The following is a 275,374-nucleotide window of genomic DNA, read 5'->3' as shown; positions in this document are numbered from 1 at the left end:
TTTGTCTCGGAAATGGCAAACAATGCATAATTGATGCTCCCACAAACTGTTTCAAACGAATATCCGACTGCAATACCGAGTAAATTAATGAAACCGTGCAACGCATCAGTCTGCAATGGCCAAGTTTGCTTATGGAATGATTTGCAATAATCAATATACATTCGAAATGCCCACATATGAGATTTGATAGTTTCTTTCTCACATGGAAGACCTTCTTCTGAATAAGGAGTCAATTCCTCTTTTGAAAATGTTATCAGCACATCAGAGAATAAAGTTGGAGTGTCATGAACGTATCAAGGAGATGACAGAGTAGAATTTGAAGAAGAAGATTCATGTGGAAGAGGAGATAAATCTTTTGTATTCGTTTTTCCATATTAATCGTTTGAGCTTTTTACTGATCGAAAATTTTCATCAAATGAATCGATATCCTTGATTGATTCTTTTTTCAGCTCCAATTGCCTCAATTTTCACTTGATAATAACACAATGCTTTTTATTGTCCAATACTCATTTTTTGCGCAACTTCAATATCCTGCATTTATTGGAAGACACGTTTGCCATCTTTGCCTTCACCTTCCTTTTTTTCTGAACATTGGTGACATCCAATTCTTCCTTTTCGCATTCTGTTGCTTTTGAATCATTTTGCTCCTTCTCCAGATCTTAACAACTGAAAAAACTTGTTGTTTCGGTTTCTGAATCGATGTCGTTTTGATGAATGTCATTATTTGTTTGTTCATATTCTTCTTCAAAAAAACTGCAATCGGTTTCATCTGAATCCCATTCATCCAGTCATGAAAGCTTCTCTATGCTAATTGGTTTTACTATCCTTGTTATCAGAGAACTTTCAAGAAATTCAGAAGTGCGATATTCATTGGATGAAACCTTTTCGTTTTTCTTTCCATAATTATTAATTCATTTGAATGACATTTGTGTACAAGCATTGAAATCATTAGTGACAAACCTTTTTTCAAATACAGAGCTTGTTGAACGTGCAGATGCACAAACTCTTTTCAGCCATTCGCAATTGACTGAATCCCATCCGGAAATAACAGAACTTGTTATTGTTGCCTTCCTCCTCCATTTTATTTTTGATCTGAGTCCATTCTTTAACTTTCGTGACTTTGAACTTTTGTTTGAAGTGACTTCCTCAATTAGCTCCTCCTCGAAATTAGTCGATTCCAAAGAATTCAAACACTTCTCAGTTAGGTTTTCTTTTTTGGAAACATGAAGTGGTCCAGGATATGGAGATTTAAGCGCATAGGAAGACAAATGATCCAACGATTGTTGCACTGGTAATTCCTTCAGTGTTGATAAATAAAAATCCAGCTTTTGTATTTCTTATTAAGTTGAAAATTCCATTATCAATATTGTGATTGATGATTCTTTGAATTTATCCTCTTCATCTGTTTCCTTTTTTTTCGACAACTTGAAACTTCAAAAAGACGTTTCCTAGTTTATACAGCATCGGAACTGATATTTCTTTCATGTGTGTCTCCTGAGTTCCAGACTATTTCAACAGACTAATTCGAATAGAGGTTTAAAACATTCGAAAAAGAGAAAAAGGAGCAGAAATCTGGAAAGATAACAATGTTAAAAAAGGGAGCGGAAAAATTTATATTATGTTATTTGAACAATAAAATGTGGACATTTTCAATAATTGAAGACGGTCACATTATATCAACAAACTTATATTGTTGATATTCAACAACAAACCCATTTATTTTCTCAGTAATTACAAACTCACATGGATAATTTTTATCGCTTATCCAAATCCAGAAAATGCAATAATAAAAATATTTTTTGTTTATATTAATGATATTATTCTCCACTGTGTTGTCATTTTTTGTCGAATAATAACAAATAATAAATTTTCCAAAACTTCTTCATTCTCACGATTATATTTGAAATGATTTTTAAACTTTTGAAATCTCAAAAAAATAATTCTCAAATAGGTTTTTTTGAATTTTCACTTCTTATTTTTTTTATCTTTATTCTAACACACACACACACACACACACACACACACACACACACACACACACACACACACACACACACACACACACACACACACACACACACACACAAATATATATATATATATATATATATTACTGAATAAAACAACATGTAAAAATTAAAAAATCATGCCTAATAATAAAAAGTTGAATATTTAAAAAATGACAAAGATTTTGTTCTGACAGTTTCTTTTCCTTCTGTTTGAACATAATTTTTCTTTTTATCTTCTTAATTATTATTAGAAGCTTATTGTTTTGCTTTATTCACAGGGAATTTTTTCTTCTGTTGCATTCACTTATTCATCTTAATTTTCATCCATATCATTTTTTTTATTTCAATCTTTAGCTTTTCTTATTATCACATAATTCAACAAGAATTTCTTTAGTCAAAATATTTTTTTAAAGTCAAATTGATTTCTAAAAGATGAAAAAATATTTTTGAACAATGAGAAAAATTATCTCAAGAAAAGTCTGAAAAAAGTGATGAAAAACATTTATGTGGAAGAATATTATCAACATAAAGGAAGGTGACAATTCTGTTCAGATAATTTGAGCCAGAATATTAACAGCAAAATAAACTTAAAAAATAATTGATGAAAAAACAAATTTTTGTTTTAAGTTGATAATTTGGATTTTCAAGCAGCATTCACTCCTCTATAAAAAAGGAGAAAGATGTGAATGCTGTATGGCACGAAGATTCAAACGTCGATTTGATGTTTTTGGAATTCTCTCCATATCAGTTGATCTGCACAAGAGGCAAGGAATAAAGAATGAGAGAAATGTGTTTGTTTTTTTGTGATGTGCGCTTTCTTCTTTCGATAATCGAAGGAAGAAGAATGGTGAGAGCATGCCTTTCAAAGCACTCGTTGTCCATCCAGCAGCTTCCATTTTACAGTATCTCAAGCGTAGGAGATTACAGTCTTTTCAGTTCATCTGGCAGGTTTCCACTTGGCCATAGAATAATAGTGTGAAAGGCATATCCGTCCGCTGCAACAGCTGCCACGAATGCAGAATTAATCATTCTTGGTGGTTCTTTCGTGAAACCTGCTTTTGTGTCCGTAGTATGCGCAACAAGCTGTTTTGAATCTGTGGGAACGCACGTTGATGATTCGTCGATACTTATAATAAAAGCTGGATTATAATGGTATTTTTTGTGCGGCTCGTCGAGTGTTTTATACCAGGGTTTTAAAACACTTCTGCACGAAACAGCCAGTCTGTTGATGTCCAAATTCTTCGGCGTTCCAGTCATCCACTCAGGATGACGCTTGACAAAACCATACGTGGCAGACATTGAAACTTCGGTAAATTGTGCGTCTTCGTCATCGTTGTAGTTTATGACATTTTCCATCAACAATATAAATAATTAAAACATATAAACAAATCCAAAACAAACTAATTCACTTGTTTTTTTTAAAGTTAAATATGTTCCAGACTTTGCTTCAATGTGTATAATGTCTTAAACTCTTTGTTCCTTTTCTCCCACCACAATTGCAGGTCTACCAATTTTTACCAACCAGCCTTCCTTTTCTCAGTGCTCGAACTGCATTCTTTATTCCTGTGCAGCTGAATTCCTTGGAATTAATGGCATCCGTGGTGCGAACAATTCCGTCAACAAAGATGTGAGCCATTCGTTCCAACGAACTGTTGTATTTCCCATGCTTGCGCAAAGACATTGCATGCTGCAACTTTTTTTGTCCATCTTCAAATTTTGTTTCCACAAAAATTTTCATTTTGAAATAATATTTTATTGATCATTATTATTACATAATTTCAATCATATTAATGCTTCAAAAAATTAGAGTAAATGACATGATTGATAAACTGGTGGTTTAATACTTTTTGTAACATTTTAATTCCACACAGGGGTTCAAAAATCGTGAAAAACCACACAAACTCTCTTCCCTCAATGTATTTTCTAGTTTGTTTCAATTTGCATAAAATTATATTAATTTTAATTTTATATAAATGTGTGATTCTTTTTGAAAAGTCACAAATGTTTAATTTTCAAATAGAATAAAAAATTCATATTTCGATCAATTTTCTGTTCCCACTCACCAAATTTCGCTGTCATGAAAGTGAAATCATCGCGAAGTTATTATTTTCATGACAGCGAAATTTGGTACGTGGGAACAGAAAATTGATCGAAATATGAAATTTTTATTATATTTGAAAATTAAACAAAAGGAACTTTTCAAAAAAAAAATGCCATATATCAAAAATTTCATATTTCGCTCAAATTTCTGTTTCAGCTTACAAATCTTCTCAAGAATGTTTGAAATAGCATTATCAAGTGAAGATTCCATTTTCGTGAAGTTTGATATTTGTTAAAAATATATTTTGCTAAATATGAAATATTTGTTCTAATTGAGAATTTAACATTTGCGACTTTTCAAAAAGAATCACCTATATTTACAAAAAAAACTAATTTTAATCAGAAAAATGTTATTAATGAAACCAAAATTTTCTAAAAAAAAATGATTTGATAATTTCATGAAAATCGAGATTATTTTCTTATCTAATGTTCCTTTTTGAGATCTTCTCATACGTTTTTGTTATGTTTGAAACGTATCAGGAAGAGCTTTATTTGTTAGAAGAATATGAATAAGTTTTATAAAGTATTGACTTCAATGATATATTAGATATTCCTTGTTTTCAGCTATTGAAATTTCTTCATAATGAAATGGATATTACATTCTTGATCATTAAAAATTTGGGTAAAAAAATATGAAAAAGTGATTGTTAACTTCGATATTTTACAAAATGATCTTTACAAATGTGGCATTCTTTTTGAAAAGTTGCAAATGTCTAATTTTCAAATAAATGAAAATAGATTGATATTAATCAAATTTCTGGTCCAGATAACCAAATGAAACTTCAATGTATATTTTGTCATAATCAAGAAATAGATTCCATATTTGTGAAGTTTTGTGAGTGCAAACAATAATTTGAAGAAAATTTGAAGTTTTCGCTTTGTCGGATAATAAAACATACTCCATTTTTCAAAAAAAAATAAAAATAAAAAAAATAAAAAATAAAAAATAAAAAATAAATTTTAAAAATAAAAAAAAATATGAAAATAAAAAAAAATAGTTAAAAAAAAATAAAAACATCCAAAGAACTTTGCATATTTTTTATATTTGCATTGAAACGTTTAATCTCTCAAAAAGAACTGATGATGATTCATTTCTATTTATCTCATAAAAAAAACATTAAATAAAAGATGACAAAATAAGGTCGATCAAGATTTTTATAAAAAAATTTTTGAAGTGTTTCGAATTTTAAAGTTGATTATATTGATATTTTTTATTTGAAGTTAATATTAATTTCTATGAAAATATTATTTTTTTTAAAAAAAAGGGGGAAAATACGGACTTTCAAGCTTTTTATGCACAAAGCAAAAAAAAAATTGTTTCGCTCATAACTTTATTTCGCTTTCTCAGATTTCAAAATAAATTTGATTTTCATATCTGTTAACAGGCATCATTGAATCAAAACATTAAGTTTTCCAACATTTCACGAATGTCAAAAAATGGACCCATTTTTATTGTGTTTTTTAATCTCAAATAATCATTGAAAAGTGCATAATTTTTCAATGAAAATGCCTGAAGTCATATATTTTGACCAAAATTAATTCATAATATTTGATTTATTAAAAAAAATCAAAAAAATAAACCGCTTCCAAACATTTTTAACATGTCCATTAGCATTTGTTTTCCAAACCTGCTGTGCTTTTCCAAACTCATTCATTAAGGCTTATGTTTTCAGCTGAACGAGAAATCAGTTTCGATTTATTGATTGTCCAATGAAAGAACAACAACGAAAAGATTTGCTTATTTTTTCTCCAAACAAATTCTTTTATTCATTTTATTCAATTTGTAATTAATTATTAACAATAATTTTTCATTTTTGTCAACAAATTTCTTCACAACATTAGTCAAACACCCCTTTTTGAAGCTTCTTCAAAATTCAAATCTCCAAAATATTACATTATTCTTTTAATAACCTGTTGAAAATACTCCTCCATCGGGCTCTATTCTTTCAGCACCTATTCATTTAACGAAATGCAGCGAATCATTTCCAACTCCAATTGTGTTTCATCGAACACAGTTTGGTTGCAATCATCGTTAATGGTGATTAGCGTTGAGGCAACCATGGCACGTTTCAAGGCTTCTTTGATGAAAGTGCATTGCGAAAGTCTGCACTGTTGCCAGCCAACAACAAAGGCTGTTTTTTCCATGACAGCTTGTTGGGTTTCATCGTCTTTGTCAGCAGCAATTAGAGCAGTACAAATGAAGCCACTTCGCAGTGAATGGAAACAAAACAGATGACAAGTGTACCCAGCTGCTTCCGCTCTTCTTTTGAATCTCTCCCTCATGCTTTCAGTGCTCAGTGGCCACACCAGTTTATTAAGGTTTGCTTTTTCATTTGTGTTAACCCAATCAAAAAGCCTAACTCCTTTTTTTTGATATACATGCAACGAGAGCCAATAGACTGGATCGTCGTCATTCACTTCATCTTCGTTGCCTTCAATTGTGACCTTGTGCCCACAGTTATGTGAAGCTTTGGTTCTATTGTTTTGGATTGTGCATAACAGTTTTCCATTCGCCTTTGATCTCACGACTTGTTTGATGTCTGATAGTTTCACGTTGGAAAGTGTAACAGCGCGAGCCCCTGTGCGCACAGCAACGAGATAAAGAAATGATTCAAGCGCCTTATCGAGCATTGTATTGGGAATGAAATGAACAATTCTTTTCACATCCTGAAGAACAGCAGGTTCTTTTTTTGTAACTGGGTGATTCTTTTTGAAAAGTCACAAATGTTTTATTTTCAAATAAATCAAAAATTTTATATCTTGCTCAAATTTTTGTTAACATGCACCAAACTTCTCTAATATAAAATCTATTTCTGGATAATACCATTTCATTCATTTTTTTGAAGATTCGTGAGTGAAAGCAGATATTTGAGCAAAATATGAAATTTTTGATTTATTTGAAAATTAAACATTTGTGACTTTTCAAAAAGAATCACCCAACTGTTTTTTGCACTTCACTTCTGTGTTTGAGACATCTCACAGCATCTCTTAAAGAATGATAAGTATTTGAACTTAATCTTTTTCCTCTTTTAATGATGTTAATTCTTTTTAGTGATGGATTAATCACGTAGCAAATGGAGGAAAGAGGATAGTGGCACTCTTTCACGCAAAACAAAATGAACCCTCTGGCTGATTCATGATGTAATGGCCAAGGTTCTATTTCAACTTTTTCTGCCCAAATTGTTAGTAACCGATTGACCCAAGAATGTTTCCGTTTGGTTGCTTCAGACCATATGGATTCCACATTCAAGTATTTCTTGGCTTTTTCCTTGCTGACTCTGCTCACTGCTTCATCCATTCGAGTGGGATGAAAGTAGAGAGAGGAGGAAGGAATAATGGACGATGCTGAAAGAGAAGAAGAGAGAGAATTTGGAGAGACATCTGTTGAAGATGTTTAAAATAGTTCGGAGAAGGATGTGGGAGGGGGCGAAGCACAAGCAGGAGTATTTGAGGGAGAAGACAAGCTGTTGAGAGCATTTGCTTTTTCGCTGAAAAATTGACGATCATTTTTCAAATATTTGGTAGCATCTTTCGTGCTTTCCAAAATGTCTTTTATTTCAATACAATTTAACTTCTTCATTTTAATTTCTCCTTCATCAGATTCTTCCTCTTCTACCATAGGATTATCATCCTCTTCATCATTTTCATCTCTGTCAGAAACTTCGCTTGCAAAATCTTCAGAATCTGAATAATCTTTTGCATTGTCATATTTGTCGAATTTGCTTTTTTTCAAAGCATATATAACGGAAGGAAGAATATGCGAGATAGAAGGTGTTCTTGTTGAATCTGAAGTGCGAAATTCATTTGATGAATGTTTTTTATGTAACGAATCTTTTTGAAGAGATGGATTTGACGAAGTTGTTGCACATATGGAAGATGAATAACTATGAGGTATTTTTTTTGCAGGAGAAAGATATTCCTTAACGAACGACATCATCCTTTCGCACGCTTCTTCCCTTCTTATAAACTCGTTTTCATCAAAATTGTACGAAAGAGTGCGAATTTGAGCTGATGGAGTTGATAATGTCTGAAAAAAAAATAATAAATTCTTTATTTTTAATGAAAAACCAAACATTTTCTGGAATATTACTGGATTGTTCGTGTTTGTCCTTGATTTTTTTTTTATCATTCGTTCTCTATAATAAAAAATCAATAAAAATAATAAAATTTTATCAAATAAAACCAAACATTGTAATTTTCAGTATCATCTGAAAACCTAGAGTTTTCATTTGGATCCAAAATTTCACAAGTGACAGAATTTGCGACATATGAGCTAGATTCGATTTCCATTGACATGTTTTGAAAGCGTTAAACTTTTATTGCATATTTTTTGATCATTTTTCATAGACAAAAAAAAAATCAAATAATACTTTTTGACAATTCGAAAATTATAGGAATAAACTGCATATTATAAATGTTAAATGAATTGAAAAATTTTTTGAATTTCATTCAACCTGACTCCAAAAAAAAAAAAAAAAAAAAAAAAAAAAAAACACCATTTTTTTGAGGCTTGAATTGCTTTCACAGAGTTTCCTGAAACAAGGAAGCCCTTTTGGCTTTTTCATATTTCCTTTATTCTTTTTCTATTCAATTATTCTTTTTATTCTTTTTTGTGCTCAATCTGACAGTTGCAACGATCAATAAGCATTTCCTTCTGAAGAGATGTTTTTTAATGTCGACCTCTAATCCAACTCATTAACTTTTATTTTGGAAGTGTAGGCTCCACAAAAAGCAAAAAAAAGACAACTGATTTCCTAGATTGAATGAGTTCAAAGTCTTCACGATTTCATTCGTTATTGCATCAAATTCAAAAGGAATTATTTGAAGCGCAAAATCAATATAACAAAATTCCAGTTGTTAAAGAGTTAAATTTCTTTTAGAAAAATGTGGAATTCATAAAATATGTTTTAAGTTTCTTTTCGGAAATAACAAAAATGCTTATAATGTGTAACACTGACAAAAATATGTGTTTTTTTTTAAATAATCACAATAAAAAAATATGAATTGTCTGGACGTTGATAAAAAAATGTGTTTTGAAACATAAAAAATGTTTTTTTTTTTTTTTTTTTTTTTTAAAACCAACTTTTGTATAATTTTCAAATATAATTAAAATTTCATATTATTTTTAAATTTCTGCAAACACTTTCAAAGCTTTTCTTATAGGGAAATAATAGCACTGTTTTGGTTTTGTTTCCATTTCAGAAAAGTTTTATTAGTGTAAACAAAATATTGAAGAAAATATGAAATTTTTTCTTTAATTGACAACAAAATAAATGGAAGTCTTCAGAAAAAATAGGGAATATTAAAAAATAATTTTTTTCAACTTATTTCACTAAAAAAATTTTTTTTGATTTTCAAATGATAATCATCAAAAACCAAAGACAGATATTAACATACACACATTTTTCAATTTGACATTAAAAGTTTTGGAAAAAACGAATTGTTGATGTGAATAATGAAAAATGGTGAATCAATAGTTTATCGAGAATAGCACAAATATAAAAAAAAATATGAATAAAAAAGTTGATCTTGGATTCATCTGGCTTCGACCATAAAATGATTTTGTTAAAACAAAAGAATGAAATATCATTTTCATTCGTTGATTCATTCTTCATTTCAGAGAAAGACAAACTTAAACTGTTTAACATTTATATCGATTGAAAAGTTATCTTTTTTTAAAAAGATCGTGTTTTTGATTCTTTCTTGCTTTATGTACAAAAAAAAATGATTGTTTTGAAGGCAGTTTTTTACGAATTTTTTGAATATTAGTTTGAAACAAGACTGTATTCATAAGTTCTGATTTCAGGGAACAAAAGTTATATCTTCCACTGGAATAGCCATCTTGCATATCTCTTTCTTGCCAACTTTATTTTATTGAACCTTTTCTTACACACCGCAGACACTGCATGAGTAATTCTCATAAATCCCACTCTTCTAACTTTGTCAACGATAGCCCGTATTCCTCCACCAAGTACTGTTCCAACCACCAAACCACATTGAGCGTATGCTTTTTGGAGATATCTCCTTCCATGGACATGCAATGATCATCTCACTTAACACCTTTTCCAGTTTCAACATTTATCGTTACCATAACGAATGTTGATTCCTTTTTGGAAAATACTCTGACAATGTGTTTCAGCTTTATGTGCGAGCATGAATGTCCTCTTGAGCCAGTTGATAGGGCAAACAGAAAGAGGGATGCCTTCCTAGGTTTATCCATGAACCAATCAGGCATGCATTCTAATATTCTTTCCAGATATTTAACCAGCAACAGATTGTTTTGCCATTTGGGGCAAAATAATTTGCATCAGGCATTTTCATTGAAAAATTATGCACTTTTCATTGACTTTTTGAGATCAAAAAATTTGAAACAAATAGGTCCATTTTTTGACATTCATGAAATGTTGGAAAACGAATTGTTTTGATTTCTGCGATTCCTGTTTACGGATATTAAAATCAATTTTATTTCAAAATCTGATAAAGTTATATAATGTTATGAGAGACGCAATTATGCAATGCTTTGTGCAAAAAAAGCTTGAAAGTCCGTATTTTTCCCCATTTCTTCTCCTTTTCTTGCTCATTTTCAATTATTGTTTCTTCATCTTTCCAGCTATTTCTTTCTTTCTTAATATCTCTTTGAGTCTCAAAAACTTTCAGTCTCACTTCTGTAGTAATGTTAATGTTTGCTTTCCTCCACGAAATTGCACACAATGATCAGACTATTCCATTTTCAATTGTTGAAACCGAACATTTTGATGCAATTCCCAAAACCTTCAAAAACTCATAAACAGTTTTTGGTTCCAATGGCCAAGTGTTGTTGTCTGTTGCTTTGCAAAATTGCGCATTCATCCAATATACCAATCGATGTGTTATCCATGTGTCATTGGAAAACGGAATTCTAACTTCCATATAAGGAAGAAAATCTTCTGTCCTTTTTGATGACAAGGTGCGCTGCAATCTAGATGGAGAATTTGGTACAGAATCTGAAGGGTTGAGGGCTGGATCCCACGTTGGGGTTGTTGGCCTCTGCATTGGATATAATAGTTTGTCATCAGCTCCATGATAACTCTGCATTGCTAATCATTTTGTATTTTGTTTCACATTTCATTTGAAATTCACTATCTTTGACATCAGTATTTGATTTTTTCAGATCATTCTCATTCTTTTGGAATTAATGAACAGCTGACTTCGCAATGTCGAAGTTTTCTTCGGAGTACTGAACAAAGGTTCGAAATATTTTGTTTATGTTTTCCTCGTATTCTTTTCCAATTTTTCTTGGGTCTTTTCTTTTTCTTCCAGTTTACTATGGCAAAATATTTATTTCGTGTGATAATCATCCAATTCCATTGTTTTTGCTTCGTCCATTGTTGAATTTATAGGAATTGATTTTGAAATTTCTGAATCAGTCAATCTTCTTTGTCTTCGTCAAAATTTCTATCATAGGAATAATTACTAATTATTTCAGCATTTTCTTCCTCATTTTTTTCGTCTTCGTTTTCATCTTCATCGTTTTCTTCTTCTTCTTCTTCTTCTTCTTTATCATTCACTTTCTCATGTTCTTCTTTCAAAATTTTTTCATTCTTTCCACATATTTTTTCTTCTTTTCTCTTTTAATTCTTCTTACAGCACGTTTTCTGTTTCGATGCAATTTTCCAGATTTTGGCTTTTTCTTTTTTCAACAGTTTTCTGCTTAAAAAATAGATGCTTTCGTAAAACTTTTCATCTGTTCAACATTTTTATCTTTTTTTTTTTTTTTTTTTTTTTTTTTTTTTTTTAAAAAATACAACGCTCGACTCATTTTTCACAAATCTTCCTTTTTCGAATTGAACAGCGTAAGGAGATACTGGGAGGGATGAGCAAAATTTTCTTTGTGGCTTTCAGAATTTTGAAGGAGTTACATAAAATATAAAATATAAACAAATTTATAAAGATTATTTCGTTGTTAAAGTTGAACGTCAGCAGTGAATATAACGTTTTATAAATGTTTTCATTTTCAAGTACTGTTTCATTCATTTTTATGTTTTATTTGTAAAATTTTTATTTTGAAAAATTTTTTGGTTTTATATTTGTGTTAAAAAAAATTGAATCCAATTTTATATTTTTTTACAACAAATTCAACAAACTGCACACTTTTGAAAATTGGAATACGTAAAACTTATTTGAAACGAAAATATGAACATTTTGAGATATTTATAGGATAACGACAAAAAAAATTTTAAAAAAAACATTTCAATTCTTCCATGATATTTAACTTTGATTTCTTTCAAAAAGAATAACTCACACATTCATTTTGTTATCAATCAATATAGAAACAATTGAAATGCTTGAAATATTTAAAAAAAAAAAAAAAAGCGATTTTTTGAGGTGAACAAATTAAGAGGGAGATAACGAAGTTTCTTTATTAAAGAACACAAAGTAATTGATTAGGAGATTTAAAAACAAATGTTGATTAAAAACCAAATAGAAACAAATTTGAATAAAGTTGTTTAAATTGAAATTTGTGATTAATATCCTCAGAAGAAAATCAAACGAACATGTCCTTTATATATTGCATATTCAAAAATTTTTATTTTTATTTTTATTTTTATTTAATTTCATTTTTTTTTTATTCTATATTTTTTGTTAATTTATAAAGAAAGAAACTTATTTAAGTTCACACGGAAACTCAGCACAATTCAATATTCAATCTCCTTCTTTGCATAGTTTTCATATCTGTTTTCAAGTTATCTCGACCCATCGTTTGTTCTTTATGATTGTCTTTCGCAATGTGAATATATAAATTTATTTGATAAAATTGAAATTCAAAATCATTTTTCCATTTTATTTGTCAAACCATCTTTAAACATATGGGTAATTCTTTTTGAAAAGTCACAAATGTTTTATTTTCAAATAAAATTAAATTTTCATAATTTACTCAAATTTCTGTTAACTAATATCAAACTTCACTTAAATGGAATCTTAAACTTGATAAAACAATTTCCAACATTCTCAGAGAGATTTGTAAGCTAAAACAGAAATTTGAGCAAATCGTTAGATTTTTGATTAATATGATAATAAAAACATTTGCGACTTTTCAAAAAGAATCACCCATATGCAAAGGTTTTCGATTTTCAATATGCAAATAATTCTCATTATTTTCAAAATGTTTTTTGACTGGTATTTTTTTTACATAATTGGATGAAAAAAACAATAAATTTGATTATATTTTCCGAATAGTTTTAACAAGCTTTGATATTGTTTACAAAATATATTGAATACAGAAATTATGAAGTTTTCAAATTCCTAGTCCGAAAGAAAGCTATTTGATTATTTGTTCAAACAAAAAATCTTTTGATAAATAAAAATTAACTGAAAAACAAATACTCAGCATAATTTGCGAACTTGAAAACGAAAAAATCCAGACTCCGAAAAAAGAAACAAAAGGTTCTTCATCGCTAACTGACAAAATGCTTTATAACCTAAAATGGCTGTTTTCTGGAACTGCACAAACAAGAATTGGGATTTGATCCAACAAAAGCAACCACATTATTTCTGATGCAATAATCCAAATACGTCCACTCCTGTTGAAAATTTTGAGAAAAATGAACATTGAGAAAAGAAGACCAAAATATACAGATACAGATGAATCTTTTGGAACGGTTGCACTACAAGTGGACGCAACGTCTATAAGAACAGACAAGCCAGCTAGCAGTTTTGAAAATCAGAAGTTGCTCTGGGATAGGCATCATAAAGTTTATGGATTATTAAACAGCTTTCAGTTGCAACAAGCCATCCTTTTGAAGCATTGTTTGCTTCAGAAGTTGTTGAGGGTCACATCCATGATTTCTCATTGTTTGAACGAGACTTGAAGCCGTTGAAAGAATATTTACAAATATCAGAATACGAAAGAGATAAATATGGATTGGACGAAGGAATTAAACATTGGAAAGTTATGGCAGACAGAGGATATCAAGGTGCTGTTGAAGGAATTGATGTAATCACACCAATTAAAAATGCTCAAACGATAGAAGAAATAGCAATTAATGAAAGACAAACAAAGAAACGGATTCCTGTTGAATGCTTTTTCGGAAGAATGAAGTGGCAGTGGAATAAACGTGTTAACAGGAACTAAAACGGCTTGGATGATGCAAAGTATGATATCGAAATTGCAGTTTGGCTAATAAATTTAAATATTCAGGCATATGATTTATGTAAAGATGATGGATAATAAGAGAAGAAATGTATTTCTTTTAATCATTTAGAGATTGAAAAGCAAAAAAGAAAAGAAAAGAAAAGAAAAGAAAAAAAGAAATAAGAAAAAATGTTAATAATGTCAATTATTACAACAAAATCATAATAAAATTGAATATCAATGGAAGAAAAAAAATTAAAGTATTTTTTAGTTTACAGAGAAAAGAGCACAATGGAAACATTGAATTGATATGTCGAAAAATCAAAATAAATCAAATTGTTAATAATGAAAAAATTAAGAAAGAAAAGAAAGTTTCCTTCTTTTATCTTTATTATTTTCAAAGTGCTTCAAACGTATTTTTGAATATTAAGTTTTTATCACTTGGGTTTGACTTTTTTTTGTGAAAGAAAAGTTTCATGTTGAACTTATTTTTAAATTTATTACAAAAAATATTCGTTTGAAAAAATATTTTTTGGAAAATCTTTAAAATAAGAAAAAAAATTCATTTAATGATGACCGAGATATAATGCAAAAAGATTTTTTTAACAATCAATCTTTATTTTCCAAAAGACGATAAGATCAACTCACAATAATCTTAATGTTTTGTAAATTTTACTTCTATTAAATATTTATAATCATTTCTGCAAGAATCGTTTTGTGATATTGAAAAGTGACGATGTGGTTTTAACGTAAAAAAAGCAGAAATTAAAAACTATTCAGGGTCTGCTCCTCTTGTTTATCACATCAATATGATCGCTATCAGAAGATTTGTCATATGATATTTCATCTGTTTCTGTTAAAAGAAGAATCATTATCTCCGTCAGATTCTTTAGATTCTAAGTCTCTAAATTCGATCGGAGTTCCAATTTTTTTATTTTCCACTTCATTATAAAAAAACATGCCCTTCGCAAATTCAGAAAATTCCGTTGATTTTCTTTTTGTTTATATAAATTCTGCAATTATATCGTCTATATATCTATTTTGAATTCCACGCGAAGGGAGATATTTCCGTAATTCACTCCTTACAGCTTCAATAGAATTTGTACACACACTTTTCCAGTTTTGTATCTGTATTAATGTCATTCGGTGTGACGATCGAACCCCAACGATTTTAATGTTGCGTTAGCCTTCCATTTGTCTGAATAAATGGGAGATTTTGGTGTTACGTTTTTAATAATTGATGGTTATAATTGTCCCTTTTATCTGTTCTTAACTCCAATAATAATGGAATTTCCTTAACATCCACATGTTTTCATTTCTTTAACGCTGAAAAACCAAATTTGCTTTTTTCTCCTTCCATGGTGATATTTTCTTCGTCTGAGCAGCATTTCATTGATTTCAACGATCTGTCCATCTTTTCCCAACTGTTCAAAATTTTGACACAGGTTTGTTTCTCCAACATGTCGTTATAAATGCATGTTATATGAAACTGAATCTTTATTAACATTTAGCAGAATGCAAATATGTTTATTATTTATCCCACAAATGTGAAGAGCAGCAAAAGAAATCCTTTAGAAAATCCTAATTTTTAATCTTTCATATATGCATCTTCATATGCAGTTTTTTTGGATTTGCAATGAGAACACAGAAAAATTCTTTCCTGAACAGAATCCTTAGTAAAATACATTATTGATCCGCACTTCTCGCACTCCATCTTTTTGTCCGATATAATTTGTAACCAAAACCAATCCCAGCAAATTTTTTCGTTATGAAACATTGAAAAATTAAAAGGAATCTCCCTTTTCTTCAAAATTTTTCAACTTATTTTTTAACTTTTTTATCATCATAATAACTAATTTATTGAATTTTTAATAAAAGTTTATCATTTGTGAGTAATCATATGATTATATAACAGCATTATAACGTATATGGGTAATTCCTTTTGAAAAGTCGAAAATGTTAAATTTTCTAATCAATTATATTTTCATATAATGCTCAAATTTCTGTAACTGTTCACGAATCTTCTTTAGTATTCATGAAATAACATTATTAAGTAATCAGTTCCATATTAATGATGTTTGGTGTATGCAAACAAAATTTTGAGTTAAAAAATATAAAAATTTTGATTTATTTGAAAATTAAACATTAACGACTTTTCAAAAAGAATCACCCACATATAATAATTAATGATGTAATAATATTTGAAAGACAGTTGTTGGAGACTCATTTTCAAATGAAACAGCGTTTGATGAAAAAGATTAAATCCCCATATTTATGGCTTATTAAACATTTAATTTTTATTTTTTGGCTGTGCACATTTTTGATATCACAAAAGCGGATGAGATTGATGATCTAATCTACGATGAAGATGCAACATGGAGGTGATTTTTCATGAACATATTGTGTGGGAGAAATATGCAGTATCTCAAGTGCCGAAGATATATGAAAGTTTAAAAGGGAGAGAAGTTCCTTAAATATTGGTATAGTTCCAAATGCATTTATGAAAAATCAGTTTTCTATGGAACAGTCTTTTCACAAAATAAAATAGGATTTGGGAAAACAATGAGGATTCTTTTATGGTATTAGAAGGGAATTTCCATAAAGCGTATTTCAAGATTCATAGGAATAAACGGAAAGACAATTGGATTTTTGGGGAGTGTGGCTAAAGTTGTGCGCATGAATGTTTGGATTGAGAACCAAGTCCAAATCGGAGGGGAGGGAAAGACATTCGAAATTTTTGAGGCTATTTGGAGTAGGAGAAAGTTCAAGAGGGGATAGTGAAAAGAACAGATTTGGATTTTTGGTGGTGTAGAGAAATTGGAAGGAGGAGGAGCTGGTCCAAGATTCGTGATGATTGTACCCAATCGTCGTAAAGAGACTTTGCTTTCAATTATACCAGAAAGAATACACACTGGAACAACAATCATATCTGTCGAATGGAAGGCCTATTCCACTTTGAATCTTCACAATAACGTGCACAAAACGGTGTGTCACAAACGACATTTTGTGGATCCTGAAAGTGGAGCCTGCACCAATACAATTGAGGGATTGTGGGGCACTCTCAGAAAATCTTTTCCCCCTTATGGAGTAAGGAAATCACTAATTCCCGATCATTTAGCAATGCAAATGGTGGAATCATCGAAAGATTATGAATTTTCTGATATTTTGATGCACATTTCTAATTGTTAACCTGTGGAACACCATGCACCTGAACCAGAACCTGTCAAGGATGATGACTATGCTGATATTCCTTATATAGATGATATTTTTCATGAAGAATCGAGTGACGAAGAATCGTCAGGATTAGCTTCAGAGGGAAAAAAAAAACCTCTGACTATGAACCATTCAGTTTTTCGTATTTCAAATTTTGATTTTTAACTTATTGAAAATGGAAAATTTTCAGAGGAAAAAAATTATTCATTTAGTTTTTCATTATCATCCCTTCTTGTTCTTCTCATCGTTCTTCTTTTTTTTGTGGGTTCCTCACTTATATTATTAGAAATGACATTGCAACTATAAAAATCCAATGGAAATTATAATCTTTTCAGAAAAAAAAAAAGAATAGGTGTTTTGAAAGCAAAATTATAAAGTGAAAAAATAAATAATAAAAACATCGAAGAAAATTATAAAGGTGATAATAATAATAAAGAATAAAATAAGAAATATCAATAATTTTCAAAGAAAATATATTCTCCTTCTCAGAAAAAAGAATAATAGAGAAAACAAAAAAAGAATTATATTCTGAGATGAAGAATGAAGTTGAAATAAAAATGTTTAATTTTTCTCACTGCAAAATAACAGAAACTTTAAAAAAGCGAAAAAACGCACTGACCTTTGTGAGTTGTGTGTGAGAGGAGATTTTTAAACGAATTGAAAAAAAGAATAAAAGAAAAGTTTGAAAGAATTAAAAGAGGAAGAAAATGAAGAAATTTGATTGATTATTTGGTGTTTTTTTTTTTTGATATCATAACTTTTTTTGGGGTGCACATTTTTTGAAAGAAAATTATTATTCGAAAGAGAAAAAGTTCGATAATTGTTTATCAAAATATACGATTTTTCCGAATCAAAAATAAAAATGCATTCAATAAGTCTTTTTTCTTTTCAATGCTCATTTGTTAACATTCAAGATTAATTTTTGAACAGAGATTTTGAATGAAAAAATATGATTTTGGAAAAAATCTCCCAAATGGTGAATTTTGGGAAATAATACTTGAACGTTAAACTTGAATATTTGGTTAAAATATGTTTTTATAACAAATTAATTACCACAATTATTCAACAACAAAATTTTAATTCATGTCTCTTGTTCCTGATAAGAAATCAGATGTTGCTGATTATAACGAGCTTTTTCAGGATTTGGAAAAAAGTTGGGAGTGGTTCATTCATATTATCAACTTCAATGTAACGAAAAAATACCCATCTAGTAGAAGATATATGAAATTATCAACAGTCGATGAAACAAATCGATAATGGAGATGTTCAACATGCAACAAATTCGTTTCATATTTGAAGGAGACAGCTTTTTATCGAATTCATCTTTAAATCAATAAAATATTTCTTGTTTTTTTGCATTTCAAGCAAAATTTTCGAATTGATCAGTGCTCATATTTGACCAGAGTTGGTCGAAATACAGTCGGTTATTGGTATTCTGTTGCTCGAGCATCAATCGGAATTCGAATGTCGAGTGTGAGGTTTATTCTTGGAGGAGAAGTATGTATTGTGGAAATGGATGAGGCAATTCTGAGAAAAAGAAAGTTCCACAAAGGGAAAAAGAAGTGACGAATTTGGCTTTTTGGATTCGAAGAAAGAAAAGAAAATGATGAAGTTGTGGAATGTTTTATTGTCAGTGTTTCAAATAAAAAAAAGGATGCTTCGAAACCCATCATTGAAGCCAGCATTCAGAAATGAACAACGATTTTCAGTGATGAGTGGGGTGCGTATAAGTATTTGAATGAATATGGATTCAAACATTTGACAGTTTGCCATAAATACGAATTCAAAAACACAGAAACAGGAGAATGCACTTATTTGATAGAAGGTTGTTGGTCTCATTTCAGAAGATCATTGCCTCCTTGTGGAATCAAAGAAAAGTTCATCGATAATTTTATTGATTCATTTTTGTTTCAACAAGAAAAAGATATGTTATTCAGAATTTGTTTGAAAAGAAACTTATTTGTAACATTCGGATGATGTGTTTTAAAAAATGTTAGGAATTGGGACCGACTTTTTTTATTGAATAAGCAACTTCCAATGACTATTTTATTTTGTTCATTGAATGATTATTTGTCGAAAAAAATGATTGTGAAACATGTTTGAATTGAGAAAAAAAAATAAATTGAAAATTATATATTTTTCAATTATTCGTGTAACTTGAAGCTGAAGAGCCATCGCCAGCACCGAAACTGTCACTGTCAGTTTCTCCACTTGATGAATTTGCATTTTCAATTAAATCGTCAAAATCCTCAACATCTGATGTGATATCTTCGGTGGCATCTTCTTCTTGTATTTTCAGAGGCTCAAATTGATAAATCATTCCGACTAATTGAATAAAATCAACTTTAAAAACACTTTTAACGATGAAAGTTGATAGATAATCTTGAAGAAACTTATGGCGAAATCCTGATTTAGGAAAAAATGATCTCATATGGTGCCACATGCCTTCGACGGTATTAGTGCTAGCCCCTGTAATGGGATCTCTGAAGTTTCTTTGATTTAAAACAATTTTGTGTTCATAATCTTAATCCGGTCAAAAACTTTATAGGGAGCCCACTCATCACACATAATTATTGATCTTTGAAAAATATAAGCTAGAATTATAGGTTGCAAGTGCTTTCTTTTTTTCGATTTTTCAATCCAAATCATTTTTTTCTGAACTGTTCCATCTGTTTTCCTCTCAACAACTCCAATAACCCATTGCTTCCGTTTTGAGCTACTTCTTTTGCCCTTTTTCCTCCTTAAAATTGCTTCATCGATTTCCACAACGGTCCCAGGTCCCCCTAAAATGATTGGATGCTCGATAAAAAAATTCGCCCATGCTTCACGACAAATACTGTACCAATAGCCTACACTGTTATATGATAAATCCAATCGTTTTGTAACAGTAGTATTTGAAATCCCCATGGAGACATATAGAATCAGCAGCAGAATTTTTCCTTACCCTATTTTATTATACTAGAAAACTGATGTTAAAAACTCAGATTTTTTCGATTAACATTTTTTGGATTTCCAATATGATGCATTTTCACCTTTTTTTGATGCGAGAAAAAGATACTCAGTCTTTCCTGCAAATTGGCTTTTTCACTCGCATGATGTGTTCAAAAGACAAATTTTAAAAAATTCATTAAATGAATTTTGAAAAGTCGCAAATGTTTAATCTACAAATAAATCAAAATTTTCATATTATGCTCAAATTTTCGTTGGCATACACCAAATTTAACTAATATAGAATCTGTTTAAGTATAATGCGATTTCACACATTCAAAAAAAGATTCATAAGTGGAAACGAAATTTTGAACAAAATATGAAATTTTCGTTTGATTTGAAAATTAAACATTTGCGACTTTTTAAAAAGAATTACCCATTTTTCAAGAAAAATTGAGATTTAGACTTTAAAATTGATTTTGAAAAAATAGAAAAGATTTCGATCACAGCGAAAGCAGTGCTCAAAAGCTTTTATTCGAAAGAATTTGAATAAAAAATTTAATTGAAAAAACGAAAAAAAAAGAAACCTACAAAAATGGTCACATATTAACTTAGAAATCATAAGATAATTATTTGATTCAATCTAATTGAAAAAATTCGGGAACATATTTGTTTTATCTTGCCCGAAATTACCCATGTGATAATGAGGATGGAGAAGGAGACTGTGAAGCAGATAAAATTGAATATTCTGAATTATTTCATATTAGATCACCATTGATAATTTTAAAAATTTAGAATTTTAAACACTTCAAAAACATTATTTTTATAAACTCTCATTTATATGCACGTTTCAAATGCATTTCAACAATAAACAATTCATTATAAAGTTATTAAAGAATTTCATGGTCGAAAGGCGAAGAGAACTTGTGCTAAATAATCAAACAAAATTTTTCTTAAATAGATGGAATTGAAATAAAAAAATTTATTGAAATGAAAAAAAAATATTCGAATAAATAATGTTTATTCTGAATATACTCCTTTTGTTGAAATAAATAATTTTTTGGAATAAAGTCTGTCTTTTTCGAATTAACTTTTTCAAATAAAATTTATATTAGCATAGAAAATAATACTCAAGAATCACTTTCTTAAACAACACTTAAATATTAATTACAGTTATCCATTTATATAAAAAAGACATATAATTGATAAGATTTGTTTAATATGTTTTATGATCAAAAAACATTGAATTGTTTTTGTTGAATGAACTGTGAAAAAAAATTTTCTTTTATTCACCAATGATAAAAGCAATCAAAATCACTTGCAGTTAGCAACAAGATATAATTGATCATTTCACGATGTTTTTTTGTTCTTTTTTGTTTATTTTTCTATCCGTATTTCACAATTTTGATTAAATAGGAAAAAAAAAATAACCAAAAACAGTATCCAATTGCATGAGGAAAAATATTTCGATGAAATAATCAAAGATACCTAATTTTGCTTTTTCTCCCCTCAACTTGAAACTGTATCAATTACAGATGATGATGTTCCAGTTTTTATAAATCATTCCTTGCATTCCAAGGGAATGAATTCTCCCTATCTTCTATAATTTGCTTTCTTTGCATATGCAATTGATTTCTTGCGCTATCATTGACTGAAACATCTTCACAACGATAACACTTTATGAATGAAATGTTTTGCTGGGAAAATGAAGTATAGGAAGAAGAAGGAGAGGAAGAAGAAGACATGTTTGATAAAGAGGCAAAGCTTGGGCTTGATATGTCAAGGGACTTCTGCGTGAGTGAAGAGAAGTCTGTGGCAGGAGATGAAGGAGTGAGTGGTTTCGGCGGAGTTCCAACAAGATCAGAAGGGGCAGACAATTGTGTGTGTGACAAGGGAAAAAAAGGTGGAGAAGCAAATGTTGAGGATACCTTGATGTTTTCAACGTGTAACTTAGCAGATGAGAGTGAGCTGTCAAACGAGTAAAATGTCTGCTGCTGTTCATCTTCATCGTCACCTCCTTCTTCTCTTCCCATGTCCCTCCTCCTCCTTTCTGTTACTGCCTGTGGAAGCCTTGTGTCGAAAGCGTCAATTTGAGATGCAATAAACTCGTCTTTTTCCGTCTTCGTCTTCGCCTTTGGCTCTTCCTGCTATCTTTCTTTCCTCTCCTCTGAACTCAATTTGCTTCTGAAATCCGCCTTCTTTGCCTCTTCCATTTGAACTTGCACTCCTCTCTCTTCGCTTCTTGGCGGCGTCATTCATCGAGCTGAAGACTGTGATGTGTCCGGCAACTTCTTCCCCCTCCCATCCCGATTCACCCGATTCAGCTGTTGGTGCACTGAATCCGAACGAAGAGCCGAAGCAGATCGGAAAACACTGCTGCAGAAGAGGAAAACAGCTTCGATTATCATCCATTGAAGCTATCGAATGTGAAATGGAGACAACTGCGAAGAAGAGAATAACAAAAAAAGAGGGGGAACAATGAGGAATAGGGAGATATGTCATACGTTGTTGAAACTTGAGGTATCTGAGCAGAGATTACGTTCCATCTTTTGTTCCGAAAGAGAAGTGTCTGTCTTGTTCCGTTCAGCCAATGAGCTGCCCATGCAATCAAAGCAGAGTTACGAAAAATGCAGGTAAGTTGTGTTTTCTTGTTTCGTTTTTCCTGTTGTTTCCAAAGCAACCCCACAAATTCTCTTGGTATGGGTTTATTGTTGTGTTTCAGCCGATCTCCATGCGATCCTCTTTCTTGAATGCTTCTGTCTTATTCATTCCACACAGATTAATCGAGTCGTTTCCTTTCACTCCAACAAATAATTAATATCCATCCTTTAGCCACCACTTCATTATTGCATTCTTTGAAACCCAATTATTGTAGTCATAACCCACTCTCTTCCCATCAATGTTCGTTGCGCAAGATTCATTGAACTAGTTGTTCGATGTATTAAAATGATTATAAAAGCCATAATTTATTGTATCGTGACCATATGAAGCGGAAGCGTTAAATCTGCAATCGTGGAAAAAAAAAGAAATAGCAATAAATGTTATCACCTGGAGCATCTAATTGATATGGTCTGAAATCCAATCCTTCGCCAACTGACACTGCTGAGCACTAAATAAATTGGAGGCTCCGAATTTTGAATGCGGCTGGAACACCGTAGCAATTCATCCCTCCTCCAACAGTATTTGTGAGTGATCGTCCGGTGAATAACCCCTCGAAGGTTCAATCATTCTTTCCTTTACAACTTTCCTTTTCAATGTGGCTTTTCAAATCTGAAATTTTCCTGGAAGAATTCCTTTTGGCAAACAAATTTGAATGATGACTTTTTAGCAATTCTCAGAATATGCCTATCGAATAATTAGCAAAATTATTTTCCTTTCCAACTATTATTATCTGGCTGATCCTTTTTGAAATCATACTTTCGTTCGAGTTTTGATCAAAAAATCTATTTCAATGGAATTGAGAAAAAAAGAACTTCAACGGTTAATGGACACATCACATGATAACATTTCTTAGAAATTGTTTTTTTAAAAAAATCCCTTTAAGAAAGTTTTTTTTGATCAAAACTCGAACGAAAGTATGATTTCAAAAAGGATCAGCCAGATAATAATAGTTGGAAAGGAAAATAATTTTGCTAATTATTCGATAGGCATATTCTGAGAATTGCTAAAAAGTCATCATTCAAATTTGTTTGCCAAAAGGAATTCTTCCAGGAAAATTTCAGATTTGAAAAGCCACATTGAAAAGGAAAGTTGTAAAGGAAAGAATGATTGAACCTTCGAGGGGTTATTCACCGGACGATCACTCACAAATACTGTTGGAGGAGGGATGAATTGCTACGGTGTTCCAGCCGCATTCAAAATTCGGAGCCTCCAATTTATTTAGTGCTCAGCAGTGTCAGTTGGCGAAGGATTGGATTTCAGACCATATCAATTAGATGCTCCAGGTGATAACATTTATTGCTATTTCTTTTTTTTTCCACGATTGCAGATTTAACGCTTCCGCTTCATATGGTCACGATACAATAAATTATGGCTTTTATAATCATTTTAATACATCGAACAACTAGTTCAATGAATCTTGCGCAACGAACATTGATGGGAAGAGAGTGGGTTATGACTACAATAATTGGGTTTCAAAGAATGCAATAATGAAGTGGTGGCTAAAGGATGGATATTAATTATTTGTTGGAGTGAAAGGAAACGACTCGATTAATCTGTGTGGAATGAATAAGACAGAAGCATTCAAGAAAGAGGATCGCATGGAGATCGGCTGAAACACAACAATAAACCCATACCAAGAGAATTTGTGGGGTTGCTTTGGAAACAACAGGAAAAACGAAACAAGAAAACACAACTTACCTGCATTTTTCGTAACTCTGCTTTGATTGCATGGGCAGCTCATTGGCTGAACGGAACAAGACAGACACTTCTCTTTCGGAACAAAAGATGGAACGTAATCTCTGCTCAGATACCTCAAGTTTCAACAACGTATGACATATCTCCCTATTCCTCATTGTTCCCCCTCTTTTTTTGTTATTCTCTTCTTCGCAGTTGTCTCCATTTCACATTCGATAGCTTCAATGGATGATAATCGAAGCTGTTTTCCTCTTCTGCAGCAGTGTTTTCCGATCTGCTTCGGCTCTTCGTTCGGATTCAGTGCACCAACAGCTGAATCGGGTGAATCGGGATGGGAGGGGGAAGAAGTTGCCGGACACATCACAGTCTTCAGCTCGATGAATGACGCCGCCAAGAAGCGAAGAGAGAGGAGTGCAAGTTCAAATGGAAGAGGCAAAGAAGGCGGATTTCAGAAGCAAATTGAGTTCAGAGGAGAGGAAAGAAAGATAGCAGGAAGAGCCAAAGGCGAAGACGAAGACGGAAAAAGACGAGTTTATTGCATCTCAAATTGACGCTTTCGACACAAGGCTTCCACAGGCAGTAACAGAAAGGAGGAGGAGGGACATGGGAAGAGAAGAAGGAGGCGACGATGAAGATGAACAGCAGCAGACATTTTACTCGTTTGACAGCTCACTCTCATCTGCTAAGTTACACGTTGAAAACATCAAGGTATCCTCAACATTTGCTTCTCCACCTTTTTTTCCCTTGTCACACACACAATTGTCTGCCCCTTCTGATCTTGTTGGAACTCCGCCGAAACCACTCACTCCTTCATCTCCTGCCACAGACTTCTCTTCACTCACGCAGAAGTCCCTTGACATATCAAGCCCAAGCTTTGCCTCTTTATCAAACATGTCTTCTTCTTCCTCTCCTTCTTCCTCTATTTTTTCTTCTATTTCTTCTTTCTCGCTGCCACCGCTTTTGACTGTGCCGATCCCTCGTGCGATTCTCGGGAAGAGCAGATTGGGCAATGCTGGTGTGTTTGCAAGCAGCAGCGTGTCAGTAACGAGGGATGTGTTTGAACCACAGAGCATCCTTCTGAACTATGAAGCGTATGTGGCTAGCCAGTTGATTCGGGTTGGCGGTCAGAAGGAGGGGAAGGGAGAGAAGAAGGATGAGAAGAGGAGTGCAAATGAGTTAGTGTGTGATAAAGATGAAAAGGGATCGTTGTGTCTGAAAGATTAATGCATCGATAATGAGAAAGATGAAGATGAAGAAGAAGAGGAAGAGGAAACAGAAGAAGAAGAAGAAGGAGATGGCTTTGACAAAGACATTAGAAAGACTCAGAAAGAAAGAGGAGCAAAAGAAATGATGAAAACAACAAAAAAGAAAAATAAGCCTGTAACGATTCAAACCACACTTTGCTTAGATTTTCTGCCTGAAATCAAAAATCGAAGAAGGATTCATCAGCAAATTATCGAAACACCATTCACTTTCTCAACATTTGCATCTACAAGCACATCAACTTCATTCACTTCTTCTCCTCCTCATCCTCCTACTTCTTCTTCTGATGATGATGATCTTTCAATATGAATCATTCAACATTTCTCAATTGTCTCTCACATCAGCGATCTTCTGCTCATTCAACTTCTTTTTTGATTTTTGATCTAATTGTGAGCAAAAACAAAGCATTACCCTTCGAATACATTTTTGTGGCTCAATTCAACTACTTGATGAAACGAGCATTCATATCTTTTTTCTTATCTTCTTCTTTAGTGAGCCTTCGATGATCAACAAAAAAAATGCTGGTGTTTTCATTCCATTCAAATAATAAAATTCTCTACCATCCATCGTCTTTCATTTTTAAAAGAAAAAACAAAAGAAAAATTTATTCAATTACTGAATGTCAGCTGAAATTATATAGCGATGGAAGTGATCAATATCAAACCAAGAATAGCCGATCATCGGGTGCACAATCCATGAAGGTTGCTTCTGCATAATTCATTTTGAGATTGAAAGAATTACAGGAAGAAGAAATAACAAGGTTGGAAAAGATTTTTTTGAACAAACAGTTGCATGGATGATCTTCCAGAGATTTCACAATGCGATACACTTTTAATGAGTCATCGAAGATGAAACAAAGAGAGAAAGCGATTTATTGGAAAATCAATATTTGAAGGACAATTCAATGAGATGAGAGCTTCGACAGCCAACAGGCAAGTTGGAACCAGTGAAACAAAAGAAACAGATATTTTTGAAGGGATTGTTGCTATGCTTGAAGAAATTATTTTTGAAGAGAAGAAATAGATGATTCCTTAAAGCTACAAGCTTAATTTTCATTCGATGAAGAAGAGAAAATAAATGAAGAAATTTCGAAGAAATATTTTTGTATGAGCAAATATCAGACTTCTCGAAAGACAAGTTATGATATACTCCTCAAATGAAAAGCTACGAAGGCTCAAGAAATATATTATGATATGGAAAATGACCGATAAAGAAAATGGAAGGAAATTATAAAGAAATCACTGGAAATGAAAAAGGATATCGTTTCCGGTGATTTTTGTATCACATGTGCTGAAAGTGAGTGCTTGAAGAGGAGCAAATGTTGAGGTGAGGAGGGTGAGAGAGGCGTTTTGGAGGAGGGAAATGAAGCCAGTGAAGGCATACTCGATGGTGGCACATAGGGTCTGTTGGGGTCTGCCACAGGCATCAGCATCAGTTCCGCTGTTAGAAACGATTTTGTTCTGGGCAATGAGGGGGAGCCAGCCATTATACACTGCATTGTCAGCTTGCCCATTATTATACACTCTATTTGATTCTGTTGTTGATCCACAATTCTCGAATGGAGATTGAGTTATGGAATTGCCACTGAAGAACACGTCATTCCCTCTGCCATTTGTTGCTGTATTTCCTTCGAAGAAGCAGAATGTGATGAATTTTTCTTCATTCATCCAGGAATACGGAGGATAAAAACACATTGCGGCACCACCATAGGAAGTTGATGAACTTGTCAATTTGTTGTTTATAAACTGACAATCATTGATTGAAAATTGATTTGGTTTATTTTGTGGAGGCCAATGAAATGTGAGAGAGCCAGCAGAATCACCACCAGAATTTGCGATACACCAACATTTGGAAAACAGGAATTGGCAAGACGATGTCATGTTATCGAGTAAGAAATACCAACCAGTTCCACACCAATTTGTTATTGAACAATTTCCCACCATGTTATCTGAGAATGAATTAACAGAAGATGATTGATGGCCATCTATATCAATTGCTCCTCCATGAGCAGCTGAACAACTCGTGAAATTGGATTTTGTGATATCAATTTTTAACAAATATCCACAATATAACGCTCCACCATGATCATTTGTTGAACAATTGTTGAACGAACAAGAAGTGATTGTGAGGTTGGCATTTGCTTTGTTTACAAAAAGTGCACCACCTGCTGAAGATCCACCATTTGAATCATTCCATTCGCACCATTCAAATTTATGGCTATTCAGATCAAAAGAGTCCAGTCTTCCAGGTTTCGCTCTTTGAGATTCAGTTCCAACATGTCCAATAGGTCCATTTGATGAAAAGCGTGTTTGGTGAAGAAAAGAAGCGTTGAAGGCAGAGAGAGAAGTGGATGGGCTGTTGAGGTTGGGGAGGATGGCACCATCGATGGGGTTGTGGGTGTGGATGAAGATGGATGAGTGGATGAAGAGAGATGAGTGAAGAGAGAAAGAGGGGATTGAATTGATGTTTGTGTTGGTGTTGGTGGAAGAGGAAGAAGAGGTTGAGGTGGTTGATGTGAATGGATAAAGTGAGTGTGAGGGAAGGGATGGAAGAGATGGATTGGAATGGGGAGATGAGATGTTGGAGAAGAGGGTGTTTGAGAGTGGAAATTGAGGTGGATTTGGGTGCGGAGACGGGATTGATAATGACGATGGAATGTGAAATGAATCTGCATGTTTCTCTTTTATCTTTTCCTTTCTGTATGATTTTATAAAACAAACAATTTTGAGTTGAAAACGATGAAATAGAATAATTGAATTGATTCTTTTGAAATATCTTAAAATTTTGTGATTCTAATAATAAGTGAACAATTTTACACCTCCGATTTTTGATATTGATCATTTTCTTTTTTTCTTTCTTTTATTTTCTTTTCTTTTCTTTTTAGTGTGTGAATGTGTGCCATTTTTTTTAATTTAGTGGGGAGAGTGAAAAACCTCACTTGAAGTTAATAATTCAATCTTGTTTTCCAATTCATTAGGTCAAAATTATATAGTAATTTTGAAATCATTTTTGTATTCAAAAGTTCACACTTTCATGTTTGATCAAAAATTTTCATTTTTCTCTGTTTCACTGATTTTTGATGACTTTTGAAACATAAAACAGTTAACTGTTTTCACAGAATAGAGTACAACAGGGGAAAAATTACACCTTTATAAATAAAACATATCAATAATAAAATAAATCAAAAAAATAGAAAATTCAAAAAGTTTAAAAAAAATAAATTGTTTGTGAGAAGTGAAAAAACATTTCATTTTTATTTTTAAATTTAAAGAAAAATATCAAAAAAATCAGTTGAGAATAATGACTATGACCAATAAATCACTTTTTTTTTTCGAGTATGAAACTTTATCAAAAAATTTTTTGCGCCAAAATATAACTCAAAAATTTTCTTTATTTATTTTTTTGGTTGTTAATAATGACTTTTAATGATAAAAATAAATACAGATAAACTCCAAAGCGCTGTTTTCAATGATTCTTTTGTGAAAAATCGTATCAAATGTTTTCAAAGTTTATGATCAAAAAACCATAACGATAGATTCTCATTTGTGCACTATTAGATCTAATAACTATGTTCTCATATATATATAGTTCTTAACGAAAAATTTACCAAACTTTTTATTTTGAATAATTACTGAAGTTTATGACAAGGCGAAAGAACTCACTTAAGGACTTGGATGCTGAATTGGAAGATACCAGATTAAGAGAAGTTAGAATTGTCTCGGTGAAACGAGTGATTCCAAAAAAAGGAAATGAATCAAGAAAAATTGTGAAAGGTAAGGAAAAGACAAACAAGAGGAGCAAAGCAAATTCATCAGAGACAAAAATAAAGAAAGTTGGAAGGAAAAGTTCATCGAATGCGAAGGCTGGTAAAAAAACACAGATTAAAGGGACCAAGAGCAAGTCAAGAGGAAGGAAAGGTGTTCATTCAAAACCTGAAGTTAAACCTGTCAACCCTCCAAGGAAATCAAAAGATAGGAAATCAATAAAGAAAAGCGACAATTCAAAAGAATGTCCAATTGAACTTTAATTAGAATGTCGTTTATTTGATCATCTATCATTCTTCATTTTTATTTCTTTGAATCTAGAATTTTTGTGTAGGCATCAATAGTGTTTTTGAATACTTGAGATGTTGATTATAAATATTAATAAAAGAATTATCGGAATTTGAATGTTTTTTTATGTATCTTTGAGAAGAAATGTTATAATATTTTTCTTTCATATTTCTGAGATTTCAAATTGAAACTATTGAAAAAGTTTGAGTATTTTTTAATTGAACGAAAAGATGTGAAATATTGTAAAAAGATAAAGTGGAAAAATGTTCGGTTTTACGATTTATTAAAACAAAACATGAAAAACAATAAATCTAACTTTGAAATTTAATAAATATATTTTGAAAGTTTTTAGTTTATTATATTAAAGTTTTGTTTTCTTCAAATGAAATCAATCAAGACAATGAAGAATTTATCAATTTTTGAGCATTTAATTTCTGAGAATTGTATGTTGATTTTAATGTAGAATCGTTATCTCCTGTTAATTCTGCACAAGAAGAATGCCTTGAAGCAATCTGCCTTTCTGAAAAAGATGATTCTTGCTCTTTTAAGCCAGGTATTCTCTTAAGCCACTCGCTCTTCCATTCACTATCAGAGGTTAATGGAATCCGTCTTGATGGATTCATTTCAATTTCTCTTTCTCTTTCTCTCTTCCAGTCTCTCATGCGAAATCGCTGGGCTTCGCGTTCAATGTTTTCGAATTCTTTTCTAAGTCCTTCTAAGACATCGAAAAAAAGAATTTCTTTTTGATCCTCTTCGCATGAAAGAGAGCCAAATAAAAATGAACTATAAAATGGTTCTCTCAAAAATTCGGATGAAAACGCAAATGTCTCACTTGACATTAAATCCAATTCCTCGTTTGAAGGTTCACCAAGGAATTCGATACAATGAGAAATCACTGTTGCAGGAGTGTTTGAAAATGAAACAAGTAAATGAATAATGCATAGATGGAATTCAATCTGTGATGATAAAAAAAAATGAAATAACAACAGCAAATAAGAATTTTTCACAAAACAATTAATTGTTCCAAACCTCAACATCCACAAAATAAGGAAAACTTTTCCGATATTTGCATTTTCCATTAAAAAGAGTAATATATTGCGATATGTCTCTTTCAAAACTATTTTTAATCAATAATAATATATACAAATAAATTGATTGTTTGAATTGCCCAAAATTTTTGAATAAATGCTTTCACATTTCATCAAACTGTTCAAAATTTTGAAATAAGGAATTTCTGAGAGCATCTGCAACTAAAGATGTTGTAAAATCGTTGAACCTATACAATACGCACAATTAAATTATTTTCAAAAAATACCTTTTATTATTTTTCTTGAATTTATCAATTGGAGAGAGTCCAATGAATTGAAAAAAATATCAGCTTTCAAATGAATTTTTTACACATTTATATCTTAATGCTATTTTAAATTGTTATTTTCCATACATCTTCCAAATATAGAAACCATTTTTGTTGCTTCATCAACTGTCAATTTCAAGTGTTCTTTCACTTCATCCATTGAATAAATTCTTGTGGAAAAGATCATAATAGAAACTTTTAAATATTATAGATATAAGAAATTTTACTGAAAAAAGCACACCTTTCGAGAAGCCAATGAAATTTTGGAAATGAATCAGGCTAAATCCGAATGTATAGGTATGCCCAGATTTCTTGTTGGTTGATAACCTGTGTAAATTTTTATTAATAGAAAACAGTTATTTAAAAAAGAAACAATGAAATATTCTATGTGAATATATGAAAAAACTTAATCGAAAGTGAAAATTCTGCACTTCGAGTTATCAATCAAGTGAGTTTTGTTGATGGAAGCTTCGCAACCTTCAACAGGAGATGTTTCACTGAGGCTTTTCAGGACAATTTCAGGATATAAAGGTCAAATACCAGAATCTCTGATAGATGCCACGATGGTAGATGGCTTTAATGCTTCCGATAATGCTTCCTTAAGTTTTTTGACGAAGTTGGATCTGTTTGATGATGCATTGCTTCGCACAATGTATGAATCAGCAGTGTGAATAATTTTCTTGATATTTGAATTGACATATTTATCTAATGGCTGGACGATATGCGAGGTGTGCGAAGGAGGAAATGCAATATCGATCATTTATTCCTTTGCCAGTTCCAAAACATCTTTGTTCGTGTGTGTTGTTGCACCATCCATATGCAGGCATGCAGGAAAGTTTGATTATCTCATCAGTTTTCTTTTTCAATCAATTGAATCAACAACAATAAATTTGAACTGATCAAAAAATAATGAAGAATCCATTGTTTCTTTGTTGTGCCAGTGAAAACAAAGTTATCGGAATTGGCCTTTGCATATTCCAGAGGAAGAAATGTTGAATGACTGATCACAGAAGTCTTGCAATGCTCCCCGTCAACAGAAATAAGTAAAAGCAAAGAAATTGATGGAGGAAGAGGTGCTTCTTGAGAAATTGGGATGGGGCAATCCTGCGGAGTGAATATCTTCGTTGGTTCGGTTGTGTCTCTTTAGATGTAAGTTTCATCCAGATTAAATATTAATTGTTGAATATATTTCTTCTTCTTATATTATTCTTCCAAATCTTCAAAAAAAGAACGCAAAATGAGCCTTGTTGAGTGTTCGATTCTATTTATTGGAAGTTTTGCAGGCTTTTTTCATGAAGATTTTTTAATTTTGGAAATAAAAGAATAACCTCACTTTTTATTCACAGCCTTTTTATGAACGCCTTCGTTCTTTTTTGAAGAAGAAATAAAACAAGCCTATTTAAAATAAAAAAACATTAAATATTGTGATAAAAATATTCAAACTGTATTTGAACATTGCTTTGCAGTTGTTCCTTTGAGATGGTGAAAATCATTTTTTATTTTCATTGAGATTCCATCGAGACACTTTTTTCTGATTTTTCAGTGTCTTCCGTATATTCCGACGTCTCTTTGTTCAATTTTCGCCTTTACAGCTCTGTAGTATGCACTCTTCGAAATCAATCCTGCCTTGAATACATCTGATGCTCTGAAACCTTCTTTTTCAATTATTTTCAGGATTCTTTGTTGCCTTGTTGAATGCTTTCAATATTCAGACGAAGAAAGAAAAGATATAAATCTGCGAAGGTTAAATTTCTCTCGTTGTTTTTTTATAACAACACATAAAGGGGGTGATCATTAAGAAAATTTCCCGGGTTGTCGACTTTTTCCCGGGTTATCAACCAACTATCTATGAAACTTTACTGAATATAATAATACATGTTGTGCATAAGTTATTTGAGAATGATAAATTGCGGAAACATGTTTATGGAGAAACAGTTGAAAAAATTTTTTTTGATCAAAAATAAAAATTTTCGAATTAACATTTAGAAATTGACTGATTTGTTTTAAAAAAGCTTCGAAAATATAAAAAAACATATTAAATGATATTATTCAAATAAGAATAATATTAAAGGCTCATATTCAGAGGCACTAGCTCCATCTCCTGCTCCGAAATCTTCATCAAATTCAACATCGCTATCTTCATTGACAACATCATCCATATTGCAATTTTCTCATCTTCATCGATGATTTCTTCTTTTTCTTCTTCTTCTTCCACTTGAACAGGTTCAATTTCCTTTTCAAAGCACAGATATTTTATTAATTGAATAAACGTTAAATTGAATGTTGATTTCACCAAAAACAGTGAAAGATAATCATGCATAAGTCTGATCCTTGTTCCAAATCGATGGAAAGTGCATCGCAAATGTTGCCATAACCCTTCAATTGTATTTGTATACGCACCAGTTTCTGGGTCTCTGAAACGTCTTTTGTGGCACACAGTTTGATGCTTATATCCAACTGTTTCAAGTGAAGAATAAGCTCGCCATTCATCGGCAATAATTAATGTTCCAGCTTTTATGTGTTTCTGGATAATTGGAATCAAAGTTTCCTTTTTTCTGTTTGGAACGACAACCATTAACCGTTCCCCCGCTCCACCACCCTCTAATCTTTCCACCCCTCCGAGAATCCATCCTTGCTTATTCTTTCTTCCTCTCCTGTTCTTCCGTTTTCGCCAAATTGCTTCATCAATTTCAACTGTTGTTCCCTCGCCTCCAATCACTTGCTGTCTTTCCTTCCACATTTGTGAACAAGCTCACAGAATCACACTTCCCCAGAATCCGACTGTGTCCTTATCAACAGAAAGAAGCAAAGAAATTGTTTTGTTTTGAATCCCTAGCCAGTAATATAAACAAATCAGAAAAGTCACGCCTAGTCCAATCTTTATTCAGCTAAAAGATGTTCTTGAAAGAATGCTTTTTTTGATCTTGCATTTTGGACAAGTGTAACAGTGATAATTCTTATCATGATAAATTCGTTGATAGCATCTTGGAACTCTGCACATTGGGAGGCTCATTTCAATTATTTCTCTTTTGAACCATTCCCCTGTGCAGGTTTCGTCGTGGAAGAGTTTGTTCGGTGAAGTAATGTAATCCTCATCATGAAGATCTCGTTTGCATACCATGAGATCAAAAAAAACACGAACACTTAATACAAATAATTTTCAAAAATTATCATGGGTGAGAATATTATTCTTCAAAATTTCCTTAAAATAAAAAAATTCCCGCTTATTTTTATTTGCATATTCTTTTCCAATAATATATAACAAACTGAAATATAATGATTAAAATCATTTTTGGTTGTGCCTATATAATCGGATCATGCCATGAATTATTCGTTATCGGAATTGTTTTTTGCATGTCAACATGAAACGACGTTTCTTGGAATGAAACTGTCTTTTCGTAATAACTTTGTCTTTTCGATTTATTCAATTATTATTTCGGAACTTTTTTTTTCTTTCTCGAAAGAAAATGCTTTTATAAATGAATTAAACGAAAAACAAAACGATATGATCAATTTATTTTTTATGAATCAAAAATTATTCTTGAAAAATTTCATCGTTTGCCGTTGAAATTAGAAATAAGAAGATACTGACAACTATTTATTGATATTAATAATCTGAAAAAAAAAAGTCAAATCTGGGCGGCAAAAATCTATGAATAAGCAACAATAATCAGGAAAAACCAAGCAAACAAAAATCATAAATGGTGAAAGAAAAGTTAGTATTCTTCATTGCTTTTTTCATTGGAAATGATTTCATCTTTTGAAATTTTTCGTTGTTTTGAATGATTGTTGCACATGTTCACTGAAAGCGAGTCACTTCGAATTCTTTTTATTTTTTCTCTGAAAAAAGCATTCAATTCTGACTTTCTTCTTTTTCTTTTCTTTTCTTTCTTTTCTTTTTTGCTTTTCAATCTCTAAATGATAAAAAGAAATACATTTCTTCTCTTATTATCCATCATCTTTACATAAATCATATGCCTGAATATTTAAATTTATTAGCCAAACTGCAATTTCGATATCATACTTTGCATCATCCAAGCCGTTTCTGTTCCTGTTTGCACATTGCAACCATAGCCTCTTCATTTTTCCGAAAAACCATTCAACAGGAATCCGTTTCTTTGTTTGTCTTTCATTAATTGCTATTTCTTCTATCGTTTGGACATTCTTGATTAGTGTTATGACTTCTATTCCTTCAACAGCACCTTGATATCCTCTGTCTGCCATAACTTTCCAATGTTTAATTCCTTCGTCCAATCCATATTTATCTCTTTCGTATTCTGATATTTGTAAATATTCTTTCAACGGCTTCAAGTCTCGTTCAAACAATGAGAAATCATGGATGTGACCCTCAACAACTTCTGAAGCAAACAATGCTTCAAAAGGATGGCTTGTTGCAACTGAAAGCTGTTTAATAATCCATAAACTTTATGATGCCTATCCCAGAGCAACTTCTGATTTTCAAAACTGCTAGCTGGCTTGTCTGTTCTTATAGACGTTGCGTCCACTTGTAGTGCAACCGTTCCAAAAGATTCATCTGTATCTGTATATTTTGGTCTTCTTTTCTCAATGTTCATTTTTCTCAAAATTTTCAACAGGAGTGGACGTATTTGGATTATTGCATCAGAAATAATGTGGTTGCTTTTGTTGGATCAAATCCCAATTCTTGTTTGTGCAGTTCCAGAAAACAGCCATTTTAGGTTATAAAGCATTTTGTCAGTTAGCGATGAAGAACCTTTTGTTTCTTTTTTCGGAGTCTGGATTTTTTCGTTTTCAAGTTCGCAAATTATGCTGAGTATTTGTTTTTCAGTTAATTTTTATTTATCAAAAGATTTTTTGTTTGAACAAATAATCAAATAGCTTTCTTTCGGACTAGGAATTTGAAAACTTCGTAATTTCACTGTTCATAATTTTCTTTTCAACGCTATCTTTGTTTGAATCAGCTTTTCGAAGAGCTAAATCAAACATCTCGTTTGTTTCTTTTCAAAAAAAAAAAAATAAAAATAAAAATATAAATCAAAATTGTAAAAAAAAAATTCTTTGCAATATTCTAACTCAAACATTTCCATTTTAATTTTTGCTGGTAAACATGACAGTATTCAAGAATGTTCCTGAACTTCAATTGTACCAAGCACATTTGAATTCTGAGAAGCACATACGGAAGTTGAAGGCTGGTGTGATAGTGCTTGAGAAGAGAAGTCAATATCAAATTGAGATGGAGATTGAATATTTCTTTGAACGGAGTTCATATGTGAACTTTGTTCAGAGCAATATCATTTAACAAAAAACAAAAAATAATTTATTTTTAAATTGCCATTGAAATAACGAACAAAGAATGCTACAGACCAAATATATGGATCAATTCGAGGAAGCAAACAGATACTCACTGTTCTTGTTCATTGTTAATTCTTTTTGTATTATTGAAATTAAGAAAAACAAAGATTTGATGAATATTTTGTTTATTTTATCATGTTTTTTTTTGAAATGCTCCATGAAATATGAATGAAAAAAACTTTCACACATATCTATTGTTCACCAAGTATTGTTTTTTGCGGAAGTCCAAAATAAACTGGCATTCTGTCGATGTTCATTATTCCCCATTCACCTCCCTTTGTTTGTCTTGTTTTTCTTGTACATGATAGCGGCAATGATTTGTTGTCCAATTTCACAATTTCGATCACTTTTTTGAAGCTTTCTTCAAAGATCTGGGCTGTTGAAGGAACATTATGAAAATCATTTTCAAGTCCACTTTCTTTGAATGCAGAAAGAATATTGAACAATGAAGAAACTTGCAGAATGGCATTCACTGCAACCCACAAAAGTTGTTCTGAGCTGTCGTGCGTTGAACCTGATCTTACCTGTTGAATTTGAAGTTTCCAAAGTGAAAAAATTAATAAATCCAATGACTGTAGCAAATGTGTTGTATTTGGAGGAAAAACCAAAAGCAAAATATTTTCATTAGCAAGACGAGTCAATACATTATCCGATAGGTGGATTCTGCAGCCATCAATAACCAACACTGCCTGTGCGTGTTTATCTGGCAAAATCAATCTTTTAATGTTGACACGAGGAATGAAAACTTTCTCAATCCAGTTTTCAAACTATTCCTTTGTGAAATAAGACGAATTTCCGATTTCCACACAACCATGAATTCCGATTTTATAGCCTAGAGATTGAAGGGGTCTCATATTGAATGGTTTTAGCACCAGAAAATAAGAAGGAACAAAAGTTCCATCAAGTGAAATGCAGTGGAACAATGATATTCTTTTCTCTCATTTGTCCACGGGTGTGTGATCAATTTCACGATTTTCATTTGTTCCCACTATAAGGTTAACCTTTCTTGTATTTTCATGGGAATGATAACCTGATTCATCAGCACAAAAGATCATTGAAGAATATTTTCCATACACACATTGAATCAAATGATTTTTTAAGGGAATTATTCTTTGTTCCGAAATTTTCATTCTTTTTTCGTCTCTCACGCTTGAAGGAACGATCATCAATTCCTCGCTATGCCTTTTTATGAATGAAGAATGTAAATTGTGAGAAGGCGTTTTATGACAAACTTTCGCAATAACGGCTCTTAGCGTTTTCGGTGTGATTTGCTTTCTTTTATCTCTCAAAATTTTCAGTATTTCCATGACTCGTTTTTCTTGCTTTCGAGTCATCAACATGTTCTTTTTCTCGATAACCTTTTTCCTAATATATCCAGTTCGAATCTGGCAGACAAGGCTCGGTGTGCAGCTGAATGCCTTTGCAATTCGAACGTTTGAAGGGATTTTAACTTTTCTAATTTTGAAAGCGTTGAAGAAGGAACGAATTAATGAAAATTTTGTTCTTGAAGGGTTTTGAGACAAAAAGGATGAAATGAAGTGGAGGTCTAATTTTGGAATAAATCCTGTAAAAACTGTTTCAAATGAAGATGGACTAAAAGTTGAAGAAACGAAAGGCATTTTTAATAAAAAGATAGACATATTTGTTTTTCTTGAACAACCATAATAATTTAAGAATCAATGTTTCCAACATTTAACAATTAACATGAACGGTGAGTGACTGAACTCATTTCCGGTTATTTAATCAATATCAAAACAAACTCACAAAAGATAAACCCGTTTTATATATGGTTATGTTTTCTTTTCAGACATATTGGCTTTGTGCGAAAAAATGTGTCTTTTTCGAAAAACATATGACTTTTGGGTTTCAACTCGTTCTTTTTTGAAAAGACAAATGTTTCACTCAAAGGGTTTTTCTTTTCGTCAAATATAAATTTTTCCATTACTATGAATTGTTTCGTAAAAAAAAAAAATTAAAATAGCTGAATATGAACAAGTTGTTTAGTATTGTTAAATATGTTCGATGAAACATCGATGTTGTCACTGTAATTACTGATTCTTTAAACAAAAATAATTTCTTTTCTGATGAACAAAAAAATACACGTAACAAGTCTGTCTTTCTCGGAATTACTCAGTATTTTTTGGGAATCAATAAAATTACATTGTTGTGGGTTAATGAAAAAAACCTTCAAATCCCTCAATTTAATAATGAATTTCATTATTTGATTGATTTCATTTGTTTATTATGTTATGAGCAATTATACTCTATGAAAAAATGATATAATTTTCGTTTTATCAAAAGAAAAATTGGTCGAATATTGGAAATATTTTCCATTGTTTTTTGCAAATGTGTGAATTTTTTTTTTGTTGTTTTTTTGAAAATCAAATAATCTCCAGAAACATCATTATTTCTCAATGCAACAATGGTTTCCATTAAAAGAAATACTCTTTGACAGATATCATGAGTTATTCTCGTAACAAATGCTTCTTATCCGTAATAACTGCGACTTATTAGTAATAAGTCCATTATTCAGAAAAGAATCACACTCTCCGTAAAATATATAATATTTCTTCAATTATCTTTTTTTCCGTTTTAAAATTAAATTTTTTCAATATAGTGCAGTTTGAATCTTTTTTTATCTGATCAAAATTATCCACTTAATTTTCTTATTTTTTTTTAATTTTTTTATGAAGAAAGAAAATCGAATATCAAATTCCTTCTCTTATAATTTTGGTGATTATTTTTGAAATCATATTTGTTCATTCAAAAATTTATGTTCAAGTTTATCCTTTGAACATAAATGCATGATTGCTGAAGAGAAAAAAGGCTCAATAAAGATATTTGAATATTTATTTCAGCTGGTTTTCTTTATCAAAAAACAGTTGTGATAAATTCAGCATATGAATTAAAAAGCTCTTTCCAATGAAAAGCAAAATTTGATAAATCTGCAACCCGAAAAAAGTTATGATTTCAAAAATAAGTACTCATTGAGAACCAATGTTAATTGGGAGATGATGAGACCATCATCAGTTTAACTTTCGTAATCGTCCTTAGCTTTTCCTCTGTTCCCTTCTTTATTTGGGCTCTTGTTCTGATCACTAACTTTTCTCTCTGTGCTGGTGCATCTCGTTTTCTTTCAGTGGGCTCTTCAATTCTTGTTTGCCTTATTGGCTGCTCTTCCTTTCTTCTTTGTTCTGAAGTTTCTCGTTGACAAATGGAGTAATTTACTTGTAATCTTTTGGTTTTCTCATTTCCGCCTCTCTTCTTCGCTTCGGATTTTCTGCATATGGCTCTTCTGTTTTCATTCTCTCTATTCTCCTTTTCTTCTTGATCGTTCGTTGCAGAAGCAATAATGCAGGTTATTGATGATGCTCGTTTTGATAGAAAATAATGTTTCTCCAACGTATTTGTTCGTGTGGGCAATCGTTCAAACGTTGCCACTTATTCAGGGGGAATTCCTGCAATTGTCAGTGCTGAAAGGCTTACTGTTTTGATCGAGAAAGGTGTGAATCTCTTGGGCGCTTATGCATTTCAAATCCCTTCGTTTGAAAGCTTCCGTATTCCTTCGACAGCTTTCAGGTGAAAGTTCTTTGTGTTCAAAAGTGACTTGTCTGTGTGTCTGTTTTTCTCCTGTTCTCTCTTACACTTTTCTTGGATAGCTGATGCCGTTCAAATCAAACTCAGTTCTGGCAAGAACGAAACATCAATCTCCGTTTTTGTGAATAAGATATTCAACTTTGCATCCAGTAACACACACTTCTCCTCGAACTTACTTTCCAACATGTTAATCCTCTCAAGCTCCGTGAATCTGCAAGCGTAAACAACATCGTTCGTGTAATTTCTTTCATCGTGAGCTGTTTGAAACTTAATCCTTCATTTGGTCCCAGTCCAGAAAAGAACTCAAGCACTATTCGAGGATTCCAAATGTCTCCTGTCTTCTTTTTCCTTGACTCGTCTGTCCTTCTGAATGATCTGAAAAGGGTACGAGTGATAGTGATATCTCCAAGGAAAGAAGAGAACACAATGTTGAAGTATAGCGATATTGCTGCCCTAGTCAACTGAAGGTTAGTTAACTTCATGCCACCGTTCCTAAGCGATAGAAACACATTTGCATAACATGCGGCCCACTCCTGAATAGAATCCGGAATTCTTCCATGTCCACACTCTTTCTATTGTTTTCCAAAATGAGCAAATCCATACAGATATCCTCTCCATGTGCTCCTCGAAATGCCTGCCCTGCACTCTTATGCTGACGAGAAAGGGACTGATTTTTGTTCCAATGCATTCTTCCACCATTGTTCTCCATCTCGTAAAGTGCATTCAGCCAGATTATTCTCAATCGACCTGGTGGAAGACTCGCACATGTCCATTGCATTTATGGACCCTTCCACAGAACCTCCTTCTGATTTTTCCAAGTCCATTCCAAACGGGGATTGGACCTTAACATGCTTTCCAAATTCTATCCCTTCCAATTCGGCAGGAGTTAAATCACTTGTGCTCTCTCCTGTCGTGCTTTCTGGATAGTCGGAATCACAAGAGGGATCGGTGGATGAGCTAACACGACTTCGTTTTTCCAGGGAAACATCAGTCCGTCTTCTGCGAGCTGACTTCCTACTCCGTACCATCTTCCCACTTTGCGGTTGTGTTGCACTGCAAACGCGTCCAGGGTTGGAGCAATGGAGAGTTTCGTCATTATCTTTTCCCATTCTTCTTCCTGCACCTCGTAGTCTCCTGCTCTCTCCAGTCGTGATGACGCATCTGCTCTTGTGTTCAGTCCACCTTTAACTTGTGACGCACTCAACTCTATGCCTAGATCTTGTTTGAGTCTCCGTAATTTCCTCAGCACTGTTCGAAGCCTCTTCCCTGCATTCCACCTGTTTATGTTGAACACCACAGATGTGTTATCCGATCTTGGGTGAAGAAAGTGAACATGATGTTCCAAAAGGATTGGTGAGAAGTGACTGAGAGCAAGTTAGACATCCATCAGTTCACTAAAATTGGACGATTGTTTCCTCACGAGGTGGTGGAACGGATTGCGTGCATCGAGGAGCATGTTGTTCAAGAGAAGAGATGCTCCCCAAGCCGTCTCCGATGCATCCGTTGTTAGAGTTGCATCCGGGGAAAATACTGGGATAAGCCTGCGTCTTGGGTGTGCTCTCAACTTCGATATCCATTGCCGAATCTGCTGCCGGATTGAAGCATTCAACCTCAATTTGCCTTTCCATCCTCTTTCCTTTATTCCTATCTGTAGCATACGATGCATGGAGTGAAGCCATAGAGAAGTGTCTGGCTGAACAAACCGAACAGCGTTGAGTTTTCCAATAAAAGAAGCCAGATCACTCACTTTCACAATTCTTGCTTTCATGCAATCTTTTTCACATCTGCGACACAAGCGAGTCAGTGCTTTTCTTCTATCTCTTGCAAGCCGAACCTTCATCTTCGACGAGTCCCACTCGAAGCCAAAAAAAGAAAACCTTTTTCTTGGGATCAACTGGCTTTTCTACTGGTTCACCAATCGACCTCGTTCTTCCAGAAATCTGATAATCTCTTTGGTGGCCTGTGCAAAGTTTATCTTGTTCTCGTGCGATATAATGAAATCGCCCAAATATGCGATCTCACTAACATCCCATCATTGCCTTATTTCTGAATTCATCTTCATCATCGCCTGCGTGAAAATTATTGGAGCATCCACAAAACCAAACGGCATTCATTTTAATGCGTGGTCTTTTCCAGAAAATCTGAAAGCCAAATACGGTCTTAGGTCTTTGGAAACCGGAAGCAGATAGTAGGCCTGTTGTAAATCCACTGTTACTGCGTAATCTTGTCCTCTCAGCACACGCTCCACAGTCTTTTCGTTGTCGCATTTGAAGTGTGTCTTTATCAAGGCTGTGTTTAATCTCCTGCAATCCAGTATCTGTCTCCATGCTCCCGATTTCTTTCTGATCAAAAACACGTTGCTTCTGTGCCTCACATCTTCTGACCTTATCCCCTCCACAATTCCTGTCTCTATCTGCTCCTTCAAAAGATCTGTGAACGCTTTTATTTGTTCTTCATTTGAGTGCACAGGTCCATCTCTGCACTGCATATCCCTTAGCTTCCTTCTTATGTGTTTGCTTTTCCACATCCCCTTCACACACTGTCTGATCAACTTGGCACCACCAATTCTTTCCCAAGCTTCCATGAAAAACTCCGTTCTTCCTCCAATCCTTGTCCTGCATATAAATCCTTTCCTCACTCCATATTCTATCTTTGTTGTTGACTCTAACTTTAAACGTAGTATCTCCAATTCGTTGTGGCACATCCATCTCTCTGCCGCTTTCCTCCTCGTTCTGCATGTGAGCGGAGTCCTCTCCGAAAAAACTGTGAGCCCCAGATCTTTCTTGGACCAGTGAAATATCTTCTTGGGAGCCCCTGTGTTGTTGAGTTCCTCTCTCCTTTTGACCATAAGGAAATTGCTGACTTTATGCTCGTTGACTTCACTGGGGTTGAGGAGCTTGTCGTTAATCTTATCTCCTTAAAAATCTGCTCTTGCCGTTCGGTTAATAATCCTATCACATTCTCTGATTTCATTTGCTCCGCCATCCGAAAACCAAATCTTCCTTGTTGCCTGGTTGTTCTCGCCTCCTGCAAAGCCTTCGCTATAAGAAGTAACACATCAGTTCCCCTCTCTCTGCTTTCACAATGAGGGTCTGAGATTTCCAAGTTCAGAAGCTGAGCCTTGAAAGCCTGATACAAACACAGCTCAATTTTATATCCAGCAGAATCCAACGTATCATTAAATAAATAAGCAGATTTTTGGAAAAGGTGAGGTGCTGGCGGCAATGCTGGGCTCAGATCCTGAAGCGCATATTCTTGTTCGATATTTTCCACAGAAATAGAAGGAAGCTGTAGATTAAATATGGATTTATTTAGTTCTTGACTGAAAATGCAATGAAAAACTTCAGCAGCCCTTTCATGAAGGTCTGAGTCTGATTCTTCATCTGTTCTTTTTTCTTGTGTTGCTTTTCCTTCTGTTTCTGGAAGACTTGATTGAGAAATTACCGACGCAGAAGCGGAAATTAGCGTAGGCAGCGTTTGGACACCGAGCTGGCTTAGCACCCAACCTTGCAGTGAGTCTGCTTTGGTTGCCAGTGAATGTCCAATGGTCTGAAGGGAAATGGAGTTTGAATCAATTATCGGTGCAATCCGAATAGGCGGACAAAAAACATTATTAAATATGGAAAATTCAAATAAAAAAAAATCAGAAATATCCAAATTGAGCCAAACCTTCAACGATGAAGATAAAACAGTTGATTTTCTTGAGGAAATGAATCTGGTTGAGAAGTAAATTTTCTGCAGCAAATGCAAAAAGAAGATTGGATTCAAAAAAGAAGCAGATGAAAGATTTCGCTACCGTTTCCATCACCTATCAGTCAGCTTTAGGAAAAATACAATATTTGGAAATATTCGAATAAAATTGCATCAATTTATGAAATCGTCACTATTCTTTTGGATAAATATAACAGCAAAACAAGCAACTTTACTCACAAATCTGTCCAAAAAAACTGTTTGCCATATTTGTTCCCGCTTTCAGGGGAACAGCGTTTCGGTTAGATGCAAATCATGAAGAGAAGAATCGGAAGAAAAAATTGAATTGTTCAAATAGATGAAATTCTATTATTTAGCAGAAAATTCAAAAAAGGAAGGAAAAAACCTTAGCAGTGGGTTTTTTGTGATACTGACGTATCTCAAACAGGAAAAGAAAAACGCAATATGTTTATGGAAATGGTTCCAGACAGAAAAAAGCATTCTTTGCATTCTTCGGTAAGAAGACACATTGAATTGGGTTCAATGATCAACAGCTACAGCTGGTGGGCCTGAGATAGAATGGAAAATCTATGCAACATACATTGAATGGACAACTGCAAAAAAACATTCATTGATAAAAATACAAACACTCACACAAACAGCATAGAAAGTCTCTGGTCTATGTTACGCAAAAGTTCACCACCACATGGAGTTAGACATTCTATAATTCAATCGCACATGGATTCTTTTGCTCACAAATGACAAGAAGAAAGCTCTTTTTTCACATTTTTGAAAACATTGGCTGTCAATAATATTAATTAATAAATGGAAGTTTGAATTATAAATTTTTTTAATCTATTAACTTTTTTTTTCTTTTCTCGAATAAAATGAAAAAATCGATGAATCAGAATGCATCAAGTTAAAGCTAATAACGAACTAAGTTATTGTTTTCTATTTGTTCGTTTTTCAAATCATTCAGTGTTGTTCTTTATCAATTTTTTAATGAACAAACAACAAAAATTTTTTTTAAACTTTTTTTTGATATTCATAATTCAGAATCCACCAGCACTTTTCTTTTTAAATATATCTTTAACAATAAGATATTATTATTTAATGGAGAAATATAATCTAGGTGACAGTCGAATCGCGTGAAATGATTAACATATTCTTTCTTATTTGTAGCTTCTAATGTTTATTAAATTACGATTATTGAACGACTCTCACTCCTTATCGATCTTTCTTTTATTATGAACAATAAAATTTTATAATGGGTTAGATCAACATGATGAATTGGTTGTTTCCATATCTTTGAATGGAAAACGAAAAACACAGTGTGACCTCGTATGAACATGTTTATTTTTGATTCTTATTCATAATCTGTTTGCTATTTATTTTAAAACATTTTGAACAAAGGAAACAGAAGTTAAGATCATTGTTTTCTTTGCTTTATTGGAGATCTGCTTAAATAAAAATCAACAACAAGCAAAATCGTTTGTCCATTTTACAGATATTAGAATATACACCTATTTAAAATTAATTTGTTTGTTATTAACATTTTTTGTCCAATAATAATATTAACACTTAAAATAGCTGCAGTGGTACAGAAAGTTACATGAAATTAAAGAAATGAAAGGATTTATGGAAAAAAATTGTGAAAGAAAAATTTAACTCGACTTGCCTCAGAGAATTATTCATGAAAAGACACTTAATGATTGAAAAAGTTAAAGTTGCTATGCGTGGTGTTCTTCAATTTTTGATGATGATATAATTACACATATCGCTTATAAGCTTTTTGTTAATTGGTTTAAAGAATCTCAGTTGCGTTTGGGCTGCATTTTGCGAGAGAAACAGCAGCAGAACTGGAAGAGTTCCCGAGATGGATAGATTGGAAGAAGAAAGAAGGGGAAATAAGCAAAGAAAAAGAGGAAGAGGAGGATCGAAAGAGGAGGATTGGAAGAGAAGGAGAAGAAAAATGGAGATGTGCAAGTTAAGCTTCTTGTTTTTTATTTATCTAATTTACAATAATTAACATTCTTTTTTGATATTTTGTTAATATATATTATTTTTTTTCTCAATTTTTTTATGTTTTTATTTGACAAAAATAAAGCGAAGATAAGAAAGTTTGAGTTTTCTGAAATGCAAAAAGCCTTTAAGAAAAAATAGAAATGTTGTTTTTGCTTTTATCAAATATAAGTGATGTATTTATGATTTGTTTAAAACAAAAAAAAAGAATGCTTGTTTATTTTGTTCTCAACAAAAAATAGTAAATATTGTTTTTATTGATTTTGAACTTCAAAACAGAAATCATTGATTGTTTGATCTTCTAGTTTATTATTTGAGATTAATCGATAGTTAATTAACAATTAACAGACAACTCATAATGACAAACATGAAGCTATTGTGTCAACAATTTTTCATTTCCCACCTTTGTTTCATCGTATATCATCTTTCACTCTTTCTTCAACGCAACATTCAGAAGCAGAGCACATGAATTGATAGATAGCTCAAAAGGAAATTATTTCCAAGCTTCATATAGCATTCGTAAAGACCACTTAAAAGTTTTTCTCTGTTTTCCTCTTATTTTCTTTTCATCTTTTTTGAAAATGACTCCAAATATTTTTTTAATAGTGTATCGTTTAATCATATAAAATATTCAATATTCTTCAAACAATAATTGGCAAAACGTTTTTTCAACAAAGTTGTTTCTTTCATCAAATGTTTCCCATTTTCATTCATTAAGTGTCTTTTCATGAATAATTCTCTGAGGCAAGTCGAGTTAAATTTTTCTTTCACAATTTTTTTCCATAAATCCTTTCATTTCTTTAATTTCATGTAACTTTCTGTACCACTGCAGCTATTTTAAGTGTTAATATTATTATTGGACAAAAAATGTTAATAACAAACAAATTAATTTTAAATAGGTGTATATTCTAATATCTGTAAAATGGACAAACGATTTTGCTTGTTGTTGATTTTTATTTAAGCAGATCTCCAATAAAGCAAAGAAAACAATGATCTTAACTTCTGTTTCCTTTGTTCAAAATGTTTTAAAATAAATAGCAAACAGATTATGAATAAGAATCAAAAATAAACATGTTCATACGAGGTCACACTGTGTTTTTCGTTTTCCATTCAAAGATATGGAAACAACCAATTCATCATGTTGATCTAACCCATTATAAAATTTTATTGTTCATAATAAAAGAAAGATCGATAAGGAGTGAGAGTCGTTCAATAATCGTAATTTAATAAACATTAGAAGCTACAAATAAGAAAGAATATGTTAATCATTTCACGCGATTCGACTGTCACCTAGATAATATTTCGCCTCTTTTTGATATGATTGTTGTTTCCTTGCGAACCCTGGAAGCCACAATCATGAAGCTGCCTTAAACTGAATTCGTTGCACACACACTTTAGCAATGTAACTTTCGCGTGTTTATTTTGCTCTGAATTGTAAGCTGATGCCATTCGCAACAGGACGAACCTTTTTTTTTCAAAAAATATCGTTTCAAAATTTCAAATATTAAAATTATGAAAACTGGCTTAATACAAACCATTGAATATGCTTTGGATATCTGAAAACAATTCTTTCCCATTGTTTGTATGCAAAAACATATGTTTGATCATTGTTGCTTCGTCGTGTCCGGATTTGGTGACAAGAAAGTTCCATACATCTGTGCACTTTTCACTCTGCCGAGAATATGACAAATGAGAAAATTTTTTGCTCCATGTTTCAAAATTAATTCTATTTCTACTAGCAATTTTCAAGATCATTCAATGGGATGATCAAAACACTCCATAATTTTCGATAATTAATTATTTTGTATTTCAATTTTTTCCATTTGCTTTGCTGATTGAGAGTTTCAACAAAAGAAGGATGCTTCTATCCATTCCGTTTGCATGAAGGGAAGCAATTTAACTCCAGTTGTATTCAATAATCAATTATAAAGAAATAAAATATGAAAAACAAATTCAATTGTTTTTGAATAAAAACAGTTTTGAATTTTGCTTTTTGATACGTGTTAATCTCTCGAACTTATTATTTGCATATAATCATTGTGGCTTCTGCTTTAAAAACGATATTCATAGTTCCAATTATGAACGAAAATTTCTGTTATTCTACAAATGTTTTCATTTTCATATTCAAATAATTTGAATCTTCTTTTAATTCTTCTTCTTCACAGACTGAACTAAGCACAACCTTTTTCAAGAAATCCGACTTGCGAATCGATGCTCTGCTCTTCCAGATTGAAGTTGATCTGTAAGAAAGGTCAAAATAAAGGAAATTTTGTCTTAATAAAATCAGTATAGCCTTTATTTTGCCTATTTGTCAAAATAATGCTATTATATCAATTTTTCAGCTGCTCGATATTTCTCTGAAGCTGCTTTTTAGCAACTGACTGACATTCTCCATTGATAAAGAAGTGGGGAGCTGGGTAGAGAAATTCAATGTGAAGACTTTGGATGCAAGGAAATGAATACAAAGAACGTGGGAGAAGCATTTGAACAAAGTCGAAAATGCAATTCCAATTAGGAGCCTGAACAGAAATCCATATTATTTTCATCATCTTCATCTTCTTCCTCCTTCAACTCCCAGTCAACTTTTTCCTCTTTCAATTGTTGTTATCTAATTTTTTAGATCAACGGAATTGTTTCAAACCTTCTTTGGGCTGACTACCGTTTCAACAGGCATAACCAGTGCATGCATCCCTTGAAACACGCTTTGAAGCTGCACTCTTTCATTGCCAACTGTACACTCACACATATTCTGTCTGAACAGCCAGGGGTGAAGACGCTGTTTGTGCATAAAGTCGAAGGAATCGGAGTGTTGTGCGACCCAGCGCCACTGGAGAAGCATTGGAAGGGAGGAAGAGTTGTGGGCTTAAATGTGATGGAGAGAGGAGTGGAAGACAAAGGATGCTTTTGGGGGAGAGTGGAAACAACAGGCGGAGAGGAAACGAAGGCTGAAACAGAGACTGAGGCTGAAGAAGAGAATGGAGAAAGAGAGAAAGGAAAGTTATAGGATGAGATATAAAGTGAGATAAGCAAATCCAAAATTTATCGAAGCGAAAGAAAAGCATCAACGTAATGGAATGAAAGCAAGACATCTTCAAACACATCTCAGCCAGTGCTTCCAGACAGAACTAATTTTGCAGCTAATTCATCGTTTCAGTGCCCCCTGATGGAGTACATATTGAATGAAGAAGAGAAATAGAAAATCCACTTTGAGGCAATAGGTGCCATGTGGATCGATGTGGATGGGCTGCAGTCGCTGTTTGTGCAGACAATAAGGGACATTCTGAAGCAGAATGAAGCGAATGTTGATAAAGAAAAAAGAGAACACAAAACAACAAAAGAACACCACAGCTCTACTTCTGAAGCAATATCACAAGGCAAACAAAACAATTTGCTGTCCAAATGCAATGAAACAACAGAAAAAGCACAAAACATCATTTCTCGTCCAGAAATACATCAAGAAAACCACAATTCCTTCACCTTTGCTGCGTTCTCATCCAACTAGCATCAAGCACTTCCGCACAGCTTCTCTCTTCTCCCCTCTTTTCACTCCTTCCTCGCCCTGCTACCAACCCGCGTCTCCATCAAGCAGGTGCGGTGCACGAAAGATGACACAGGCGGTAAAGAGTCACATTCAACTGCTCAGATGGACAAGCCCTTCTCAGACATCACTCACGTCGACTGGCAAAGGCTCTTCAAGGAGAGCCAGAAGAATTGCCAGATAGAAATTGGACAACAGAAGAAGGTTTACCTGTTTGGATACATTTGCGTTGAAAGGCTCAGAGGAATGAGCTTGAAGAAAAAAGGAAATGCGGATTCTTGGTCAGATGAAGGTGGTGATTATTAGTCAATAAGCACTGCCTTTTTGAGAAAGACTGATTAAGACAATTATATTTATGAGTATTTTCCTGTTCAAATCATGAATTTTTAGTGTTTTTCTGTCAATAATAACTATTTGATCAAGAAGACTGGTCATTAATCTTCAATGGAAAACATGCACTTTTTACAGCCGAAAAAATGTCGAAACGTTTGAGGAAAACATGTGGGTGATTATTTTTGGGATCACACTTTTTTTCGGGCTTGAATTTGAGAACATTTTTAAACTGGCAAGAATTGAAGTATTAAATCAGATGAATTTAATTTTTTGAACGATGAATATTAATGTGAATTTTGATGAAAAAAAAATGTTTCTTCATGCGTTTTTTATGGATAATCATTATTAATAACATGCTTTTTTAATATTTGGGACAGTATTTCGCTCTTTCTGACTTTTGTTCCACCCATAATATTACGCCTAATGAATAGAATTATATTAATAAATAAAGGAAAAAAATCAATTAATAAATCATAAAGAAAATCGAAAAAGCAAATACAATAAAAATTAAATAAAAATCGAAAATGAAAAAAAATAGAAAAAATTTTTATCATAAAAAAAACAATTAATAATAATGATAAATATTAAAGTATATTCACTTGGTTTTGGCATAATGTGAAATTATTCACACATATTTTTTTATACAGTCCATTTTTTGAAAGTCTCCTGGGAAACTGAATCTGGACCCAAGGCCTGCAAATTCTTATCCAAAAAAAATTTGAATAAAAATAGGAAGGATTCAGTTTAGTCCTCAAACTGAAAAAAACAGTTATCATTGGATAAGCAAGACTTCAAAAGATGGACTTTATAAAAAAGTTATAAATATTTAGAAAACTTCCTCCATTGTGGAGTTGCTGTCAATTGATGAATTTGAGTTAATAAAAAAATCAGACAAATTTGAAGAATTATTCTGACCTTCAGAGCTATCAAAATTAAAAGAATTGAAATGTGAATAATTATTTATGGTTTGAAAATGAATAGAGCAATTCTTTGGAGAAATGTTTATTTCTTGCATACGTAACATACCTGATTCGCTTTCAATGGAGCAGTTTGAATCTTCACCTATTAAAGAGTCATCAGAAAAAAAAGTGTTATTTAATTATGTTGAATCATAATTAAAAGCTTTCAAATAATTCATTCTATCCTTTATTGTTTTCTTCACGCTTTTTCCAATACTTTTATCCATTTCAATATTAAACGAATTTTCGGTCTTTCCATTACCCAAATAAACTTTCCTTTCCTTTTCGGTTTTTCTTTTTCTTTCTCTATAATTTATTTCTACAAAATTCTGAGAATCAATACTGCTGAGAGGAGAAGACAATATTTTTCTATTTTTCTTTGTGAAAAACAAAAATTTCTTCATTCCAGAGATGATTAATTCACCCCAGATATTGTCTGCTTCTATTTCGTGTCTATCAGATTTATTAAGATATATCAAATTTAATATTAAAATAAAGATTTTAGTTTATAAGAAAAAATTATGTTGATCAAATTAAAAAAAAATTTAAACACACTTTAAAAATATATGTTTCGTTTCATTTTCTCTTTGTCCGTTGGTATTAAAAGACAAATCAGTAGAAATTGTTGTATTATCTTGTTCATTTATTGTTATCTGTGTATCACTATCAGAAAAAGAAATATTATCAATATTAAAATTAATAAAATTATTGGCACAATATTCAGAATTGCATTTAGAATTGAAAAAACAAATTAAATCATCAATAGTAATTAAAACATTATCATTTAAATTATTATTAATTAAACGAGTTAAATGACCAAATTCACTATCGCACTCACTTTTCCCGTGGTGCTCTGCGAAAAATGACAAAGAACAAATTTTATTAGAAAAAATTGGAGACGAATTAGATAATAAAAAGTGTAATATGTGTGAGTCCCTATAATGGGGACCATTATCACAAAAGAACTGAAAAGAAGAAACATCTTTGAAAATATCAAATTTCTATAATTGTTTTAATGATTCCAACACAAATCTAAAATCATGAGATAAAATTTCTGAAAAGAAATTAAAACAAAATTTCTCAAGTTTATAAAATTTGTTAACTTTAAAAACAACAAAACACAAGTGTGAAATTTGTTTTTTTTCATAAAAATTTTTACAAGTTTCGTTTCTTGTAATGGGCAAAGCCCAATTCTCTTTGAAGTCCATAATGATGGAAACTTCATTTTGTTTCATGTTATTTTTCACGTGATAAAAATAATCACGCTGGCATTTTGCCATTTTTCTATGGTTTTCAATTAATTCTATTTCTTCTTTTTCTTCATCATTTAATTTCTTATTCTTTTTCATTAATTCTTTTTCTTTCCTCTCTAAAAAATTACCTCTCTCACAAATATCACAAAGATCTGTCCTTTTCTTGGCTTTTTTAAAATTCTTTGTTTTTTCACAAAACGTAGAATAAGCCATTTTGATTTCCAATTCATTCGTCATTTCAGAATATAAATTCTTTTTTGTTTTTTCTATCAGTCTTTTCTCTGTCGGAGAGAAAACTGTTTCTTTTTTTTTATCTTTTATAATTTTCTTTTCTTTTTTCTTTTCAAATTCAGATCGAGAGGAAGTTTTGACGACTTCTTTTCGATCAACATCAACTGCATGTTGATTTTTTGAGTTCGCATCATTTTCACACACATTTGTAATAATGCAAGACTGGGATTCGTTCAGATCGTTGTGCCGAGGGTTTTTTTTCACAGCTGAAATAGTAAATACAAAAGAGTTTTTGATCAAAGGCAGTGAATATAAAAAACGATATTGATAAAATTCCAAATTGTTCAGAAAAATGCAAATGAGCAAACATTTTTTTCGTTTTCTTCCGTTTTCACAGCTACAAGAACTGTGGCACAACATCCAGGATTCTGCCATATTAAATTGGCTTGCTTTATTTGGTGACAGAAAATACAAGAAAACTATCGTTAACGAAAAAATAGAAAAGACAAACATTTCAAATTGGAGCAATTATCCTTTTTTTGTTCGTTTGAAGAAACTGTTTTTTCCTCTAAAAAATCTTTCCAAGCTTTTTGGGAGTAATAGAATTCGCTTTTTGTCACATTCCAATCACTCTTTTCCAGTTTTCCCATGGGGAAAATGTTTGACACACAACCGAGAACCAAAACCCTTTCATGCCTATTCAGAACAGAAAGTAGCTGCGAAAGATTTTCCAGAAGTTTGTTTATTTTTACTGTTCAGCAACATTAGAAACATTAATAAATCCAGATAAACAAAGAAGTTATATTATTATTATCATTCAACAATTTTAATTAATGTTCACACTTTTGTAATTGCTTTCAATTACTTCCCGAAAGGATTTACCAGGTTTGCTATGATGGATGAAGTGAATTAAGCATCCCTCCGGGTCCTCCGAATCCATGTCGTTCAAAGCTTTTGACAGCTGTGCGGCATGCCTGCTTTTTGTTGAGCGAGGCCTGTCGGAATACACTTTTTTTTTATTAGTGTTTATCATGTATCTATAATGGTATATTTCTAATGAAATAATAATCTAATGTATTTTCTTGAAATATTCTTTTATTTTTGCGAGAGTGAATACAATGGAAAACAAATGACATGCAAAGAATGACTGGGTTTGAAATACTCTGAATAACGAAACTCACATGTTGCAGACTGAAAAGAAGAACTTTTATCTGAATAAAACAGTGATTGTTATGTTATCAACTTTGATGAAAAACCCCATTCAACGCAACTTTTGAAAGATATTAATATAAACAATATTCAACAACAATCCGATTTTTATTATCACAATAAATCACTGAAATATATTCCTTTCGATGTCGGAATCTCCGAACTTTTCTTCTTTTCTCATCGCTGTCTTTTGAACTATCAATCACTCACGAATGCGTAGTTGCAAACAACAAAAAACAATTCTAATAAAAGATCTTCAATCGAAAAAAATGAGAAATTAACTATAAGCTTTAAAAATTTGCACGCACATCAATTGCAGATAGAATCTTCAAGAAAAAATATTGTCTTTGTTTCAATAGATTGATGATTTGTATCTTGAACAATTGTCTGTTCGGTATAAATGTGCAAACATATAAAAAAATGTGTTGATTTCATTGTTCCATCATGGATATCAGATTTGAATGGTAATTAGTGCTGGATAAGTCTGTTGAAATCATGACAGATATCATTCAATACTTTTTTTCTGAAAAAAATTAACCAAGGAATAAAGAAAAATTGATAATGAAAAAAGGTTTATCAGAGATAATCAAACACACAGACCACTTATTGAGTTGCTTCGATGAACGACTGTAAAAAAAAAGTGCTATCTTTTTTTGCAACATTGATTAAAGAAGAAAGAAATGATTCAAGTAATCCAGAACTCGAACAATTTATACTCATTTGTCTTTGTGCTCGAATGATGCTTGCAATGCATATGAACATGATTGAGGATTTTCAATGTCAGATTGAGCCCGTCCAAATAAATCTTCAGAAATAGTATCATAATACTATTTGAGAATCTCTTTATTATTTTTATACAGAAGCTTCATATATTGTTTTTGCTTCGTTTTCAGCTGTCAAAAAATATCAAAGTGAACTTTTCATAAGAGTTCCAGAAGAGAGGTGGCTTTCACAATATTCAATGTTGACTTTTTAATCTATTGAAATTAAAATTGTTGAGAAAACCAAAAATCTTGATATGTTTGAAAGAAGCATGCAAATATTATCTGAAGTGAGAGCTTCACGAAACATCTGAATCTCCTTCTTTTCTGTTGAATGTGGCCTTTGCAGTTTTTTCCGAATTATTAATCATATCTTCATAATACAAGTTATTTAACGATCAGAGCATTGAGTATTGATTTTCTGTAACTCTGCAAGTATGTTGACCATGCTCAAGTTCATTTCTTTTGTCAATCAAAATTTATTCTCAAAAGAACATTTATTTTATTATCCATAAACTTCTGAAGCATCTGAAAACACATTCTCAATAAACATTCCATTATCGACAATCAATAATTATCATGTGATTATGAAATGTTCTGGTTTTCAATCTCCATCTTTTTTCTTGAAGGAAAAAAAACTTCCGTTTTCAAAATCATTCACCCCATTTCTTTTCTTATCGTTCAAACAACATTTCTGTTGATGGATCTTATTCTTTTTCGAAAAAGGAAAAAAAGACTTTCATCCTCAAACAAATTGTTGGTGAGATCAAAACGAAACTCGAAAATTCTTTATCTGATTTTTAACATTCAATCCAAGTTGTTACTGTACTCATTCTTTTGCAATAATGATTGTGAAGCATTTAACAATAATGAGTTGTTGCATATCCATTTTCTTTTGCATTCTAATCAAAGACATTTGAATTTATTGCGCCTTTTTGTTAACGAAAGATAATTCACAAAATTTTGTTATTTGACATGGCTGGTAATATGCAAATGATTATTGATTGCAAAGCTAATGATCGAATTTATGAGATTTTATCAACAGAAATGTTTATAAGTTTGAATATTTTCACTGTTTAACTGAAAGTTCGAATGTCAGTGTTTGAATATTTGTTAAGGTGATATTTGATTTACTGGAATCTTTCGATGAAAATGAACAGAAACAGAAAAAAGAGGAGATTGATGGATATTTTTATCAAATGAACAAGGAAAAGTTTTTATATTTTTTATCATCAAAATTGTTTCATGAAATTGATAAAATGATTGATAAGGAGAAAACGAATTTGAAAAATTCAAAATTGTTGATGAAGAGAGTTGGATCTTTCAAAAATGAATAAAGATTTTTATATTATTCTTTTGATGAATAACTATTGAGAAGATGAATTTGAAAGATGATAATTGATGAAGATTGGAAAATGAATATGAAAAAATTAAAACAGCACGTTGGTGGTGGTTAATGTTTCCTTTCGCTCGACGATGGTGTTTCAGAAAAAACATTCAGGCAGTGTTCTTTGTTTCGTTAAAGTTGCATTGAGCAAAATAAAAACGATGAAGTTTTTGAAGAAGTTGAAAAAGCTTTAGCAAATTTGAGTCACTTTGAATAAGATGAAGGTGTATTTCGATTTCATTTTTAACTTTATAAATTGCATTCTCCTTTTTCAATAAAAGAAAACTGAACGAGAACTTTTGGAAATGAAAACTCTGATGCAATCTCACATCATTAAGAGCACAGAAATCTGAACAGACTTGCTTATTTTGATTGCTTGTCAGTTTTTGATTAATCGAATATTTCACAAATTTTGTTTGGAAGGAATACTATCAAATGAATTATCCTTTGCAAAAATTCAAGTGAACTTATTGGAAGATTAAATGAAACGCATTGACTGACGAAGAAAAATGAAATGAGTAAAGAAAATATGATAGAAGTCAATATTTGATAGAATGGACGAAAATATGAAAGTTTATCTTAAATATTTGCGAAATACCGAATAAAAAGCTTGTTTGACGGAAAAGTTTCATCTTTCTTTTATTCAAGCACCTGAAGAAAATTGCCGAGCAATTTGTGTTCATTGCATTTATTCATTTCTAATTGATGAAGAAGGAAACAGAATTTTCATGGTCGATGATTTGTTTAATGTTAAAGCCATATCTCTCAATTCATATAGAAGATTTCATCAATCAACTTTAGAAGATAAAAAACATTAAGGATTATTTGCATTGCTTTATGAACACTAGACGATGCTGCAAAAAGAGGAGGATTATCAAATGGAAGAAGATTAATAAAAAGCCAGTGAAGAAAAAACTGTTTAAGTGGATGAAAGATGAAAAACTTATAAATTGAAAAATGAGAATGCGATTTTGCAATTCAGAATGAAAATGATGTATGTTTTTGTTTGAAAAATGATAAAGATTGTTTTTTTTTTTTTTTTTTTTTTTTTTTTTTTTTTTTTTTTTTGGCACATTTAAGAATGCAGAAAAGATGAAAATTACAAACAGTAAATTAGACTTTAAATGCTTCGATTTTATATCAATTCAAAAATTTTCAAGCATTTGATAGATTTTTCGATTTTTGTCACTGTTTAATTGCAATTAAATGAATTGACAAATACTTTAAAGAAGATATAAAAATTGAACTCTTCACTTTTTTGTTTCTATTTATTTCTTATTTGAAAGTCAATGTTTGATAGCTTTTATCTGTTGAACAAATAAAAAGATATTGAACAGTTTGTTTTGCTTGTTGGATATAAGCAAAACAAAAGAGCAAGTTGACTTGAAGCAACTGTTGGGGTGAGTTCGGAAAAGGAAAATGCATGCAAAATTAACAAAAACATTCTCAGAAATAAGATACAGAAACAACAAAAGAAAATACGTGGAAAATGGATTCAATAAAAAAGACAGAGGTTGAGACTGGTTCATTCAATGAAAATATCAAATCTCAATATTCAATTAATTTATCATTTCCAAAAATATGAAGTTTCCTTAAATTGCAAACAAATAAAGTCAAATCTCCAATTGCTTCCCAGACGATGGTAAAACATGTCTTTTCTGCATATTCGTGTCACTGCATGAACAAATTGACACTTTTCATTTTCTTTGAAAGTTTATTTTAGTTATATCCTTAAATATTGAATTCTTTTATCAACTGATGATCAAAAAAAATATAATAGAAGCATGCTCAACATTTTGAATCAATTAAAATGACATACGCATCAATTAATGAAAGCAGTTAGTGTATGGAACAAATCGATGTTTTTTTCACAAAATTAAAAATTATGCCCCATTTGCTTTTTCAGGAAAAAACCAACATTTACGAGAAGACCTGTTTGGAATAAAAGTTCATGAACTTCAATCAAGAGCTTTTGTTATCTGTTTGTTTGATAAGAAATTTTAATTATTAATAATTTATCAATTGTTTTTTATATGATAAATATGTTTACATATACGCAAAACAAAACATCATCTTTGTTCATTCCAAAAATATTTCAAATGCCGTTTATTATTATGTTGAAACTTGCTTGAAAAACAGCCTCATTTACACGAAATCGTTCTTTCCTCACATTTATCATATTATTTTTGTTGGAATGAAGATTTATTCAATTCCTTATTTTTTTCTTTTGCTTTTTTTCTTTTCTCAAAAACTGATAATTCAATTCACTGAAGAAATTTTTCTTTCTCCATTAAAAAGGTTAGATAATATTTTTTTCTTCATTAATTATCTATCGGTGTTTCATCGTTAAAGAATACAAATGAAACAGATAAAATTGGAAACGTGAATTGTTTTTTAACTTAATTGAAATCTATTTTTTTTTTACACAAAAAGATGCGTTCTGAAACAAATTTGTTGTATCAACCGAAATAATAAGGTTCTTCAATTTACGCTAATTTTTCTTTTTCGTTAATCTCATTCTTTTATTTTTCTTCCCTTTCTTTTCCTCATTGCATTCTATTGCCTCCGCTTCTTTCTCATCTTTCTCATCTATCTTATCTTTATCCTCTTTTTCTCTTCCTCTGCCTTTTCTGCTTTTGCTTTCTTTCTGTTCTCAGTAGCTATGCAAAATGAAATCTGCACACTTCCAAAGTATCAATAACTGTGATATTTCGTGCACAATTACTCTCTATACATCCCAAACCTCCTTTGTTTTTTTCATTTCTTTAACCTGTCTCTTTCCAAGCCCTTCTTTTATCGCACTTGCGCATTATCTCCAAAGGAGGCAGTTTTTTCTGCATGTTCAGCTTTTATTGGAACGTAAATGCGGAGTGGTTGCAAAAGACAAAAAAGAGGATGTTGAAGTTCTGATAATTTTGAGGCACAGGAGAATTTTGAAGAGGCTGCATTGGATCGTGCATGGCAGAGAGGTTGAAGCGATATTGTTCGACGAGTTTTGGTTGAACTGTGGTGATAATATGAACAGGGATGAGATTTGATAATTGCAAGTGCAGAGAGGTGAAAGGAAGAAATGCAGGAGTTTGAACAAATATTAAACACAAATTGAATGCAATTCACAGATATGAAAGTGCTTTCATGAAAGCAAAAAAATGAGGAAATTGAAAAAGAAATATTGATAACTCAGTTTTCATTTCCAAAATTGAAAAGTAAGGAAATCGATAACAGTTCAAAAATAAACGTGACTTAAATCAATCATGCATATTTCACATTTCTGTTATAACGCCTTCACACTTCCCCTCTCAAACGCAGCAATGAATATAAATACATAGAGACAGCAAATTCAATCAACATGTCCGCAAACTTTTAAAGATGCTTGCACATTTGTTTCTTCAAATCTGAAGCATCATAAGAAGAAGTGTAATTCAAAGATAAAGAAGGATATGACGATTTTGGAAACACAGAAGAAGCATGGCTGGGTGGAAAGCTTTCAAACAATGGAAGCTGCGGGTTTTTCTTAAACATTCTGTTTTTCGATTTTTGCTTCATAAGAATCCTTTCTTTCTCTATGATGATTACCCTCCGTTTCTATTTTTGCCTCGATTAATCTGTCGTCCTCCCGCTTCTTTTTTTTTCCAATATTCAGCTTCCTCCACTCCGACTCAAGTTCCACATTCTTTTTCTTCTTCATCATCTTTTTCCTGAATTTTTTCGCTTCCTGGCCATTTTTAATATGTCTTCTATCAATGTCACCATCTATTTCTCCACCTTCTCTGTGGATGGAATCAGTCAATGCTTCATTTCATGCGTCATCCCGTGGAAAATCAAAAATATTTCTTTGAAAGTTGACATGTTCGATCTATTGACGTGGCTGAAACTTTCACTTTGAAGAAAAGAGTTCGCCTTGGTAACTCAGTTGTGAAATATGTTATGGATGAAGTTGCTAATTGCAATACTGAAGGGAAAGCATTGTAACCCTTTGTGTCTTGTGGGTTGCTTTTACAATCTGCAAATTCATGAGACGAGTTTGTTGCTAAATTTTCTGGATTAGGGCTGATTGAAAAAAGTGTATATTCTGCTTTCTTCGCCTTCCCTTCCTCCTCTCTCAGTTGAATCTCTGGTCTGTGCTCTTTGATCATCATTCTTCTCTTCTCCCTGATGAATTACGTAAAAGATTTCGTCAACTCCTCGCTGCAATGCACCTCCAAGAATATTATTACCAGAACTTATGTCGAATAGAGACGAATCAAAGACAAAGTTTGTGTTGCCTTGGCTAGAAAAGGGACATGGTGCATCAACATTAACTACAATGCAGAGTGCTTCTGGTTCGTCTCAATCTCCTTCTCCACATTTATCTGCTACGTATCAGCCTCCAACTGTCCTTCTTCATCATCCCCCAACTGTCACATCAAATCTGTGGCTTCTCATCTTCCACCTCTTCCACTGACAGCTCCAAATACTGTACTTCGATTATCTAATTGTCATCACTCATTCTGCCATCTTCCTTTTCGCCTTCACATGATCGCAACATTAACATCTTCTTTATTGTCTAAAGATTCAATCTCTCGAACTTTTATCGCTTTCTCTTCAATTCATTTTATCATTCTCTTTTTTTCACTCTTTTGTTATATTTCCTTTCATTTTCTCTATCAGCATTTCCTTATTCACATCTTGCTAAATTCTGTGTGCGCCTCTCCTTGCAATCAGACAAAGAGAATGCAAAATGTTTGTAAAAAAAACATTAACACCTATGGTGCTATTGTGCAGTTGAAGATGTGACATTTGATACTCTGCTTCATCAGAAGAGGGAGGTGGATGAAGAAGGAAATGGAGAAGAATATGATAATATAAATTTATCAAAGAAAAAGAAGAAATTGTTTAATAAGAATAAAATATTGATATGCAGAAACAATGCATTTCATTTTCCTGTTTTGTTTCATGTTCATCGAATAATAAAACAATGCATTTCTAATGATAAAATGTTAAAAACAAAAACATATCGCATTTTCCTCGATTCAATCAGCTGTATCTGATGGAAAAGCGTATCCTTTTTACTAAAGGGGCTGATTGATGCTACGTCAAGTCAAAACTTGTGTTTATTGCATGAAAAACCAACAATCCAACGTTCAATGTTGCAGAAGAATGAATATAATCAGAAAGAGAGAAAAGGAAGGAAATACGATTGAAAGAAGCATGTGATTATCGACAGATGAAAGTCAAGGTTTCGATTGAACGTTTGGATATGACAGGATATTCTGAAGGTTTTAAGTGTGAAAACGCTCCTTATTTCCACATTTCAACGGACTTTCTGGCAATTTGTTTTGTTCATTTGAGAATGTCAATGAAAACTTATATTTTATAAAGTGATTTGCACTTCATTTTCAAAAATGATGATTCTTGTTTCCCGTTTTAAGCAATTATAAGTGTGGGCAGTTGTCAATTATCAAATCTGATTCGGCCTTTCTTTCTTATCAAAATCTATCAAAGAAATATCACTTTTCTTTTTCTCTTCCTTCAAACGCTTTTTAACACTTTTGGATTACATTTGATCATTTTTATTCCTGTGGAAATTTTTGTTCTTTATTTGTTTAATATTCATTCAAAATATGAAAACAGAGTTTAAAAAGTTTGTTATTAAAAAAATATGTTCATCATCCAATGAGATAAATACACACTTTGAATAATTTTCCGGTCAAACAATCTTTATTTGAGTTTTTTCATTCTTCAAAAACGCTCCACAAACGTTCCACTTTTGAATAAAGTGAAAATTTCAAAAAGTTGTTCCAAAGAAACTGATACCAAGTCATTTTTGATTATATGTCAACTAATAAAAATTGAAGAGATCAAAATGAAAATAAACTATTGGTATTTAAATCTTATTCATGAATGATGAAAATCATTTATTGCGTTTGATTTCTCAATTTATTCAATTCAGTGCATAATCATTCACGTTTGAAAAAACAATTTTCCAATATTCAGTAGTTCTTGATGTGCAAAGAAAGAATAAACTTCATTTGCTAAAACATTGTTGTTCTCAGATTATAAAATAATCACAAAAAAAATTGCGTATCTCTGGATCTGATTTTGAAAATTTTTCTTTATTCAGAAAACTTATTTAAAATTCAATGTCGCTCGATAAAAAAATTAAAAATTTTCAAATGTCGACATTTGAAATATGTTAAATTGCAAAAACAGTGAAATAAACCAATGTAATCAATAAAACGAATTGTTTTTTTGACTATCTGCCCTGGGAGGCTGATTCTGGACCCAAAGCCTTCAAGGGACTGTGCTGGACCGGTTACGTCACAGTCCCAGGACGGAATCAGCCTATCCACATTTGTTTCGCTCTTGAGCGAAAACTAGGGTACCAATGAGTATTTGTTGGAAGCAAACACTTAATGGCTTGAGCAGCAGACGTATTAAAAAAAAACTTCATTCATCTCAATAATAACATCCAACAATAAACAAAATTACTCATTAAATTGAACAGAACTAACAAAACAAGTTGGATCCAACATTTTTCTATCGTTCAAAAGTTACAAAGTTATATTTCCTATTTCAAATAAATTTTCTTTGTGAGAGTATTGTTTTGATGACTTCATTGACCTTTCATCTCTGATGCTTTTTTCTTGAAAGTTTATCTTCCATTTTCCATACGAATTTTCTGGAGAGCACACAGATCTGTAGATTTGATTTCCTCTTTTTTCATAGAATAAATAGGTCTTCATTTCTTTCAAAACGATCCTTTTCCATCGAATTTTGTTTCCAGAAGTGTATCTATGTAAAAAAATATAAAAAATATGTAAATTAAATATTAGATAAAGCGAACAAAACTTTAGTAAATGACGAATGGCCTTTTGATTGAAATCCTGGTTATCAAATAGGAATTTGTTCGTGTTATCTGAATTGTTTTCTAGAAATATCATAAGTTCATCAATTTTTCTGATTGAAGTTTCATTGGACAAGTTCTATTTTACACAGTTTGTCAGATTCCCGAATTCTCCATCTCATTCACTTTTTCCATGTTTTTCATAGAAAAAGGAAAGAGTTGTTCGTTTGCCTTTGACGGGAGAAGAGTTGTCAGAAAGGAGAAAATGCATAAGCTGGGAATTCTGAAAGTGTGGCGCGGTATCACACACAAAAAGAAGAGTTTGCTTGTTTTTGACGATTTCATTTTCCAAAACTTGCTTCAAACATTCAATGGTGAAACGGCAGTCGTGAGATAGGGCGTTTGAGAAAAAGTTGAAAATGTGTTTCCTTGTCTCCTTTTTTGTAGACAATGAAAACAATAACGCAAAAATGAGATATTTCCTGTTTTTCATAATAGTCTCGACTTATTTGATTTTTGCAAATAGGAAGCGTCCAATTCTCTTTAAAGTCGAATAAAACCAATGCCTCCGTTAATGAAATGTTTTTTTTTTGATTTGATGGAAATGCTCACGTTGTTTTGATGCAAGAAAGCGATGATTTTCGATAAGTCTCATTGTTTGCTGTTCCTGATCATTCAATGTTTGTGATTGAGATTTCAAATAATCCTCTCTCTTCTTCAATCGATGACACTTCTCACATAAGTCGCACAAATCAGTCCGCCGAGTTGACCTTTTGAAGTGTTTTGTCTTTTTGTAGAAATTTCTTTTCGACATTTTGACATTTGTTGTTTCAATTAGCTTTTCATGCAAATGCGATTTTGTTGTATTGACAACGCGAACTTGTTGTTTATTCATTGGATAATGAGTTTCGTCTGCCAAATTGTGGGTGAAAGAATTATTTAAACTATTGTCATGTGGATGTTGCAAATTTTGCCGAACGATCTAATTTGAATGAGGATTGCAACAAATGGTTGATGCGTTTTTTGTTTTGCCAAATTGTGTTGACAAAACAATATCTGAAACTTGTGATTGCTTGTTATTGAAATCCGCTGTTGAGAGAGCATTTTCTGGGAAATGATTATTTATTTGAAACTGATTTGATTTTTTGCGAATTGAGTTCTTATGATTGTTAAGATCTGAAATGATTTTGTTTGAAGTTGAATGTGTTTAAGTGTCATTTCTTAATGAAATGAATTTCGGAGAGACTCCGTTTTCGAAGTTAGATCAGGCTGATTTTTTAGGGCGTTTTTCTGATGAAGAATGAATATGAGCTATTTCATCTGATGCTGTTGAAGGTGAAGTGGAATGATGTGGAATTGTTGGTTTTTGATGATGTGAATAAGAAGGATCTTGGAATAAACCATCACAATTAATGTTAACAGAACGTGCATTTGTTTTCCTCTGATACACTAATGAAATATTATTAGAAAAAGAACTTCCTTGATGTGATAGTCCCAATTGAAACAAATTTGGTGAAGCAATATCGGAAACAGGAATTCATCCACGATTCTCCTGAGAGTCAACATTCATAAACGGAATTGAACCATTGTTTATGTTAGAGTTTGTTTCTGTTGTTATTTCATTATTTATGAAGGATATTTCTCCGTCGATGCAAATATACCAACTATCTTTGGATGATGAACATTTTGGCGATGGGCATCTGCTTCTTCACATTGAACAAAAATGACCGCTTTCTTTTGATTCTTGATGAAAAAGCTAGGCCATCAAACTGTAATTGTGGGAATTCTCTGTATTAGAAGGATGAGAAATCATCGTTCCTTTTGATTCAGAAAACGAGATTGCGGAGGGAATATTAAATATTCTCTTTTTGTTTTCAATATCAGATCCTGAAGTGAATGTTAAAATGTGAGGGAATAGATTTATTTTCATCGACGAAAATTGATTTGTTATTTTCTGACATTGGAAGCAGAAAGCTTCTCTGTTGTTGGTATTTGTTTTGCTTGTCCTGAATGATTTGTTTAACTCGGAAATGACATCTCTCATCTGAAGTCGAATTAATGGGGTCGATTCAATCATTCCAAATTCCAACCTACCGCATTCGTTGCACTTTCTTGGATAGCAGATTTTAGCTGACATTTTTTTTGCTATCATTGGAGTTGTAGATGAAAGATCGCTAAACAAATTTGAAAATGTCTCATAGCATTCCTGTTGTTCACCATTTTAAAGTCCATGTCTTTTTACCCAATTTCTTACGAAAGATGAGGACCACGGTTGCCTTTTTCTGTTGTTATCGATCACAGTCTCAAATTGTTGCTTTGAATTATTTTGTTCAAGCTAACCAAGAATTTTGATATTCTTCCTTTCCTTAGGCTAAATTCACATAATTGAATGCAAATTGATCGAAACACTTGGATCATTGAAGACAAATTACATGTATTCCCCATATTTGGCAAAGGAGAATAAACATCTGATTCCATTTGCTGACCTGTTTCATTCCTTGAATGTTTCATTTGAGCACAAACATCTGAAGCAGAACAATGAGAAAATTGAAAATTCTGACTTTTCCGTTCAAATATGTGACTATCTTCTTCCATTCAATGAGAATCTGCCATTTTCTCAAGCTCCGCATCATTTTCGAAATTGTCTTCAGTAATCATTTTAGAATTGTTCAGTATTATTTCAAGTTCAAAAGAAAAAGAATGGTCAGCTATTTCCTGAACATCCAAAAGGGAAATTTCTTCATCAATGTCCATTTGGCTGTAACTATCATTTCCAGAAACGTTCTGTTCTCCAGCAGTATGCAAACTGTCGCTTCTGATATCATTCTCTTTGAAATAATGATAAAGAGGATCAACATCCTCTTGCATTTCGTTACTGCAGTTGATAATCTGAAAATCATCATCTATTTCTGGTTCAGAATCTGAATGATAAAATTGATATACACTGAAATCAGAAAAAATTAATGTGAAAACAAACTACGGCTTTAACGGGAGAAGTTTCGGATGCATTCCGATGATTCGGTCGAATTTTCATTAAAAAAACTCATTGAAAATTCTCTCATTTTCAAAATTCAATTCTATTTTGATATACTTGAATGATATTCGTATTCAAATCAAAAATTTCTTTTTAACAAGAATAAAAAATAATGAAAACAAACGTTGTTCAGATGGTGGAAGAGCTGGATTTTTCAGAGCTTTAATTTTTAACGAAGCAAATGAGCTATTTTTCTTTGTATGATAATAACTTCCATGGGAGCATGAAAAGCCTAAATCAATCAGCTGCGTTAGGCTGTATTCTTGGAAAATACATTTCTATAAAGTGACTTTTGTAGGGTCAACTTTTTAATGGGACTTTTTCCCTTATTGGCACTTTTTTTGTTTTTGACTGCCAACTTTCAACAAACGTTGATTGGCTTTCAGTACTTCAAAAAACCTTTTTTACAAGTTTAACACAATTTATTTACAGTTGGTTTTTTAATTTTTGCTTATTACACATTGAGAAATTACGTTTTTTTTGTTAAATTTGAAAGGACTTTTACCAGCCAACTAGGCAACGTCCAAGAAATTGGATACATGTTTTGAATAGCAAATACTATTATCTAACTACTTTTAAATTCTTTTTTTTCATAAACACTTTTTTCTTGTTTTTTTCACATTTCATTTTTTTAACAACATTCTAACATAAAACCGATTATTTCTTTGTTAATATAATGAAATGATAAAAATAAAAATTTGATATGAAAAACAAATAGTCTAATAATAAAGAATTGGAAAAATGAAACATTATTTTTTTCTATTTGTCAAGAACTTAACTTTTTTGCAAAAACTTGATCATCAATTATTTTAAGAAAGCGCCATTTGTCCGTTTTAGTTAAATAGAAAAAAATAATGTTTCATTTTTCCAATTCTTTATTATTAGACTATTTGTTTTTCATATCAAATTTTTATTTTTATCATTTCATTATATTAACAAAGAAATAATCGGTTTTATGTTAGAATGTTGTTAAAAAAATGAAATGTGAAAAAAACAAGAAAAAAGTGTTTATGAAAAAAAAGAATTTAAAAGTAGTTAGATAATAGTATTTGCTATTCAAAACATGTATCCAATTTCTTGGACGTTGCCTAGTTGGCTGGTAAAAGTCCTTTCAAATTTAACAAAAAAAACGTAATTTCTCAATGTGTAATAAGCAAAAATTAAAAAACCAACTGTAAATAAATTGTGTTAAACTTGTAAAAAAGGTTTTTTGAAGTACTGAAAGCCAATCAACGTTTGTTGAAAGTTGGCAGTCAAAAACAAAAAAAGTGCCAATAAGGGAAAAAGTCCCATTAAAAAGTTGACCCTATGTTGATTTTCTTCTTGATTATTAGCAGAAGCCAGTCGTAACATGAAATATTGATTTTGTTCTTTTCATGATGTCATTTTAATTAGATTTTTCACAAAAACAAATACAAAAAATAAAAACAAACCGTAAATATTTTTTGAATCTGGGGAAATATTTTTTTACCCGTATTTATTTGGAAAAGCATGCACTTCAGCATTTCCACACAATCATTTGCAGATTTGTTTGTTTGATACTCCCAAACATCTCTGCATCTTTCGCTTTTCCTCGAGTTTGATAAAAGAGAAAACTTGATTCGTTCCATGACTCAACAAAAAATAGTTTATACTTTGTGATAACAAAGTTCCACAAATGGGATGATCTGCGAAATCTTTTATTGTTGACAATTTTAACTTTTAAAAACAAACATCAATGCGTGGAAAATGAATAAAGAGCACATGCATTTTTTGAATTGATGGATATTGAACACTTTACAAATTTCAAGTTTAAGATTTTATTTAACGTTTTCACTGAGAATTTTCTTTATTATTAGTTTATCCTGACAAATATTCATTGAACGAAAGTGGGAAAAAATGTGTTTCTGCAGAACGGAAGCTTGCACCGATACAACTTTTGAATGAAACCAGGTTTGGTTGCTTAAAACGATTTTTATTTAAAGTAATACAAATTTTAACAAATTCTCCTTTTTATTCACTTTTGTGTCATTTCAATTCGGCAAAAGTGAATTGCAGAGATTCCAATTTAAAAAGCAACAATTAAAGGAAAAAAAATATTTGCGCTTAAAAAAAATGTGCTTTTATTAAACGATGTTCGACAAATAAATCACATGAATATATTTGCTCAATCAATTGTAGAAAATACATCCAATGTTTTCTCATCAATCCACAGTTTTCCTGTACATTCAAATTCATTTGTTTGCTCCTTTATAATTTTCACTCCTTTGAATAAGTGCTTCTTTATACGGCATCTGCAACCAGACATCCTCTAAGTTAAAAATTTCCTTAGGCTTTAGAAAGAATATTCGAATAACCATACAGCACAAACAAATTAATATTAAAAGTAGTTCACTCAGTGAGAGCAATGCTGAATGAGAGATCACCAAACAGACAAGAATGAATATTTGAGGAAGAAACGTGCCTAGAAGCAGTTATGCAGATGATAAAAAGCAAGAGATATCAAAACTTGATGAACGACATTATATGACTCCAACGAGTGCAGCTGAAGCAGGAAGGGAAGAACAATGAGGAAGGAAGAGAAAGAGATAATAGCAGAGAGGGAAAAGAGGAAGAAGAGAAAAAAAAGGAAATAAAAGAATTAAAGTTATATGCCAAGATGAAAAGTCGACCAAAGTTGCTGAACAAAAATCGGAATATGTGAGAATTGAAAGTTTTGTCGAGTATTCACAAGAGTAATATGAAAAAGTTTTGAGACTGTCTATTTATATGTTTTAGAAATGCTTTTTAGGGAAAGTTGAAGAAGATGTGATAGCAGAAGAAAATAAAGAAAAAATGGAGAAAAAGAGGAAGAAAAAGAAGCGATTAAACCGATAAATGAAACAGCAACGCATAAAAAAGTTCGTTCAAATGAAAGTGGTGAACAGCAAAGCCAAAGAGAATGATCGATAAGATCTGGATACATCGCAATCCATCAATTTCTTGATCTGATAAAAACATCGACTTTTTCTATTTTAAAACATATGCTTTTATTAATGAAACTTTGGATTCATTCCTGTCGAATTTTTGGTAGTTTTCGCATAAAACAAGCGAAAATACAAGTTATTCTCATTCATCATCATCGTCAACAATTGGCTCATTGCCTTATCATTACTCTTCGCCAAGCAACATGAAAGCACGAAATTCTTCATTCACTTCTTTTTCTCCTTCTCCTTCTCCTCCTTCATCATCATCATCTTCTTCTTCTTCTTCTTATCAGCATTCTTCATCAACCATTTCACTCAACTCACATTTTCCTTCATCAAAATTCATTTTTCTTTCATAATTATCGAAAAAATACTTTTATCTCTTATCATATTGCAACCTCATCTTCAGACAAACTTGTTTCTTCCTTAGCCAATATTGCTCAATTGCAGAGCTTCATCAAATAATTTTTTCACAACTCTTCCACAATCACGCTACTCTTTCATCTTCCATTCGACTATCTTTCATTTCCGAGCTTCAGCTTCCTTTCAACTTTCAATCAACAGTCTATCTGTATCAAATTAATCATTCCACAATGGCTGCACAAACTTCAAATTATTTATTCAACCTCAAAGGGTTCTGTGAAGCATTGTGTTTTCAGTTGGAATTGCTTTTAATTTGTGATTAGAGTTTTGGAGCAAGAATTTGGTTTATTCTTGTTTACTGATTTTTTTTATTGTTCTTTTCAAACTTATTGAATTTTTGGACATGTTAAAAATATTAAAATAGTCACAAAAAAATAAACTTCAATGTTGATTTATGATCTTTTGGTTGCATTTTTAAAAAATACTAAAATAAAAAATAAACAATTGAAAAGAGATATTCACAAAAGTCATTAATCACAAATATGAATGACCAATTTAACAAAGGAAATGGCATATGCATAAGAAGTCAATTTGATTGTTTATACTGTACTCTTCTCGAAAGAACTGAAGAAATCTGATATTCATTTGCAAACTTTATTGATGTTTACACAGTCAAATACAAACATTCTGTTATATCTCCTTTTATTTTGCAATCAATATAAACGAAATTTTTTGAATATTAACTATTCAAAGTTCGACGTCATACAATCTGCAATGATATTTCAAAAAAAGAAAAAGAAAAAGAAAAACACAACGAAGTTTCATCATTTTGAGGTGAATGACTTCATTAACTGTTTAAACTTTCTGATGCGAAAATTGAAGAAGTCAAAGTGAAGCTTGATGGTCAACTTTAAAAAAATAATCTCACATCTCTCACACATTTTTATTTCAGGAAAACAGCACAGCATTATTCTTGTCATCCTATTTTTTTTTTTTGACTTCATCTTATTCAACTGAAGCCGAACGTAGATCTTCTTCTCCATTCAGGAAGCAGAGCAGCTAGGAGAAGAAAGCAAAAGGAGATGACAAGTAATTATCATCTTCATCTTCGCCTGCAATTAACTCTTCGTATGCGTCGGGTGTTTCGTCGTCATTCACGTCTGTAGCAGCGATGGACGATATCAATAGACGGATGCTAATTTCTGTGTCAGAAGAAGCTGGGGCACATGCAAATCAAAAGAATTCGTAACTGATGGAGAAACAGACGCTTCAAAAGTTATGTTGTGGCTCGGCGGAAAGTACTGCATGGATGTGTTACGTGAGCTGACGATGTTGTGCTTTAGGTGATGCTTTCTGTTCCGCATGTTGGTCAGGATCCATCGCTTGCAGCATCCGTGAGCACGAAATCGGGGAGTGAGCGGATCGTTGAAGCGGCAGAAGTGAATGCGATCCAGTCGATCTGCGATATGTTTGACCCATCGCTGCTGCATATTTGTCGATCGCCACAGTTAAAATACTTGGTGAAGTTGAAAGATGAAGTAACGGGGCAAGTGGTTGCAGCGTGTGAAGTTGTGGAGACTGTGCAGAAGAAGCCGGAGACTGTGGGGCAAAGAATGGAGGTCAAAAGATGAAGTTCTCCAACATACAGCGATTGCGCTGGAATTATGGAGGAAAGAGAACAGGCTAAGGAAGGTGGAGCAGAAGAGGATAAAGATGAAGAAAAAGAGGATTTGAAGTTAATTATTAATGAATATGAATTACTAAAGCAGAAGGAAGAAATAATGAGATGGATTTATGAGATTCAAGAAAGGAGTGGATGCGTAAATTAAGCATCATCAAAGGAAGATTTGAAAAATTCAGAGGAGAAACGGTTGAAATAGAAAGAGATGGAAAAGAAGAAAAGAAAGAAATGTCTGTGGGAATATGGTATATGGAATTGATTTGAAGAAAAAAGGGAGAAGATATGAAAGGGAGCAAATGTTGGTAATCTCTTTTCCAAAAGTTCCGATATTTCAAACTCTTTTCGTTGGAATTGATGATCTGCATACTTCAAATGGGGATTAAGTGAAGGAATAACCACTGAAGAAATCATTATTCCATTTGCCACAAGAGTCTTGTTGTTATCGAAGAAACAGAAAGAGATGAATTTGAATCCGCTCATCCAATCATATATTCTGGTGCAATGAATATTTGCACCACCATAGGAAGTTGAAGTGCTTGTCAATTTGTTGTTGATGAACTGGCACTCTTGGAGCAAATATTGAAGAGGTATTACTGGTGGAGGATAATTAAATGTGACTGCACCGGCAGCATCACCACCAGTATTTGCAATGCAGGTGCAATTTTTGAACAAGAATTTTGCATCTGATTACATGTTATCGAGACCAAAATACCACTCAGTTCCAACACTTCTTGTTATTGAACGACTTTCCACACAATTTTCTGAGAATGACCAATCAGAATTGGATTGAGGATATATTATTTCTGAAGCTCCTCCATGCATAGCAGATGAACTTGTGAAATTGGATTTTGCGAATCTGATTTACAATAAGTTTTCACAAAACAAAGCTCCTCCACTACAATCGCCTGAACAACTACATTTTCCAAATAAGCCAGATGTGATAGTGAGATTTGCATTCGTGTTAGAAATACAAAGTGCACCTCCATATTCATTTCCTCCATTTGAATCATTCCATTCGCACCATTCAAAAATATAGCTGTTCAATTCAGTAAAGGACAATCTTTTAATTCCTTTCTTTGAGATTCGGTTCCAATATGTTCAACAGCGGCATTGGTTGAAGAGCGTGTTTGATGGAGGAAAGAGATGTGGAATTCAAAAGGAGAAGTGGATGGGCTGTTGGGATTGGGGAGGATGACACTATCGATGTGGTTACAAGAATGGAGGATGAGAGAGAAAATAATACAAAAAGAATTGAGATATGAAGAAGAAAAAGAAGAAAACAAAGGCATATTCATTAGCTTCAACGTTGCATTAAGTGCATTTTTACAGTTATTTGTAAATTGGACAATGATATTTTTCAGAACTTTTCAATTTTTTTTTGTGGAGTTACACCAAAAATAATTCTAATTCGAAAAAAAATAATTCAAATTCGAAAAAGAATAATTCGATTTCGGAATTAATAATTCGAAATCGAAAATTAATAATTCGAATTCGAAATTAATATTTCAATTTCGAAAATTAATAATTCGATTTCGGAATTAATATTTCAATTTCGAAAAAAAATAATTCAAATTCGGAATTAATAATTCGAAATCGAAAATTAATAATTCGATTTCGGAATTAATAATTCGAAATCGAAAATTAATAATTCAATTTCGTAATTTATTAATTCGATTTCGAAAAAGAATAATTCAATTTCGAAACGTGAATTTTTTTGATTTGTGGAATGAATAACTTGTGTTTGGGGTTATAAATTCATTTTATTTTTATCTCATCAGCAAATTTAGTCTATCAATAATTGAAAAATGTTGCATTTTCATTAAAAAATATTCTTTCATTTTGAATGAAGATTCATTGATTGAAGTTAATTTGAAAAGGAAAGAAATACATTTTCATGTTTAAAACCGATATTATTCAGAATTTTGCCAATGAAACAATAACATTATTGTGAAGAAATAATTCAATAATCGTGATTAAATTTTTTAAAAATTTTATTTGGTTATTCAATAGAATGAATTTTTATAAAACTATTAATATTTGAGTGATGATTTTCGAAAATGAAAAAAAAATTCAAAAAATTGATTTATTGATTGTTGCAATAAAAAAACAGTTTTCTATGAGTAATAAAATTTGATAGGTTAAAAAATAACTTGAACTTTTCTGAAATCCATTCTTGATAAAAATAAAAAATTTCAGTTAATAATGAATTTCGAAATTGAAATAATCATTTTTAAAATTGAATTATTCTTTTTCGAAATCGAATTAATAAATTACGAAATTGAATTATTAATTTTCGATTTCGAATTATTAATTCCGAAATCGAATTATTAATTTTCGATTTCGAATTATTAATTCCGAATTTGAATTATTTTTTTTCGAAATTGAAATATTAATTCCGAAATCGAATTATTAATTTTCGAAATTGAAATATTAATTTCGAATTCGAATTATTAATTTTCGATTTCGAATTATTAATTCCGAAATCGAATTATTCTTTTTCGATTTCGAATTATTAATTCCGAATTTGAATTATTTTTTTTCGAAATTGAAATATTAATTCCGAAATCGAATTATTAATTTTCGATTTCGAATTATTAATTACGAAATTGAATTATTCTTTTTCGAATTTGAATTATTTTTGGTGTATTTATCCAAATAATTATCTCACCATCTGTGTTTTTTTCAAAATAAACACAAAAATATAAGCAAAACAAACAGTCAACTCACTAAATTTTTTATTATTTTGTATTTGAAGCTCATTTTTTTTTTGTAATTTTGCACATTTCCAATAAAAGACAAAAAGATCAAAATTGTTGTTAAAAATTAGGTTAAAAATACTTAAAAAAACATCACCAAATGAACCAACAAGCAATTTTTAAAAATGTTATATTGTTTTTCAATACTTTTCCAGGATGGATTTCAGCGTTAATTTGAATTTATTATCTATATTTAAAATGAACCAACTTCATTTAAAATAAGCCAACTTTATTTGAATTAAATGGGTTTATTTGAATTGAATAAGTCTATTCATATTTCATCTTATGAAAAATCGATTTTTTCATCAAAAATTTCGGCAAATTATAAATATAGCGGAATTTCAAAAATCAGTGTTTTAAAAAGTTTGACCTGTTTGAAAAGTGTTATGTGTTAATATGTGTTTGAATAATAATGTATTATTAAGAAATATCAAATGACAACAAGAAAAGATTCGGAAAAATTGTGTGTTGTGAATAATTTATCATCGACATATTATGAAGCATCCAAACCATCCCCAGCACGCAATTCATCATCCTCCGTTTCACTTTCCTCATCAGCGCCAAGTAAGTCATCTGCATCTGGAACTTCTTCATCTATTTCTTCGATTTCTTTTTGATCAGAAATTATAATGGGTTGTATTTCAGGCTGAAATTTGATTAATTCAGAAAAAAGATCTTCGAAATTAATATGTAAATTGCGTTGAACAAGCCACATTGATAAACAATCCTCAATAAATGTTTTTCTAACTCCATGACGAGGGAAAAAACCCCTTAAATGACTCCAGAGACCTTCCACAGTATTCGTGCACGCCTTTGTTATTGGATCGACAAAGTTTCTCTTGTGACATACAGTTAAATGTGTATATCCACATTCTCCGAGGCAAGAATAACTTCTCCATTCATCGCTGAAAATTGTAGTTCCTGGGAGAATCCATTTTTTTATGATCGGAATTAATGTTTCTTTTGAACGGTTGGGTACTATCATTACGAAATTCCTCCCTGCGCCTCCACCTTCTTTTCTTTCCACTGCGCCGAATATCCACAATGGATCCTTTTTTCTTCCTCTCGCATATTTTCTCCTCCTCCAAACTGCCTCGTCGATTTCCACCACTTTTCCAATCCCTCCAATTTTCTCCATAGATTTATTCCATATCCTTGTGCAAACCACTCTAATGACGCTTTTCCAATAACCAATTGTGTAGTAAGACACATCTGTTAACATTTTAATATGTTTTGAAGCTAATCCAATCCAACTGAATAAAATAACAATCATAATTTTGTGAAAGGGCAATTTGCTTTTGCTGAACACAGTTCCGTGCAAAACAGATCGTTTTATTCTGCAAGATGAACAATGGAAATATCGAAAATTAATTCGCTCACTGTATATTTTCATATCTTTCCGACATTTTGAGCATTTTTTCGGTTTATTCGAAAAAGCTTTTTCAAAAAACCACTTCCAGGCTCTATCGGCATCATGAAATATACTGGATAAATCAGCAATTGAAATTCTACTCTCTGTTGCTTCAGGAAATTGCATCACAACAAGGATCAAAACCCATAAACATGTGAAAAACAAACATTTCATAAATAAAAAATATGAGAATGAAAAACGAATTTTTTCAACGAAAACATTTTTCACAAACAACCAATGATTAACTTCGTTGTATTTTTAAGTATTAATTATTAAAATTCAATTTCCGCTATATTTACAATATGCCAAAATTTCAATTTTTCGCTTTTTCAAAAATGTTCTCAAATAAGTCAAAATTATATGTATTAATGGAAAAAATTGTTCAAGCAAGAGAAAAAAGTGTATTTGTATTGAATTTCCAAAAATAAAAAAATCGACCCAAAATTTATTATTTCCAAAATTTATTTTTATTTTTTTCTATGTTAAGCATAATCGTGCATAATCACAATCGGATATAGTCACAAAAAGTTGTGCAAAAACCGATGTGATTATATCCGGTTTAGACTGTAATGCGAATTTGAATGAATACCTTTGATGTCAAAATTGCAAATAATAGAGATGAGAAAAGTTTCAAATGTTTTTCCCGTAAGAAAGAATAATTGTTAATGGAAATAAAATAACATCAAGGAAAGCAGTTTTCAAATTGATCGAATCATATAATTAAATATTCATTTCCAAATTTCACAAAATATTTTTCAATAAGCAAAATAATTTTTGATTATACATAAAAAACAATAAACAGAAAATTTAGCATTGATAAATTCGTTGAAAATTTGAAAAATGCTATTTAATTAAAAAAAAAAATGAATTTATTCGCTTATAATAACTTTTCGACACAAGCTTGTCTGCTCGATCGACAAATTGGACTTTTATTTTTTGTGTCGCAGAGGCTTATTTATTATTAATATATTTTTAGACACAAAATCAATACACTATCCACAATAATAATTTATTTATTTTTTGTTCGGGTTTTCATAAAAATTTTCGGGTTTATAAATCACCCTTATCTTTAATAATTTACAAAAAAATAGAACGTCCAACAAAGGTGACATCGACCGATATTTAACTCATATTGATTGAATTCTTTCATTTAGAAAAATTCGATGTTTTGTACCAAACTTTTTCTGAAATCGAATGATTATTATTCAAAAATCATAGTGTTACATTTATTTAAAAAACATGAAAAATCGAAAAAAATATTTGAAAGAACTTCGTGGAACAAAATTCATAAAACAAAAAAAATTATTCCTAATAAGAATTTGAATTATCTTTATTTTAAATGTTGGCATCAAAATCGATCAAAATGTCAAAAGAGCAAGTTTCAACATTTCCGAATGCAGATGAACTCCTTGATCGTATGAGAAAAATGTCCGAAGATGAGTCACTATGGAAAAAGTCGAAAACAGATTCCGGAGTTGATATTTTTGAAGGAAAAGGTGTTTTTATATATATTTTTTTTAATATCATGATTTTTTTCAATAAATTGTAGTATCAACAAAGTATCGTCAATTTAGGGGTGTCGGATATGTTGATCAGCCTCTTGCAACAAGTTTGATCTCTTTTTTGGAGCTTTTTCATATTTAAAAAAAAAATACAAAGTGGTTTCTGTTGTCAAAGATGCGGAAAAAAGAAAGCAATGGAATGAGCAAATGATGGGAAACGAAGTTGTAGAGGATATATCCGAACACGTGAAAGTGATTCATTCGAAGTTCAACGGTGGAGCAGCCTCAAATCGAGATTTCTGTGTGTTTTACACAGATCATTTATCTGACACTGAATACATCGATGCTCAAACATCGATAATACATGAAAAATGCCCTGTCATGAAGGGCTTTGTTAGAGCTACGTGCCTAATTTCTGGAACAAGAATGATTGCGGAATCTCCAACAAGAACAAAGGTGTTTTATTTGGGACAAGTGGACTTGGGAGGAATGGTTCCAAGCTTTGTAGCCAATATTGTTAATATGAAACAGCCTTTATGCATTGCTAGAATGAGAGATTTTGCAATGAAAGATGCAGCATCATCATCATCAGTGCCTTCTTCTGCTTCAACTTCACCTCAGGAAGAGAAACAAAATGAAGAAAAATGATTTCAAAAAGGTAATTTCTTCACAAATAAAACTTAGATTATGATTTTTTTTCCGTTGAATGTCATTCTTTTTATCATCTAAATTGTTGAATATGAATTCAAAAACTTTAAATTATGAATATGAATTCCAAAAAGCATTTTTTTAACGATTTAGAAAAAAGAAAATGAAAAGAAATGAGGATTTTAAGGATGAAATGAATGAAAGAATCAAGTTTCATAATCAATCACAACCCGAATAAAAGAAATTCTTTCATTTTTTAAGCATTCTCGAATTAAATAATCTCCATGTAATCTGGTTAAAAATTTGGATAGTTTATGTAATTTTCTACATTAAGCAAACGCACTGAGAAAAAATTGAACGATAAAATTGAATTGTTGAAAAAATTGATCAGAACCTAAATATATATTTTTGTGTTGTGTGCAAATCAAATGAAGGTTAATTGTAATTATTATAAAAGTTATCTGGATATTTGTTTTATTTTAGTTCTTTTTGAAAGAATTGAAATTTTAATATAATTATGCCAGCTAAAAAAATTGAATCTGAATCTGCAGACAAGAAGCGTGTTGAGGTTGCAAAGAAAGCACCAGTGCGTGTTAAGAAAGCTGACGGTGACAAGAAATCAAAGTCTCGCTCAGAGCGCGCAGGACTGCAGTTCCCTGTTGGGCGTATCCATCGTCTGTTGCACCAAGGAAGTTATGCTGAAAGAATTGGAGCAGGAGCACCAGTGTACTTAGCTGCTGTTTTGGAATACTTAACAGCCGAAGTGTTGGAACTTGCAGGAAACGCATCTCGTGATCACAAGAAGCAGAGAATTGTTCCCAGACATATCCAGTTGGCTATCCGCAACGACGAAGAGTTGAACAAACTTCTCTCACACATCACAGTTCCATCTGGAGGTGTGATGCCCAACATCCACAGCGCTCTTATTCCAAAGAAATCCAAAACTGGAAACGAAGAAGAGGAGTAAATCAATTGATTTTTGTTAAATATTTTCTGATGTGTTTTTTAACGCAATATTAGCATTCATTTCTTATTTAAAAAAAATAGCTAATTTAAAATTTTTTGTTATGAAATGAATTTTTTTTCTGAGATTATCTATACAAGCTGATGCTAATCGGAAGTCAAAAGAAAGATGAAAGCATTATTTGGTTTGTTGTTTGTGAGGTGTATTCGTTAATATTTTTGAAAAAACTGAATATTCATCTGCATTGTCTTCTTCTTCTTCTCTTTCAAGAAATTTGTTGTTTCCTTCGACTATTTCGACCACAACATCTGATGCTGTAACATCTCCACTTCATGACCAGCACATCGCAAATGAAGTGAAAAAGGCAACAATATCTTCATCACATTTAAGTGCTTCACAGCTTCGTCTTCCTCCAGACTCTGCTTCGGAATCATCATCATCAACGACACATTCAAAGGCAAAGGATAATAACACTGCATCTTCTTCACCTTCCCCAACACCTTCTCGTTCTAGTTTATTCTCAAGTGATTCTCCATTACCATCTTCTGAGCCTTTTGAATCATCTGCTCACATGCAAACAGAAGATTCTTTTATTGATGCGCCTTCTTCGTCTCTTTCACCTCATCTGCCTTCAATACAAACGCACACACAAAGTCCAGTTAATCTTCCTGAAATGGTTTCATCATCAACTTCTGAAATATCAACCTTTTCTTCAGAATCTTCTCCCATCCAAAATACACCAAAAAAGCAGATGAATCGTGCAGGGCATTCAAATAACAATCAAAAGAATTCAGATATCTCTTCTTCTATATCTTCTCCTCCTTTGATTCTTTCCCATTCAACACCTCCTCCAAAACCTCCGCAATCGACAAGTTTTTCTCCCTTTGAAACATCCATAACACCCATTTCGCCAGTGCAGACCTTGGGCAATTCTCCTTCATCTCCTTTGTTGCTGGATGACGCTAATGGAGAGAAAAAGGAAGAGGAAAGGAAAGATGAAGGCTTGCTTGTAGAGCAGAATGGGGTTATGGATTATTTTGATGATAGCTGTTTGACAGAAGAAAACAAAGAGAAGGAAGACGATGGGAAAGTTAGAAAAGAGAAGGAAGAAAAAGAAACTGGAGACGATAAAAGAGAGAAGGAAAAAGACCCCACAAGAATGAAAGAGAAGGAAAAGAGGAGGAGATCAACAAAAGAAAAGAGTTTGAAAGAAAAGGAGCAGAAGAACAAGGGGAAACAAAAGAAGAGAAGTATTGTTGCAGTTGTGGAAGACGATGAAGATGGCTCCATCTCTTCTTCTTCGGAATTAATATCATCACCCCCTTCTTCCATTGTTCACCAGAAAGAAAAGAATTCATTTTCAACAGGTGTTCTGAAAAGAAGTCTTTTTCCTTCATCTTATTCACCAGATTCACCAGCGCGTGAACTGACACCGAATCCCTTCCCATCTTCGTTTCTTTCCGCGTCTGCCTCAGCAGCGTCTTCTGTGCAGCGACCGACCACAGCATCCATTTCGCTTCTTTATCCTTTGCAGCCAGATGTGTTTGTATCAACCATCCCTTCACACTCATATTCTCCGTCGATTCCTTCAATGCCATCAGCAGTTCTGCTGCAAGATTCTTCATTTCCGCGCTCGTTTGCTTTTGAAAAGAATGCTGTGAATCTGCTGGAGGAGGAGGAAGACAACGGCTGGGATGCATTTGAGGGAAAGGAGGTGGAAGAGTGGAGAAAGAGAAAACAGAGGAAGAGGGCAAAAGAGAGCAAAAGAAAAAGGAGTCACAAGCAAAAGATGAATGAAAGTGTGTTTGACAAGCTGATGAGAAGAACCAAGAAAGTGCATGAAAAGAGAGAAGAGCGCTTTGAAGAAGAAGAAGAAGAAGAAGAAGAAGAAGAAGAAGAAGAAGAAGAAGAAGAAGAAGATGGTAATGACAGAAAGGATGAAGAGCGTAAAAAAGAAAGAAAAAAGAAGAGAGAGAGAAAGAAAAAGAACACACCTGATGATGAGAGAGCAGAGCAGAAAAGAGAAAGGACTGAGCAAAACGAGAGAAAGGAAGAGAAAGAAAAAATCGAAAAAATCAATTCCGAAGTTCATGCTGATGAAGAGCAAAGCAAAGAAAAAAATGATTTTCCACAACAATCAACCTCATCTTCATTGTCATCTTCATCATCCACATCGCAATCACATCTGTCTCAACATCATTCGCCACCTCTTTCAATTTCTGCAGCAGAATCCAGAGAGGAAAGCAAACAGCCTGAGGTTGTGCCTTCGCTGGTCGGAACTCCTCCTCCGCGTATTCTTCGACCTTCTCCCAGAGCTGCACATTTGCACAACTCTCCTTATTCGCCTTTGCCTTTGGTAGTTGCCGCACCAATATCAACAAAAATCATTTCAGCATTTTCATCTGCAACTCAGAAAAGTGCATCCAAAATTGTCAATGATGGTAGGAAGCATCTCAAAGCACGAAATTCAGCAATTGACACGTCACACAATGAAAACGCGCCTATTATCGAGCACAACAGACCGGAAAGTTCTTCTCTAAAGTCACCTTTCTACCAACCAGTTTCAGCCTTTTCCTCGGATTTCATGTTCCGCGCAGAATGAAAGCGTTGATGCACCGACATTTGCATTGAATTTGGAAAAACATCAAAACCTTTTTATTACAATTATTTTAGCTTTTTATTATTAACCACAAAATTACATTTTTTTTAATTTGCAAGCCATCTTGTGGTAGCAACAATAAAAAAATTAAACAAAGAAAAAAAAGAGAGAGAATTCGCAATTAATCCAAATAGTGTTGTAACATTCCGATGCCTATTTTAAAAACAGTCGCAAAATGAAGAAGACTTTCAAAATAAAAGGCATGTGAAATAGGCACTTTAATCTCAAATAAACATTTCAAAGCAAAGCAAAAAGAATACATGAATGTGACATAGCTGGGAAAGAGAGAATGAGAATGAGAGAATGAGAAAGAGAAAAAAGGCACAAAATAAAAATACTATTTATAAAAGACTTCATAAATACGCAAATAAATCGTTGTGTAAGCATAATACAAACAAGGGCAAACGCATCAGGTGAGGTGATAAGAGTCCGATGAGAAAGAGAAGAACGTTGTTGAGAAAAGGAAGAAAGCAACAGAGAAAGAGAAGGAAAAAGAGAAAAGAGAAAGAGAAATTTGAAGAAAGAGACTGAAAAGAGTGTCCAATGCAACTGAATGCATGGAATGAATAAATACAGCACGAAGAGGAAGGAAGAAGGCGCAAACAGCGAGAAAGTGGACTTTCAACGGCAGGACAGGCAGACAAGAACAACCGACAAGACACGCAACAGGGCGCAAATGGAAATACAAGCCCAACAAAAATACAAAAAATCCTTAGCGTTGTTTCTGACGCAATAAGCTCATCAAAACAAAAATGGAAGAAATATTATTATTATTATTAGAAGAAGAAGATAATAATAATAATATGATATAGTTGAAGAAGAAAAAGAAGAAGAATAAGAAGAAGAAGAAATGTGTATGAATGTGAACGCAATGAACGGATCCCACAAAAATACTCACAGATATGAAAACACGAGTGAAGAAGTGAAACGAAACAGCAAGCAACCAATTGAGGAAGATGAATTATAATAATTACAAACAAAATAAAAATAACCGTTCTTTTGTCTGCCAATCAGAGATATAAAACAAAGCTTCATAAAACAGCCGTCTTGTGCTTGATCAAATGACCCGCGCTTTCGTCTTCTTCCGTCCTTTAAGTTTCATCATCATTTTGTCCTGTTCCACCACATACCCGCACATAAGCTTCTCAAAATACTAACTCCGACGTTCCAAATGATTGATGCACAACGCCATCTTCATCTTCATTGCTTCCATCAGCAATTCTCTTCGCTTGGCCTCCTCTTCTGCCGCTCAATCTACACTGAGCCATTCCTCAGAAATGGCGCTCTCAGAAACCCATCAGATTCAAAGACAGAGGAGCTGTTGGGAGCAAAAAGAGAAGAAGAAGGCAAGAAAGACTCCCTCGGTGCAGCTGATGGCATTCTCGATTCAGATGCCATGTGCAATTCAACAGCTGTGTCTGTGGCTGTGTCTGCTGAATGTGCTGCACACAAGTTGCGTCTGCCTGAACAGTTCGGTGTTTGTGTCGGCACAGACACATTCGGCTGCACAGGTGAGTCCAACAGGCGGAATGCAATGCCCGCTCTTCCGCTGACTGCCCCTCTCCTTTGGCTTTGGCTTTGGTTTTGGTTTTGGCTTTGGCCTCTGTTTCCAAGCACTTCTTCACTCTGTTCTGGGCTGACTGGATTCTCTCCTTCTTCCCTCCCGTCTTTCGAGCTGTTCTCTTTCTCTGCTGCCCAGCTGCCCTGCCATCTGCCCATTTCTGCTGCTGCCCTCAGAAGCCCCGCCAGCCCAAGCGAAGAGGCAGGCGCAGGCTCTGCTGCAAAAGCAGACTCAAAAGCAGGTGCAAAAGAAGGGGGATATGCAGGCACATCGGCGGGGCTGCTGTTTGGAGGCAGGCAGCGTGTGGGGAGTGCTGTCCAGGCAGAAGGCGAGGCGCAGAACAGCGCTGGCTGTGCAGCTGCTGATGCGATGTCCAGGCAGTCTGAAAGCGTCTGCGGGGACAGCTCGTCAGGCAGCGGGGGATTCACATCAGGCGACGTCACAGGCGAGAAGTGGAAGAAGTGCGAGGGTGTCAGCAGCAGCGAAGGAGAACGCTCAGCAGAAGGAGTGCTGGATGAGGCTGCAGATGGAGAAGAAGAGAGAGAAGATGAGGAAGAGGAGGAGGAGGAAGAAGAAGAAGGAAGAATTGGAATAATTTCGTTGTCAGAAGGCTGTGTTTCTGTTTGTGTTTCAGGCAGAGAAGAAAGTGAAGGCTGTTTCTGCTGCTCAGAAGAAGGCGGATGTCTCGAAATGTTCATCAGAAAAGCGTCGTCGTCGTTTTCTAAGTTTGCCGATGGCAAGTTGCAGTCGAATGGCAGGCTGTTGCTTCCTGGAAAGTGCGGAAGCGACAGAATGTCTGACGAGTCGCTGTCAACATCTGCAACTCCTTCGTCTTTCTCTTTCTCTTTCTCTTCTTCTTCTTCCTCCTCTTCCCCTTCCTCTTCTTCCACTTCACAATCAGATTCATCCTTTCTGTTGTTTTTCTTGTTTTTGCCTTTGGGGCTGCAATTTTCTTCTTCCACAAGGCGTTGCATGAGCAGAACTTCTGGCACAGTCAGAGCAGATGGACGAAGAAGGAAGGAAGAGGAAGAAGAGGCAGAAGAAGCAGAAGAGGCAGAAGAGGCAGAAGAAGCACTCATCAAAGAAGAAGATGAAAGTGAGATTGAAGGCGACTCCACAAAGCACATTCTGCCAGATGCCAAACGAGCAGCAAGCGTCGCAGCACTTTCGTCTGCTTCGTCTTCAGCCCTTTCGCCGTCTTTGCCGTCGATTGTGAGAATGCGCGTGGTGGCTGTGTGGGGCGTGTAGACAGCAAACGACGAGGAGAGCTGGGCAGACAATTCGAATGGGACAAAACTGAACGAAGAGGAAGAAGAAGAAGAGAAAGAAGAAGAAGAAGAAGAGAAAGAAGAAGAAGAGAAAGAAGAAGAAGAAGAAGAGAAAGAAGAAGAAGAGAAAGAAGAAGAAGAAGAAGAGAAAGAAGAAGAAGAAGAAGAAGAAGAAGAAGAAGGGGTAGAAGAAGAAGAAGAAGTATAAAATGGCGATGAAGAAGAAGATGCTGAAGGCGAAGATGAGAAGCAACATGGATGAGAACTGCCGTTGTGCATCTTCTTCTCTTCTTTTGCTTTGCCATTCGTCTTCCCTGCTGCCTCTTTGCCAGCTGCAGCCATCTCAAATATCACTGGCAGCGGGCGAATTTGCCCTTTTGGCGTTTCTGCGACACTCTGCGGTGAGTTGGATGTGATTTGGACAGGCGAATCCCGATTGGCTTCTGAGTCTGCCTCTCTTTTGCATTCCTTCTCTTCTTCTTCTTTTTCTTCTTTTATCTCTTCAGTGGGGAATCCCTTTCTGTCTCTTCCTTCTTTCTCTCTTCTGCTCCGCCTGGCGTTGTCCATGCCAGCTATCAGCACATCCGTCGGCGGCATCGAGCACACCTCAGCGATGGATGGGTCGGCCAGCACCATTTTCAGTTTCAGAAAGTCCTCGCAGCCAAAGTCTGTTGGCAGCGAACGGAGCAGCTCTTCTCTTTTCAGATGCTTCAGTTCATTTACCCAATCATTCCCCTTTTTCTTTTCCGCCTTGTATTGCTTGCGCTGAAGTCCGTATTTCTCCTCGTACATTTTGATGTATTCAGCTCCAGTCGAAAAGAACCTCTGCGAGACATCAGACCGATTGAACAACACACACACAATACACACAACACAGCAGTAGAATATTCCAACAGTAAAAGAACAGTTGCATCAACAACAAAAAAAGAAATAAAGAAACATGCAAGAAAATGAAATTGAAAATAAAGAGAGAAAACTAGAAGATAAGAGAGCACACTTCAGAGTTGCTGTATGTTGCGAACATTCTGCAGAATCCTTCTTTGAGCACAAAAACATGCGGATAATACACTTTGGGATATTCTCCTCTCACACAGCGGTCGAGGTATCGCAGATATCGCGCCAGCAGAGGAGCTGTGATCGGAACGGGTGATAAAGAAAGCAAAGCATGATCATCAAATGCTTCAGAACACAACCAAATAAGCTTGCAAATACCTCTGACGGTCGAAAACTCACAATGAAATACATAAATGACATTCGGGCTATCTATTGGATTCAGGAAAAAGAATTGCGCCAGCTGGAATGCCGTGAATATGTTCACAGCATTTATCAGATGTCCTCTTTTCTGCATTTGTGGAAACACAATGATGCACATATGCGACACAGAGAGAGATAAAGTGAAATAAATAATAAAACGAAATAAAAAATGTACAGCATAAACATCAACACACTCCACACACTTCATAAAAGGAAATTAAAAAATCACTCGGCTCAAGAAAAATAAGTGCGAAGCGATGTGATTGGAAAACATACATATTCATACGGATATCTGCAGTCCACAACAACAAAGCTGAATCCTGGGTACTTTCCCAAGTATAAATCGGCCATCTGCACAATGTCAGGATAAATATCAATGATTTACAACGCAGAATTCATCAAAAAAGCGGAAAAATCATTTTTCAAAAAGTCGCAAAAGCACGACAAGCAAATCAGAAATCAATGTTTCGATGTTATGGGGTGTTCCAAATTTATGTTTGCATGCAGCGTGCAAACGTTTGAAGAAAAAAATATTTTTCAAAAATTCATCATCAATATCCTTCGAATATTCAAAGAATTCGCATACAGTCTCAGGGGCGATGTACCAAATTCCGGAATCTTCAACCGCTGGAATCGGCGGCTCATAGCTTGCAATCTTCACACTCGGTTCTTCCTCCTCTGGCTCAAATATCAGCGATCTTTCATTTTCTGCACTGATCACACCCTCTCTAATTTCATGAAGATCAGATGTTGAATCAAAATGTGAGTGAACGTTGTGTGAATTTTCATCTGTTCGAAACAAACAAGGAAATAAATAGCATTCATCAAATACAAAGAGAATACACATTAAGGAAGTGTTTGGGAATGATATGAAGCAAAACATTGAAAAAAAAGGTGAAAATAATGAAAAAACAGCCAACAAACCTCTAGGGGCAGTTATTTCATCGCGTGTTTGGGGTCCAGATGGGCGCCCGCCATTTTTCTCGCCACTTCCTCTGGTATTTTTATTCATTAAATTTTATGTTTTCAGGTTCAAATTTCCAAAGTTGATCTGCCCCTTCACAAATGTAATAAAAAGCATCAAGTCAAACTTTTTTCCATAGTTTGAATTTCGTTTGAAGCTCTAAATCCAACACTGCTTCTCACTACAGCCGCTTCTCCGTCGTCCAAACGACTCCTGGACGCTTTGGCATTGTGCGGACATGCTTTTGATGATTGATTTGCAGCCAACAACCTTTGGACTCGGGGCACAGCGACCGATGAAAAGATGTTTTGTGAAAATCTCTGAGGATATCTCTGCTTGTTGCGAGTAATGTTGTGCCTCTGTTGCGCAGAATATTGTTTTCAGCTGCGTCAATGAAAAACCTGTTTTTGGCTCGAGAACAAGCGGAAAAACAACAATTAAAGAAAAAATTCAAGGAGCAGAATGCCGATGCAAATGCTTGATAAAAGATATAATTTTAAGCTGTAAGCATGTTTTTGTTCAGTTGCATGTCAAATTTGAGACATAAGCTCTTACCAATCATCCTGAAATTTGTTTTTTGTTAGATGTTAAATGTTTCATTGTTAGTGTGATTTGAGTTTTGTGTTTTTTGGTTAATGTTTTGCTCGTTTCTGTTGCTATTTATTTTTTCTTTCAGTTCTTGTGAACATTGCCCTCCAAAATTGATTGTTGCAGCAAAAGAAGAAATTTTCAAAAATAAAATGATTTGAGCTCACCAAAAGGCAGAAACAGCACAATTATAAAAGAAATACGCATTTTTCAAAGCAAAAGAAAAGGAAGGGGAAAACTCAATGAGTGTGATTCTTTGATTATAACTCATCATAGAAGAAATGAGAATCCAAAAAAGATGTTTAAAAAAAAGTGGAAATGGCAATAAAAGACAAATAAAAGCAAATAATACAAAAAGAGTGTAAAAAAAGAAAAAGGCACGGAAAAAAAAATGTTACGCAATAATAACCTCGACAGGAAAAACAATCAAAAAGTGATATTTACATTCGTCAACATCTTTCATCATTTTCACTTCCAACTTCCCTTCTTTTCTCCTCTTTTCTCCTCTTCAGCCGCAGCACAAACTTAAAAAATAGGAAAAATAAAATATGCAAACGACTGTGGCAAAGGAGAACACACAAAGCATATCTATGCCATGACCAAGACCATCCCCACAGAATTGAATGAGACTTGCTGTGTGGCTGTCGCTGTGACTGCAACAGACGACACAAACGTCGAAGACCATTCCGTTTCCACTCCAAACGCTGACGATGCACAGCTCGTGCAGACCATCAGCACCGACGCCAACTGACTCGATCCAGCAATCATCACAGTCGAGAACACTGTCTCGATGCTGAATGATGCCCCGCTCGACTCTTTCTTCTTTTCTTCTCCTTCGCTGCTTTCTTTGCTCTTTTCGCTCTTTTCCTCCTTTCCTGTGTTAACTGCCAGCAACATAAGCTCTCCATTCTTTTTGCTAAGTTGAACTTCAGCTGCCTGTCTCACTTCATCAAATCTGCCTTGATATTCTTCAAACTGTGTGTTTCCATTGATTTGTGTTGAATGTTTTGTGAACAGAGCGTGTGGAGCATCAATCATTGGACAGCACAACATAACAAATGCTGCTATTCCCACAACAAGCAGCATGAGGAGAAGACCAAATGACAACTTCTGCCTTCCCCAGCTCTTCAAAGACGTGTGTGAACGATAAGAAGAAGGTTGTGTTTCTGATGCTTTTGTTTCTGCAACTTCGTCTTCTTCAATCTCCACCTCAACTCTTTTCTCCTCATTTTCTTCAAATCTCTTTTCTTGTTCCTCTTCTTCTGATTCATCGCTCTCATCACTCACTTCATTCACCTCAACAATGATTTCTTCTTCTTCTTCTTCAACTTTTGTGGCTGGCGATTCCATTGCATTCATCTCAACGTTTTCTCCAAACTCATCTGAAGACAATGAGTTTGCATCCTCTTCTGTATTTGTTTCTGACTCGCTGTTTGCCTCCTCATCCTCTTCTCTCCACTCACTCTGTCCCAATGGTGTGTTGTTCAGCTCTTCCTCTTGAAACAGCAGCGCTGTTAGACCACTCTGCCCAAACTTCAATAGCATCCCCATCTCACCTGCGTTCTTCCTCTTCCTTTTCTGGCGCAGCTGCCCATTGACCATCATCCCCAGCTGGAGGAACGGCTTCTCCTTCGAACATGTCAGGCACAGATACACATCCACAGGAACAATCGTCGACAGCGACAGTGGATGGAACAGCAGCTTTTCTGCTTCTTCGCCTGTGCTGCTGCTCACAATTCCATTTGCCTCCAACGCCAGCGCCTTCTCATCGTCCTCCAGATCTCCTCTTCCATAAAAGATCGACCATCCCAGGCTCTTCATGATCTGCACCTCGTTTCTGAACACATTCGATGGATCGCATTGGAAGAAGCGCGCTATCTGTCCCGAATTGATTGGGATGTCCAGCAGCGCTTTGCATGCAATCACCACGCTCAGCAGGATCAGATAGTACAGCTCAGACTCCTGCTTCACTTTCAAAAACGCCCCTGAAACATACCAATCCACAAAAGATATGTTTTTGAAATTATTATTTAAAAAATGGCAAACTGGCTGATTTCACATAGCGGAACAGAATCACCACTGCTGTCAAAAATACCTGCAATGCAACGAGTGATTTCCATTAAAAAAAGAAAAAAATGAAACATTTTGAAAAAAAGGTTTTCGCAATGAAAGAAACAGCACCTCTTCGTCGAGTTGGAACAGTTGAATGATCTGCCGAATATATGCCTGCATGCCCTGCTGCGACGAGCGCAGATAGCTCGAGAGCTGTCTTGCAGCACGTGAAACGAGAAGCTCTCCAGCAGGCACATTGCGCTCCTCTGCGCTGCATCCTTGGTGCACCGCAATGTCGAAAAACTCCTCTGATGGAATCATCTCAACAATGTTCTGCGCGTATACGCCTTGAGACAGCATATTACGCTTGTCATTGCTCAGGCACAGCTCCATCCCGCTCGAAGGCGCCAAATCGTTGGGAGCTGCTTGTTCCGCGTATTCGTTGTCAGCTGCAGGGGGCAAAAAGCTTTGGCTCTCGCCAAGCTGTCCCTGGCTGCAATCTACGCTTGATCGCAACATCAAGTCTGGATCTGTTCTTTTCGAGAAAACAGAACTAATAATGGGGAGATTACCCAAAATATTTAAATATTCCGTCATCTTTTTTTGTCATTATTGGAATAATGTTTTTTTCTTATTTCTATCTTTCTCGCGTAATCATTAACAATAAATATTGGTACTTTTTTGTGGCTTCCAACTAAAATCTCTTTTTTAATCATTTGTTCAATCTTTTGATCAAAAGCAATTTTTATCTAAAATAAAAAAAAAATCACGAAATAAAAATGAAATGAAAGAAAGATAGTAATTTTTAATAAATTATAAAAAGACTTCAAATTAAAAAGAAACATAATTATTACATCGATGCAAAGATGTAGAAATGAAAGTCTATAGTGCTTCTTTAAGTGAAAATGAAAACTCTATTCAAAACAAAGAAGGAAGAAATAATTTCATTTCAATTTATCGAACAAAATGTGAACAAAAAATATATATCGCTCAAACAATCATCGAAATAACCATTCAAAAACATATTTTTTTTTCATTATTGATTTTTTTCATTTGAAAAAAAAAAAATTGAACTTTTATTAATGTGCAAATATTATGACTTTTGTATTCCATTATTATTCAAACTGAAATAAACAGGCGTGTGATTCGATGCCATTGGTTGAACATTCGAAGATGAATATGAAGAATACGGTGAATACGAAGGATAAGAAGGATAAGGAGAATACGGAGGGAAATTATGCGAAGAAGGCCCAAAAGTAATTTGCGAAGACTGTCCGGAAAAACTTGCCGAAGAAGGCGCGCCGGCAAAACCAGGGGAATACGCCTGGAGGGCCGACTGCGCAGAAAGAGGAGCCTGCTGCGGCTGTGTGAACAGGTGTGGGTGCGATTGGGAGAGGATGGCAGAAGAGGCGGGTGAAGTCAGCGGGGAAGGGAATATTGAGAGAGATGTGAGCACTGGAGGCGCAACGAGACCTGCCGGAATAACGTCAGGAAAAATTACGGGCATGCTTGTTTTTTTCTTCCGGACAACTCTATTTTGTGGCTTTGGAGCGGGTTTTTCTTCGGGTTTTTTGGATTTTTCTGTTGATTTTTTGTGTTTTTGAGTTAAATTTTCTTTTTCTTTCTTCTGTTTAATTTTGGGTTCTTCCTTTTTTGGGCTCTGCTCCTCGTTCAATTTCGGGTCTTTCAAGTTAATTTTCTTCTGCGCTGAATTCTCAACGAAATTTTCGTATTTATTCACACTTTTTGCCGCAGAGTCCACAGAAAAATGGCCGTTCTCGATGTTCGGGCAGAGGCGAAGGAGGGAAAGATAGAAGGAAGACAGCGTTGAATACGGAAGATAGCTCTCTGTAAATATGTATGCTTCGTAGAGTGCGAGATAGCTGAGGAGGGAATAACATAAAAAAAATAAAATAAAATAAAAATAAAGAAAAGTGAAAAAGTTAACATAAAAGTTTGAAAAATACGATTAATATTTTTGGAAAAAAATAAAATAAGAATTTATATATATATATATATATAAACAAGAATTGAAATTAGAATAAAATTATAATAAATATAAATTAAAAATTAAAAACTTAAAAACTTAAAATAAATAATAAATAATAAATAAAACTTAATTTCTACGCATACTCTGTCAGTTCCTTCACCATCTCCACCAAGCTGCTCACAAACCCCGCTTCTTTCAACGAGCTCAGCTTGTTAATGAAAAAGGGGAGTTTGATAAGCAGGCGAAGCAAATGAATGCCTCCATAGACATCGCAAAGGGAGAGGCAATTTGGAGAGAAAGGAAGAGGAAGAGAAGGCGAAGTGAGCATTGGCGCGAAAAAGATGGTTCCCTTTTGGTTGGCTGGGGATGAAGGATCGTCTTTTATTGGTTTGTTTGAAGAGGAAGATGAAGAGGAAGAAGAGGAAGAAGTTGAAAGAGATGCTTCTGAAGAGCTTTGAGTTGATTCCACTTGAGGTGATGTGGATGATGATGATGATGATTGTTCTGGAAATGAAGAAGAAGAAGGTGACATGGGAAATGTTTGTGCTGCAACGGATATTTGACCTGATTCTGATACAGACGCAGACGCAGAAGCTGATGCAGATGAAAGCGCTAAAAGAGACGCAACCGAAGAAAGATCGAAGTTTGACGACGAAAACGAGGCGTAGAGCGAAGAAAGCGAGCAGAAGGGAGAAAACTCGAAGGAAGAGAGAACGGCGCGGTCGTTTGCAGAGAGCGATGTGATGGGCTGCAAAAAGACGGGAAGGTGAAATGAAGAATGGACAACAGAAGAAGAAGAAGGAGAAGGAGAAGGAGATGTTGAAGAAGAAGAAGCAGAAGCAGAAGCAGAAGAAGCAGAAAGACCCAGTGGATGTGCAGATAAGTCTTTTTCCTCTGCTTCTCTCTCAAACAGCTTCTCTTTCTCTTTCTCTTTCTCCCTTTCAATTGTGATCGCTGCATCGTCTTCTTCTTTTTCTTCTTCGATTTTTCTTTTGGCATTTTTCTTCAAATCCACAGTTGGCTCGTTTTTGTCTCTTTCGAGTTTTTTCATCCGGTTAACCATCAAAAAGTATTCAATGCAGTGATACTGCAGAACTTCCACGTCTGTCAGCAGAAACTGCCCAAGAAACGTGTTGAAGTACAGCTTCAGCGCATCGCAAAAGCCTATCGCAGCATCAACATTTCTTTTGCTGTCCTTTTCAGAAGAATCGGAATCTTCATGCGCCTTTTGGATCTGCTGCGAAATGTGGACAATAAACGAGTTTAAGATTGTTGTGATATTTGGTTTGCATGGAAGAACAAGGATTTGAGACTGAATTTTGTTTACATATTAGGAAAATCATTGCATTAAAAAAAATGGAAAATTGCAAACTTCTTTTCCCTGCATCATACTCATATAATCATCATATAACCTGTTCCTAAGCAATAATGGAAACATGGGAGTTTTAACAATTTCTTTTACGTTTTTTTCAAAGACCACATCATTGGTTTCCTGTTTTTCAGTATGAGAATCGTTGATTGGAGGCTCTTTCATCGTCTCTATCTCGATTTCTTGTGTTGGCAACGGTGGAGTTGATATTATAGATTGATTTTCATTTGGTGGATCTACTGAACGTCGTTCAGGCATTATGATTGGAAAAGCTTCCTCTGAAAAAGAATGTGTTTCTTAATAAGTGAAAAAGTGAACGCAAACGTAAAGGTTTTAACTTTCTAGAAAACTTCGATTGAAAGCTATCATGAGCATCATTCACAGAATTATCAATGTCTGTAATTGAAGATTTCTTTTTGGCTTTCGAATGTGATTTCGCTTCTTGTTCTTTTTTCAGTTCATCCTTGTATAATTTTTTTGCCATTTCTGCATTTTCCTTTGTGTTTTTTATGATGTTATCTTCTGAAACCCATTCATCATGCGAAGCAGACCATCCGTGGTAATGAAGACGATACAAGGGTATTCCCCTATTTTCTAGAATATCAATAACAATGGCACGATAGTAACAACAACCAGATTTCCCGTACACAGTTTCTTTCTTTTGGAAGAGGCTCATACAATTTGAAATTGTTATTTAAATAAAACAAAAAATGATCCATTTATAAAATAAATTTCTGATTAAAAGAAAACTAATTCTTGATGGAATGAAAAGGTAAATAGGTTAATTTTACGATAAATCATTAAAATAATAATACAAATTGTAATTATTTTGATGCATTTTCATCAAAGATGTGATGTTAATGCAGCAAGAACTACAAATCAATCAAAATAACCTATTCTATTGAATTTAAAAAATGTTTCGTTTTTTATTCGTTTTTGTTCTTTATCAGCTGATAATGTCCAATTTGTTCTTATTCAATGTTTTGACTCTTCTTCGTAGTTATCAATATTCTCCTTCCTATTCTCATTCTTCATTGAATCTTCCAAAATTTTCGTATTATATAAACTGTGAACTATCGAACCATTTGTGGTCTTCTTTACCTTCAATGAGCAACATTCAATCAGCTTTGTTTGTGTGAATATCGATGCAAGCATCTTTCTCTGGTATGAATATTATTTCTAAATGAAAAAGATTCTAGCAAAAAATTTTTCACCTAAGATGTTGTAATGGATATCTTGCTGAAGTGTCGTCTGTTTATTTTTAAATAAAAATTATTGATTCAGAGTATGAATGATGATGTTTTAGTGTGAAAAAGGCTCAATTCTACATTTTTTCCAACAAAATCGAATGTTTAGCTATCTAACAAAAAGTTCATTAAACATTGCTCGTTTTTAACTCTTTAATCTTGATTAATGAAAAAGCAAATGAGTTGAAGGAGATTTTCTGCACATTGAATAAAATCTCACAAAAAATTGTTCTTTTAAAAATGATTATCAAAGATATAACTCTACTATTCTTCCTTCCGACTGCAGGGACGGTGTCGTTTGCGGTGACGTCGCTGTGCATGCTGCTGTCGTCGTTCTACCCGGCGGCGCTGCATCGGAAGGAGCAGCGGGAGGGCGAGTGGGAGGCGTCGACGGAGGACCTGTCGCTGCGGGAGAGCTTCCGGGAGTGCGAGAAGGAGCTGATGGGGATAGCAGCCGCAGCAAAGCGGCTGGAGAGGGCAGAGAAGACGAAGCAGGGTGTGATTGTTCTGATGCTGATAATAATAATAATATCAATAAATTTTCATTTCCTGTTTTTTTTTCAGGAGGAGACAGGCGGTTTGAAGAGGCAGAGCACACGATTGTGTCGGAGATGGTGAGTGCGTTTGGGTCGGTGCTGTCGTCAGCATCGTCGTCGGTTCTGAAGTTCGACTCGTCGCTTGCGCTGAACTCGCTGCGTGCACAGAACGAGGCGCTGAGGCGAGCAGGGCAGGCAAAGAGAGAAAGAGAGAAGAAGAGAGGAAGGGGAGAGAGCAGATATCCAGTCAGCGATGAGAACATCCATGTGTTTGGGCAAAGTGACGATGATGAAAGTGATGATGATGATGATGATGAAGGAAGAGTTGGGAACGATAATGTGGGGGATGAGATGGATCTTGTTTTCCACCCATCGGCTGTTGCTCCACCATACACCCCAACACCTTCATCCTCTTCATCCTCTTCATCATCAACATCAATTTCGCCTTCAACCACAGACAACACAGTTTCTGCTGCTGGTGGTGCCCAGTTTCCGCCTTATCCTTCGTTTGGGGAGACTCCGCCTCCTGCGTATCTTCCCACTCAGCTTCCCTCTCCCTCCCTTTCTCTTCCTCAGCACCCGACATATGAGCAAGACATCCTGAATGCTCGTCTGCTTCCTTCCTCTTCTGCCACTTCTACGTCGGAAGGCACAACAGATTCAACAAGTTCAGCTTCAATGGCAGCACAGCCAGAACATCAACAGCAGGCAGAGGGTGTGTTTGGAGAGGAGAACGAAGGGTTGCAGCCGATTCAGAATGTGATCCAGAACACAGAGAACGGAGCAGATGGTGAGACAGAGGGAGAAAGAGAGAGGGAAAGGGAGCAAGCGACAGAGCTGAGGATGGACAACTTTGTGGCGATGCATGTGCTGGAAGGGGCAGGAGGGGCGGAGGTGCCGGCGCTGCTGTTCCAGACGCAGCCTCCACACCCGCTGCACCCGCCACGGCTGCTGCGGCGGTTTGGGTCGTCGTACCCGCCTCAGGCGTCGGAAGGAACACAAACAGGGAAAGAGGATGTGCCGACGCTGGCGCCTCTGCTGGCGACGCTGCGGCGGCTGCTGGCGGTTGCACAGAAGTACACGGAGGCAGTGCAGATGGACACGCAGCGGGACTACGACGAGGTGCGCCACGGGATGCAGTTTGTGTGCTTCTGCTGGGAAAAGCCCTTTGGCGACGACCCTTCCTCAGCCAGCACACCCTCTGCATCTTCCTCGGTTGTCCCTTCGGCTGTCCCTTCTGCTTCTGTTTCTTCGTCCACCCAGCCATCTCCCCGCTCTTCCATTCCTTTCTATCCGTCATCTGATTCTGCTTCTTCCTCTTCCTCTTCATCTTCATCTTCATCATCTTCGGCAATGCGCAAGCGCCGGCGCCCCCATCCGCCCCGCCACCGGCATGCAGTGACAGTCGAGTTTGCGCGGTTCTTTGGGGATGTGCATGTGTTCCATCGAGACTGCCTGGCAGAGTGGCTGGAGCAGAGGAGCGGGGTGCATCTTCCGCATGCAGGCGAGGCGATGCACGAGGAGGATGCCAAAAAGCGTGTGAGCTGCCCGGTTTGCAGAAGGACGTTCAGAAGCGAAAAGATAGTCGTGTGGACTGCAAATGCGCCGTGGAATGACGATGCAGAAGAGAGCTACATCGTTTATTGAACAAATGCAACTTATCTTTCGCATCATTCGTTTTTCATTCGTCTCATCAATTTTAAAAAAAATAGGCCGTATATCCGCAAAAAAAAAAAAAAAATAACTCTCGGGATTTTTCAAAAAATTTTTATGCTAATAATATTCATTTATCGAAAAACCAAATGATAAAAATAATAAAAAATTATAAAATTCTGTATGTGTTGAATCTGCTTAGCATATATATATAGATGATTGAATAAATAGAATGCAGATCAATAAAGAGATTTCTTGTGCCGAGCAGTCGGGATAAGTGAATAAAATTTGAAAAAGAATGCAAGTAGAAGTACAACTATGAAAATAATAGGAAACGAAAACATCTTCAATTTGCAGTCCACTTGCACTAAGTCATAGGCTCCGTTATTGCGGAGTTTCTCTAAATCTGAAAAGGCGTTCTCCCTGTTTGTGCAGTCAATTTTCAGATGTGTAAAACGGTTCGCAATAGGTTTTACAATAATCTTTTCTTTTTTGTCGTTTTGAGATGTGAATTGCAACATTTTGTTCTGTGTCATTTGAAATGGTTCATTGCGTTGCTCTGCGGCGATGGACTTCATCAACGCAGAATGAGCGCGTGCAACAACAACTCCATTAAATGGATAGTTTCCTTGTTCTGTAATCCTACTCGTCCACAAACAATCAGCACCTTCTTTATTTGCTTCGTCTACAAGTGATTGAACAAGTTTCTTATTTCGCACAAACACATTTTGGTCGATCCAAACTCCACCATACTTTTCGAGAATAAGTGGCTGCAATACCATTGACTGCATTGTAAAATTAAGTGAATCAAAATCACGAGGTAATTCTGGCTGTCCTGCATAGAATGGAAGGGATTGTTTGTTAAACATGATGACAGGAATAGGTGAAAGTTCTTTTGCTGTTTTCTGAAGGAGATGCTCCATAGATGGCTGCATTTCCACATTCGTATATGTGTAAACTTTGGTTGGAATTATTTGATTTGACAAAACAAAAAGTGTCGTGAAAAATACAGGGACAAAAGCCAGAAACATTTGTCTCAAAAAATTATCAAAAAAGAATAATGGGAAATGATGAAATGTTTGGATAATATAGGTTTTAATCAAAGAAAAATGAAATATCTACTTTGGAATTTTGCATCCAAGCGTCATAATCCTTGGCTAAATGGCCCATGTCCAGAGCACGCCGTCCAGCTTTTACAAGATCATAAGCAAGAACCTTTGACAGTGGGCCAACTGCCAAAATAAATAGATTGGACGGATCTTCTTTAAGTAAAGTGCTTTTAATGTTTTCATATTCTGACCAAACTTGCTTTGATGGAGCGAAGAAGACCTTTTGCGAGCGTGCGGTGTCATAAATGTCGTATTTGTACACTTGGCTGTTATTTCCTCGAACAATAACAACGTCTTTTCCTCTCCATATATCTCGCAATGCAGAGTACACTTGGGGGAGTAACTCGCAGTATGTTCCTGAAGTGGATACATAAGGGCTAGTGATGTGAGCCGCGAAATATTGGCGATCCATTCTGATGTGATCCATTAGCCACTGCCGAAATTCATTCCAGCCATTCCAAAACATAATATCTCGCTCACTCATCGGTGGAAACCATGAAAATACATCTGGTATTCCAATTAGCAAGTCAGGAAGCTCATCTACAAATACTTGCTCAAGTCTTTTCCCAAGTTCAGGATTTGGGTCTTGGAATGGGAGTTTTTGGTTTAGAATAAGTGCAACTTCACCGTCTCCAAATCGTGCAAGACTTTTATTTGTCAAAGAGAGATATTGTGCTGTCTCTAGAACTCTAGTCACTCGAGGAGCTTGCTGTTTTACACATTTTTGGTACTTGGGGGTAGGTGGGGGACAGGGATGGCACTTTGTGCAGTAAAGGGGAAGAAGATATGACTTAATAAGAAAGAAGCTGGCTATAACGCACAATACCGCCGCCACAATCCTCTTCCGAATCTTCATTTTTTTCAAACAGTCCTTACCGGAATTTCCCAAAAGAAAAGTGATGGACAGATCAAAATACTAATTTTTCTTCTTGCGAAGTTTTTCCAACGAAAAATTCAATAATAAGACTTTCAATTTTTTTATTTTTTAAATATATATTCTTTTGTTAGAAAACTGTCTGATTTTGTTTTTATTTAAGATATTTTGTTCAGACCTTGCTGTTAATGAAATGTGAATAATATTGTTTAATTCAAATGATCTCGTTTTTATCCAAAATGAAGTAGATTAACTTCAAATTAACTAAGATTTTTTCAGATAAATTTTATTTGTTCAGAATAAAGTGAAATTCTGCTGAAAAAAAGAAAAATTAATAAACAAAGCTAAAAAATTATATTTTTATGATTATTTTACAAATTATAATTTTTTTTTTTTTTTTTTTTTTTTTTTTTTTTTTTTTTTTTTTTTTTTTTGGAGTGTGGATAATTAAAAAATTTTTTTAATAATTGGGTTGTTATTTCATGTTGAAGTGTTCAATGCATTGAAATTAACATTAAAATAAATGTTTGAGACAAACAAAAGACAATAAACTCTTCAAATAATGTTATCCTTTAAGGTTCATTTTCTGACTTTATTAAATAAAAATTCAAACCGAATTTTTTGATAGAAAAAATGCAGTTATAAAAATAATCACCTTTTTATTTAATATTTTCCATTACAAATGTTTGTGATTGTGAATGAAAAAAATTTTTTTGATAATTTTATAAATAAAAAGCGAATTATTTAAACACATATTATTGTTCAAAGTTGGGAAACCAATTATTCGATTCAGGAAAAAAAATAACTATTCAAAAAGAATTCTCAAAATGAGAATTTCCTTATAAATAATTTCCTTTCTGTTACTAATTTTTCATTATTCCATTTTTTATTCAAATTTGGAAACTTTTGATTCAAAAATAATCAATTTGAGTAGTTTTTAAAAAAACTTTTTTTGAGAAAAGTTGGTTATTAATCGAGTGCCAGAAAGTGCTCATTTTGTTAAATTTTATCAATGTTTGTGAAAAGGACGAAATTTTGAACCTCTATTTATATTATTTGTCAATAAATATCAAAATGCATGCCTTTTCAGAAAATAATCGTTAAATATGAAATCGAAGGACTCTTAAATGGTTTTTGTTCAAACAATTGATTCATGTTCCAATCAATGTTATTAGTACAATTTTTTGAAATTTCATTCAGCTAAATGAAATGTCATTTTATTTATTTTTTCAAACGCATTCAATTTTGATAAATTAAAATTTTCAATTGTTTCCAACATCAAAAACTGAAATAAATAATATTGAAAAAATTGAATATATGACATAGCAGATCTATCACTCTTTTTAAAATACAGGTTGTGCAAAAAAATACATTTATCGCAAAAAATACCGGGCAATATCGATTTCACAATAAATGCAAGAGGAATAATTCTGTTAATTTTCCTCAAAATATATCTCATTAATACAAATTCATTTTGCTAAATTTTTTTGAAAACTTCATTTTGATTAATTATCAAATAAAACAAATTTTTCAAATTTATATCATGTTTCTGTTGCTACTAATAAAACTTCACTGAAATGGAAACAGAACCTTTGCTATGTTATTATTTTCATTTCAGTGAAGTTTTATTAGTAGCAACAGAAACATGATATAAATTTGAAAAATTTGTTTTATTTGATAATTAATCAAAATGAAGTTTTCAAAAAAATTTAGCAAAATGAATTTGTATTAATGAGATATATTTTGAGGAAAATTAACAGAATTATTCCTCTTGCATTTATTGTGAAATCGATATTGCCCGGTATTTTTTGCGATAAATGTATTTTTTTGCACAACCTGTATTTTAAAAAGAGTGATAGATCTGCTATGTCATATATTCAATTTTTTCAATATTATTTATTTCAGTTTTTGATGTTGGAAACAATTGAAAATTTTAATTTATCAAAATTGAATGCGTTTGAAAAAATAAATAAAATGACATTTCATTTAGCTGAATGAAATTTCAAAAAATTGTACTAATAACATTGATTGGAACATGAATCAATTGTTTGAACAAAAACCATTTAAGAGTCCTTCGATTTCATATTTAACGATTATTTTCTGAAAAGGCATGCATTTTGATATTTATTGACAAATAATATAAATAGAGGTTCAAAATTTCGTCCTTTTCACAAACATTGATAAAATTTAACAAAATGAGCACTTTCTGGCACTCGATTAATAACCAACTTTTCTCAAAAAAGGTTTTTTTAAAAACTACTCAAATTGATTATTTTTGAATCAAAAGTTTCCAAATTTGAATAAAAAATGGAATAATGAAAAATTAGTAACAGAAAGGAAATTATTTATAAGGAAATTCTCATTTTGAGAATTCTTTTTGAATAGTTATTTTTTTTCCTGAATCGAATAATTGGTTTCCCAACTTTGAACAATAATATGTGTTTAAATAATTCGCTTTTTATTTATAAAATTATCAAAAAAATTTTTTTCATTCACAATCACAAACATTTGTAATGGAAAATATTAAATAAAAAGGTGATTATTTTTATAACTGCATTTTTTCTATCAAAAAATTCGGTTTGAATTTTTATTTAATAAAGTCAGAAAATGAACCTTAAAGGATAACATTATTTGAAGAGTTTATTGTCTTTTGTTTGTCTCAAACATTTATTTTAATGTTAATTTCAATGCATTGAACACTTCAACATGAAATAACAACCCAATTATTAAAAAAATTTTTTAATTATCCACACTCCGAAAAAAAAAAAAAAAAAAAAAAAAAAAAAAAAAAAAAAAAAAAAAAAAAAATTATAATTTGTAAAATAATCATAAAAATATAATTTTTTTAGCTTTGTTTATTAATTTTTCTTTTTTTCAGCAGAATTTCACTTTATTCTGAACAAATAAAATTTATCTGAAAAAATCTTAGTTAATTTGAAGTTAATCTACTTCATTTTGGATAAAAACGAGATCATTTGAATTAAACAATATTATTCACATTTCATTAACAGCAAGGTCTGAACAAAATATCTTAAATAAAAACAAAATCAGACAGTTTTCTAACAAAAGATATATATAAAAAATAAAAAATTGAAAGTCTTATTATTGAATTTTTCGTTGGAAAAACTTCGCAAGAAGAAAAATTAGTATTTTGATCTGTCCATCACTTTTCTTTTGGGAAATTCCGGTAAGGACTGTTTGAAAAAATGAAGATTCGGAAGAGGATTGTGGCGGCGGTATTGTGCGTTATAGCCAGCTTCTTTCTTATTAAGTCATATCTTCTTCCCCTTTACTGCACAAAGTGCCATCCCTGTCCCCCACCTACCCCCAAGTACCAAAAATGTGTAAAACAGCAAGCTCCTCGAGTGACTAGAGTTCTAGAGACAGCACAATATCTCTCTTTGACAAATAAAAGTCTTGCACGATTTGGAGACGGTGAAGTTGCACTTATTCTAAACCAAAAACTCCCATTCCAAGACCCAAATCCTGAACTTGGGAAAAGACTTGAGCAAGTATTTGTAGATGAGCTTCCTGACTTGCTAATTGGAATACCAGATGTATTTTCATGGTTTCCACCGATGAGTGAGCGAGATATTATGTTTTGGAATGGCTGGAATGAATTTCGGCAGTGGCTAATGGATCACATCAGAATGGATCGCCAATATTTCGCGGCTCACATCACTAGCCCTTATGTATCCACTTCAGGAACATACTGCGAGTTACTCCCCCAAGTGTACTCTGCATTGCGAGATATATGGAGAGGAAAAGACGTTGTTATTGTTCGAGGAAATAACAGCCAAGTGTACAAATACGACATTTATGACACCGCACGCTCGCAAAAGGTCTTCTTCGCTCCATCAAAGCAAGTTTGGTCAGAATATGAAAACATTAAAAGCACTTTACTTAAAGAAGATCCGTCCAATCTATTTATTTTGGCAGTTGGCCCACTGTCAAAGGTTCTTGCTTATGATCTTGTAAAAGCTGGACGGCGTGCTCTGGACATGGGCCATTTAGCCAAGGATTATGACGCTTGGATGCAAAATTCCAAAGTAGATATTTCATTTTTCTTTGATTAAAACCTATATTATCCAAACATTTCATCATTTCCCATTATTCTTTTTTGATAATTTTTTGAGACAAATGTTTCTGGCTTTTGTCCCTGTATTTTTCACGACACTTTTTGTTTTGTCAAATCAAATAATTCCAACCAAAGTTTACACATATACGAATGTGGAAATGCAGCCATCTATGGAGCATCTCCTTCAGAAAACAGCAAAAGAACTTTCACCTATTCCTGTCATCATGTTTAACAAACAATCCCTTCCATTCTATGCAGGACAGCCAGAATTACCTCGTGATTTTGATTCACTTAATTTTACAATGCAGTCAATGGTATTGCAGCCACTTATTCTCGAAAAGTATGGTGGAGTTTGGATCGACCAAAATGTGTTTGTGCGAAATAAGAAACTTGTTCAATCACTTGTAGACGAAGCAAATAAAGAAGGTGCTGATTGTTTGTGGACGAGTAGGATTACAGAACAAGGAAACTATCCATTTAATGGAGTTGTTGTTGCACGCGCTCATTCTGCGTTGATGAAGTCCATCGCCGCAGAGCAACGCAATGAACCATTTCAAATGACACAGAACAAAATGTTGCAATTCACATCTCAAAACGACAAAAAAGAAAAGATTATTGTAAAACCTATTGCGAACCGTTTTACACATCTGAAAATTGACTGCACAAACAGGGAGAACGCCTTTTCAGATTTAGAGAAACTCCGCAATAACGGAGCCTATGACTTAGTGCAAGTGGACTGCAAATTGAAGATGTTTTCGTTTCCTATTATTTTCATAGTTGTACTTCTACTTGCATTCTTTTTCAAATTTTATTCACTTATCCCGACTGCTCGGCACAAGAAATCTCTTTATTGATCTGCATTCTATTTATTCAATCATCTATATATATATGCTAAGCAGATTCAACACATACAGAATTTTATAATTTTTTATTATTTTTATCATTTGGTTTTTCGATAAATGAATATTATTAGCATAAAAATTTTTTGAAAAATCCCGAGAGTTATTTTTTTTTTTTTTTTGCGGATATACGGCCTATTTTTTTTAAAATTGATGAGACGAATGAAAAACGAATGATGCGAAAGATAAGTTGCATTTGTTCAATAAACGATGTAGCTCTCTTCTGCATCGTCATTCCACGGCGCATTTGCAGTCCACACGACTATCTTTTCGCTTCTGAACGTCCTTCTGCAAACCGGGCAGCTCACACGCTTTTTGGCATCCTCCTCGTGCATCGCCTCGCCTGCATGCGGAAGATGCACCCCGCTCCTCTGCTCCAGCCACTCTGCCAGGCAGTCTCGATGGAACACATGCACATCCCCAAAGAACCGCGCAAACTCGACTGTCACTGCATGCCGGTGGCGGGGCGGATGGGGGCGCCGGCGCTTGCGCATTGCCGAAGATGATGAAGATGAAGATGAAGAGGAAGAGGAAGAAGCAGAATCAGATGACGGATAGAAAGGAATGGAAGAGCGGGGAGATGGCTGGGTGGACGAAGAAACAGAAGCAGAAGGGACAGCCGAAGGGACAACCGAGGAAGATGCAGAGGGTGTGCTGGCTGAGGAAGGGTCGTCGCCAAAGGGCTTTTCCCAGCAGAAGCACACAAACTGCATCCCGTGGCGCACCTCGTCGTAGTCCCGCTGCGTGTCCATCTGCACTGCCTCCGTGTACTTCTGTGCAACCGCCAGCAGCCGCCGCAGCGTCGCCAGCAGAGGCGCCAGCGTCGGCACATCCTCTTCCCTGTTTGTGTTCCTTCCGACGCCTGAGGCGGGTACGACGACCCAAACCGCCGCAGCAGCCGTGGCGGGTGCAGCGGGTGTGGAGGCTGCGTCTGGAACAGCAGCGCCGGCACCTCCGCCCCTCCTGCCCCTTCCAGCACATGCATCGCCACAAAGTTGTCCATCCTCAGCTCTGTCGCTTGCTCCCTTTCCCTCTCTCTTTCTCCCTCTGTCTCACCATCTGCTCCGTTCTCTGTGTTCTGGATCACATTCTGAATCGGCTGCAACCCTTCGTTCTCCTCTCCAAACACACCCTCTGCCTGCTGTTGATGTTCTGGCTGTGCTGCCATTGAAGCTGAACTTGTTGAATCTGTTGTGCCTTCCGACGTAGAAGTGGCAGAAGAGGAAGGAAGCAGACGAGCATTCAGGATGTCTTGCTCATATGTCGGGTGCTGAGGAAGAGAAAGGGAGGGAGAGGGAAGCTGAGTGGGAAGATACGCAGGAGGCGGAGTCTCCCCAAACGAAGGATAAGGCGGAAACTGGGCACCACCAGCAGCAGAAACTGTGTTGTCTGTGGTTGAAGGCGAAATTGATGTTGATGATGAAGAGGATGAAGAGGATGAAGGTGTTGGGGTGTATGGTGGAGCAACAGCCGATGGGTGGAAAACAAGATCCATCTCATCCCCCACATTATCGTTCCCAACTCTTCCTTCATCATCATCATCATCATCACTTTCATCATCGTCACTTTGCCCAAACACATGGATGTTCTCATCGCTGACTGGATATCTGCTCTCTCCCCTTCCTCTCTTCTTCTCTCTTTCTCTCTTTGCCTGCCCTGCTCGCCTCAGCGCCTCGTTCTGTGCACGCAGCGAGTTCAGCGCAAGCGACGAGTCGAACTTCAGAACCGACGACGATGCTGACGACAGCACCGACCCAAACGCACTCACCATCTCCGACACAATCGTGTGCTCTGCCTCTTCAAACCGCCTGTCTCCTCCTGAAAAAAAAACAGGAAATGAAAATTTATTGATATTATTATTATTATCAGCATCAGAACAATCACACCCTGCTTCGTCTTCTCTGCCCTCTCCAGCCGCTTTGCTGCGGCTGCTATCCCCATCAGCTCCTTCTCGCACTCCCGGAAGCTCTCCCGCAGCGACAGGTCCTCCGTCGACGCCTCCCACTCGCCCTCCCGCTGCTCCTTCCGATGCAGCGCCGCCGGGTAGAACGACGACAGCAGCATGCACAGCGACGTCACCGCAAACGACACCGTCCCTGCAGTCGGAAGGAAGAATAGCAGAGTAACACTTATCTGAACAAAGTTGAGTGTGTTTAACACATTTAATTCATATAAATGGAAAGTTAAATTGTGTATGTTCAATATACGCATTGATAAATAATTATACATGGAAATAGTAATTAATGAACATCAGACACACCATGATTCCAAATGTCGAAACTGCACCTGCTCCTCTCAGAACTGACGGCATCACCCGAATAATGAAGCGCGAGAACTTCTTCCACAGCCTCCGCCACAAAGGCGAACTCAGCTCTGTGCGGATGTTCGATCCATCTGATGGTAAAGGCTGTGTTTCTTTCATCCACCTCACGTGTGTCAGCATAAGCTCCATCAACTCATTAAGAACCTGGACGATTTCTGTTCCGATGCGAAGCTCCTTCTCGAGTCGCTGCTGATTGGTCCCGTTATCCCGCTGAGCCGAACGTGGAACAAGATACACCATCATTCCAAGAGCAGGAAACGGCTCCACAAGAACACCTTCTCCAGGCGAACGATCCAATGGAAACCCTTCAGGTCTGATGATTGTGCGATATCCCCTTTCCTGTGCAGGCGCAGGGGCATCCATCGAGAGATATGTAGTGGGATCATCAGAAGAAAGGACTTCATGAAATTGGGACAATAAACGACCAATAACATCTGCAACAAAACAAAACATAAATGCAACGATATGATACTTAGAATATTCCATGCCTTCATATGATTGCCGTGTCAAAACAATTGAACGGGATAGTATTTCGACAAGTTGACGTAAAATGAGAGTGGTTTCCTTCACAGAACTCATAACCGAATCATTTGTTGTTAAATCTAATTGCCTCCTAAGAGTGCTCACTTTACCATCATTTAATTTAACATGAATGACACCTGGAAAACTTTGTCAAAACTTCCAATTTACATGATTAAAGTCACAAACCTTCTGTTTCATGACAGCTGACATCTGTACCAATAAAATAAATTTGATTTCCTTCTCGAACCATTGTCTTCTTTAGTTTGCTTAACTTTGTACAAGCCTCAGATGCAGAAAAAAGTTCTTCTTGAAGGTCTGCATGAAGGTCAGCGAAACGTGCTTGCTCTCTTTCTAAATTCCCGATATCAAAATATCGTCCTATCGTAGAAAGCATTACACGGTAAATTACAAACAAATATATCAGGAAACATCCATTTCTTTCCTGAATACCTTTATTATTTTTGAAAGAATCACAGAATTTATAAATCAGAACAAATTCAAGTTGTTAACATTTGCATCACATATAAATGATTTAATGAATAGTCATTTTGAAAAAGATCAAACAATATGTCAACTTTTTTTGAAATCATTTGTTGTGGTTTTTAAGTTGAAGTAAAAGACTAATTAAAATTTTTGTTGCTACACATTATTCAAATAGTATCGATAAATGTCATTAACAGCTTCAATAAGGAAACTTGTTTCTGGGAATCGTGTACGGTTTCATGATGAAAAATATGATCTGGACTTGACATATATTACAAACAGGATAATTGGTTTGCAGTACTTGAATGATTTTTTCTTTCTTATCACGTTATGAAACAAAAAACATAAAATAATTTGAATAGCAATGGGCCTTCCATCTGAAGGAATTCAAAGTCTGTATCGAAATAGACTTGATGATGTCGCAAATTTCTTTGACGAACATCATAAAGACCATTACCTTATTGTAAATTTATCTCAAATTCCTTACGATTACGAGAAATTTCATGGAAATGTTTTAGATTTTGGATTCCCTGATCATCATCCACCAGAGCTTCATCAATTGTTTATCATTTGTAAATATGTTAAATCATGGCTTGACAGTAATGCAAAGAATGTTGTAGCAATCCATTGTAAAGTTTGAAGTTACTTTTAGAGAATTTTTTTTAAAAATTTAAATTCCAATTAGGCTGGAAAGGGTAGAACAGGAGTTGCAGTAAGTTGTTATTTTTTATACACCGGAATGTATCGAAATGCTGGGGATGCAATGAACTATTTTGCAGCTAAACGAGCCCACAATTTAGGTGGTGGAGTTGCTGTTCCTTCTCAAAGGCGATATGTTGAGTATTTCGCAAAGATTGTTAACCGTGATATTTATCCCTCTCACGAGCCCATAAAAGTTTGTGAGTGTTGCTAATCTTTTGAATAAGATCAAAATATTAAATTATATTTTCATCATTTTTTTTCCATAATGTCTTTTAATTATCGCTGTGTTTTTGTTTTGTTCATAAATAATCAACCAATTTACCATTATTCTACTTTTTAGCTGAAGTCAATCATATTTCACTCAATTCCCAAAGCTGACAAACACGGAGGAATTTGCCCGTATTTCTGTATTTCTCTTCAGAACAAAAGAGTGTTCGACTCGAGAATCGATCCTTTGACTGGATGCCCGTATAAACAGCCACCTCAATACTACACAAAACCAGACGGAGCGATCCTGCTCCGCTGCGATGTTGTGCTCTATGGAGATGTGCTGATTGAGTTCTTCCATTATCCAAACACTCAACTAACAGCATCTTCTGGTCAAACCCCTTCAACATCGCCACTGGCTTCTTCATCTCCCGCTGCATCTTCTCATCCCTCAGCCATCTCTACATCCAATTCATTGGCAAGTCACACTTCCACACCACCACAGCCTCCACCTCCATACGAAGGAGCAGGAATGAGCTACTCACCAGCATCATCGATGAGACACCCAGTTACAATTCCAGCAGGCGAGCCAGCTCATTCAAACACACAAGTTTTGTCTTCATCATCATCAGCCGTTTCAGCAGTATCCCATTCACACAACAGCTACTCCCACACTGAGAAGGAAATAGAGATTGATGAAGAAGGAGAAAGCAAAGTGCCTGCATATATGAAAGTGAAAGGGGTTCTTTTGTTTCGGTATGCATTTCACACAGGAATGCACCAGGCGAATTCGCTGCTGAGCTTAAAAGCAAGAGAACTGGACTCACCGAAACATGTCAAATTCGACGAGAAGTTTCAGCTGGACAACATTCTGACAGAAGTGGACTCAGATGACCATGTGCACGCCTTTGAGAAGCAGGACTGGGATGTGTGTGGATTTGATGTGATGGGTTGATAGAATTAATTAGAAAAAGAAAAAGAAAAAGATGAAGAAAAGTAATGGAATGAAATGAAAATGAAAGAATTTTTTGCGTTTGATGTGTAATTTCACAAAACGAACGAATGAGACTGTTTTTGTTATGTTTTGATTTTGCAATTTTTTCTTTCTATCACTCACATTATTCTATGATTAATTACGATACTATTTTTGAATGTGTGAAAATATCAACTGCTTATGACAACAACAGGCTTTGATTCCATTTCTTCCTCAAAAGGACTCCACATCACAAGGTTCTCCTTCAAAATCGTCTTCTTCTCTTTCATCAAACAAAAACTCTGCAACACCTGAACAATTAATAGACCATTCAGGCGATCCATTTCTGTCTTTATCGAATTCTTCTCTTGCTCCTCTTATTTCTCTCGATGAATCTAGTAATTCTTGTTCACCTTCTAATTCTCCGGAGCTCAAACAAAATCCAACCGATATTTCTCCGAAACCTTCCTCAGATCCTCTTCATCGCTTCACTTCCTCTCAGCTGCTGTCTCTTCTGTCCTTCCACACGTTCCCTTCATCGTGCTATCTGAACTCCCGCCCGACTGTCATATCGCCCTGTGGCCGACTCCTCTGCTTGGGGTCAGTGAGCGGAGAAATTGTGATTGTCGATGTGAAAAATGGCGTGCTGGTGAAAAGATGGAGGCTGAAGGACGGGCTGAACCCGACTGCTGCCTGCTGGGGAAAGAGGAGAGTGGGCAAAGAGGAGCCAGGGTTTGAGGAGGAAGAAGGAAATGAAGAAGAAGAGAAGAAGTGGAGTGAGCAATGGGAGGAAAGAGAGGAAACCATGGAAAGTGAAGCCAGCGATGAAAGGGATGAGGCTGACGAAGCAAAAGAAGAGAAGGAAACGAATCCAGAAACTAAAGACAAAACCGCAGAAGAATCAGAAATCACAGCAAAACCAACCGAATCAGTTGAGAATCCAAATAAATCCACTTTGTATCAACAGAATGAGATTGTGAGTGATCCATCTCTAACTCAACCAGTTGCACAATCATCTGAACAAAAGACATCCAACATTCCCCAAACAACCAAGCGCACAGCTCCCATTCCGCCTCTTTCACGCTCAATGTTAGATTCCCAAACAGAGCTTCAATCAACTTCATCGCCCAATCGTTTATCTCACTTTCAACCTCCACCTCCCCCCCCACCACCACCACCTCCTCCTCCTTCAAGCAACCGCCTGAATACAACCACACATCACAGCACTTCCCTCAAACGCCCACAAACCTCATCGCATTTCACTTCATCACCAGCTGCCTCGCAGATGATGACGTTCATTCCACTGCCAAACGAGACGGACGAATGTTCCGACTCTTCTGTCGCGCTTTCTTCTGTGTCTTTCTTCGACTCCCTGCAGAACACCACACCAGCACTAGCGCATTTACGCTTCCCTTCCATTTGCGAGGTGCCTTCTCTTCTCTTTGTGGGCACGTCGGCTGGGTCAGTCTGCGTGTTTGACGTGCTTACATACACACAAATACATCGGGTGAGTGTTTCTCCCTCTGCTTCCATCACAGCCATGCTGTGGAACCAGACGGAGTATTCATTGGCTAGAAAGATGAGTGGGTCGGAAAGGGAGAAAGCAAAAGATAAGAATGAGGTGGATGAAGGAGAAGGAGAAGGAGAAGGAGAAGATGGTGATGAAGATGAAGATGCTGAGGATGATGAGCAAGAAGAAAACGAGAACGAAAACGAGAACGAGAATAGAAACGATGTTGTGTATGTTGGATGCGACAATGGAGCGATTGTGGAGTGGACGCTTCAGAGAGGGATGATTAAGCATTTGGACAAACACACACAGAAAGTGACTGGGCTGACGATTTCTTCGGCTTCGGTCGTGTCGAAAGATCGGATTAATAGCTTGGAGAGTGGAGAAGACGAAAAAGTTGAAGTTGGGAAAAGTTATGCAAGTGATGATAGAAAGGAGAGGAAAGATCAGGATGGTACAGATAAGATGATTAGAAGTATGAAACAAGACCAAAACAAGAGCAATGAAAAGGATACAAATTGTTTGTTTTCAAAACCTTTTATTGGTACTCATTATTTTTTCTATTATTTAAATTCATTTTTCAAATATCTCGTTATTTTTTTCCCCCATCATTCTTAGCTTCATCGCAATATCTCATTTCTGTTTCGTATGATGGCTGTGTCAATCAGTGGGACATTTCATCAGAGTCAGCATCAGACGATTTAGAATCATGCAATTCATCTGCAAATGCTCGGGCAACTGCATCAAACTCTCATTCAACCACAACATCTTCATCTCCTTCACCCTCTTCACCTTCATCTTTTTCATCTGATCCCTCTTGTTCTGCTCCTTCCCTTCTGTTTTCGCACCAGCTGAACAACAAGCCCCGGATGAGTGGCGTGTGCCTCTCTTCGTCAAGACTCGCTGTGGGTTCTTTGGAAGGCGGGATGCGCATCTTTAAGACGGGGACATTTAGCAGACTGCATGTGGAGATAGAGAAAGTGGGCAGATGCGTCAATGGAATGAGCTGGATTGAGGCGAGAAAAAGGACATTTTCGAAGGGGAATCTAAAACAAACACATAAAAATGATTCAATGAAAGACCAAGTTGATGAAAAGAGCAGCAGTCATAAACAGGAAGAAGAAGAAGAAGCACAAGCGAATATTAACATTTCTGATAAAGAACAAAAGAATAAAGATTCAGATTTAAATGAAGAAAAACCAGCTCAGTCTGATTTATCACATTCTCAGTCATCATTCCATTTACGCTCCTCTGGAACTGAAAGCCAGAGATACATTCTGACATACTCCCATCATTTCTCTTCTTCTTTGTTGTCTTCTTCTGTTCCAGTTCGCTCTTCCTCTTTGAAAGGCATGTCAAATTCTCTCAACAGCCCTTCGCCTTCAAACGACTCTGAAAGTGTGATTGTGATCTGGGACTCGCTCGATGGCAGCATCGTGTGCTGGTTCGTGACAGACGTTGTCGTGTGCTGCTGCATCGGTTCTCTTGTCTTCATTTGCGATGCCCAGGGAAGGCTGCGCGGAATTGATCTTGGACGATTCATATCTACACTTGCTGCAAGGAGTGAATGTTGTAAACATAAAATAAAATGAAGTCAATGAAAAAAAATTTTTTTGTTTTTATTTTTTAGTTGTACATTGTACAACTTTTTTTTCATGTTAAATTGTAAAGATTGCGTTTATCTTAGAAAGTTCGAGGATTTTCTTTTGTGAAAAATTTGTAAATCTATTCTTTTGAGCTTTGAATGTAATTTGACATATATTTGTTTTGATTATCATTCAAAATGTTTGATTTAACATTAGAAATGTTCATTGCATACTTTTTTTCAAGTGAAAAGTATTTTTCTATTTTTTATGAAAGTGAAAGAATGTATAATTTGATTAGTGATCCGAAACGAATGTAATATTTTTCTAACAAATATTCAGAAGCTGCAATAAGTCAACAGCTTCAAAGTTAAAGCTTCATTTTTTAATGGAACAAGAGCTTCGATATAATACCGTTATTTTCGATTTTGACGGAACAATTTCTTATTCTCTAGGTTTTGTTTAAAAATTTTTTGATAATTCTGTGATTCATTCCATTTAGGAATGAGCGTTGCTTCTAGGAAAGCGTTGCTTAATGAGTATGGATTGGACAAGAGTGAGGCACAAATTGAAGTTTGAAACAAAATATATTTTTAGTTTTTATTGATATTTTATTTAAAGAAAGAATTTAGATCATTAGAATTGTCAGAAGAACTTTCAACTTTATTTGGTCGACATTTAGAGTCTGAAGAGTTCATAGAGATAAAGAAGCGATACCTAGAAATTCAAAAGGAAAAAGAGAATGATCATCTTTCTCTTTTTCCAGGAATGATTGAGATGATGACAGAATTGAAACATAGAAACATAAAAATCGGAATTGTTACAAACAGGCTTCGGGAAGCCTTTAACAGGCATCTTCATTTTTACAAACTCGAAGACTTTTTTGATGTATGAGAAATTTCACCAAGAACATCTAATTGACTCTGAAAAAAATTTTTTAATTATAAGTTTACATTTACCCCCAGTGAATTTATTGTTTCCAAGCCATCACCTGTTCCATTAAATTACACTTTGAACCAAATTGGTATCATTGATGATGCTGGAAAAAGAAAAGTGCTTTATGTTGGAGATGATGAAGCTGATATCAAGTGCGGACAAAGGTTTGAAAATTTACATAAAATTCATTTTATTGCAATTAATTATTTCATAGTGCTAATATAGACACTGCTCTAGTTCCACATTCTCGCCATTTACATGATTTAGATATAAAGCCTACATACGTCTTAAAAACAGTTACTGATGTTATTTCTCTTTGCTGCCCAACGAATAAAATCGAGCAATCACAAGAATCAAAGCTAAAATGAAAGAAAAAAGTCTATGATTTTATCATTTACCTTCTGACAATTAACACTAATTTGTCATTCGTGCAAAAATGTATTTAAGCTTATATAGTTTTTATTTTTTCCAATTGTCTTTTGAAATTTATAACTCTATTAACTATTTATCAATTTATTTGTTGAAAATAGAAGTTTGCTTTAACACAAAGAAAAATGTTGTGATTTCAAACGAAATCAATTTGGAAAATTTTTTATCATTTGTATTTCAACAATTCCTTTTTATTCTTTTCATTTGAAAAAGTTTATTTTAATTTTCACTTTCACGCATTTTCAGTAAATATGTATATACATTTACACTTATTCAAAACATGCAATTTTCCATTGGAATTTCCAGTTATGTTTTTTTGTTAAAAAAAAATCTGAAAAATTTTGGAATAAACAACAAAGAGTTAAAGAAAAATAACTTCAATGTAGCGAACAAATGAGATCACCAAGATGCGCTTTTTCTATGAGAATAATTTTGGTGCAAGAAGAGATAAATGAATGGTCTCTTTCGTCGAATTCACAAGGCTAAGATTCATTTCGTTTCGAAAATTAATATCAAAACCAAATCATTCATCACTATTCTGAAAACTATTTTTCCTATACAATTTGTTTGCTATCTTCCTTCTTTCACTAGATCATACAACCACCATTTAAATATATTATGTTTCTTCCTAAAATCAGGGCTACAACATGCATTATAATAAAGCACTTACCGCAAGGAACTCCACTTGAAGCAGTATCAGCTACACTTTCAGAATTTGGACCTTTTGTTGATATGAAATTGTGTCGTCAAGGTTCTGTTATTTCAGCCAAAGTTGAATTTCCTTCAGTTAAGAAAGCAAAAGAATGCCTTGTTTGAACAATATTCGCATTATAATTATCATTATAAGAAAATATTTTTTTCAAAAACAGGAAGAATGTGATAGAACATTTGTTCTTGGAGGGATTTCGTATGATATGGAATACACGGCTTCTATAACTGTAAAAGATGGACTCATATCGTCTTGGAGCGGAAGAAGACAAGGAAAATGGCACGGACGTGGGGGGCAGATAGATCCGTTGCTTGATTCCTCCTACACTGAGCCAAAATTCTGGAACTGCGAGAAATGCTTTGTCACCAACAAATTCAATGCGCGTCATTGTGTTCAGTGTGGTGCAGAAAGGCCTCGTGAAATTCGAGCTGAAATGACGAATCAAAAAGAATCATTGCCAAGTGACAAAATGTTTTCAAAAGATGGATTCGGAGAAGATTCAATGCGTTCATATGCTTCTCATCATCAATCCTCGATGAGTGGTGATCAAAACTCATTTTCACTTCACGATAATCAGTTCCACACACATTCTTATCGACATTCACACTCACGTTCTCGTTTGCGTTCAAGATCACGATCGTTTTCTCAAACACATGATAATAAGCGTGAAAAAAGAGTGTCACGATCCGCATCAACATCGCGCTCAAGATCATTATCCTCACGTTCTCGCTCTTTATCTGTAAGCGAAAGATCAAGATCAAGAACAAAAACACCACATACTGAAAAAACCGAACAATATAAGCAAAAAGAGAGAAGGCATTCGACGTCTAATTCGATTTCATCTCACTCGCACTCCTTGTCGCCTTCAGATGCACACTCTCATAATCACCATCACCACCACCATCATCATCACAATCATCATAAAGGCAGCCAGGAAAGAGAAAGAGATTTTGACAATGACTATAAAAAGAAGAGGGTACTCGAAACAGATGAAATGAAAGATGAATACGAACATGTCGATGACGATGAAGAAAAAGAAGAAGAGGAGCCAGAAGAGGAAGACGAAGAAACGAAGCTAACCAGACACATGTGCTCACTCCGCCAGCCCCATCCAATTTTTATTCCGCAATTGCCTTCTTTGTCTTCGTCTCTTCCTCTTCTTGGCCCTTTTGACACTCCTTTTCTTCCACCCACATTTGACTGGAGCTCACTTCTCAAGCTGCACTACTCGTCATTGTCATCTTCATCTTCATCATCATCCAAGGCATCATCATCCTCCTCTGCCATATTCTCTTCTTCGCATCAGTCTTCCCATTCTGCAGCACCGAACTTGTCGTCTCCGCTGAGCACAACTTGCATCATTTGTAGAATGCAATTTGCATCTCCCTCTGCTTTTCTCCTCCACAGACTCTTTTCGGCTTTTCATTTGTACCTCCTCTCAACCATCATTTCACCAGCTCAGCCAGCGCCTTCTGAAAACAGAGAAATTAATCAACAAGCACAATGAAAAGGAAAAGTTACAGTTTATCTCAATTCTTCATTGATGTTTCAAATAATGAAATCACTTTTTATTATTGTTTTCAGGATAGAAATTCATTTCACCAACAATCATTTCGTCTTTGCCTCTCGTCAATTTCTTTTTCTCCTCTGCTCTCTCGTTTTTATTTTCCTTTCATTTTAAATTACAAAAATTGTACATGATTTATCTAGTTATTTCATTTTTTTGTGGAATTTTTTTGTTTATGAATATATTTTTATTGCGTTGCGGTGATAGAAAGGGGCATTAATATTCAACGGAAGTGTTAATTTGAAAATACAAAGTCAATCCTTATGTTGCAAGGAGAATGTGACAAAGAATATCTTTTTGATGAAATGAGATGAAAATTTTAAAAACAGTCATTTTTCATGAACCAAGAAGAATGATAAAGCAAAACATGAATATGTTAAAAAAAAAATGCAGTTTGAGATAAACGCAAACAACATTCAAAAAAACGTGGAAAAAGAATTGTCATTCATTTTTTTGTGAAAATGAAGTGATGATTTAATCGAAAATAACAATACGCTTAAAAATCAGAAAACGAATCCATTCATCCTTGCCACATTTATCAAAAACATATTAAGAGTGAAAAAAAAGGCTGTTAACAAAATGAACGAACGAATGAACGAATGATTGAATCAAGTGTGAAAAGAGATGTTAGTTTATTTTTTATTCAAGAAATAATAATCATAAAAAAATATAAATAAAAACACATCATTCAAAATGGTATAATCTTTTTTTATTTTGTGAATAAAGTGTGAGAAATGAATAATTTTTTGTATTTTGATAAGAAAAGAAGTTTTATGAAACGAGAAAAATTTCAAAAAAGATTTAAAAAAAGACGAGAAAAGCAGAAAACATAGCGAAAAAAATAGGTTCATTCAAAGATAAATTCAATAGAAAAAGGCCAAGAAAATATGAAAAAAAGAACAAGACGATAAAAAAGCGAAATAGGATAAACCAAACAATGGAAAAGACATGAATAAAGACTTGAAAAGTACGACAAGCAGGTTAAAATCAAAAAATAGAATGGAACATTCACAATACGTTGTTAGCGCTAGCCCTACATAAAACCTATTTCTGTTATTATTTTCAGAAAACGAAAATATCTTTCTTTTTAATCAAAAATGTTTAAAAATGTTTAAAAAATGGATGCAAAATGTCATAAGAATTGAAAAAGAAATGAATAAAATAAAAAAATAGATATATTTCAAATAATATTGTAGAAATGAAGAAAAATCAGAAAAATCAGAAAAAAATCAAAAAAAAAAAAGAAAAATACATGACGATAAATAAAATATGTAATTGACTTTCCTCCTCCCTTTCATTCATATTCACCCTCCTCTGTTTTTATCATTACTTCTCCTTCTCTACCAATTGACTCCTTTTAAAATCATCTTCCTTACATAAAAAAAAATTATTTCCATAAACATTTCTTCTTCTCTTCATGTCCTCGTCTTTCATTACTCTTTCTCATTTAAACAACTAGCCAATTCCCTTCCTACTCACTTTCCCCTCTTTTCTCCTTTTTTTTTCCTCCTTCTCTTCTCTCTTCCTTTTCCCTTTCTTCTCCCTTTCTTCCCCCTTTCACCTTCATCTCCCGCTTCCCCCTACCAACTGTGGCGATGGCACAGGCGAAGGCTGCAGATGAGGCGAAGAGCGCGACGACGGCCGGGTTCTTCCCGACGCCGAGCTGGAGACAGACATAATTCCAGAGTGAGAATAGGAACCAGAAGAAGAGGAAGAGGAAGAGGAAGAAGGCGAGGCAGAAGAATACGGCGGGGTGGACTTCGGAGACGCTGGGCGCGAGTTCGACCGGCTCATTGAAGAGGCAAGAAGCGCTTGATTGGAAGAGGAATTAGAAGAAGACGACGATGAGACAACAAACGAACGAGAAGGAGAAGAAGAGCGATACGGTGTCGAGGCAGAGCCAACGGGAGAGCGTGCTTTGAGGTAAGAGGAAGAAGAAGAGGACATGGACGAGGTGGAGGCAGAAGGGGCAGAGTACAAAGGAGTGGAGCTTGGTGAAGGGGCAGCTGACATGCTTTGGGAGAGCGGGTTGGACGAGCGATGCACACCAGAGGAAGAAGAAGAAGAGGAAGAAGAAGCAGATGGATGGCGATGGTGATGCGAGGATGAAGAAGACGAGGAAGAAGAAGATGTTGCAATAGAAGAAGCTGAAGAAGTCGAGGATCCAGCAGCGTAAGGGTACATATGTGTTGTCTGGGAAGGGGTGGGTGTGGTGAGGCCAGCCGATGCCCTGCTGAGGGAAGAGTGGGTGTGGGACATCAGATGGGAGGAAGGGGTGGATGGCTGGGAGGGGTTGGGCGATTGGGAAGAGGGGTATGATGAAGAGGAAGAGGAAGAGGAAGAAGGAGAAGGAGAAGAGGAGGATGGGTTGGATGATTGAAGAGAAGAGGAAGATGATTGGTTGGAGGAGGAAGACATGGATGAACGCATTGAAGAGTGAGAAGAAGAAACGCGATCTCCACTGCGACCAGAAGATGAGTGGGTGTGATGGGAAGAAGAGGAAGAAGAGGAAGAAGAAGCAGGATAGTCATGAGATGAAGGTGGATGCGCATAAGAAGGCGAAGAATACGACTGCGATAGCTCTCCTTCGCGATAGCGGCGATCTCTCGAAGCAACAGAAGACGACGACGACGAGGATGAAGACGATGATGAAGGAGCAGCAGTTGTTGTGTGAGTGACTCTTCGACTGGAAGAGGAAGGGTGAGGAGAAGCAGCAGGAGATGGGTTGGGCTGTCTGGATGAAGAAGAAGACGAGGACTGTGCCATGGATGATTGGTCTGCCTCCACATGAGATGAATGCGATGAACGCGATGGACGCGCTTGGATACGCTGCCGACGGATAAGCTTGTACAGAGCTTCTCGATAGACTTGAGTGCCAAGTCTGAAATGAATATATACACACACATATATACATTTAATAGAAATGTGGAATTTAATAATTTGTCATCAATTAAAAAAGGTTGAAAAAAAAAAGCAAAAGATTAATTTTCGTTGAACCGACAAACAAATCCAGACATAATTCAGTGAAATAAATAAATTAAAAAATACAACAGTTTAAAAAAATGAACTTCATTTCATTTTTTTTTAAATTTTCAATACAATTTCAATACTTTTATATTTCTCTTTCTCTTTCTTTCTCTCTCTATATCCATCGAAACATACTTCACATTGTCATCCAAGCTGATTTCTATTTTCTTCTCACAGACAGGCTCCTCCTCTTCATTGTGGAACTGCGCAATGTACGGATGCAGCAGCGCCTGCTCCGCTGTGGGCCTTTTGTTCGGATTGAACTGGAGCAATTTATTCAGCAAGTCCAGTGCATCTGCAGGAGCAGTGGGGAACAGCTCATTCAACGGGCGTGGGTGAGCAGGCACCGATGAGACAACAGAGTCCAACATAGACCGCGCATAGCTACTCTGCAGCGAGTCCACGTCTTCTGGCGACGGAATCCCAGTCACTTCTAGAATCTTCTGCAGCTGGTTAGATGTCGAAGAACCAGGGAACATTGGCTTTCCTCCTAACATTTCACCCAAAATACATCCCATTGACCACATGTCAACACCCTTTGTGTAGCGCTGCGAACCAAGAAGAATCTCAGGTGCTCGATACCATCTATTAACATCAAAAACGATTTAAACGTAAAAATATTTGCATAAAAAAATTAATGCATTGTTATTACTAAAAAGTGTGGTACCTTGTTGCAACGTAATCAGTCAAGAGAGCATTTTGCGCTCCTTTTCCTTCCATCTTTCCAATAAGTCTAGCAAGACCAAAATCTGCAACCTTTATTATACATTCGCTGTTCAGCAAAATATTACTCGGCTGAATTAATGTTACAGATTTAAATGAGTTCATTTAAATAAGCAAACCTTTAAATCTCTATGCAATATTCCAGCACTGTGCAAATATTTCAGTGCTTTAAAGGATTGATACATTACAAATTGCTTGTGGATTGGCTCCAAAATGTTGGATCTTATAACAACATGAAGATCAGTTTCTTAAAAAGTTTAAAAAAATAAAAGTCGAAAGCAAAACATTTAAAAATATAAAGAGAAAAAAAATATAACAAAACAAATACAGACCGAGATATTCAAATACAAGATAAATATCACGTGTATTATCAGCTTTTATAACATTTGTGAGATGAACAATGTTTTCATGTCTTCCAAGTTCAGTCAAAATGGAAATTTCACGATATGTACGCTGCGCATCCGTCGCATTTTGGAATGCATCAAAAACTTTTTTAAGTGCAAGAATATCTCCTGTTTTCTTATCTGCAACTTTCCACACAATTCCATATGCTCCTTTCCCCACTTTCTGAAGAATTTCATATTTCCTAAAAACAATCATATATAAAATTATTCCGGAATGAATGTTTAATAATTAAAATAAATTAAAAGTTTGCTCAATTCGAAAAGGGTTTGGAAAATATAAAAAGCATTAAATAAATAAAATTACTCAATAAAATTTTGCATTTTCCAGAAATTATGTTGCATATTACATTATTTTTCCAAACCTCAATATGTGGGCGTCGATTTGTTCAGTCATGAGCTTTTTTTGATAAAGGTAAACAGTCTGATCTCACATATTATTTCACATTCAACAAATTTCAAAAACAAATGATAATTTTTATATCTCTTTATTTGACATAAGAAAGTATGTTGTTCTAATCTTATAAGAAATTGAATGCATTTTTCCAAATAAAAAAATAAAAATACTTACAAACTCATAATTTCATTCTTTTTAATAACCTTACTTTTTTAAAAGTATTTTTAAAAACAAAAAAATTTTTTTCTTTGATATTCCGTCCAAAAAGAAATAAATAAAATTGCCGTTCAAACATAAATAAATACAACAATTATATATATATATATATGTATAAATCAAGAAAACAATAAACAACATGACTTTGTTAAAAAAAAAAATTGAACTCCATTCATTCACTTATTATTCTCATAGTGAGCATCAACATCGTCTTTATCGATATCTGCATAATCGTAACTGTCATCTATGCTTTCTCCATCACATTTTGTCTGTTTGACGTCAGATGACTTGTCAATGTCACCCGAAATCACAGAAGGATTAGATATGTCTTGGCAATATTCAGCAGAAGTCGGAATGGAAGGAGGCGGACAAGGCAAAGAAATGTGTTGTGAATGCGCCCTGCTTTCGCTCTCTTTCTGCTTCATAAGCGAATTAAGCTCGTCTTCTCCATCGGCATCTTCAAAGAACTTCACATCTTCCTCGTTCTCTTCATAGTCCTCGTACGATTCATGCAGCAGCGCTTGTTGTTCATTAACTTTTTCCCCCTTTTCACCTTTCTCCCCTCTTTCCATTTTTTCCATTCTTTCCTGTTCTTCTTTGCTCAGCTGTGCCAGCACTTCCGGAGCAGGCGGGGACATACGCGGGGTTGGAGGAGGTATTCCCACAAGAGAATTGCTCTTCGAATGAGAAGGCGACGACTCAACCTGCCCTGCTTTGTTCAAATTGTGGAAAGTGAATGGAGAAGGCGAAGGCAGCTCAGCCGCGGGGCTCTGGAACGAGAAATTAGAGATGGAATCGAGCTTCTGTGCCAAAGGAAAGAACTTCGTTTCAAATGGGAAATAGATCGACCACACATGCCATTTGTTCAGGTGTGGGTGGAAGATGGCTTCAGAGGGGGCAAAACTGGCGTTCACAAACTTCTCCTCGTTCCTTTTGATGTGCTCCCAGATCGACGCCGTCTTCTGTGCACAGCGCATCCGCTTCCGCTCGCTCACGCTGTCTGCAATGAAGTTCCCAAACAGACACGACGACGTGTGCTTCGCAATGAAACGCAGCATTTTCTCATTGAACTCAAACATTTCGCCTTTTTGTCTCAGACACTGGTGCACGCAATCCAAAAACTGCAAAAACGTCGGTGAAATATTTTTGGAGTCAAAAGACCCGCTTTTCTGCTTTCCTGATCCAGAATGGCACCCTTCTTTCACTTTTACCCTTTCTCCTTCTCCACTGCCCTGTGCTGCCACCACACGTGAACCCGTCCTCAATGCAAAACGATGTCCAAACGCACACCAATCTTTCTCAATCAGCACGATGAAGCCATCGAGCGTGCGGTAGTACGGGTCCAGCCAAAGGGAAGCCAAGGAGCACAGGCAAGGCGTGCGGTCCCAGCCGTCGGTGCAGTGGATGAGCACATTCCGGTTGGAGAGGATGACACTCGCGATGGACTCCGAACACGCCATCAGAAGACGCAGGTGGTCGAACCAGAGGGAGTGGCGCACGAGCTGGTGGAATCTGAGGAAGATAAATGTTTTAGTTGTGTGAGAGAGAGAGAGAGAGATAGAGAGATAGAGAGATAGAGATAGAGATAGAGATAGAGATAGATAGATAGATAGATAGATAGATAGATAGATAGATAGATAGATAGATAGATAGATAGATAGATAGATAGATAGATAGATAGATAGATAGATAGATAGATAGATAGATAGATAGATAGATAGATAGATAGATAGATAGATAGATAGATAGATAGATAGATAGATAGATAGATAGATAGATAGATAGATAGATAGATAGATAGATAGATAGATAGAGAGAGAGAGAGAGAGAGAGAGAGAGAGAGAGAGAGAGAGAGAGAGAGAGAGAGAGAGAGAGAGAGAGAGAGAGAGAGAGAGAGAGAGAGAGAAAGAAAGAAAGAAAGAAAGAGAAAGAGGAAAAGAGAGAAATATATTTAATTATTTGAAAAATTTCATAAAATAATAAGAAAAGATCAGATATCAAATAAGAAAATTCAAAATAATAATAATAATAATAATAATAATTATAACCACAATAATAATAACAACCACACTTTTCCTTCGACAGATACTCGTCAAACGCAGCCCTGCACGCCTCCGTCAGCTTGTGCAGGCTTTTTCTCATGTGATGAATGTTCTCAATGCCCAGGAATTCATAAGTGGCAAACGACAGGTTTCTTCCGTCTTCATACCCTGCTCCCATCAAGCGATTGCCCAGTGCAGCAAGACGCGGACGCGCATCTGCTATGTGAAGTGTGGTGCGGGTGGAAGAAGAAGAAGAAGAAGAAGAAGAGGAGGAGGAGGAAGAGAACGAAGAGAAAGAAGAAGAAGAAGAAGAATGAGGCGAAGCAGATGAGCCGAGTGTTGTGTTGGAGTGGCCGCCTTTCAGACTGCTATGTGATGAGCTCTGGTGAAATGTAGAAGAAGAAGAAGAAGAATACGAAGAAGAAGAAGAATGCATTCCGTGCACATACGGCGATCCAGATTCGGAGTCAGAAAAGGGAGAATTTTCATAATACGCCGAAAGTGTGATGTTTCCTGCAGCGTCGATGATTTGGTAGTCTCTTTCAATCAAAGGCGACAGAACATCGCTCGACTCGTCCTCGTTCTCTGTGGAGGAGTTGTCTGGGAAGGAGGAGGAGGAGGAAGAGGAAGAGGAGGAGGAAGAGGAAGAGGAAGAGGAAGAGGAAGAGGAAGAGGAAGAGGAGGAGGAAGAAGAATAGGAGGAAGAATAGGAAGGAGGAGGAGGAGGAATAATTTCAATCATTGGCACTTTATGTGCATGGATTATTGTTGATGATGAAGATGATAATGTTGAAGATGAGGAAGAAGAAGATGAGGAAGAAGGGGATGATGATGATGATGAATAGGATGAAGTGGGGGAGTGAGAAGAAGAAGACAAAGGCGATGACGAAGTTGACGAAGTTGTCGATGATGATGAAGGCAATGACGATGATGAAGAAGATGATGATGAAGTTGAAGTTGATGAAGCAGTAGAAGCCGATGCAAACTCTGGCACCAGCGCCTGCATTTGATTGTTCCCTCTTTCACATGGAAAGGAAGGCATCACAACTGGAGGCACAGATGTCGCTGCGGATGAAGAAGAAGAGCGGGAGATGAGCGATGTGGAGACAGCTGCATTGATGAAAGGCGTGACTGAAACAGCTGCTGCATCAGACAGGGCGTGCGGGTGGATTGGGCGGTGCAGGCGATGCGGTGCAATCACATTATCACCGTCCCTGTTCTCATCCTTATCGTAATTTTCATCTCCTTCTTCATCTCCTTCTTCATCTCCCTCGCCTTTTCCAGTCACGTGCCACGACTGCGACAGCGGGTCGTCGTATGCCACAGACGCCATCTGAAGCATAGAGAGGTTGGAGGACTCAGCAGAGTCGACAGAAGATGTGGGGGAAGCAGGCGGAGAAATGGAAATGGAAATGGAAGTGAAAGGAAGGGGCTTGAACGAGCCAGAGGGTGAGAGCAGGGCAAGCGGTGTGGAAGGAGTGTCTGATTTTGTGTTTTGAGAGGTATTGTTGATATTATTAATGTTATTCATGCTATTAATGCCATCGATGTCATTTATTTCATTGGTTTCATTGAAATCTCCATCAGAAGAAGGCATTTCGCTCAGCTGGAGTGGAGAGGGATAAGGGCGTGCTTGGCTGTTTGGTGACATTTCTGGCTTTTTTGTGCCCAGTTTTGAAGAATAGCTGGAAGCTGGTTGTGGAATGAGAGGATTAGCAGAGGAGGAAGGAGAAGGAGAAGGAGAAGAAGAAGAAAGAGAAGATGGAGAAGAAAACGAAGAAATGGAAGAAATGGAAGAAGGTGAAGAAATAACAGGCATCGAAGATGAATGGAACCCCAAAGAAGAATTTGTGTGTTTTTCTGGGGAAGAAGAGGCAGTGGAAAGCAAGTCGATCTCTTTGAGTGGCTGAGGAGGAGAAGGAGACTGCTTAATCAGCGGAGGGGGAGGTGTAACGCGAAATGAAGGAGATTTTAAAGAAGAAGAAGAAGAAGAAGAAGATGATGATGATGGTAAAGAGGAGGAGGAAGAAGAAGAAGAAATCGTATTAGTTGCAGAGATTGATGCAGAAGAACCTGCACTTTCAAGTGATTCGTATTCTGACTGGCGAGGAGGTGGAGGCAGCGGGGCAGGCAGCAACTCAGATGAATGCGAAGAAGAAAGATGAACAGATTGATCGAACGGCTGCTCTGCAAATGAAACACATTTTGTGCTGCCGGCAGAAGACTCGCAAAGAGGATTATCAAAAGTCTCTTCAGAATTTCCTGCTTCATTTTTCAATGCAGTTGGCAAAGACTCGTTCTTCTCTTTGAAAATTTCGTCTGTCGGAGCTTTGCTGTCAGCTGAAAGATCAGAAATTTGCAGAGGAAGAAGACTGGAAGCAAACTGACTGTTCGCTTCATCCCCTTCTGATTGCTCTTTCTTCTCTCTATTTTCGGTCTCTTTCGCATCGAAGAAGTCAACCACAGGCGGCGGAAGAGGCGCCTGCTTCTTTGACGATTCTTCGTTTGACTTCGCGCTTTCTGCTCTGCCCGCGCTCGTCTCGCTGCTCTGAACCTCTTTCCTCACCACCGTCACCCCGCCTTCCACCGCCAGCGCCTTCAGAAGAGCCTCGTCCTTCGGATTCCGCGCTGAAAGTATTCCCCGCATCGGCTGCGCGGAGCGGCAGATCCCGTGCCCGTTCGTGTGCAGATAGCATAGTACAGGGATTCTCCCATGGCTGCGAAACGGAGCGATGATTCGGAGATCATCGTCTGTGATGTCGTGCGGTACACACAGCAAAGGCGGATAGGAGCTGCACAAAGTGAAGTTTTCATTTACAGTTGAAATGCGCCACCCAAATTTTGGCGTGCCTTGGGCAACACCCATTCTGCTATATTCCATAAAAAGATCGCAATGTACCCATCGACTCTCAGACTGGGCGAATGAATTCTCTTTCTTTCTCAATGCTCTTCCATATTGAAAAGCAAATAAGCATTCCTTTTTTGTTGGTGGTGGTATAAAAGGAAAAGCAGAAACTATTTCGTTTTGTTGAACTGAATAAGAACCATCTGCAAGTAATTGCGGAATTAGCCTAAAAGCAAGAGCATCAAGAAAAACAAAGAGATTCAGACATACATTACTTTTCTATTATCTTTGCAAGTAATTTGTACACATGGAATTTCCTTTTGACCAGCTCTTCGAAAAATTGCTTCTTTGTCAATTTTTAAAATCGACATTATTGGAATACTAACCTTTCGATTTTTCTTTCTCTGAACAGAAAAACAAAAACAAGAATTTTTATTGCAAATATGGAAAAATACAAGTGATAAACTATTCGTGTCTGCTCATATGGAAAGAAAAGCAATCGATAATTTGTTATGAATAAATCTCCAATGAACGAAGTTGAGTTCCATCCAATTGTTTTAAACGGCGTAAACGGTTGAACTTCTTCTCCAAGAAGAAGATCCATTTCTCGAGTCGAAGCTTTTAATTTGAAAAATTGAAAAGTATTGAAAAGGTTTGTATTTATGATAAAACAAAAAATAAAAATAAAATAAAGAATATATTATAAAACATAAAAAAATAAACCCATTGGAGGGAATTTAACTTGTTAATTGAAGTGTATAGAGCGCGAAATGGATTGAAGTGATATTTGAAGTTAAGTATGGGAAAAAGATCTATTTAATTCACACAAAAGTCTAAACAATTCTTAGAAGTAATTTTCTGAGCGTTGAATCTTGGATCAATGGATGCGTCGTTCGAAAATGAATTAATATTTCGTCCATATTATCAAATTCGCTTCCCAATTCAAGAAGCTTCAGCTGCCTTTTTCTCTTTCTTTCTATAGATAAAAGAAGTCTGCCAAATTGTGACATTTCTTTTTTGAATTCTCGATCCAATTCATTATCAGCTCCCACAAGATTGTGCTCATTTAGGAAATCTGATCTGTCAAGTGAGTATTTGTGAACAACTTCATTGCTTTGAGATATTTGTTCAGAACTTGCTTGCCTTTCTTTTGTAGAATCCGAAATTAACTCATCAAACGTTCTTTTGTCTCTGCAGATGCACATCACAGGCTCTTTCTTTTTCTCCCTCAGATATGGTGGTAAAGAATTAACAGCAAACAGAAGTCCTTCTTTGAGTGCTGGCTGATTTACCAGTGCATATTCGATCCTGTCATCGTCAATGCGACACAAAACTGACAGGAATGACACAGCCGAACAGCTAAGTCGCCTATCTTCCAAGCATTGAAGCAATTTCCCTTCAAACCTTAAAATATAATCTGAAAATTTACAGAACGTGCGAATCATGTCTTCTTTAATCAAAAGACAACTGTTTATGTCTTTTGAAGAATGAATGCTTGGCTGTTCATCAGAAGTGGGTGAGTCCCATGAAATCTCTTCTTCCTTTTCTTCTCTCACTCTTCGTGCTAGTTTGACTTGCCGGATGATCTTTTGCCTGATGCTGTGGTGTGCAACTGAAGAAAGCAGTTGTCTTTCTGCACATCCTCCATCGCTCATTGATTCAGTGTCTGTGAAGTTCAGTAAATCATCATCAAGCGCAGATTTTATCCCATTCGTATTTCGACAGGCAGAAGGAGATTGAGGCATCGGAGTCGTGGGAGTCTGAATTTGATCTTTTGCATCCAGTTCAATTTTGGCCAGACTCAAATTCAATTCGAGTTCATCCAACTCGTTTCCGCTCTGTCCAACATCGTCATCTTCTTCTTCCGCTGGAATGTTCTTTCTTGATTTGTGCCGATTATCTTCAGAGTCATCCTCGTAATCAGTTATATCTGCCAGAATTATTTCTCCATTACGCAAAGCTTCCTCGGCTTCAGATGATAAATACTTTGTATCCGATGTTGCTATTCTTTTCCTTTTATGTCTTCTGTGTGTCACTTTTACAAATGTGCAGGTGTGCTGTACAATCAACGAAAGCAAATTTATAACTTCCAATCGAATAACACACTTCCCCACGAAGTATGCAACTGCTGGCGCAGGCTTTGCAAGGTCTGTCTCCGCCACACCTGTAGTTTGCAGACAATCAATGAATAATGTCTCAAAAATGCCTGTCTTGAGGAATCCAATGATTAAAGCTCGAGAACTCTGCAGTGCCAAATCATAATTGGATGCAGGAGAGGCTGATGAAGAGTTCAACATTTCTGTTAGTGCAGGAGTTTCCACTTTTGAAGCATAAAGAAGCAAAACTTCAAACAAAGCCCTTCTGGAAAGCATACCAATTATTGCATTTTTTCCACGCTCTTCAACATTAGGCACGACACTATTTCCACCTCCAATGAACTTCAAAACGGGTTGCTTGTGAACTTTTGCAGCTTTGACAGATTCAAGATGGTGCCTTAAGCTCGATAGGAACAGATTTCCAAACTGTTTTCCCAAAAAGTAAGGGAGTTGCTGCGAATGGTCAATGTCATTATAATTGTTTTGTGTGGCTGGTGTTAGAGGTGTTGACAATGTTGCCTGAGATCCAGGAATTGGGGGTGAAATGGTGCTGAGAATGTTAATTGGATTTTGCTGGTTTGGCAGACGAATTATACAAGCAATAAGTGAAATGAATGCTGATTGTGCGAGAAAGAAATATGGATGTGTTCCTTCTTCTGTTCGCATAACTTGTATTTCCTTGAAGCTTTTCACTGATTTTGGAGAGTGTTGTGTAGAAGGCAATTTAGGTGATTGCTTTTCCGATGCTGGATTTTTGACAAGTGAAATCGTACTGTTTAGTACAATTGGATTGAAAATAAGATATTGCGATATTTGCTGAAGCAGGCAAAAGAATGAAACAAGGTATTCATTTTGTTCCTTTGAATACCAAGAATGAAATGAGCAATGATGACAAAGCATGCAATGCAAATACGAGCCGATGTCTATCGAAGATTCTAATAACTGCATATTTGATGCTTCGGCCACTTCTTGGTTCTCATCTTCTTCCATCGCTCTCAGCATGTCATCCTCTCTTTCTTTGTCATCGCCCTCTCTCATTTCATCACCTTGAATATTGTTCCTTTTCTGTTCCTCATTCATTTCTTCAGCAATCGCTCTATCTCTTCCTCTGAAAGTTGTTTGACAAGAATTGGATGGATTTCTGATCAAAAGCACAGTCAGAGATCGAATTAACGAGAGAAGAAGAAACAGGGCAGATGTTTGAGTGAACAGCTGAGGAGGATTTGGAACATCAGAATCACCTGCTGTGTCAGGTGACATATTAGGCGATTGCTTGGAGTTTATTTGACTTTTATTCGCACTTTTCATTTCTTTACTCTGTTTTGGAGTTGCCTCAGGAGTCAACGACGAAAACGAAAGCGATGAGGATGATGAAGCAAATGGCTGCGGCTGATCGTCCGTCTGCACATTGTCGGACTGCTCTTCTGCATTTGTGTAATGGCCTTCATTTTGCTTCTGCTTTAATGAAATAAATAGCAAAACAATCAATGAAAGCATTATCTGCGCAGTGTTGGAAGCAAAGACAAATGGACGCATTTTGAATTGAGACGATGAAGACGACAAAGAGACAGAAAGCTGATCATCAGAATAATTGGAAGCGAACTCTCCATCAGCTTCGTCTACACCAAGATCGATAACAATTTCTGTTCTTTTTTCTTTCAGGATCAATATTTCTGCATTTTGAACAAGAAACTCAATTGATGTTACAAAAGTGAAAATGCAGCTTATCAATTCTTTGTCATCATTAATTGACTCTATAATGGTTTTATTTTGCGAACGATTCATTCCAGTTTCTGGTAAATATTCACTTAGACTCGAAGTGTTTGTTCGTCTTGTATCCAAAGGCTTTGAAACATCAAATGGAATGCCTTCAAAAGAAGGTGACCATCGATCAGATGAATGATTTATGCTAGAAGCAGCATCAGTTCCCTGAAGTAGACTCTTTATATGTGTAAAGAGATAGTTTTCTTGCGATTCAAGGCAGTCCATTCGAATTGATTTCTGCTTGAAGATAGATGATGTTGTTGAGAAAGAAGCCAGTTCGCTTACAGCTGACCTAAAAGGCGCAAAAGAAGGGGGAACTGGAGTGTAAAACGAAGAGCCATTCGTGTTCAACAGCGAAGATTGAATAAACTCAGAAATATGCTTCAAACGATTAGTGTCTTCAATCAGGTGAATGTTGTGCTTGTTCTTTTCTTTCGCCTTGTTGATTGACAGACGATATGAAACAGCAAAAAATGTTGAAGGGGTTTGCTTTTGCTGATTGATGCACTGCCACAAGCGAGAAAAGTGAGGGAAGCAGAATGTGGACGGGAAGAATTCAGGCTTTCTTTTCCGTTTTAATGTTGGGGTCAAAGAATCAGGTGATGAAGGAGATGGACTTGAGATTGAAGTATTCAGCGGAGGAGTGTTAGTGAAAGAGTTTAGCTTCTGAGTGGCAGTGAAAAAGGCGAGCATCGCAGACGATGCAGCTGTTGACACGATCCCTGATGGATGCATCAGCATTGCACCGAAGCTGTCGGGCAACCGAAGAAGCACAGATGCAAACACCATGTCATGAATTGCACGAAGCGATCCAAAAGACGATGTTTCTTCGAATCGAAAAGAAGGAGTCATCTGAGAGGATTTCACGAGATATTGCGATGGGATAGATTGCTTGCGCTCAATGACTACATCAAGTTCTCGTTTTAATTCGTCCACATTTTCTCCGATGCTGGCAATCGTGGTTGAATCTTCCAGCTTCTTCTTTAGCTTCTCTTCTCTAATTTTTATGTCAAACAAAAATTGCTCTTTTTGAGATGTTTCCTCATCAAGTTTCTTCTCCGCTCCGTACAAATGCAGAGCAGCCAATGCAGGTGCAGTTGAGAACCCACCAGGGCTGTCAGGAGAAGGTCGATGAGTAGACAGAGCGGAACAGATTGCTCTTTCAAACCCATTGATGGAATATGCAATTCGAGCTGGAGAAGAAGACGAATTGTGCATCTCCGCAGCACAAAGCAAAAGAGAAGAAAGATTGGCAAAAAATGAAGAAGAAGGAAGGACAGGAGAATGGAGAGCAAAAGAAAATGAAGGAATGAACGGATTTGATTTTCTTTTATTTTCGTCTGCAACAGCCATCTGATAATAAGAACGCCTCATGTCAAAAAAGAACCCTCTGACAGATTTCATCTGGCGTAGATAGCGCTGCATCAGCGGATAGTCTGCATTGCTTTGTCCATCAGCTCCAAAGAGAGCCTGCAAAATGGGTGATAGGATTTTCACAAGTGTCAAGTTTATGTGATGAATGCGACAGCGATTAAGCAGTTGTGGCATGCTGTGTGCAGCTGGCAGGTGCTGTTGAAGAAGCAAGGCATCAGGATTATCACAAGGCAGAGTGTCGTTCAGAATGCGATTCGCAATAAGCAATGTGTCTGGATCTGATTTTCTGAATGTTCGATTGTTATTCATTGTATGTTTCAGTAATTGTTGCTCATTCTCCTGCGTTGATAACGCAAGCGTATTGTCTGAAGATGGCAAATATTTTGCTAGACGAGTTGCCATCATTCGAGGATAGTAAATGTGCGAGCTGGCTATCTCCATTGCAGATGAAGCAAGCGGGGTCTTTGGAACAATACATTCTGTAAGCTCGAGATTTCCATCTTCTTCATTTATAGCTTCTGATTCTTTCATCGAAGAAAGCGTTGATTTATTAATTTGTTTCGAAGCTGTGTAACTTGTATCTAAGAATGAATTTGACTCTTTCGATCCAACAGTTTGACGAAGTGGTGAAGATGAAGAGGAATCCAAATTGTCGCGTCTTTTTGTATTCAGAGCACTTGGAGAGTGAACTCGTGATGAACTCGTTGCCAGCGGAGAAGAAGATCGCTTGGTGCTTTCAGAAAACGAACGCAAATCAGATGTTTGCATTTCTGTTTGAAGCATCGCTTGTGCCTTTTTGGATGCAGTTGAATCGACATCAAAGTCAGTTCCATCATCAAAACCTGAAACCCATTTTGTAATTAGTACAGTGACATCACCTTGATCAGAATTATTTCCACTATCTTGTGAATTAGAAGCATTTGTGTTGCTCAATTTTGATTTTTGATTGGAAGAAGAGGAGGAGCTTGCAGCTGCTCCAGGAAGCATGACCTTTCGAGGACGCTCCCAAGGCTGCCTTTCATTTCCTGTTCCCATCAGCGCAAAATACACTGCAATATGCGGAATCAACGCTGAGCACGAAGAATACGGTTCAGAGCCAGATGAGTGTTGACTGCTTGGATCATTCGCTTTCGCATCAGAATTAGGGTCAGTTGATAAAGATGTGCCACTTGGAGAATTCTGGTGCACTCTGCAGCATTCGCAGAGAGAAAGCAAAAAGCGACGAACAGATACAACAAATGCATTTGCTGCTTCCATTGCAGATAAAACTAGTTTGTCTTCTGTTGGTGGAGTCAAGAAAAGCTTCTTTGAAGTAATTGTGGGGCTTTGCCGATTTGTTCGAGACGCAATTTGACTTGAACTTGATGCAGATGAAGCTTTTTGACAGGAACAGGATGGAGATGCGGATAAATCAGGTGATTGGGAAAGCGATGCATGACGGTTACTTGGCGAAGAAGAAGATGACGGCGATGAAGATTTGAATGGTGAATTATGCAAACCACCAGTAGGAGAGCTCGAACGGCGAGAAGGAGAAAGAGATGAGTTTGCGGAGCTTCCTCTTTTCTCTTCTTTTTGGCGATTGCCTGTTTTGTGCCGCACTCCTGTGAGAGACGTCTTTCTCATTCGATCTTCAATCGTCTCTCTTTTCAGCGCGAGATCTTCAGACGCCTTTTTCCGGTTGTTCTCTTCTTCCAGTTTCTGTTTTTCTGTCTCTAATCTGTACATCTTTTCTCGCACCATCTTGTTTCGCTCTTCCTTCACAATTCCTTCTCCATACAGCAAAGTCACTTCCTTGTCTGTTGCATCCAGCTGCACTCCAGCTTTCACTCTGTGTCTCAATTTTTTCTCCCTCAAGATTGTTTTAAGATCATCAATGTCGCCTATTCCACGCAGGGTTCTCACTAAAATCTGTCTAAATAAGCCACTTCTGATAAGAAGGAGTAAGAAAAGCGGGACAAATGAAGTTGACGAGGTACCCTTCTTAAAGAAGCTTGAAAGAAATTGGAACTTTTGAGGAAGCTCGCTCACACACTTCATATTTTTCAATTTGTCTATTTGCGCTTCTGGTGTTGAGATGATAAGCTTGTTCTTCTGGCGCACTGCTTGCTTACTGTTCTCATTTGAACCTTTTTCTTGATCAAAAATATCTTCCTTTTCAACATCAAACAGCTTCCCTCCAGCCAAAGCGAACGAAACTGCATCCAAAAATGAAGCAAAAGAATTTATGGGAACAATTCGAGTGTGCAGAATCGATGCAATGGCAGGCGATAAAATGGCTGATAAATACATTTCTGGTCGAGGAGAGGAGAGAAAAGCAGAAAGCGTAGCTTTCGCATAAAGTTGGGATTTCACGTGTATTGGAAGGCAAGACAGAGGAACAACTTTAGGTTGGAATGACATTCTTTTTGGAGATGATCCAAGAGGAGATTTTGGAGTTGAAGTAGACTCATCAAACAGATTGTCAAATGAAGATAAAGGTAAATATGGCTGAAAAGTTGATGTGACAGATGCGTCAAAAGAAGTCTTGGGAGTTTCAGGTATTGTCAATTCAGATGGACGAGAGCTTGAAAGGGAAGAAGGTTTATTTGATGCATTGCGTCTTTGATTGTCTCTTTTCGAAGCAAATGAAGACAAAAGCAAACGATAATTATCTGTTTCGGGGAAGAAGCAGTTCATGAGCTGATTCGGGAATGGCCTGTTAACTCCAGTTGGATTCAAACACTGAACAACAACTGGAAGAAGACGAGATAGAAAAGCCAAAATGTCAGGTGTGCTGAAGCATTGCTGGCTTCTTGATGATGAAGATTGAACAGAATGATCGAATTGAGAAGAATTTCCCTGATTTTTTGCTGATGTTGATTGGATAGCTGCACTTCTGTTTAATGCTTGTCGTTTCTTTATTGATGGGAAATCGTCAAATGTTGAAGAATTCAAATCCGTTGAGCTCAATTCGGATTGAGATTGCTCTGAGAATTCAACATTATCATTTTCTCCATCGGCATACGATTTGGTGCTTTTCAAATCTTCTTTTTCTTGGCTGTCAATTTCTTCCAATATTTTTTTGAACTCCAATTCTTCGTTGAACATCGTTGGTGCGTTCTCAGTTTGCTCTGTGCAATTTTTGCTTAATCCACTGATTCTTCCTGAATTTTGTGTTGAAGATGCAAAAGTGACAGAACGTGACGATTGTTTTTTATTACCCTGATTCGCAGAAGGTGTTCCAGAAACCCAATTGAAACGCTTCTTCTTTTGATTCTCAAGGAATGCCTGCTTTCTTCTGTCTAATTCAGTCAAGATCCGCTTCATCTTGTCTTGGTCCTTCCCCTTTAGCAATCTTCTATTCATTGTCATGTTTCTCGCTCTTGTTCTTTTCCTTTTCTTTGCCTTTTCATTCACTCGACCAGCCCACGATGGAACAGGAACAGTTTCTGCTTCTGCAAAGCAATACGACCAATGAGAAGCAAATAGAGCAGGATACGATGTGAAAAACATGCCAAGCGATGGATTGCACTTTATCAGATCAAGCAAAGGATTTGTCGATGCTGAATTCAATGGGATCCTTGAAGTGGTAGTTCTTTGCGTTAGCAGAGTTTTCGTAGAAGCGCTTTGAAGTTGCTTTTGAGAAGATTGCAGCTTTGGCGAATATGGAGAAAGTGTGGCAAATGAAGCAGGTGTTGTTGGAATAGCAAGTGATGTTGTTTGTGCAACAATAGAAGATGATGAGGAGAATGGGAAAGAAGCCATTCCTGAAGAAAGTGAGCCAGAAAGAAGCTTATCAATATCAAATGGAGAAAATGGACTGAATCGAGATGTGAATGGTTCAAGCGAGAAATTCAATTTTTGCTTGTTGGGTATATCACCTGCTTTTGAACTTGCTCCGAAAGAAGGCAATGGCAATGATATCAAAGGAGGAAGAGAAGGAGAAGGAGAATAGATAGGGAAAGGAAGATTCCGGCTGGTTGCTTGTGGCTCGAAACTATGAGAAAATGAAGGAGATTTTGGAGTGGTCAGCATTGGAGTTAGCACAGCAGACACTGGAGGAGCCATCGAGCGCATATTGTGTGCTATTACAGAAACAGGGAAGATGTTCTGGTTCTGATGAAGAACGACAATTGGAACCAAGCCAGGCGATGTTCCATCTGATGTCTTTCTGACTGGTATCATTTTTGTCGATCTGGGCACTTTTCGAAGAGGATCAAAGAAGAATGAGTGAGGAGGGATGGCAGACGGAGAATGCATTGGACTTTCTTGATTCAGCCCTTTCTGATTTGTTCCAGAAGAAATAGGTCTTCTTTGCTGGTGAGATATTGAAAGGTAATTAATGTTCTCATTCTCTCTTGTTCTGAGTGCGTTTTCTCTTTCCAATCTTCTTGCAATGAAATCAGCACGTCGATGTTGCATCCATGATTCCGAATATGAATTCAAGTGCTTTTCTCCAAAGATCATCATTAACATTAGCTGTCCAATTCCCCAAGCGGCCACTTGTGCTGGGGAAGAAGACAATGTTAGAGGAGATTGAGGAGATAGTAGCTCTGGTGGGATGAACGGTGAAAAGAAAGGAAGAGGAACAGAAGAAAGAGGAGAATTTGCATATGGATTTGATTGATCTGTCACTTCTGTGCGATCAATGATCGAATGAGGAGAAAAAGAAACATGAGGAAATAGTGAATGCGTTCTCATGTATTCTGTCGTGTCTTCCAAAGAAAGCAATACCACTTCGCTTGTTTCGAGATTAATACCCACTCTTTCTGGGAACACAACGCTATCACAAAGCAATTCACACAACACATTTTCACTTCGCATTTTTTCTGAATTTGCATTTTCCTTTTGGCTTTGATAAGAATGCCTGTTAGATCTGAAATCAAATTCGTCTCTTTGCTTTTCAGATAATCTTTGTTTCAAAAGTGTTTTGAATGGAACAGCAGAGAAGTTATTGAGCACAGTGATTAATTGGTATGTCAGCCATACAAAAGCAGGAAGCCACTCAGCAGATGCTAAATGCCCGTGAAAATGAATCAAATCTCGCATCGTTTTGATCGACGATATTTGAATACGAGAACAAGAAGCAACTGAAGCTTTTCCTGTTGTTGCGGTTAATGCTTTGTTTTGACTGTTCCTCTGCTGTTTTTCGTCTGTACCCTGTGAAATCCATCCTTTTGAAGCATGCGTCCACAGGAGGTTGTTCAGCAGAAGTGTGCGTGTCTCCTTCAAACGGTACGAAGTTACTGCAACCCCACGAAGCACCCGCCAAGCTACGAGACGAGAGCACATATGAAGAAGAGAGAAAGATAATGGAGATGTCAGTGCAAATGAAGAAGGTTCTTGCGATGATATTGCTTCTGCTTCATTGTAGTTCGCAATGAAACTGTTTGTGGTATCCTGTGAATAGCTTGGCTTCAGCCCTTCTTTTGAAGTCTGGGGAGATATACCGTTTGGTAACGGCTTCATGATGCTTCCTGCTTTTTCTGAGAGAGTGGATAATATTTTGACAGTCTGATCCATCAAATGTTCCATTTCTTTAACCAACTGTATAGTTGGATTCATCAATGTCAGCAGAGACTTCAAAGAAGACGTCGAGAAATTGTTACTCCCAGAAGAAAGAGAAGAAAACAAATGCAAAACAGAACGACCAATTGACAAAGGTGCAAAGCCTGGAGAGTTTACATTTGTCAAGTTCTTTGGAAGGTTTGTGCTTGATGTGCTGAGTGGGAATGATGAGCATGATTTCAGCAGCTGAGACAAATATATAAGTGAATGGTCAGAATTCGGCTCAAACGAGCGATCAAACGAGAAGAATGGGTTGTGTGTGACGAGACGAATCAAAGTATCGAAAGACATTGAAACCGATGAAGGAGCAGAATTTGGAGGCAAAGTTGACAGATCAGAGACAAGATGCGGATAAACTGTTGGTGTCTGCACTAATGCCGCTATCAACTGTAATGCCCGAAGAAAGGCTATGTCACTTGAAGACGCAGCTCCAAATGCCTCAAATGGAGAATAGCCTGTTAAAAGTCTGCCAGAAGCTGATTTGCTCGATAAGAAAGCAATCCATTCATCGAGTCTTTGCAAGAAGTTGTGATAGACCAATGAATGGGATGCTTGTATCTTGCCTGCCTGCTCTTGATGCCGTTCAGTCACAGCACGCTGAGAAGAGCGAGAAGTGAGACGGCCAAACTGATCGCTTTCGTATTCGTTGGCCCTGTCTCTTGCAAAATGTGATGGCGCTTCTTCACCCAGTCGTTTTTGGCAGAATCTTCTGGTGAACATCGGAGAAGAGAAAAGCTGCGGTAAGACAAGTGAAATCAAGGTGTTATTCACATATTGTGTCATTTTGGACCACTGCATTCTTTGAAGAGGAGAAGCGAACCACGGTGAAATCATCAACGATGAAGCAACAGCAGACGATGCTGAAGTTGAGAAGAACGATGATGTTGTAGAATTAGACGAAAAATTCTTTGAAGAAGAGGATGATGATTGTTCAGATCGCGAAAATGATGAAGAAGAAGCCGAAGACAAACCAAAGCATGGAGCATAGAAAGAAGAAGGTGTGCGAAATGCAGAAACCGGTCTGTCACCAACAAGTCGAAGAGATAAAAAGCAATAAAAAGTCTGCCAATCGTCAGCAATTCGAGAAAGAGAATACGAAGGGTGGACAATTGAAAGTGTTTGTGGAGAATGAAATGAAGAAGAAGATGATGATGTGAAAGATGAGCTGCTTGAAGCAGAGAAATGAAAAGAGTTCTGATATTTGTTCTTTTTGATCGCTTCTCTATTGCGAGTTGGTTTGTCATACCAAATATCATCCGAGTCTTCCGATTCTTGCATCAGTGCCTTTTGCGAAGGTTCAATCTCTTTAGCTCCAAAAAGCGGAGAAGATAAGGGATTTCCCAATAGCATCAGCACGCGCTCTGTTAAAGACTGAATGGAAGTGTTATCAGGTCCAAATGAAAGGGACTGGATGTTGTCTCTTTCGACTCTTGATTGTGAAATTGGACTGTCTTGATCACAAAGAAAAGAAAGAAGTCGAGTGGAAAACGTGAAAGGAGCTGCATGAGATAGAGAAGTGAGCAAAGAATTGAGCAAAGTTGAATGTGGAGCGCGGCGGACAATGAAAAAGGAAAAAGAAGAAGAAGAAGAAGAAGAAGTAGAAGAAGGAGTTTGTCCGTTTCTTGGATTAGCGAAAAGAATAACATCACAAGGATATGACTCAGATTGAGAAGCAGTAAAGTTGAATGGCCCGACGTCTTCATTGCGATACTTTGGCTTGCGCTCTCCAACTGTTTCTGGAAGAGGCTCCCATTGCATTGATAGACGCGAGGAAAGAACAGGATGCTGCGAGATGAAAGTTGGAGTGAAGCTTTCAATTGGCTGGTGTGAAGTAGAAGAAGCAGAAGATGATGATGTCTGCGAAAGAGAAAAGAACGTGTTGTTTTCGAGAGTGAATGAGCCGCAGAGTGCAAACGGGGGAAGAAGCCTGTTTTCTGGTGTTTTTGACGATACAGACGAGCAAAGTGGAGAAGGAAGGCCGAATGGAGCAAGCGCAGAAGAGAAAAACGGCTTTGTGAGTGTGTTTGGCGATGATTGATTTGTGAAAAGTGAAAGTGTTGCATCGATTTGTGGATGAAGTGTGAAACAAAGTGGATCAAACAGATAAAGCGAAGGAAGAATCAGCGAAGGTGTGAAAGCTGGCTGAAATGAAGAGAATTGACTTGAATGTGGTGAAATGAATGGTGACATTTTTCGAATAGAAGAAAACTGATCGTTGAACAGAGGTGATTGAACAACCAAAGAAAGATATTGTGTTGAAGGAAGCTGCGATACAGACATGATGTTGTGATAGCATCCAACACCAAACACAAACGAAGCGGTTGGGCAAATTTCTCCTTTTGTTGCTGTAAGCCAAGAAGAAGAAGAAGAAGAGAAGTTATCAGTACTGTTTGAAATGACTGGCTTTGCGAAAAGGCTTTTGTCGGAATAAACGAACAATGAAGAAGATGATCTCACAACCTGCTCAGAAGAAAGCCCTCGTTTTTGTGAGGAAGAATTGAAAGGGCGGAAATATGCAAGTGGATTCATTACAACAGTAATGAATGAAAGCTTTGGTGAAACAAAAAATAATGGTGGATGTGCAAATTGAGATGAAGTGCCTTCATTATAACTGAACAAGTTACTCTTTCCTTCATCGTCAGATGAAAGCTCTGCATCGCTCTTGTTCTTTGCTGCTCCACATATTGTCAAGTCTGGCTTCAAAACGCAGCAAATGTTTCCATTTTGTGCTTCTGCAATAAACACACAGAGAGATCCAATGAGAGTAAACACAACATATTGTGATGCGCTTTGATCTTTGGAATATGAATGATTAGGAGTTGTTGACGACGAAGGCACATTCACAATTTCAAAGTCGAAAATTTCGTTGTTTTCTGCGCGAGGATAAAGGGGGTGATGTGGTTGGATGTTGATTTCTTGCACAGTAAAAAGAGTTTTGCTTGAGAACAGAACAATTCTCATTGAAGAGTACGTTTGAGGAGGCTGAGAACGAAGCTTGGAAACTGGAAATGTCGATGTTGTTATAAGTGATGGACTTATTGAAGCAGCCATTTGAGAATTTGCAGCTGGCTCCAATGCTGAATAACGTGGACTTTTTGAAATTTCGAAGGGGTTGTTTAGCTTGTGAAGTGTTCTTGGGTCATAAAAGGGAGGGATCAGAAGAGATTCTCTCATCTGATCAACATCAAAGGTTAAATCTGCATTTGAAGAAGAAGAGGAGGAGGAGGAGGAGGGAGTTGACGTGGCTTGTGATGAAAGAAAAGGAAGAGCAGCGAATGGAGGTGATGAAAATGTACGATACACAGATACATCCAAAGGATGAATTTTATTCTTCTTATCATCGCTGTCATTGTTGTCTTCAGTTTGTGCATCACCTATTTGCTTTGGGACGAATGGAAGCACATAAAAAGTGAGCGGAGAGCAGTTCAGCGCAAATAAGTTGACTTTTTCTGGTGGCAGAGTGTCATGCTTATCGAATAAAACTGAAGATTTGCTTGATTCAGAAGAAGATATTGATGAGATGAAAGACATTGCCACTTTTCTTAACAATCCATCTCTTTGATTGTGATGCTGAAGACCTTCAGATAACCACAGCTGTCTTGTAGATTCAGGCGTGAAAAGTGGATGCGGTGAGTTTAAAGTACTTGTAGCAGAATCTTGCCAAGCATTGTTTTTATTGCTTTTTTGTTGTGCTTGAGAGTTGAGTGACATAAAGTCTGAGAAGTACGGATGATACGCAGAATATGTATGAAGCATTCCATTCGTATACAGAACAACGACTGACCCATTGTCTGTGGATGTAAATGAATGGATTGGAGATAAAATAAGTGGAGGCGGAGGAGTAAGTGTACCAAGAAGAGTGCCACTTATTGTATCAATCAAAAGGATGTAGAAGAGAAAACTTTCTTCGTCCTTTGAAGAGTTGCTTGCGGAAAATGTGCTGGTTGTTTTGGTGGAGACTTCAAAAGGAGAAGAAGATGCAACTGCAAGAATTGAAGTTCCTTTAATAAGCAGCGACATTTCATTGACTGTTCTGTATGAAGGAAAGTGAATGGAAGAAGATGATGAAGACGAAGACGAAGAAGAAGAAGTTGCTAATGTCCTAGAAGATATGGATTGTGAGCGAGCAGTTTGTCTGACAAGACTGAAGCATTTAACAAGTGATGGAACTGAAAAATGGATGGTTGGCATCTGAGGAAATACGGGCCTTATGATTGGATGGTGTGGTATTTTTTGTGCATTCACCAAGCACAGTGAATTGTATATCGAAGGATATGGACCGTCTGTTACAGATTGAATTAAATTCAAAGCCTTTCTTTGTTCACTCAATGGTTGCTGTGATGTAGATTCTTCTGTCTTTGTGTCTTGAATAAGCGAAGACGATAGAGAATGCGAATAACGAATGATCGAAGAACCGCATGCAGATGAATGTGTCGTTGAATGCATTGATATTTCCTTTTCAGATTCATCTGAGCGGGCAGACATTCTTGTTGCGTTCAAAGTTGATGATAGACTTTTTGATGTGGCAGATAGCGTTTGCTTGCTTGAAGACGAAGGAGACGGTGATCTTTTCTTTTTCAGAAATGAAGTCCTTTTCAATCTCTCACTCAATTTTTCCAAAGAAGACAATGCAGCTTCTTGTTGGGTGCTCAAATTCTTTGGCGGCGGTTTTGGAAAATCGTATGTATACGGATTATCATCTGGAGGCAAAACAGTAGTTCTTTTTGCGGGTTTCTTTTTTTTGAGAGGAGAAGTGGAGCGATGAGGAGATTTACTTTTTGATCTTGATTTACTTCTACTACTTGATTTTAATTTCTTTTTCTTCTTTCCTTTTGCAGATTTTTTGAGAGTTTGAACGGTTGTTGACAATGATTGAGAATTTGATGGATCTTCAGAGATGACCGAATATCCAAATGCATCGTCGGTGCTGTCAGTGAATTCAAAGTCGGAATCCTCATCATCTAGTCCAATGCCTCGATGAGCAAACAAAACATGAGAAAGATGTGGTGGTAAAGTTTTTCTTTTCTTTTCTGAAATTAAAAAATAGTCTTTTGTAGCTTCATGAGTTGAATCCTCGTAAACGCTAAAAATGAAATCGACGCATAATCAAAATGAGATATATGTTAAAAAAAATTTTTTTGGATAGATGGATTTATTCACACTCTGCTTTGCGGGCACGTAAGTACTTTTGAAATAGGCAATGTCGAAACCATCTTTGTATCTTAACAACCGCATTTAAAACAGTTGAAAATTGCTGTTCTATATCATGATGTTCGCAGTCAAGAATGTGTGGCCAATCAGTAAATTTATTCATGAAAAAACTTGTTAAAAAGAGAAAATTGTTCAATTTTTGTAAATAAAGAGAGACATACGCTCAATAGGTATATATATGATTCAATATTTTCGCTTAATGTGACTTATAAAAAATCGAACACAAACAAAGCAATGCAAATCAAATATCAGATTTTAAAAACACATAATGTGCCATTACAAAATTTTCTTCAAATATTGATCTTTCTTTTTTTTCTCTGTTCAACTGGTTTTTCGTTTAAATGTCATTTTCATCTCCACCTACTTCTCCTCCTTTATCGCCAGTTGTGCAGCAAGACTCGACATATATGCGTGAGCCTCCGCGATTGTCGGGGACTTTACGAAGATTATGTCTCCCTCAAGCCCAAGTGCGTTCTCATGAAGATCTTTTAGCACTTCGGAGACGTTATGAAAATAAAAAGAAGAAGGTTCAAACACCTGAAATGAATGAGGCTACATCATTTTCTTGGGAATGGCTTACAGTCGATCCTCATTCTTTGGACAATGCAACATCAAAGGCTCTTCAGCAAAAATACGACTCATTCATTACTTTAATTGTTAAGTTGTGGGGAGATGAAGTATTGACGGAAGAGGATCTGGAAGGAACTGCAAGGGCTCTGTATGATAGCCTTTCTTCGGGTGAAATTTCTCTTTCAAAAAAAAGGCAGAAAATTACGAATCTCTTTCACCGTGTAACTCAAACAGAACAAAATTCGCTTATATCTTTAGCAGAAGATCTTTTTCATTATCGGCAGAGATTTTTGGATGCTCAAATATCAAAGAAAGCAATGAAATTGATTACAGATGTTCGAATAACCCCAATGGCTAATATGTCCGCAAATGAATATGGAAAAGACATTTCATTTATGTGGGAAGGTCACACGTCTAATGATGTATTTTCAGTTATTCAACCTAAAACCGTAATTCATAAGTTTATTGCAGTAAACAAAGCCGTAAAAGAAGCGAAGAAGATAGCGAAGCAGAACGCCTCACTGACATCTGGAGATCTCAACGAACTTCTCCAAACATGTGTTGCATCAATCATTTCAATTAGAGGAAGCCAAAAAAGTCAAACTTCCAAATCATCGAAGAAGAAAGGAGCAGCACAAATTGATGATCAGTCGATGGGAATGGAGCCTGACGAGATGATGTCGATGATGAGGACACTTCTCTCGAGCGACCCGCGCTCCGAAAACGACGACACGCTGGCAATGGAGCTGCTCTCATTGCTTGGCGACGAAGGTGCTGAATTCGTCTCTGACCTTGTTTCGAAGCGGGCGGCCTTCAGAAAGTGCTTCGGCGAAGGAAGCAACGGCGTCATCACAAGCGATGACTTCGAAGACGGCAGTGTTTCTCCTCCTCCTGCTTCAAATGGATCCAAGACGCGGACTTTAGGCTATGGCGGTTCATTCTCCATCACCACCGAAGAGGATATCGCCAACAGGAATGCGTCCAAAACCGAGCGGCGGGTGCTGCAGAGAGGAATGGAGTCCGCGTTGAAGGGCATCACACAAGACCAGTGGGAGATGGCACTTGCGCTGGGCGTGGTGAAAGGCGGACCGCAGGCACGCAACTCGAGACTGGGGAGAGCGACGTCTCCTGCTCCGACAGCTGGCTCTGCTGCAAAGGACCCGACGTCCAAGCTGCTTCAGAGCATCGCGGCGGCGAAGGAGAAGGAGAAACATCGCGAGCGCTCAGAGTCGCCGAACGCGCTGCCGAAGCAGACAGGCATCTCGCTCCCGCCAGGCACACAGCGCCGTCCCTTCGATACGCCAAAGCTGGGCGCATTGGGAACCATCTTCGAGACGAGAAGGCGCAGAGCACTGGCTGCTGGGGAAGACGGGGACGATATCGGAAGACAGAACCACAGGCGTGGTGACGGCCCCTTCGGTGGCATGAGGCAGTTTGCGCTCCCGCACTTTGGTGTGGAGAACGAGACAGGTGGAGAAGAGATCATCTTCCCTGTCACACAGCCGGAGCCTCTGCAGGAAGGAGAGCGGCTGCTCCCCGTGGACGAGATCGATGCGTGGGCGCGGCCGGCTCTGTTTGGGCTGCAGCGGCTGAACCGCATCCAGTCGCGGGTGTTTGAGACGGCGTTCAGAACGAACGAGAACATGCTTGTCTGCGCACCCACGGGGGCAGGGAAGACAGTGATTGCTGTGCTTGCCATGCTCCGCACGATCGGGATGTTCTATCTGAACAAGGGAGACGAGATGCAGAAGAAAGGGGCAAACAAAGAGAGCAATGGGAAGGAAGGCCACAAGGCAGGATGTGGTGATGCGAGGGAAGGAGAAGAGATGGAGTGTGCAGCAGACGATGAGGTGCTCAGCACAGCCGAAGGATTTGGCGAAGACATGGAGCATTTCACAACTCCTCCACCAGTCAACACACCTCCTGTGCATTCTCTTTCTCTGTCGCCTGCGAGAAATAGCTCGCCTTCTTCAGACGCAGCAAACAGTGACGATGTCTACAGATCAACTTCACCATCTCCTAACAGATCTCAGTCATCTTCACTTTCTCCTTCCTCTTCTTCTTCTTCCTCCTCATCATCTTCTTCTTCTTCTTCTACTTCTACTTCTTCTTCTTCTTCACTTCACCAAGCACATCGATCCAACCTTCCCTCCAAGCAACCCAAAAACCCCTTCACTCCAAATCAATCCAAAAAGAACAAGAAAACCGCTCCCGTTCCTGCGCCTGTGAAGATGATCTACATCGCGCCAATGAAAGCACTGGCGTCTGAAATGGTGGCAGGGCTGGGCGCGCGCCTCGCCACACTCGGCCTCGTGACAAGAGAGCTCACAGGAGACACACAGCTCACTCCGCAGGAGATTGCCAGTGCACACTTAATTGTGGTCACGCCGGAAAAATGGGACGCCATCACCAGAAAAGGAGTGGATTCTCTGGCTGCTGCCTCGACTGCGCTGTTGATCATCGATGAGGTGCATCTGCTGAACGACGATAGAGGCTCTGTCATCGAGGCGATTGTGGCACGCACGCTGAGACAGGTGATGCAGTCACAGTCGATGATCCGTATTGTCGGCCTCTCAGCCACTCTGCCAAACTACCGCGATGTTGCTTCGTTTCTCCGCGTAAATCCCTCACGTGGATTGTTCTTCTTCCCGGACTCTTATCGTGCTGTTCCCTTGCAGCTGGGCTTTGTCGGGCTGCACATGTACAACTACACAATGGAGCAGCAGCGATCGTTCTTCAACGAGGCGGCCTACCGCATAGTGAAGCGTGCACTGAAGAAAGACGAGCAGGTTTTAGTGTTTGTGCACTCGCGTGCAGACACTGTGAAGACAGGACGTGCGCTGATTGCGTTTGCACAGGAGCAGAGCGGAGGGAGGATGCAGACGAGAGTGAAGTACAGAGCACCCGAGGCAAATATTAGAGGCATTAGGAACGGAAGGAGAAGAGGTAGGGCCAACGGTGTTTTGGGTGCGGGTGATGAAGACGAGGACTTGTTTGATGAGGACGATGAGTTCTGGGATGAAGACGAAGACTGGGAGAACCAGGCAGGAGAAGGCGAGGAAGTCAGAGGAGGAGGAAACGAAGATGAAGTGGACGGAGAAGAGGGTGAAGGGAATGGAGGAGCAAGGAGAAGAGATGGGATGCGAACAGGGCTGGAGCAGTGGGGCAGGGCGGTGCGGCGCATTGGAAACAGAGAAGAGATGCAGATGGTTCGGGATGGGATGATGGTGCAAGGCAGAGGAAGAGGAAGAGGTGGAAGAGGAGCAGCTGCGGGCAGAGGGCAAGGGAGAGGCCAGGGAAGAGGAAGAGGAAGAGGAAGAGTTCTGACGGATGCCGAGCGGAGAGAGCTTCGGAGGCAGAGGAGGTTTGAGCGCGATGGATGGAATGTTGCTGATAGAGAAGGAGCTGCTGGGGCAGGCGCTGGAGTGGGAAGAGGAGCAGGAGCAGGCGCTGGTGCAGGACAAGCGGGAGCAAATGGTGCTCGACCAGGTCAAGCAGGAGCAGAAGAAGACATTGAAGCACGAAACCAGCCAATCGACGGGGAAGATGTCAACGGCTACGATGCAGATGCGCTTGATCTATTTGTGCCTCATGTGGCATCAGACAAAATCTCCCGCTTTGAAAATCTTTTGAACCGCCTGCGGGCCGAAGACATTCCGATTCTGGCGCGGAATGGCGTGGCTGTGCATCATGCAGGACTTCTGCGGTCAGACAGAAACATCGTCGAAGAAATGTTCCGCGAAGGGTATGTGCGGGTGCTTGTGTGCACATCCACGCTCGCCTGGGGGGTGAACCTTCCCGCACACTCTGTGGTGATCAAAGGGCTCGAGTTCTACAACCCGAAAAAGGGAAAGATGGACGATATTTCTGGGCTGGACATTATGCAGATGGTGGGGCGTGCTGGGCGTCCGCAGTACGACACGAGCGGCGAGGCAACGCTGATCACGTCGCAGGAGAAGCTGGTGCCGACAATCCGCTCTGTCACGTGCTCTGCGCCGATCGAGTCGCATCTGATGGAAGAGCTGCCTGCGCATCTGAACGCAGAAGTGGCCCTGGGCTCTGTTGGAAGCACGTCAGAGGCAATTCGGTGGCTGCAGTTTACTTACCTGTTTGTGCGGATGAAGGCGAACCCGATGCAGTACGGTGTGCCGCGCGAGGTTGTCCAGGACGACCCGAACTTGGCGTCGTATCTGTTCGAGCTGGTGGAAAGGGCAGCTGTCTTTCTGTCGCGCCTGCGCATGCTGCGGTACAATCCACAGACAGGAATCATGGCACCCACCGACTTCGGCCGCGTAGGGTCGCACTTCTACGTGCACCCGGAGTCGATGGAGCTCATCTGCAACACCCTCACTCCCTCGCTCACTGATGCGGGTGTGTTCCACATGCTGTCTAAATGTCAGGAGTTCTCGCAGTTCAAAGAAAGGCAGGAGGAAAGCGTGGAGCTGAAACAGATTTCGGAGTCGTCGCTGTGTCCCATCCACATTTTGTCTGCAACTTCGTCCACAGCAACACTCCACATCGTGGGAGAACAGGCAGATGTGGTGGAAGAGCGTGTGCAGAGAGCAGGGGCAAGCGCAAAAGACGGCAAATCACAGGGATCCCGCTTAGCAGCAGGCAATGATGGACCCGAATTCAAGGCGAATGTGCTGTCACAAGCATACATCAGCAAATACCGCCCAATCATCTTCTCACTGCAGTGTGATATCAACTACTTGGGGCAGCAGATCCCGCGTCTGCTGCGTGCGCTGTTTGAGGTGGCGATGCGGAAGAGATGGAGCACACAGACTGCCAGGCTGCACGAGCTGTGTTTGTGTGCCGAGCGACAGATGTGGTGGTGGGAGCATCCACTTTCACAGATCACTTCCATCCCGCCAGCAGCGAAACGCATCCTGACTGAAAAGCGCATCGGCATTGAGGATATTTTGCAGATGAACGACGGCGACCTGTTCTCGATTCTGCACATCCGAAGCTCTGTGCAGCTGGTGCGGGATGCGGCGAAGCAGTTTCCGCGTGTGGCGATCGACTGTGAAGTGAAGCCTGTGACACACAACGTGCTGCGCCTGGACATTGCGGTGCATCCGCTCTGGCGCTGGGCGGCAGGCATCCACGGCGGGGCTGAGACGTTCTGGGTGGCAGTGGAAGATCCCCGCGGAGACGAGCTGCTGCACTGCGAGGCTGTCACATTCAGGAGGAATAGAGCGGGTGATAGGAACAAGAGAGGGAAGGGTGGGAAGAAAGGGAAAGATGATGAACCTTCTTCTTTGCCGTTCTCTTCTCATTCGTCGTACATGTCATCTTTCTTCTCAACCTCTGCTTCTGCTTCTTCATACGACCGGATGGACTTTTCAGAGTCAAGCGCATCTGAGGCATCTTCTTCTCTTTCTCCCACCTCACTCATCAGATTAATGCCAAACTCCCATCTCTTGTCTGTCATTGTCCCATTGCACGACCCAGCACCCGAAGAATACGTCATCCGGGTGTTTTCTGATCGCTGGCTGGGTGCTGAGCAGTCACTTCCAATTCTCCTCGCCCACATCCCGCGCCCAACTGGGATGATCTCTCACACATCACTTCTTCCTTTGCTTCCTTTGCCAGTCACTGCCCTCAAATGCCCACCGCTGGAGCGCACGTACCGCTTCTCGTACTTCAACCCAGTGCAGACGCAGTGCTTCCACGTGTGTCTCCACTCAGACCACTCTGTCCTGATGGGCGCGCCAACAGGCTCGGGAAAGACAGTCATCGCTGAGCTGGCCATCCTCCGCATGACAAGAGAGTACCCCGATGCCTGTGCTGTCTACATCGGCCCACTAAAAGCACTTGTCCGGGAGCGTATGGACGACTGGACGCGGAGGCTGGCGCCTGCATTGGGAATTCAAGTGGTGGAGCTCACTGGAGAAACAGTGCCTGATCAAAAAGCTCTTCAGAATGCACAGCTGATCTGCTCCACACCTGAGAAGTGGGATGGTGTGTCGCGTGCGTGGAACACGAGGAAGTTCGTCCAGCGGGTTGCTCTGCTGATTCTGGATGAGGTGCACATGCTGGGACAGGATAGAGGTCCCATCATTGAAGCTATTGTTTCCCGTCTACGCTTCATCGCTGCAAAAACAGGGAGGCCCATTCGAGTTGTGGGGCTGTCGACGGCTCTGGCTAACGCGAACGACTTGGCTGATTGGCTGGGCGTGGGCGAGGCAGGGCTCTTCAACTTCCGCCCGGATGTGCGGCCGGTACCAACCACAGTGCATATCCAGTCCTTCACTGGAAGACACTTCTGCCCGCGTATGGCAACGATGAACCGGCCGGTCTACAACGCGATCAGAGACCACTGCGGAGGGAAACCTGCGCTGGTGTTTGTGGCATCTCGAAGGCAGACACGTTTAACTGCAGAAGCAATTGTCACGTTCTCAGCAACAGACGAGCAGCCAACGCAGTTTCTGAACATGACAGAGGACGAGCTGAAGGAGGTGCAGCTGCAGTGCCAGGACAGCGTCTTGTCGCACTTCCTCTCCTTTGGAATCGGCTTGCACCACGCTGGTTTGGGCAAAGAGGACAAGTCGCTTGTGGAAGGTCTGTTTGCACGTGCCAAGATTCTCGTGCTGGTGTCCACATCAACATTGGCATGGGGAGTCAACCTTCCTGCTCGTTTGGTCATTATCAAGGGAACTGAATTCCACGATGCAGAAACCTGCACATACGTTCCTTATCCAATCACTGATCTCCTTCAGATGATTGGAAGAGCAGGCAGACCGCAGTACGACACATCTGGTGTGGCTGTGGTGATGTGCGAGGCAGCGCGGAAGGAGTTCTACCAGAAGTTTCTGTATGCCCCGTTCCCTGTGGAGTCCTCGCTCCACACTGCACTCCACGACCACATGAACGCAGAGATTGCGTCTGGTTCAGTGAAATCAGTTGCAGATGCGTGTGCGTACTTGTCATGGACGTATCTCTATCGGAGGATCCTGGCGAATCCGTCGTTCTATGGAGTGTCGAGCAATGATAGAGATGCAATCGAGGCGCATCTGTCGCTGATGTGTGTGAACACAATGAGAGACCTGATGAAGAGCAAGTGCATCTGGGTGAATGGACTGATGGACGATGCAAAACCACCGAAGATGATGAAGAGTGGAATGGCGCTGTTTGAAGACGATGAAGATGAAGACGAAGATGAAGACAACAGCAACAAAGCAGGAAGGCATTCATCACGCAAAAAGCTATTCACTTATGACTACTTTGAGATTGGTGGGGACGAAGAGGAAGATGGAAAGGCATTTGACTCAGCAGTTGGAATTAGCGAGAACGAAGATGGCGAGCAAGACGGCGTATACAATCTTTCTTTGGCATCGCCTGAAGAGTTTCCAGACTTGCCATCTGCGCCTTCTGCCTCATCAAAACGAGGAAGGAAGAACAAAGATGCAAAAGGAAAAGCTGCTCTGTCTAAATCTCAATCACAATCGCAATCTCAATCACAGCCTCAATCCAAAAAGAAAGGAGGAAAGCAATCAGACAAGTCCCAATCCAAATCCAAAGACGAGCGTATTGCAGAGCCAGTTCCACAGATTATATCACTTCCCTTGGGGAAGATAGCATCATACTACTACATGAGCTACAAAACACCCATCATGTTTGCCCGCCGCCTGATGGACGCCTTCACGCAGCAGAGAATCGAGCTCGGAGACACAGAACTCCTGGCCTCTCTCTCTCCATTCGCACAGGTCATGATCCACGCGCCTTTCACCACATACGCCAACACTCCCTTTGGCTCTCCGTTTTTCCGCTTTTCGTATGCGCTTTCAAGCGATGCTGCGATGATGATGCTGCCCCCAGCTGGTGCCAGACCCGAGGCTCCGCTCACCATGCAGCACTACCCTGCCCCTCTCTCCCACTTCTCCATCTTCGACGTACTGCTGCTGGCGGCGTCGGCGAAGGAGTTTGCTCTACTTCCCGTGAGGCACAACGAAGACGAGAAAGTGCGGGAGCTTTCGCAACAGCTCCCGTTCAACCACGTTTCTCTCCCTTGCGACTCTGCCCACTCAAAGACATTCTACTCGGTCGAGGCACACCTCATGCGGATGCCGCTGCCGTCGCCTGATTTCATCACCGATCTGAGAACTGTCCTCGGCTCACTGCCCCGTGTGCTCCAGGCGCTGATCGATGTGTCGGCAGAGATTGGCTTCTTGTACCCTGTCCTGCGCGCCTCAAACCTCATCCAGCTGCTTTATCACGCTTGCATGAACACTGATTCCACTCTCAGGCAGGTGTTCAATATCAACGCGATTGTTCAGCCACCAGATGAGGAGAAGAAGAAGAGCAAGAAGAAGAAGAAAGAGAAGAAGAAGGCGAGCGTAACCAGAAAAGAAGGTTTGATGGGATACGAAGAGATATCAGACGAGCAATTTGCAAAAGAATCCGAAGAGTCAGAGGAGGAAGAGTCAGAGGAAGAAGACAAAAGCAAATTCAACCAAGAAAAGGAACTGGATGTGCCTGAATGGGAGCGGAGTGTTGCTGTTGATAGAGTCGTCAGGCAGCTGTCAGAGCAGAACTCGATCATTTACCTGCCGCAGCTGCTTTACGTGGCTGAGAGAGACGAATCGAGGCAGAACAGACGCGATGGAGCTATTTCCAGTGAAGAAAGTGCAGACAACGAGAATTCCTTTGACCCTGGTGATATCAGAATCATCTCCCACCAGGCATCTTCTTCATCGGGTGCATATGCGCCTTACACAAGCAGCTCAGTTTCTATTCATTCGATCCTTTCTAGTCTATCTCTGTCTTCTAAGTGCATCCAAGAGCTGAAGACAATCATCGCTTCAATTCCTCGTGTGACTACTTCTTTCAGAACACACATAAACTTTGATTCGAAAGGTTCAATCATAAAGCCAACACTTCCAGAAGATACGACGAATCCTGTTGCTATTCTTGACTATGCCCCGTTTTCTGTGTCTGTAACACTCACTCGCACAAATAGATATCTGACATCCAAAGCGCATGCACCATTCTTCAACAAGCCCGTTCCGGTTGGCTTTATGGCGTTTGTGGGGAATCCAGAGACAGGAGAGCTGATGGCCCTGAGGAGAATGAAGTTTGGAAGGCAGATGCGCCAAGCAAAAGCACAGCTGAGCATTTGGAAGGGAAGTGTAGTGACTGAATTGAGAGAGGCTGCGAAGATTTCTGATGAAAAGAAGCGAGTCAGCGAGCAGAAGAGGATTCTATCACAGCTTCGTTTGTACATCACGTGTGACTCGTATTTCGGAATCGATCAAGAATACTCGTTGGATGAATCTCAGTGAAGTGGGTTTTCTTGGTTCGTTTTTGAAGTTATTTAGCAAGTGACTTTGTGTTATTCTAATTGCGTGGAATATTTAACATAAAAAAACTTTTTTTGAAGTTTTCAATCAGGTGTGCAAGTGTTGTTTAAATAAAGTGCATATATAATCACCTCATTACTCAATTTTTAAAACAAAAAATAAATATGTTCAAGTATCATTAATGATTAAGTTCTTTTTTCTTTGGTTTTTAATAATTAACCTATTTTTAATTGATTTGTATCTTTGAAAGATGAAAGAATTTGAAACGCAATGAAACGAGAAAAAGAAAAATGCGAATATAATCACAATTTCAAATGAAAAAAAGAAAGACAGTCAGAAAGTTTTTTTAAAAATAACAATAATAAAACATTTAATTTCTTAGAAAACAAGGAAGAAAGAATGAAGAATGACATTTTGGAGATAATCTGAACAAAAGTTGAGTCGAGTGCAGCTTGAAGTGAAGTGTGTATAGTGGAACAAGCCGATAACAATAAATGAAAAAAAACAAAATGAAATTAAAAATAATAAAATAAAATAAAATAAAGCATCAAAAAACGAACGCTTTATGATTACAATACAATTTTTTCTTAACAAACGCAAAATGCAATAAAGTGCATTGAAATAGCTAAGTCAACTTAAAACCAATCAAGCGAACAGTATACCATACTGCCAATATTCCACAAAAAAGACAATTATCAAACATTCCAAAAAGAGAAAAAATAAATAAATAAATAACGTAAATAAATAAGCAAATAGCTTCAGAAGACTTTGTTGTGAAGTGCCAGACAAATCAGCTAATATCTACAACACTCAACGATTATTCAATGATAATCAATGAAATTCAATTATTCTCAATTATTCTCAATAATACTCTGCAACTATCATCCCCCTCATCGGATCCTGCGCCATCTGGTTCTGCTGCATCATCAGCATCTGTTGTTGCTGCTGTTGTTGTTGCTGCAACTGCTGAAGCTGCTGTAATTGCTGATACTGCTGCTGTTGCTGTTGCTGTTGCATATAAACAGCTGGTGAGAGTGGCTGTGCAGATCTCGGCGACAGCTGTGGCAATGCTTGCCCATATGGATTCTGCGCAAGTGAAAGTGGGGCAAGCTGCGCAGCTGATCCAGACGTCATCATTGGAAACATGCCATTGGGACTCCCAGCAGGGCCGGTGCCACGCGGGGACATTGCATTCGCCATTGAGTTCATTCGAATTAAGTGTTGTGATTTCTGCTGTTCGTGCAGCTTGGTGAGCTCAACCTGAGACCGCAGGTGAGCGTCTTCCTCGGATTCGGTGCTCGACAGGACGCGCGGAGAGATCGGGTGAGGTGACACACTCGGCTCCAGGTCGAGGTTGGTTTCCTGCACACCTGAAGAAGAAGAGAAGGAGGAAGAGGAAGAGGAGGAAGAAGGAGATGCAGAATCATATGAAGAGACTACTATAGGTTTGTTTGATTTCGTTTTCGTCCTTTTGCCTTCGGTGGATTCATCATCACTATCATCGTCTTCGCTGTCAAAGTCATCGTCATCATCTTCATCATCTCCATCTGATTTGCTCTTGTTGATGTCTTGTGGCTTTGGCTGAAATGAATCAAATGAAATTTTTGTCATAGAAATTTAAATAAGAAAACAATATATATTATGCAAAATACATTTCAACAAAAAAACAGTGAAAAAAAAATAAAAATTATTTCACAAACTTTGCCAAACGACGTTGCAATGTAGCCTGAATAGCCGATAATCTGAAACGCGCTGGCAATCGTATAAGCCGAAAACAACGCAGCGATAATCATTTCCTTGTTCCAAAAGATGTTGATCAGAAAGCGGAGCCTGTTTGTAGACAGGCCCTTGGAACACATGGCCTTTTCAGCGTCAGTCAGGCCACCGCACATGCTCTCTGCATAATTTGTGAGGAAATAATACTCAATCAAATGCGGAGCCCTGTACTGCTTGCCTTGCACCAGCAGGACGGCATTCACCACCACATATGATGCCTCAACAAGAACAACAATCACCTGAAATATCCCTTCGACATAGCGAATGTTCCACCGAAGCTTTTCGATGCACGAAGAAGCTAAAGTGATCACAAGAGAGAAAATGCCAATGGCACATTCCACAACCCCCAAACCAACAAAAATCCACATGAAAATAGTCTTCACAAGTTCGAAGTGACTTGCATCTATTTGCCCGCCAAATGGAAATATGAAAATTGTTGTAATGTGAATTGCAGCAAGAATAAGTGGAATAAGAGAAGATGAAATTCCAAATGACTAAAAATTGAATGAAAAAGTTTGTTATTTTTGATGAACTTTTAATTTAAATATTTAATATAAACCTGATGAAATAGCCTTTTTCCTACAATTGGCTTTGCAAGTAATGGGGTGAAAATGGTCATTAAACCACAAACGCATGCGCAAATTGATACGCAATAATACATGTTTCTATTTTTTATAATTTGTTTTGCTGAATCTGTAAGTCCATCTCCAAGCAAATGCAGAGATGAAGAATTCCCAATGCTACTGCTATCAACAATCAAATTTGTTTGCTCGTAAAATCCGCAAATTAATGAGTAAAGACCAAAATATATTGCAAAAATTGCCACTGTTTCTTGCACCACAATATGAATTGTCATCATTCGTTGGAAAGCAGGGCGATACTTTGAAAAGCAAAATCCGATTGTCCCAATAATAATAAAGACGCATATCACCCCAGCTCCAATGATAGTGATAAGTTTTACAAAAAGACCATAGCCTGCTGACGCTTTGAGTAAAATGCCAAAAATCATCAACGCAGCATATAAAAGAAAAATGAAAACGGTATAAAGAAAATATGCAAGGCGTTTTTTCCAAAATTTGTCTCCTTTTACAATAAATAAAATAATTGTCAAATTTCAACAAAATTCGAATGAAAACCTTTGGTTGGATCTGCATCCTTGAGAACAAGATCTGCTATTCTCGAAGCAGATTTTTTAAGTGTTCCAGTTTCCGTATTTTGTAAAGGAACACTTGGTTGTTGAATTGGTGTTTCAATACTCATCTTATGGGAGTGATTCTGAATGTTTATTCTTATCTAATTTTTTTTTCAAAATTAATTGTAATTTAAAATCCAGTAATATAGAATATGTAATAATTGTAATTTAGATAACAAAAAATTAAAGCTTTAATGGTGAAGTGGAATTCCAGGAAAATCAGGTGACATTTTTATCTCATCTGATCCATCGTTGAGAAGATTAAACATATCATCATTGTCATCATCATCTTCTTCTTCTTCTTCTTCTTCGTTGTTTTGTTCATCCTCTTCCTCAAATTCGTTATTTGTGATTTTCATTTCTTCCCCCTTATTTGCGCTGCCTTCAGCCTCAGTCTCCTTTTCAGCACGAGAACTGCTATCAGAAGTGTTTGAGTGAAACGGAACATGAAGAAAAGAAAACTGATACTTCGAAAGCGGCGGGCGGATGAGATACGACACGTGGAAGTGGCGGCGATGGATGGCGATCCAGGCTGACACAAAAAGAGAGAAAAGCTCAACTGGAGTGGAATTGTGGAGTGGATGTGATTTGACTGCATTTTGTGTGTCAGAAGAAGAAGAAGAAGATGATGATGATGATGATGATGATGAGCTTTGTTCTGATAATGTCCTTTCAGATGAATCACAACTGTCTGTGTGATAAGAATCTGCAGATGTCAATTCATCAGGAGGAGAAGGCAGAAAGACGTCGGGTGTCTGCATAAAGAGCTCTTTCACATAAGATGAAGCAGATGAATGCAATTCAGGAATAGCAATCACTGGGAACAGGCGGGGGAAGGCAGTCAATGAAGGCGGAAGTGCAAAATGAGATGAAGGAATATTTGAGGAAGAAGATGATGAAGATGATGATGAAGATATTTTCGATTGAGAAGCAGAGGTCTGCTGACACAAAGGTTTGTATTGTGAAAGATGGGCAAGCCTGTCGATTTCCTCTTCCTCTCTCCTTTCTCTCTCCAAAAGCTCCATTTCAGCAAACACATCCGCCATGTGAATTCTTCCTTTGCATTTTTCCTCTTTTTGTTCTTTTTCATTTGATGATTTGTTCTTCAGTTTCTCCTTCTTTGCCTTCATTTCCTCTTCCTCTTTCATTTTTCTTTCCTTCTTCTTTTTTTGCTTCTCCTTTCGCTTCAATCTTCGCTTCTCCCGTTTTTCCTCCAAGCTCATTGAAGCGTTGTTCTCCAAATCACCAGCTGCTTTGCCTTCTTTCTCAATTGACTCATTTGTGATCTTCTTTTCATCTGCTTCATTTCCTTCTTGTTTTGTCTCTTGCTCTTTCTCTTGCTGTTTATTCTGTTGTGCCTCGTTTCCTGCTTCCTCATCTTTTCTCTCTTTTTCCTCTTTTTCCTCAGAGCTGTCTTCATTTTCTCCATCAATCTTTTTGTCCAGCCATTTGAACAGCTTCTGTGAAATCGTGTCTAAAAGTTGAGATTTGGCTTCGCTGGAAATCGTCTTTTCTGTGCTTTTTGTTGATGACATCAGCGAATCCGATTCGACAGCATTTTTTTCATTGGCAGTTGTCTTTGAAGTTGTATTATCTGTAGTTTGCTGCTTTTCCTTTGTATTATCTGGACAATTTGAAACTTGACTCTTTCTGCAGCTCATCATATTCCCAATGGATGACAGAAGAGGAAAATATCTTGTGATCACAAATTTTTCAATAGACAAAATAAATTCCAAGTCCTTTTCTCTGCACCGCTGTTGAAATGTGTCTGGCGCTGGAAACTTCAGCTTTTTAGGTGGATTTAGCTTTGTGGACGTGTTGGCAGTTGTTTGTGCAGACGAAGACTGAGAAGCTGGAGCGGTTGTGCTTGCAGAGCAGGAAGGTGCTTCTGTTTGAGATATACCTGGGTCCGTTGGCGTCACCATTGAATACGCCGAAGACCTGTGCTTGGGACTCATTCCGATTGTTCGAAATTTGCTCATTCGAAACATCCTTTCCCTCTGATAATAGAATTAGACAATTCATTGATCAGAATAGAAAATCAATTTTTGTAAAACAAGATTTTTTTTTTAATTAAAAGTTCATAATAAAAAATTAAATCATACCTGAATGTGTGATTCCCGTTTAAAAATCTCCGCTTGTGCAGTTGTAATCCACACCATTATCATCATTAATAATATCTCATTAAATATTTTATCCATTTCATTTGTCATAATCTCTCCCTCGCACTCAGCATTTTTCTCTTTTTCTTCATCGATGCTTTCTGTGCAGTGCTTAGCATCAAATTTTTGGTTCAATGCTAAAAGCGTAATATTCAAAGCTTTTACGTGTTCTTCTGTTGATCTCATCATTTCTATTCCAATCTGCCTCCACATCACAGGATCTCCGCGATTCAAACTAAGTCCTTGTGTGTATGCTTCAATGGCCAATTCAATCTCACCCAGATTGCCATATGCTTTCCCCAATTCCTTAAAACTGTTAAAATCAATAGTTCTTGTTTGAACCTTTTCAAAAAATAAAAATGAAGTTATCAAAAATCAGGAAAACTAACATTTTTAATAAGATATTTTAATGAACTTTCTGGTTGGCCAAGTCTGTTATGACATCTTGCAATTAAGTCACATTCCTAAATTTTTAATCCTTGAATTAAATATGTGATTGATAGTTTTATGAAAATACCTCTTTATGAAGAGCCTCTACGTGCTCCTTCCGAGTTACGTTTTCAAGACTTTCAATGAATTTTTCTAAAATGATATAAAGTTCCATAACTTTTCAGGAAATTTTCTTTTCAAAAAATCAAACCTTTGCAAAAATTGGATGAAGCCTTTGCCATTTCCAACTCATTATTCGACAAATGAATAGCTTCTAGCGGAGTTTTAAAATACCATTCGGGCTCAACAAGTGCAACAGTTGCAGTGGACACTGTTTCAATTATTTTATTATCATCTGAAGAGCTCATTTCTTTTTCAGTATTTTCGTCATCATCTTCAAATATGCTTTCTGATGGAAATGAGAATGTTTCTCCATCATTAAATTCATCATTTTGCATCTATTTGCGTTTTAAATAAGCAAATAAAAGATTTTCGTAATAAATATCTTATTATGGTTGTAAATGAACAAAAATTCTTTTTCCACATATATTTTGTTATTTTGAAAACTTTCGAAAATTATTGAATTTTATTTTCAATATTATTCCATTCTTTTCTCAACTTATTATTTTTTTTCAAAACAAAAAATATTTTTTATTTTCTATATCTTCTGTTAAATTTTATAATTCAACAATTTAGAAAAGATATATTGAATTAGTGGTAAATTGGAATGTTGCGACCAATTAAAAAAATCCAGTGATAACGATTTCTTTTTCAATTCCTTCACAATTTTACACCATTTATTATTCAAAATTGGTTTACATTTTATTCAAAATTAATAAAAATTGTATATTTTTCAAAAATAATTTTTTTGTGATAAATTGGGTTTTTGTTGAGTATCGGAAAGCGATGAAAATGTTATATTCAGTCAATATTCGAAATACAGATGAGAAATTGAACCTCTAAATTTGTTATTTGAGAATAAAAATTTGAATTTCTGATTTTTCAGAAAAAAAATTATCTTCATGGAAATCGGAAATTTTGTATATATATTCACCTCACATGTTGGATTACATATTGTTTTATCCAAATATATTATTCACATGGGGGAAATAACGACTTTCAAGCTTTTTATGCACAAAGCATGAAAAAACTGTTTCACTAATAACATTATAAAACTTTATCAGATTTTAAAATAAATAATATTATTGTGACTGTAAACAAACTTCATTGATGTTATAACATTATGTTTTGCGACCTCACACGTATTTCTAAAAATAAACCCATTTTTTTCAAATTTTTTAATCACAAAAAGTTCATCAAAGGTTCATAATTTTTCAAAGAAAATGCCTGAAGTCAAATATTTTGTCCCACATTAATATATGTTCAAAAGATCAACAAAAAACAAATGAAAAATTCTGAAAGCGCATAAATAGATTTTTAAATAGAAAAAATTTTTGGTTTTCTTCATCTTGTTTTGATGTGAATTATATATGGGTGATTATTTTTGAAATCATACTTTTTTTCGGGGTGATGATTATAATGAAAATTCATTGTCAGAGAAAAGGAATTTGTCAGTGAAATGAAAAAATTATTTCAATAGTTTCAAATGCCAAAATATAGTGATGAAGAAAGACAGTGATGGTTTTTAAAGGAGTTGTCACTTTTCTGTGTTCATAAACTTAAATTCAAAATATAAATATCAATCCGAATTATTTGATCGAAAATATATGATTTCAATAATAATCACCCATATATTTGGATAAAACAATATGTAATCCAACATGTGAGGTGAATATATATACAAAATTTCCGATTTCCATGAAGATAATTTTTTTTCTGAAAAATCAGAAATTCAAATTTTTATTCTCAAATAACAAATTTAGAGGTTCAATTTCTCATCTGTATTTCGAATATTGACTGAATATAACATTTTCATCGCTTTCCGATACTCAACAAAAACCCAATTTATCACAAAAAAATTATTTTTGAAAAATATACAATTTTTATTAATTTTGAATAAAATGTAAACCAATTTTGAATAATAAATGGTGCATTTTAATGATTTCCTTTATAATTACTAAAATAAAAATTTCGAATTTACAAACTTCTATTTTGATTTTGTATTAAAGTTCTTCGATGGTGAATTATTTTTGCTGCATGACGATAAAATGATAAAATATTGAAAAAATTTTTTTCATTGGCTATTATTTTTTCTGATGAAATTAATAGATCATCCTCAACAACTTTTAAAGAAAATGAGTGCAATAATTCTTCAACGAAACATTTTGACTTATAACAATTCAATCTGATAAATAAGAAATTGAATTGGAAGAATTGTTAAAAAAAATAAAATAAATTTGCCCATAAGAAAATTAGTTAAAAAATCAGTTCTATTTTATGAAACAATCGATAAATCCAGATGTTTCCTTCATGTCGATAACATTTCTGTTTATAGAATTAACTATGCGTATTGCTGGACTCATACTTTCATTTCATCAGCGCTCTGCGGAATTATTTGATATTTATTTCTTTTCATGCATTTTGGCTTCCTGCATTGCATTTCAAATACAGAGCATTCCTAATTTACTTGTAAAACTTGTAATTTTGGTGCATCTTGGATTTGATATTGCACTTTCGTCGACTCATATGCTCCTGACACTTCAGAGCTATGCGGGTGAATGGAGATTTCATGATTTGATTTTCATACCTACAATCATGAAAATACTTAATATAGTTGGAACGGCCACACAAACTTGCCTCTTTTTCTTTTTGTGGATTATGTTTAAGAAGTACGAAAATCCTGTATGAAAAAATCTTAATAATTTTTTTATTTAATACTTGCAAAAAATTCTGTTAAAAATGAATTTTTTTTCCATTTGTTCAAGGCGCATCCACCGGATGATCCTATTGGGTTCCAATCTTTTTCACTTCGTCACACAAAACAATCAGTCTTTGCTCTTCCAGAAGATGTGTTTGCGAGAGTATGCAAAGATCAACAAAATTAACCAACATAGTCATCTCACACTTCACTCCACCTTCACAAAAATCATACACATCTGAAAAACACAAGAAAAAAAGGAAAAAACAAAAGAAAATATTTCATCATATTACTTTTTAAATTTTGACAAAAAATAAACATAATATATAAAAAAAATCAATTTTAATCAATAAAAGCGTTACAGGTTGATAATAGATACGAAAAACAAAAAAGTGAAAAAAAAACAAATAACATTACACAATTCGAGCCAGGCCGTAATAATCGCACTCTGATCTGATATTGTCGGCCGAGCATGCAACAACTCCCACATTTCCAAGAGAGACAGAGTTAGCTTGTGACGTGCTTCGAAGATGGTTCAGAATATATCTGAACACAATAGGATCCCTATCAAGGAAAAAAGTTGACGTAAAAATCGCAGAGCTTTCTGAAGATGATATGGCTTCTTCAAATGAACCAAACACTCCTTCAGACTCTGATAAATCACCAGAAATTGCAACAAACGGAGGAAAATGTGGCACTGTAACAGTCTCCGACTGCCGAACCCCCAGCAATGTGTTCATGCCATCCACATATACCGTTCTCCGTGTAACAACAGTGCCCTTGCTCTTGATGTGATCTGTCAGGCGGAACAGCAGAGATGTTGGCGGTGCTCTCTCCAATGTTGACATGAATGTCGAGAACAATGAACCGCCAATGTTGAACCGCACAATGACCCTGTGATAGTGCGCCACTGTAAGATTCCCTTTGGTTACTGTTGTGCGACCTAAATTTTCCGAATATGAAAATTCTTTCAGACCAGGGATTGGAGCAGACAGTACCCCAGGAGGTGGAACACTTTGGAATTGCGAAATCATTTCAGCTGCGATATTCAGAGAAGATGAGCCAGACACTGCTGCTTGGTTGGTGTCAAGCAAAAGAAGATCTGGTTCTGGAGCGAGGACCTTTTGTTCCGGTATGCCAGCAGGAGGAGGCAACGATATCTGAGAAGGGGGAGGAGGAGGGTGAGTATTGAACAGCATTTCACCAGATGGTGCCTGAGCAGTTGTCTGAACCTGAGGAGGAGCACCAAAAAAGAACTGGCTTTGCAAAGACGGCTGTGGCACAGCCTGAGGAGGTGAAGGTGAGCTTGCTACTGCTGATGACATTGGAAGAGTCGATGGAAGAGGCTGCATTTGAGCAGTGTTCGTTGCTATTGGCGCAGAACTTGCTTCTGTAGCAGTGGGAAGTGTTGGCTCAGAAGCACTTTCAGGCAATTGAGTAGCCCTGGAATTAATCTGCTGAGCTTCTTCAGGCGAAGTATCTGTAAACATAAGAAGAGACGAAAATGTTGGATTCAGAGTAGCACGAGGAGCGCGTGCCTCTGAAATCGATGACGAGTTTGCAAGTGTGATTGCTTTAACAGTTTGAGAAGGTCGAATTGGATGTTGTGGTTCCTTGGATGCTGTGGTTTGCTTTAACGATTCATCTAGCATTTCTTGAGATGCAACTGGAGGTGGGTGTGACTGAATATACATTACAATGTGCACAAAGAAAAAAGAATTATTCTTTCAATAAAAAATTAATAATTAAACAAGCCTTATCAGCCCAAAGTTTTCTTACGTATTTATCCCTTACAAATTTCTCTCTTGTTCTAATAGTAAAAAAATTCATAAAAAATTTGTCAAAATAAGAATTGTTAATGAAATACATTTGCTCATCTGATGGCTTTGGTCGACGAAACGTTGATGTAATGTTTGCTTCATAATAGGCATTAGATAAAGTATTACCAATTGCCATCTTTTTCACTTGTTCCATTCCCCATGTATCAAGATCAATTGACTTAACAAAACTGTATTGAGTTCCCAGACGTCTATGGCATCCTGCACAACTGTAAACAGTTAGTTATTATTCATGTGAACATTAACAAAAGGACTTTTCATACTTTATGCAAATAAAGATTCCATGTGGAAGAACAGCCCATTTCGTTACTATAATTGATAAAAATCATAGAAAAAGATATTCTATCAAATAACAAAATGGCACATACAATTCGATCCGCAATCTGCACATACAAGATTTTCAGGCTTTTTGGACAAACGGACAATCATGGATGCTGGCGTTAAGCTCATCTTCAACAAGCACTTTGCAAATAATAATAAATATTATTTATTGATCAGCAAAAAGAGTTGATAAATGTTAAAAAAAGATGATAATTCATTAACTTATTATGAAAGTACACCTTAATGATCGCGCAGATTCAATGGCTCAAAAAAGGAAAGTTATTGAGCAACAAAAAATCTTTCTTATATTTGAACTTAAATTTTTCAAATAAAAATATCCTGGTTGTTGACAAATTTTGAAGTTAAACCATTCCAAAATTAAAACACGATTTTTGAATTTTCAAAGCAATAATAACAAAAACCATTGAAATATTACTCAGACTCAATCATCGAATGAATTATCAATTACAAAATTTCATGAATTCTAATCTGCAAATTTCTTTGCGTATTTTCACATTGAAAATGACGCACATTCACCAACGACATTTTAACAGAATTACAAAGATAAGATCATTTAATGTGATATTTTGAAGATTATAATAAGAGATCAAGTGTTTTTTTCACCTGCTGTGATGCTCCCTATTTGCTTTCTTTTCACCTTATTAACATTTGCAGAAGATTGTAGATTTCAAGCACATTCTCTTGTTACAGTTGATAGTGCAGTCAACTGCTTACGTCATCTTCCGGTAAACTTTGAATTATTTTTTCATTTTAACTTTTATTGCATTATTCATACTTTTATTCTCACAATTAGTACAAAAATTCACCAAAGGAAGTTGCTCAAACTCTTGAAGCTTTGGGGTCGTTCTTCAGCCAATATGCTTACAGAGATACAACTGCAGATATTCCTGATCCCTTCAAAAAAGATAAATTCGACATTGTCAAAGCTTTAAATGAAATTAAAGGAATAAAGTTCAATGATGGATTTGAGTTTCATCAATCAATTGCCAATGCCGTTTCAAAGTTGAATGACGCCCACACTGCGTATCATTATCCATGCTCTAAAGCCTTTATTTATGTGTTTCCATACAACTTCGAACTACAGGTGCCAAATCCAGCAAAACCTGATAATGTTAATGTTGTTGTAAAGAAATCAATTATAAAAGGAGTAACTGATTCTTTTATCAAAGGAGGCGGTGCAAATATTCTTGAAAGCACAGTCACAACTATGGTTCTTCCTGATATTAGTGCAAACACAACAGAAACACCCGCAAACACAATTGCAAGGTGGAGTAGCGAGCATGTTTCAATCTCTCGAACACCAGCAGCCAAATTTAATTATGCATTAGGCAGTCAATTTACAGTGAGAACTCCGTCATTGAGTCCACCGCCAGGTCCGATTTCTCTTCGCGTGCTGAATGGATCAAGGAAAGTTACAGTGAAAATTCCATTCTATGCATATCCTCTTGTCAATTCAACGAATGTGACGGATTTCTTTAACAAAGTGTGCCCTTCAAAATCATCAGTAACTGAAGATTACACTGATATATTCGCGCTTGACGATGAAAAGCCTGAAGAAGATTTTGATCAAATAATAAGGGAGCATGCAGATGATGTGGTATTTACAACATTATATGATAAGCTGAAACATGACGATGAATTTAGACAAATGTTTGAAACTCAAAAAAGAATATCGTTTCAACTTGAGAGAGATATTCTTCCTCAAATACACCATCTGAAAAAAATTGGGAAAATCAGAAGCGAAGCAGACGATGCCAGAGATCTATTAGAGGGTGCAAGAAAGGCTACAGGCAAAACCATTGATCCGCATTCCCTTCCCAACATTGAAGTATTTGAATCTGATAGCAGTCTTCGCACAGGCCTTATTCACGAATGGAAACTCGGGGTTATGCACATTGTATCATTTTCGCCAAAAGCAGACTTTGAGCTCATGTTGTGGGTGAGCTCAATTGTTGAAGTGATGATTGAAGCGAAAAAGGCTGGCTATAAAATGATTATTGACTTGAGAGGAAACGGAGGTGGCTACACTTTCCTTGGAATTCAGCTATACCATCTATTGTTCCCGAATATGTTTCCTATTGCTCCAAAATATTCCTTTGTGGAAGGGCCCGCTAATAATGAAATGTTCAAGAACACGGTAAAAACAGAAACAAGCACTCTTATAACAAATTACACCACACTGGAGCAAATACCAAATTTGTTTGATCTTCCTGCTCGCAAAATCAGAAGAAATACTTCAACTGGGCAACGTGAGCAGAACTGGACTCAACCATATTCAATGAACACTGACCGATACTTTGAATCCTTTTTCAAACTGTTTATTCCTGAAGAATACAGGGACAAGCAATTGTTTGATGCAAATGATCTTTTGTTTGTCACGGATGGAGAATGTGGATCAACATGCTCGCAGTTCTTAAAACATGTGAAGGAAACACAGCAAGCGAAAGTGATTGGATTTGGAGGAGCATTGAATCAACAGACAATGCCTTATGATATTGCCTCATTTGCAGCAGGGAACGTGATCAATTCGGACATGTTTGAAAAATTAGATGCCCCAGGCATCAAAATGTTCCCTCGAAAGGGCACTTCTCTTTCATGGGTGATGAACACAGGATATTCGTTCGACTGGAAAACTCCAGATGAAGAGCTTGAATTCAAGATCATCCAGCCAGATGAGGTGTATCCTTTGTATCCAAAGGTTGAGACCCAATTCACTATGGAGGGATACGCGTCTGCAGCGCAAGCTGTTCGTTATATGTTTGAAAAGTGCTTTGATTTTCAAGTGATACAAAACGATAACTGCACTGCTCCATCTGGACAGCATATGATTTATGGAAGCCCCTGCGTTAATGGTGCTTTTAATTACAGCAAGTGCGTGTTCAGAAGATGTGAAGATGGATACTATCTTAATGCTGACAATGCTTGTATTAAAACGCCTAAGATTCCTCCTTCGAATTCGACTTTACGTGGTTTATTTGGCGAAGTTCAAAATGCAAAGGAGAATACCGAACAACAATCAAACCAAGGAAAGAAATCAAAATTTGGAGTTACAGGAATAATTGTTGTTGGATGTTCATGTTGTGCACTTGCCATCGTCTGTGTAGTTGTTATATTAGTTGTTATGAGGAAGAGAAAAACTCGAAAACAAGCTCTTCCAGAAGAATGGCCACTGATTTCAGGAAAACAAAATGTTGTTTAAAAATGGAGTTGTTTTTAAATTTTATTTTTATTTTTATTTTTATCGTTTATAAAATTTTTGTGAAATTGTTTGTATTATAAGAGAATGAATTGACAGAATCTTTATTTTTTAAAATTCTTACCATTTATGTAAAGTTTGTTATGTTTTGGATGAACAGTTATTTTTTTTAACCTTTGAATGTTTTAATCTTAATTAGTGAGATTGGCACTTATTACGTTAGATGCAGTCTTTACGAGTTTATGCAATATTTATTTTGAACAATCTTTTTTAATGAAAAAAAAGGATTGAAAATCAAAAACAATAAAGCCTCTTATAACTCAAATAAATTATTTGATGAAACGCAAATAAGATAGTTTTATTTTTATGAAAGTATTTAAATCAAACAAATTGGTTCTAACTTCAGAAATGCCATGTGTTTTTGAATAAAGAATGTTAATAAAGAATAACTCTTTGATCATACGAATATTGTCATTTATTTGTTGTTTACTATTTTTCATTCAAATGATTGAAGTTTTTGTTATGTTATTGAAGATTGTGTTAAAAATACACAACAAAACAGTTTTCTCAACAACGACAAAAAGAACAATTAACATAGTTTCATGTAATATATCCAATCATCGTTAACTCACCAGTCATAAAACATTTTCGTTTTCATATCATTCGATTTATTATTATTTTAAATTAATTAATTGATATCTCGTAGAAACTCGAAATCCTTTTTCAAAGATACATCCATAAGTGTTTTTTAAAATACTCAAATCATGTGAAAGAAAGCGTTTTATATCAAGTGAGTTTGTTATGAGATGACAAATTATTCAAAAAATTATTGAAATTCTTTTTTGTTTCGTTGATGAGAAAACCGTCTTTACAGAAAATTTTCTTCATTTCAAAATAAACATTTTTTCGAAATCATTTCCAATAATTAAGATTCCAATCAATAACAATAAAAACAATGGAAAAAAGAAGTTTTGAAAATCGATGTGAACAATTCGTTCTGATTGATGTTTAACAAAAAACATCTATATTTAAATCGAGTGTTTCTTGAACACATTGTTGTAATATCTCCGTTTGGATCAATGATGAAAAAATTTTAAAAATTGAAATGTATTATTTAACAAATGTAAATGTATTATTTTTATTATAATATTCGAAATCAAAAAGAAAAATACCATAATCATATACGTTATCCCACTTTTTTACAAAAAATTTTAATAGTTTTTTTTAGCTTTTTAAGCATTGAACCATTTGGCATAATTGCTTTGTAACGTATGGGGCAATCATTTTCTGAAAAGAAAAAAGATAACAGCCCCACACCAAATGAACAATTGATATTATTAGAAAGCTTGAATCAGTTTAGAGGTTCGAACAATTGAAGTTTTCGTTTTTTGAAAGAAATACATTATATACTTTATTTAGAAACATTTTCGAATTTGGCTCATTCCACATATGCTGAGAAAAAACAGAAAATCGAAGAAATGAATGCTATGATAAATAGTTTGAATGATGACGAACTTGAATCAATTGTGAAAAGCAAACTATTCGACATAGTAGCGCAAATGATTGGAAAAGAACAATTATCATTGGAGATGGTGAATCCATTGATTTGTAACATTGGTTATTGGAAGACAATTGTTGACAAAAAAGAACCACTGTTTCCTTTTTCGTCAAAGTTGATTAATGATTATATGAAGATTATAATCTACGAAGAAAGTATCAAAAATAAAAATAACGAAGAAACATTGATTTGTTATTGTGAATGTTTTCTATTAAATTCTTCATGTTACTATGCAGGGGATGGAGTATTATATTTTTGCATATGTCACCTTCTAAAAGCTGCTTTAAACAAAGGCGAAAGCGAGAAAGAGAAAAAAGAGGTTGAAAAGTCGCTATTAGCTTTGACAAGGACAAAAATGTTTAGCGTGTGAACATTGCCTTTTTATCTCAAGCAATTGAAATTTTTATTAATTTTTTATACAATTTGGCTTTTCTCTTGTCATTTATATTTATAAATGCAAGTTTGTTGAAAAAGAATTTTATTTAACAGAAATAACAGAAATAATTAAATATCATCAGCAAGCCCGCAACCTTACACATCTTGCGTATCAATGCGCTTGGGAGTTTTTCTTTGACAGGATATACTTCTTGGATGTTCAAAAAATATATATGACTGAGTTGCAATTTGCGAAAGAGACATTGCTAGAAATAGGCGAACTGGAAAGAACTGTTGATTGGAAGAAAGACAAAGAAAAATTAGCGCAAAAGAAAGAAGCACTCATTATTCGAAGATGGCTGAAAATGATTGACACACGTTTTCAACTTTGTGGATTATGGAAAGAAGAAGAATTGGTTCAGTTGCTTGCATGTGTTGCGAAACTGAATAAAGCATCAAAGAAATATCACAGAAGAATAAAGGATCATTGCAGTGCAATTATTGAGAAAATAATAAATGAAGCAACATTTAGAGAAAATCATTCATTGAAGTTAAGAGTCTTTGATTTCTTTTCTGAAAAAATGCTTCAAGCGAAATTGGAGATTGAAATAGTTGCATACGGACTGCAATTCTTTTCATTGCTAACAAAAAACATGTGTATAAAGACGAGTTCAGAGAAGGATAAAGCAACAATAAAGAAGATGAAGAGAGAAATTTATGAGCTGACTGAGGAAAAAGGCTATGAAGACATAATATTAATCATCACTAACCAAAAGATCTTTAAGTATTGTAATGTTCGCTTTTCTAGAAATCTTTGTGACTATTTGATTTGCTTTTAAATTTCAAAAATAAAAAATGAAACGTTCAAATTAAATCTTTCTTTTCATTGATGAGTGTACTTCCGAGTTATCATTTTTGTTACAATATCTATTTGAATTGCTTTTATTGAAAATTTCTTTCTATCTTTCTATTTTTTCTTTTTATTTTTCATTTGGATTCATTTTTTGATTCAGTTCAAAGTTGAAAAATTCGTCAAAAAGACTTCGAAATACATGAAAACTGCATATCAGACGAAAGGCAGTTTGAAATAAACAACAAAAAAGGAGAATAGCATCAATGCTCCATTTTTTTCAAAATTGACTTGAAAAGTTTTTAAATCCAATTTCAATTAGAAGACAAAAATAAAAAACAGATTAGACAGAAACAAATTATCTGCTAATACATATTCTTTTTTAAAGAAAGTGTGAATTGATAGTTCATGTGAGTTTCAATTGTTCGTATTGCTATTAATACTTTGTAACTACTTCATTTAGTGATGAAAAATACAATTGTCATTAAAAAAGAAAAGAAAAGACAAAAAGAATTCAAATAATCAATTAAATATAATGCTAATATGACTGAAAGCGAGTGACAAAGAACATCTGATTAAAAGAAGAAGTAGATTCGACCGAACAGTTAAGCCGATGAGTATTGACTGAAGCATCAGAGTTTACCGAGCTTCTAATCAAATACTCGTTCAGAAGAATCAAAATACATCTGTTTGCCAGATATCCTCTTGGAACAGAGTCAAAAAGGAAACATTCTAAAAAAAAGAAACAGCATCATAGATTTGTAATAAAGAAGCAACAAATTATCAAAACTTTTTCGGAAAATATGAATATACTTATACTTCAAACAATTATATAACAAGAAAAATATCATTGTTATTTATAAAACTAATCAACGAGATTAACAAAATCATAACGTTAATGCATTAAAATGGATAATCCAATGAAATATTCTTTTATTCTTTTATAAAAAAAACTCTCAAAAAACAAACATTGTAATTCTTCTATGAAGGTGTTGTTGCCTGTGCGACTGGTTGATCTTGCGGGGCAGCAGAAGGAATAGACGAAGGCGTACTTGAGGTGCTGCTTTGCAACAAAGCAGAGCTCAAAATAGAGCACGTAGCAGACGAGGCGCAAGAGCGGCAAGCAGACGGCTTGCATTCCATTGCCATTGGCATCTTTCCAGCAAATTCATCTTGTGAAGAAGAAGAAGAAGAAGATGCTGATGCAGATTCTGATGATGAATCAACAGATGTTTGTGATGCATCACGAGCAACAAGATCTTCCAAGTCAACCAGCGAGCACAAAGTCTTCTTGGGACCAGACAGCTGCCTCTCAGGCATCGAGTTCAGCATCAGCCGAATCCTGTTCGTCAGGTTCATTCGCGAGGTCCCAGCATCGAAATCAAGAATGCACGCATTCAGCTTCGGGAACATCTCCTTCAGCTGCTTCATCGCACCCCGGCAGCCGAGATGCACAGGCATGCAGTCAAACGGCGTGGTGCAGATGAAGTTGTCCACGCCTTGGTCAAGGAGAAACACAAACTGCGAGGTGTAGAACCACCCTTCCCCGGAAATGTGGTATTTGGGCACAATCGACCACGTGCGCTCAAGCACCGTGCTCATCGGCATCATCGGATCAAATCTTTTTGACCCTTTCAATGCAGCACTTCCCCAGTCGATAAAAGTCGCAATCATCTTGTTTGCAAAGAATCCCCCAACTTTCATCATGAACGGGAATGAGTATGTGTTGTATGCATTCATTGCGTTGTACGACGGAGCAATAGCATAGCCATAGAAGTCCAGCACAGACACTTCGCAGCCTTCTTCATCGACAAGATAGTCGAGCAGCCAATAGTAGAACTCTGGCTCCACTTTGCACATAGTTCCGATGATACCCACACGCGGCTTCGTTCTCTCTTCTGTCACCAGTGGCAGCTTCTCAAATGCTTTCACCATCTTCTTCATGAACGACTTGGTCTTCAAAATCGATCCCTTTTCAACGTGCTTGAGCGTTTTCTCTTTCCATTCCTTCCAAAGCTTCATCGAAGATCCCTTTTCCTTTTCGTACGGATGGCACCTGTGATACAGGCGAGTCAGCAAATCATTCATCACAAACGCATAGTTAACTCTCAATGTCTGCGATATGCTCAGTTCAGGATTGCACAAGAAATTGTAGTTGAACTCAGACACTCCAACTTGTGGATAGCCAGCCTGAATAAGCCCACGGCGGATGGTAAACGCCAAGCTCCTCGAACTGCACGAGCCGCCCATATGAATCCACGCCACGTGGGTCTTATCTGGATCATACAGCCCCTTTTTCAGCGCTAAGATTATACCTCCAACAATCAGGATAGCTCCATAGCAGCAGTCGTTGTTCACGTACCGCAGCCCCATGTCAACAGTCTCCTGCTGCTTGAAATCAGGACACACAACAAAGTTCCATCCTTCGCTGTTGAGCCCTGCACAATATCCATCCGTGTGCTCTTCAGAAAAGTTTGAAACAAGCACTGTATATGGCTTCTTGGGAATCGATTTCAGTCCTTGCTTCACAACAACCTCAACCAGTTCCTTTTTGAATGAAACAGGTGTCGCACCTGCTGACTGCGAAGGCGAAGGTGAACTTGAAGGTGTTGATGAAGATGATGGTGTGTCTGCAGCTGGAGGGGAAGAGGCAGCTGGAGAAGATGAAGGAGCAACCAAGGGAAGTGTGTGCCGATAGCGTTGCATGCGATGGGCAGCAACAAGAGACCGAATACGAACACGCACTGCTCCCATGTTGAGTGCCTGATCGATTTTGATGTTCGCATACATTCTTCCCTTAAATTTCAACCAGGAGCAGCACTGCTCGTGGCAAGAGGGAGTCACCCCACACCCAAAGGAAGAGAGATAAATGAATATAAAGTCTTCATTCCCGTCTTTGCACACATACTTTGCAGCCTCCAAAATGCGACCGTCCATCGAGTACATGTTGAGTATCTCATACGGCATTTTCGCGTCTGCACCCAAATGAGCTATAGCATCAGCAGTCAGAACAGTATAACCTTCCTGCAGAAGCATCGGAGTAATCGCCCCGCAGTGGATGCCATCGAGCTGATAGGGATACGCTGCAAGCACTGCAAGTGGCTTCCCCTTTGAGCGAGACAGCTGGATCGCTTCTTCTCCTTTCCTCCTGTATTCCTCTCTCCACTCCTTAAACGCCTTGCATCCCGCAGCAAACGCGTCTCTTCCTTCGCTTTTTTTGATTTCTGGCCACATTTTGTGAACTTCCTCTCCAAAGCGCTTTGCTCCTTTATCTTCCTCATAGATAAGCACTGGAGGCATAAAGTATTTAATACCAAGCTTTTTAAAATCAAACGAGTTGTTGATCATCGCAGCATATGTAGACAACAGGGCACAGTAGAAATGTTCTGGCGCATCTTTCACTTCTTTCCTTCCATACAAATGCATCGGGAAGAAAATAGCATCCACTTTGCGTTCAATCAGATCTGCCACATGGCCATGCATCAGCTTTGCTGGATAACATGCAGCCTCAGATGGGATAGTCTCCATTGCCTTCAAATGCATCTTCTCATTTGACTCGCGCGAAATAATAACTCGAAATCCCAGCTTCGTAAACACAGTGAACCACATCGGATAGTCCTCCCACATAAACAAAGCTCGGGGAATTCCTAATGTGCCTCTTGGCGCATCCTTCGGAAGCAGTGGTGTGTACAGCTTTGGCGAGAACACACGCTGCCGATGCCACGCTACCAGATCTGGGAGCGTCTGGTCAATTCGGCGCTGGTCCGGTGGCAACCCTCTTTCGCATTTGTTACCACTGATGTGCTCAGCTCCATCATGATGAGAGAAGCGATGCACAGTCAGTTGGCAGTTGTTGACGCACTGCCCGCATCTCCTGCTTGTCGACTCCCATTTCAGTTCTTTGATGTCCTGCAACGACAAGAACGATGTCTGACTCAACCCTTTCTTCAGCTCCTTCGTCATCTCAGCTGTGTCTTCATCGTCCATCGGGGTTTCATCTCTATCCACTTCTCCTTCATCTTGCTTGGTTGTTGTGTCTGCCACTGCACTCGCCACTTCCGCATTCAGCTTTTCCCACTGCTCCTGTGCAACCAGCGCAGCTCCAAAGGCGCCCATATGCCCAGCAATATCAGGTCGCACAACTGTTGTGTCAAACACAATCTCCGCTGCACGAAGAACGGAATCATTCAAAAATGTCCCTCCTTGTACCACAACTTTCGTCCCAAGCTCCTTCGGATCGTGTATACGAATGACTTTAAACAGTGCATTTTTAATGATGGACAATGCAAGTCCAGCAGAAATATCTTCCACTGTTGCACAATCTTTCTGTGCCTGTTTGATACGACTGTTCATAAACACAGTGCATCTGCTGCCCAAATCCACAGGCTGCTTTGAACGCAAGCCAGCTGCTGAAAATTCTGTAATTGGCATTTCCAAAGTGGCTGACAGAGTTTGAATGAATGACCCACAACCAGACGAGCAGGCTTCATTCAAGCAGATAGTTGAGATGACACCTCCGCTTCTGCGTCGCTTCTCCACCGAGTCATTTGAGCTGGAAGAAGAAGAAGAAGAAGACTGCGATGAAGCACTGGCGCTTGCACTTGCACTGGGACTCGGGCTCGGACTGGGACTTTTCTCAGAGACATCGACATCGATCGTCATGCTCTTCATGTCCTGCCCTCCGATATCAAGCACAAAGTCCACATCTGGCTGGAAGAACTGCGCTGCCTTCAAATGGCACATCGTCTCCACCATCCCGTCGTCTACCAAAAACGCTGCTTTGATCAGATTCTCTCCGTATCCAGTCGCCACAGCACGCGCAATAAACGGCTTTTCAAAGCCGTTTTCACCTTTCCCCGCTGCTTTTTCTTCTTCAGTAGGTTTTGGCTCTTCAAGAATGCTCGTCCACATGCTGGTGAACATGTCTATTGCAGCTTTCAACGGGTTTCCCTGATGAGTTGTGTAGTACATCCACCCAACCTCTCCTTTCAAGTTCGTCAGGCACCCTTTTATCGTTGTGCTCCCACAGTCAATCCCCAAAAACAAAGGACCACGCGCATTTTCCATGCTGAACCGAGGAACAACTGAATGTGAATGACGCTCTCTGAATGCATTCAAAGCTTCAGCAGATTCAAACAGAGGCGGAAGCAACTGCTTATACGAAGCCGCTCGCAGTTTGTCAGACATCTTTTCGATACGCCCTTGCAAAAATGCTGTTGGGAATGGTGTTTGAGATGCTGAATAAAGCGCTGCTCCTCTTGCCACATAAAACTGAGCATTCTCAGGAAGCAGGCCAGTTCCGTAGCGAATAAATTTTTTGCCTTCTTCGCCTTCCGGTTCTCTTTTCTCGCTCAAAATGGTATTGATTTCGGATTCATCTACTAACGCAAGTGTCTTGATAAACATGTTACGCAGTTCACTCAAAAAATGAAGAGGCCCTCCCAAAAATGCAACTCTGCCTTTGATGGGCTTTCCAGATGCCAAACCAGAAATTGTCTGATTGACAACTGATTGCAAAACAGAAGCTGCAACATCACTCTTTGGTACACCTTCATTGAGCAACGGTTGCACATCAGACTTTGCAAAAACGCCGCATCGAGAAGCAATTGTATAAAGATGTGTGTATGTTTTTGCTAAGTTATTCAATCCCTCAGCATCAGTTTCCAAAAGTGCAGCCATTTGATCGATAAAAGCACCAGTACCTGCTGCGCACATTGTGTTCATTCGAGAATCAATTGCAACATTTCGGTCTTTTGGCGAAGAACAATCAGAGCAAGAACATGACGAGCTTTCATTTGATGATGAGCTGCAAGCAGATGAACAAGGCTTTGTTTCTTCTTTTGTCGAACTGCTGGAACTTGCAGTTTCAGAAGATAAGCTTTTGGATGTTACAGTTTTTTGCCCATCTATTTCTGTAAAATATACAATCTTAGCATCTTCTCCTCCCAATTCCAAAATGACATCAACAGGTGGTAGTAATTTTCGAACTGCAAGTGTACATGAAACAACTTCTTGAACAAATGGAATTGACAACGCTTCAGATACTTGCATTCCAGCAGATCCAGTCAAACAAATCTACAAATCAAATTTAACCAAAATCAGCTAGAAATAAAAAATTAAGCAAACTGTAATAAATCTATCTTTCAAAATTGGCATTGCTTCATCGAAAAAAGTCCGAATCGTTTTTTCGACATCAAATCTGTAAAACAGTGTCAAAAATATAAAACATGCAACACTTTAAACAGCAAAAAAAATTCAGACTTGTGTCTTTCGTATTTCTCAAATATAGGTTTTCCATTTTCGAAAATAGATATCTTGACGGTGGTAGAACCAACATCAATTCCAACGTTCAAGGGTTGATTCATGATAACTGATCATTTCCCAAATCAGCGATAAACCAATAGCTCGATTTTCAATAAAAACTCACCTGTTGCAACATCAAATGTTATTATGCTTTGCAAATACATTAACAAACAAAACCTCTTTAACAACAAGAAAACATCAAGCCATAATATTTTGTATTTTTTTTCCGTTTTTGTATTGACAGTTCCATGGGAAATGTCGATTCAAAATCAGACGAGCTTATTGCAATCAGTAAGTGTCTTGACCATTTTATGATGCCATTTATCCAACAATGTCAAAAACTGACGAATGTGGAATTAAGAAGGAATAAGTTTGACATTTTTAAACAGAAAATATAAACAGATACGAATTGTAATTTAATTTGTTCGAAATTAATATTTATTCTTTATAGTTTGGAAAAATTTCCTGAATGTATCAGCAAATATAAAGGAATTAAACGGATAAAAGTCAATGTCAATCAACTTAAAGAAATACAACCAGAGATTTATTCATTTCCTTCACTTGAAATGCTTGATTTGTCATATAATTCAATTGAGAAATTTGCACTTACTTTTTTCAAGGTTTCTTTATTCTTCTCATCAATCATCATTGTTTCTTTTTTGTTTTATGCTCATAGTCCACAAAACTAAAGGAACTACAACTAATGTGCAATCACATTAAAACATTTACAGTTGATAGATTAGGACAGCTTCCATCAAATCTTTCTTTTCTGAATTTAGTGGGGAATCAGTTTGACTATCATTTTTCACAAAGAATATTAAAGTAACATTATTGAAATTAAAATTTCTTTCATTTCAGGCTTTCCGAGCTTCCATATGAACTATTTTCATATCATCAAAGATCTCCGCTTCCTTCTCTTCAACGACTTCTATTATCAAATAATTGCTTATCAAAACTTCCTTCATCAACTTACTTCCCGTTTTCAAATTTAAAGACTTTGGATATTTCATTTAACTTGCTTGATGAGCTTCCATCACCTCCTCCAGAAAGTTCTTCAATTTCCATTTTTGACTCGCTTTCCAATTTGGAGGAGCTCAACATGCAGTACAACCGTTTCACTGAGCTTCCGCAGAATATTTTCCATCCATTAAAGCGTCTGACACAGCTCAACATCGAAGGGAATTATTTGTCATTCCTTCCGACGTCGTTCTGGGAAATGAAGTCGCTTGTTGTGCTGAAGGCAGCGAGAAACAGGCTTTGTGCATTCTCTTTCCTCCATTTTTCCGAAATGGAAAAGAAAAAGAAGACAGACGAAGACAACTTCCAGAAGCTGCTTTCGCAGTCAAACCCGTCGATACGACACCAAAAGACAGCAGCATACGACCACTCGCTCTCTGAATCAGCGCCCAGGATGCGCCAGTCGCCCAGCCCTGAAGCTTCAAACGAGGCAGCCAAATCAGCTTTTCTCCAAAAACACAACATTAACAATAATAACTCTAATAACAGCAATGCATTAGCACAGCACTATGACACTCAACAAAGCACTGCCCTTTCTGAACGCACTTTCTGGTCCATCCCAACGTCTCCTGGTTCGCCTTCTGCTGCGCCTGCCTCTTTCCAGTCAGCATCTGACGATCTTTTGTATCAGAGCTCAAACTTTCGGAATTCACGTTCATTGACTCCTTCAATGTCATCTGCATCACACTCAATGTCTTCATCTTCTTCCTCTCCTTCATCTTCTGCCTCGTTCTTAACTTCATCTTCCACACTTCCCTCTTCCTCCTCTTCTTCCTCCTCCTCCTCCTCTTCTTCTTCTTCTGACTCCAGCGATCTCTTCAGCACGGACTCGAGCGTGGACGAAGGTGAGTGGGAGACCACAAAGATCGACGACGAGGTGGTGATGGTAGGCTTCCGCGGAGACGTCTTCAACAAAGTGCTGCTCAGCTTCCGCGAGGCAGACTTCAGCTGGAACGAGATCGGGACAGGGCTGGGGATGACAGAGGCTGAGGAGCAGGAGGAAGAGATGGCTGAGAGAGACGAGAGCGACCGCGTGGCGTCAGACATCCAGCGCAAGCAGAAGCACAGGCAGCTCAGCTTGTATCAGAACAGCTGTATTAACAGCACATTCTCATCATCATCATTTTCTTCTTCTTCTTCTTCTTCTTCTTCAACTTTTAACACTTCTCACTCTTCTTCCTCAACATCGCTGCCATCTTCTGTCTCTGACCACCCCGCCTCGTTCCTCTCATCCTCGCTGGACTCCTCTCCACACTCCGCTTTCCTCGACACTCCACAGAGCCTCGGCACACAGAAGCTGCGGCAGGAGAGGCTGGACTGGTTCCGCCAGCGGCGCGAGGACACGCGCCACCCCGCCAGTATCCCCTTCTCTTGCGCCCCTTTTCCTGTGCTGGAGAGCCTCAACCTCTCCCACAACAAGATCACATCCACGTCCCTCACGCACCTCGGAATCCCGCGCCTCTCGCAGCTCACCCGCCTCGACCTCTCCCACAACCCTTTGCGCGCCATCAGCCCCGCCGACCTCGCTCCTTCTTCGGGACCATCCCCTTTGCAGTACCTGAAGCTCAGCGGCTGCTCGCTCCGGTCGGTCGACGAGGACTGGGACAGGCGCTTTGCCCTCGCGAAGCAGCGCGAGCAGAGCCAGGCCGCGCAGATGGAGGCGCTTTCCGCAGCAGGGCTGATTGACTCGCCGATTGAGACTGTCGAGGCAGACGAGCCGCGTCTGTGGACGATCGGAAACACGGGAGGGGGTGGGGGAGGAGGAGGAGGGGGCAGTTTGTTCAGCCGGCTGGAGTCGAAGGAGGAGAAGAGGAAAGGGTTGCAGAGGACGGCACATTGGGGAATGTTTACGTCGCTGCGTGTATTAGATTTGTCTTTGAACCCTCTTCTTTCAACGCTTCCTCCGTCGCTTGCACTGACACCGCTGAATGAGCTGAGGCTGTCGGCGTGTGGTTTCTACGAGCTGCCGCTTCCTTTGATCCAAGGTGCGATCAGGAGAGAAGAGAAGGAAAGAGAAAGAGAGAAGGAGAGAGAAAAAGAAAGAGAGAAGGAGAAGGAGAAAGAGAAAGAAAAGGAACGACCCACAACGTCATATTTCATGCCGGGTGCCACTCCGAACTGCGGAATAACCGGAGGAGTTGCCGGCGGCATGGGAGGAATAACTGGAATAAGTGGATTTAATGGCATAAACAGTGCTGGAGGCAGCATCAACCCTCTCAGCAGCATGGGCATTGGATCAGTCAGCACATCCGGTGTGCACTCGAACTTCCGCGAGGACAAAAGAGTAGAGCAGCCAGTGCCGCTGCTGCTGCCGAAGGAGACTGTTCCCATTGAGAAGTCGCTGGCGACTCTGCTGCTGTCGTGCAACCATCTGAAGAGCCTTGCTGTCTCACAGTCGTATCTGTCACACAGAAGCTATTTGGACCTTCTGCAGAGCGACTCGCTCGCGAGAAGGGCGAATTTTTTGCATTCAACTGCTTCTTCTTCTGTTTCTTCTACTTCTTCCTCTATTCCTTCTTCTGCTTCTTCTTACTCTTCCTCTTCCTCTTCTTCTCCCAAACAGGTTGTTATCACCTCTCAGACACTGACACGTGTGAAGCCTGTTCTCAATCTCAGCAGTTCAAGCGCACTGGGCGCATCTTCATTGCATTCCTCTCCTTTCGTCCCAGCCACATCAACAATCACCCAGCCACTGTCAAACATCCAGGTACAGCCATCATCATTAATGCCCTCATCCCAAAGCAAAAAACATCATTCTCCGCACATTTCCAACCGATCGAAATCCCCCTCGTCGCCTTCTTCCCCTTCCTCCCCTTCTTCCCCTTCTTCTCCCTTATCTCCGTCTTCTCCTTACTTACCCCAGCGGCCCAACCACTTTGCCCGCATATCTCCTCTGGAGTCCTTCACAAAGCTCAGCCGCCTTGACGTCAGCTGGAACAACCTCACGCAGCTCCCTTCTTGTCTAAGACGGATGAACACACTCACCACTCTCGTCCTTGCGGGCAACGAGGGGCTGTTTGCCACTCCACCTGTTGCTGCTCCTCCTGTTATTCCTCCGGCTGCGCTGTTCGGAAATCGCTTGATGCAGAACAGCAGATGCTTCCCTGTGCCTTCAGCAAATGTAGGTGCTTCTATGAATCCAATGAACACAATGAACACAATAAATTCAATGAATCCAATATCTTCACTGGCTACTTCAAACGCCTCTGGCTCTGCTATTGCTGCTGCAACATCCACGGCATTGTCATCTACACCCACATCAGCATCGGCATCAGCACCAGTTTCTGGCTATCCGTCTTCTTTGATCTCCAACTGCATATCGCCACTCTCCGTCCCCAACACCCGCAGCGCAATTCGAGCCCCTACCTCTCCTACTCAACTGACTATACATTCTTTTTATGGAAGAAACCCTGCTGGTTCTTCTATTCCTTCTGCTCCTTCTGCTTCTTCTGTTCGGATTGTGCCTTCGCCTGTTGCCCCACCGCCTCAAATGCAGGGCACAATTCTGCCTTCGTTTGTGGTACCGTCGCCGACTGCCTTGCCTCATTTTGGAGGGATGGCACAGGCACAGGCACAATTGCAGACTCAGACCCAGGTTCAGACTCAGCAGATGGGAGCAGCAACAAATGCACATTCGATGAATGTCAAGTCAGGGGCTGTTAATTCACTTGCCTCGAATTATATGAATAACACGAATAACAGTAATGCTTCAAATACCTCAAATTCTGTTATTTCTCCATCAGTTGCGCAATTGCCTGGTAATATTTCAGCCTCGTTTACTTCAGCACATCCAAACACTGCTATCATCATGCCTGCCTCTGTAGAGCGCGCCAGCATCTCCTCATCTTCATCTTCATCCTCAGCCTCCTCCTCCGTCTCGTCTTCTCTCGCTTCTCCTATTCCTCTGTCACATGATGTCTCCACAACAATAAATGGAACACCCACATTTATATGCCCCAGTTCAATCTCTCGTGCTTTGTCGTATCCAACGCAGATGTCGAGGCCGACACAGCAGCTGGTTCTGCCTCAGATACAAGGGCAGCCTCAAACATTGCTCCAGTTACAAGCACAATGCCAGCTTCAGCACCAGTCTCAAGCTCAATTGCATCCATCTTCTTCTTCCTTCTCATCTGATCAGAGCGCATTCCAATCGTCTAGAGAGAGGCAGTCACAACAGCAGCATCAACAGCTTCAACAGCTTCAACATCAACCACAACTTCCTCAGCAGCGCCAGCGCCATCCGCTTTATATGATTCCTCCCTCTGTCGAAGTGCTCGCACTCGACCACACCTCCCTCAGCACCCTCAGCCCAAACAACGAAGAGACTTTTTTCATTTATCACCCTCATTTGTCTGTGTTCACATGCGCAGGAAACAAGCTGAAGGTTCTTCCATCGGATTTTTTCGCAGCGCTTCGTGGGAACTTGACTGCGCCGTCTTCGATGTCATCATCGTCTTCTTCTTCTTCTTCTTCCTCTTCCTCCTCTTCTTCTTCATTTTCCTCATCTTCATCTTCATCCTCCTCTTCTTCCTCCTCTTCTTCCTCTTCATCCAACCAATCAGCCAGCAACCCCCAGCACCAGCTGACCACAGTCGATCTCTCCTACAACCAGATCTCCAGCGCCGACGAGCTCCTGAATGTGCCCATAGCAGAGCTGGCTGCTATGAAAATGCTCGACCTTTCAGGAAACCCACTCTGCTCAAACACAACTTGGATGGAAATGATGAGAGAGCGTACTAAACCAAAGCCACGAATAGATGTTCAGTCTTCGTCGTCGTCATTATCTTCATCGTCATCTTCTTCTTATTCTGGTTCTGCTTCTTCTGCTGCTTCTTCGCTTTCTTCAGCATCTGCCAGCCCCAGCCTGCCTTCAAACACACAGCAGATCACACCACCACAGATGCGGCAGATCAACACACAGCAGCCAGGAAACAGCACATTCCTTTCCTATTCTGCTTCTTCAGTCTCTTCTTCCTCTTCCTCTTCTTTCTCTTCCTCTTCTTCTTCTTCTACTCCAACTCAGTCTCTATCTATGTCACTGCCACTGCCTTTGCCTCTCTCTCAGTCCCAGCCCCGCCCAGCCTCCCAGCACTACCTTCCCCTTCAGCCACAAACGACACTCTCTTCCCTCGTCTCTCTCTTCTCCTTGTTCGACTACCCGTCCCACTTCGTCAACCGCATCCAGTTCCGCAGCCGCGTGTTCAACATCAACCACCAGCATTACTTAGATTCCCTTTGCTCTCATTCAAACAAAGCCATCTGTGATAAATGCATCGACGTGCCTATGGAAAAAACACCACATTTCTCGCTGGCTGTGGTAGAGAGGCCTGTTCCTGCAGATTTGTCATCTGCTTCACCATCTTCATCGCCATTGCCATCGCCATTGCAATCACCTATGCCAGCGTCAATACAGTCATCGATGTCATTTCCACTGCCAACGACCTCAGACCCTCATCAAAAGCCCCAACCTCCGTTTGAACCTCCTCCGCTTCTGAGCACCTCTTCGTTCTGTGCATATTCAGAAGGAATCGGCCCACGCCCTTCACAGGAAGATGCAGTCACAATTGTTCCTTTTGCTCTGTGTGAAACAACTGTCTTGTGGTCAGATGGATGCGAAATGGCATCTTTGAAGCAGGAGAACACGAATTCTGCACATTCAACAGCGGTGAGTCACTTGGACTCGCTGTGTGGGAAGTTTGATGAGCGGTCGCCGTTGACTTGCTTATCAACAGCAACTTGTTTATCGCCTTCATCATCGTCATCTTCATCTCCTTCTTCTCCTTCTCCTTCTCCTTCACATTTTCCTTCTCCTCTTCCTTCTTTTCCTTCTTCTTTACCTTCTTCTTCACTTTCAATGTTTTCTTTTCCTCTTCTTGGCGCTCCTCACGAACCATCTCCACTCCGCCCACAGTCACCCAGCACTCTTCATTCACTTCCACCTTCTCCCCCACATAATCTCAAGCTTCCCTCTGTTTCATCTTCACCTCTCCCTCTTTTCATCCGTCTCACTCCTTCCGCCACGCTCACCACGCCATTTCACAAGGCCCGTTCTTCTCTTTTCCTCCCTCTCCCTCCTTTCACGCTGACCAGCCACCATTTTGCCTCGCTTTCGCACTCGTCGCATCGATATCACTGCAACACTGCCACTTCACCTGGTTCTTTCTACCCACATCCGGATCATTCACAAAACAAGGGGGTCTTAAGCAACCATAACAATAACTATAATAATAATAATAATAATAATAGCCATCTGAACATTGAAGATAACAGACAACACATCAGCTATAACACACACAGGCCTTCATCCTGCTGGTTCACACAGCCTCCTCCCCTTCTTCCTCCTCTTCCTCCTCCTCCTTCATCATCATCATCTTCTTCTTCTTCTTCTTCACGCCAACACCACAGCACCTCAATTCACTATCTCTTCCACCGGCAAAGAGCCTTGCACTGGTCAGCCCTGCTCTCATCGCGCTGTTTAGACACCCTCCTCAACGTCTGCCTCTCCATCGTCGCCTTCGAATGCTTCCCGCCGCTACCCCACTCTCATCTCCAGCCAGCATTCATCCAGTCATCGCTTGGAGCACAGCCTCAGAAGACGCAAACACTTTTTTTCTCTGTGCTTCCGCTGTGGGCGTCGTGTGTGCTGCATTTCTGGTCATCCGGAACGTTTTCGAGGAGAATTACACAGTTGGACGAATACAACGAGGAAGTGATGAGAAAATATAATGTTGGAAGGGAAATGAATGAGGGACAGTTGGAGTTGGATTGTTCTTCTATTTCTTCTTCGTCGTCGTCTTCGTCCTCTTCATCGTCTTCTTCCTCCTCTCCCTCCTCTTCTTCATCATCGACGCTTCAAGACGCATCTTTGCCTTCTTCTTGCGAAGCTGTGCCACAATCGCTCTTTGAAAGTCCTGAGTTCACCACTGTTGACTTGTCACAGACGCACAATTATTCTGCTACACCTTCAATCATTTCTAATGACAGCTCTGCAAAAGATCCCATTTCCACGCCTCCACAGCAAGAAAATCAAGAAAGTCAACAAAGTCAAAAAAGTCAACAAAATCAACACGAAAATCAACATCAGCAACGGCATCAACAATCATCCTCAGAACCCTCCTCCTCCTCCTCCTCCTCCTCCTTCCCGCCAATCACCCAAAAGGACTGGGAGTTATTTTCCTCTCTCTATCCGTGTCTGTGCCACCGCCTGCCACCACCACCGATTCCGTCGCTCGGCTTCTACGCAGTCAGCGACGGACACAACAAGCACTTCTGCGCAGAGCATCTTTCACACCTGCTTCTTCCTTCGTTCATCCAGTCGCTGTTCGAATGCATCTATTTTCTGATAGAGACAAACATCAAGAAATGGCAGTGCTATTTTAAGTCGGTTGCTTCATCATCATCTTCCTCCTTCCCCTCTTCTCCTTCTCCTTCTCCTTCTTTCAATCAATCGTCCTTCACCTCCTCTTCCTCTTCCTCCTCCATTTCATCCAATCACAAAAACTCACCAGAACACGCCTGCTCATCTAATCCTCCTTCTCCTCATTCAGAGGAGCACCCAAATGATAGCATCACCTGCACAGGCGTCTGTGGAAGCAGTGATTCATCAGAGCACAAATACTCTCCGTCTTCTCTTCTGCCCATGCCAACAGCTCTGCTTACCTCTCGTTCGCTTCTTTCTGCCTCATACACACAGCTCACTGAAAGCCAGCTGCCGCAGTTTGATTGGGAAAGCATCGTTGTCAATGAAAAAGCGAGTTCTGCTTCAGATTTACATTCACCTTCACAAACACATTCACATTCACGTAGTAATCTTGATTATGATAGGAATAACAATCGCACAGAGAGCAATGAACTTTCAGAGTTCCCACTCTTAGGCACATTCTCCTTCAACTCAGTTGTGCGCCCCTTTCTGTCTCTTGTCCTGCGTCACTCCTTCCGCATTGCCTCGTCTGCCCTCCGTGTCATCAACTTGGAAGGTGGGTCTGTCTGCTGCTGTGTCCTGCTCACGTCGCGCTTCGTGCACACAGCACACGTCGGCGACTGTAGAGCAGTGGTGGTGAAGGAGCACTTTGCCTCGTGGCAGCAGCGTGTCGTCAGCCGGAAGATCGCTGAGCTTCAGAGATTGCTGGGAGGAGACGGAGAAGGGAAGGAGAAGGAGGATAAAGAGCAGGATGAAGGAGAAGGGAAGGGAATGAAAGGGATGGATGCGAATCATCAGAAAATGCATACTAAACTGGAAGCTTATGAACACTCACGAAGGAATCATACAGTTGGAATGGAAGGACAATCGCACTTTGTCTCTTCTAAACATAAACAAGAGAATGAGACAGAAGATGATGTTGCATCCAAAGAAAGTGCTCAGCAATCGCACGCTTTCTCTTCTCCAGTCAAACACAACGCGCTCCTTCGCATCTCGCCTTCTCTGAGCCCTCCCTCGCAGCTGTTGCCTTCTCTGAGCTTCACAAAGACGTTTCCTTATGCCTCGTACGCAATCGTGCACGACCACAAGCTCTTCAACCACTCTGAGATCGAGCGGATTGTGCGGCGCGACGGGAACTACATTTCCTCTCAGATGCGGCTGGGCGGCGTGCTTGCAGTTGCAAGGGCATTTGGCAATTATACGCTCCCTCGTCCAGTTAGCGATGAACCAGAAATGAACTGTGTTGAGTACGATGGGAACGGCACGATTGCGCAGCTGACGAAGCTGGCGGTGAAGAGGTTTCTGAGAGGGAGGCAGCAACCACAGCAGCAATATCAACAGCATCAGCAGCATCAACATCTGTGTGGAGGAGAGGAGAAGCATTGGACACAATCAGCTGGACAACACATTCAACGACAAGAATTGCATATTGAACGTGAAATAGAACAAATGGAACTGCAGCAGATGCAACAGACTCAGCGGCAGCAATCAGAACATTCTGCGAAGGAGTGTGTTGATTGCTGCAGGATGACTGAGCATCAGCTGCCGTTCAAAACGACTGAAAATGTGGAAGAAAGTGTTATGAGCATATGCAGCCCACCATCTTTGAAGCTGCCTTCTGAACAAATTCCTGAAGTATCAAGCAATTCTGATGCATCGACTGACAACACAATGCACAATTTGCAGGTGAAGACAACAAATGCCACAACAATCAGCTTCACGCCAGCTTCCGTTTCTTCCTCTTCTTCTTCTTTTGTCTCATTCAGAAACAGAGAAGATATTCAATTCGATGAGCCAGTGATGTCGAGTGTCAGTGCAGACGAGTATGTTGACAGGTATCTCATCATCGGCTGCGACGGGCTGTTCGATGTTGTGGACAACAACTACCTCAGCGCCATTGTTCTGGGTGTGGAAGAGAAAGAAAGAGTGACGTTTGAGAAAGAACAGGAAGACAAGAGAAAAGAACTGCGCATGCTGACAAAGAAGCTGTGGTCGAAACAGCTTCTGTCGGATGTGAGTGAGAACGAGAACGAGAATGAAAATGGAAATGGTATGTATCAATCTTATGTTAGCAGGCCTTCTGTAGCACTGCCCCAGCAGCAGCATCCCTGGTGGAGCATCGAGCCTTCGCTGCTGGATGAAACGGAAGAAACAGCCTGTGAAATGTCAAATGAGCAAATTATGCACAAAGCAATAGCTGCCAATGCTGCTGTCACCTCTGCTTCATCTACTGCAGAAATCACATCTTCTGCTCTTCAGCTGTCTGCTGCATCTCCCTCGTTTTTATCTTTGAATGTTCCAGATGTACTGCCTTCTTCATCGTCGTCACCTTCTTCTTCGAATGCACCCATTCCTCCTCCTCCGCTTCTAAACATGCCTGTTCAGCGCAACAGCCCTCTCTTCGACACACCGCAGCCTAAGAAGCCAGCCAACGAGACGCCACTCATCCAGATGGCAGAAAGAGGGCAGTCCAACAGCATCATCAATAGCAACAGCAGCTGCGGCAGCAATGGAGGAGGAGGAGGAGGAGCGGACGACTCGAGCGACGGCTTCGAAGAGCTCGATGCGCCTGATGAGGCAGCCATGCGAGCGACTGCGGGGAAAGCACATAGCACGCCCCGCAGCAGCAGCCGCCTGATCAGCCGCTTTGCCAACTTTATTGGGCTGAATGCAGAGAGCGAAGTGAGTTCATCAGACAGCGAGGCAGAAGGGACTCTGCAGAAACAGGGGCAGAACACGTCGGATGCAGCGTGTGATGAAGCTGTACAGAACCCGCCGATTGTTGCGGAGCAGCTGAAGGCAAGCGCTCTTATGTTCGATGGCATCTCAAGGGATCTGTCGGATCTGCCTTCTTCTTCTTCAAATTCTAATTCTTCAGCTCCTTCTTCTTCTTCTTCTTCTTTGATTGGAGCATTGTCACCTGCAAAAGTGTCTGCAACTGATCCTCAGAACAACAGCCAAGCATTCTCTTCTCAGCAGCATTCGCCTTCAGACTCAGCAACAACACCAATAACCACACCTCCGATGCCTCTGAACCCGTCTTCGCCAACGACATCTGTTTCATTGGAAGTATTTTCACCTTCTGACTCTTCAATTTCTTCTGCTTCGTTGTTATCATCATCATCCCCAGCGTCATCATCATCAAATTCTTCTTCTGCTTCAAGTATTTCTTTGTTGCAAACAGTACCTTCATCTGGCTCGCCTTCTCCTTTTCTGCCTCCGCTTCATCATCCTTCGCCAATGTCACCAGTTTCACAGATGCTTTCCTCTGAAGCTGGCTCTGATTCTCTTCCTCTTCCACCTTCTTTGCTGACTTCAATGAATGTTGATTCTTTGCCTTCTTCTTCTTCTTCAACTATTTCTTCATCCATTCGTTCTTTTCCCAATACAACTCTTGCTTCTTCTGACGACCAAGTTACACACCCCCAGCCGCCTGTGCTTCTATCCTCGACTCCTCTCTCCCTTCCTTCTCAGCCTTCTTCCCCATGCTCGCTCAACTCCCCCTTCATTGACCAGTTTTCAGAGCCAGCTGATGACTTCCACTCGCGTCTGCTGATGTGTCCGCTTTCTGACCCGGCGTTTCCTTCGAACTGCGCAAAGATCGCGTCGAAGCTGAAGAGCGTGGCACTTGCACTGGGAACGACAGACAACGTCTCTACTGTTGTTATTCGCCTATCATGAAAGGAATAGTAATATTATATTTGACATTATTTGATATTATTTAATTTTTTTTTTTTAATTCATTTTTTTATATTATATTATTTTATTTTTTTAAATAATTATTATTTGAATTCAGATTATTTATTGGATTATTTATATTATTAATGGAGCGTTTAAATCGTTATTTGATATTGTTGTCGATGTATTTCTGTTCTTTGTGTATTTGTTTATTCTGAGCTTCTGTACATTGAATGCGGTGTTTAATACGTTATGTTCTTTGATTTTTAGGTTTGTTTTTTTTATTTATTTATTTATTTATTTAATTTTTTTGTTATGAACGTACATATTGCATAGATAAATTTTGTTATAATTTTGGAGCCTCGTAATTAAAGGTTTGAGTAACAGTTGCAACTGGAAAATATTGCATCGTTTGTCAAAGGGGGAAAAGAAAAAATAAAAATAAAAATAAAAATAAAAATAAAAATAAAAATGCTGAAATATCTGAATTATTTCAATAAGCATATTTCTATCTTCTTATCAACACAAAAACATACTCAAATATTAAAAATTTTTAGAAAAATAAATAAACTAAGCAAAATAAAATTCCATTAAAATTCTTCATCTCTAACTTCCACGAAACTGCAATGCACCATTTGGAACAAAATCCTCCGGAAGTTTCCACGCCGCCCAAAACTTCATTCCTTTCTGTGCTGTGTGGATCGGCATGGGGTCTGCCGGCTTGAAAGGCAGCTGGAACATCCAGGCGACTGAGCCAACAGTCGAAGAGGAGTGCAGCTTAATGTTTCGGATGTGACACCCTCTTTTGGCGAGAAAAGGAGGAAGCTGCACTTTTTCCAAAGAGAGATGAGGGGCAGTTTGCTCTGTTAATGAAGGGTTTGAGCGCTTTTCGTGACTTTGCTGCTGATGTTCTGAAGAAGTGATTGTCTGTTCTGTTGAATGTTTCGAGAGAAGCGGCTGTTGCGATGAAAGGCCTGTTTGTGACGTGACATTCTGTTCATTTGAATGAGATGGCGGAAATATCGCTTGCTGACCAGGCGGTGCTGGTGCTGGTGCTGGTGCTGAATAGAAAGGCGAAAAAACAGAAGTTTGTGGTAATGAAAGAGAAATGGTTGCTGCAATGGAATTGGCAGATTGGGAAGATGATGGCGATGTTGTTGAAGTGGATGTGGCTGATGGGAAAGAAGGAAAAGAAGGGAAAGACGGAAATGAGGGAAATGAATGGAGTATTGGATTATTGAACGCTGGATTCATAAAAGAAGAAGGAGCAATCACAGATTTGGGGGATACCAGAGATGATGAAGTTGCACTTGGAAATGGAATTGAAGAAGGAGAAGGAAAAGGCGTTGATGAAGAAGGTGGAAAAGAAGGTGAGCGTGATGGAAATGAAGGAGGTGGAGTAGAAGGAGAGGGTGATGGAGGCATAAAAGAAGAAGGACTGGGGAAAGACTGGGCAGAAATTGCAGGAGGCCTGGACAGTGCAAGCTTTTGGCCTGTCTGTTGAATAAACGGAAATGAAGGAAGCGAGTCAAAAGGCGAAAAAATTGATGAGGGAAGTGCTGTCGAAGCGCGCGAGCGAAGGTGCGACAGCGGAAGAATGGCAGACGGAGCGTTTGATTCACTTGATCGCGATGAATGAGAAGATGAAGACAATGAAGAAGAAGAAGATGATGATGATGATGAAGGAGAGAAATTTTTCTTGTGAATTGCTTCATGTTTTTGGGTGTCTGCCTGAGATTGCATTTGTGTATCCGGTTGAGAAAAATCGGGAAAGGGCTTTGAAGTAATGCTTCCTCCAAAAATTGAGCGCGGGCGTGTTAGAGCTTTAGGAATTGGGCGAATCCTTTTGGGTGCTTCTTGCTGTTTTTGATGAACTTCCAGCATCTTGTGTTGAAGGGGTGGCGCTTCGATCATCGGAGTTGGACTGTATTCTCCGAACAAAATAAAAGTTGAGTGAAATGAAATGTAATCAATGTGCATCAAGGGACAAAAGGGAATTACAAGCAGAAGATTACTGGTATTTTTTATTTCACTTTCAACTGATGATTCTTTTGTGGAAGTTTGGTATGTGAAAAAATGATGAGGCGGGATAAATGTCGAATGCTTTTCTTTTTCTTCTTTTGACTTTTGCAATTGTGCTTTTGATTTTTGTTTTGTGTATCGTATCACTTCTGGAATAGTCCATTCAATTGAATCATGGTGAGTTTGTTTTAAAAACAATTCGATTTCATCTTTCATCTTATCTTTTTCAATTAGCTTTGGATGGCATAATAATCCGCAATATGTGGTTCGACCATCTTTTCAAAATTATTTGAAAAAATAATAATAATAAATTTGTTCAAACCTTTTGGTTTTGATTTTAGCTTTTCAACTTTTAAGTGGGGGGGCAACGCCTGCACTGTATATTCAAATTTCTTTGCTGAAGTCACATAATAATATTGAAGCATATTGTTGAGATATTTCCCAAGAATATTTCGTTGAATTCTATTTGGTGCGTATATCTCAGGAGCACCTTCACATTTCAAGGCAAATAAATCAAAAAGAAAATTTGTTTGTATGTCTCCTGGTAATGGAGAAGGATTATTGGAAAATTTGCAATGGATGTGCAAAAAAAGGAAAAATAATCGCGTAATTGGTTCACGTTGGCTTATCCAATAATAAGGAGGCAGCTGAATATCCGTTGGTTCAATTGTTTCGTTTGACATTTGAACATTTCCTTTATATGTCATTTCATTTGTGTTTGGATAAAAAATTCAAATTATTTATTTGAAATATAATTATGGTCCAAATGAATTTTGCTGCTGGAAGATACAAACCAATAAAGCAATTGCTCACCAACTCTTTTCAATTATTAATGGAAAAATACCATTATAAAAATATTAATTAATGAAAAAACTAAATAGATGATTTTTCTAGTATTGTTCTTAATAATAACAAATCATTTTAATTTTTTCATTAACAATGTTTCATGCGTTGAGCCTGTCGAGGAGCAAAGCATTTTTGGAAGTTACAATGATGGCTTTGTGAAAAATACTGATTCATTCACTTTCGAGTCTACCGAAAAATCTGAAGTTATTGAAGAAGACGACTTAAATTTACGTGCGTATGAGTGAAATTATTTTTCATTTTCTAATGATTTTAATTTATTTGAACACAAATCAAGGCCATGTTTCACAACGTTCCCGACTGCATTTCTCTTATCTGTTTTTTTCGGATTTCTTGGTGCAGACAGGTTTTATATGGGGCATGTTGCTATGGGAGTAGCAAAGCTTTCTTCTTTTGGAGGTTTCGGAATTTGGTGGATTTTGGATATTATTCTTCTTGCGTATGGAAATCTTACTCCGGTTGGATTGGATTGCTAAAAACTATTTTGCATCAATTCATTATTAAAAATCATGGAATTCAAAGTTTTAATTAAAATTAATTTTATTCAAATTCAATCCTTGATTTTTAAATTATCGATCTATTTTTTTGTCTTTGTAGAAATATTTTTTTTCAATTTTTAAGACAATTCACATCTTATGTTTTTTTTTTTTTTTTTTTTTTTTTTTTTTTTTTTTTTTTTTTTTTTTTTGATGGAAAGGAAGGTGTTTATGTTTAAATGCAGAGTGAAAGAAAATGAAACATATAGACAAATGAAATATCCGCATTCCAAGGATTTAAGGAGTGTTGTTTTAAGTGAGAAACGAATTAATTGAAAAATTTACTGGAATTCATTTATGATAAAAATTTTAAATAACTGTTGAAATAAATTAAGGGCAAATTTATTTTTTGATGGATTTCATTGCTTACAAAAAATAAAAAATCAATAAATCGAGACCATTCTGCTATGCGTTTTCAATGTTCGTAATATGGATTTTTTGTATTCTTCATTTTGCGGATTTCTGTTTGAAATCGAATGTTTTATTACCTATTAATTCGAGCTTACCGAATACAACAGTTAATCAACAAGATATAAAGAGGAGGGATGCAATCAAAAATGCTTTTGTTTATGCATGGGATGCTTACAAGTTACACGCTTGGGGAAGTGATGAGTTATTTCCACTAAACAAATCCAGAAATGAATGGCTTAATGGTCAAGCTACGACGATGATTGATGCTATTTCAACAATCTGCGTTATGAATTTGACTCATGAATTGATCGATATTAAAAAATTTTTGGCAAATTCCGAATTTAAGCTGTCTGGAAAAGGAACCTCTCTATTTGAAGTTACAATAAGGATTCTTGGAGGCCTTATTTCAGCATATGACCTGTCTAATGATTTCTTTTTTCTTGAAAAAGCCACCTTAATTGGAAATCAATTACTGCAATCTTTTGAAGCGAATAAGCGTTGCTCAATTCCATACAATGAATTGTTTTCGAAAAACCCGCAAACAACAATGCATGAAAAATCAACAACTTCTTCGTTTTATCTTCCGTCAATTTCTGAGCTTGAAATCGATTTCGGTCAGCCTAAGCCCCAGGATACCGCACTTTTGTCAGAAGTGGCTGTTTGGCTGGAATTTGTTGCGCTTTCAGACAGAACGCATGATAATAGTTTTGCGTATAACTCTCTTCGTGCCCTTCAAGTTATATTGAATGCTGAAGGTAGATCCAGGTCAAATATTATCCCTTATCAAATAAACAGAGATGGAATGAAATTTACACATCGCCAAGTGACAATCGGTCCACCATCAGATTCTTTCTTTGAATATTTGATCAAAATAGCTATTTATTTATTTCCTGATCCTTTATTGATGACTTCTTCAACTCATCCTGCTACTTCGACTGATGAGCAATCTGCACAAGGAATTGGAATTGAAGAGCATTGGATGGAGCAGATGTTGGCCTTCAATAGAAAAATGAAAGGAATAAATAGGAATGGCCTTGTGTGGTGGAAGACGTCAAGCGATTGGGGGCGTTGGGACCATCTGAGCTGCTTTGTTCCAGGAAACCTTGCGCTTGGAGTGTCATTTCTAAATGGATGGCGCCAATTTAAATGGGAAAGGCCAATGACAGAACGAGATGCTATATTAGATGAATTGTACAAAGCATCCACTGAATTGATGAATACGTGTGTTGATATGTATAGAAGGTCATCAATTGGTCTTAGTGGACAGTTTATTGAGATGAAATCAGAGCAAGTTGATGCAGTGCAAAAAGAAGAAAGTGAAAAATACAGACTTCGCCCTGAAGTTGTAGAATCTCTTTTCTATCTATATCGCTCAACTCTAGATCCAAAATATAAAGAAGAAGCATGGAAAATTTTCGTTTCTATAGAAAAATACTGTCGCATTCCACCAGATTTCGTAAATGGCAAAGAATTCTCTCGTGGATATTCTTCGCTCTCAAATGTTTATCAAACGTCTATCAAGAGAATAAATGAAATGCCTTCTTTTTTTCTTTCTGAAACACTCAAGTACCTTTATCTGATTTTTTGTGATCCAAACACAGTCTTCCCTCTCAACGAGTGGGTCTTTACAACAGAAGGGCATCTTCTCAAAACAAGGAAGAAGCTTGATAATTAAAAAAAAATATTGTTCCTTTTTTCGTATCATTATTTTTTGACTTATTTTAAAAAAAAAATGAAATTTGATAAAAAGCATATTGATTTTTTTATAAAAAAAAATTGAAGTATAGTCATTTGTTTGAATTGAAATTATCAAAAAGAAAATGCGAAACAGCTATGAATAAGTTTGAAAAGTGAGAATATTTCTGTTGTATTTTTCATTTTCAACTTAAACATAATTCCAATCTTTGTTGCAAATTGGGCAAGCTGGTCGAGTTTTCAGCCAACGTGATAAGCAATGGAAATGGAATGCATGATTACAAACTCCCCAAGCGATGTGGCAATTATCACCTCCTGATTCAGATGTTCCTTGATGTTGGCATTCAAGACATGGTTCTTGAAGGTTTTGCCTGCAAATGATGCATGTGTCCTGGTTAATTGAATATCTCCAAACTGCAACAGCACTCCATTTCTTAAAAGTTATTGGTTTTCCATCTTTCTTTTTTGTTCCTTCATATTCTTCGTCGTAATCCTGATCAATGAAATTGTTGTCGATAAAAAGTTACATACAAAAATATTTAGCAAGAAATTACTTTCTTTCAGGAAGCAAACCATTTTTGTGAAAAATATCTTCTCCAACAAACACACGAAGATCTTTATAAAATATTATTTTGGGGAATCAGTGTTTTGAAATTTTTATCCTTGAATTCATATTTTCAAATTTTTCATTAAAACAATAGCAACAGCAATTAACTTGAAAAGACTTTTGATGATTGGATTCAACACTGATCTATTTGAAAAAAACAAAAAATGTCTATTGAAAATGATATTCTCATAAAACGAAATTATGATAGTTAATAATTTTTTCTTTTAGCAAATCCATTGAATTTCATCGGACATATGGCTTTTCACTTTCAGACAAAAGAGCGTCCAACATAACTTCATATTTCACCAAACACTTCCAATTTACTCTTCAATTCAAAAACGATTGGTATACACTTTCATTCGTTTCCTTTCAAATTTAGATTCTATTTACTTTTATGACATTTTGGACAATATCAATGAAACGAAATTTTTAAGATTAAAAATAAAACAAATAAAGATAATTTTCATCTCTTTAATTGAGGCATTTATTGCAAAATTGAAAAAAAGATTAATCAATTGTATGCATCTCAAATCGAAACTCAGTATATATATGTATGATATATATAAGATAATCAAAAATAAAAATAAAAATAAAAATAAAAAATAAAAAATAAAAAATAAAAATATAAAATCATAAACTGTGATATCTCATTATCTTCAAAAAATATTAAATTCTGAAGATGTTCAATATTAAAAATCAACTCTTACTAAGTATGAGTGATTCTTGAGCGTGCTGTAATTATATTCCCTTAGGAATAAATTTAGAAAATATTAACAGCTTTGTTAAAGTAAGATCTCCTTGATTCCAATCCGTTGTATCCACCATTAACTCTCTTTGTAACTTGTTCAACTGATGGGTTTTTGTCACACAACGAGTTCATGTTATTCTTGTGCCACCAGAATCCAGCTGAAGACCATGGATAATTTTGTGCAACATAGTCAACACCATTCATAACTCCTTGATCTCCAATAAAGTTTGCAAATGCCTGATAATTATATCTTCCTGTCAATTGAATATACCCTCCTCCCTTGTATTTTGGTCCGTCACCTGGTTGTGTGTTTCCAAGATCTTTTCTTCCTTCGTATGCCTTTCCTGAAGCAAGCTCTTTAGTATATCTTCCGCAAGCAGATTCATGAGAGCATTGAGACAAGAAGTGGCACAGTCTCAGATGAGTGTTAATGCTGAATCTTGACAAGCAGCTGTTCAAATCGTTCATGCGGCAAGTGCTTGGGTTCCATCCCAATCTTTTCATCTGATCATTTGTAACACCTTTTCCTGGAGTTGGCTTTGGAGATGGCGGAGATGGCTTTGGAGGGGATGGTGGGGTTGGGGTGTTTTGTGGAATCTTCAACTTTTGTCCAACATAAATTTTGTTTGCATTTTTAATTCCATTAAGTTCACAGATCTTTTGAACGGTTGTTCCGTACTTTTTTGCAATTGCTGACAATGTGTCTCCTTTTTTCACGGTATATGTAATGTATCCATTATCTTCCAGATCAACGAAAGTTTCGGCAAATGCCGCAGTGATTAATAATCCAAAAACAAACATGTTTATTGTATTGATCATCCTATTATTTGGGAAGAGAAAATAATGAATTATAGTCACTGATTTGTGTTGATTTTTTCTTATTATTCAACTATTCATATGCTTCAATTTAAAATGATCCATTTTGTACGTACTCATTAAAAATGTTAAGAAAAAATCCATTATAAAATTTCAAAAAATCAATTGACTGGCTTTTGACCATGAATAAAACATATAAACTTTATGCATTGAGTGGAGTTGTTGGATATTTACTTTTATTGATTATAGCATTTGGAATGGCTCCTATTCCATCAACGGATACGCATGTTCTTTCCAGTGATACAACAGCACAAACTCAGAAACAGCAAACGGAGACGGAACAAGAAAAAATGCAACAGCAGCAACAAAGTCATCAAGATTCACAAATTGTGACCCCGAAAGAAGATGTGACACAACCTCATGATAAAATTTCATCTGAATTTGTGGAACCTCAGGCTCAGATTCCTGATCCAACTGAAACTTCACAAAAAACTGAATTCACCGAACCTTCTTCTCAAAAGTTAGATGTTAAGGATGAATTGCCATTACCACAAGCAAAATTGGACAGTACCCCTGGAATAGTTCATCCCTTAAATATTGAGACTTTCGATCTTATGAAGCAATCAAGCGATGTTTGGATCGTTAAATTGTATGTAAATTGTTGTGTTTATGTTTTATCATTCAATTTTTGTTTTCATCTAACAGTTTCCGTCCAACTTGTGGATATTGCACAGTGTGAATTAATGATAGAATTTTTTCAAATTTTGTATTTTAATCGTTTTTTCAGGCCTTTGCCCCTGATTATATCACACTCGCACAAACATATTCCGCAAATGACAATCTGGCCTTCGGAGAAGTTAATTGCGCAGATTATATGGGTTTGTATTTTTATTAAATAATATTTATATGTATTTTCCCCAGATGTTTGCAAGAATAATTCCATATCCGGTGTTCCATCTGTAAGATTGTTTGCTTTCTTTTTCTTTTTTATAATGAATCTGGTTTCTTTATGATTAATAATCAAATATATTTTTGAATTTAAAAAACAATAGATTTTACAAAGGGAAAATATCAAAATTTACAGAGAGCCGTAATCTGGATAATTTGAAAAAATGGATAAATGATTATTTAAAAGCTAATGTTCCTTCCTCGTAAGCGTTTTGTGACTCAATGATATTTTTCAATTTTTCCATTGAAATAGTTTTTCGTTTTTCAAATAAATTCATCTTGTGATGACTCTCAAAAAAATATTGGATTTGTCACACTCGTATCTTCTGTTGCAAGTTTTTATCTGATTGTTAAAAACTTTGCATCACTCAGACTCTGATTTTTTCAAACCAGATTTCTCATAATCACATATTCCAACTCGTGTTTGCTGTTTCGTTTGAAACTGTATTCATCTCAAAGTTTTACAAAGTTTTTTTTTTATTGTTTGTTAGCGATTTTGAATTAATCGTGAAATTATTGCCTCTCAATGCAAAAAAATTTTTATCAATTAGTCATTTCTTTTTGTGTGCAAAAATGTTTTTTATAACAAAACTGTGAAGCCAAATGCAAATAGAAAGTGAAAGTGTTGTTATTATTGAAAAAAGGATTATTATTCCAAAAGTTGTAAGAAAAATGTGATGAGCCAGAATGTGTGCCAAGAGTGGACAATTTGATTTTCCTTTAAAAAAAGTTGATAATTGCTAAAGCATTGTTATTATGTTTCTACGTTGTTGATAAATCATCAATTAATAAAATCAATCGTTGAAGATAGAAAAAAATAAACGTGATAACAATTTATTACAGAAATAAATTTTAAATACAACAGAATTGTCATTAAGAAAAAAATAAATAAATAAAATAAAATAAAATAAATTGTAAGCATCAATGAATGGATGCATTGGAATTTTGTCTTGTTTCTTCTTCTTCATGCAAGAATTGATCCTCTCAATGAAAAGGATTGCTGAAGCGATGAAATGTTAGGGCCAGTAGAAGATTCAGAGGGGGTAGACGAGGAAGAATAGGGGGAAGGTGATTCAAATGAAGAGATTGCGGGCATTGGTCCAGGAGAAGAAGTGGAAGCGCTTAAAGAAGAAGAAGAAGAAGCAATAGAAGAAGAAGAAGAAGCGGAAGGACGAGAAAGTTGAGAAGATGAAATGGTTTGAGAAGCAAACGGAGCACCAGGCGAAGCGTATGAAGAAGCGAATGTGTGGTTGAGATTGGATTGCTGAGTCGCAAGAAACGCAGCAGAAGGAGGTTGAGATGGATAGGAGCGAAGAGGGGTTGGTGGCTGGAAAGAAGGCGTTGCCATAGTCGATCCGCTTTTCATTCCACCTTTAAGAAACAAAAATGATTAAATGCGATAGTATTGCACGTCATCATTAAAAAAAAGAGGATGTTCAGTGGATAAAGAAAGAAAGAAAGAAAAAGAAAAAGAAAAAATGAGAAAAAGAAATTAAATCAAATCATAAATAAAATTTAAACAAGTAAGCAAACAAGCACCAGCAAGTGAAGTCACCATCTCCTCCAAATAGTCCACACGACTCTGCAACGTCGTGACTTGTGTTCGAAGTGCATTGACTTGGTGAGTCAAAGCCAACGTGGATGAAGACGGCAAATCACCCGAAGACTCACCAAGTTGCTGTGTTGGTGTTGATGAAGGTGAAGAGGACGAGGAAGAGAACGAGGAAGGGGAAGACGAAGAAGCATTCGACTGAGCTGTTAGAGAAGATGTGACAGATGCCAGTGATGTCACCTGCGTCTCCAACCTCCGCAGCTGCGGGACAACTGCCGACTGCAGCTGCTCGTTCTGCTTGGCAAGACTGCTGTGCAACTGCCCAATTTGCTCGGTAATCCGAGTCTCCAATTCCTGAATGATGAATGGAATTTTGCAAATTTAAAAAGGATTGTAATTATTATTATTATTATTATTATTATAGCACTTCATCAATTGGAATGTAGAGATTAATTGTGCTTCACACCTTCATGTTGATGTACCCCTGTTGCTGTTCATCCTTCAATATTTTAACTTCTTCATCAACTTTTTTCATTGAATTGGTTTCAAATTGCATGATTGAATTCTGTTGCCTCTCTTTAATAACCCTTGTTAGCCTGTCGGTTAATGACTGCTCCAACTGATCGACTCGCGCCATCAGCGATTCTTTAGTTAATAGTATATGTAACATACATAAAAATATACACCGTTTTATCATTAAATAATAAAAATGTGCAATTATGTAATTTCATTCAGAGAGTAATTCAAAAACAATAATTCAAAATATATTATTTCGATCGTTTGTAAGTTTTTATAATTAATTATGAATTAACATAAAATATCCTTCGATGACAAACCAGACGATTGAGTCTGCAAATCCGATGCATACGCTTTCACTCTTGAAAGCAAGATGTTCATCTGAGATGGATCTGGTTGAACAGAAAGGGAAGAACCAAGAGATGATGTTGAAGACAGTGTGCTTCCACTTACAGAAGGTGACGATGTGAAAACTTCAATGTATGCTCTCATGGACGTTACATTTTCTTTCAAAGATTGAATGACTCGTTGAAGAGAATCCACTCGATCACCTATTCTGAATTCTGTATCTCCACAGCGCTGCAAAAAAATAATTTTCAAAATTAATCCTCAAATTCATCACAAACTTTTTCAAAAATTGTGAGATCATTCTGACGAGTTGTCACCATATCATCTATTCGTTTTGCTACAAGTGTGAGTTGTCCTCCGATTTCATTTCTAAGGCTTAAAAGTTGAATATTTGTTGTTCTCAAATCAGCAGCCAAAGATCGAGTCGCTCTATCACATTCTTCTTTTCTTAAATTAAAAAAGAATACATTAAAGGTTAAATTCAAAACATTATATTTTTCAAACATTGGTGTTGTGGATTCAACGATTTTTTTTTCAGCCCAATGTGCCAGTTGCATTTCAAGAGCAGATAATTGCTCTAAATGTGCAAGTGATGCTTCTCTTTCAATTGTGCGCGTTTCAAGTTGAGCTGTTTGCTCTCCTTGTTTTTCAATATCCTGAAGCAAAAAACAAAAGTTTTATAATTTTTGAAACAAAAGAATTCCGCTCTCAGTACAAACTATTTGTATTTCAATGAGCGATTTCCTTAAATCTGCAATTATCGCATCCAGTTCTGTTTTCATGTGTCCCATCGATTCTTCTACTCCATGAATTTTCTTTGATATTTGCTTAACATAAATTAGTTTGTAAAAATATGAATTCAAAAAATACAAATAAACTAACCTTTTTCGGTGGACTTTTTGCGCCGATTCTTGACGTACTGTGAGTTTTAGGGGTTCGGGGCATCATTGATTAAATGTTTTGTTTAAATTACGATCTGCAGAAGTAATTATTTCTTTCAAACAATAAATTTAAGTCAGATATTTCAAGCTTTTATATGTTTTGAACAAGTATTTTATTACTTATTATTCAAATGTGATATTGATAAAGACTTTAAATAAAAAATGACATGTTGAAATTCAACAGTAATTGAGAAAAAAATACGCATAATTATATAAGTATCTCAATCATTATTAAAAATGAAATTATCAATAAAGAAAGATGCAATTGTTTCTCAACTGTCATTTATCTTTCCCACTTCCGTGAGCATATTGAATGTGAAAGTCAATTGAGTCATACTTTCTTTTTTCATGACAGATTGGGCATTCGACTTCTTTCTCTAAAAGTGTTGGATCATTCAAATCATTAGATAATGAATCAGAACTTCTTGAAGGGTAAGATGTTTCATAAGATGGAGGGAAACGAGATAAATGAGATACAGAATATGCAGAATTTTCTGGTAAAGCATTGTATGGAAAATGAAAGTCTGATGCTGATCTTGAAGCAGACGATGAAGACGGTGCTTCATCTTTGAAGTTCTTCTTTTTTTCAAGTTGAGGACATATTTTAATATGCATCTGCGATAAGTCATAAACAATTGTGATCGGTCATGTTTATATGTTGAAATCAACACAATTAATAATTATGATATTCGCATGAATTTAATTAATTGTTTCTAATTTAAGTTCATTGATAAGAAAGAAAAACATACATCAAGCAATTCATCTTTAACAGGTTCTCCGCAATAAGGGCACTAAAATTAGTGATGAATGAATTATTTAAATATTAAAAATAAATTTGAGTCATACATAATCATAAAATCTTTCGTCTTCTTTGCTTCCTGGTTTGCTTTTCTCTTTTTCATAAAATGATGGCTTTTGATGCTTTTCTTCAAAAGAATTACCTTTATCATAAAGTTCATCATCGATGAGCGGCTTTAATGCTGAAATTCCAGATGTCATTGTCGGATTAATTGCTTTCATTTCATCTCGAATGATATCCGTTTTCTGATCAATGTCTTTCGTTCGTTCATTAATAAGTGCAGTGGTGTCAGTCAGTCTCTTCAATGCAATGTTGTTTATTTTTTTGTTATTTAAAAAGCTTTAAATATTTCACACTGTTAATTGATTTGATATTTCTTTTAAAAGATCTTGTGTTTTTTTCTCGTTTGCAGAATCAAGCCTACGTTGTTCGGAATTATAAGTTGTTTGGCCTTTCTGAAAAACAATAAATTTGAAGGAAAATTTTAATAATATTAATTCTGTGAACCTTATCTCTATCCAAATTAATGGTTAATATTTTCTCTTACATAAAAGTTAATTATCTTGATAAATAAAAATATGTTACCAAGTTTTTGGAACAAAAATTCGGCAATGTGGTTGAATTGAGTTTGAGTGATTCCATCAACACATTCAAAGTAATGAGCTATATTCGATTGATAGCTCTCCAATATTTGTGCTTTAAAAATTTCATGTGTTGGTATTACATCCGTCAGTATCTTCTGTTCTTTTTCAGTCAATTCGTTTTGGATAATATATAATTCTTTTTCTTCCATATTTATTATGGTTAATCAAAATTTGACGTTGAAGGTGTGAATGACTTTTCTTCCAAACAAAAAGTAATATACATATGCTTATTGAATATAACAAAATACATACATAATTAATATATATGAGCAAAGATTCACTGTTAGGAATTTTTTTAAAACATTTTGTTTTATTTTTTTTAATATCAACAGAGCAAATATCGATTGATTGAAAAAATAAAATTTTTTATTTTCTTTATATACCGAGCTGTGAAGCTGAATATAAGGGTGATTATTTTTCAAATCAAAACTTTTTTCTGTGTGTTGAATACCAAAAGGTTTTTCGTCATTAGCCAATTTATTTTTATCCTAGTGCTGAATGAATAATCAATGTTTCAAAGTTCAATGTGTTTGATGAATAAATGATAAAGTTTTTTTGTAAATGGCTTTTTCATATTTCAGTGTTCATTAAAATATCATTTTCACATATTATTTGGGGAAAGAAAGGGACTTTCAAGCTTTTTTTGCACAAGACATTGAAAAATTGCTTCACTCATAACTTTATTTCACTTTCTCAGATTACAAAATAAATAAGATTTTCTAAACTGCAAACAAACTTCATTGATGTAATAACAAAATGTTTTGTGACTTCACACGTGTTTCAAAAAATAGACACATTTTTTCAAATTTTTTGATCGCAAAAAGTTCATCTAAAATGCATAATTTTTCAATGAAAAATGCCTGTAGTTAAATATTTCGTCCCATTAAAATTAAAAATTTTTATGAAAACTTATAATTTCAAATATAGTCTCCCAAATTTTGTTTGAAACAATTTGAGTCATTAATTTGCAGTTTTTTTAGTTTGACAGTTTTTTTGTTTGTTAATCAGCATCATAAATATAAAAATTTATTTGTTAGCTTTTTTCCATTAGACTTCAAAAATCAATGAAGTCTCCGTTGATTCATAGAAGATAATTAAAAAGAATTCGTTTTTTATTTCAATTTTTTTGGTTTGAAAATCAGTTTGAAAAATTAAAAACAACAGTGAAAAGTTGGGTGATTATTTTTGAAATCAAATTTTTTCTGACAATAATTTCGAGATGAATGTTTGTTATGAATAATCTTTAATTGATACAAAAAAGTGATGGATTTATTTTATGACACCTCTTCAATCATTTCAAGTCATAATAGGGTTTTTGATATGATTAATAAATATTTTACGTTTAAATAAAAATTATTAACCCAATGACAATGAATTTTCATTATTTCAAACACTCCAAAAAATGTTATGTTTATTAAAATTATCACCCAGTTATAATATCATTTGCATCTTTATTTATCATGCATTTAATATCAACTGTTGCCTATTAAAAGAAGAAGAACACATAAAACATAAGAACGAAAAACTTCTTTCAATGGAATTTGAACTTCTGAAAATCCAATAAACAGAAAAAGCATTGATTTGAAAAAATTTTTTGTTCGCTCGTTTTTGATTTTTTGTCAAATATGAAAAATACTCAATGTTTGAACAAATATCTGTAATAGACCACAACATTTCACATAAAAATTAACTGTAATATTGAAAAGTGCTAATTTCCATTTCTGCGAAAATTTTCAAGGTGGATAGGAATATTATTCAAAATATTTAGTTTCACTTTTCACCTGAAAATAAAACAAAAGAGATTTATTTAATAGGAAAAAAATGTTTTTGCTAACAAAATAAATAAATACAGACAAAAAAGTTGGAAAATGAATAAAAATTCTTCATTTTAATCTCAAATAATTCAAAATGAATTAAATTGTATTACACTTTACAAAATATTGAATATTCTTTTTTCTCATTTGTTATCATTTTCATTTCTTTGTCAAATTATTTATTATTTTGATGCATATATAAAATCAACAAAACAAATTTGCAAAAAAATTTTTTTTTCATATTGAAATGAAATAATTGAGATAATGAAACAAACAAAATTAATAAAAAGTTTATAAAAGAAAATAACTATTGACAAATAAAACCCACTTTCTTAATTTTTATCAAAAAGAAAAAAAAAAAAAATTCTCAAATGCTGGAAATTTTAATAAACTTCTTTTGAAAAAATATAAAGAAGAAAGAAAATTAATCACACAAAAGTTAACACTTTATAAAATTTATAGTTTATTTTTACAAAATATCGTGCGCAAATTCAATGGCAACTGCTTCCCTTAATAACTCAAAACTAATTCTTCTTCATTTATTCTTGAAATATGCTTCATTTCATCTCTGTAATTGCCATTTACAAAGAACCATTGACTTTCGGCATCAATACTATAATTCTTCTCATTTTCACTGTTCATTGCAAAATTCATCATTGTTTGAAGGCAATTTTTTTCCTCATCACATTCCGAAATAAATTCATGTCCAGGCGAAAAAACGTTCGATTCTTTAACATTTTCATCAACAAAATCCATTTCATTTGAAACGAAACTATCTGAATAGAAATTTTCTCCTTTTGAATAAGCATCTTCATTCGTTGCTGTTTGGCTTATCTGATTCATTTTGGAAGCAAAAGAAGCACAAGCAGCAACATCGGAACACTTCTCATTCGTATTAGCAATGTTTGAATGAGAAGGTGCAGAAGAAGAAGAAGAATTTATAGAATTTGAATAATTCGAATCTGAATTTGAAGAAGAAGAAGAAGAAGAAGAAGAAGAAGAAGAAGAAGAAGAAGAAGAAGAAGAAGAAGAAGATGATGATGATGATGATGATGAAGAAACAGAATCTTGTTGGGGTTCTGATGAGAAAAGGAGGGTGCTTATAGAAGACTGAAGTGAAGGCAGCCAGTCAGGTGAATCATCCAACAGAGAAAGAGAAATTTCAGAAGGAAAAGGGGCAGCAGCGGAAGAAGAAGAAGAGGAAGAGGAAGAAGAAGAACTTGAAGAAGATGCCTTTTGTACAGAAACTGGCGAAACATGCACAGAAGAAGCAGAAGAAAACGGAGAGTTTGTCGAAGCTGATGGTGTAGATGGAGATAAAGAAGAGGAAGATATGGAGAAAGAAGAAGAGGAAGAGGAAGAAGAAGAAGAAGAAAGAGGAGGTCGACAAAGGGCTGAAGAAAAATCATTAGAAAGAGTGTCTGGAACATCAATTGTTAGAGGAGAAGAAGAAGAGGAGGAGGAGGAGGAAGGATCAGCCAAAGAAGGAGAAGAACATGAAGAAGAAGGAGAAGCAGAAGGAGAAGCAGAAGTTGAGTCAGAGGCAGAAGCAACACCAATTGGAGTTGCACAAGGCGATGGAGACAAAGACAAAGAAGACGAAGAAGCAGAATGTTGGATATCCTCACACAAAGGCGAAGAAGAAGAAGAAGAAGAAGAAGAAGAAGAAGAAGATGATGATGAAGAGGAGGAGGAGGAGGAGGATGAAGTTGAGGAAGACAATGAAACAATTTCCTTTTCTACATCAAATTCATCAGAAGCAATCTGCTTTTGATCCAACTGGCTCACTTCAGTCTTTTCTTTTTCTTTCTCCTTCTCTTCCTCCTTCTCCTTCTCCTTCTCCTTCTCCTTCTCCTTCTCCTTCTCCTTCTCCTTCTCCTTCTCCTTCTCCTTCTCCTTCTCCTTCTCCTTCTCCTTCTCCTTCTCCTTCTCCTTCTCCTTCTCCTTCTCCTTCTCCTTCTCCTTCTCCTTCTTCTTCTCTTCCTCCTTCTCCTTATCTTTCTCTTCCTCCTTTTCCTTTTCTAATCTCTCTTTCTTTTCGGGCACATCCACATTCTCTGTGCTTCGACAAAAGATGCTGCTGAACCGAAAGTGCCCTTTCACCCCGAGAACTTTCAGCAGCAGCGGCTCTCTCTTCTGAAGAGAAGATGAAGAATCAGAACGAGTGCTACGAGCTTCTGAGGAGGAGGAGGAAGAAGAAGAGGAGGAAGAAGAGGAGGAAGAAGAAGAGGAAGAAGAGGAAGAGGAAGAAGATGAAGATGAACTAGACGATGATGAATCCGAGATAGGCAAAGAAGAGTTCGAAGAAGGACTAGGACTTGAATTAGAACTAGAACACGAAGAGCAATTTATAGAAGCATCTTCTTCTGAGCTTACCGAAGACAATTCTTGTGCTGCATCGCACATTACATAGTCAGAGTCACATTCAACACAAGTAATCTTCCTTTCCTTAGGCTTTGCATCAACATCTTCCTTTTGCATAACTTCATATTCTTCGTCGATGTTTTCATCTTCAGCGCGAATAAGCTCAGCACTTGAAACATCACTAGCAGCATTTTCAAATCTTACTTCATCATTTCTCAAGCATTGATTATCCGTCTGATGAAAGCCGTCTTTGGCATTTTCCTTCGTTTCCTTGGCCTCTCGAAAACTATCCGTTTCGCTTTGCTCTTTCGTTGCAACATATTCATCAGCTGGAATTACCTCTTCCTCACTGTCTGCAACAAGGTCACTTTCCAACAATCCAACAGTTGGTGTCTCACAAACAACAGGACCATTTTCATCATCGCTTTTTCTCATCGCTGAATTGCTAGATTCCAGACTCTTGTTGAGTTGAATTTCTTCTTTGGAATTTTCTTCAATTTCCTTCGCTGATGTAACATGTTCTTTTTCTGTTTCTTTTATTTCAGAAAAGATATCTTTTGGTTCATCTGCTTTGCTATGAGGAGATACCGCGTGATTTGACTGCGTCAAACTCAAAGGATCACAGGATGAAGATGAACAATGAAATGAGCGTTCCATTTCATGTGAACATAATTTATCTTCATCTTGAATAACGCCTGAAAAACTGCTATTATCTGAAAGAACTGATGACTGAACAATGCCCGAGAGAGGAGAAGAACTCGATGAATGCGATAAAGTGAGATTCGATGAATGAGCAGGAAATGGTGAAGGTGACAAAGAGAAAGTTGTTGAAGAGCCACTTCTTTCTGTTGGTGAAGGGGTTCTCTCAGATTGCAAATTGTCTGATTCTAGTAAACAATTATTCATACCCACTGTCATATGATCATCTTCAATATTTTGTGAATCAATACATGAAGGCATGATAAAAAGTGAGGATGGATGAGATATTGGCGGTTGATTAGATATGTTCCTTAACTCCAACAAAAAGGAATCCAAAATCTTTATCAAATCGTTATTTTTTTGCTTTGCTTTCCTTTGAGTAAACATTTTTTTTACAGGTCCAATGAAACAATATTTTTTGGTCCAATCAATACATCCATTCAAAATATTATTTAAAATAACCTGTTTCTCAAAGGGCAAATTTTCTAATCAATATGTGAACTTAACTTATTTTCAAAAAACAACACACCATATGAAAATTTTGAAACATCAATAATTCTATCATGTAATTTTCGTGCTTTTCTTTTATTTCCTTTCAAATTTTTCATAATATTATTGTACTGAACAAATGTTTTTCCAAATAAACTTCTACTATCATCCATATCCGTAATAAAACAAAAACTTAATTTAATATGAACTTATTAATTCATATTTCTAAACTTCGAATATAACATTAATAATAAATTTATATTATGATGCAGATCAACTTTATTAAAAAATCTTTTCAAGACTCACTTGAAAAAACAATTTCTTAAAAAAATACACAACTTCAACTTTTTAAAATTTTTTCTTGTTAAGTTAATCATGAAAAATAATTTCGAGATGAATCAAAAATTAAGGAAAAGATGAAAACAAAGCGATTATTATCACTAACAAATATCTTCTCAAACTTAATATCACATTCATCTCAATCATATCTTCCAAAATTAGAAACTGAAATGTGAAATTACTTCTTTTGTGCTTTTGCAGCAGCCTTTGTGACTTTAGCGTCACGGCTCTTCTTGTTGACTGAACGGATAACACCAACAGCAACTGTTGCTCTCATATCACGAACAGCGAAACGACCAAGAGGAGGATATTCAGTAAATGCCTCAACAACCATGGGCTTAGATGGAACCAATTCAACAAGAGCGGAATCTCCGGTCTTGATGAACTTGGGGTTCTCTTCTTGGACTTTGTTGGTACGACGATCAATTTTAGCTGTGATCTCCTTGAACTTGCATGCAATGTGTGCTGTGTGGCAATCCAAAACTGGAGTGTATCCATTTGAGATTTGACCTGGGTGAGACATGACAATAACCTGTGCAACGAATGATTCAGCTTCCATGGGTGGATCTTGTTTGGAGTCTCCAGCAACATTTCCACGACGGATATCCTTAACTGAAATGTTCTTAACATTGAACCCAACGTTGTCACCTGGGACAGCACGTTCCAATGCTTCATGATGCATTTCAACTGATTTAACTTCAGTTGTAATTGCGGCTGGTGCAATTGTGACAACCATACCTGGAGTCAAAACACCAGTTTCAACACGACCGACAGGGACTGTTCCGATACCTCCGATCTTGAACACATCCTGAATTGGAAGACGCAGAGGCTTGTCAATTGGTCTCTTTGGAACTTCCAAGTTGTCAAGAGCATCAAAGAGAATATCTCCCTTGTACCATGGCATGTTTGCTGATCTTTCAAGCATGTTATCTCCTTGGAATCCAGAGATTGGAATGACTGGGATTTTATCTGGGTTGTATCCAATCTTCTTCAGATAGTTGCGCATTTCTCCCTTGATTTCATTGAAACGAGCTTCGCTGTAGTTGACAGATTTGTCATCCATCTTGTTGACAAGAACGATCATCTGCTTCACACCCAATGTGTAAGCAAGAAGAGCGTGCTCACGAGTTTGTCCATCCTTTGAAATACCGGCTTCAAATTCACCAACGTTGGCAGCAACGACAAGAAGAGCAACATCAGCTTGTGATGTTCCGGTGATCATGTTCTTGATGAAATCTCTATGTCCTGGGGCATCAATGATGGTGAAGTAGTATTTGTTGGTTTCGAATTTCCACAAAGCGATATCAATGGTGATACCACGTTCACGCTCAGCCTTCAATTTATCGAGCACCCAGGCATATTTGAATGAAGCCTTTCCGATTTGATCGGCTTCTTGCTCAAATTTTTCAATTGTACGCTTATCAATACCACCGCACTTGTAGATCAGATGTCCAGTTGTTGTGGATTTTCCCACATCGACGTGACCGATAACAACAAGATTGATATGTGCTTTCTCTTTTCCCATGTTAGATTATCCTAGTCAAACAAGAAATGACTGTGTTTGGATTTCACTCTTCCAATTTAAGAAATTCCCATTTTTTGAAACAATGATTTAATGAACTTTTTTTCTGAAAAATATCTTTTTATGTTTAATGCTCTGTCGCAAAACTACATGACATGCATTATAAAAGAAATAATTATTTGGAAGCATTGCTTCTTTTGCTTCGTTGATTTATTACAATCTTATCAAATTCACATACCCATATTTAAATCATGATATTTTTTATTTTTTATTTTTGTTGTTTTGATTGTTTAATCTGTAATAATTGGAACGATGATGAATATACAGATACATCAATTATTCATCATCCATTCGAGCAATTTATGGAATTAGGTTTTGAATTTTTATTTTTAAAAATTATTTAATTTTATAATCTCGTTTTGACTGAACAGTTTTAGATTCACATTACAAAATTATTTCGTACAATCGTCTATTTAATGAAAAATATGCAGTGTCAGGAGAGTGGATTGTAACAAACAGTTCTATTTTTTTGGATGGACTTAATTTTGAGCAACAAAGCAAACGATTCTTTTTTCACATAGACAAATGTTCACAAATAAATGTTAGTTCATGCACATTATTCAGATATACAGATTCTTATGTTTCTTTTAAAAATCGAGAATCTGTCCTAAGGTTCGTCAATTTTTCACTTGAACATACACTGAAGGGCGAATCTGTTCAGCCCATATGCTTCGCTGCAAGGGAATCTTCAGTTGCAATAGATGCTTGCAAGTATTGCGATTTGAAATTCAGAGGGAGTGGGATGATATGTGCTTCTAACTGTCAGTCTTATTCCATCAAAAATACGATCATGTACAACATAACGCGGGAAGGGAAAATACTGCATATTGATAGCGCAAATTATGCTAAAAAAAATTATGGAGAAAGCATGATTGAAAATTGCCAATTGATATTTACGGAAAATGCATTTTTTGGAACAGTATTTGATGGACTTAAAGGTGTTGTTCGTTTTAATTGTCAAAACATTTCTGTTCTTGGAAACAGGGATAAAAATGATGGATATGAAAGACAAAACAGGATAGACACTTCGGACTCGATATTTTTAAACAATTCTGAATGGATTGGTTGTAACTCAACAACACATGGAGGAGCTATTTCGATTACAGGGAACAGCTCATCTACTCTCACACTTTCAAGTTGCTATTTTAGAGGAAATATTGCACAAAATGGAAAGGGGGGAGCAGTATATGCGGATTGCATTTCTCAAATTTCCATTTGTCACTCCATATTTTTGAATTGCCAAGCTCCAAATGAAAGTTTTGATGAAGCAGGAGGAGCAATTTGCATTGACAGTCCGCAGGCTACATATACAATAGTGAATAATTCGTTTTCCAATTGCTTTGTTGGAAATGACGGTGGTGGGTTGTCAGTTGATAGGAAAAGTGTTTTGATTCCTGGAGACGTTATTTATGATTGTATGTTTTATAACTGCACAACATCAAACTCTTCATCGCCAGTCGGAGGAGGGGTTCAACTGTGGCAAATGAGTATATTACCAAATATTTCCAATTGCTTATTCATAAAAAATTATGCGTTTTGGGGGGGTGGGGGCATCTCGATAGGGGCTACACAAAGTATATCAACAAAAGTCTTGTTTTATTGTTTTTTCCACGAAAACTCCGGAGGCAATGGAAGTTGTGACGCACTTCTTTATCATCAGCTCTATAATTTGTTTGATTCCACCTGCTATTCTACCAGGCAAACATCAGACAGAGTTAGCACAGATTATTCAAAAATTGTTGATCAAAGCGGATGGCTTCGAAATGATTTTGGAAGAATTAGATATGTTTCATCTGCTGAAACAAAGCCAAATGCCATTGATACATTTTCATGTGGAATGGATGAAAGCCATCCATGCAGCACTGTTAGCCGTTGTCTTACACAGCTGATTCCCAATTCTGTTACAGATATCGAGATACTCGCGGGAACGATTACAGAGACCAAAAAAGTGGACTGTGGAGTGAATACGTACACAATATACGGTCAAAGCGATTTGAATACAATGATCCAAATTGAATCTGAAGAATCAGGCTTATCTCTTTTTTCTGTATCAGCGGGAACATTGACTGTCAGAGACTTTACTGTTATTCATGATTCGGTATATGCAAATAATCGTGGGTCAAGGCTATTTGAGATAAGTGGAGCAGGAGGAATGAGGATCAGCAGACTGAATATATCTATAGGGGGCGGACAATCAACAGAAACAGCTTTTTCGATAGAACTGATAAATGTCCAGAATGGTATGCTGCAGATGGAACATGTGAACTGGGCAAAGACTATCTCCGAAGTTTCGTTGCTTTCGCTTTCTTCAACAAATGAGATTTCATTGGCACTTTCAGAGTGTGCCTTTGATGAGATTGAAAGAACAACAAGTGGAGCAGCTTTGATGTCTTGTAACAATAACAAGGCAAACATTGAACTGAATTCTTGCACTTTTGAAGGATGTGGAAGCAAAACATCGGCTGATGGGGGATCGATGATGCTATGTGCAGGGAATGAAAATGAAGTGAAAGTGAAAGGTGGCAATTTCAATGGGTGCTTTTGTTCTTCTTCCAATGGTCTTGGGGGAGGAATTCTTCTTCGATTATTGAATGAAAATCCAGATTTCTTGATCTCCTCTTCCTTTGGCACAAACACAGCCAAGTGGGGGAATGATATTTTTGTCATTTCACCAAATCTGGAGGCTATTGCAAATCCTCAAAAGATCTCGTGTGTGACAAATTCATTGGATTCGTTTGACAAAGTGCGAGGATATGAAAACGGAAATACGAGTGTTGCTATCCCTCTGTGCATCTATCTCCTACCCACTCCAGAAGAAATATATGTGAGCAATTCTGAGGCATCCAATCACTCACACTGTGGAATTGTCCAATTCCCTTGTTTAACAATGAAACATTCTCTTTCAAGGTTAACAGGAGAAAAGAAAGTTATTGTGTGTAGAATGATTTTGATGAGTGATGAATTGGCATTTGATGAACAGAAGCATGAAATTCGTGGAAATGACGAGCTGAGTGGCTGGACAGTCTCTGATTCAAGTTCATTATTAAACCCAGCGATGATATCAACAAGTGTTGAAACAGAATTATCAAAACTTATCTTCTCTCTTCCTCCTTCTCTCTCTTCACGCTCCGCTTTTATTTCGTCTTCTTCATCAATGACTTTATTTCAATGCTCTCTTTCTCTTCAAAATCCTTCAGAAGAATTGACATTTCTGTTCTTGTCTGTTGAATTAGGAACGTTGGCTATTGATTCGTTCACTGCTTCATCAATCACTTTGAGCGGAAATCCATTGATATCATTGACTGGAAGTGGAACAAAGGATGAGTTAATGAGCACTCCGTGGCTGAAAATGATGAACAGCAATTTCACAGAAATAGAAAGAGCAGTTGGAAATGGAGGCTGTGTGATCATAGACAACAGAGACGATGAAAATACGAACACACAAATAAATATTGAAGAATGTGAATTTGATAGATGCTCTGTGCTTGCTGATGAAGGCAGAGGAGGGGCTATCAATGCTCAATTGAAAGGGAGCATTCAAATGAATGTTATTTCATGCATATTCACAGGATGCACAGCACCAGCAGAAGAACGGAAGATTGGGTTTGGAGGAGGGATTGCTCTGAAGCTGATCGATGGTTATGCTTCATTTGTGATCTCATCCCCTGTTTTTGAGGCAGACAAGCCAAATGTTGCAAAGTGTGGAAATGACCTGTTTGTGGAAGCATTGAACTTAACGAGGAGCATCACAAACACCTCTCTTCCATTTGTGTCTGAGCATCTGGCAGAAATTTCATTGGATTCGATGAGGGGCTATGACGGAAGTGACACAACGAATGCCATTTCATTGGCATATTTCTGGCTTGAACTCGGATCAGAGATATTTGTTGGGGGTGAAGGAAAAGATATGCGTGCTTGTGGATTTTCAGATTATCCTTGTCTGTCAATTGATTATTCATTGGATAGATTGCAAGGAGGAAATGAAAAGGATATTAACATCATTGGAAAAGGAATTCTCCAAAAAAGCGTTGATCTTAGTGGAATTTTAGTGAAATCGGATAATAGCAGCATATGCTCTTTGGAATGTGTTTCATCGCTTGAAGAAGCTGAAGGAGCGGCAATGAAGATTCAGGGTATTACAAATTTCGAACTGATAAACTTTGTAGTTCCATCATCATTTGTAAATGGAGTCAATGCTTTGATGCATGTTGGCTCAAGCGAGGGATTGCTGACTCTGAAAGACTGTTCATTCACAAAAAGTGAAGAAAGCGGAGATGAAATAATCAGCTACGGGCTGATCAAAGCAGATGGAGGCATAATTCTGTTGGAATTTATAACGATACAATCGCTATCTTTTTCAAAGGATGTTATTTCTACGTTATCTTCATCGATTTTGAACTTCAAAAATATGACGATGAAGAATATTGAGCTTGAAGGAGCAAGCGGATTGAGGATATCAAAGAGCTCAGGGAGAGAAAAAAATGAAGAAGAACAAAATATTATCATTGAATGGAGTATTTTCGAAGAAATCACCCAGAACACAACAGAAAATATTCCAATCATTCAGAATATAAATGACGAGCCTTTGAAAATGGTGATTCGAAACACAACGATGAAGAAGTGTGGTGGAACGAGGTGTGGAAAGGGAGGGGCGATATTTGCCCTGTTGAACGAAGGAGGAAAGTTTGACTGCTTGTTTTGCACGATTTCTGAGTGCTTCTGCTCGAGCACAGGAAGAGGTGGGTGGCTGTTTCTGGAGTGCACCTCGACAGTTGAGCAGCCTCTGAATTTTGTGCTGTCGAATATCACCTTCAAAGACAACTCTGCATTGAAGGGAAGAGATGTGTATGTGAGATGTCACTCAATCGAAACACAAATTGTTGATGAGCAGTTCTTGCTGGACTTCAGAGCTCCGTTTGTGAAGGAGCTAGCGATATGGGGCTGCACAACAGACTCGTTTATTGGCGAAGAGGATCTTCTGCTGAGGGTTGTGAAATATCAGAGCGAGACGATATTTGTTTCTTCTGTTGCAGGAAATCATGGAGATAGCAAGCAATGTGGAGGGTTTGAAGCGCCTTGTGAATCGTTGAGTGAGGGAATGCGGCACATCATTCCATCATCTTATTCGCAGCTGTTGGTCTCAAAAGAGACAATTGTTATCGGAGAATGCGAAGCAAAGGATGTAATTATCCACTCATTACAACCTCAGTCAGCTGCTTTTGTGTATCTGAACTCAACAATTGCTGGAAATGAGGGCAGTCTTCTCAAAACTTCAGAGAATGTTAGAGTTGAACATGCAAGATTTTCCTTTGGCCAGTCGTTTTCGTATTCAGGCAGTTCTGTCATCCATGAAACAAGTGGCCAACTATCTTTATCATTTGTTGATTTCTCTTCAATTGGCCGATCGGAAAACATTGAAGCTGTTGTTATTAACTCGACTTTGCTGAACGTTGAAAATGGAATTTTGCACATTGACAACTGCACAATAACAATGCTTTTCTTCAAGAAGTCTTCTTTTCTGTTTTGTGGGAATGAGATTTCGTTGACGAATGTGAAAGTGGAACAGATTGAAGCAAAGACTGATATTTTTGAGATTGGAAATTGTGGAAGCGTTGCATTTAATTGGGTGGTGACTGATGGAATGAATCTATCTGAAGGCTGTATCATTGCGATTCAAGATTCTGCTTCAGGAACGGTTTCTGTTGGAATCTCCTCGTTCAATAACTGTTCAAGGAACTCAGAAGGAGCTTCTGTTCTTTCTGTGTCTTCATCGCCTGCATATGTTGCTTTCACAAATTGTTCCTGCTCAAATTGCATTTCCTTATCGGATAAAGGGAGCATGATAAACGTGAACAATGCATCGAATTTTTCGATGGACTTGAGTCGATTTACAGGAGCTCTTGCGAAAGAAAGTGAAATTGAGATTGCAAATGCTTTTGAAGAAATATGTAAGTGGAACGGATCTCTTGTGCATTCTGAAAGCTCCAATTTGCAGGTGAATGATATTAAAATCGAGAATTCATCGAAAGGAGGTGTTTCGATAAAAGGAGGAAAGGCTATTATTGAGATGGGAATGCTTGCAAATAACAATCCATTCATTGAAAAATATCCTTCTCTTCGTCGAAACATCATTTGTTCAGATTCTGCTTCATTAAACATTTCCAGTCTGAAAGGTGGGGATGGGGTGAAAGATAACTCATCTCTTTGGATTTTGAATGATGGATGCACCCTCGAAGGAATTATTGGAGAAAGACCATCTCCATTTTTCATTCCAAAATTGGAAGAGGCTTTTGTGAATGAAAAAGGAAGTAACATTGTTGTGAAATTCAAGGGAGAGCTCTTTTTGCCGTGTGACTTGTCATTCAGACTTGTGTATAAAACAGGAGATGTGGAGTTGGTTGAGACATATCAATTTGAGGAAAGCAGTTTTGTGTCAGAAACAAAAGTAATAGGCGCAATTCCTTCAGACAAGATAACAACGGTTGAGGATGAGACGGAGGTGTCAGTGATGATTATGTTTGGAAAGCATTTGGCCTCAACTTCTCCGCAGATTCTGAAGAACAAAACAGAATCAAAGACTGGAAATGATAACGTGGTTGAAGGAGGAAAAGAAGAAAAATCCTATTGGTTGCTAATTGTAATTATTATGGCTATTGTTCTATTAATTGTGCTGATCGTATCAATAATTATTACAGTTCGATGGAGGAAATCCAAGAGACGAACAGAAGAACTGGAAGAGATTGTGAATGATACAGTGAAGAAGGATCCGAAGGCGTTTGAGATGGTCACAATGGATATGTCACCAGAGGAGCAGTGGCGAAGAGCAGAGAGAGAGGCTGAGAAGAAGAATGAAGAGAGGATAAAGAAGAGAATTTATGAGACAAATATGGAGCATTCAGAATCATCAGAACATTTGTTGAGTGAGAGTGGATCTACTGAATATATTCTGGGGAAAGATTCAGACAAGATTCCTGAATGGGCATTAGAGAAGGTTGAAGAAGAGGAAGAGACCAGAAAGCGAACTCCTTCACCATCAATTTCATCCACTTCTACCACAGACACTTCAGACACAGACACAACATTTGTTCGTGGGGAGGATCTTTGTCCAACCACTTCTTCGATGTCGAATCTGGTGGATGCGATGGCATGTTCGGTGCCTCATGAGAAGCTGATTGTGGATCTGAGGGATTCGCTGTTCATGCTGCTTCATGGAAGGAATGCCAAGAAGGAGATGGCAATTGGCACTTTGGAGGAGAGGGAAATGACAGCTGCTCAAATCCTGTTCTGGGTAGCTAATCTTGCTCTCCACTCCTTTGATGAAATGGAAAATCCTCTTTCTTCTCTTGCCAATCTGAGTCCTCTTATTGTGCTGTTCTCCGAACACATGGTCATCTGTGTTGCGATGCACTCTGACTGTTCATCAGATTCAGATTCTTCATCTATTTCGTCAGCCTCAACGATAATCACATCTTCATCTGATTGCTCGACTGTGAATAAGAATAACAGAAATTTTCCTCCTTCATCTGCCTTTGAAGATGAGGAAGACAACAGGAAAGAGTGCATGAGGTGGAAGGCGCCTGAACTGATGAATGGAACAAAGAAGCAAGCAACGAAGAAGACGGTTGTGTTTTCAATTGGGATGATGCTGTGGGAATGTCTGACGCTTGATATCCCATTTGGAGAGTATGAGGCAGTAATAGCCGGAGAAAAAATTAAGAACGGGGAAAGACCTTTCATCGAAAAGGTTGAACAAACATCGTATTTCGGCTGCATTCGATCGTGTTTTGAAGGAAAAGGCTGCTTAAGGCCAACGCTCATCGATCTTAAACGTGAATTCATTCGACATTTTCCTGCAGATGCAGTCATACTAACAGCATCAGATGCGATTGATTTTGACTACTCAGCCAGGTTCTGTGGCGAATGCAAAAGCGAAAGCGTTGAAAGTGAAGGAAGTGGTTCAACCAGTTTTTTGTAATTTTGGTATGATAATTAATCTGTAATAAATGAGAAATTTTTTGCTGAAAAAGATGCAACTATTTTTCAATGAATTTTTATTGGTAAATTATGGTATGGTGTGTTTTTGTCTTTGTAGTTCCTATGATAGAAAGAATATTTCCACCATTCTAAAAATCAGGATGGAAGTCTTTGATTGTTTTGTTTTTTTATTAATTAAATTATCATAACAACGTTTTATTTTTCCAAAGACTTATAAAAATTGTTGTATTTATATTTAAATGCTTAATATTATTTGTGACTTTTTTGATATTATTATCCTTTTTTGATGTTTCAATGTTTTCATTTTTGTTTTATATTCATTCTTAATTTATTCATCACCCTATTTTTAAAAAAATTTTTTTTCTTTTTATGTGAATGTTTTTGAGTTGGAAAATGTATTACAATTTAAATTTTATGCTTTGAGTTTCAAACTAACAACCGTATTCATTTCTTTCTTTTCAAATGTGATCTCCATTCCTCTTTATAGATATTTAATCAAACATAATATAATGCATTCAGATTTTTTTTGTTTCATAAAGTTTTTCTTGTTTAAGACAGCGTTTTCATTTGTTATTTTTAATCTAAATATTCATTTCAAAAATATTGAAGAAAAATAATCATGTGATATACATATATTAAGTTTTTCCATTTGGAGCAAATTTTAAGCAAATAAGAAAAAAAACTGAGATTTGCTCAAAACCTATTCTGCTAAATTATTTTTATAAGTTTTCCATGACAATGCAAAAAAATACAGAAAATGCTTTAAATTTAAAAAAAGTCTTCTTCATATATTGTGATATAAATTTCAAAAAGTGAAAATTTTTGTCCCATTTTTATTGAATGGAATAAATACGATTGAAACCCAAATAATAAAATTAAAATGAAAAACAATAAGACTTGCAAATTTTTAAAAATTATCCCATTTTTTCTTTTCATCAGAGACAAATCAAATGAAAGCTTATAATTTGAATGTTGATAGTTGCAATCTTTGATCAACAATTTCTTCAAGGAATCAAAAACATCTGCAAATGAAATCGTTGTAGCAATATTCAACGAATAAACATTACTGTGGATATTCCTAAAAAAGGACTCTTTTTTCTATTGATAAGCTATTATTTTTAAAAGAATATTTGAAAAGTTGTTTTCAGATGGGTGATTATTTTTGAAAACATAACTTTTTTCGGTGTGGATATTTTTTGAAACTTGTTGATTTTTGGAAAAAAATATTTGTTTTCAAATGCACAATTCATAACGACTGTGTTTGTAATTTGTGTTTTTTCTCAAATGAAGATGATGATTTCTTAAATAAGTTTTTTCCTTTTTCAGTGTTCTTTTGTTGATATTCAAGGAAAATTTTCGAACCGAAATTTTTGAAAGAAAAAAATTTGATATCAAAAATAATCACCCAGATGGAAGATTTTTTGACATGTAAATCCTTTGGTTTAATTTTCAAAATTATTTTAAACATTTTATTTCGATCAACAATCTGTTTACACTTTTGAATCTTCACAAATATGGAAACAATTTCTTGTTAATGATATCACACACATTATTGTGTGGATTCGTGAGCGGGAACAAATATTTGATAAAGAAATGATAATTTTTATTATCATATCAATTGAACTGTTGCAATTTTTCAAACAGAATAACACATATGCTGAATTTTACTCATTTTTAATTAAGTTGAATAATGAAATCAGAGAAAAAAATTGTGAAAAGAAACAGCCTGCAACAAAGAAAGTCATTTTATTTGTTTTGTTCAAATTATAAAACTTCAAATGATCTTTTTTCTGTGAATAATCACGATTTCGATATTTCATGTTTCTATCATGTCTTAAAATTTGCCAAATAGTTATTCTTCCAATAATAAAAAACCAACAATGTTTCATTGATGTCAAAAGTTGCAACTGATTATATACATTCATTTTTATCACTTTACAATTGAATCATCGAATAGTGGACGAATAATGAAAAAAACAAGAAATGAGAGCAATTATTTACCAATGAAATTTGAAATATTTTAAGAAAGGAACTATATTAAAAAAATAAAAGAACACAGATGGTTTCATTTTTTGTTTGACGGTTCATTAGAATTTCATTTTTGTTAAATCCAAAAGACAAAAAATTGTTTATTCTCTATTTAGGTTTTTCTTTCGAAAAAAAAAGGTTTTGATTCCATTTGAAGAATTCATAGAAAAGCTCAGTTCAAAATGAACATCGTTTTGACACACCTCATATTTTCTTACAACATTTAGAAAAAGATAATTCTTTGTAAATACATTAATGATTGAGAAATCATATAGTTGATGTGTTTTTCAACAAAAAAATATGTGTGCAACAGATGAAGTGAAAGCGAAGTGAATATAATTTTCAATAGCCATCAAAAATGATCATGTTTATGGCTGTTGCTGCTGCAATTCTAATTTTCTTTTCATTTCTTTCTCTTTCTCCTTTTCTTTCTCCTCTTCTAACTGAATGTAAAGATCCATAAGATGGCGCGCATTCTCTTCAATAAGAAGAGCAGATGGAGATTCAAATATTGTTAGAGAAATGTCATATACAGACTGACATTGAGAAATTAACCGCATTGTAATTAAAATCATCATTAAATTTAATTTTCACAAAAGTACAAAGGAAATATAAAACATTAAATTTGTTTGAAATTGTAAAAATATAAATAATAAACCTGCATTGCATCAGGATATATTGGATGAAACACTAAGTACATTGCAGATATTACATTTCTCATTCGAGCAAGATTTTCTCGTGTTGATGGGCTGATAACGGGAAATGAATAAGCAGAAGAAGCAGCTGCAACTGCTGAAGCTTGTTCTGGAAGAATGGTAGTACCCTAACAAAACATTAAGATTTCAAATATATAAGAAGAATTGCAAATTATAAAAAAAAGAATTGCTTCACACTTTATATTCTTCAATCGATTTCTCCTTCTGTTCCTTTGTTTCAGATGCTCCTTCATCCCCTTCAAGCCAAATCCATCCATTCATTCCAAGAACGCATTTCACTCCACACGGAAATGTGTGAAAATGCTTTAAATACAGAATGAATGCACATTAAGTGAACTCAAATACTTTAAATGTTTCAGAAGCATACCTTTTTTGAACGTTTTATCAGAGATGCAGATACTTTTATTAGAAAACCATTTTCCAACTTTTGTTTAAAAAATTTGCAAAATATTTAAATTGTATCGTTGGTCTCAAAAAATATCAACCATACTCTTCCGTATTGTAAATTGCGAGAATGAAGAGCTAAAGAACCATCGTTATGTATTTTTTGAACTTCAGCCTAAAAAACAATTTTTTAAAGGTTGATATGAAAACTTTTTGCAAACGCTTATCAAATCTCCTTCTTGTAAAAATGCTCTCATGTTCAACTCATCTGTTTCATCTTTTCGACGAAGAACGCCTCCAGGAAGATTTACAGCCGAAAGAAGAAGTGCAGCATGAACACGACTTCCAACATCAATCCTCCATTGCTTTTGGAAAATCTTTAAAAAAATCGAAGTGATTCGACAAATATCAAAGCCATGAAAAGATGAAATCCATTTTCGATGAAAAAATGAAAAACAAACTTCAACCACCCTTCCAACAACTACATCACCGACTTCTCCTCGATATCTTTTAAATAAATAAATATTTCAATAAATATTTAACTCTATTGCAAAAGTTACCTTGATTTTACTGGTACTACTGTCAATAATCGATCAACTAATTCTGCTTTCCCAAGAACAGATGACACAGCTTTTCCTTCTTCAGTATGCACTCCATGCCCTCTAATAAAACATAAGTTAAATTTCAGGAAAATATAAACAAGTACGAAACATGATAAAATCTTTGCTGGCGGTAATAACCTCGCCTGGAGCAAAAAGAGTTGAGTCCATATAAATAATGGTCTAGTTCGATCTAACTAATGAGTTCTCCAGGACCTTCGTCTTCTTTTGCTTCATCTGGAACACCAGGCTTTAGTAGGCAAACAGGAACTTCTTTTGGTACACCAGGCAGCGGAATGAGTTCGACAAGAAGAAGCTTGGACACCAGTGGCAGATTTGATAGATTTGCTTCACCAAGGCTTACTGACAGAAGTGGATCATCTGAAAGCATTGAACTTCAGATAGCTGAACTTCGTGAAAACATTGAAAAATCAGAACAAGAACAAGAAGAACAACTTCAAGATATTCAAAATGATTTAAATGATGTTCGCGACCTTTTAAAATCCTTGAAGCGTATGCTTGAAATTTTACATTAAAAATGTTGCTTTATAATCAATTTACCTTCCCTGATATATTTTAAATCGAAATTCTTTTGCATAATTGTTAAAAGCTATTCAAAAACAACTTTCTGAGAAAAAGGAAAAAGAATTGAAACAAACAACTCAATCGTTACAAAGAGAATTCGACAATGAACGAAGATCAAGAATACAACGTGAAAAAGCACTTGAAGCGAAATTTACAACACAATTAGCTGCAATAAGGTTTTATTTATTTTTGAAATGAAGAATAATTTTTCTTTTCAGGAATGATGTGACAAAAGAGGAACAAGCATTAAAAGATCCTTCAAAATTAGATACTGCAGTTATTCATGCACAAATGGATAAAGTTACTCAATTTCTTGATGATGATGCAAAACAGAGAAAAGAGTCAGGTTTGAAATTTGAAAATATTCACATTCTTTTGAAAGTTTATCCGGATACAAATTTATTATTCTACAGGAGAAGCAGTTCTCGCAAAGCATCGAAGAGAGCTCGATAATTTGCGTGCACAACTTGATGAAGAAAGGAAGGTTTGCTTCTATTTAATTTTATGAAATAATTTTTTCATTGTTAAATCTGAATTTGACTTATTATTTGAAACAAAGGCCAAAGAACAAGCACGAGCTGCATTGGCAAGCCGACATACAAAAATGATAGAAGCATTTCAACAAGCGATTCAAGAGGGCAAAGCTGAAAGAGAAGCAACAGAGAAGAAGCTGTTGGATATGCTGGAGCAAACTGTTGCTGCTTTTGAGTCACAGGGAACAGGAGGAAACGAGTTTGGAGGGGATGAATATGACGACTACTAAGTCAAACACTTTTATCACGAAACATTTCACTTGTGAAACTTTCAAAGCTTTTTGAATTATCTGGTTTTATTTTTTTTCACTTATGGCTTTTTTTTAACGATTTTTTTAGTCTCATATTTAATGAGATGAATACAACACTATATTGTTTTTCATCTTTTTTTGAAAATGAAAACGATATCATCTGACCACGTGTAAGCGAAGAACTGAAAATTATTCATAAACTTAAAAAATTCAATGATAAGAAGAATACTTTTTCGAATTTCTCTAACATAAAAAGAAATGAAAATTAAAACGATAAGAAAATACTCAGACATATAAAACTTAAAAAGAATTCATCTTTTCTCTTTTAACAATTAATATCCTCTTCATTTACATAAATGTTAATAGAAATAAAATTTCTCCGAAACGAAAATTCCATTCACCTAGATTGTGAAATAAAGATAAGAATAATATCAAATAAAAGCATAGCGAAATGATTCTTCATTTGACACATAAAAAATATCAATAAATTCTAAACACTTTTTTATTAGAACATTAATTAAAATTCAACCCCTCGTTTTGATACATAACTCAAAACTCTTTTATAAAACATCAGGGTACTGCAGGTTTTAAACTTGGATATTAAATAAATAAATAATGAATTACTTAAACTGCTACATAAGTCACCCATCCATCCCAACGACTCCTTTCAGCCAGCTCTCAATAATTTCTATTTGCGATTCCATTTTTTGAGCAACTTTGATGTCAGCTTCATTCTCATCTTCACGGACATGGCTTTGGGTGAGAAATGGTTTCACTTCTTCATTTGTTCCAGCAACAGTTCTATTGTCTAGCTTTCCAAGCTCATTTTCACTTGCATGTTCTTCACGAGAAAGCAAATAAGACGCTTCTGCCATGCCAAGAATGTCATTCAGCCAGTTGCCTTCAGAAGAAAACTGTTCTGTTTGCATGCTTAGCACAACTTTGGCTGAATCATCGTTCATTTCATTGCTATTCGCTGATGTGCTTTCTTCTGAACAATTTTCTGGCTGATCTTGAATGTACGCTAAATCCATCCCGACAATTTCATCGATCCATTTGTCCCAATCAATCTTCTCACATTTCTTATTCATTCGCTTGTTTTTCTTTTTCTTTTTCTCCTCTTCTTTCTTTTTACTAAGCTGCTCTTTTTTTGTCTGTATAAACTTCTCCAATTTCTCTCTAAAAGCTTTTTCCTTCATAATTTCAACTGTTTCTCTCATTTTGGCTTTTCTCTCTTCTTCTTCCAGAATTCTATGCTGCTTAACGTCTTTCTCTTCAGCTTCCTTCATTTGCTTGATCTCCATAAGCAATGGTTTTATCTGCTGGAATGAAGGAGGCTGAGGTGGAGGGATCGGGGAAACCGATGCATCAACAACGTTGGTGGTGAACAGAACAGGAGAATTGCCTGTAGACGATGTTGACGAATCAATTCCTTTAGGAACTTCGTCATTGGTTGAGTTATTGTTTATTCTTGAATGTGTGCTCATTATTGAAGATGAAGATGAAGATGAAGAGAAAGAGATTTCAGAAGACGATGGTGATTCATCATCTCTTCTTTCTTCTCTTGCATCTTTCTGAACTCTTATGTTGTTGGTTTCATTATCAACTGAAACAATAACAACTTTCTTTCTTTCGTCGCCAATTGCAACATCATTCAAATCGGTACATTGACGTTTGCCTTTTCCATTTTTAACATCGTTCTTTCTTTTCGCTTCTTCCTCGATTTCTTCTTCTTCTTCTTCTTCTTCTTCTTCTTCTTCCTTTGTGTTTTCTCTTATTGTTTCATACTCACTTGCACAGAATGTGGCGTTTGCTTCTCTCACAGGCAAAACATCAGGCGTTGTGCTGTTCTCTCTTTTCTCCTCATCTTTGCTCTGAGCTCTCTGGTTAATTCTGCTTGAAGCATTCATTTGACTGAAAATTGGATTTTCATCATTTTCAATTTTTTTTCGTTCACAACTCCTGCCATTCTTATCTTCTTCCGTCTCTTTCTCTTCTTTCTTCTCATTCATTTCATTTGGAGATTGATCAGGATTTGCAAATATATATTTGTCCGGAAAGCTTATTGAATGCATATTGCAAGACTCGTTTTGCGCTTTTTCTTCTTTTTCAACCTCAGCAATAAGCACTCCAGCACCATTTGCTTCATCTTCCACGAAATGATATTCTTTCATTCTTTTTTCGTTGCATTCGAGAGGATCATATTCATCATAAACGTGATCGCCTGTTTGTATTTGCTTTTCAATCTTCTCTTTTTCCTCATTCTCTTCTTCCTCCACAAACTCAAACTCTTCGTCACCCTCCAGCAGCCTTTTGTCTTCCTCAATTCGAATGACCTGTTCAATTATTCTTTCCGCCTTCTTTTGTTGTGCTTCTTCTTTTTTCTTTTTCTTGTAGAATTTCACAACAAAGCAAATCAACCACGTTAGCAAAGTGGCACAGACGATCAAAAGAAGAAGAGAAGACACAGAAATCAACGCAATTGTCGTTGAAGACAAAGGCTTTGCTTCGACAGTTTCTTCAATTGGAAGAGGAGTCAGTGTTGCATTCTTCAGGACAATTGGACTAAGCGTATGCACAATTGGTGCAAATGAGTTACTTGAAGACAGAGAATTTCTAGTCAAACTCTTTGTATTTACAAAGAAACGAGAACCTGAATGGCTCTCAGCATTTCTTTCTTCTTCTTCTTCTGCCTCTACTTCTGTTTCTTTTGCTTCTATTTGCCCTGTCCAATATTTCACAACAACTGACACCTCCTCTTCTCGTATTGCACCGTCCAAAACTTGCTTCTCTATTTTCGCAATAGCAACGCCTTCATTCACAAACAATTCGAACTGATATTCAGTTTTGTGTATTTCCATCTCAAGATTTTCGCCTTCAGCAGTTGTGGATTGTCGACTCATTTTTCTTGAATGTTCAGAATTCTCCTTGTATTCATTCATCCCATTTGAGTCTTTGCTGTAAGTATTAATATTTTTCTTGGATTCATTTAAATCATCTGACTCTTTTGAGTTATTTACTTCCTTCGGTACTGTGAAAACTACATCAAATGAAATATTGCACGGGAGAAGATTGGCGCCTCTGAACACGAGATAATAAAATTCATCAGAAACCGAATTATTGGAATAACCTTCATTAAAAGACTTGTAAATTCTAGATGAATGTTCGTGCTGTGCATGTTTTTCTATCTCAATACGCTGATTCTCGTTTGGGATGGTTCTGTTAGTAAAATTTAAATAAAAATCGTATTCTTCTCCAATCAATAAGATAACTTTATTAACAACTTCAATTTTGCGAACAGAAGGAATGAAATTTATCGATTCTTGTCCGTCCGCTGCATTTTGAACAACACACCCATCAACAGTCATCCACAAGTTGTTTTGCAAGTTGCTTTTCTCTGAAACTTTGTTTGGATCAGAAAGATCAGAGTTGTTATGCAGCTGTAAAAGAGCTCCATCTGAACAGATGAGATTGGCACGTGTAGAAGGATATCGCGACACAATTGAATAGAAAGATGACGACGAAGCAGAAGCAGAATCAGAATCAGAGGAAGAAGAAGAAGAAAAAGAAGAAGACGATAAGTCACTTTCTTGCAGCTTGTTATAATTTGACAAAGGAATATTGTCCTTAAAAAAGCACGAATTCAGATCAAGTTCTCCGCCAGATGCAGAAAGAGGAGGGCAAGCAGAGCGATAGAAAAAGCACTCTTTGAAATGAGCAGAAGCCGAAGACAGATGAATAAGAGAGGTGTTCCAGGAGCAGAACGAATGCGAGTTGAGCTCTGGAGTTAAGGTCTGTGATGATAAGCGATGTGAATTGAGAGCAGTTGAAGTGGAATGAGATGAATGAGATGAATAAGACGAGGAAGAAGCGATGAAAGACGAAAGACGATTGCTGCTTTCAGAATCTACATTGACACCTCCTTTAAAAAGACAATAATCAAATATAGCGTTTGCGCTGTCTAGAAGCAAGACTTGCCCAAGTTGATTTACTTCTGAAAGATCAGCAGAAGAAAAAGAAGATGAAGAAGAAGGTGAAGATGGGCTGGAAGAAGAATTCTGCATACTTCTTTCTCTTTCTCTTTTTCCATTTTTCAATGTGAACAAATTGCTTGTGAGAGTCTCAATAGAAGAACAATCACAGCAATGAAATGTGCAATTGGAGAAGTGAAGCGTATGCGTTGACTGAGAAAAAGAAGAAATTGAAGGCGAATAGCCGTCCGTTGTTGTAACATTGAAGAAAGACACAGAATCCAATCCAACAGAAGACTGAGTTGTTTGTGAAAGACAGTGAAACGCAGAGTCAGAATTTGATTGATGCCCAATAGAAGAAGGAGAGAAAGACAAGAATGAGCCATCTTCGATCGTAACATTTGTGAAAGTGCAATCATGAATTGTCAGATTTGCATCACTAGCGAAAACAAAGGGAGTGACAGAAAAAGCAAAATATGAAAATTGTGAGGAAGCGAGAGAAGAAGAAGATGCTGAAAAAGAAAAAGTTAAATATTCCATCGAAAGAGAGCCAGATAACATTTTTATGAGATGAGAAGAAAAAGAGACATCATTGAGGGAAGTCGATGAAGAACCAAGCAGATTGTTCACAGCATTTGAATTAGACAAAGGAAAAGAGAACACAACAGAAGAAAGACTAACAAGTTCGCCTTGTGAAATTATGAAGGATTCAAACGGAATTGAGTAGAGCATCACAAAGCAAATGGAAGAAACAATAAAATGCAAGCTGTCAATAAACAGCAGGCCATTTAAATCATTCTGAACTTTTCTTTTATTTTGAGATTGCTCTTCTTTTCTGTCTATTGAATTTGAGACAGATGCTTGAGACTGGCTGGGAAGAACGTCAACGATGGCATTCTCTTTGGTATCAGAAGTTAGCTCCAATCTGTTAACAGATTGAGAGGCTATTATTCTGCTATGATGCATAACAACAAGCTTAACTGGAGGAAGCGCTGAATTAGCATTCAATTGCAATGACTTGCTTTTATTGAGTCCATCTTTATTTAATTTCTCATTCTGACTTTCATCTACCTGATTTCTATGTCCAGTAATTTTTCGCAGATTGTTAAGTTGCTTCACGTGAGCATTTCCTCTATTTCTTTGCTTGTTAGATGGATATTCTTCTCTTCGATGCACAGCCCCTCCGTTTATACTCGAACATGGAGTCGTTCTTGATCCACATAAAATAACATCATCTTCTCCTTCCTCGCAGTCAAGATACACTCTTTCTGAATGATAATTGAGAAGTTCAAACAAATCTAAATAATCTCCATCTTGTCTGTCTGTTGGAACAGGGCGTGTTGTTCCCCAAAGCGCATCGTCATGCTGATAAGCTGAAGGGAAAAGATTCCAATCAAACTTGTTCTGGTCAATATATACAGGCAAATCTGGAGCTGATACAAACAGATCTCTTCCGATATCGGCAGAGTTGTTGAGAAATACCATGTTGCGAAATTGGTAATTGCGATCAGCCTCTGCTGATAGAAAAAGATATACACCTCCACCACGTCCTTTGAATCCAGAGGAGGACGATACGGCAGCGCACGAGCTCGCACTGCAATTCTCAAAAAGAACTGTTCCTTTTTTCTCAATTGTAATTTTCATCCATCCGCCTTCCGCTTTTGAAGAGGATGCATTCATTCCAAGATGTGAAACAGATATATTTGTAATATCACATTTGTCTCTATCGTCAAATGTTATTCCTTCTCCTCCTGTCACAAGCTGCATCATCGCCCCGCTTCCTCTTTGCATCTCCAAAGATTGAGTAGTTACGCAGTTAATTTTGATTGATCTGACGTTTCTGATTGAAAACAGTGGGCTTTCTGTTGAACAGCAATTGGCTAGAACGGATTCTGTCAAAGCAAAAGATGCACATTCCGATACAATCGCAAAGGCTTCGGCACTTTCAGTAAAGCACTCGTTAAGAGTTAGACCTTTGATAGAAACAAATGATTGGGAAGATTCGCTGTTTTTTTGTTGATTTGCACTAAATGCATCATTCTTAATCATATCTTGCGCTCTTCCTTCAGAATTGAAAATAGATAGCTCTTCTTGTTGCAGCAAAGCATTGCTTCCAAAATGTCGTGAACTTCCTCTATTTCCATTTGCGTCAATAAAACAATAAGATCCTTTAAACGACAAGCCAACTGCAGCGAAGTTTAAAAGCATCAGTGAAGCATCGTCGCTGACTGAGATAAGAAAGTACTCAAAAAGGCGCGTGTAATGCATTTTTGTCACACTGCACCCGTCCATCACAAGCAAAGCTCGATTCTCCACAGCTGCTAAAGTCGTATGAAAGTTCAGAGTTGAAGGGCAGAATAATATTACAGATTGAAACAATGATGATGACTTTATCTGAATCAGCATTGGAATTTCCGTTCCGTTATCAACAATCGTGATTGATGCGAGATTATCTTTTTCATTATCCGCATTAATATAATAATCGTCATTTCTTATCTGACCGTGACTGTGACGCTTTTTAGAATCATCAATGTGAATATTTGAATAATGACTGCTTGTTGAAGCCAGTTCACTGCGAACAACATATGAAAACGCAGACAAGCAAGCAACAGTGTTGCTCTCTGCAGAATAGCATTGATCAAATTCTGTACTTTGTGTGTACACATCGTCCATTATGCATTCCCCATGATGCTCCGCCATACCATCAACAGCAACCACATGCTGCACTCCTCTTTTCTGCCTGTCAAATGCGAATCCCATCGTGTTGCATTGAAGCATTGGGAAGCCACATGCGCCAATATCCACTCCACATGTGCTGTTTGTATAGACAACTTCGCAAACATCCAAAATAAAATAGCTCAGCGGAATCAGCAGCAACCCGACTTCTTCATCGTAGCCCTGAAGCTCTTGTTCGTCCAGGTTCGCTTCCCATCCACCAGGCTCTGAATCAAATGCCGTCGTATCAAAAAAGGCCAGACGTTCTGGTTTAATCGATACAGTAAGGTTTGGACTTGTTATAAACAAGTTTTTCCCTGCTTCAGCTGTGTTTGTGTGGCCAAAATCCACATTTTCATCAAACAGAAATAAAGTGTCAGCAGATAATTTCTGTAGGAAAACAGCTCCTCCTTTTCCAAAAGATGCTGGCATAACAGGAGCGGAACATTGCGAGAACGAACAAGATGAAAACGAAACAACCATTTGGGATTCTTGACGAATAAAAATTGCGCCTCCAGTGCTCAAATCTGAAGTAACTGAAGATAAACTCACAGTAATGTTTTCTAATGTAACGTGGGTTTCAATAGTTGATGACTGCTTCGAGAGATGAGGTAAATATGCTCGTTTTCGAAGAACGTTAGTTTCAAGCAAACTCGAATGGAAAGATTGATTATCAGAATATGAAATTTCTGCAATTGATAATGAACTGGTGGAATTCCCTCCCACGTTGTTATAAAAGTCTTGCTCTTCATTTTCTGTTGCATCTAATTGATTTCTCACAATTCTTCCATTTCTTATCTCATCTTCATGTTCATCTTCACTTCTGTCTCCATCGCCAATCACCTCCAGCAACGTTCCATTCCCATTTTCCCTGCTCAGCCCAGAGGCAGCACTTCCATTGATTATCACATTGCATTCTATTCCGTCAGCCTGAAAAAAGCACCCCGAGCCAAACGCAATCTTATTCAGCACCACAACATCACAAAGCGACACAGAACTATTTTCACTTTTTATCACGCTGTGTTCAAGCTCAGTTTCAAAAGTCATTTGCCAAATGCAATGTTGCATCGAGAAAACAGTATTGGATCCTTTTGTGAGAAATACCGAATGAAAAGTGGATAGAGAAGAGTTTGAGATGCTTAAGAATAGATCAGCAATCGCTACGGAAACGCTCATAACAACCATCGCAGGAGAAGATGCAGGGTTGCTGTTTAGATAGATGTTGTGCACCTCCTCGTAGCTATTTCCTTTAAAGTCGTAGCTGTCTGTATCCAAAGTCAGCTGATCGCTAAACTCAAAATCCCTTTGCAGCAGCAACCATCGCTTTCTCCTGTCTGCTTCGTTGAATCGCGCCAGCGCAGCTCCAGGGACTGTGCGGCAAGGATAGTCCTGAAAGCCACATTTGTAATAGTCATCGCCATTCGCACTAATTTCTGCTCTCTGTGTGGCTGTGAATTCTCTAAGAAAGGCAACCAACGGGCGGCTCGTCTTCACTCGTGCTTCGTACCCACAATAGTCGTCGAGGGAACTCAAGTCCACGCAAAAGCCGAAAGTGGTTGAATTGATAACATCTGAAAAATTCAGCGCTTCAACAAAGATGTTGTTGCCGAACTGCGCATGGCAATCTTGAAATTGAAGGTTCTTAAACTGAAATAAATTGGAGCGTTCTACCATTTCAAGATGGATGGCTCCACCATTCCCGCCAGTGTAAAAGACTTGTCCCATAAATTCCACTTTTTCTCCTGCTTTGCAATTTGCAAACTGGACAGTTTCTCCTTCTTCAGAGCATTCACCACTTGCTTCGTTATGATTCCTATTTTGCGTGAAACTATGCTCCACTTCGTTGTGCACGATATTTGTATCTGTCGAAGAAGAATCAGCACCCATGTACAGTTCCCCATCAGGTGACAGCTGGAAAGAAAATGCTCCGCCAACAGTACTCTTCAAAGAGCAGTCACTGCAATGAGTGTCAACAATAACAACTTTCTTTCCAGCTGTCGGGGTTGCGCGTAGCACTGCACCATAACTGCCGCTCGTGCTTTGAATGTGAGTAAAGTTCACGTCTCGAATATAACCTTCTCCAGTTGCCTGAATTGTAATAAACGAAGTTGATCCAACTCTAAAGTCACGAAACTGGCAACAAGTTAAATTAGCTATTCCTCCGATTGTAAATTGGCATTTCTGAAATATTGATTCATCATTTCCTTTGTTATGCATCATGTTATTTTCTTCATTTTCTTCATTTCCAAAACAGTCAGAGCTGAATGTTGAGTTGAAAAGATATAAGTTACAATTTGCGTTTCCAATCTGAATAATGCTATAATCACAAATGTTTTTTACCATGAAGTGTACGACATTTACATGATTAAGGTGTAGAGAACCTCCAGTGACCAAGAAAAGACTTGAATCGCCTTCATTTTTATAAGTTTGAATAATAGATGGTAGAATAGTAGACCCGTTTACACATAACTGTACGTTAAGGACTTGTATCGTTGATTCTGGGAATAATCCCTCTGAAAGGATTATCGTTTGTAAATTAGAATAATCATTTATCTTCCCCAATAAAAAACTAATAGATTTGCAGGGAAGTGATAAAGAACCGCAAGCTTCTTCATTTGTTCCATTTACGTTTGTGTAATACGTTGCTAACGCTTCATTCAGCATATAAGATTTATTTTTTTTAGAAATGTTAAAAGTGTTCAATTTTGCTTGATAACAATCATTTTCCATAATTAGATTGCAAATATGTATTAAACATATTAATGTAAATCCTACAGAATTCTGCCTTTTTCTTGCCATTTGTGCATTAGCTCATGGGAAAATATACAAAATAATTAGCCCATACTATAATATATTTGAAGAAAAATTTTGAACAATAATGCTTTTGTCAAACACGAATTATATTATCAATAAAGATATAAACAAATGAATAAAAAATATTTATTCTTTCTTGTTTTTTGAAATGTTTTTTCGAAAAAAAAATTTCTGATAACCTGTCATAATCTCAAAATTGAGTGAAAATTTTGAAAAAAAATCAAAATACGTTACAGCTTTATGTTGACTCATTTCAGTTACAACATTGTATTTTTTTCAAACAAATTAAAATTTTGCTCAATACTTGGTAAAATTTTCATTTTTTGAAATATAAATTTATTAAGGGTTTATGTCGAATTGTTGGATTTAACTTTTCCTTTCCTTCACCTTTTATCGCTTCATCAAAACTAATGGATTCTCAAAAATCAACATCGCTGGCTTCAGGGAAAAAGGACATTTGGCTTAATGCATTGACAGACCCCCTTGCGGGGACTTCAGTTCCATCGACAAATATCTGTCTTTCAGATATAAATGGAGATGGAAAATATGCACTTATAATAGCAGATGATAAAAGACTTTTACGAGTTTGGAGAGGTGGTTCTGTCGTGAGTCAACTTGCACTTCTTGACACACCTACTGCAGTTTTTTCGTTCTATGCAGATAGAACATTGCCAATGACTCCATGGATTGGTGTAATATGTGGAAATCTATTTTACTTTTACAAAACACAGAATGGTATTTTGAGACCAAAAGCAAAATTCGAATTACCAGTATTTGAACCAATTGCAGAAGAGGCAAAAGTTTGGGAAGGGATAAAAAAAGGTTCGATGCAACTTGAAGATGCTCTCGGTGCTCTTGAGCAAATTCGTGATGATGGCTCAGTTTTAACACCATCTGCTCAAAGGCTTCTGGCATTGGAAAATGAAGATGCACAGGAGGCTTTACTGGAAGATATAAAATCTAAAGGAGCTGTTTGGAGGTACGTCACGAGTTCGTTTATCATGTACTTGTTTTTTATGTTTTAAGTGGCAATGAAATATATTTTGCAAAATTTTTTTGTTGTTAGTTTTGAATTTTTTGATATTTTTTTATTTCATTGCTTCATTTTTGACATTATATTTCTGATTCAATATCATTAATCATTTCTAATAAAAGGCCATGTGCAACGTGTTGCGCTGTCATTCATAATCAAATTGAAGACGAAACAGACTTGTCTCATCTTGTTATTGGAACAGAAGCACGACGATTAATGGTACTATCTCCAGCCAACTCAAAAATGCTGCTGTCACTTAATCTACCAGGTGTCCCGTGTTGCTTGGCTGTGGATGGAGAATTTACAACCGATTATCGTATCGCTGTAGGATTTCGAAATGGGTCTGTTGGAATTGTGCGTGATGGAAAAGTGAATGGAAATGTGATTGCAACAGGAACTGGAATTGTCGGGCTTGCGATATTCTCAAAGCGAATTTACATAGCAAGAATGGACAAGCTGTTTGAGGCGTACACAATCAAAGGGAAATGCCTGTTTTCGTTGCAGCTGCCCAGCTATGCGGTGGCGATGGAGATGATGGTGATGAAGACGGCGAGGCAATTTAAGGGAATCATTCTGAGCCTGGAGAATGGAGATGTTCTAGTTTTTAACAACAAAACAGTCGTGTCTGCTACAAAAGTTCCGGTTTGCGTTAACTTTGAATTGTTGAGAAATTATTATTCATAATATCTTTGATTTCCATCTTTCTATCTTTCAAATTTTCATTTTTCTGCAATGGTTTTTATTTATTTATTTATTTATTTTTTCGATTCTTTAAACAACAAAAGGACATTGTGGGAATGCGATTTGGCTTCTTTGAAAGCGAAGAAGGGGCGCTGGTCACCACTCAGAAAGGCGGAACACTTCGAATCGGTTTAATTCAGCGTCAGGCAAATTTGGATGAATCTGCGTCGTTGAGTGCTTCTTCATCATCGACTGCAGCGCTGGATGAACAAGACATACCAATTGTCATTCCCAAACGGTCTGCTGTCTTCTTCGAGCAGGCTCAGGCTGAGGCAGAAGGCTGCCAAGGTATGAAAGATAGTTTTTTGATGATCCACATGATTTAAATTTCAACAATAAATTCATTTTTTTTTTTTGAATATTTATGTGATTTGTTTAAATTCTTCCTCATTATTCCATTTTCTGTTCCTCCTCAGCAATGTACCGTCGTTTTCAGAGAGATCTGGCGAAGATCCGGTTGGAAACGAGCCGTGCGTATGTCTCTCTTCTGAGCACAAGCGGAGGGAAAGGTCTTTCTGGAGCCCATCCTGGAGGCGGTGCCGGGGCTGGGCTGATATCCAACTTTGTGCAAGTGTCTGCGCAGATTCAAGGGCTGGGGCCGAAGTTTAATGTGGTACTGGTGCTCAGCTGCGTGGCAAAAGTTGCGCTGGTTGATTTGTTTATGACGCTGCAAGCCAATGAGGAGATAACGAAAATCACTCAGCCAGTTAGAATGGTGTGATTTGTTCGGTTATACATCTGGGGTTTTTTTATATATGTATTTTTCTGAATATTCTCTTTCCCTTTCTTCTCTTTCTCTTTCTTTTTATCTCTTTCTTCTCTTTCTTCTCTTTCTTCTCTTTCTTCTTCCTTTTTGTTTTTTCATTTCTCTAAATATACAAAACCCCAACAGCTTCCAACGCTTCTGCCTGGATCAACCACCACTGTTGTCGTGTCTGTGCAGTGTATCGATCCGTCTGGTGCTGCAGACACAATGAAGATCGCCATCTCTGCGAAACGCCACTCCACACCACTGCTGATGGCGATGGTCAGACTTCCTCCTTCTGAAACATTCGACATGGTGGAATAAGCAATCTGTTTTTATTTTATTTTTTTTTAAATAAAAAAATGAGTAAATGAACAGTCAATTTTTACTACATTCTGCTTTGTGATTTTCTTCTTTTGTGCGAAAATACAACGGCTATTTAATTCTTATCATGTTATCTTTCACTTCATTTTTATGATTCATTTCTAATTTTGCTTTAATTTGGTATGTGTTTGTGTTTTTGTAATAACTGCTATTTTTATCATCTTTTCTATTTGAAAATAATGCTAACAATTTGCCGCTCGTCATTTGCAAAGAAATGCCCCCAAATGTTAATTTGTCTCTTTTTAAGAAAAAGAATAAAGTATTCCCGTAATCTGATAAATAACATTTTCTGATTAATTTGCAACATTAACAGTTTTGATTCTGAAAAAACTTCATTGTGTCATATTTTTGAATTGGTTGTTGAATGTTCCACTAATGACTCAAATGTATTTGGTCAAATCAGTTAAATTCTTGCAATGACTAACTTCAAAACAAGCAAAATAATATTTTTTTCTGTGAAAAAAGAAAATATTACATAAATTTTTCATATTTATTACTACATGATGTGAAGTTTTGTTGATATTATTTAAAGAAAAAATCAAAGCCAAAATAAAAACTCAAATCAAAATTAAACCAAAGCTTCTTTGAAACCATAAATAATCCTAATAAAAAAAACTATAAAGAATCCGAATGTTGTAATGTAAGTAGTTATGTTATCGCTAAAGTAAATAGTCGAAAACATGAAAAACGCAATATTACCACAATTGCAAAAAGGAGGTATTTGTGGTATAAAATGATATCGATATATATCAACTAAACGTTTTAAATTATCAAACAACTAATAAAATATTTTCAAAAAAATTGTCATATTTCACAATGCGATTCAAAATTGGAGTACATCATTTAAAAAAATAAATTAAATTAAATTAAATTAAATTAAATTAAAAAAGAAAAAAAATTGAAGAAAGAAAAAAAGAGAAGCAACCCTCAAGTTACTTAAACAGACACGAATATTCCAAAAAGGATTTTTTTTGTAAGAAAGATAATCTAAGTAAGAAACAGCAACGATAAATGCACAGGGCATCAGTTTCATTCAGATAGTACACACACATTTCTGGTAAGCATAGACAAACGATAATCAGATGAAAAATCACAAAGATAAAACACGCAATTTCTTCATGTGAATAAATAAAATTAAACTACACTTGACAGAAAAAAAAGGAGGAAAAAATGCATAGTGCAAATTATGTTGATCAATAATAAAATCAGAAAGACGAAGCAAATAAACGAATGCAAAGGATGTTGAATAAAGCCAAGACAAAATTCACAAGAAGAATAAAAATATATAAACTAACATGATGGAGATGAATAATCAGTTTTTGTACAATTAGAGAAACATTAACAAATCAAAATTCAAAAGAAAAGTTCGAGACATTTTTCTGTTCAGATCGCAAAAATGTTAAATAAACTTCAAAATGTTTTTATTTTTTTTTTAAGTTAATAAAAATACCCTCTTCGATTAGCTTCTGATTTGAATCTTCACAAATTCTCTTTCAGCCCGAATGGCAAAAAAATTGCTTGCAATGTATTTCAAAATGCTCATAAATGCTTCGAAAATTGCTTTTACACCTTATTATAAAAATAAAGAAGAACCATCACCGCTATCATCCCCTTCGATATCATTCACACTCATAAAATTGACATCATTAACTTCATCATCTTCATCATTGCCTTCATCGTTACCTTCATCATCATCAAATTGTCGATCATCAAGTTCAATCCATCTAAACTTCCCATCAAATGCCTTTCTCTCAATTGTTTTGTGTATTCTTTGTTTCTGTTGCTTTTGTTTATTTAGCAGTGATTCTCGTGTTAAATCGTGAATGTGCTGTTGAATATGCTTTCCGTTCCGCTTTTTGCGATGAAGAGAGACACATTTCATCAAAGTTTCAAGAGAAATCCCAAGTGCATAAGACAAGATACGTTTCTTATCGTCATCAAAATAGTCACATATCCCGCAGCTCAAATCGGCAATGCTCTGATCATCTGATTCCTCGCTTTTAGCTTGTTTAATTCTACCTGATAGATAAGCTGCAACTTTAGAAATGTTCTTCTGCTCTTCCTCTCCATTCTTGTCAATGCCAGTGAGCAGCTGCTGCGTGTATGCTTCACTTTCTGAATGCTCACAATGACATTCTTCTTTCTCCTTTGAAAAAGAAGTCAACTTTTGCAGTTGTTGCTGGATTTTCATCAAAGTGCTTGGAGGAAGAACAGCCTTTTTGTCTTTCACATCCATCAGATGCTTCATAATATTATGCTTCCTGCTATCTTCACAACATAGTGTCAGCATATCAACAATCCTTGATGGGAGTTTTGCATCATTAGAATCTTTTCCTGTGTTTGGCGGAACAATAAGCGGAGGAATAAGCAAAAACGGGAGCATCTCTCTTGTTTGGCTCAGAAGAGGCTTCTGCTGCATTGGCAAAGCAAAAGAAGAAGATGATGATGAGAAAGATGCTGACGGAATCCTTGAAAACGACCAAAAGTTCATCAGTCTTTCTGTCATTTCAGGCGAAGAAAGAGAAAAAGGAGAGCAGAAAGAATACTCGTGTACTGGTGTCAGAGGAGTCGGTGGATGAAGAAATTCAGAACTTGTTGGCATTGCAGAGGGTATTGGACAAAAAGGAGTTGAAGAAGCCGATGGAGAAAAAGGCCGAGACGGAGATGGTGATGGCAATGGCGAAGTACAATCAGAATAAAATAAAAAGCGAGATGAAGCCGATGTATGCAGCGTCTCGGGTGTTTCAGGAATTCTGGATGAAGAGAGATATGATGGAGAAGCAGAAGTTGAAGCAGAAGCAGAGATAGAGGCAGAGGCAGAAGCAGAAGCAGATGGAGAGGCAAGCGAAAGAGGATTAAGAGGTGAAGAATACGCAGGTCGAGAAATTCTGAAAGATTCTAGTGCTGATGCACTTGAACTTGTACTGAAGCCCAAAGAGGTTAGGGATGGTGATTGCGATTGCATTGGAAAGGCTAAGGGAGATATCCTACACAAAGGATGGTTCATTGAAATTTCACGCTCAGCTTTCATCAAAGCATGATAGCAATCGGAAGGAAGTGTATGCTCAAACAACAGCGCATCGTTAGCAAAGCTGTCATCAGAACAGGAGCTTGTGAACTCTTCTTCAGAAAATTTGAAGATTCGAGAAGTGACTAGAGGAATTGTTGTGGTTGGAGGGAACTTCAAATCTCTGGAAGTTAAAGTCATTCCAAAGCACGGCAGAGCCTCGGACGATTCAAAATGTGCGAATGAAGAGCCTTCAGAGATTGGAGTTATGTTCTGAAGCTTCCGACCTCCTTCAGTAAAAATGTCATTTGCTTGGCATTCATTCACTTCTGCATATTCCCTAATTAAAAACTCTTCCGCGGTTTGAATAACTCCAGTGAGTTGCTTGTTCGACCAACTGACCCAGCTCTCGTCTTCCTCTTTTTCATAAATTTTGTCCAGTTTTGCTATTTTTGCGGTAAGTGCTCTGAGACGCATAAGCTTTTCTTTGACTTCGCTAAAACGTGAACTAACAAGGCAACTATTTATCAGTCCATCAAACTTCCTCATCATCTCCCTTTGGCTGAATTCACTGCAATCATTGCGATCCTCGTTTATGCTTTCTATTTCATCTTCGTCTGTTTCATTTCTGCTGTCGCTGTATTCTGAGCAGTCCCGCACTGAATTCAATTCATTCAATCTTGATTGCTTGACTTGTGATTGCTTGGTGCGTCTCTTCTTTTCTGATCTGTTTTCATTTGGGTACTTCATCTTTCTACAATTTCGCATCTGGGCGGGCAAGTGTTTGCCTCCTGTAGTTTTTATGGATTCCATTTCTGCATCATTTTCGTATTCGTTCAATAGATCTTCATCATCTTCCACAAACAAGTCATCTCCGTCCACTCTCTTCAGTGCTTTCAATTGCCCAGACTGACGCCAGCCGAGCGCACACGTCCGCATCAGCTCCCACGCTTCAACTTCACCGAGTGCTGCGACCGCCTCTGAGAACGGAATTATCCGCAGCCCGCGAAGATCCGGCAGCGCAAGCAGCAGCCGCCAGAACAGCTCGTGCATCACCAAAAGATCGTTGGGGATGTTCATCAGAGGGAAAGCACGTGCTTCGCACAGCTGCTTCTTGTCTGTAATATTCCAAGGAACTGTAGCAATGTCCAGGCCGTACACAAAACTGTGCATAGCAGAAGGGAAAGGAAGACTGTCCAGAGAAGATACAGCTCGATGCTGTGAATATAACGGGCTGTGCACATATTCCAGCATGTCAAGTGCAATCTTTGGTGATTTGAGGATCTGCCTTGTTGAATATACCAGAAGGGGATGAAGTCGATTGGGGCAGAAGCTAAGAAATCTGAAAAGCTCTTTGTTGGGACTTGTCTCTGGAATTGTTCGTTTTAGGAGCATCTTTTTCCTTTTATGTGAAGAAGGTTTTGCTTGTCCTATTGAAAAACTTGATGTTTGGCCTGTGAACCTTTTATGAAGAGAATAAGTCAAAGGATCAAGTTTGATGTGACGTTTTGAAGATGTTATTGCAGTGCTCTGAAAATCTGATGTAATTTTGGTAGAAAAACAGGAAAGTTCAGATGTATTTTGCGACAAATCATTGGAGGGCTTTGTATTTTCAGTGACAGTTGGTTCATTTAAAATAGATGTACTAAAGTTGTTGGTGGCTGTCTCTATCGTCGTTGATGCTTTTCTTTGAGGAAAATGAGAATAATATCTCTCGAACACTTTTGTACACGATGAGAAAGTGGGCCATGCGCAACGTGCAGAGGTGACATCTGAAGAGAACAAAGCCTTAAAATTGGATGAGTGACATTTTTGATCTCCTTCTTGTTCAATGCTGCAATACTTAGGCAGCTTACGCGTATCTTCGTTGTGGCCTCCATCTTTTGAGCAATTAACTTTAATCTTTAAAAATTGTTGTTGTTCGGATTTTTCCTTCAAATTCTGTTCATCGTTTGATAAATGTTCTGGATGTTCTATTCTTCCCTTGTGCACAGAAGGCATTATCGCTTTTGAGCTTTTTGAATGTGCTCCTTGTTTGATGTTGAAATACGAGAAAGTCACATAATTCTCAGTCGCTTGGCTTTGATGGTGACAAAGGTCTTTTTCAAGCATATAAACCGGTGTGCAAAGCATGCGATGTTTTGAGATTGCTGATGGTGCAGGTGTTGAACTCGAAGAATTCATTGCATTCGCAGGCAAAAACGGAGATTGGATCAAGGGATTCTGTTCGAAATAATTTTTTCTTCTTCCTCCCAGAAAAGGTAAATTCATTGATATATTGCTGTGTTCCTTTTCTGTCTCTCTGATGTCGATCCACTGAATATGTGCAAGCTGCATCGTGGCTGTCGACGAGAACCGCAGCGGAAGCGACCTCTGGTCGATTTTCCGTTGGTGAGCGAGCGCAATCGTCTTCGGCGTCATAGCCTTTGTGCAGGTCGAATGATAAACAGATTTGCGTTGAGTTGTTATGTTTGCGGCATATGAGGAGCGCATAGCAAAGGCGTCGGAAGACTCCAGTGTGAAAAGAGGCAGAATCTGGGAGCCAATCGGCACAGGAAGAGAATAATCAGATGGTTCCAGCATTGAGTGGCTGATAGCAGAATCGAGAGTCTCAAAGAACTTCACATTAGAAGCCAGAGAAGGAGAAGATGCAAAGCAAGGTGAAGGTGTTACAGACGATGCTGAAATACAACAAGAATCAAAAGAAGATGCAGGTTCACTGGCTTGAAATGATGTACTGACTAAAACGCTTTGGGCATTAGAATCAATTAGAGGCATTAAAACAAAAGGTTGCGTTTCAGGGGACAAAGTGCAATGAGTCTCGATTTTACTACCAACATTCTTGTTTAAAGAAGAATCTTGGCTTGTAGCGTTACTAGCGAGCGTAGATGAATCAGAAGCAATAGAAAGAGTTAATGCAAGTGGTGGTAAAGAAATAGGCCTCAACGGAGGCCCAACAGCTGAAGATGCAGAAGCTGAAGAGGTGTCAAATGTAAATGGTGTTGTTGAAGCAGGAGGGGATGATGGTAATAGCAATTCATCATAAATTTCATCGCACAAAAAAGTCTTCTCGGATGCTTGTGGATCTGTGACTGCATAATTTTGGACCTTATCCACAGCATTATTTGAGGAAAGGAAATCATCTTCAGATAAAAGAGTTGAAGGAATATAGGGCGATAACTGATTGTTTTGTTCGCGTGAATGCGGATAAACATTCATCATTGGCGGCGTCAATAGCACACCTGTTACAGAAATATCTGTGTTTGTATTAATTGTTGAGATTGAATCGTTGTTTAATTCTGAATATTGAGTTAGTATTGAATTTGATGCTGCATCTGTATTGTGCGATTCCGTTGCGAGCGCCACTCCAACAGGTGCTAGTGATTGCTGTTCTGGTTGTTGTTGGTCGTTTTCCTGTGGAGAAGGCGTTGGTGAGTGCGTATCTGTCGATAATGACTGGACAATAATAGAACGATGTGAATTATTTATAAGATTGTGGAGGATGTTTGTTTGTATATTTATATTTGGAATTTGTATAGGAGCAACAGTAATTAACCTTTCTGGATTGTGCATCAAGTTGGGATCAGAATAATTTGACAACTTACAGCTTCCAGCAAATTCAATTGATAAAGTAGAAATTAACGGATATATTAATGCTTCTTCGTTGGGATTTAACAATGGTCGGTTATTATCCTTCTTTTTCGAGGATTTTCTCTTTAAAAAATTTTTATTATTACTCCCACAATAAAAGTGTTTAAAGGAATCAATTCCAAATAATCTTCGATTCCCGTGTGTAACAGTTATAACACCATCATGGTCGCCAGTAACGTTTTCTTCTGATATATCACTTAACAAACTGTATTTTTTCGCATTTTCATCATCGCCGAAATCGTCTGTCTCAGAACATTGCTCGAAATTCCCATCTCCTTCTTTCACATTTTCAATTTCATTTTTTGCATAATCTTGATATGCCTTTCTTTGGTTGGCACAAATGCAAATAACCGTTTGTTCATCGTTTTTCAGAGATTTTATCAATCTGAAATTACAAAATATCATTGATTTTGTTTCAGAAATAATCATCTCCTTTTTGTTCATGCTCATCTTTTTCTTTAAGAATTCTTCATTTTTTGTAATAAATTTAGATGTTAGAAGTGAAATCTCCTTCGAAGTTTTCAAAGAAAAATCATCACATTGATCCACATTTTTCTCTTTTGAACAATCATTAACCTTTTTGATCTTTTCCAGAAAGGAAGAATCAACTTTTTTGAACTTCTCTTCATTCTTGTAAGTGCATTTATCATTCAATGATGCTTCATTAAGTAATGTTAATTCAAAATCAGGTATTGCTCCCTTTTTTTGATTCCCATATTTTTCTTCTTCGGTATTTTCATAAATTTCTGTATTTCTTCCATTGTCGCAAAAAGTTTCTTCAAACGTATTTCCTTCATCTCCTATATTTTCTTTTTTCATTTCAATTTTCATTCCTCTTTGATTTTCCTTAAATGCGTCATTTTCAAAATTTTCGATTGTTTTCGTTGTTTTATAATTCTCGTCTGTGCTATTCGATGCTTCATCTCCAATTTTTGTAATAGATGTTGTTCCTTGTAATGCTTTAGAAGTTAAAAAATGAGGTGAAAACTTCTGTTTTGCATCTTCGTCAAATATGTAATTATTTTTATTGCTTCTTTCTTTATAATTTCTTTCATTTTCCGTATTCTGTGAATCTAAATCGTCTTTTCCTTTGATCTTTTCGAGTTTTGATGTCGGCTGTGTAACGTCTGCTTCGATGTCATCTTCATTGTGTTCCTTTTGTTGAACTGGCAAATTTTCTTTGAATTCTATCTTATGACAATCTCTCCTGATCTTGTCAATGGCTGTATCATTTAATTTCTTAACATTATAAAAAGATCCCAATGAACGATCTGAACATTCGGCACGCTGTAAATTCTCGGTACTGTTTCGGCCTTCACCGCAAATAATACAGATCTGCTTTCCTTCTGAAGGGTGCTTTTCAGGGCAGCTGATCTTTCTATGCTCTGTTAGTTGCTCTTTTTTCGTTTCCTTTTCAATATTTCGCTTTTTCTGCTTAAAATCTGGGCAAATTTCTTCAATGGTCGAATGATATGTACTTCCTTGTCGCACTTCCTTTTGCCCAATTTCGTCAATGTAACTATCAATTTCAAAATTTTTTTCTTTTGCTTGCTTTGCATCGATCTTCGCAAATTTGGGTTCATCTTTATCCATTTTTTCATTATAACGTTGAATAAACACAAATCTTCTTGGATCTGCAACTGAATTGTCTCCAAAAAACAATTTTGTGTTTGTTTGTAACGGTGCATCTTCGAGAACGATCCTTCGGTTGTATTCCTGTTCTTCAAATGGCTTCGGCAGCGCCTTTGTGGATCTGTCGCTGCTGTCAATCGATCTGTTGCGTTCTGGTGTTTGCATTATCGATCTTGAAGTGAAATAAGTTGTGGGTTTGTAAATATAGTTAGCTGCATGGTTTTCTCTTCTGTGATCTGTTGTTGATAGATTTGCCGTTTGGATTTTTGCGTAAATATAGCCTGTATTTGAGACTGGCAATGACATGTTGGCTTATTTTTCAAAGCTTTGCGAGCTTTGAATGGTTTATTCGTTTTGATCTATTTTGTCTTCGGCATGCTTGAAAGATCATATGATTTTTAATTGCATTGCAGAAACGAAAAAAGTGTCGTGAAGGTTTATTTGCGAAGAGGTAACTTCTGCTGTTTGTTGCGGAATTTGCATATTTTCGCAATTTGTATCAGTATTTTTCCCATGGAAATATTCTGATGCATTTTCATGCATTGAATGCATATAGGAATTTCTGTTAAAGGTAATTGTTTTCGTTTTTAATGTATTGGAATGATAGTTATGCTCAAAAGAGTTGGGGATGTGCTGACTCGAATAGTTTGGCAATTAGTTCCTGCAAAAGCATCTTTTACAACATATTCAGTACAATTTGTTCAATGCTTTTCTGTTGTTTTGAAATTAATAGAATCTTACAACTCAGAAATCAAATCCTGAAGTTTTTTTGAATGCAAAAGAGTTATAATTGGTTCGGGAAAAGTTAAAAATATAAACAAGTTAATAACGTCCATACGATGTCATGAAAAATGGATTACTATGAAGCTAATTTTCCTTGAAGCAGGCTTTAATTAAATAAAAATCGAAAAAATATTATTTCAAAATTAGAAATAATGTGCAAAGATAAAAAAACAAAAATATTCAAATTTGTTGTCAAATATTATAAATAACTCTGTCAAACTAACCTGATCATGTTTTATTGAATAAACAAAAATTATTTATAATTAATCCGAAAGTTATGGTGCCACTCAAATATTCAACAATTTGACTTGTCCTATTTTCACTCTTGAGAATTTTTTCGTCTTATAATCAACATATGAAGATTCAATGCTTCATGGAAAGATGAAATTTGCGCTCCTTTGAAAATATAAGTTGCTCATCTTCAGATTAAACTCAAGTTAAATAATACTCTCTGTTTTCACTTCCACAAGTGAAGAGTGGTTTTATCCTGCATCATTTTGCATTAGTTTATTGTTGGTTCTCGAAATCTAATGAAAATGTGAGAATTTTCCCTTTCAACTTTCAAGTTGTGGTTTTATTCATCAAGTCACAAATAAGTCCATTTTCAACTCGTTTTTCTTCTTCAAAATCAACAGCGCATCATAAAATCAAATAGTAAAAAGTATAGTTAGCCTTTTATCTATTGTTTTGAATCTTGGAGAGTTCTTCAGCGTACATATAATTTTATTTGTTGAACTGAACTCACAGACAAAGATCAAAACATCAGAGTAACTAATTTGCTTATATGCTTATAGTATCGATTTTCTTCACGTGAATTATCAACTTTGGAGAAAATTCGTTATTTTCTTGAAACTTCAATTTTCTATCGTAAGAAAGTTAACAGCCTTCCTCTTTTTGATATTAACACATTTCGCACTTAATCTTACATCATCATTCAGTTACATGAGTTTGAAGAGGGTTACAAGATTCAAATAGCGTTATTATTTGTATTATGCAAATTAGAAAGTACTTTTTTCTTTCGGTTGTGGATAATGATCTTTTTAAAGTTTTTAACAAATGCAGAGATTGTGTTTTTGTTGTCAAATTTTCCAATTCTATAAATTTTTTAGAATTTGTTTCACATAATTTTCATCCAATATGTGAACTTTTTTGTTTTATGTTCATCCATCAATTTTCTAATATTTATAGAACTTTTTTTGACGCATTGCGCTCACTAGAGCGGAGGACTATTAAAAATCCATTTCATTTTTGGCAAGTGATGATTAAATATTACATTCAACTTCTTGTTATTCATTTGCAGTTGTTGAGAGAATTATTTATTTTACAAGTTTTTATTAAACAATTGTTTTGTGGTGTGAATTGTTGCTAATTTAATTAATTTTTGAGTATTAATCAAAAAAATACATATTTTATTATTTTTAGAGGTGTATTGCACACACGAATGTTTTTTTTTTTTTTTTTTTTTTTTTTTTTTTTTTTAATACCAAATGAACTATGTTAAAAATACAGAGAATTGGGGAAAAAATATTTTTACTTTTTTGTTCTGTTTAGTTTTGCTTTCAATTTTTTTGTCATTATTTTTTATATCACATATTTTTCATTTTAAAAAGCATGCTTTTGAAATTGGAAAAAAAATGCGGAAAAATAAGCCTGAAAAGTCCTTTCAATTTATATTTTAATTTTTGACTATTGCACTCATAGATTATTATAATAAATAATAAGAATTCAAGGAACAATTAAAAAAATAGGATATTCAAAAAATTATAGAAAGTGGATGTTCAACATACAAAAAAAAGTTTTATGATTTCATAACGCCATTCATAATTCAAATTTGGTAAACTTATTATTCAAATTTATTCATTAATAGTATTTTTTAATTAAAAAAAATTTCAGTCGGATTTGGATGATTATTTTTGATATCATATTTTTTTCTGTCAAAATTTTCGGAATGAAAATTTGCATTATATAGTTAGTGTCAATAATGGTGTACACTTTCAAAAACAATGGACAGTTGCAATTTCTCAGCAGCCATTGATAGTTGCATTTTGACAATAAACCCAATTATTCCCTCAATGAATGCAAACTTATAAGTCATACAGAAATGAAACAACTTGTCCCCAAGAATCAAAAACTTAACATTTTTTATTTTCGAAAAAATTTTGAGTATTTAATTTTTTTGGGTTTCTCCGAAAATAAAAAATGTTAAGTTTTTGATTCTTGGGGACAAGTTGTTTCATTTCTGTATGACTTATAAGTTTGCATTCATTGAGGGAATAATTGGGTTTATTGTCAAAATGCAACTATCAATGGCTGCTGAGAAATTGCAACTGTCCATTGTTTTTGAAAGTGTACACCATTATTGACACTAACTATATAATGCAAATTTTCATTCCGAAAATTTTGACAGAAAAAAATATGATATCAAAAATAATCATCCAAATCCGACTGAAATTTTTTTTAATTAAAAAATACTATTAATGAATAAATTTGAATAATAAGTTTACCAAATTTGAATTATGAATGGCGTTATGAAATCATAAAACTTTTTTTTGTATGTTGAACATCCACTTTCTATAATTTTTTGAATATCCTATTTTTTTAATTGTTCCTTGAATTCTTATTATTTATTATAATAATCTATGAGTGCAATAGTCAAAAATTAAAATATAAATTGAAAGGACTTTTCAGGCTTATTTTTCCGCATTTTTTTTCCAATTTCAAAAGCATGCTTTTTAAAATGAAAAATATGTGATATAAAAAATAATGACAAAAAAATTGAAAGCAAAACCAAACAGAACAAAATAATTCTTGTTTTTTGGAATTTTTGATCTCGTTTTTTGAACTGACGAAAAAAGAGAAACTTTGAAATAACGAAGTGCTGTTGAAGAACAATGTTTTTGGGGATACTATTTCAATGAGATAATAATGAAATTTTTTGAGAAATTTTTTTGAAATAATTAATTGATCAAGAAATAATATTTACTTTAATATAGACATTTTCACAATGGACACTTCTGTGTTTGGTTTGTTGAATCAAAAATTGCGGCAAATTATGCGAAGAAATAAAATATTTGCACCTACCAAAGTTCAGACGGAAACTATACCTCGGATCCTCAATGTACTGCTTTTATTTCTTTCTGAATATTTAACATTATTTTTGTATTATTTTTAAAATAGGGAGAAGATGTTATTGTTAGAGCCCGAACAGGATCAGGAAAGACATTAGCTTATGCGCTTCCAATTTTAAATAAGTTTACTGAGCCATCAATGGTCCAGAAAATTGATTTAAATTCTATTCAAGTCCTCATTTTACTTCCAACAAAAGAACTTTGTAATCAAGTTACAGACGTTTTTAGAGCATTTTGCGAGAATTCTGTTAGGGTGAGATCATTTACCCCCAAGAGCAACTGTGGAAGAATTTTTACACCAAAGGATCTTGAATGCGTTATTCTAATTACAACCCCAAAATCATTATTGACAATGGAAGCACATCTAGCACCAATGTTCAGAAACGTTAATACTATTGTTTTTGATGAAGCTGATAAATTAGTTGAAGGAGAAGGAGAAGGTTTTTAACAAATTCAATAAGAAATGATTCTTTTTTATTTCTGCAAAATTATTTATTGTTTTTCAGCTCGCGTTCGCTCTATTTTAAAGCACACACCATCTGGATATCAAGCTATGCTTATGAGTGCAACTTTGAATGCTGAAGATATTAATGAAAAAGGAATTGTATTGCATCAACCAGTATGAAATATTACATTTTGTCTCTTTTTTAGTACTCCTCATATTCCCGCATGCTATGTTATGTTGTTTATGCTATTTTGCTAACTTTTTTTCGTTGTTTTTCATTCATTTCCGAATTTAATTTTTATTTTCCGAACAAATGTGCAACAAATTTATATGTGTCACAACTTGAACAATAATTAGGCTATGATAGATGTACAGGAAGTTCTTGAAGCTTCACAGTTGTCTCAGTTTTACATTTTGTGCAGTGCCTCTGAACGAGTTGGGAAAGAAGCAGACGATGACGAGGATGAAGAAACGGGATATGGCAGAGATTTCATTCTGACAAAGGAAGAAAGGCAGGAGAAGAGAAAGAAGGAGCAGGAGGCGAGGAAGAAGAGGCTTCAGCTCAGAGAGTTGGAAGAAGCCGAACTTGAAAACCTGCTTCTGATGAAAAGAAAAGCGAAGACACAGAAGAAGAAAGAGAAAAGAGAACGAGAAAAGAAAGAGAAAGCAGAAAGAGATCAAATGTTGAAAGAATTGGAAGAGAAAAAACTGAAAGAAGAAGAAGAGAAGAAGAAGAAAGAAGAAGCAGAATCAAAAGAGGAAAAGGAAGAAGAAGGAGAAGAAGAAGAAAGCGAAGAAGAAAGCGACGAAGAGAAGGATGAAAAAGATGAAGAAGAGAAAGAAGAAAAGGATAATGAAAAAGATGACTCAGACGAAACAGAAAAATCAGATAAAAATACAAAGAAAAGAAGAAAAATTGAAGAAAAAGAGAGCGAAGATGATGATGAAGATGATGAAAAAGATAAAAGTAAAGACAGAAAGCAAGAGAAATCAAAGGATGAAGAAACTGAAGATCCAACAGCATCCTCCTCTTCCTCCTCTTCCTCCTCTTCCTCAGACACAAAAGATGATGCCCCACTTTCCACAGAAGAAGCCACAGCCTCCTCCGAAATCGCCCCATTTGTCACGTCTCTTCCGAGTCTCTCCTCTCTCCAGTTTCTTTCTGACCCTTCTCCCGACCTTCCGACACCTGATTACACAGACGTGCTGTTCAACCGCTACCACACGCTGTATTCACTTCTTGTCACTCGCTCGATCAGACCACCCGTGCTGATCTTTGTGGACGACGTGTACCGCGCCTTCCGCCTGCGCATCTTCCTCTCCTTGTTTTCGGTGGAGGCTGTGGTGCTTAGCCCGTTTTTGCCGGTGAAGACAAGGTGTGTTAGACAGATAGAGAGAGAGATGGAGAGAGAAAGAGAGAAAGAGAGAGAAAGAGAGAGAAAGAGAGAGAGAGAAAGAGAAAGAGAGAGAGAGAAAGAGAAAGAGAGAAAGATGGATGGATGGATGGAGTGTTTGAAGGGGATTGAAGTGAATGAGCGAAATATTTCGTTTATTTGCTGTGAGAAAAAATATTTTTTTGTTGTTTGAGTGAATATATGGCTACTTTTTATTTCTGACTATAAACTTTCTTTTTTTCCCGATATCATTGCAATTTATTTTAATTGCAAAATCTTGTTTCAAACAGAACTCACATTCTGTCTCAATTTTCACGTGGGGTGTTCCACTATCTGATTGCAACTGACGAATCATTCAAAGTTAGTTCAACCTCATCCTCTTCTTCCTCTTCCTCTTCCTCTTCTTCTTCCAAAGGCTCAAAACAATCAGACTCAGAAAAACCTTCTGCTGATGGCGAGTTTGGAGTGTCAAGAGGGCTTGACTTCTGCGGTGTGGAGACAGTCATCAACTTCGACTGCCCAAAAACACGTCAGCAGTACATCCATCAGATTGGAAGAACAGCTAGAGGAACGAAAAAAGGTATGAAATAAAATATTGTTTTTAACTCTTTTGTTTGAAAATATTTTTATTTTTTATTCTTTTTTTGAAACACTTTTGAATTGTCATTATTTTTTTCATAATGATGTTGTATTCAATGCATATTTAACGTTTCTTAAATTCATTTTTAATATCTTCAATTGCAAAATATAAAAACACACTCTCTTTATTTCATTGTATACTTAACCATTAATCAAACAACCAGGTACTGCCATCACCTTAATAACACCAGTCGACCCGCCCCTGGCCTCGATCCTTATCCCGCCCACAAAGACACAGTCAATTGACTCTCCTTCAGCCGCAGCAAGCTCCGCGCCTACCCTTCCGCCTGCAGTTGAGCTCACCGTCGACCAGGAGACGATGGCAGGGCTGGAGTATCGGTGCAGCATCGCGCTCTCCTCAGTGACGACGGGCGTGGTGAAGAAGGAGATTCAGAAGGAGATCACAGCGGAAGTGCTGAAGGCGAGGAAGCTGACGCTTGTTGAGCTGGCGTCGACGCCTGCTGCTGTGTCCGCGCTGTCTGACGACACTTCTTTGTCTTTGGCGTCTTCTTCCTCTTCTTCCTCTTCCTCTTCTTCTTTCTCGTCTTCTCTGCCGTTTGCCTCACCGTCATCAGCGTCCCAGTCGAGCCAGGTGGCCGAGGAGGCAGCAAGAATCCTGAGAGAGAAAGTGAAGGAGCAGATCTTGCAGATGAAGGATTCTGTGCTGCGCCCTTCTGCTCCTTCGTCCATCGACAAAAACAGACTGAAGAAGCAGACGAAAAAAGAGCTCCAGTCGCTTCCGCAGTACATTCTGGACACCACAAAGGCTGTTGGGCTTCCAGAAGTGGAGAAGGAAGAAGAGAAAAGCACGAATAAATGGAGCTTCCAGAGCAATAGAGGGAGAGGGAGAGGAGGGTTTGGAGGAAGAGGAATGAGAGGGAGAGGGATGAGAGGGGGAAGTGGATGGAGGGGAGGGAGAGGCGGAAGCAGAGGCGGGAGCAGCCGCGGAAGAGGCTCAGGAGAAAGACAAGGATCGATGCGAGGAAGAATTGTGGACACAGAAAAACGCAGAGGACACAGCAGAGGAAGAGGATCACACAGAGGTGGCTCTTTTCAAAGAAGAGAAAGAGACCCTCTTTCAACAATACATAGAAAGTCGCATTTCAAAAAATAGTGTGGAAGCGTTTTTTCACTTCACAATCCATTTCAGAAAAAATTTGTTACAAAATTGATTTTGAACAAAATATAAATAACATAATTTATAATTTCATTTTCATTGATTTTTCAATTTTCAAGAACAAATTAAAGAAAAATTAATTTATTTTTAATTTTTTCTTTTTGAAACTTTTGAATGAAAAAGTCAACGGACTAATGGAATTTCATTAATGAAATAAGGATTTCTCAAAAAACAAAAGATTATCAAAAATTCTTAAATGTATCTTTTTGTAGTCTCCGAAATAAAATGGTGACATGAGTTAATGATTACTGCTTCTTTTTATGAGACAAGATTTGAACTAATCCTCCTGTTGCTCTGATCTTTCTTGCTGCCTCTTTTGAAAACGATCTTGCACGAACGCAAACTGGGATCTTTGGAAGACGTCCTTTTCCAAGAACTTTGAAGTATCCCTAAAATTACAACACAAATTATATGAAATGCGAAATGAATTCAATAAAAGTTACATACAGCACGAACAACATCGATTACTGGCATTTTTCCTTTTCTGATTCTCTTACGCTTTTGTTCAGAGACTAATGACCATAAAGTGTCAACATTAACTGTTGGGCAGTATTCTCTGTTTGGCAGACGATGAAAGTGGCGTTGTCCAACTTTCCCCACATAATCAGGATGGTACTTTGCGAACAAAATTCTGTGGAATGAGAAAGCACCAACATTTCCACGACCTGAAGGATGCTTTCTATGTTTTCCAACGCGACCATAACCCATTGTAACTTGCCCACGCTTCTTACGTGTTTGACGGAGACGTGTCACCATTCTAATAGAACAACAAAGATAATGAAATTATTGTTTTATAACATAATATTTTTAAAGCAAATAAATAAAAAATTTCAATTATTTCCAAGAATAATAAAGGAATAAATCATTAAGCAACAATTAAGCTAGAAACTCATGTAAACGATCAAACTTTTAAACAAATATCTTTTTCTGACTCAACAAAGGAATAATTTGATCATCAGTTGAACATAATTTTATTTATTAAGATAAAATAAAAATTCACTTATAAATAAACAAAAAATGTGACATAAACAGTATTATTTAGTAATTGAATTTTTGAATTATTAATCGAAATTCAAACAATAATAAACACTGTTTTTCAAAAAATTTGAAAATAATGATTCACTTCAAATAGAAAAATCATCAAACATTTTGAGAAACACATTCTTTATATTGCGTTTCAAAAAAACAAACAAACCAAAATTGTTCAAACCAAATTCATTTATACCCATCATAAAAATATTCATTTCCCAATAATCTTTCCCCAAGAGAAGAGATGGGGCCAACTGCATCGGATCAGAGCAGCACGACTACAACAAATGCTGCAAGTCGTTTGCACTGTTATTTAAAAAATTAACTTCTTTTTAAAGAGATTTATTTATCACAAAGCTTCTCGTGCAACTGAAAGTCAAATTCCAACTGCTCCATTATTAACCAGTTTCTCAAAAGAAGCGATCAAAATTACAACATTGCATGCTGATGGAGCTGGATTGAAAAAGTATTGTTAACAAATTGGATTTTTTCATTCAAAAATATACATATTTTGATTTTTAGGGGAGAAGCAGGCATCAAAACTTCTTTTACGATCAAGGCTGATGGAGACATCAATCAATTATTGCGGCGCACATCTGTAGATATAACTGGACCTGGCCCATTGATGTCAAAAGAAATAAAAATTTTGAGCAATAATGAGCTTCTTGTGGAATATTGCGCATCACAAAGTGGAAATTATGATATCAAAATAAAATATGATTTTTCACTGAAAGTGCAATCCAACGCAACGATTTCTCCTGGGCCGATACATCCACCATCCTGCAAGATTACTTATCCAAATTCTGTCTTATTGTATGGAGGAATAGCAACGATCGAAATTCTCTTGCATGATAAATATCATAACATAATCGATAACTTTTCTTCAGAGGCAGATTTAGCGGCTCATGTGAAATTCTTATGTGATGATCCTTCAATTATAATCACATACAAACTTCCAAACTCAAAAGGACAGCCTCTGTCATATTTCGACCCTATCATTTCTGAACAAAACAGAAAAATAAAAATAAATTTAAAGCTTCCGTCGCACGAAACCGTCGCTTGCGGAGAGCTGTACATTGACGAGAAAATGATCCCACCGTCGTTCTCATTTGCTGCTCTGTCGTATTCCAGCAAAACGAAGCTGGACAGCATCAAGCTCGCACAAACCGCGACATTCGACGTGAGCGTCGTTGGGGTTGATTCCGGCACAGAAAGCTCCCGCTCAAAGCTGCTGCCGAACCTGCTCGATGTGAAGGAGAAGGAGAGAGAGCGCCTGAGACTGGAGAATGAAAAAGAAATGACTAAAAGATACGGAATTAAGGAAAAACCTTCTTCTCCTTCTCCTTCTCCTTCTGCGTCATCATCATCATCATCATCTTCTTCTTCTTCATCAGCAGCAACAAGCACAAGCACAATAGCTAAAACCAATGAAAAAACTCCATTTGAGCTTATCCCTCCATCAGATTCAGCTACCTCTATCTCTCCTTCCTCTTCTCCCTCTTCTTCTTCCCTCTCTTCTTCCCCTCTTTCCTCAGAAAACAATACATCTTTTGCACTTCACAATAATTCTTCTTCTTCCTTTTCCTCTTCCTCTTCCTCTTCTTCTCTTTCTCAATCAAATTCTCCTTCTCCTCTCCATTCACAGGGCTCACACACTTCAGCAACCAGCTCTCAGCCTTTTTCCATTCACCCACCAAACAACACCACACCTTCTTTCACCTTCTCCTCTTCCTCTTCCTCTTCCTCTTCCTCTTCCTCTTCCTCTTCCTCTTCCTCTTCCTCTTCCACTTCCACTTCAACTCCTTCAACAACCTCAGCATCATCATCATTAACAACAACATTTTCTTCTTCTTCTTCTTCTTCTTCTTCATTTCCTTCCTCTTCTTCAATGAGTGTTCCTTTCTCTTTGCTTTCCAGTCTGAGTAATTCTCAACAGCCATCTTCTCATTCTGCTCATTCATCGGCTGCCTCCACACCTTCATCTTCCTCTTCCTCTTCTTCTTCCTCCTCCTCCTCATCATCTTCTTCTTCCTTCTCCTCTTCTTCTTCATCTTCTTCTTTTTCTTCAACTCCCACAAATACAAGCGGAGCAAGCGACGATTTGGATGGAATCGACTTGCTCACTCCGAACGAAAGAAGAGAACTTGAACTGCGCTATGGCAAAAGAAATGAATTTGGCAATGAAGAAGAAGAGGGAGAAGGAGAAGAAGAGGATATGGATGATTATGATGATGATGAAAGTGAAGAGGAAGAGGAGGAAGAGGAGGAAGAAGATGATGAAAGTGAAGAAGAAGACGAAGACGAAGAAGAAGAGAAAAAAGATGATGTTGATGAAGAAGATGGCAAATCCATTGAAGCAGAAAAAGAGTTAAGTCATATTGAAAGTCTTTTACAAACTTTGGAAACAAAGTACGACTTTATCAGAGCCGGAGAAACTCCGAATTTCTCCGAGAGCGAAAAGGAAGCAGACAGCCTTCATTTTGATAGGCGCATGAAGAGCAGTGATAGAGAGGTCTGGTTTGACTCAGATGACAGCTCCGATGACATGTGGAATGACAGAAGCCGAATTATGAATGAGGAGGCAAGTGATGAAGGGGGCAAAACGAGCATTCGCATTCCTGCTGCTCCGCCGCTTCCTCAGCCGTCTGGAGCGAATGCCAGTGGAATTAGAACAAGAGATGGGATAGAGGCAAGATTTGAGGACTTTGCGAGGAACTGGGGAGAAGAGGAAGTGGGGAATGAAGAGGAAGGAGGAGCAATGGGAAGAATAGGAACAAACAGAACAAGCAGAACAGAAGGGTTAGCAGGAGCAAACGAAGCAGAAGGAGAAAACAAAGCCAGCTCTAATAATGATAATAATAATGATGATGATGACTTCCCAGTAGAGTGTGATATCTGCCATGACATGATTCCCTTCTCTCGCTATGGGGCACACTATGCGACACACAGGCCGGAAATGGCAGCGATGCTGGGGGCAGAACGAAGTGGGGGTGCATCACAGACACCTTCTCATTCAAATTTTAATTCAAATTTTAATTCGAATTCATCATCTAATACAAGCTCTTATTTAAGTTCTCATTCAACGTATCGTTCGAGGATTCAGACAACAAATACCGCTGGAAGAGCAACAGCTGGCTTATCAACAGCAGGCTCAAATGCAAGTACAAGTACAGCTGCAACCAGGGGAAGATATGGAACAACAGGAATAAAAGAGCAAAGAAGCACAGTTCAACCACAAGCACCGAACAATTCACAGACGATTCATCAGACGTCGTTTGAAGAGGCGCGGGAGAGGCTGAGCCGGCTGCTGGACGAGGCAAACAAACTCGAAAAGCTATCAGAGACAAAAGAGAGGAAATTGGAGGAGAATGACAGGAAGGTTAGTGGAGATGAGGAAGAAAAAGAAGATTACAGCGTGAAAAGAGGAGGCGATAGAGAAGAAGAAGAAGAAGAAGAGGGTGATGTGACGAGAACTTGGGGAAGAGGGGAGAGGGAGATAGAGTGGAGAAGAAGAGGGAGAAGAAGAGGAGGAAGAGGAGGAAGAATAAGAGGGGGAACAGAAAGAGGAGCACATAGGATCTTAAACGAAAGCTTCAACAGCGAATTGGAGTTGAATGAGAAAGAAGAGAAGAAAATCGAAGAAGAAGAAGAAGAAGAAGAAGAAGTTGAATCACAAAGCCACTGGGAAGGGCTCGGAGGTTATGATGCAGCGATTTCAGAGAGGCAGCGGAGGAAGCAGAGGTTTTTGAAAGAAAAGAGGGAGATGGAGAGAAAGAGAGAGGAAGAGAGGAAGAAGAGGAGGATGCGGAAACAGCATTTGGCTGATGTGGATGACAGCGAGCTGAACAAGCTGTTTAAAGCTTCGTCGTCATCATCTTCTTCTTTCTCTTCTCCTTTTTCATCTTCAGTTTCATTGTTAGATGCTCAGCCAGGTTCAGTGAATGAGTCAGGAATGAGTGGAAGAAGAAGAAGAAGGAAGGAACAGAAGACGAGAAGGAGGAGGGGAGAGGAAGAAGAAAAAGGAGATGGAGAAGAAGAAGAAGAAGAAGAAGAGATGCTTTTGGGGAATGGGGGAAGGAGAAGGAGAAGGAGGAGAAGAGAGAGAGGAGAAAGAAGTGGAGGAAAAGGAAGAAGGGAGGGAGGGAGAGAGAAAGAAGAAGGAAAAGAAGGAAAAGAAGGAAAAGAAGGAATACAGGAGAGTCGAAGAAGAAGAAGAAGAGGAGGAAGAGAAGGAGGAAGAAGAGGAAGAGGAGGAAGGAGGAACGAAGAAACAGGAAATAGAGCAGAAGCAGAAGACGAGACAACAAATGATAGGCGCAATAAGAGGCAGCCCAGCAGTTTGGCCGAGGATCCGTTTCATTACAGACCAAATGCAACGAGAAATACATCATCATCATCATCATCATCATCTTCTTCTTCTTCTTCTTATTCTTCATTTTCATCATTATCTTCGACTTCTCCTCCTCCTCTTCCACACACCCCGCCTTTCACCTTCAACTCCCATAGATCCAACAATAGCAATAACAATAACAGAGAAAGAGAAAGAGAAGAATTTGATACACCTTCCCCTTCTGGCTATACCCCCCCTGCCACCACTCCTCCTGCCTCTCTTTCTTCCACTCAGGACACACTCAGGTGCTTCATCTGCTATCAGAACATTCCAATCACTTCATTCCGCTCCCACATCAACAATCACCCGATTGCTGACAGCTCTTCTTCTTCTTCTTCTTCTTCCTCCTCCTCTCCGTTCACTTTCTCCTTTTCTCCCTCTTCTTTTCCTTCTTCTCGCTCTCCTCCTCCTTCTTCTTCCCTTTCTTCTTCCCCTTCTCCTTCTTCTTCCCTCCCTGCTTTCAACACCCGCTCCGTCTCCCCCACATTCACCGCCTCCTCCGTTTCTCCTCTAACCTCCCCCTTTGCCCGCTCCCGCACCCAAGTTTCTCTCTCTTCTTCTTCTTCTTCTTCTTCCTCTTCTTCTCCTCCACCAATGAAGACCATCGGCTCTACCGATCTTTCCTTCGAGCGGGACGCGGAGCAGCTGAAGCGCTACGGGAAGAAGAAAGGAGTGCGGGCGAAGATAATTGTGGAGCCACAGCTGTTGCTGATAGAGAAGCAGAAGATGTTCTTCTGGAAGAGCCAAGTGGGCATGATGATTCTGTCGTCTGCTACAAGAGTTGCGATTTCCGAGCGGGACAAGCTGATTTCTGTGACAACGCCCACAGACGGTACGATTGTGTTTGACACGAACAGAGCGAAGGAGAGCGTTTCGCTGATAGCAGCAGTCGTCATGACGTTTGCGACGACGAGGGATACTGAGCGGATCAAGCAAGTGGCGGCGCGGGTGAAGAAGACGCTGGCGCCACTGGAAGGGCAGGGCACGATGAAGATCAATGTGAACAGAAGCAATCTGTTTGCCTCGTCGTTTGAGCAGGCGATGAAATCCGGGATGACGGTGAACAGAGGGCTGAAGGTTTCGTTTGAAAACGAGCCAGGAATTGACGATGGAGGGTTGCTGAGGGAGTGGCTGGAGATACTGGCTGCTGACCTCATTGCAGCAGCAGATAACTCGAAGGAGATGGATTTTGCCTCTTCTTCTTCTTCCTCTTCCTCCTCTTCTTCTCCTTCTAGTTGTTCATCTGCCCCTGCATTGTTCTACCTGCCTGATGAAAGCCAGGTGTTTCTGATCAACCCCAAACTGGAAGAAGACCACAGTCAGCGTGACAAGCACATAAAAGAATGCCGTTTTGTTGGGCGAGTGATCGGCTGGGCGCTGATGATGGGGGCGCATTTCCCCATTCCCTTTGGGCAGACGGTGCTGAAACACATTCTGAGGCAGCATGTGACCGTGGCGGACTGCGCCATGGACGATCCGACGTTCTATAAGATGAAGGTATTGATTAATTGGTTGATTAATTGGTTCATTGGTTCATTGGTTGGTTGGCTTTTTGATTGATTGATTGATTGGTGGTGCTGATGATGATAATTGATGAGATTGGATTATATTTTGATTTGGACAAATGTTTTAACTTTTTCTTTAATTTTTTTTTTCTTTTTTTATTTTCGTTTTTGTTTTCCACGTTTCAAACTTTCCTATTCCATCATTCTTTCTTCACCCTCTGTTTATTTCTCCTTCTTCTCTCCTTATTTATCTATCTATTTTTTTTTTTCCCCTTCCCTTCCCTCCCTTTCCCCTTTCCCCCTTTCCCTCCCTCTCCCTCAGGTCCGCTTCATCCAAGACCAGGACATGAACAGCTCTGAGATGCAGTCGCTTGAGCTGACCTTCTCCGAAGACAAAGCAGACGGCACGACTGTTGACTTGTGCCGCGGAGGCAGCAGAATCGCAGTGAAAGAGGAAAACAAGATGGACTACCTGCAGAAACTGGTCGAGTACCGCACTGTTATTTCGGTCTCTGTGTATTTGGATTCCATTCAGAGTGGGGTGAGAGATGTGCTTGGCGTTTATGTCGACGCCCTCTCGTTTTTGAGAGCGGAGGAGCTGAGGATTATGCTCTGCGGAGAAAACGAAGTCGATGTGGAAGACATGATAAAGTGTGTCGATAATTTGTTGTTGTTATTATTATTCTTTATATTTTTTCATTCAAACATTCATCTTTCACTGATAACTCATCCACAACAGGAACTTCCGTGTTTTGTATCCATACGACAAATCACATAAAACCGCTCAAAACTTCTTTATGTTTTTGAGAAATATCTCGAATTACGACAGACAGCTGTATGGAAATGCATTTTTCATTATTTTCATCATTATTAATTCTGATTATTCGACGAATTATTCCACTTTTTTCATCATTCCTCATTTTTTCCCTTTCATCTCTTTCTTTCACTCCTTTTTTTATTTTATTTTTAACTTTTATTTATTTATTTATTTATTTATTTATTTTTGCCTATTTAGGTTTGTCAAATTCTGCACTGGATCGTCCCAAGTTAAACCTGGTGGATTTGCGTCATACAATCCAACTTTCGCTTTGAGAATTGAAACTGAACGGGGTGATTCTAACCTTCCCACCGCTCACGCCTGCTTCAATGAATTTGATATTCCGAATTATTCTTCTTATGATATTCTTCACTCAAAAGTTTTATTTGCCCTGAGAGAAGGAAGCGAAGGCTTTGAAATTAAGTGATGTTCTTCGGTATTCTTTAAGAATCATTTTGTTTATTGTTTGAAACTCTGTTATTTTTTTCTCTTGTGGTTATTTTCTTTCAACATTTAACCTTTTAAAGCTTTTTTTTATTACACTTGTTTATTTTTATTTATGCGTTTTTCATTTCACTTCATTTTATTGTATATTTTTTGGCTTTTGAAAAAATTGTGAGAAAAATAAAAATGCATTGAAGTTTAAACAAATGTAATATGAAAATGTGAAAAGGTGAAGAAAAATCGTTGAAAGTTATGAAATGATAGTTAGAACTTGGCTCCTCAATTCATTAATTTTATCATCAACAGCCTTGTGAATCTCTCTTGCAAAATCATCAATTAACTTTAAAACTTCATCTTTTTTTGATTTATCTTCCGAAACAGGAGGACTGATATTTACATCTTCCTTTGTATCTGGGTGACTGCATTTTTTAATACAATTCAAAAAATTCATAGCATCTTTCTCCTGGTAGAAGTTGAATCCATATATCATTCCATTATAAGTCTTTATTGAAACGAAAAGATGAGTCATTTGCTTTGGATCATCGGTTCCAACATAATCATTAATAACATATTTCTAAGTCAAAGAAATATATATTTGAAAAGCAAATTAAATAAAAATATTGAAAAAATACTTCTTCGCTTGCAATAATGCCAATTAGTCGAAACATTTTCGACGATTCATCGCAAATAATTGATAAATAAATATCTCCAATTAATTCCCATCCTTTTTGTGTTGGTTTATTTGCCTGGCATCGCCCTAAAAATAAAGGAGAAGCCGATGAAAATGACATTAGATCTTTATTATGTTGAGAGATCAAATATTTGAAATTATATTATATCTTTTTGAAAAACTCGATCAACATTGCAGATGGTTTTTCCGATTGCACAGAGCAAAACCAAACAAAAAGCAGAAAGAAGAGTGCTTATTATTTCACGAAGAATAAAATCTGTAACTTCATGGGTTAAGCATTTGCTCAAAAAGGAAATAAAAATTCCTGAGGATCTTGCAAAAGGAGCTGTTGTCTGCGAAATTCTCAACAAACTTTGTCCGAGTTTGATCGAAGAATTTGATGCAGATCCAAAGAATGTTATTTCCCGAACAGAGAATTGGAAAAAAGTATTTCTTTTTGTTTATTTTGATTTCAGTTGATCATCCTTTTCAAGATAAATGCTGGTCTTATTAAATGTGCGATACCCCAAAGCGAATTAATTAATCCTGTTTTAGCATCGCAAGAATTGGCAAATTCACAAATAACATATTTTCTTTTAAAATTGAAACACCGAGCAAAACGTCTTCGCGTAGCTCCAGAAAGTGTTGTAAAGAAGGTTGCAAAAAAAGAAGCTAGAATTCGCAAGCGATTTGCACTGAAGAAAGAAAGAAAGATTGAAGCGCTGAGAGAAAGAACAATGGGGGCAATTCGTGCAGCAAAATACAACCGCAAATACAAGAAAGATAGAAAGAAGAGAATTATGCTCCATCGAAAAGCTGAAAAGAAAGGCAACTTCTATGTTCCACCAGAACCCAAGCTTGCCTTTGTGATGCGTCTGCGCGGTGTGAATGGAGTTCCACCAAAACAAAGAAAGATCCTTCAACTTTTCCGTCTTCGTCAAATCCACAATGGCGTCTTCGTTCGCCTCACAAAAGCAACACTTAACATGCTCAAAGTCATTGAGCCATATGTTGCCATTGGATATCCCAGTGTCAGAACCATCCGTGCTCTTCTCGTTAAGCGTGGATATGCCAAGATTAATGGACAAAGAATTCCTCTCACTTCAAACAAAGTGATTGCACGTGCATTGGGCAGATACAAGATTAAGACATTGGACGATTTGATCTGGCAAATTGTGACAATCGGAAGACACTTTGCCAAATGCAACCGTTTCTTATGGCCATTCAAGATGAACTCACCAAGAGGAGGATACAAGAAGAGCAAGTTGAGGCACTTTGTCGAAGGAGGAGCAGCAGGAAACAGAATGGGAATGATTAACAGACTTATTAGAAGATGTCTTTAAATTCTTTTTATATTTTATTGCAGAAATGCAAAGTAATTATCAAAAAAAAAAAAAAATCTGAACTGAAATTTTTTTAAACACATATGAAGTGATAAATATTTTTTTGCTAAAATCTCGAGAACATGGTCGTTTCTCCTCGTGAGCACGCATCAAAAATGTAATGAATAAGTTCAATCCACTGAAAGTCAATAAACAATAATTGTTTCAATAAATAATAATAAATCATCATGAAATAAAAAGGAAAATCAAACATGCTCTTTTGGAAGAGTTCCAACGACTATTCACATTTTAAAATTGAAATTGCAAACAACAAGAAAATATTTGAAAAAATAAAGAAAATAATTTTCAAACATTTGTTATCATCATCCCAATCAGGCCTTCGGATGGTTAATATCTTTCCACCCCAGAAAAATTGAACTGCAGGTGTTGTGTGAATTCTAAACGATTTTTAACAAATAATTCTTCTTTTTTTAAAAGGAAATGAATATTTCAAACGAAAGAGATTTGCACTTTGCCAATTCATCTTCAATGTTAACAAAAAATATCTTCACATTCGGAAATTCACCACTTGAAACTATTTCAAGAAAAGAGCGAGCTGTGCTTTTTGAAGTTGGATTCCATGGAGTTAAAAAAAGAACGACTATTAATTTTGGATAAGTCATTTTCGTTGAACTTTGATATTTGAATTCATTTTCAAAATAAAATAATTTTGATATTTAGCAAACCTTTCGGTCAAAGCAGTTTGAACATTTGGAATAGAATCCCAAACAAATTCCATTTTGAAAAATATATAATATGGGCGTATTTATTTTTTGTGATATTTTCGACAACCTTCTTTGATTTGATTGAGGGCATTCAGATAATTGTGATTTTCCTAATTTTTCATTCGAATTTCTTCATACAGATTTTTTCATCATTCGTAAAAAAAAAATGAAAAAAAATCAAAGAAATATATTGTGAATGGTGCTGAAATTATATTTGAAAAAACTATAATTAGTAAATCTTTTCGTGCGTAAAATAACAACATTCACATGTGAAGAAAAAAAAAATGCCATTATAATATAAAATGGATGTTTGCAAATCTTGCTTATAGCGAATGAGTTCACAAAAAATTTCACACTACGAAAAATTCAACGTTTGCTATCATCAACTTTTTAATTACACTGTTGGCTCACTGGTAAATACTTTGATTTTAAAAAAATCAGAAAGATGCATTTGACGATGCAGTTTCAACTCCAGCGAATTTAATTGATAATAATAACTTCAACAAAATCAATACTTTAAAAAATGAATGTTTGATAACACTTTAGAGCTTTTGAAACAGGGCTTACTTTTAATATTTCAGTTATTTCCTTCTTAAATACGGAATCATCAGATTCCATTCAACGAAAAGAAGTCACAACAACGTCATTTATGAAAGAGTTCTTCTCAGAATCTTCGTTTCCATTTCAAGTTAAAGAATTTACAGAAGCACAAAAGATAATGTTATCAAAGTCAAGCTCGTTGCACGAATTCCACTCTGATTTTGATTTTTTGTCACGTCCGCTGTACAAGCACAATACAACTGAAAATGTTGTGGATGGTTTTTATTCGAACCAACCAGATTATTCACAAACTAATTCTTACAAAACGCCATCCATCACATGCACAATTTCGAAACAAAACCCATCAACACTAAATTTACAAAGGAATAATTCTTATGGAAAGAAAGATATTTTTATTCCGCTTGTAAACAAAAAGGTAAATTCGACTTTGCAACTTGAAGCCAAAGGAGAAAATGAACAAGAAAAACAAAATAAAACGGAGCATATTAATATCAAAGATGTCGACGAAACCACCTTTACAATTATGCAAGAATTTTCAATTGCTTATCAGACAAACAGGAGACAAGCAGCGCAACAGGAACATCAAACGCAAATTGAAAGTGAAAAAAAATCAGAATTACTTAGCGAAACAATGGAAATGGTACAAGACACTCAACATCTTCCTGATATTTCAATTGAACCGGAGAAAGAAAACATACAGGTAGTTAAGGCTCCACAAAATAAATTTAAATTGAAACATGCTTATCTCTTTCCTCCGGCGATTGAAGAATTGACAGGGCTATCTGGAGCTACATCACAAGTTACAAGCAATCTCGAAGAACATCTTTCAGATAAAAGACCACAGTCACCTTATCTTGACCCTCTCCTAGAAAATAACATAACACACTGGCGTCCACAGCCCACAAGGAAAAGCGAATATTGCTTTGACATGGAATGTGGGCTTGAGGGCGAGAAGGCTTCGAATGTGAAAGAGCTCCAGAAGAGAATGATGATAAAGAGATGGAAGAAAGAAGACGCAACAATTGGAGAGTCAACTGAAGGGAGATCAAAACTAACAAGAAACAATTACCAAAAAAGTCAAGATTCGGTTTCAGAAAATGCTATTGATGGCATTAATAAAGGAATTTTTGAAAATGAGAAAACAGACATCGATGAAGTGTTTCATGAAGATACGTTAAATGAAAAAACGGATGATCTTAAACAGAAAACGAAAGTCCTTCCAAAGGGTGCCAGCGAACTTTTAAGCGATGACAAGAAACAGCTGTTAAAGCGAAGGCACTTAATCAAAAAACAGATTAAGGAAGCAAAACAGTTTATGAAGTTGTATGACGAGTGGGTGTGCAAAGACTGGATAGAAGATGAATATGAGATGAAGCTGTGGGAAGAAGCAGAGTCCAAATACAGAAAGAAGGAGAAACAGGAAGAAGATGAAGTTAAAGAAGGAAAAGTCCAAGAGCCGACACTGGAAGAGCTGAAGACGATGCTCAAAGAGGAAGGAAAAGAACTACCCAGCTGGAAACACTCAGAGTTTGCAAACAAGATTCAGAAAATGGAAATCAAACTGAAGCAATCTACGGAGTACGCTGAAATGTCTGATTTGGAGCGCTTCAAATTACACAGAGATTCCAAAGGACTGAAGAATTTTAACAGTCAAATGACTGCAAAGGTGTTTAATGAGGGTTACTCAAACAATTTGACTAATCGTCATGATTCAAGTAAAAATAAAACGGGCAAACTTAAAAATTCACAATTTAATTTTGAAGCGAGTGAAATAGAGGCTTTTGATGGTAGCTGTAGAAACGCTATGCCTTTAATTTCGAGAGATGCACATTCGTTAGAAGCTTTGCCAGAGCATTCGACTTCTGAATTTGGACCATCTATTAGTAGGTTACATTTATCTGTCGAATCTATTCTTTCACCTCATTTTGTGAATGGGCACCATTCTTCATTTCTCACTCAAAGAATACCTAATTTGTCATCTATCCAACCTTCAAGTGAAATGAAAAACCAAACTTCTCAAAAGGGTTTTTCTGAAAGAATACTCATTCAAAGAAAACATCCATCTCCTTTTTCTTCATCAAAATCGATATCTTCTTCTTTGACACGCCCAGACAGGCAGCAAAATTTTGTTCATGATCCATCATTTGCATTCCAATCAACAGCTTTTGAAGAAAAACAGATTCCCTTTTCACTTATCGACAATTCCATGTTTCCATTTGATTTAGATAAAATAGTAAAGGAGACAATTCTTGACTCGGAGGAGCTTCTGCCTCGATTCTACGATCGGCAAACACAAATCAGAAAGCTCAAGCGACTGAAACGCAAAGGAATTTACCTGACCGAGCCGCTTCATTCGACAGCTGCAGAACTTGTGAACGAAATCAAAGAATATCCTCCAGTTGTTTGCTGTTTTTCACAGATTGAAAAAGAATGTGGACTTATTTTTGATAGAGAAATAAATGAATTGAAAAGAGATTACAAGAAAAGAGAGTTTCGCATAAATAGTGCGTTGAATAGAAATCAAATGTTTCTTCTGTAACTTTGACTTTTTTTTTTCTTTTATAGTCGGATGATATTTGAAAAAAATTTTTACTGTTTAAATCTTTCTATTTTAAATTTTTATTGCTTCGAAACAAGACATTATTACATAGAATAAAGAAGAAATAATCAAATGAAAAAAAATGAAATTACAATCAAAATATACAACATGTGATAAAAGGAAAGACAAATCGTTGGCAAAGTTCGTAGTGAATTTCAACATCACTTTCAAAAAGAAGATAAATTCATATAAACAGTTACTTGTTTTGGAATCTGATCTCAAGTGGGATTCCAAAAGAAGCAAAATTGATAAGATCAAAAAGTTATGCTTTGAATAAGGAGCTCATTTCATTAAAACTTCCAGAAGAGAAAATTGTGATCAATCTGTTATAAAGCGAAAAAACTGTAGCAATAATTTCTTGAATTCATAAACTTAAACATTTGTAAATTTTATCGAATGAAATACTAACACATCATAAAATAAGAGAAAGATTATTAAATTGCAAGCTCCCCTTCCTTTCCACAAAACATAATTATTCTAAACGAAAAATTTTTAAATTACTCGATTAGAGCATAACAACAATAATACTAATGTTGTCAAGGGAATCAAGGGCATCAGCACACGAACGAAGACGAAGAGCGGAAAGCTCAGCCAACTTTCCTTTGGTAAGACGATGACATTTACATGAATAAGATTTCTGGTTTCTTTGTTCCATTTGAGACTGTTCTTTCCTTGATGACGAATTACATTTATCAACATTTCCTTCACAAGTAGTTTCTTCCTCTTCGGAATCTGAGTCTGGTGCAGTGAAAACAGGGTCTGACAGAATGTCTTCATTGTCTTCCTCCATCCAAGGGCAGACAAGCTCAGCAAGAAGCTGATTATCAACGACATCGAACAATCCATCGCAACCCAACACAAGTGCAATGTCTTCACGCTTCCAGCCACTGCACACAATGGTTGTTGACTCAGATACAGTTGATGTTGATATTTCTGCATTAGAAGAAGAGTACATTGCATTGTTATTATCACCAGAAGCAATAGAGGCAGAGGTCTGTAAATGAAGCGCATTTGCAGGTAAAGAAGGCTTTAGCTGCATGCAAATGCGAGGAGTCCATTTCGTTTGTGTTAGCAAAGACATTGCCTTTCGCTGCTGTGATGTCTGCGCAGCGATGAACGTCTTTAACAGAATTGTTGGCTTGGTTTCATCAGTCTGCTGTTCGTGATGGACAGTCTTGTATGGAACAGGATCTTTGAGCCATTCGTCTAGAATATGTGCAAGCGACACAGGGATGTGGGAGAGAGGGAAGACTGGATTGGGAAGAACGATCTGCTTCAGAGATGCTTGCGTGCTGTTAATGGCTGGGGAGAGGCTGAGTGATGGAGATGATGACTGAGAAAGAGAGGCACTAGAATAAGGACTGGAATTTGAATTAGATGTTCTATGCTGTGGCAATGAGTGAGTTGATGGTTGGCTCTTTAATGATTGAGATGCATATGACCCTACATATGAATGCAAACTTTCATTTGATATGCTTGCTTCTTTGGATTCTTGTTTTCCATAATAGATAGATTTCTGCAAATCTGTCGAATTGTCAGTATTTTGACTACGATCACTTTTGATCTCGTGAGAAACAGTAATGATTTCATCATCTGACATCGCATCAGATAGATCTACGTGAACTGCGTTCCATCGGTTTATGCTGTATTCAAACACATCTGGCTCTGAATCCACAGCCGGATGTAAATCTTCATCGCCCATTGAGCGAGCAACAGCCAAGATGCCATTCACTCTGCGGTCCAGATTCACAAAGCCGCCGGCGGAGCGGATGAAGGCGAGCTCACGAGGATGGAGTGGCTTATGGTCGATTGTGAGGGGCTTACCAACAACATGGACAAACGGCGATGAAGAACGGAAGATTGACTCGCGGAGATAGCAGGAAGGCGTCGGAGGAGCAAATGTGATGGACGCAGAGGATGATTTTGTGAATGAGGAAGGAGAACTGCGAGATTGAGACTGCATGAGAGGAGAAGGAACAGAAACAGAAGGAGGAGTTGATGGGATGCTTTGCTTTGAAGATGAAGAAGATGAAGAAGATGAGCGTGAAAAGGCAGAAGCTAGAGAAGAAAACGCTGAACGAATTGAAGTTGAAGGAGCAGCACGCGAATCTTTCTTAGCTAATTTTTGTGAAGGAAACGAAGACAAAGAAGAAGAGAAAGAGCGAAATGACTTCATCAGAAGATTGGCAGCTGAGGTCACTGCAACTGTGTAGTTCTGTTCATACAGTATCTTTTGTTGGTTCATCCGTGCGATTGGTGAAGGTGAAGGCGAAGAATAAGGTGCAGAACAAGAAGGAGAAGGAGAAGGGAGCGGGGGCAAAGGGAGAGGAGAAGGAGAAGGAAGTGGCGAAACATTGTTTGAGAGCGAGGATGGAGTGTATGTGTTTGAAGATGGCTGGATGGAATAAGGCGTCAGCCTCACCCCGTTTCCTTGCCTCATCTGATACAACATGTCATTCGACGGAGAACGCACAAAGGGAGTTGAATGGCCATTGCGCGAAACAGAGTGCAGAGAAGCAGAGGAAGGAGACTCAGTCAATGGCGTGCGCGATCCATCTTTTCTCTTTCTGCTTTTTGTTGTACTTGAATTAACGCTTTTATTTTCTGTTTCGCTGTCTCCCTCTCCCTTTCTTGAGTCATGTCCATGCGATAGATGCAACTTAGAAGACGATGTTTTGAGGCTGCCAGAACCATGCCGAGAAAGCCCACTGCGTTTTGAGCTGCTGGCTGTGCTGTTTGTTTCATCAAACGAATTCTTCTGCTTTGTATCCTTTTTACTGCTTTCAGAATGTTTGTGGTGTGTTTTCAGTTCTGAACTGTTAGTAGTTGAAGAGAAAGAGTCAGAATGAATTAGATGTTTTGATTGTGAATGCTGAATGTGCTGCTTCTCTTTCTCCTTCAGGCTCTTTTCAGAACGAGCTCTTATTATCTTTTCCATCCGTCTCTCATTCTCTTTCCTCTTCTCTTTCTCCTTTTCTTTTTCTCTTGCAATATCTTTCTCTTTCTCAATTTCAACTCCCTTGTCGTTCTGCGGAAGCGAATAAGGCAGTCCCGACATCCCCATCATCGTCTTCATGTCATTCCCTGATGAAAGCAAAAGATGATGGAACCGCTTTGATTGCCCCAGGTCACTGCGCATGTTCATTCCAGAGATTGACGAGGCAGGAATCGGTGTGACAACAACAGACGCAGCTGAAGCAGAAGTTACAGAAGAAGATGAAGAAGCAATAGCAGAAGAAGACAGCAATGATGTTGAGGAAGCAGACAAAGAAGACATTGAAGAAGACAAAGCAGCAGGCGAGACGAAAGGGTTTGTTGTGGTGAGTGGTGGAAACTGCATGTGATGATGATGGCGATGACGATGGTGGCGGTGCCTGTGCATCGACGTGGAATAAGAAGGAGATGTTGACTTGTGTGTCCGAATGCGTTTGCTTTCTGAGTGTGCAGCCGGCGCAAGCACAGCAGACGATGAGTGCTTTGTCTTTGACGATGCTGAAGCTGATCTTCTGTTCCTATTTTTGCTCTTTTCTCTTCTGCTGTCTTTTTCTTTGCCTTTGCTCGAGTGCAGGCGGTTGCCCACGGAATACGGTTGCATCAGCAGTCTCCGCTGGTTGAGAGGGAGATGGTGCAAGACGCGTGTTCTGGCGCGCGGAATGGCAGATGCAGTGACAATGCGGACGGGCGCGGTGGGAGTGAATTCAAGATCATCAGAGAAGTCGAAAGAGGCAAAGGTGGACTCGCTGGAGGAAGACGTGGGAGAGTTGGTGCTGGATGAGGATGAGGAAGAAGACGAAACCACTTTGGTGAATGGAGAGTCTGCAGTTAGAGCAGGAATTGTTGGGTCAAAGTTCTCTGAGGCTGGCTGCATTAAAACATGTTCAAAAGAAGATGCGGCAGAGCTTTCAGCTGGAACGGATGAGGAAGAAACTGCAGTGTCTTTAACTGGCTGTTCATTATTGCTTTGATCATCTTGTTGTTTTCCATTATTCGTATCACTTTGTGTCTCATCCGATTGAGACGGAGTGAACAAATCATAAATTTCCTTGGCAATTGAATTTATGCGTTCCTCTTTCTTTTCAGTTCCATTTTGACTATCTATTTCAATGGGCTGTAATGGAAGGATTGATTTAATATCTTCACTGATAATGTTTTCTGTTACTTTTGGCTTTTCTTCTGCCTCTTTAATTTCCACTTCTTCATCTTTAGACTCAGTTGTGGTTACAGTTGCTGTTTTCTCTTCTTTTTCGTCCTCTTCTTTTGTTTTCTCTTTCTCTTCTGCTTTGCCTTCTTTGAGTGGAACAGTTGGAGTTTCTTTGTTTCCTGATTCTTCGAATGACGAATGCACAATGTCAGTGAATTCTTTGGTGTCACTTTTTGAGTTATCCTTTGGTATAATTTCTTCATCCATCTTATCTTTGACAACTTCTTCAGAAGCAACAACATTTTCCTTGACAACATCATTCTTTAATTGCACTTCTTCCATCTCTTCTTTTCCATCGTTCCAAATTTCTTTGTTTTCTTCGCTTTCAATCAACGCATTACCTTCATTTTGCCCCTCTTCTTTCTCACTCGATTTTGTTATTTCCGTCTCTGGTGAAACGAAGTCCTGTGAACTGTCTGAGGAAATAGTGAGAATGGACGAACGGTCATCTTCTGAAGAGTCCTTTTCGTTTGCTTCATTCTCTTTCTCCAAAACATCTGGATGCTCCGTTTTATTTTCGTCACAATCCACTTTCTCATGCTTTTCTTCTTCATTAGCATAAACATTGTCTTTTTCATCCTCCATTTCCACTTCCTTTTCATCTTCTTCAATCACATTTCCACCTTTCTCTTCGTTTTCACCAGAAACAAAAGGCAATTCTTGTTTTGTTGGACAGAACGAGGTGAACAAATCGAGATTTGGATAAATCGGATTCCGCATCATCTTCCTTTCTCTTTCTGCTCTCAACTCTCTTTCTCTCTTTCTCTCTTCTCGTTCTTTTTGAAGTTCATCTTCTTTTGTGTTGACAGCACGTGAACTGGAGTGCGATGGTGAATTATGTTCTAAACTGTTGTTTTTGATCTCTTCAAAGCGAATTTCGCTTTCCTTCTGAGAGAAACTCCTTTCCCCATCCTTTTCATTCATCTTCTCTGCTTCTTTCTTCTCTTTGCTTCCATTTACAATTTCTTCGCTCGAAATCCTCATCTTTGCCATTTTTGGGAAGAACCGAGAAACAAGAACAGCTCTTGAGTCACCCACGTTTGCGACAAACACTTTTGAAGGGGTGACAACAGCGACAACAGCACAGGAGCCATCGGGAATGTGGTAGACATGCTGGATTTCATGAGAGAGATGGTTGAGTGTGTTGGTGAGGAGCAAGGGAATAAGTGACTGAGGCAATGGGGAAAAAGAAGAAGATGATGATGAGGCTGTAGAAAGAGAAGGAGAAAGATGTGGTGAAGAAGCAGAAAAAGACAAGCAAGATGACGATTTATAAAACTGAGTGTTAAAAGATCCTTTTCTGGTGCCATTTTCATCGTCTGCTTCATCTTTATTGCATTTCTGTTCTTTATTTTTCTTTTCTTCCTCTTTTTTCATTTCCTCTTTCCTCTTTCTTTTGAACACATCTGAATCAATCAACTTATTCGCTTCTTCAACAAAAGCAGCGACAAAATGGGAAGAAAGGAACAAAGCAGATTGGGGTCCTTTGTGGCCATCAAAAACAGCGTAGATTCCGCACCCTTTGATTGAAGGAGAGAAATACGGGCATGTTTCTGTGGTTTGTGTTGAAGAAGAAGAAGAAGATGATGATGATGAAAGAAGAGGAGACAATGGAGTTGATGAAGGTAAAGGAGGAGAAGGAGAAATGGAAGAAAGGAGTTTTTTGTTTGCAGCACGCAGCGAGAGCGATTTCTGGAAGATGACTGAGGATGATACAGGAGAAGGAAATCGAGAATTATTCCTTGAAACACTATTGTTTTCTTCATCTTTGCTATCTTTGCTACATACTGCATCATCTGCTTTGTTTATCTTTTCTTTTGACTGCATTTGTTGTTGTTGTTCTCTTTCTCTCTTTCTTCTTTCCATTCTCTTATTCCACAATCTGAATTCTCTGTTGTTCATCATCTCCATTCCTCTCTTTGTAAACCTCAACTCCGCCGGATAACTCAAAATTCTGTACAGAATCCTCTTCTCTCCATTTTCTACCAATTTTTCGATGTCCCAGCCATCAACAGGGACAAGCAGGCAGGAGTCTTCCATTGAAGGACGCAAGCCTTGTGTCTCGGCACATGCAACGTTGTGGATGCGGAGCGAAGGGCGATGGAGAGGAGGAGGAGAAGGCGAGTGCTTGTGCGAGCGGGTGGGTGGTTTCGATTGAGGAAGGGATTGCGTTTGTGAAATTGACTGAGATTGAGGTTGCGATTGTGATTGTGAATTAGAACAGGAACAATAATTGGATGAAGGAATTGAAGCATCTTGTGGAGATTTATCAGAAGAAGATGCGGATGATTCGGTTTGTGGGTTGGATAGCTCATTTAATGGTGTAGCTGTTGTTGTGTTACCAGAAGCTTCATTTGCTGTCATTTTGTCTAATTGAGATGAATTGTTACGGAGTGATTGTTCCAAAATGATGCTATTTTTTGTATTATAATTATCAGAATTCTTAGTCTTTTCATTTTGATTTTCAAATTCTTGTTTCTTTTGATGATTATGTGCTGATTTCTTTGCATTTATGGAGCGTTCTATTTCATCAAAATGCTTCATGCTCATTTCTTTGATGTGCTTGTGAAGTGTTTCTGGTGAAGAAAGAATGTTGACAGAAGAAGAATTCAGTGGAGATTGAAGTAAACCATCATCAGAAGAAGGAAAAGATGAAGGTGCATTGCAAGATGATTCATTTGAAGAAAAAGAAGAAAGAAGAAGAGAAGGAAGAGGAGGAGGAGGAGGAGAAGAAGAAGAAGAAATGGATGAAGGCTCTAACGCAACAGGAGAAGTGGGTGATTGTGAATTGTGTGGAGGAGAAGAAGAGACAAGAGGAGAAGAAGGAGGAGAAGGCATCAAAGTGTCTGAGGAAGGAAGAGGAATGGAATGTGACAGAGGAGAATCCGAATGATCTCTCAAAAAGGAAGAAGAAGAAGAAGAAGAAGAAGAAGAAGTGGAGAAAGATGTAACAGAAGGAGATAAAGCAGAAGGAGATGAAGTGGATGAGTCCAACTTCATATCCATTTTGAACAGGGAATTTGAAGAAGACGAGGAAGAAGACGATAAAGTGGAGTGTGGATAATAAGAAGATGAAGAAGACGATGAAGAAGAAGAAGAAGAAGAAGAAGAAGAAGAGGAAGGCGAAGATGCAGCTGAAATGGAAGGACTTCCCGTCATTCTGTCGACACGTGGAGAGAAAACGTTGATAGCCACATCTCTGAATGGGGGGAAGCAGATAGGGCAAAGCTGAAGAGCTGCTGCTGAAGAAGAAGAAGCAGAAACAGAAAAGGATCCTTCCATAGAAATACTGTTGTTCTGCTGATGGAATGAATGTGGTGTGCATGGAGTGCCTGGCTGGTGGAGCATGTATTGATTATAAGAATAAGGAACAAGATCAGTCAGTGAAAATGGATCAGAACTTGGCTGCTCTGTTGTTTCCTCAGGATTACTGCCTTCAGCAGACAATACGTTCCTTTCAGTGCTCGAATCTTCAACTGCTTTCTTTGCCTTCTCGTCTTCTTTGTTTGATTCCTCGTTATTCTCTTCATCTTCGTTACCATCACTCTCCTTCTTATCGTCACCATCATCTTCTTCTTCTTCCTCATAGTTCGCTTCCATCGCAGCTCCTTCCTCAAACTCCACCCCGTTCGAAGCACACACAACTTCTCTTTCTCTTTCTCTTCTTCTTGCCATGCGCTGCTTGTGATAAGATACACCTCCGAAATGCGGCGGGAGATGAGGCAGTGAATCGTCTTCGTCCATTGCCATCTGATCAAAAGTGTGTCGCACTTTGGAGCGGACCATGCGAGTTGTTGGGAGCATCTGAGGAGAGCGATGAGGAGAAGGAGAAGAGGAAGAGGAGGAAGAAGAAGAAAGAGAAGAAGAAGAAGAAAAAGAGGGTGTGAAAGGAGAAGTGGTTTGAGAATTGCGGACGGATGCGATGATTGCTGATTCAGTTGGTGATATTGTTGTGTTGATATTCGTGTTTGTATTAGAATTCTCTTCAATAACTGGCACATTTTGCTGCTTCTCATCTTTTCCTTCTTTTTTGTCTTTTGCATCTTTTGACTCTTTTTCATCAGAACTCTTCCAATCATTTTTACCTTCTGTTATTTTATTCCTTTTTATTTCATTTGGTTTTCTCAAGGATTTCAGCATCTTTTCTTTCTCCAACATTCGCATGTGTCTCAAAAAGAACTCCATAAATGAAGGAGAGTTGAGAGGAAGTGCCATAATCACTGCAGCCAGATCAGAAGACAATACTGCTTCTTCAGCTTGTTCCTTTTGACTGTTCAAGTTTTGTGGATTTGCTTCAGAAGCTGTGAAGTTGGTAATATCATTCGTTGCTTGTCCAAGTGGCTGTGGAATAGATTCGAAAAATGAAAGTGCTTCTTTTTGTTCATTTTTGTCTGATCCCTCGCTTTCTTTTGCTTTCCAATTGTTTCTTTCTCTTTCTCTTTCTCTTCTTCTCTTCTCCCTCTTATATTCCAACCTCCACAAGTTATTCCTCGCCACCCCCAGCACTTTTCTCATCTCCTCCTTCAGCGCTTTCCTCCTTCGTCTGCAGTACTCCCACTCAAACAGCCCCACTCCACTGCCAATCCACCACGGCAGCTCATTCAGCGGATGAACTGAAGACGACAGGCAGCGGAGCAGCGGGCGTGATGTGTTTGACAGAAAGAGGTAGACAAGCTGGGTGAACGTGCGCGAATAGACAAAGCGCGAAAACAAGGTTGGCTTGAATGAAGCAGTTGTGGCAAGGAATTCTGTATCCACACGAGGGATGTATCCTTTATTGGCCTTGTGCTTCATCTGCTTCATCCTCATCTGATGTTGTTGCTGATGTTGCTTCTGCTTAACTTTCTTTTTTGCTGAGTGCGACGCAGTAGCAGGCCGATCGATTGATTCGAGCTTGGGAAATGCAGAAGAATGCATGTGGTGCAGACTGGAGGAGGAGAAAGAGTCAGACACCGTTTTCTTCTCTGAGAAAGAAGATTTTGATTTTTTTAGTTTATTTGGAGGGCGATAGAGAGGAGGCAAAGTGATTGGTTGGTCTTTTGATGGAGTTGAAAAAGAAGATGGTTTCTTTTGCTTATATTCTCCTTTTTGAGCAGTTCCGTCTTCCTTTTTATTGCCTTGTTTGTTTTTGCCTTTCATTTTTCTTCTTTCCATTTTCTCTCTTTTCTCCCTCTCTTTCATCCTTTTCCTCTGCATTTCCAGCTGCTCAAGCCTCAACTTGAACTTCTCCTGCAGCTTCATTCTTTCTGCGTTCTTTCTGTCAATAATCTCCCTTTCTCGCTGTTCTCTTCTCTTTCGCCTCTCCTTCTCCCTCTCCTCAGAGTCTGTGGTGGCTGATGTGCTTGAATTCTCCTCCTCTTCCACCGTCTCCTTCCAGTCATCTTCTTGTGTCCCGCTGTCTGTGAACGATTCTGCTGGTTCTTCTGATGATGCTTCTGATGATGATGATGTTGATGTTGTTGAACCTTCTTCTGATCCTTCTTTTTCTTTCTGTCTTTTTCGTTTTTTTAACTTTTTGTCTTCTTTCTTCGTTATTTGCGTTTGTTGTTCAGCAGAACTATCTTTTTCATCAATCAAAATTTCTTTCTTTGGTTGATCCGCTTTTCTTTCTTCGTTCACTGATTCCTCGTTTTCCTCTTCATTTCCAAAACCGCTTTCAGTTTCTTGCACATTCTTCTGAATTTCACTTTTCTCAATCTCTCCTTCTTTATCTTCTTTTTCATCTTTTTCATTCAACTTGTGATTTCCTTCTTTTCTTTCTTCATTTTGTGACTTCTGAGCTAATAAATGTGGATCATAAACCTCTTTCCTTTCGCGGAAAAGTCCATTTATCACTTTCATTTCCTCCTTCATTCTATTTCTTTCTTCTTGCGTTAAAGTTTTAGTTTGATTTTCTTCATTCTCTTCTTCTTCCTCCTCATCTTCATCTTCTTCACCTTCATCTTCATCTTTCTCCTCCTCCTCCTCTTCTTCTGTTGAGATGTTTTCTTCATCACTTTGATAAGCATTATTCCTTTTTCTGCCTCTTTTCTTCTTCTCTCTTCCAATTATTTTGCTTCTCCTTTCATTTTTTATTGCCTCTTCTCTTTCCTTCGCAATCATCTTCTTCAGCATCCATGTCAAACCTCTCCTCGCTCTCTTTCTAAACGACTTCAAATAAAACTCCATTTCCTCTCCAATTTTTAATGCGCCGATGTAATTGAACGACAAATCACAATACATTAGCCACGGCCGGTCTGCTGCCATTTGACTTTCCGGCGGCGAAGAAAGCGACCCGAAAGAAACACACGAGGCGAGCAGCGCAGATGGAGAAGAGCGTGTTTTGAGGAAAGGGTTGTTGAGCGGGTGAGGCAGCTGAGTCGATGGCAGGCTGGGAAAGGGAAGAGAGTCGTTCTGAAGCTGTTTGGAGGAAGTGACCTGTAAAATGACTGTTAATGGATCGATGTTACCGACTACTACACCACAAGCACCGGTGGGAAGAAATGTGGGTGGGGCAGGCATTATTGTGGTTGCGTCTGAGGGGGAACTGGATGGGTTGGGAGAAGAAGAAGAGGAAGAAGAAGAGGAGGAGGAGGATGATAAAGAGGAAGAAGGAGAGGAAGAAGAGGTTGTTGTTCCTGATCCATCGGGAGTAGAAGATGTAGCAGTAGCTGAGTAATCCGAATAGGAAGGAGGAAATAAAGTCGAAGTGGTTGCTGATGGAGCTGATGCTACTGACGTTGTAGAAGAGGAAAAAGAGGAAGGAGAAGAAGAAACCGAGGCAGACGCGCGAGAAAAGAAAGATGAGCCATCAAAACTGCTCGTCTTTGAAGGAATATCCAAACTGCCAACAGAAGATGACGATAGCAGAGAAGAAGCGACAGAGGAAGAAGAAGAAGCCGAATTATCAGCACTGCCTGCAATGCCTCCCTTTGTCTGGTTCCCCATCTCCACTTTATTTCCTATCCCTTTCATCTCCCCCTCTGCTGCGCTGTTTGTTTTCTCCTTCTCTTTTGCCCTTGTTGTGTCTTTGAATGTGACAGGCGCCAGAAGCGACGGGTCGGCCTTTGGAACAAGCACACGGGGAAGGAAGCCGTCTGGAAGCGAAGCAAAAACTGCCTTCAGCTGCTCGATGGAGAGGAAGCGGTTGAGCGGGAAAGGAAGAGGAACACGAAGAGATTCAGTGAGATACGAGGCGGAAAGAGATTTCAAAGACTGGGGGGATGGTTTTGGTTGTGTGATGGTGAAGTCTGTCTTTGGTTGAATAGACAGGGAAGCTGTGGGATTAGAAGCAGGTGTGTCAGAGAATGCAGACTGTGAGGAAGAGAGATAGCGTTGGTACAATGACTCGGAGCGGAGATAAGGCGAAGCTTGCGATGCTTGCGATGTCTGTGATGTCTGTGATGTTTTTGATGCTTCTGATGACTCAGATGATTCTGATGAAATAGTTGACTGCGTTGATTGATCTGTTTGAGAGGGATTGGATGCACTTTCCGGTGGTGATGTTGGTGGAATGGAAGAAGAGATTGTGGAAGATTCAGTATTTATTTCTGGTTTTGACGTTAAATCTGAAGATGCACTTATTTCTTTTTCTTCAAGTGGAGCAATTTCATTATTGTTATTGCATTCAGTGCTCACAGCAACTTTATTGTCATTCTCTGTCTTTATCCCTTTCCCTTCTCCTCCTTCTTCTCCTTCTTCCCTTTCCTTCATCTCATTCTCCTTTCCCTCTCCTTTCATCGCTGCTCTCCTGCTTCTTCTGAGTGCTTTCCTCTTCATTGCCCGGCGGTATGCCTCGAGCGATGCCTTCTGCAGCGCCGGCACACAACAAGCGATTTTTGTGGGTATTTCCTTCAGCTTATTGTGCGAAACATCAAAATACGCCATTTTGTGTGAAGGTGGAATAAAAGATGGTGAAAGCATTGAAATCTGGTTGTATGAGAGGTCTAAGCGAGAAAGCGACGGCTGGAGAATGAGAAGTGAGTCTGGGACAGAAGGAATGGCATTGTGTGCGAGCAAGAGCGTCTCTAAACAGGAGAACTGGAGGATAAGCGGAGGGAAAGCAGTGAGATGGTTAGACGAGAGCGAAAGGTGGACGAGCGGAGACAAAGAGGCAGAAGGAGGAATGTTCGGAACAGCACAGGGGAGTGTGGAAGGGGAAGGCACCATCATCTGCTGGTAGCCGATTCCCAGGCTGAGCATTTTGGACTGTATATCTGCTTCAAGCTCTCTTGACATCTTCTCTTTCTCTTTTTCTTTTTCTTTTTCTTTCTCTTTTTTCCGACTGATTGAGTGGTCAGCCACTTTTCGGAATGCTGAAGTCTTCGAATGGAAAATGCGGTCAGACGAATCTGAGGCTGTTTTTGTGTCTTTTTGAGAGGAAAATCTTGAAGATGAGTCAGAAGATGATGCATTCTCAGAAGAAGTGCCCAAAGAATTGTTGTTTGAAAGCTGTTCTTTTGCAGTTATTGTGTGTGGCTTTGTGTCATTTTCTGGTTTGGGAATAGATTGAGGAAACAATTCGACTATGTTTGAGGCATTTTCAATGTCAGTGAATGAATTTACACCTCCTTTTGATGTGTTTAATGCGTTCATAATGACAGAGCGATAGACAGACACGCCAAAATCAGAGGAAGAAGAAGATGATGATGATGAAGACGAAGGAGAATTTGGTAAGGAAGTAGAATCAGAGGAAGAGGCAGAAGCAGAAGCTGAAGATGTAGATGAAGACGAAGACAAAGCTGCTGAATTCATCGCAGTGCGGAAATTGGATGGATACATTTCTGCTGAGCGTCTGATGATGTCCCTCATGTCTTCAACAGAAGGAAGATCTTTAATTTTGTTCCCGCTCAAAACAAGCACCCGCAGCATGGGCAGTACGAACAGCCAGGAAGGGACGGATGAGATGTGGTTGAAGGCCAAGTTGAGCTTCGTCAGCAGCCAGAGGGAAGAGAGGCAGACAGGCACCTCGCTCAAGTGGTTGAAGGAGAGGTCTAATACACGAAGGGAGGTCATCAGCGAAAAGTTGTTGGCAATTTCGCTGAGCTTGTTGCCGCCTAACAGAAGTGTGCTCAGCGGAAGCGCTAAAATGGTATCGGGGACGGTTGTCAGGCGGTTCCAGCGAAGCCAAAGGGCCTGTAGTTGAGAGGAAGGGGAGAATGCTGGGGGGAAAGAATGTAAAGAATAAAGTTATTTTTTTTCATAAAAAATTAATTATGAATATTTGTTTGAACTCAATAAAACTCTCATAATTCTCTCTCTCTCAAAAAAAGAATAAATTCAAATGAAAATATCAAATTTTTTTTCTGCTTCAATTTTCACTTTCTCCATTAATCTTCAAAAAAGAAAAAAAAAATAAAATTCCACCCTAATCAACTTTTCTCCAAGTATCCTCCAAAGCATACGGACAACTTCTTCTATTCTGTTGTGGTCTGCTGTGAATGCCACCACCGACTGGCCAAGAAGAGGCGTCGATTCTAGGAAATTGTTGGAGACGTTGACTTTTGTTGGCGAAGGATTCAGCAGAAAAGGAGGGCATGTTCGAAGACAATTGGAAGGGGCGTGGATGAAGCTCAGATGCTGTTACAGAAATTTGACAGAAAGAGCATTCATTATAAAATAGAAGTTTAGAAGCAATTAGATGTTGTTAAATATAAAATAAAAAGAGATTTCGAAATTATTCGCTGTTTTTTGAAAGAACAGAAGCTAACCTTCATGTTTGTTATTGAGATTGGCAGTTCAACAAGACAATTTTCTCCAATCCACAATTCTTCCAGATTCGACATCAAAGAGCCCAGTGAATTCGGAAGAGCGCACAATTGGTTGTGTGAAAGGCCCAATTCTCGCACATTACTAAGATGAAGCCAAGTCTGAGAAATTTAATAAATCAATAATAAAAGTGGAAATGACTGCTTATTACAGAAAGCGTGCAAAACAAATGAAAAAAACGCACCTGTTCGGGAATGGATCTCAAAAGGTTGAATCGAAGATCAAGATGAGTCAATTGACGAATGTTTGATTGAAATGGAAGAGAAAAAACAGAAATATCATTCAGAGGAAAGGATAAAGTCGTTAGAACAGGTGCGTTTATAACCCGATCAATGGACTTTATTTGATTGTACTCGCCTTCTATCCGTGTCAGCAATGGTAAGTTTATGTAGGGAAATGTCATTATTCTGAAATCAAATTCTTTTAAGTTATTTCAATCAAAAAACTACAAAAATAGACCTATTTCTTTGAATTAAAAGGAGCACAAGATTTGGAAAAAGGATTCCAAGATCATGAGGAATCGACAACAAGCAATTTGTGTGAATCCATAATTCTTTCAATTTTGGCAGAATAATATGTGGAAAGTCTTCAATCAAGTTGTGACTTAAGTCCTAAATTCACAAGTTTTGAAAAACAATGCATTATTATTTTGTTTTCAAAAAGAAATGCATCTTTATGTGGCAAACAAGAACTTCCAAATTTTTCATTCCAGATAAAGTTTGTGGAAAATGCCTAAACATATTTCTCGAAATATTCATGGACTTCATGGAAGGGAAAGCCGTTTGCAAATCTGCAAGTTCTTCCAAAAAATTTGTAGACGCATTTAGTTGCTCGATATCTTGCAGGTTTAGCTTCAGAACTTCTTGAGGGATATTAGAA

The 275,374-nt window shown here is 36.9% G+C and overlaps 65 protein-coding genes across 65 annotated transcripts; 30 read left to right on the top strand and 35 right to left on the bottom strand.

The window, feature by feature from the left end:
- Positions 1-2,930: 2,930 nt before the first annotated feature.
- On the bottom strand, positions 2,931-3,365 carry MONOS_15917 (uncharacterized protein; the record flags this gene model as incomplete). The annotated part of the gene is made up of 1 exon (XM_067868820.1): positions 2,931-3,365. The coding sequence occupies one exon, from the start codon at positions 3,363-3,365 to the stop codon at positions 2,931-2,933; it is 435 nt and encodes a 144-aa protein (XP_067728212.1).
- Positions 3,366-6,062: 2,697 nt separating this feature from the next.
- On the bottom strand, positions 6,063-6,740 carry MONOS_15918 (uncharacterized protein; the record flags this gene model as incomplete). The annotated part of the gene is made up of 1 exon (XM_067868821.1): positions 6,063-6,740. One exon carries the CDS (start codon positions 6,738-6,740, stop codon positions 6,063-6,065), a length of 678 nt encoding a protein of 225 aa, XP_067728211.1.
- Positions 6,741-13,690: 6,950 nt separating this feature from the next.
- On the top strand, positions 13,691-14,220 carry MONOS_17522 (uncharacterized protein; the record flags this gene model as incomplete). Its single annotated transcript, XM_067870450.1, has 2 exons — positions 13,691-13,799; positions 13,868-14,220. 2 exons carry the CDS (start codon positions 13,691-13,693, stop codon positions 14,218-14,220), a joined length of 462 nt encoding a protein of 153 aa, XP_067728210.1.
- A 7,917-nt stretch (positions 14,221-22,137) lies between these two features.
- Positions 22,138-22,344, top strand: MONOS_17521 (uncharacterized protein; the record flags this gene model as incomplete). Its single annotated transcript, XM_067870449.1, has 1 exon — positions 22,138-22,344. One exon carries the CDS (start codon positions 22,138-22,140, stop codon positions 22,342-22,344), a length of 207 nt encoding a protein of 68 aa, XP_067728209.1.
- A 2,597-nt stretch (positions 22,345-24,941) lies between these two features.
- Positions 24,942-25,941, top strand: MONOS_15140 (uncharacterized protein; the record flags this gene model as incomplete). Its single annotated transcript, XM_067867997.1, has 2 exons — positions 24,942-25,247; positions 25,294-25,941. 2 exons carry the CDS (start codon positions 24,942-24,944, stop codon positions 25,939-25,941), a joined length of 954 nt encoding a protein of 317 aa, XP_067728208.1.
- A 3,652-nt stretch (positions 25,942-29,593) lies between these two features.
- Positions 29,594-30,298, top strand: MONOS_15139 (uncharacterized protein). Its single transcript, XM_067867995.1, has one exon. The coding sequence runs from the start codon at positions 29,621-29,623 to the stop codon at positions 30,005-30,007; it is 387 nt and encodes a 128-aa protein (XP_067728207.1). The 5' UTR covers positions 29,594-29,620; the 3' UTR covers positions 30,008-30,298.
- Positions 30,299-30,424: 126 nt separating this feature from the next.
- On the bottom strand, positions 30,425-31,546 carry MONOS_15138 (uncharacterized protein; the record flags this gene model as incomplete). Its single annotated transcript, XM_067867994.1, has 4 exons — positions 30,425-30,988; positions 31,062-31,149; positions 31,240-31,282; positions 31,474-31,546. The coding sequence occupies 4 exons, from the start codon at positions 31,544-31,546 to the stop codon at positions 30,425-30,427; spliced, it is 768 nt and encodes a 255-aa protein (XP_067728206.1).
- Positions 31,547-33,451: 1,905 nt separating this feature from the next.
- On the bottom strand, positions 33,452-34,126 carry MONOS_15137 (putative Uncharacterized transposase-like protein; the record flags this gene model as incomplete). The annotated part of the gene is made up of 1 exon (XM_067867993.1): positions 33,452-34,126. The coding sequence occupies one exon, from the start codon at positions 34,124-34,126 to the stop codon at positions 33,452-33,454; it is 675 nt and encodes a 224-aa protein (XP_067728205.1).
- Positions 34,127-36,908: 2,782 nt separating this feature from the next.
- Positions 36,909-37,531, bottom strand: MONOS_14781 (uncharacterized protein; the record flags this gene model as incomplete). Its single annotated transcript, XM_067867611.1, has 2 exons — positions 36,909-37,241; positions 37,526-37,531. 2 exons carry the CDS (start codon positions 37,529-37,531, stop codon positions 36,909-36,911), a joined length of 339 nt encoding a protein of 112 aa, XP_067728204.1.
- Positions 37,532-40,961: 3,430 nt separating this feature from the next.
- Positions 40,962-41,423, bottom strand: MONOS_14782 (uncharacterized protein; the record flags this gene model as incomplete). Its single annotated transcript, XM_067867612.1, has 1 exon — positions 40,962-41,423. The coding sequence occupies one exon, from the start codon at positions 41,421-41,423 to the stop codon at positions 40,962-40,964; it is 462 nt and encodes a 153-aa protein (XP_067728203.1).
- A 285-nt stretch (positions 41,424-41,708) lies between these two features.
- Positions 41,709-41,993, bottom strand: MONOS_14783 (uncharacterized protein; the record flags this gene model as incomplete). The annotated part of the gene is made up of 1 exon (XM_067867613.1): positions 41,709-41,993. One exon carries the CDS (start codon positions 41,991-41,993, stop codon positions 41,709-41,711), a length of 285 nt encoding a protein of 94 aa, XP_067728202.1.
- A 431-nt stretch (positions 41,994-42,424) lies between these two features.
- Positions 42,425-43,162, bottom strand: MONOS_14784 (uncharacterized protein; the record flags this gene model as incomplete). Its single annotated transcript, XM_067867614.1, has 1 exon — positions 42,425-43,162. The coding sequence occupies one exon, from the start codon at positions 43,160-43,162 to the stop codon at positions 42,425-42,427; it is 738 nt and encodes a 245-aa protein (XP_067728201.1).
- A 5,547-nt stretch (positions 43,163-48,709) lies between these two features.
- MONOS_14785 (uncharacterized protein) lies at positions 48,710-49,030 on the top strand (the record flags this gene model as incomplete). Its single annotated transcript, XM_067867615.1, has 1 exon — positions 48,710-49,030. The coding sequence occupies one exon, from the start codon at positions 48,710-48,712 to the stop codon at positions 49,028-49,030; it is 321 nt and encodes a 106-aa protein (XP_067728200.1).
- Positions 49,031-49,316: 286 nt separating this feature from the next.
- On the top strand, positions 49,317-49,748 carry MONOS_14786 (uncharacterized protein; the record flags this gene model as incomplete). The annotated part of the gene is made up of 1 exon (XM_067867616.1): positions 49,317-49,748. The coding sequence occupies one exon, from the start codon at positions 49,317-49,319 to the stop codon at positions 49,746-49,748; it is 432 nt and encodes a 143-aa protein (XP_067728199.1).
- A 24,538-nt stretch (positions 49,749-74,286) lies between these two features.
- On the bottom strand, positions 74,287-74,514 carry MONOS_14655 (uncharacterized protein; the record flags this gene model as incomplete). Its single annotated transcript, XM_067867474.1, has 1 exon — positions 74,287-74,514. The coding sequence occupies one exon, from the start codon at positions 74,512-74,514 to the stop codon at positions 74,287-74,289; it is 228 nt and encodes a 75-aa protein (XP_067728198.1).
- Positions 74,515-76,052: 1,538 nt separating this feature from the next.
- On the top strand, positions 76,053-76,999 carry MONOS_14654 (putative StAR-related lipid transfer protein 10; the record flags this gene model as incomplete). The annotated part of the gene is made up of 3 exons (XM_067867473.1): positions 76,053-76,209; positions 76,263-76,322; positions 76,373-76,999. 3 exons carry the CDS (start codon positions 76,053-76,055, stop codon positions 76,861-76,863), a joined length of 708 nt encoding a protein of 235 aa, XP_067728197.1. The 3' UTR covers positions 76,864-76,999.
- Positions 77,000-77,380: 381 nt separating this feature from the next.
- Positions 77,381-77,830, top strand: MONOS_14653 (Histone H2A; the record flags this gene model as incomplete). Its single annotated transcript, XM_067867472.1, has 1 exon — positions 77,381-77,830. One exon carries the CDS (start codon positions 77,381-77,383, stop codon positions 77,828-77,830), a length of 450 nt encoding a protein of 149 aa, XP_067728196.1.
- Positions 77,831-78,398: 568 nt separating this feature from the next.
- On the top strand, positions 78,399-80,429 carry MONOS_14652 (uncharacterized protein; the record flags this gene model as incomplete). The annotated part of the gene is made up of 1 exon (XM_067867471.1): positions 78,399-80,429. The coding sequence occupies one exon, from the start codon at positions 78,399-78,401 to the stop codon at positions 80,427-80,429; it is 2,031 nt and encodes a 676-aa protein (XP_067728195.1).
- A 47-nt stretch (positions 80,430-80,476) lies between these two features.
- Positions 80,477-85,620, bottom strand: MONOS_14651 (putative M-phase inducer phosphatase 1). Its single transcript, XM_067867470.1, has 6 exons — positions 85,494-85,620; positions 85,156-85,358; positions 84,846-84,920; positions 84,528-84,657; positions 84,313-84,446; positions 80,477-84,140 (listed from the first exon to the last, which is right to left on the bottom strand). Exons 1-6 carry the CDS (start codon positions 85,579-85,581, stop codon positions 81,741-81,743), a joined length of 3,030 nt encoding a protein of 1,009 aa, XP_067728194.1. The 5' UTR covers positions 85,582-85,620; the 3' UTR covers positions 80,477-81,740.
- Positions 85,621-86,709: 1,089 nt separating this feature from the next.
- Positions 86,710-92,208, bottom strand: MONOS_14650 (putative male-specific lethal 3; the record flags this gene model as incomplete). The annotated part of the gene is made up of 7 exons (XM_067867469.1): positions 86,710-88,106; positions 88,168-88,216; positions 88,303-88,703; positions 89,299-90,056; positions 90,307-91,475; positions 91,536-91,771; positions 91,857-92,208. 7 exons carry the CDS (start codon positions 92,206-92,208, stop codon positions 86,710-86,712), a joined length of 4,362 nt encoding a protein of 1,453 aa, XP_067728193.1.
- Positions 92,209-93,097: 889 nt separating this feature from the next.
- Positions 93,098-95,052, top strand: MONOS_16481 (uncharacterized protein; the record flags this gene model as incomplete). Its single annotated transcript, XM_067869391.1, has 2 exons — positions 93,098-93,275; positions 93,344-95,052. 2 exons carry the CDS (start codon positions 93,098-93,100, stop codon positions 94,960-94,962), a joined length of 1,797 nt encoding a protein of 598 aa, XP_067728192.1. The 3' UTR covers positions 94,963-95,052.
- Positions 95,053-95,207: 155 nt separating this feature from the next.
- MONOS_16480c2 (uncharacterized protein) lies at positions 95,208-95,999 on the bottom strand (the record flags this gene model as incomplete). The annotated part of the gene is made up of 1 exon (XM_067869390.1): positions 95,208-95,999. The coding sequence occupies one exon, from the start codon at positions 95,997-95,999 to the stop codon at positions 95,208-95,210; it is 792 nt and encodes a 263-aa protein (XP_067728191.1).
- Positions 96,000-96,063: 64 nt separating this feature from the next.
- Positions 96,064-96,933, bottom strand: MONOS_16479 (putative glycosyltransferase; the record flags this gene model as incomplete). Its single annotated transcript, XM_067869387.1, has 1 exon — positions 96,064-96,933. One exon carries the CDS (start codon positions 96,931-96,933, stop codon positions 96,064-96,066), a length of 870 nt encoding a protein of 289 aa, XP_067728190.1.
- A 3,224-nt stretch (positions 96,934-100,157) lies between these two features.
- On the top strand, positions 100,158-101,027 carry MONOS_17520 (putative Glycosyltransferase GT-D fold; the record flags this gene model as incomplete). Its single annotated transcript, XM_067870448.1, has 2 exons — positions 100,158-100,187; positions 100,305-101,027. 2 exons carry the CDS (start codon positions 100,158-100,160, stop codon positions 101,025-101,027), a joined length of 753 nt encoding a protein of 250 aa, XP_067728189.1.
- Positions 101,028-101,063: 36 nt separating this feature from the next.
- On the top strand, positions 101,064-102,023 carry MONOS_16480c1 (uncharacterized protein). Its single transcript, XM_067869389.1, has one exon. The coding sequence runs from the start codon at positions 101,092-101,094 to the stop codon at positions 101,881-101,883; it is 792 nt and encodes a 263-aa protein (XP_067728188.1). The 5' UTR covers positions 101,064-101,091; the 3' UTR covers positions 101,884-102,023.
- A 2,126-nt stretch (positions 102,024-104,149) lies between these two features.
- Positions 104,150-105,167, bottom strand: MONOS_9985 (uncharacterized protein; the record flags this gene model as incomplete). Its single annotated transcript, XM_067880533.1, has 2 exons — positions 104,150-104,877; positions 104,960-105,167. The coding sequence occupies 2 exons, from the start codon at positions 105,165-105,167 to the stop codon at positions 104,150-104,152; spliced, it is 936 nt and encodes a 311-aa protein (XP_067728187.1).
- Positions 105,168-105,440: 273 nt separating this feature from the next.
- On the top strand, positions 105,441-110,501 carry MONOS_9984 (putative pleckstrin domain-containing protein; the record flags this gene model as incomplete). Its single annotated transcript, XM_067880532.1, has 6 exons — positions 105,441-105,546; positions 105,619-105,890; positions 105,942-106,151; positions 106,299-107,093; positions 107,353-109,123; positions 109,267-110,501. 6 exons carry the CDS (start codon positions 105,441-105,443, stop codon positions 110,238-110,240), a joined length of 4,128 nt encoding a protein of 1,375 aa, XP_067728186.1. The 3' UTR covers positions 110,241-110,501.
- Positions 110,502-110,619: 118 nt separating this feature from the next.
- Positions 110,620-111,535, top strand: MONOS_9983 (putative HAD-family hydrolase; the record flags this gene model as incomplete). The annotated part of the gene is made up of 5 exons (XM_067880531.1): positions 110,620-110,686; positions 110,734-110,804; positions 110,853-111,119; positions 111,180-111,331; positions 111,382-111,535. The coding sequence occupies 5 exons, from the start codon at positions 110,620-110,622 to the stop codon at positions 111,533-111,535; spliced, it is 711 nt and encodes a 236-aa protein (XP_067728185.1).
- A 679-nt stretch (positions 111,536-112,214) lies between these two features.
- On the top strand, positions 112,215-113,812 carry MONOS_9982 (uncharacterized protein; the record flags this gene model as incomplete). Its single annotated transcript, XM_067880530.1, has 2 exons — positions 112,215-112,406; positions 112,466-113,812. 2 exons carry the CDS (start codon positions 112,215-112,217, stop codon positions 113,810-113,812), a joined length of 1,539 nt encoding a protein of 512 aa, XP_067728184.1.
- Positions 113,813-114,138: 326 nt separating this feature from the next.
- Positions 114,139-118,420, bottom strand: MONOS_9981 (Mitogen Activated Protein Kinase (MAPK) Hog1; the record flags this gene model as incomplete). The annotated part of the gene is made up of 6 exons (XM_067880529.1): positions 114,139-116,753; positions 117,035-117,484; positions 117,567-117,694; positions 117,742-117,869; positions 117,955-118,208; positions 118,389-118,420. The coding sequence occupies 6 exons, from the start codon at positions 118,418-118,420 to the stop codon at positions 115,436-115,438; spliced, it is 2,310 nt and encodes a 769-aa protein (XP_067728183.1). The 3' UTR covers positions 114,139-115,435.
- A 174-nt stretch (positions 118,421-118,594) lies between these two features.
- Positions 118,595-124,250, bottom strand: MONOS_9980 (putative myotubularin; the record flags this gene model as incomplete). Its single annotated transcript, XM_067880528.1, has 5 exons — positions 118,595-120,148; positions 120,708-123,749; positions 123,794-123,927; positions 123,990-124,141; positions 124,247-124,250. The coding sequence occupies 5 exons, from the start codon at positions 124,248-124,250 to the stop codon at positions 118,813-118,815; spliced, it is 4,668 nt and encodes a 1,555-aa protein (XP_067728182.1). The 3' UTR covers positions 118,595-118,812.
- Positions 124,251-124,356: 106 nt separating this feature from the next.
- MONOS_9979 (uncharacterized protein) lies at positions 124,357-139,618 on the bottom strand (the record flags this gene model as incomplete). The annotated part of the gene is made up of 3 exons (XM_067880526.1): positions 124,357-126,391; positions 126,488-139,387; positions 139,467-139,618. 3 exons carry the CDS (start codon positions 139,616-139,618, stop codon positions 124,357-124,359), a joined length of 15,087 nt encoding a protein of 5,028 aa, XP_067728181.1.
- Positions 139,619-139,856: 238 nt separating this feature from the next.
- MONOS_9978 (putative Activating signal cointegrator 1 complex subunit 3) lies at positions 139,857-149,569 on the top strand (the record flags this gene model as incomplete). The annotated part of the gene is made up of 1 exon (XM_067880525.1): positions 139,857-149,569. The coding sequence occupies one exon, from the start codon at positions 139,857-139,859 to the stop codon at positions 149,367-149,369; it is 9,513 nt and encodes a 3,170-aa protein (XP_067728180.1). The 3' UTR covers positions 149,370-149,569.
- Positions 149,563-152,426, bottom strand: MONOS_9977 (uncharacterized protein). The gene is made up of 4 exons (XM_067880524.1): positions 152,300-152,426; positions 151,723-152,246; positions 151,088-151,657; positions 149,563-150,968 (listed from the first exon to the last, which is right to left on the bottom strand). Exons 1-4 carry the CDS (start codon positions 152,421-152,423, stop codon positions 150,249-150,251), a joined length of 1,938 nt encoding a protein of 645 aa, XP_067728179.1. The 5' UTR covers positions 152,424-152,426; the 3' UTR covers positions 149,563-150,248.
- A 67-nt stretch (positions 152,427-152,493) lies between these two features.
- On the bottom strand, positions 152,494-155,457 carry MONOS_9976 (uncharacterized protein). The gene is made up of 5 exons (XM_067880523.1): positions 155,158-155,457; positions 155,035-155,099; positions 154,907-154,981; positions 154,461-154,859; positions 152,494-154,355 (listed from the first exon to the last, which is right to left on the bottom strand). The coding sequence occupies exons 1-5, from the start codon at positions 155,402-155,404 to the stop codon at positions 152,547-152,549; spliced, it is 2,595 nt and encodes an 864-aa protein (XP_067728178.1). The 5' UTR covers positions 155,405-155,457; the 3' UTR covers positions 152,494-152,546.
- A 1,852-nt stretch (positions 155,458-157,309) lies between these two features.
- MONOS_17519 (uncharacterized protein) lies at positions 157,310-158,159 on the top strand. The gene is made up of 2 exons (XM_067870446.1): positions 157,310-157,748; positions 157,832-158,159. The coding sequence occupies exons 1-2, from the start codon at positions 157,344-157,346 to the stop codon at positions 157,949-157,951; spliced, it is 525 nt and encodes a 174-aa protein (XP_067728177.1). The 5' UTR covers positions 157,310-157,343; the 3' UTR covers positions 157,952-158,159.
- Positions 158,038-160,052, bottom strand: MONOS_7183 (Stromal Membrane Associated Protein C; the record flags this gene model as incomplete). The annotated part of the gene is made up of 5 exons (XM_067877492.1): positions 158,038-159,446; positions 159,520-159,574; positions 159,632-159,811; positions 159,866-159,911; positions 159,971-160,052. The coding sequence occupies 5 exons, from the start codon at positions 160,050-160,052 to the stop codon at positions 158,178-158,180; spliced, it is 1,632 nt and encodes a 543-aa protein (XP_067728176.1). The 3' UTR covers positions 158,038-158,177.
- A 503-nt stretch (positions 160,053-160,555) lies between these two features.
- MONOS_7182 (uncharacterized protein) lies at positions 160,556-163,849 on the top strand (the record flags this gene model as incomplete). The annotated part of the gene is made up of 2 exons (XM_067877491.1): positions 160,556-160,669; positions 160,738-163,849. 2 exons carry the CDS (start codon positions 160,556-160,558, stop codon positions 163,141-163,143), a joined length of 2,520 nt encoding a protein of 839 aa, XP_067728175.1. The 3' UTR covers positions 163,144-163,849.
- Positions 163,850-164,699: 850 nt separating this feature from the next.
- MONOS_7181 (uncharacterized protein) lies at positions 164,700-165,068 on the top strand (the record flags this gene model as incomplete). Its single annotated transcript, XM_067877490.1, has 2 exons — positions 164,700-164,853; positions 164,935-165,068. 2 exons carry the CDS (start codon positions 164,700-164,702, stop codon positions 165,066-165,068), a joined length of 288 nt encoding a protein of 95 aa, XP_067728174.1.
- A 1,113-nt stretch (positions 165,069-166,181) lies between these two features.
- MONOS_7180 (putative CoA-substrate-specific enzyme activase) lies at positions 166,182-172,288 on the bottom strand (the record flags this gene model as incomplete). Its single annotated transcript, XM_067877489.1, has 3 exons — positions 166,182-171,998; positions 172,050-172,122; positions 172,185-172,288. 3 exons carry the CDS (start codon positions 172,286-172,288, stop codon positions 166,905-166,907), a joined length of 5,271 nt encoding a protein of 1,756 aa, XP_067728173.1. The 3' UTR covers positions 166,182-166,904.
- A 641-nt stretch (positions 172,289-172,929) lies between these two features.
- MONOS_7179 (uncharacterized protein) lies at positions 172,930-184,748 on the top strand (the record flags this gene model as incomplete). The annotated part of the gene is made up of 2 exons (XM_067877487.1): positions 172,930-173,015; positions 173,085-184,748. The coding sequence occupies 2 exons, from the start codon at positions 172,930-172,932 to the stop codon at positions 184,342-184,344; spliced, it is 11,346 nt and encodes a 3,781-aa protein (XP_067728172.1). The 3' UTR covers positions 184,345-184,748.
- Positions 184,749-184,947: 199 nt separating this feature from the next.
- On the bottom strand, positions 184,948-186,321 carry MONOS_7178 (uncharacterized protein; the record flags this gene model as incomplete). The annotated part of the gene is made up of 1 exon (XM_067877486.1): positions 184,948-186,321. The coding sequence occupies one exon, from the start codon at positions 186,319-186,321 to the stop codon at positions 184,948-184,950; it is 1,374 nt and encodes a 457-aa protein (XP_067728171.1).
- A 923-nt stretch (positions 186,322-187,244) lies between these two features.
- Positions 187,245-187,703, top strand: MONOS_17518 (putative TM2 domain; the record flags this gene model as incomplete). Its single annotated transcript, XM_067870445.1, has 3 exons — positions 187,245-187,256; positions 187,320-187,444; positions 187,505-187,703. 3 exons carry the CDS (start codon positions 187,245-187,247, stop codon positions 187,701-187,703), a joined length of 336 nt encoding a protein of 111 aa, XP_067728170.1.
- Positions 187,704-188,168: 465 nt separating this feature from the next.
- On the top strand, positions 188,169-189,907 carry MONOS_7177 (1,2-alpha-mannosidase). The gene has a single exon (XM_067877485.1). It carries the CDS (start codon positions 188,182-188,184, stop codon positions 189,847-189,849), a length of 1,668 nt encoding a protein of 555 aa, XP_067728169.1. The 5' UTR covers positions 188,169-188,181; the 3' UTR covers positions 189,850-189,907.
- On the bottom strand, positions 189,885-190,494 carry MONOS_7176 (putative RING-box protein 1A). Its single transcript, XM_067877484.1, has 2 exons — positions 190,443-190,494; positions 189,885-190,362 (listed from the first exon to the last, which is right to left on the bottom strand). Exons 1-2 carry the CDS (start codon positions 190,443-190,445, stop codon positions 190,060-190,062), a joined length of 306 nt encoding a protein of 101 aa, XP_067728168.1. The 5' UTR covers positions 190,446-190,494; the 3' UTR covers positions 189,885-190,059.
- A 432-nt stretch (positions 190,495-190,926) lies between these two features.
- MONOS_7175 (putative endopeptidase LytF) lies at positions 190,927-192,046 on the bottom strand. Its single transcript, XM_067877483.1, has one exon. It carries the CDS (start codon positions 192,041-192,043, stop codon positions 191,237-191,239), a length of 807 nt encoding a protein of 268 aa, XP_067728167.1. The 5' UTR covers positions 192,044-192,046; the 3' UTR covers positions 190,927-191,236.
- A 176-nt stretch (positions 192,047-192,222) lies between these two features.
- Positions 192,223-193,538, top strand: MONOS_7174 (Protein disulfide-isomerase; the record flags this gene model as incomplete). Its single annotated transcript, XM_067877482.1, has 5 exons — positions 192,223-192,689; positions 192,746-192,773; positions 192,828-192,918; positions 192,962-193,007; positions 193,093-193,538. 5 exons carry the CDS (start codon positions 192,223-192,225, stop codon positions 193,193-193,195), a joined length of 735 nt encoding a protein of 244 aa, XP_067728166.1. The 3' UTR covers positions 193,196-193,538.
- Positions 193,539-193,952: 414 nt separating this feature from the next.
- Positions 193,953-196,352, bottom strand: MONOS_7173 (uncharacterized protein; the record flags this gene model as incomplete). Its single annotated transcript, XM_067877481.1, has 8 exons — positions 193,953-194,359; positions 194,522-194,894; positions 195,007-195,185; positions 195,377-195,635; positions 195,683-195,851; positions 195,909-196,060; positions 196,124-196,231; positions 196,287-196,352. 8 exons carry the CDS (start codon positions 196,350-196,352, stop codon positions 193,953-193,955), a joined length of 1,713 nt encoding a protein of 570 aa, XP_067728165.1.
- An 82-nt stretch (positions 196,353-196,434) lies between these two features.
- Positions 196,435-198,042, bottom strand: MONOS_7172 (uncharacterized protein; the record flags this gene model as incomplete). Its single annotated transcript, XM_067877480.1, has 8 exons — positions 196,435-196,960; positions 197,095-197,136; positions 197,192-197,443; positions 197,501-197,599; positions 197,652-197,686; positions 197,730-197,930; positions 197,965-197,986; positions 198,037-198,042. The coding sequence occupies 8 exons, from the start codon at positions 198,040-198,042 to the stop codon at positions 196,625-196,627; spliced, it is 993 nt and encodes a 330-aa protein (XP_067728164.1). The 3' UTR covers positions 196,435-196,624.
- A 3,883-nt stretch (positions 198,043-201,925) lies between these two features.
- MONOS_17517 (uncharacterized protein) lies at positions 201,926-202,401 on the bottom strand (the record flags this gene model as incomplete). The annotated part of the gene is made up of 2 exons (XM_067870444.1): positions 201,926-201,931; positions 201,979-202,401. The coding sequence occupies 2 exons, from the start codon at positions 202,399-202,401 to the stop codon at positions 201,926-201,928; spliced, it is 429 nt and encodes a 142-aa protein (XP_067728163.1).
- An 864-nt stretch (positions 202,402-203,265) lies between these two features.
- On the bottom strand, positions 203,266-205,144 carry MONOS_7171 (putative Elongation factor 1-alpha). Its single transcript, XM_067877479.1, has one exon. It carries the CDS (start codon positions 205,016-205,018, stop codon positions 203,672-203,674), a length of 1,347 nt encoding a protein of 448 aa, XP_067728162.1. The 5' UTR covers positions 205,019-205,144; the 3' UTR covers positions 203,266-203,671.
- Positions 205,145-206,492: 1,348 nt separating this feature from the next.
- MONOS_7170 (uncharacterized protein) lies at positions 206,493-213,703 on the top strand (the record flags this gene model as incomplete). Its single annotated transcript, XM_067877478.1, has 2 exons — positions 206,493-206,551; positions 206,774-213,703. The coding sequence occupies 2 exons, from the start codon at positions 206,493-206,495 to the stop codon at positions 213,048-213,050; spliced, it is 6,336 nt and encodes a 2,111-aa protein (XP_067728161.1). The 3' UTR covers positions 213,051-213,703.
- Positions 213,704-215,343: 1,640 nt separating this feature from the next.
- MONOS_7169 (putative exosome complex exonuclease RRP4) lies at positions 215,344-216,968 on the bottom strand (the record flags this gene model as incomplete). The annotated part of the gene is made up of 9 exons (XM_067877476.1): positions 215,344-215,634; positions 215,757-215,921; positions 215,992-216,117; positions 216,182-216,238; positions 216,305-216,373; positions 216,420-216,575; positions 216,660-216,705; positions 216,759-216,860; positions 216,910-216,968. 9 exons carry the CDS (start codon positions 216,966-216,968, stop codon positions 215,467-215,469), a joined length of 948 nt encoding a protein of 315 aa, XP_067728160.1. The 3' UTR covers positions 215,344-215,466.
- Positions 216,969-216,982: 14 nt separating this feature from the next.
- On the top strand, positions 216,983-218,297 carry MONOS_7168 (uncharacterized protein). The gene is made up of 5 exons (XM_067877475.1): positions 216,983-217,310; positions 217,408-217,558; positions 217,601-217,728; positions 217,796-217,866; positions 217,942-218,297. The coding sequence occupies exons 1-5, from the start codon at positions 216,998-217,000 to the stop codon at positions 218,143-218,145; spliced, it is 867 nt and encodes a 288-aa protein (XP_067728159.1). The 5' UTR covers positions 216,983-216,997; the 3' UTR covers positions 218,146-218,297.
- Positions 218,298-218,375: 78 nt separating this feature from the next.
- Positions 218,376-227,209, bottom strand: MONOS_7167 (uncharacterized protein; the record flags this gene model as incomplete). Its single annotated transcript, XM_067877474.1, has 2 exons — positions 218,376-227,112; positions 227,193-227,209. 2 exons carry the CDS (start codon positions 227,207-227,209, stop codon positions 218,808-218,810), a joined length of 8,322 nt encoding a protein of 2,773 aa, XP_067728158.1. The 3' UTR covers positions 218,376-218,807.
- Positions 227,210-228,015: 806 nt separating this feature from the next.
- Positions 228,016-230,791, top strand: MONOS_7166 (putative bardet-Biedl syndrome 1 family protein). The gene is made up of 5 exons (XM_067877473.1): positions 228,016-228,645; positions 228,822-229,341; positions 229,485-229,728; positions 229,857-230,155; positions 230,333-230,791. The coding sequence occupies exons 1-5, from the start codon at positions 228,077-228,079 to the stop codon at positions 230,507-230,509; spliced, it is 1,809 nt and encodes a 602-aa protein (XP_067728157.1). The 5' UTR covers positions 228,016-228,076; the 3' UTR covers positions 230,510-230,791.
- Positions 230,792-232,142: 1,351 nt separating this feature from the next.
- On the bottom strand, positions 232,143-239,165 carry MONOS_7165 (uncharacterized protein; the record flags this gene model as incomplete). The annotated part of the gene is made up of 2 exons (XM_067877472.1): positions 232,143-237,032; positions 237,804-239,165. The coding sequence occupies 2 exons, from the start codon at positions 239,163-239,165 to the stop codon at positions 232,143-232,145; spliced, it is 6,252 nt and encodes a 2,083-aa protein (XP_067728156.1).
- A 3,478-nt stretch (positions 239,166-242,643) lies between these two features.
- MONOS_220 (putative RNA helicase) lies at positions 242,644-246,482 on the top strand. The gene is made up of 6 exons (XM_067872107.1): positions 242,644-242,760; positions 242,820-243,210; positions 243,277-243,389; positions 243,573-244,591; positions 244,900-245,189; positions 245,413-246,482. The coding sequence occupies exons 1-6, from the start codon at positions 242,647-242,649 to the stop codon at positions 246,360-246,362; spliced, it is 2,877 nt and encodes a 958-aa protein (XP_067728155.1). The 5' UTR covers positions 242,644-242,646; the 3' UTR covers positions 246,363-246,482.
- Positions 246,447-247,355, bottom strand: MONOS_219 (putative 60S ribosomal protein L27a-3). Its single transcript, XM_067872095.1, has 3 exons — positions 247,333-247,355; positions 246,873-247,182; positions 246,447-246,814 (listed from the first exon to the last, which is right to left on the bottom strand). Exons 2-3 carry the CDS (start codon positions 247,179-247,181, stop codon positions 246,671-246,673), a joined length of 453 nt encoding a protein of 150 aa, XP_067728154.1. The 5' UTR covers position 247,182; positions 247,333-247,355; the 3' UTR covers positions 246,447-246,670.
- A 322-nt stretch (positions 247,356-247,677) lies between these two features.
- On the top strand, positions 247,678-254,817 carry MONOS_218 (putative ubiquitin-protein ligase). The gene is made up of 6 exons (XM_067872084.1): positions 247,678-247,753; positions 247,812-247,920; positions 247,977-253,341; positions 253,672-254,000; positions 254,089-254,184; positions 254,365-254,817. The coding sequence occupies exons 1-6, from the start codon at positions 247,699-247,701 to the stop codon at positions 254,591-254,593; spliced, it is 6,183 nt and encodes a 2,060-aa protein (XP_067728153.1). The 5' UTR covers positions 247,678-247,698; the 3' UTR covers positions 254,594-254,817.
- Positions 254,731-255,401, bottom strand: MONOS_217 (uncharacterized protein; the record flags this gene model as incomplete). Its single annotated transcript, XM_067872073.1, has 2 exons — positions 254,731-255,184; positions 255,243-255,401. The coding sequence occupies 2 exons, from the start codon at positions 255,399-255,401 to the stop codon at positions 254,861-254,863; spliced, it is 483 nt and encodes a 160-aa protein (XP_067728152.1). The 3' UTR covers positions 254,731-254,860.
- Positions 255,402-255,440: 39 nt separating this feature from the next.
- On the top strand, positions 255,441-256,698 carry MONOS_216 (putative 60S ribosomal protein L7-3). The gene is made up of 2 exons (XM_067872062.1): positions 255,441-255,727; positions 255,775-256,698. The coding sequence occupies exons 1-2, from the start codon at positions 255,479-255,481 to the stop codon at positions 256,621-256,623; spliced, it is 1,098 nt and encodes a 365-aa protein (XP_067728151.1). The 5' UTR covers positions 255,441-255,478; the 3' UTR covers positions 256,624-256,698.
- MONOS_215 (uncharacterized protein) lies at positions 256,617-257,420 on the bottom strand. Its single transcript, XM_067872051.1, has 5 exons — positions 257,349-257,420; positions 257,119-257,295; positions 256,975-257,060; positions 256,875-256,900; positions 256,617-256,801 (listed from the first exon to the last, which is right to left on the bottom strand). The coding sequence occupies exons 1-5, from the start codon at positions 257,399-257,401 to the stop codon at positions 256,730-256,732; spliced, it is 414 nt and encodes a 137-aa protein (XP_067728150.1). The 5' UTR covers positions 257,402-257,420; the 3' UTR covers positions 256,617-256,729.
- A 268-nt stretch (positions 257,421-257,688) lies between these two features.
- On the top strand, positions 257,689-260,576 carry MONOS_214 (uncharacterized protein). Its single transcript, XM_067872040.1, has 2 exons — positions 257,689-257,758; positions 257,829-260,576. The coding sequence occupies exon 2, from the start codon at positions 258,037-258,039 to the stop codon at positions 260,485-260,487; it is 2,451 nt and encodes an 816-aa protein (XP_067728149.1). The 5' UTR covers positions 257,689-257,758; positions 257,829-258,036; the 3' UTR covers positions 260,488-260,576.
- Positions 260,540-274,512, bottom strand: MONOS_213 (uncharacterized protein; the record flags this gene model as incomplete). Its single annotated transcript, XM_067872029.1, has 3 exons — positions 260,540-273,888; positions 274,132-274,306; positions 274,438-274,512. 3 exons carry the CDS (start codon positions 274,510-274,512, stop codon positions 261,053-261,055), a joined length of 13,086 nt encoding a protein of 4,361 aa, XP_067728148.1. The 3' UTR covers positions 260,540-261,052.
- Between the last annotated feature and the right edge of the window lie 862 nt (positions 274,513-275,374).

Source organism: Monocercomonoides exilis (assembly GCF_001643675.1).
Source record: "Monocercomonoides exilis strain PA203 chromosome Unknown scaffold20-1493094, whole genome shotgun sequence".
Lineage (NCBI taxonomy): Eukaryota > Preaxostyla > Oxymonadida > Polymastigidae > Monocercomonoides > Monocercomonoides exilis.
Note: the sequence above shows the minus strand (reverse complement) of the source record. Positions and strands in the feature narration are given on the sequence as shown.

Bases quoted from the DNA above. Each gene is read 5' to 3' on its own strand.
- MONOS_214 (XM_067872040.1), top strand. From the start codon at position 258,037: ATGAAAGAGTTCTTCTCAGAATCTTCGTTTCCATTTCAAGTTAAAGAA.
- MONOS_219 (XM_067872095.1), bottom strand. From the start codon at position 247,181: ATGGTGACACGTCTCCGTCAAACACGTAAGAAGCGTGGGCAAGTTACA. The intron at 246,815-246,872 runs GTATGTAACTTT...TTGTAATTTTAG, and splicing joins TAATCGATGTTGTTCGTGCT to GGATACTTCAAAGTTCTTGG.
- MONOS_16480c1 (XM_067869389.1), top strand. From the start codon at position 101,092: ATGTTTCTGGCTTTTGTCCCTGTATTTTTCACGACACTTTTTGTTTTG.
- MONOS_216 (XM_067872062.1), top strand. From the start codon at position 255,479: ATGGTTTTTCCGATTGCACAGAGCAAAACCAAACAAAAAGCAGAAAGA. The intron at 255,728-255,774 runs GTATTTCTTTTT...ATCCTTTTCAAG, and splicing joins GAACAGAGAATTGGAAAAAA to ATAAATGCTGGTCTTATTAA.
- MONOS_9976 (XM_067880523.1), bottom strand. From the start codon at position 155,404: ATGCAAAATGATGAATTTAATGATGGAGAAACATTCTCATTTCCATCA. The intron at 155,100-155,157 runs GTTTGATTTTTT...ATATCATTTTAG, and splicing joins TTCATCCAATTTTTGCAAAG to AAAAATTCATTGAAAGTCTT. The intron at 154,982-155,034 runs GTATTTTCATAA...TTAAAAATTTAG, and splicing joins TAGAGGCTCTTCATAAAGAG to GAATGTGACTTAATTGCAAG.
- MONOS_15139 (XM_067867995.1), top strand. From the start codon at position 29,621: ATGACAAGGCGAAAGAACTCACTTAAGGACTTGGATGCTGAATTGGAA.
- MONOS_7177 (XM_067877485.1), top strand. From the start codon at position 188,182: ATGTTCGTAATATGGATTTTTTGTATTCTTCATTTTGCGGATTTCTGT.
- MONOS_7175 (XM_067877483.1), bottom strand. From the start codon at position 192,043: ATGATCAATACAATAAACATGTTTGTTTTTGGATTATTAATCACTGCG.
- MONOS_7171 (XM_067877479.1), bottom strand. From the start codon at position 205,018: ATGGGAAAAGAGAAAGCACATATCAATCTTGTTGTTATCGGTCACGTC.
- MONOS_220 (XM_067872107.1), top strand. From the start codon at position 242,647: ATGGACACTTCTGTGTTTGGTTTGTTGAATCAAAAATTGCGGCAAATT. The intron at 243,390-243,572 runs GTATGAAATATT...AACAATAATTAG, and splicing joins GAATTGTATTGCATCAACCA to GCTATGATAGATGTACAGGA. The intron at 245,190-245,412 runs GTATGAAATAAA...TCAAACAACCAG, and splicing joins AGCTAGAGGAACGAAAAAAG to GTACTGCCATCACCTTAATA.
- MONOS_7166 (XM_067877473.1), top strand. From the start codon at position 228,077: ATGGATTCTCAAAAATCAACATCGCTGGCTTCAGGGAAAAAGGACATT. The intron at 229,342-229,484 runs GTTTGCGTTAAC...AAACAACAAAAG, and splicing joins TGTCTGCTACAAAAGTTCCG to GACATTGTGGGAATGCGATT. The intron at 229,729-229,856 runs GTATGAAAGATA...GTTCCTCCTCAG, and splicing joins TGAGGCAGAAGGCTGCCAAG to CAATGTACCGTCGTTTTCAG.
- MONOS_218 (XM_067872084.1), top strand. From the start codon at position 247,699: ATGGGGCCAACTGCATCGGATCAGAGCAGCACGACTACAACAAATGCT. The intron at 247,921-247,976 runs GTATTGTTAACA...TTTGATTTTTAG, and splicing joins GATGGAGCTGGATTGAAAAA to GGGAGAAGCAGGCATCAAAA. The intron at 254,001-254,088 runs GTGTGTCGATAA...CATCCACAACAG, and splicing joins GATGTGGAAGACATGATAAA to GAACTTCCGTGTTTTGTATC.
- MONOS_7168 (XM_067877475.1), top strand. From the start codon at position 216,998: ATGAGTTCTCCAGGACCTTCGTCTTCTTTTGCTTCATCTGGAACACCA. The intron at 217,559-217,600 runs GTTTTATTTATT...TTTTCTTTTCAG, and splicing joins ACACAATTAGCTGCAATAAG to GAATGATGTGACAAAAGAGG. The intron at 217,867-217,941 runs GTTTGCTTCTAT...TTTGAAACAAAG, and splicing joins AACTTGATGAAGAAAGGAAG to GCCAAAGAACAAGCACGAGC.
- MONOS_9977 (XM_067880524.1), bottom strand. From the start codon at position 152,423: ATGAGTATTGAAACACCAATTCAACAACCAAGTGTTCCTTTACAAAAT. The intron at 151,658-151,722 runs GTTTATATTAAA...TTCAATTTTTAG, and splicing joins GAAAAAGGCTATTTCATCAG to TCATTTGGAATTTCATCTTC. The intron at 150,969-151,087 runs GTTTGTGAAATA...GATTCATTTCAG, and splicing joins TTGCAACGTCGTTTGGCAAA to CCAAAGCCACAAGACATCAA.
- MONOS_215 (XM_067872051.1), bottom strand. From the start codon at position 257,401: ATGGAATTTGTTTGGGATTCTATTCCAAATGTTCAAACTGCTTTGACC. The intron at 257,296-257,348 runs GTTTGCTAAATA...CAAATATCAAAG, and splicing joins CAAACTGCTTTGACCGAAAG to TTCAACGAAAATGACTTATC. The intron at 256,802-256,874 runs GTTTGATTTTCC...ATTGACTTTCAG, and splicing joins GAACTCTTCCAAAAGAGCAT to TGGATTGAACTTATTCATTA.
- MONOS_17519 (XM_067870446.1), top strand. From the start codon at position 157,344: ATGAAACAATCGATAAATCCAGATGTTTCCTTCATGTCGATAACATTT. The intron at 157,749-157,831 runs GTATGAAAAAAT...CATTTGTTCAAG, and splicing joins TTAAGAAGTACGAAAATCCT to GCGCATCCACCGGATGATCC.
- MONOS_14651 (XM_067867470.1), bottom strand. From the start codon at position 85,581: ATGAATAAAAATACCAGAGGAAGTGGCGAGAAAAATGGCGGGCGCCCA. The intron at 84,658-84,845 runs GTATGTTTTCCA...CCACAAATGCAG, and splicing joins GCAGATATCCGTATGAATAT to AAAAGAGGACATCTGATAAA. The intron at 84,447-84,527 runs GTATTTGCAAGC...TTCCGATCACAG, and splicing joins TGAGTTTTCGACCGTCAGAG to CTCCTCTGCTGGCGCGATAT.